The 221,215-nt window shown below is 36.4% G+C and overlaps 3 protein-coding genes across 3 annotated transcripts; 2 read left to right on the top strand and 1 right to left on the bottom strand.

Moving 5' to 3' along the window:
* The first annotated feature begins 30,223 nt into the window (after window positions 1-30,223).
* On the top strand, window positions 30,224-93,302 carry nr3c1 (nuclear receptor subfamily 3 group C member 1). Its single transcript, XM_023341786.1, has 9 exons — window positions 30,224-30,723; window positions 32,964-34,096; window positions 69,924-70,093; window positions 78,650-78,766; window positions 82,460-82,732; window positions 84,167-84,311; window positions 84,994-85,124; window positions 88,054-88,211; window positions 89,034-93,302. The coding sequence occupies exons 2-9, from the start codon at window positions 32,973-32,975 to the stop codon at window positions 89,184-89,186; spliced, it is 2,271 nt and encodes a 756-aa protein (XP_023197554.1). The 5' UTR covers window positions 30,224-30,723; window positions 32,964-32,972; the 3' UTR covers window positions 89,187-93,302.
* Window positions 93,303-94,413: 1,111 nt separating this feature from the next.
* Window positions 94,414-167,327, bottom strand: arhgap26 (Rho GTPase activating protein 26). Its single transcript, XM_023341970.1, has 24 exons — window positions 167,174-167,327; window positions 131,546-131,641; window positions 129,391-129,452; window positions 128,866-128,937; window positions 124,607-124,708; window positions 124,406-124,516; window positions 124,050-124,154; window positions 122,929-123,058; window positions 122,574-122,674; window positions 122,160-122,254; window positions 120,237-120,315; window positions 118,756-118,792; window positions 117,797-117,862; window positions 116,533-116,607; window positions 116,372-116,456; window positions 116,167-116,225; window positions 111,306-111,411; window positions 107,228-107,387; window positions 105,154-105,298; window positions 104,715-104,901; window positions 100,522-100,557; window positions 100,347-100,457; window positions 98,381-98,472; window positions 94,414-96,156 (listed from the first exon to the last, which is right to left on the bottom strand). Exons 1-24 carry the CDS (start codon window positions 167,325-167,327, stop codon window positions 96,068-96,070), a joined length of 2,355 nt encoding a protein of 784 aa, XP_023197738.1. The 3' UTR covers window positions 94,414-96,067.
* A 9,376-nt stretch (window positions 167,328-176,703) lies between these two features.
* fgf1 (fibroblast growth factor 1) lies at window positions 176,704-180,919 on the top strand. The gene is made up of 3 exons (XM_005805444.2): window positions 176,704-177,224; window positions 180,387-180,490; window positions 180,714-180,919. Exons 1-3 carry the CDS (start codon window positions 177,002-177,004, stop codon window positions 180,888-180,890), a joined length of 504 nt encoding a protein of 167 aa, XP_005805501.1. The 5' UTR covers window positions 176,704-177,001; the 3' UTR covers window positions 180,891-180,919.
* The last annotated feature ends 40,296 nt before the right edge of the window (window positions 180,920-221,215 follow it).

Genomic DNA, 221,215 nt, shown 5'->3' on the forward strand with positions numbered 1-221,215 from the left:
TGATCTGTTTTGCAATCAAAAATAGGGAAATATTTGTGTCCAGGGCCACACAGGTGGTAAAGACATATGAGTTACTTACAACTGTAACTTGAATGTACGGTGGTTACATCAATACTACAAACTATTTTTGTTAGAGGGGGTGAATACTTTTTTTTTTTTATTGTGGCCACACTATACTGTAGAGATAAAAGAAGTCACATTTGCAGTTAGTATGCTGTTTGAAGTGTGATGCTGCTCGTACTCTTGAACACACAAATACTGCAGGCTCTGTTTACCGAGAGTCATTCTTGTATAGAGGTAACAGGATGTTGGCAGCGATGCCACCATGTTTGCACATTGTTTGGTCTCAGCAAATTTGCATCATGTTTCAGTTGCAGAATCATACATGTAGATTCACTCAGGGGATTGAGTGTGTTTTTGGGGATTTTTCTACTTGCATTTTATTTCTGACTTTAGTAAGGTCTTATTACTTACATCTGATTTCACTAACACTGACGTTCCCATTCTGTTTATGTATTAAATGTCCAACCCAACAGTTAAGGCTTATTTACTTTGTGGATCTGGTTGCCACACATTTTGTGGGGCGTTTACACAGTCTGGAAAAGTTTGGTATGCCTTTTTACTATTAAGGGAAACGTGGAAAAACTGAGAGTTTTGATTCTTTCTAGTGTCTTTTTCCAAAAGAAAAAAGATTGTATTTTTGACATTTATTTATATTTTAATGAATGTTATCACAATCGCCAAACCATAACTTTCATCCAAATGCTTCTGGGTTTTAATTACTGATTGATGCTAATTTAATTAGGTGACATTGTTTAAACCTTAGAGAAGTGGTAAGCACTTTAGAGGTCAGCTGAAGCCACACGTTTTAAACAATGCAAAGTTAACGTTTCACAATCACTTTAGGTATTAAGCGGAACTGTAGAATAGATTAGAAGAGTTTTCATCGGAAATTTCATTTACACAAATCTGCCACTGGGTGTCAGTGTTTGGTTGCCTCTTAGAAAATTGCTTTGTATTCTGCTATATCTACCGACTTCAGACTGATATTTTCCCCAGTGCAATGACTAAATCTTGACTTATTTTTACATTAAGTCACCAGAAGAAATTTACAACCCACTGCAGACCAGTTCAGCATGCATGAGAAAGTGGGTGGGTTGAGGATCAAACCCACCCACTTTGGTACTCAAACCACACTGAGTTGTTTCTCGTATTTATTGGGTTTTTTGTGTGTCTTACTGTTTTCAGTTTTTTAAAGTGATTATGAAAAACCTTGTATTTATGAACAAAGAACCACATTAGAAACTTTATTTAAATGAGACAATAAGGACAAAGTGCATTAGAGACAATTTGTTGTAGAAATAATGCTTTTGAGACAAGCAACAGAACCTGACTGTAATAATAATGTTTTTGGCTTAAAAGCATAATATTGATAGGCATGTTGCTACTGTTTCTTTCTTTTTATTACATTTCATCTGCAGGACCTGCATCCTGATTTAGAACCAACAGGCCGTTTTGTTTGGGTCTGGGAAAAGAAGACCACCATAGCATTATGTCATCTAATGGAGGATAATCTGACTTCCATCTGGCCGGTGTGACTCACAGTCTGTCCCGCCCTCAGCCTGGCTGACCAGTGGCCAGCAGCTCAGGATAGACGAGGAACGATTCTAAAACTGTTAGATAAAATACTGAAAAGGAAGGAAACACTTCATTAGAACAGATTATCTGCATTTGCATTATAATTTGTGGACAATAATGTAGGAATTATGAAAATGACCTGCAGATGGAAAAGCTTAAATCCAGATTAATTACAATATTGCATGGGCAACAGTTCATGTAGTATTTATCTACTCTAACAGACAGCTCTATTAAAGGGACAGATAAACGTATCCTTTTTCGCACAAAGAAAAAAAAGAATTTAAAGGGTATTTGGGACTGAATGATATTTTCTTTAGAGACTTACAAACCCCTTTGGTCCAATTTTTATTCTGGACTTTACAAATTATGTGACTTCTGAAGGCAGTCAGTTTGTTCTTGAATCCACATAGAAAGAATAATTCTCCATAAAGGGATAATAGACAGCGTGATTAATGTTTGAATTATTCAAAGAGAAAACTCTTTGAAATTACTTTGGAGAATTGTACACAACATTTCTTCTGAGCATCCAAATCTGTCATCTGTTAAAAATTACAGAATAAAGTTTGAACCCCTTTACAATAAATAACTTTATAAACCATTCACAGAAAGTCATAGTGCATTGTTCAAAGGGTGAGGTAAAACTTGCCAAATAGTGCATAAAAACCCTGCTGCCTATGTTTTTTAAAATAAGATAAGATAAATCTTTATTGTCATTGTCACAAGGACAACGAAATTCAAAGGGTGCCATGAGTCGGTGCACATGCCCAAAAACAAAAAATAACTGTCTCACAATTCACACACAACGCAAAAATCAACAAACAACTGGCAAAAAAAAAAAAAGTAAGAACAGCCATTAAATTAACAGCTTAGGCAATAGCTTTTTAAATTATGAATAAGCCTTTTATAGTTGTAGTTTTCTTGTTAAGGGGTACTGTTTGAGACAATTTTATTTATAAAAATGTTTCACTTCAGAAAAACATCATTAATCTTCCATCATTACCAGAAGCTTGAAGAAAATTCTAAGAAAAAATGATAAACATGTCTCTGTTCTCGAAATATTATCTGATATAAAAACAATTTATACTGCATTTGCTCAAAACATCCTGCACCAGACACTTTCAACTGTGTTCTGGATACACCCCAAAAAAATAAATCCTCCCAGCAGTGAGGCCGATCAGGATGTTACCTTTGCTGAGACAAGCGACCGGCTGAAATATAATGATTGATATTCAGCAACGCTGCGCCGCCTTTTAGTACATCTGCAAAACCGACAACGCATGAATATTCACTGAGCAACTGCTAACACAGCACTGAGTGTGATTTTCTTCTGCACTTCATTAGACTAATTGTCAGCCCTCATTGCACTGTGAACTCATCTAACAGTGGATTCAGAACTCAATGAACTAATGCAAACATTGCAGAATCTGGCAGAGGGAAGATGAGTGATATGTTCATGAGCGTGTGCATCAGTGAATTTGCATTCATGGATGATGCGAAGGTAATGTGTGCTTCAAGGACTTCTGAGTACATACTTGCTTGTTTTAGGGATTTAATCACAGAAAGCCATCTCCAAAAATAAAAGATAAGAAATTTTATTTTTAAAAACTAACTTAAGTTTTAGGTTGAATAAAGCAGAAAGAAAACACACACCAACATGTGAAAGCAAAATGGCTAAGTTTTTCAGTACGATTTTAATGGTATTTTATAGACATACACAAATTAGCACATAGATTTTAAAAAAAGGGAAATATAAGGATAATTTGTAGGTGTGAATGTGTAGTTCCACCACACAAATCATTTTGCATCCAGGCCAAAAACATATTTTTTTCTACTTCCGAGCGCTTTTATTCTACATTTACTGTGTAACCCATGACAAACTACAAGCAGGATCTCTAATGTCTTCATAATAGCAGATTTGTGTTGTGCATCTCTAATAGCTATCCTGTCAGCCTCCTGGCAGGATAACAGTCAGGACGTTTTAAGGTCTAAAAAGTTTACTTTTTTAATTTGATCAAGCACATTTGCTCAAAACATTCAAACCTGGTTAGACATTGCGAAGATTTTACCTTGGCAGATCACAAGACACTTCATCATTGTTTAGTGAGAAGTAAGCTACAGTTGGTGAGAAAACATACTTAATCATTTCTTTGTTTTCTTGATTTAAGAGTCTGTTATTTCACAGTCCTACAAAATGAAACCGAAAGTGAATGAAGTATGAAGGTTTTGTTTGTACTGTTGCAAAGGTTGCTTCACGCGGATTCAGCTTTGGCATGGAGCATCTGGACAGGACTGGGATCCATCTGGTCCTGCTGGGGCAATTCTCCTTCAGAATGTATAACATAAGTGTGATAATTCAAAACAGGAGCATTCAGTTACAGCTCAGACACAAGCTTCAATGTTGCTGACATCACTGGGGCTTTTGTTAGCAGAGCTGTGACTCATCGCTTGGATTTGTCTTTTCCTTAAACTTTTTATCTCAGATGTTTATTTGCAATAGTTCTGATAGCGCCATGCAGAAATGTGCTACAGGTGGGATAAAATGGAATCACTGACTGCACAGGACATATGGTTAAAATCATACTGTCAATATTGTAAATCAACATTTTTAAAATGAGATTTTGACCACTTTTTGTTGTAAATTTGGATTTACTTTGTGTTCAGTGGAAGTCACCCAGAGACATCATGAAGGATGTTAGTTTACAAAATGGAAAAGTACTAAGCAGCTAATACTAAAGGACAACTACAGTATTTGGAGAGAACCTCACTGTGCTACATGCACAAAAGCTTCAAACCCAAAAACCTTGTTACTCAAAGTTTACAGTTCCAACACCTGTGTGCCTTTTGGTGAAAATAATCTCATATTTTTTTTGTTTTGCTAATCTTTTATAGTAGGACTACAGTAAAAAAGAAATGCCCTGGCTTTATGTTCCAATATAAAAATCCTCCCTGTAAACAAGCCTGGGTTTGTTCAATTTAAACCACCAAACTGCAGGTGTTCAGAAGCCTGTTTCTTTTTCTTGCAGTATCTACTCTAATAAAATATAGATTTGCCATATTACTCTACCTTTTTATTTATTAATGATAGCTCCCTTCTCCATTTGTAAACATAATTTCTTTTGGTCTTATCGTTATACAATCCCTCCATACAGTTACACTAATCAAAGCTTTTGACATATCTTTAATGAAAACACTGAGCAAATGCATTTACTGATCACCGGTCCCACAGCTCTGAAGTTACTAAAGTGTGTCTTCCAGCATGGATCACAAAAATATGATACATAATACTCATTCAACAATTGGCTTATTAGGACCCTGTTCTCAACAACTTCCATAATAAAGATTCAGAGCATGTAAACTAACAATTGCCACACATGCAATAGATTATAGACATACTGTAAGCTTAATGTGAAATTCATTCTTCTCTGCTTTAGAACAGCATAAATAAAATAGCTTGGGTGGGGAGGGACATCATTGTTATGACGGATATCTTTGTAGGATTCATCAGCCCTGCTGCTGAGACAGGTCATGAAATGAACAGGGCAGCAATTAAGTGAGATGCAAAGATATGTCTTCTATGTATAACTCAAACAGAAGAGCTCAAGCAGAAGAAAACGGTCTTGCTAGAACCTTGCATAACCTCAAAGCTTAAATTATTCATTAAATGGCCCAGCAGTCAGGGTTTGGAGTTTGATATTCTGGACCGAAACACAGACAGAATATGGACATCTGAGAGGGAAACAACACTGAAAGACTTAGGATGACAGATGGTAATTCAACCATATAAACAATCATGAGGAATCAAGTAACCAGCAGTTAGGTAAACTACCATAGCTCTAATGCCTGACACCAACTCTTGCAAACATTTCCTGTCTGTCACTTACTCACATCCGATAGTTATTTTAGACAAACAGGAAGAAGATAGAGAAAAAAACATGAAGTAATCAGCAATCAAATGTTATCTCAAAGCTTTCATGTTCACTTTTTCAGGAGCTGCTGTTTGTACATGGAACAACAAGCAACATGGCATTAAGCAGGTGTCATATCTCACAGACGTTATCTACTGTTACAGCTGGCGGCAAATGTCCATGTCAAACGCAGTTTGGTTGCAAGACAGATAAATATTTGTCAATTCACATCTCAATACAGCACAGTCACAATTGTTGTCTAAATCTTTACTGACATGTTATTCATGCCTTGTTTAAGTTTAATGTCTCTATCCTTAACCAAAGAAAATAATCAAAAGGGGTGTAACCCTAGCAAATCCAGGGTATGGCAAATATGTTTGCGTTATCGGGCATCTCACTATTCTCTATGTAGATCAAAAGAGTGCATATTGAACAGATTAATGGTGGCTATGCAAATGTGCCTTACCTGTATGATCCAGGTTCATTGGGGAGCTTAAAATGTAGACTTTCCACAGAAAGACCTGGGTAAGATTTAAATCAGTACCTTATTTCCTGCTTATTGGCAAGGATTAAGCTGAAGTGCTTCAGGTTTCTAACCTGGGAAAACCTTATGATCTAGTGTGGATAGGGACTAAATTGTACAATAGTCTCTCTCAGATTGGTCACCTCTGTGGTCTGTATTAGATAAGCAGAAAACCATTTGTAATATGGTAAAAAAATTGCAAAATACGAAGAAGGATACCAATATATGGAGAATCAATTCAGGTATATAAAATGAGTACAAGATAATTAGAATAGTCTTTGGGGTGTTATATGCACCATTGCTGCCTCACTTCTTACTTTCTTCTGTATTGTACAACGAGGGCCCTCCTATGTTCATCCATGCATGACACACAGCTTGACAGCAAATTAGATCATTGTGCTCTGATTGTTGGACCACTAATGAGCCTTAGTTGCCACACGAGGCTATAACACATGTCAGGACACCAGTGACTGGACAGTTGGCTGAATGGACCACTGTCAGTGTGTCGCCAAATTTAGATGCATGATACACACAACTCAGCAGAAAAACTCCTGCTCTACACGTGATGAATTCATTGTTTAAGACTGGCTTTAACATAATGCTCGTCATAGTGTATAAAAATATTTTCCTTTGTAGTATCGTATGAAAGTTCTGTTTCTACTCAAACTCCGTATAATGCAATGAAGGGTTTTGCAATCTCTTCTTTATTTTTCACAAGGTTCCCTGTTTTTTTCTCCATCTAAATTTTGCTCATAAATGTAATCTGTACAAATTGAACAAGCTGTTTATCTTATCTATTTTCTGTAGAAACCCCTCAAGCTTTTGTTGCCACTTTGTAAAGATTTGACCTTCAGATGACACTTTTGTCTGGTGCCATTTTTTTTCAAGAGGTATAATAATAGAAGGCAAGAACAACATTTAATATATTTTTACTAGCCTTTCTTCAGAGAGATCCAATTTCATTATCTCTCAGACAATGTAGATTCTTACTTTAAACTCTGGGATTTCCAAAAGGCGGTGACACTTCCAAATCTCAATTTATGCTCAATTCAGACATATTGGACAAATAATATGTTCTTTATTATTAATATGTACCATTTTTATAGCTTGACATCTTTTAATTGTGTATTTAAATACTTTCTTGCAGCTTTTGTGATTCTTCTGTCCTTATGTTTATGCACCTCACTGATTTTGGAAATATCTAAGACTTTGAGTCTTCTTCATATAATCACAATTTTTACATGGACCTTTACATGGAAAAGAGCTGTTTTCTGCGCAACTTGGTTTTGTTTACATGTGGTGCATTGACTGGTCAAGAAACAATCTGAATTTTGAGTTTCAAACAGGACCCTTCAAAATATATTGGCCTATTTCTAGTTTATTTTGTTTGTAAAAACTACCCAGTAGAGATTCTGTGGACGATGACAATGTATATGGCTATTATTCTCTATCACAGTCTTAGGAATACCAATGTATATTACCTCTCCTCTTATCCTTAAGAATAGAAGCACTCATCAGTCTATCCTTCTTGGGGAAATTGTGTAATAAGTCCTTCATAATCGATGTGTCCAAGCTGGAGTAGGCATGGGAACATTATCTCTGTCTGCATCCTAATGTCACATTAAACACCATGGGCCTAATTGATGCTACATGACACATCTAATTACTCCTGCTAGATAAACAAGCCTCTTATTAGTGCAACAATTAGCAAGTTAATGAAACCTCTGGTTTGGGATGACTTTTCAGATACATAAACGACCAAATAGAAAGGACAGATAAAGATAAAATATTTAGAAAAGAAAGACATATAAGCAAATAAAAATAATTTATGTTTTCAAGAGGTGTTGTGTGTGCATGTGAAGATCTTTGTAAACAAGATTTTATAAACCTCCAAACCCTGACTGGCCACTATAATCAGAAAATTTGCACTTTAATAATGTGTTAATTGGATGCTATTGAAGGTGAATATTTAACTAAGTTTCAATATTATCATGCTGATACATTCCAGAAATAAATTTTTTAATAGACCTAAATGTAAAATTCCGAATTTAGTTTTTCTTTTTTTTGGAATCCCAGCCTGGGGTCTTTCGTCGTGGAGTTTGCATGTTCTCCTTGTGCATCCATGGGTTCTCTCCAGCTTCCTTCCACAGTCCAAAAACACTGTTAGGTTTAGACAATAGTAGACAATGGATGGATGGAATCCTTGAGAACTCTTTTTCTTCTTTCTTTCTTTCTTTTTTTTAGGAGTCATTTTTGACCTTTAAATTACATTGCCACCTGCCACCTGTAATTAGATCTTCCATCAGAGTCAATGCTTTACTGCAGTTGCATAATCCCAAATAAATTTGCTGCACATCTCTAACAGTGAGGTTTGGATATATGTTTTTAAAATGCTTACCAGTGTTCTCTGCTTTCATGGTGGCAAAATAACTAAAAGTCCTGGTCTAGCCATGTTTGTAGCAGATTGAGTTGTCATTATTGCCCTGACTGTACATATGAGTGTGAATAAGTGAGCAGCTATTTTTCATCTGCTTTATTTTAAGAAAATGTTCTCCCATTTTTCCCATTTCAAAAGGTTAAAAATGGACCTGTGTCGCACTATATTCCTGATCTAGTGTCCTTAAACATTGTGATCAAGTCTAAAAAGTAAAGTAAAGTTAGCTCAAAAATGTCACATTTATTTAAAAGGTATTGTTAGGGGCAGCACTATTTTAGCCAATAGGAATCTTTACATGCACTTTTCCCCTCTAAAATGAGGCATTGAAATTATATGTTGGATTTTGCAACATTTATTAGTGAGAGATTGAGGTATTGCCATAGAAAGACTATGGTTTTGCAATAGCTTCTCAATTCATTTGAAAGCTTTTTATGCATATTAGAGAGCTGTGTTGCATGCAGAATGCTGTATCTGCTTTATGTGCTGCTTTAGATTTATATGTAGTTGTTCCAGCTAAGACAGCCCTCAAAGTTCCTCTTTTACTTTCAGGCATTTCTTCGAATTGAATTACCAATGTCCTGAGTGCTTAATTTATCTGTACACCCAGATTGTTTCTGTACTTATTACTAATTATTGATCAGTAATTAGGAAACCATTCCTCACTGTGTAACAGATATTTGTTCATGATGCATTTGTGCACTGGTTTTTTAAAAACTAGACTGGAAAGAAATGAAATAATGAAAATATTACTATAAATAGAGTGTATTTAAAATAAATGGATTGGAAGGGGTTAAGCTGTCTATAATGTGACTGTATGGGAAAGCAGTAAAACCTTTATGTCCCTGCAGATAAAAATGTAAACTCTGGGAATTTCCTCATCAGGATTGCATCAAGAAAAATATCAGCACACAAAAAACGCCATAATCTTTAGGCTGGTTGTGCTTACAGGTCTTACTTCGAAAAATCATTTTCACAGAAAGCATTTTGTCACTATAAATAAAGCAGTTTCTGATTTGTAATGACAAAAACACAGATAGAATACATTACTTCTGGCTCCAGGTTTATTTGGAATGGACTGCGCTGAACTAGAACGCTATGTGATGGTCTGAAAATATAATTTAAATGGTTACTGGTAACATATGAACATTGTGTCCTCTTAGTTAAACCAGAAAAATAGCTTCCAACATGTTTCCAGCACAAAGCTTAAACGTCAGCAGCAGTGATAGTGTCAGGGTGCACATATCATGGGTGACCTTTACATCTAAAAAGTCATTATAGTAATTATAGTCACACAGAGAGTGAAAGGGGAAATCTTAGCATTTAACTCTGATCAAAGAAAAATAAATGAGGAAAATGTGATTTTATATTGTAAGCCAAAATGTTTTCTATTTACTCAAGTTCAAGAACTGCATATAAAGCCACACAGCAATTCTCTGTTTCAGTTTCATATTAAATTAGACTAAACTTTTCATATTTGAGGATATTTGGAATTATCAAAATTATTTTATTTATCAAATATCATATTATTGAGAAGGATTGTTAAAATTACTATGCCTCTAAAAAGGTGGTAATATAATGTCTTTGTAGGCTTATGTTATTACTTCACAACACTTTAATTAAATGAAGTCATACATGCGGATGTATCTCAAGGCAACCACTGCTTACTTGTGTGACATCACAGAAAAATCTAAATAAATCAAGAAAGATTTTAGGAAGAGACTTGTTGACCTCCACAATTCTGATTTCCAGATGCCTGAAGGTGCAAAAGGCATCTGTTTAAATACTAACATGGAAATATAAAAAATAATTGAATCTCCAGCCATCATGCATCATTTACGGGCTGAAGTTGACAGGTTAGTGTTTTTCTCCACAGTGAAATATATTTTTGCACTACCATGGAGCTGAAAGGACACACAAAGATGAAACAGTTGTTTCTAAAAAAGCAATATAAAAAAGTGTTATATTTAGAGGGAAAAGGATACAGTTTGCAAGACTTGGAACGCCACTATAAAGTAAAGATCAACCAATATGATGTCAATGATTGTAAAATGAAGTGAATTTTATAAATAGTAGGACTGGTGCATTTTAAAATTAGAAAATATCATGAAGAAAGAACATTATGTGGAACTACTGAAGCAGCATCTCAAGACACCAGTCAGGAAATCAAAGATTGATCACAACTTGTGATAAATGTTTTTGAGTGGCCCTCACACAGCTCTGCTCCCAGTACCATAGAAAATTTGTAGGTAAAGCTGAAAATGTGTCCAGACAATGTGGTCTTGAAACCTAACAAAGTTGCTCCACTTCTGTCAGGAAGAATGGATCAAAGTTCCAACCAGTTAAGATAAACAGAGTGATTAACCAGAGAATAAGAGGCATTTCTAACAGATACTAAGAAAAAGTATGGATGTAAATTTCTGAATTTGAAGAATGGAATAAAATATTCTACAACATTTTCAAGTTATTTAAGAAATAAAAAAAGTTTGTTAATCCATACTCACCTTTTGAGAAATATTTGTTGAATTTTAATGTCAGTAATAAAAAAGGGGTAATTGCCCTCTTATGCCTTCATGTAAAACTTGTTTTCAACTGTACTGTAAAGTGTATGTGAACTCTCCATCTATATTTATCTGAGTGCAGTCATTCGTTTCACATTCACTTCAGAATGTCTATTATAGAATCACTGTCGAAGAGCTCCTTGACTTTTAGCCATGATAAGTCATCAACAATAGGCTTCCATACAGACTGTGGTGTATGTATTGAGTATGTGCGAGAAACTAGAGATGTGCATTTCAAGAACAAAATACACAATGAATTATCTCACAGCTATTATACCTGGTGCATACATTTAACATAAAATTACACACACACTCAGAATAATCAACAAACGTGTTTCCACTTGTTTACTAGTTATTTCAACCTTTACAAATACAATGGCAACTATTATAAATGGAAATGCAGCAGTGTAAGAACAAAAACAAAGGGTTTTGTTCTACATTGGAAAGTCATTACGACTCAAGCTCCTGCACTGGATTTATGTACTGTTAATTTCCCAGTGCTATATTGTTTGTCAATGATTTAATTTAATCAGAATTTAAAATTACTATAATTTAACATCAAGTGAAAAACACATTATACCACAAATTCAAACAGGCCATTATTTAGTAGGTAAAGAGGCATCTGAAATTACTGACATTTTAAAATACCCAGAAACTCCCACAAAATGTATTAAATTTGCTAAATTTGACAAAGAAATAGCGCATGAGTGGAGGCTACAAGCTCAACCTAACCTACCCTGTTGGTTTTATACCATGTTATTACTTTGAAATGGTTAAATTATTCATCGATTTGTGCTTTGATAGTGTGCTACTAACTCAAGATTGAGTGAATTAGGTAAGAGGTCTGCAAGGAAAAGATTGGTATTTTCTTTCTCAAGTGACATTCTTCAGCTTGTTCTGTGGGACCCTACTAGTGAGAGGTGGTTGGAAAACCTCCAAAGAAGGTGAACAGGAGGAATCCACAGACTTCAGCCATATTGACAGACTCCTATCGATACACAGGAAGTTCAGCTCTGCTTTAAGCTCCCTCCAAGGATAGACAAAGCCTATAGAGAATACTTATTTCAGTTGCTTGTTTCTGGATGATAATAGCAGCGTATTATTTCGTTCATGATCCATATTTCATGAGCATGGGTTAGAGTTGGAGTTTAGACAATAGGGTAAACGGAGAGCTTTGCTTCTTTTTGCTTAGCTCTTCTTTACCATGACAGATTAGCCTCCAATTCATTTGTCTTTCCCCTAAGCCATCTGACCCTGAGCATAAAGGAGAAACCCAGACTTAGAGGAGCTGGCTGTTATCCAGGCTGCTTCAGACTCAGCTGCAAACTTTGAGGGTTAAGGCTTGAAGATGCCAGTACAACCACATAACTGTCAAAAAGTTAAATTGTGACCTTCAGGCTACCAATCTTCGTGACAGCTGTACTTTGAGATCCTGGCAGTCTGAAAAAACCACAAGCAAGATCATGAACTAGAAGCAGCACTGGCAGAGTCCAACCCACACTGGGGAAAAGACTGGCTTTGTATTGAGAGTGTGGACACAGATCTTGCTTTGAGTATATGACGGCATGAAATCTATTAAAGGAATCTGTGGCACTCCAGACTCCCTGTGTACAGCCTGGAAACTGCTTCAGGGATGTAAGATTCTCCAGATCCACAAAACACATGTGGTCTGAACAACCAGACTCCAACCAATCCCCTTAACATCTCTAGGAGGGTAGACATCTGGCCCACAGTTCCATGGACAAGACAAAACCCACGTAGGTCATCTTGAATCTAAGATTCACCAATTCATCAGGATCTGCTTTCCAACAACATAGAGAAACTGAGTTTTACTGGAAGACTGGGAAGTGTGATTTCCCCCCCTTGCTGGAAAGTATTCTCTTGTCCCCTTCCTTAAAAATGGAAAGAGACTTGACCTTTTGTAAAGAGTCTGACATCAGCTATACTGCCTTCTTAAATTGGACTTAAAATCTAAGAAATCATCTTAGATTAGGGGGTGAAAGAAAGGGCTCTGCAGTCCAGTAAGGTAGCCAGCTCCCTCTGAGAGGTAAAGCAGTGCCCTTTATAAAACATTGTTGTGTGTGCCATCCCTTCTAGGGTTGCCTTGAGCAACTGCCCACGTTGGTAATTTTAAAAAGCAGCCAGCCTCCACCAGTCTGGAGCAGTATTTGATGCACTGCTTTAAAAATGCCCCTGTAATTGCCTTTTCAAAAAGCACAAAGTACTCTGGTCATTATTAAATTAATTAAGCTATTGTTTGTGCCACTTTGAAAGTACATATTGCAAAAATGTTATACAGATGCATATTCCTTTAGTAATGACTGCTTCAGTGGAAATTTGTGTCTGCTGGTCCTTTTCATATGGCACCAAATTGCATTATAAAGAACAAAAAGGCTAGCTTCGTACTCCATCTATGTTTTTTCTCTGCATCAACAGAGCAATTGAGTCAAAACCCCTCCAGGTAAAACTATTGACTTCCGTCTTTTTCTGTCTTTCCAAGCATTGAATCCTTCTTGCATGCAGACACTTTTATTTCCCTCTAACACAGTTTCTGCTTTCTTTCTCTTTTAATTTTTTTTTTACGTTCTTTGCAAATGAAAAGCAGCCCGGAGTCCAATATTCAGAGCATTACAGAAAGCACCCCCAGCAGAATGTGCTTTAGTTAGCTTAAACAATTACAACAAAAACCACATTTTTCATGCCATCTCAACAGCCTCAGATTTCTGTTTTCTAATGCAACACTTTCTTGCCTTTCATCCTTATTTGTTTGTTGCAGATATGACTTAAAGAATTTAAACTTACAGGATGACAGCAACTTGATGAGGTTGAAGTCTGGCCTGTTTTTAAATGCTGGTGTTTTGCATAGACTGTGTGTGAGCAGGCATATATGCTTGTGGATCTGCTCCTTTTGTGCTAGCACAGTCATGCACTAAGCCGTATCCGCAGCGCTCAGTGTACACCGAGCACTTAGCACATCACAGGTTGACCTCGAAAGGTCACAACACAGTATGTAACCATGGTGACAGCTTTACTGGTAGAAAATTGAGCTGGGATGAAAGCTGCAAACTCATCTAAATGAGCACAAAAAACTATGCTTGGGGCTGAATGACCAAATAGAATGAACCAAAGGGAAGGATGTCTCAAGTGAGAGAATGGTTGACATTTAGTGTAAATTAAGAAGCCGTTGATGTCCTCTATCGATTATTTCCCTTTTTCAATCTGCAGAGAGTATAATGACCAACTCAATGTTCTTTTTTATGTCTTCAGTGCTGTGAAAAGTTATTTGACTCAAACTGCCTTCTCATTTTTTGACATACTTAAATGCCTCAGATCATCAAGTAAATTTTAAAATCAGACAAATATAATCTGACAAAATAATTTCAGAAAACAGTCCCTGGCATGGCACTACTATAACATGGCAATAGTAGTGTATAGATCTAGGGCTGCTTAATTGCTTCAAGAACTTATCGTAATTTGTTAATTTTGCTCTCTACCAAAAAACTAAATGAATGATTTTGAGCAGCCAAAGTCTGATTAAAAACCCACTGAATTTGCGCAATTGTTTCTAATTCTGCAAAGAAAAGTTGACAAATAAAAGACTAGATGTCAGTTGTCACAAATGGGATTTTGAGGCAAAAGTGGCACAACCAGAAATTACATTTAAGGGAAACTAGTTCTCACATAGGGCCAAGCTATTATAAATAGCTTTTGTCACTTAATAAATTAATACATTTGTAATAAATTTTATGTTTGTAATTTATACAGAGGAAAAATATTTTTGTCAGATGCTGTGTTTGTAATTTTGATAATTGAAAAGTCAAGTCAGTTTCCACTGTTTAGTTTTGAAAGGATTTCATGTCTGTTTGTTTTTTATGCCAGATTGGTTGCAGCTGAAACACCAGAGATAAATTATTCTCTTATTTCCTTTGCTATGAACAATTATCATGTTATCATGGCTACAACATACTTTTTTAAATTAATTTGAAGACTTTTGAATTCAAAGAGTTTTAAAGCAAGTACAACTGCAGTTGAAGCAAAAATGTCTTTGAAAGGCAACATTCACTTAAAATTATCATTATGCTTTTGATACATTATATGATTTAACTTACTTCACTTTCTTCTAAATAAATGAACTTTCTATTTAGTTCACCTGAACAAAGGCTCTTGTCTTTGGCTCCATAAAACTATGCATTTACTCTTTATATCTACCAAATTAAGAAAAAAAAAACATCTAGAATACTGAAATCCTCCAACTAAGAAAAGTGCTGCAATCCCTGTTTCAGAAAACGTGAAACGCAGAGGTTTCTGGGTTTATTTAAAATAATATTTTGACTAAGTTATTTCAAAATGTTCTTTCCAAAAACTGTACCTTCTGACAAATCTGTCGTTTTTCATGATCTGCCTGTTTTGAGTGATTGCCTTTTTTGGATGCAGTGGCTGTGAAACCTCTATAATCCATTTACATAAATCTGAGGATTTGCTATCCGATCCCCTTTCACTCTTTTTTACTCTTCCATAAAAGAACCAGAGAGCGAGTTCCCCCTCTCTCCTTCTGCCTCCCTTATTGCCATGTTAGTGAGTCAGGCTGTTAAACAGAACATCTGTTTGCCACATATCACCTGTGAAAACAACAGCTGGCTAAACATTGGAAAAACAGAATAGACTAATAGCTACTGAGGGCTGCAGAGGACTATTAAACTGAAAATGAGTGATTTAAAATTACTGAGTTGTTGTATGTGCATGTAACCTTTTCACATTGTTGAGAAATAAGACCAGTTATTCAATACAAAATCATTGACATTTGTTTTATTGAGTCCAAGTCGTCACCCAACCAGGGAAAGTACAGAGTTTTAGATGATATTGCTAATTTAACATTAACAGAACTTGAACCTTCTAAATCTGCTTTGTTTGGACACTTCAAGTAGAAAAAGTTTGTGGTTTGCCACCAACCACAACATAAATGATTTAATATATTTGCTTCATGCTGGTGTATATTTCCAATCATCCATGAGAATGCATAAGTACCTGGATAGAAGGCAATTGGACTTTTTCATTTGTATCTTGAAGATGTATCAATTCATCACCAAACACTTCTTGAATTCTGAACATGGCTGAAAGTAACAGACATTGAGTTTTATTTAGAATCATTGTACTAATAGGGTGACAGATCATTGGTGAGTCAGTGGCACTACACCCAAAATTGGCCTCTGATTTCATCTGTCTAACACATATTCTGTAGCCCCGGTTTGTTTCCCCATGCAGTTTTTCGCCAAATTACACTTTGGGACATGTGACCAAAACAACTCACATGGCACTACAGTATTAGAGACATGGCTGGATCGTATGGCAACAGCAAAGCAAACATTGAGCTGAATAAAAGCTATGGCATCAGTGACTCATCTATCCTAATTTATACCATCAGTGTCTATTAGTGTGATTTTTCTAGTAACTATAAGTCCATTACTTCCTGCCATGTTTGGAATTGAAGAAGCATTTTGGATGAGAGGTGTCAAAGCCATTATCTAAAAGACTTGCCTAGTTTTCTCTCACACAATTTTAAAACTTACTATGTTATGACAAAGTTTACATTCACCTCCGTTACATTTTCTTTCTCTGTACAGAAAGAAAAAGAAAACTTGCATACCCTAAAAGGTAGTAATACAACATGCAACAGAAATAATTGTGCATCCATCACTATGATGTTTGCTGAATGGGTTTTATCTGACTCATCAAAAATTCATTGCATTGACATTATGTTGCAAATAAGGTGATGTGATTCATGTGCAGGAAGAAGCATGAGCACAAGTCTGAGAATGAACAAATGAACAAAATTCTTTGTTCATTTGGACAAAGCAAATTAATATCTTTGCAATTCGCAGAGCAAAAGTTGCTTTCCTCTAGATTTTCCTTTGCAGCAAATGGGTCTTACATAAATTGTTCACAGAAAACAAATATGTATTATTGATTGACTTGTTGAAAAATTGTTGGCATTTTTAAAACAGATATCCACCATTATTATGAAATTGTAATTATGCTCTATGCAAATGTTAATGATCTGATAATGTTACTTAATCTCATGCTACACTATGCAGACACTCTGAACAGTTCAAGACTGAAAATCCTTAAAGGGCAATGGAATTATCTGAATAATTGTATTAATTACCACTAGTTATATAAATGATGTGACCTGTGGGGGGCACTGTTAGATTATGCCTGGATCATACGGCTCCCTGTCAAATTCAAAATAGAATTTAAGAATCTCCTTCTCACTTACAAAAGCCCTTAAAACTTAAGCTCCCTCATACATCAGACATCTAATTGTTTCATAAGTTCAGAGTACTTTGCTCTCAGACTGCAGTTTTACTGCTGGTTCCCAAAATTTCTAAAAGTAGAAGAAAAAGCAGATCTTAATCAGGCTCCACTCCTGTGGAACAATCTCATAGTTTTAGTCCCTGACTAAATGCCTACTGTTGCTACAACAGAAGTGAATGCTAGAAGTCAGTGACTCGATGTAATTTGTTGGGATTCCTCAGATAGAAAACTTTTATTTTAATGATGACTAGGATCAATTGGAATGCATACATAATTGAATTTAAATTACTTTTTTAGTAGTTTATGAATTGTTTCTGTATAAATAAATTGAATTTTTACATTCAACTATTGCCCTTGCATTGTTCAAGATGGTAAGAACTGTCTTGCCTGATGTAGCCGAGTACAGACAAGCCTTTGTTTTATTTTCTTGACACCAAAGCATTGAAGTCAGGACTTGCAGTAAACCTCTCGTGACTGCAGATCTAACACGTGTCAGCTCTTTACAGTGTTACAGAACTGTGGTTCCTTTTTCTTTTTTTACCCTTTGAAAAAACTACCAGCAGGTATCTCTTTTTTTACAGATTTAGTAGTTGTTTTTCTTTAAATGTACTTCATCTTGGGACATAGATCTGATTAAATTAGCAGAGAAGGCTACCCAAAGAGCTGACTTGTTGCATTGACTTTACCACAAGCACATCCTTTGGGGAAACTCCCATAACAGTCCCTGACCTAACTGTCTCAACTGTCTCTGCATTGGAGGCAGCTGTCTGTGGATGTTTATTATGGAACAGTAAATATACAAGACTCAATCATATATCTAACAGTTTTGCATACATACCTAATTGCTTGCATGCACATCCTAATTTCTTCCACCTGTGAGTGAAGTACATAAAGTCTTGTGTCAGATCTTGGAAAAAATGTAATATTCAAAAAGCTGGTTCTTGTCTTCAAAATTTCTGCCAACAGTGATAGATTTATAATTACCACAATAAACTGCTGCTGGTGTCACTCAGCCGTGAGGTGCAGGGCACGCCGAAAGTGAAACCTATTCTTCTTCCTGCCAAAGATACTGCGTCTCTGCTCCTTTGAACTGTCTGCTGCTCTGGCAGTGCAAAGTATCTGATAAAAGGTTACACCACCGGTGAAACTTGTCGCTTGCTGGAAGAGAATGTAAACAGACCCATTCTCAGTTTGCACCGGATGTAACAGAGAAAAGTAGAGGTACAGTTTTAGTTGTTTGTTTACAAAAAGATCTGGTGAACATAGATCTTTTTGTAAACAAACAACTGAAAATGTCATGAGGTTGAATATCATCTCAGAAATGTTTACATGCTAAATGTATTTCACTGTCGCTCCAGGACTGTGCGTTAGCACTCAAATGAATTACATTTTTTCTTTAGGTATTTATCTTCTCTTTTACATTGGATTAGAACATTAGTCTTTCAGAGTGTTTGTGTTATGATTGAAAACAATGCACAAGAAAATTATTTCTATGTACATTGTAATTCCATTTGGATGGAATTTAGGTGAATTGTACTTTCTAAATTACTCTTCGGTGTGACTGCGTGTGGGCATGTGTGTGTGTGGGGGTGGGTGGGTGTTTGTGTGCAGGGGTGCATGCGTGCATGCGTGCATGTGTGCATGTGTGTGTGTATGGTTGGTTTGCCCTGTTTGTCTTCGTGATGAACAAAGACCAGTCCCGGATCTGCATCTTTTCTATTGTCTTTTCAATGTCAGGCCCTGCTTATCTGTCCATCCTTCAACTGCCTGACTTAGTCTGAATACCCCTTAGCCATAGTCATTTGAATTCACTGTGTACTGACTGCATGCTATGTATACATGAAAAGAATTATTTGGAAGATATATTAGTTCTCTTGCATGAAAGAGTCAAAATGAAATAATGTCATAATTTCTTCTCTAAATTTGGAAGAGTAAAAACGAAAACCCCAGGGTAGTAAGCCTGTATGTTATGCAGCTACTTTGTAGTCAGCTAATTGCTTTTTGTGAGGCTGATTTATTCTAAAGCCTTGTCTTGCAGTTAATAGATCATATTGCCTTGTCAGCTGTTCAATCCAAAGGTCAGTCTGTTCAGTTCACTTAACTGCTGGCCTCACTCATTTCTGTATGCAAAACTGATCTAAATTACAGAACAAAATCTTTTTTGCTTAGATTTTTTTAAAATCATTAAGAGAATTTGTGTTCAATGTGGAGATTTGCACTTTGACATTTTTGCTACAAAGGAAATGAGAGTGTATGAAATAAAGAGAGAGCACATAAGACAGAAACATTTGTTACAGTTAAGTTTATTTTGTTACAGTTAAGTAAGATGTCAAAATCTTCTCTATGTGCAACTCATCTTTAAAATCATTTTCATGTGAGGGGGTGGAAGGAGTTAAGATAAATGATTACGCTGTGCTAAACTGAATCTTTTAAGCACTTGAGTATTAAAAGAGTTCAACAAACAAGCATGACTTCAGGTCAGATGAAGTAATTTTGCATATTTGTAAACCCAATTGAAAAAAAACAAAGGATCGACATTGCTGAAAACAAAAAGAAGCAGATTAAAATAGAACTAAACAAACAGTCTTGCACAAGAAGTTGTGGGTAATGATGCAATGTTGCACCATTTCTAATATTTAGTCATGTCCTTCATCAGGAAGCTTGTTTCTCTGTCTTCCCCTTCAGATAATAAACTGAACAGGTTTCGAATGGCAACCATAAATATGTTTACAAGTTAAACTTGTATTCATTTTGGATTATTTTGACAGCACTTTTGCATTCACTCAACCATGTACACAAATTTGGGCACAAATACTTTTCCTCTTTTTAAAGATTCGTTTTGAACTAGTGGATTTAATTGACAATAACCAGACAGAAAAGGGACAGAGAGAAGAGAGAAGTTGTATTTCATTCACAAAGTAGATATGACTGAAATTACCAAACTATTCATACTCTGCATATTGTGGAAAAACAATATGTGGTTTTCAACAATATGTATTTTTGTCTATTTTATATAGACAAAGATAATTATGTCTACGTAAATATTAGAACAACCTTTAATTGCATTAACAGCTGCCAAGTCTTTTGGTGTATGTCCACTACAGTTACACATCCAGATATTTAAATATATGCCCATTTATAATTGAGAAATATCTCAAGATCAGTCAGATTGAGTGTGAAAACAAATTTGTTTTTCTTCAGATTCTTAGTTGAATCTATGTCTGGACTTTGACTTTGGCCATTTTAACACATGTATATTAAGAAATTAAAACCATTCCATTGTAGCTCTGTTTGAATTTTGTCCTTCTCAGAAGTGAAACTTTGTTCCAGTCTTAAGTGAAAAGGAAATTGCTCTGTGATTTTCAATAATTAGGATATTGCTTTGTAACTTAATCCTGCTATAAACTTCTCTATCTCTCTGACCTATCTGCTGTGTTGCTTCACGATTCTGTTTGTTGACTAATGTTCTCTAACAAACCTCTGAGGACTTCACTGAACAGTTTGACTTATAATGGCATTAAACTAAAAACAGGTTAATTCTCCTGACAATATATATATAATCATATATAAGACAAGCAGTCTTATATATGTTATTATATATATTGTGTTTTATTTTGGAATAAAATTGTAACATGAGTTGAATAGATGACACACTTTTTTCTTTTCACCTTACTAAACATTTCGAAACATGCTTATCTCTATCTGACCTCTTTACAGTTATCTGTTATTTTGTGATTGCCAGTAAATGTAATTACGTTTGTGTTTTTTACATTTCAAAATGTAAAAAAGTTCAAGTGAATGAATGCTTTTGCATGGCTCCAGTCAATGGATTTTCCCCACAAATTTCCTCACACTTTCTTACAGTTGCACTGTGTAAAACATAATAATAAAAAAAACCCTACTAAATTTTGCATTTTCAAAGTGAAGCCTTGCTTTGATGTCTCAATAAACCTATTGACACCATTATTGTGATTAATGTTAAGTTAAGCATTACAGCTCATGTAGCAGCGTTAAAAACATTCACTCCTGTGAGATTTGTACCATGTGATTATAATCTCACTGGAGGCTTTTACCATGAACCATCCCTGCTGTTCATGAATAAATCACATGTACACCAAAGCCACACACAGACTCCATAAAATCTGTTCCAGTTAAAGGTTTGTAAAAATTAAACATAAACTGAATATGTTTGCCATCTATCAAATCTCTTGGTAATTCAAATCTTACATTAAAGCTACGGTATGTCTCTTAAAAATATGGTCTTTTTCATATTGTTAAGAAAATCACCATGTCGTGACAGTATAATATGAGATAGATAATCTGTAAAAAGCTCAAGCTCCACCACCACCTCCCTGTGCTGCTATTGGTATCTGAAGAAACACACCTCCACTGGTCAAAAACACCCAGTCAGAACCAGGTGGGGCATCTTAGCGATGGCCTAGAAGCAACTCACTGTTACAAGAAAACCGTTTATCCACCATGATCTACGGCCGTGCTAACTAGCCGTAGTATTCACTACAAACCCGGTTGACTGGGAGAAGAGAGTGAGGGCAGGAGGGGTGAGTGACACACACCTAATTAACAGTGCTAAGACCTGTTTCTAGTTAGTCCTGTAGAACTGGGAGAAGCCAGAGGAGCTCAATTTTTTGTCATATATTATCTGTCTCATACTAAACTGTCATGACATAGTGACAGTTTCAACAAATATGTCAAGAAATATTTTTATAAAAGTTATTTACAGCAGCTTTAAGCTTTGGTGATTATGTCTAGCTAACTAAATATAGTATACATATACACAATGCAACAATTAAGCTTGATTAAAAAAATCCCTAAGACAAAGCACATGTTCCTGACATCAAAACTCAACTCCAGCAGATTTGCTGCACCACTTTCAGTAGCACTACATTGCTGAAAATAGATTTCCTACATTTTAAATAGACTTCCTTCCATTGTTTACATCATCTATATTAAACACTAAAAAAATCAAACATCAAAAAAGTTGCACATTTTTTATCAGATATCCATCCATTCTGTGGATATATGGATATATGTGATTGATTACATATCTTAGAATACAAGTTTAATCTGTTTGTCTTATAAAGTGTTTTAATATGAGTTGTGATGTGAAATTAGTTGCTAAAAGCCCAGACCTAAATGCAAGAGTATGTGAGGTAAGACTGCCATTCACAGACACACTTCACTCCATCTTACTGAGCCTCCTTTTCTAAAATGAAAATGGAAAAACATCTTAGTTTGTAAATGTGCAAAGCTAGTAGAGATGTACCTCAAATGACTTGCAGCTGTAGCTGCAGGTGTTCTACAAAATATTCAATCAGGTTTACTGAACATAAATGCACCCAGCATTTTTTTAGAATTTTATTTGTAAAAACTTTGACAACCAGTAATCATTTCCTTTTACTTCAGTTGGACAATGAAATAAAACTGCATTAAGTATATTAAAGTTTGCAGTTGTAGCATGACAGCATGCTAGCATGCTTAAGACTTTGGATACTTTTGTAATCACTTTACATTACACAATGTTATGTAAAAAAGAAAATGTTTTCAAAAGATTATCTGACTGCTGCTGCCTTTGTGGTTTTTGATGCAAACACAAACCTCACAAAAATAATCACTGGTTTGTGGTCTGTCTGGCAAAAATAAAAGTGTCACAAAAGAAAACACCATTATGGAATAAATCAAAATTAAAATAAATACAAAAACAAAACCTGATAAATAAATACATAAAACTGTGAATGGCAAAATAAGTTCTCCATTAAAAATATTCTTTTAAGTTTTTATTTTGATTTATTTCATGGGCACATTTACTTTTTTAATGGAGTACTCATGAAATACTTAACAATAACGATATTTATTTATTTAATTTTAAAGAAAAAACGTCTCTCCATAGTTTCCAAGCCCATGTTGAGAAGAGTTTCCCCTCTCACAGTCAGGAGAACACTTTAAGTTTGGACTACCTGGTCAGCTTTAAGCACTCATTGTTTCCTTTTGGTTTTTCTGTCTTCAAAGAAATTCTTCCTTCCTCGCTGCCCTTCCTGTCCAACATTACTGTGTTAAATAAGTCCTGAATGAATGTCGGTGAAGGGCTTTTGGGGAAAAGTATGAAGGATTTACTGTTGATATTGTTGATGAAGATCCTTACTAATGTTCTGCTATTCATGTGTAACTTCAGATAGATTTTATCTTGATATTATATCAATGTTTTCAGTGGAACAGTCCTGCTAGCAGAGCTGCAGAGGGCTCTGTAAAAATGACAATAGTTCCAAGAAAACAACACAAATCCTGAGGGTCCCTTTAAAATGCCAGTCTGATTTAGCCTCAAGGTGTCTGGGAAGTAATGTCTATCTTCAGGTTTCCTGCACCAGACAAAATAAATGTGTACCAGGTCCTTGCTTGTTCTTTACTCCATGTCCTGAAAGGAAGCATCCAAACAATATTCACATTTTGTTCTATTCCCATCCTTACCTAGCCTTACATCATTTTACTTAAATCCATTTTAAGACTAAATGGAAACTCCTTTCTTTCTTTTTCCTTGTTTTTGCAATTTTAAGCTAAAGTGTGTTCCTATATTTTTCTATTTTTACTGGGAAATCTTAAAAACCTAGTTGGACAAATCCAACCATGGCTGGCAGAAACACCTGTCATCAAGTGTTTGAGATACCTGATTTACATCATAGTTGAGGAATTTTGGCAGACACTTCTTAGAATTGTTTTATTTGGCCATATCACAGGTTTCCAAGAATGTACAGCTAGTTTAAGATCATACCACGACGTGTTACAACTCTAACACTACCATGTTGCACAGCAAGTGTTCTCATCATGTTTTTCTGTTCTTTCTTCAGGAATGTTTTGTTAGATTTATGTATGTAATGGGCACTCGCTTTCCAATTATGTCCACTTTTTAACCAGTATTTAACAGAATATTTTCTAAAGGTTTTGGGATCATTTGGAAGTTGTCATAATAAATGTGAGACTTCCTATGGCATTCCTTCAAAAGAGCAGTTACTGTCATCTTGGAACTCTTTCATGAATCCTGAACTTGCTCAGTCTCCTGACTGTTGAATCATTGACATTGCTAGAAATAGCTTTGCCCAACATGTGCCAGATCTGGACCAGAAATAGGTTTCTTTACCTCTGCAGAGAACCTTCAACCGAATTCCAGTCTATACCTACATCTTTAGTATATTAACCTTTTTCCACATAACAGTCAACAACTAAACAAACATCCTGACTTCTACATAAACCATATTTTTTTCTAGTTTCATATTAACAGATAATGTTCTTGGCCTAGGACCATAATATTCATCACTCACCTCTAGTGGACCATTACAAACTTGTGTTCTAATTTTTCACCTACAGATAAATGTCCATGTCACTTTGGTCAGGCTAATATCAGCTCTGAAAACAGTTACGTACCCAAACCCAGCTTCTTGGACTCAAAGATTGAGTATGGAAGATTGAGATTCATTTAAGAATGTCTCCAGGTTTTTTTTTTTTCTTTTTTTCCTGTAGTATGAGCCAAATTCTCAAAATTTCTGTAAAAATATTTGGTTACTTCTTTTTTAAAAACATGTTTGTAAGCTGTTTTAAGTATGGAAACAAGCCTATGGGTTATCTTGAGATATCCAGTAGTTTCATTCTTATCTCCAACAGTGTCACCTCTTTGATATAACATTTTGAAACCCAGTCAAAGTTTAACCACAGTTCCTAATCATTCTTTGAATCTCATTCAATAGATACATTCCCACTGTAATAATCTATGCCCGTTCTCTTTTCCACACAAATATGATCTCCTATCTAGCTTTTAGTCCTTTGAGTCAACAGAAAATACATCACAAGCGTCAAGCAGATTCAAAATTTCTATTTCCTACAACCTGATGCTCACTTTCTTGCCTCAGGTGGAACCCATGGTAGATGGGGTAGTGCTGGGAAGGATACTGCTTTGTAGCAAGTCTTGCTTGTTCTTCTCCTTCCTGTTTGTGCCTTATCACAGACAACTGTGTGTCAGGTGAGTGAGGCTCGAGTCACAGCTGCTGCTCCTGTCCACATCCTCCATAAATATCTTTTTTCTGCATTGAAGCATCACCAGATCCTAGTGGCACTTCCATAAACACAACCAGCTGTTCTGGGCACATGCAAGTGGTGTTGTTTTGCCACCTCAGTGGATGTTGTTATATTTACCTACTTAACTTCATGTGGAGACTCTGCCTCATTCACCTGCAATATTCACTAACCTTGGGAAAAATACACACCAGTATCAACAAGGCTCCAAGTCTGCTTTTGTGTTGCAGTTTGGGCTGTTTCAAAGTCTTACACCTTTTTCAACAACTCAGTGCTTCTTTTTTAGAATTCTTTTGTGATTAATATTGTCAAACCTAAGCAAACAATGACCCATAGCCGTAAACCTTGTTATGTGTTGAGACTTTTGTTATGTACTTTTCTTAAAAGAAGAACATTTGAGACCAAATGTTCAAAGTTTCAACATTGATTTGGTGCCAGCACACCCAAGGGTTGTATGTAAATATTCACAACGATCTGTCTTCATAGGAGCCTGTTCAACCTATTGAGTTCTGCTGAGCATTCAGAAGCAAGCTGTGTTATAAAACCAAAGCAGCATAATTTCCCATGAATTTACAGTTGCACACACATGCACATGGAGCACGGCATGTCCAGTGTTTTCATCATTTATTGGTAAATAGGATCGCCCATTGTTACCGGGCATTAAAAACTCACAGTGTTCTCTGTGATGTTTTGAGAACAGCATGGTTTTCTCAAGCCCTTGGGAGCTCCTCTCTCTCTCCAGCTCCATTGGCATTTAATGAGACATCTGCATGCCCAGGACACATTTTGTTCCTTCTAATCAGATGACTTGGATGGAGGACCATACCTGCAGACCCCTGCTACCTCCTCCTCCCGCCTGCTTCTTTACCTTTCTGCTCCTGACTGTTGGTTCCAGTCAACTCATCTGTTTATTTTGGTTGTCTGCACAGACTGGACTATTCGCTTTCCCTCCAATCACTCCTTCAAACTGAGCAGATATAATTTACATATTTCATTTCTTACGTCCATGGATTGGTCTTCGGGAATACAGGACCTTCTACAGAATGGCTAAGAGGAGTGGAATCTTTGTCAGGAATACAGGAAGTTGATTCATTAAAACTTGAAACTTTCATCAAGTTAAAGGTAGATGGTAAAATTATTACATGTTACATGTACAGTCCTTAGCAATAGTATTACATTTTCTCAACTTTTGTCACCGTAAAATCACTATCTCTAATGTATTTTGGTGGAATCACATTTAATAACCCCAACACATAGTAGTGCAAAATTCCAAGTTGAAGAGTAAACAATACCTAGTTTTTTTCATTTTTCTGAAATCTGAAAAGTTTGCATATCCTTTCAGCCCCCAACTGAGTCAATACGTAGAACCACTCTCCACACCAGTCACAACTGCAAGTCAAATCTATCATCTACCAACTTTGCACAATTTTCCTTATTAAAAACACAAGTTCAGTCAGATTGGATGGAAAACAATCAGTGATTATTGACCCTTTCCACAGATTCTTCAATGGATTTAAGTTTGGTTTTTAACTAGCCAATAAAAATGCTTTGATCTAAACCACATGTGTGAAACTCAAGGCCCGACGGCCATGTAACTTTATATATACCTATCTAGACTCTAATGGGACACATAATTAGGACCTTCAATATGCTTAAAGAATATTTTATCAATCAAATCAAAGCGATTTTAATATGAATACTGCCAAGTGACATCAATGTGAAAAGAGCTTCAGTAATAATTAACTTAAACAAGTACTTATCAGTTGCAGAGACGGCTATTTATTCTTATTTTAATGGTGTGTTAATTGGTTTTATCAATACATTTTGTCACAACCGGCCTTTTGAGGACATTCTTAACATTGATATGGCCTAAAATGAAATTGAGTTTGACACCCCTCATATAAACCATTTTATTAGTCTCAACTCTTATCACACTCCAACTTTCAGTCTCTACATGGCGCCATTCAACATCTCAACTTCAACCTGATTCTCAGTTTTTGCTGAAGAAAACAATCCCACAGCATGATTCTGTCACCACCATGTTTCATTGTAACAGTGTGTTCAGGGTGATATGAATGTTAGTTATTTTAACCATACAAGTTTTTCCATATTTGTAGAATGTAATTACTAACTAGGTGACTTCTGAGGGCTTCTGTTTTCTGTTTGTGTTTGTACTGTCTTCCCAGACACTGATCCAGGTTTACTTCTCTCCATTAAAGGGGAAATTTCCTCTCTGCTCTCACTACATGCATCTCAATATGAAGTATTGCAGCAAAATTAATGACTCAAAGACTGCACACTGCCTACATTCACGTTCAGAACTGAGTTTCCTTAGATGGACAGTTTTACCAATTTGAAAAATAAATTGAACTTGACTACATTGTTTAAAAACTACAATCTAAGCATGATGCATGTCATCGACTTTGAATCTGTGTGACTGAATTGAATTGAATATGTGTTTCTGTATACAAATTAGATGTTTTTGTAAAGTACCTTGAGATGACTTTTGTTATGAAATAGCACAATATAACTAAATGAATTAATGGCCAGTTACTGAGGCAATGGATTTTATTTAGAGATATAGGAGCATAAATACACAGGCATGTCACATTTTTCACATTTTTTTCATAAATAATCAAGGAAACCATATATATTTTTCATCCCACTTCACAGTTATGTTTTACTTTGTGTTAAACTATTACAATTTGTGGTTGTAATTTAACAGAATGTCAAAACGTTAAAAGGTATGAATAATTTTGCAAGCCATTGTATATAAGACAAATTGAAACTCACTATTAAAAACTGTTTTCACAACAATGCCAGCAATACAATATATCTGATTGGAAAATAAGCAACTTAATGTGGATTAGTATATATTACCAATATTGTGGAGTGGCTCCCTTACCTGTCTTAGCCAAGTAATTTATGTTTTCAAAGAAGATGCCTTCAGTAAGAAACAATATCTGTCAGCTGATTACCTATGTAGGGAGTTTCCCTGTATAGCTGTAGAGAAAGGGCTTCAGGTTTCCAGAATGGAGCTTGCTGGTATCTTACCCTTTGACCCTGCCCGCTCTACTCCAGCAAAAAAAAAAATTAAGCTGCACTAGTAGGTTACAGGAAATTAAGCATGTAATAACTAATTCACAACTTTAACTGAAAGGTCATCTGGTGCATTAAGAAAGGATTTCAGTCCAGGCAGTTCAAAGTTCTTTACAAACACTGTTTATCAATTAGTTCAATCAGATAGAAATGCAGAAGAGATGATTAAGCTTCGAAAATGTTTGTCAAAAAGTGATAGGTGGATAAGCAGTTGATATCTTACTGTAGTTGATTGCTTTATTGGTATCATAACTTTGCATAAATCCAGATTAGTTATGCCACAAGGCAGGAACTAGTCTGAGACAGGCAAAGACCAAAGTGCACTTATACCATTTTCAAATGCTATCTTAAACAACTCCTCTGTCAGTTATGCAAAAGTGACTTTAAATATCAACATTTGAACCATGGGGTCTCCAACTTCAGTTGCTGAAACCTTTAGATGTGTTTCTGCCTCAACACACCTGAAACAAGTAATTTGGTTATTAGCAGGATTCTGTCGAATTTTGGCTGCATGTTGAGGTCACTCATATGATTCAGGTAAGTTGGGTCTGAAATTCATATAAAGGCTGCAAAGCACTGGCCCTTGAGAAATGAAGTTTGAGACCACAGCATTGTCATGTTTGCATTGTGTAGTTACTTACACAGAAGACAATTGTTGGTTACATGGGAAATGAAGAGTTGATCTTTATATTTGAAACATGTACTGAGAACAGGATATGCATCAGAGTCAGAGTAGCTGCCTAGTGTTCACATCACTTGTATATTTTGTTTTACATCATTTTACTTTTAAATCAGACAATTACTTTGATTGGAAATATCTCACAAGTTCTGGTTTATGCTGCAGTTCCACACAGGAATATAAAGGCTGCCGCACCGCCTGCAGCATTACCTGGGTAAACAATGATCTGTTTCTGTGTAAAAAACCGCCAAGTGCAGACATGGTAACTTTAAATGTACTTAAATAGCATTTTCAGGAACTATTATGTCATATTTGGTTGTTGCTGCAGAAAATCTCCAAAAATCACTGTAATCACAAATGTTAAAAATATTTCACGTCTCGCATCGGAAGCGAAATTACAGACAGTGCGATATTTTAGACTTTCTCCCTGACTTGAGCTTTCCTCATATGCTTGAAAAAAGCAAAACTGAGAAACAGGAAATACAGTATCTGCATGACCTCATCCAAAGGCAACTCAACCCCCCCGTCTCAGTTGATACCCTGACCCTAATTAGACCCCCAGATACGACGCTCGGTTCGACTAGAGGAGCACCGAACATGGGTTCGGCTTCCTAGATGAAATGCTCGCAGGTTAGAGGTGACACTGACAGATTCCGCAGCAGACGGAGTTTCAGTGGGTAAAAGGGGCGTTAACCGCCAAGTGCCAAACTCACAGAGCGGTTAAGTTGTCCCCAACAGGCTTTCCACTGGAGTCAAGGTAGCGCGCTTTTTCTTCAAAGTAAAAGAATCACGATGTGACTGGAGTGAACAAACATAAACACGTGAAGACAGCTGTGATATCTGGTTTAAATGTGTGACAGCTGGGATTAACGATACATTTACAAGTGTGGATAAAGTGCTTAAGAGACAGTCTAAAGCTGACGTTCTTGCTCGCCCTTTATTTTGAAACACCAAAACGGAAACGCAGCTAACGTCTTAGGTGGCTTTGTCGCCGCTTCTCTAACAGATCGCCCTGTCTGAGTTTGCAGCTGAGCGGGCCACAGCACCGCGGCTCTATTATATAACTTTAATGTACTCACAGCTTGTTCACGGCGCATAGGGGTGATCATCGCACTGCAGATGTTGTCGATTCTTTATGGATTAATCCTGAAGATCGGGAGCGACTGACTTTTATTTCTCTTCCTCCCCTCTACGTCCCCCTGCTGCTGACGAGGCGCATTAAAAGTTGCCGACGGATCCAAGAAGCGGCGCACAGCGACGGTGTTGGGTCTTGAGTAAGAAATATCGCGGGGAATGTTTCCCTGTCACACGGACAGAGACGTCGCTACTCGCTCTTCTGCTATTTCAGCACGAAACATCAGCGCGATAAGAAGTGGGGTTTATTCTACAGCGTGATCCGGTGGACGCCGCGTTATTTCTCGTGTGTGTTTATTTTTGAACCAACTTGCTCTGACAGGAGATGACCTAATCGAGGGAGTTTTCTCTCACTTCAGGTAAGGATTACTTTCAGGTGCAACTACTTTTTTTCTTGTTTTTTTTTTTTTTTTGTCTTGCAGCGGTAGTGGGGGTGGGTAAAAACCTTGTGGTTCCCGTCGAGTAGGCCGACGAGGAGCGTCCACGGTGGTGCGTGACAAGCGCGCTGACAGCTGAGCACCGAGTGGCACAGTTAGAAACAGAGAGGCGGGGGTGGAGGGAGCCTCACGCTACCAAAGCGGGCTAAATCTGTCTTATTATGGAGTTCCCAATAAACATGATAACAACAGCTTTGGATGTTTGTTTTGCTCCTTCTTAAGGCGAATGATCGAGTGCAGTTTCCTTCAAAGCCAACAGGTTGCACTAATCATAAAATGCTTGTCCGGCTCGGTGGAAAAGTACAGTATGGGAAGTCAGGAAACCTCGAACTTTTTAAAGCAGAGGTTTTCCGTGAACCATTGCCACACCGTCAAATACTGTTTTTAATTATTATTATTATTATTATTATTATTATTATTATTATTATTATTATATTTTTGATTTAAATAATTTATTAACTTTAAATTGACTAACTTTTATTTTCCAAAAGCGCCATCTCCATGTTTACTTATGTGTATTGCTTTATATAATATATATATATATATATAATTTTTTTATTTTATTCTCCCTATATCCCTTTTTTTGTTAGTTCTTTAAAATCAGTTTTTGGATTTTATGTGCTTATTTGTTAAACCTGATTTTCCTAATGTACTTAAATTTTTTTCGGAAAATGCCATGTTTTTTTTAAATTTATATATTTTTAGCATGTTTTTTTGTGAGCCTTTATTTGCCTCAAATTCCAACTTTTCTATTTTTTCCTTTAAAAAAAATCTATACTGAAGAGCTACTCTCATTGTGTCCCATAGCAATAAAGCAATAATTTCCATATGGAAAAAGTTCTTTTTTTAATTTAGGTTGGGTCACATACAATTTATTCCTGTTTTTAGCTCAGTGGTGGTACAGCTTGGGCTCAGCACAGCTTCATGCTGTGAACTGAACTGTCTGCATTGGGGTAAACAAAACCAATCAGACTCCAATCAATTCAGACATACTGATCTGTTTTAAACTAGTTGGTACTCTAGTTATTAGAACTGCACAATATGTCAATTTGCAAAATTAATGTGTGCAATATAGTAATAGCAAATGTCTATCTGGATGTTCTTTGGGGAAAAAATACTTTACCTGACATGCAAATAATAACATATTTGGCCACTTTGGTGGACTTTCACTCCCGTTAATGCTCCTAAATGCTTAAGTTAACAAAGAGTTGTGAGGATGTCATGATGATGAGGAAAATAAGAAAAGAGTGATAAAATTGTGTCTTAGTTACAATTGATAATGCCATTACAGTATTCAACAAAGGTATTGAAACTGAATGTCTGAGTGTCAGACACTTTGGTAGGCAGTTGTCCTGAATCAGAGAGGTAAGGAGAGAGGGAAAGACATTCAAAATGTGCACAAAATGAAGAAGAAAAAGTGGCATAGGCATTAAACAAGTATAGGTTAACAAGTAAATTTATATGGATGGTCACTACCTTTCCCCCAGTTGGTAGCAAGACTGCTTTTCAGGACATAAAACGTCCAGATAAATTTATTATAATATTGAATGAGAAATGTTTGCCTTTACCTTTGTGCTATTTCTACTTCTTGATTCGCCACCTTAAACAGTTTGTACTCGACTGCCTGTGTTTGCCAACAGAGCTAGACGCTCGCTAAGGCCTTCAGCAAATGCCCAGCGGCCCCTGAGTGGGTTAGTCTCTTCCAACAGATGCATGCTGTTGCACACATGCATTCTGTAAGCGGGACCGTCAGCGGTTTCACTTGAAAAGCAAGTTTGTGCCTGGGCATGTCTTTACTCTTAAGCCAGAGAAGAGGACACCGTTCAAACATATGACATGCACATTTGAGTAATTTCTGCTCCGTAAAAGGTTGTGGATACATTTTCTATACTTAGCTGTCATGTTCTATTGTTGAAGCAGTCACAGTGCTATAGTATTGGTTTGGTTTTCAAAAATAAAATGGATAAAAGAACACCCATACAGTAGAGTAGTTTGCACTATTGAACTGTAATGTGACACTTTTGAACTTTGTTGACACCTATATCTATAAATGATCAATACTCTCGTGAGTTTTTCTTCTGCAGATGTCATTGCATTCATTAATATCACATTTATTTTCATTTCCTTGTGACTCATCTGTTTATTGATAATTTTGTTTGCAGAATGACAAGATGGATCAGGGTGGACCAAAGCACAACGGTAATCGGAACGACAACCTTACATTTGCAGGGATCAGACCTGAAGTAGGCAGAGATTCAGTCAGCACATCTGGTTTACTGCTTCAACCCACAATGCATCTGCCCAGTCCCGGGTCTGTGAACCAGAGCACAGTGGCACCAAATGGACAAGGGGGAACTAAAGACCAGGGGGAACTTGGAGGCCTCTTTGAGTCAGATAAGGAGGGTAAAATGAGCAGAATGCACAAACAAGAACAGGATATATTCAGCTATGGGGACAGTTTGTCTTTGTTGAACCAGAGTACTTCTGATCTCGACCAGACGTCCACCTCTGTCATTAACACATCAGAAACCTCAGTCCTGGGGAACCTCCCTTTGCCTGACCTGTTCCCTCAGCAAATTAAGCAGGAGGGGATTTTCTCTCTGGATAAGGAATTAGGAACTTATGGTGGACAAGCAGGTGTTGGTTCTTGCAGTCTGGATGGGAGCACTTCTCAGCTAATTGATGATGCAGATATCTGGCAAGACCTGGACCTTCCGAACTCTCTGCCAGAAATCAGTGCTTTTGAGTTGGATTCAGAGGTGGCACATTTGGATACCATCCTCCAGGAGAGCAGCAGCGGTGGTGAAAAGTCCCTGTTAGGTAATGGGGCCAACTGTATTGGTTTGAACGGCACAGAGCAGCAGCAGCTGGTACAGCAACATCAGCTTCAACAGCAGCAGCCACCGGGAATGCTTTCCAGTGTTGTCATCAAGGTGGAGAAGGATCCTGACTTCATCCACATCCGTACCCCTGGTGTGGTCAAACAGGAGAAGCAGGACGGTGCTAGTTACTGCCAGTCCCAGTGTCTGCAGAGTGGCATGAACCCTCTGCATGGGGTGGGAACCATACCGTCTGCCATGGGTCTTGCCACGGGAACTGGGTACCACTACAGAGGCAATCCTGAGACAGCGGGCTTGCAAGACCAGAAGCCTTTTGGCACATACTCAAACTTGCCAGGAGTCGGGGAGAGCTGGATAAGCGGGAAGAGGTATGGAGAAGCCTCTGGGATTCAGAGCACCAGTGATGGCCTTCAATCTGCTGCAGCTTTGGGGAATTTTCCTGTCAGCTTTACAAGGTATGAATTGAATTATTGCTCCACCTGACTTCATTTCCCTACCTTTGCTTTATCTGTGTTCCGTCGAGTGGTTTGAATTTGCATTTATGAGCACCAAGAAGTTTTGATTTTTCTAAATGCACTCAGTTTAGTGCGTTTTCCAGCTTTCGCTTCAGTCTGTAACATTCTTTAGCAAGAGAAGTCCTATCACTCCTGGGGTGCAGGGCATCTGGCACTTATCACCTCCCAATGGGCAGACCTAGCTAGACACACATTCTTCTGATTTATCCCCATTGTGTCACATTTTAGGAATGCCAAAGTTGAACTTTAAGACCTTTTTCCTTTAGAGGTCAGACATGGTTGGAAAACTAGTTGAAGTGTTGCCAGATTAGAAGGTGGCTAGAGAAAAAAATGTTGAATGTTCAGTCAAAGAGACATTACTCTTTAAAGAGGCTTTGTTGAGTATTTTTTTATTCTAAAGATTTTATAATTCCGTGAAACTGTCCGAGTGGAAGGGTCTTACTATCAAGGTGTGTTTTCAGCACATTTGTGAACATGCATCATGGTGGAGCTTAAACACAAAGGAAATGAGAAATGTGAGAAAGCTGAGAGCATGCGGCTCAGTGAGAGGTGTCTGTTAGGCACACCTCACTTTCAGCCTTGAAAGTACCATCTGATAACTTGATGAGCTTCGAAGTAGAACATTAAAAAAATAGAGAGATAAATTTTTCAGGCTTCATGAGCCTCTTGTGTGTTCGAGTTGAAAAGTGTAGATAACTAGATGTTGTTTGATTAATGCTGGGTGAATCACTACAGCCTCGTTTGCAAGTAAGTGGTAGATGAACAAAGGACTCAACTTCTGCTGGCGCTTCACTGTCAGACTAATATGGTGTGTCTAACTTCCTGATCACAGGTGTAACAGCATGCTTTGTATATATCATACTGTGTCCCTTTGATGCATGCTTGTCAATGATGTGCAAGGCAGAAGCCTCACAATGCAAAAAAAAATCTTTCATACACGGGATATAAAAAGACACGGTGCTCTAAAAAAGGCTTGTTACTCAGCCAAAAATTAAGTTGGAGATCTGCATTGTTTTTAAATGTGTGGATGGTACAATTTCTAAAAATCTTTGATCTAACTTCACTTTAGGTTTTCAAAAGCAATTTTTATACACTGTAATACATTTCAGTTATGATACCAACTTGAGATGAGATTCTTACTGTTGTGTTGTGTTAATTGTGCATCGAATGCATGTATATGAAGATCAAAAGGAGTTAGTTAAGGTAGTTTTGGCATATGATCAGAATTTTGAGGTTTTCCAAGTACAAGACCTTGGGGAAGATCCAGAACTCGCTGGAGGGAGTATAAATCCTGTTTGGCCTCTAAACCCCTTGAGAATGCCTAGAATTTGCTGGAGGATGTCGATGGGGAAAATATGTCTGGGATTCCCTCCTGGACCTTCTACCCTGTGACACAATTTCAGATAAATGGAAAACAATAGTTAAGGGCCAGCAAACAAGTTTCCAGGTTTATGCTCATAAATTCCTTTAAATTCTTAAATTCCATGGAAAGTTTTCAAGTTAAAAAATCTCTAGAATTTTGTTAATAATCCCCCTTCAACTGAGATACGTTTCCAGACATTCAACATTGCAATGTCTATATAAACATTTACAGTTAGAAAAAATTACTTCCTGACCTGTTTTATTATATTTTTGCGTTTATGATGTCTTCATTGAGAGCAATGTGGAGCTGAAGTCAAAGACCTTGTTTGTATGCACAAACTAGATTCTGATTATTGTATTTCAAGACTATTCAAAACATTCTTGAGACCTGATACACTACCAGCTCCCTAATCATGGGAAAAGGCATATTTATCAAAACTTTACTTAAAGGAAGGTTTCAATATTTAGTTGAAACTTAAACTGACTGTTATATTTTGTTCTCTAATGCTATCATGCTAGTTATATAAAAGTTATGAAAATGATTATTTAACTTGCATAAACCAGATTTAATAAAAAGGGGTGAAAGGCACTAGCCAGGTCATTTATAGACAGAAATATTTTCAGACAAATTAGTTTAGTTCTTGCAAGTGATACAAATGTGTTTAAGCTTTCCTTCTGCCAGCTGACTGGCAGTGTGCCTCCGTTAGTCTGGTAGGTGCAGTGTTCCATTGTTCTAAACACTCCATACAACCTGAGAAAACACCAAACACACCTGCACACTCTGGCCTCTCATTGCAAACACTTATGAAAGTGGTGATACTAATCTTTTAAAACCTTTATATATCTGTATAACTGTAATTTACCAAAACGGCAATTGTTTGAACTAGTGGATTGATGTTAAATGCTGCAATAAATAACATCACATGTCATAAATGTGATAAATGAAAAACACCAGATTCATCTCAAAGTAAGAATAAAAACAGAAGAGTGAGAAATCTTTATGTCTAGAAGACTAGCAACCTGAATTTGAATTTGAAACATTGGACATAAAATTATCTTTAGTTTGTTTTCCAAGTACAGGGTAGGCCATAAGTTTCCATACATAGAAAAAATAAACATTTTATATTGGACAACCGTTTTTATTTTCGTGGGACTCTGTGTAATCGCTGCGCGTTTTGGACCACTTTGTGGTTGATCTGCATAATTTCCAGTTTTCTGAAACTTGCAAATAAGTTTTGCCACAGTGTCGTGTGTAATGCTCCTTCCATATTTTCTGTTAAAGTTTCATGCAACAATGTGACTGCTTCCCAATCCAGCCATCAGTAAAATTTAAATTCTTTGTTCTTTTGTCAAACGCATCTTCTTGGGTGTCTGAAATATAAAAGAACTATACATTTTACATTCTCCTATGTATGGAAACTTGAGGCCCACCCTGTAAAAACAGATTCATTTAACTTAGTTAATTAAAAAACAGCTTTACATATTTTAATATATTATGTCAAATGAAAGTAAACCTTACTGCTTGCTATTATCATTATTATTCCCATGACTTTGGTGTTAAGTGTTTATCCATTACTAATTCAAAAATATTTAGACTAGTGCTTAACTCTTCCCTGTAGCTGTGCTTTTTACATCATTGAGTGCCTTAACAGGACTTTGACTGGTTGGCGTGTGTGTGCGTGTGTGTGTGTGTACTGAAAGGCCACGTGTACAATAGTGCGAGTGTGCCTCTTGGTCTATAAACTGTCAACTATTTTTAATTTTTTTTCTTCGCTATGATGCGAACCCTTCTGAGAACTGTGCTGGCTAGTGCTTTTGTTGCAGATGTTTTTAACATTTTACATAAATTGTTTTCCTCTATTAAATCCATTTGACTTGAATATCAACATGTTATTTTCCAGATGTGACTTTTTTTGGGTTGAGGAAGATGTAAAAATAAAAGTTCAAAATATGTTTGATTTGAGAAGTTATGTAGTAATGTGTGTAGTAGTAAAACCTAAGATACATAAATTACACTTTAAGGAGTAATTATGTTTTTCTTCTTAACATCTTCCAGTCCCTCAAACACTTTTTTTTCCTTTTTTTACTATTTTTGTGCTTGTAAATAGATGTGTGAGATGTATTTATTAGACTTTTCACATTTCTCCTCATCTAGCTGCTCATGCAACTAAAACAATTCCTGATCTGTTCACATTACAAAAACGACACTTAAGTCATATCCACTGGATTGGAAAACAGGGCTATTCCCGTTTCTATTACTTCACAATTTTAATTATGCCGTAATAACATACATTACTGACAATAGAATTAGACCAATCCAAATAGGAACAGCAATATATTAGCCTTATGTTACACAGCGACGTTTGATTCCTAATATCCCCAGACGACCTTTGAGTGACAGTTCATTAAGGATTTAATTCAGTACAGATGAAATATTCTTGCCGTGTTGGTTTAAACTTAGCACTGAAAAAGTTTCTAAACAGGTTCTGCAAATTTGCTCTGCATGTTTTTCTGCTGGTGCCTTGTTGCTCTAAATCTTTATGTAATACTGTTTAGTTTAAATGTGCATGCATATATGGAAATCAAAGTATGATTGCACCAATTGTATCCCTGATAAGCAGTCTTTTATAGGAAATAAAAATGTGCAGTACACACTTATATTGTTTCCATCTAAGCATAAGTAGAAAGCATCTCAGTCTGAGCGATGAAGGGACATGTTCCTCTGATTTTATAATTGTTTTTTGTCTGCATTCAGAGCTTGTTGCTCGCTTTGGTTGTGGGTCTGACTTGAAGCATCTCAGGCTGCATATTTTGACATGTTACTGCTTGTATAGTCTGCAAGCTACTGAGATGTCATCTTGTTACTGGAAGTCATACAACACAGCTCTTGCACCGTGTTGTAAGAGCTCATATATTGTCGTGAGTCCAAATGTAACAATAGTCTTTCGGTTAGGCTGGTATTTATTCACACGTAACTTTTGTTTTTAAAAATCAACAAACCAACCTGATTAGTTGTTAATTATCTTACCATTGTATGATGTTATGATAATATTTGTTTTTGTGTAATTAATTTTTTTTATATCGATATATGGTCATTTTATCTCAGGTACAGCAGATAAAAGGTAGATGAATCCATGCTGACAAAACTAGGTCAGTGTTGTCTCTGTTAACTAATTTTCCTGGATTTGTAATTTGTTAAGATTATGCCAAAGTTAATCCACGTTGTTTGAGTTCCTGTTTACGGATATCCCTTGTTACCCGTTAGGCTACCCCACTTGATATCTTTTCTTTTACTATATCTCACTTTTTAAATTGTTCTTTTGCTTTACATTAAGTCTCCAGTCCTTTTTCAGTCCTTCACATATCCACTTCTGCCTTTTTCGTACGTAATTTCTTTGTTTGGTTTAATTTATGTGAATAATAATGATTGTTCAGAAGGGAAGAATTTCTTTTTTAGAGCTTTCTTAGCTGTGCATTTGATGTTTAAATGGCTTTCTGTGAAGTGAAGTGGAATATTTTATATTGCAGGAAATTATATTTTAACTTCATACTTGAATGGTAGCTTAAATATATTTAATGTAAATTTATTCATAAATATCACAAAATGTGTTGCTTTTTGTTTTTTATACCTTTTTGCATATCTTCTCCCTGTGTATGTCACCCTGCCCTACCTTCCCCTCCCCTGTTTGAGTTGAGTCTTTGAAGCAGGCTTTGGTTGGGGGTCACAGGTCATGGAGCCAAAGGAGGTTGAGGCATCTAAGCAGCCAAGCTGTTGCTTTTTTTAAGGTTGCTGTGGTGCCTGCTGGCTTGTTTACGCCTATGTTGGGTCTTGTGTGCATTTCAAGGTCTGTCTAATAGGCCACATGATGGATTTGACCTCTTTTACAGGACAGAGTGAACCTTTTTTATTATTTCCAGAAATACAAAACCGCAAACATGTTGAATTATTCAGTAAATTTTTGGAACTAAGTGATTTGCACTGTTATTAAGGAGTACAAATTATGGATTCAGCCTCTTTTTGTTTTAAAAAAAGTGTTTTAAATTTACTTATCTGCTTTGAACAACATTCTGATTATGATTCCTGTTTTTTAAACTTTGAAAATTATATATGAACCTTTAGCATTGTTTTCATTGCTGTAAGATGTATTTACTATGGATTTATATCTGCCCTCTTCTATGTCATATAGCAAATCATTATATTAAAGAATTGGATATATGACACAAATGTTCCTGTATTACCTCAATATAATTCGATAATTGAGGCAGGTGTTTGTGACCTCTTCTACCATGGTTAGGTTGATGTGAAAAAATAAAAAATATGCAGCCTGCTAAACTGTGATTGGATATGTCTGGAGTGAGCATAAATATAGCCCCGACCTCACTCCCTCACTGTATTTCATAAACACGATTGAGCTTGTTGTGTTTGGCAACGAGTTAATCAGGAAACAGGAAGTGGGGAGTCTAAAGGCTGTAGTGGTTCGGTCTAATGTCCCCTCGCCCTCCTTACCATGGCAGATTGATAAAAGTAGTAAGAATGCTATGAGGGCACATTCACAGTCAATGGGTTATGCTGGCTTTCATATGCTATAAATATTACTATTTAAAACTGTGCAAGATTGCATCAGATCCCATATTTTCAGGAAATGCAGTGCTTGGTACAGACAAGCTAGTTTTCGAATTGGAAGACTCTTAAATCATGAAAAGAGACACCCCTGCTAATACGTTTTACAAGACAGTCTAAAAAAGTTTTTAGAGGTTTGTACATGTGACTTTCTCAGGGTTTTCCACAGGAAACTGGTTTTGTGGAGGTGTTAGTGGAAGTTGCGTTCCCCACACCACTTCAAATTCTTACACCATAGACTCTGAGCTGAATCCCCCTCTACCAAATAGCATTTTATAGCATTTGGGGCTCAAAAAGAGCAAAGCTTTAGGACATTTGAACCTCAGTGATAGTTATGGAGCATTTTTACATGATCATTAGAGATCAGGGTCTTTAAATCTAAATTTGTTTCACATTTGTCATGGTCCTCTATCCAATTGTTCATCCATTTCCTTTCATCCGTCAGCCTGAACAGGACTGAGTTTCAAATTGTCTTCAGGACTATACGGTGATCTGTTATCTAATATGGTTTAATTTAAAAGACACTAAGACACATTGATTTTTGTATGTTTCTCTGTGCAGTTTCATAACTGAGGTATTCACAGGTTTTTCACCTGCTCATTGAATCCCATGCCATGTCACCTTCTCTGTTCCACACACATGGTCTACCCTTAGTTGTAATATTTTTATATTACTCATAATATATAGAAATATATATTTTTGGGAGGGTTTAAAACTGCAGGTTTGACAGAACTTTCCTTTTGTGGCAGTCTGCTGCTAAATTCTGCTGGTTGTTTTCAATTGAATCCTTGGTGAAGTGATTTTTCCACAAACTGCAACTTTCATCGCCATAATGACTGGATCATTGCCATTCAAAAGTAAAATTAACCTGTTCTCTGACTGGAAGAATGTGAATGGACACTTGTTTATTGGAATAAACAACAAAACACTAGTTTTTTCCACCAACTATTGTACAGCTCATACAGAGGTAAAACCATCTCAACATTTCTCGAGTTGCACTTGGGTTGCAAGGTGATGGTTCAGGATCAGCCAATTATGGCTTATTAATCAAGAGGCTTTTGAAACGGCTCATTTTCCAGATATAAAAAAAACATTAAGTTGTTGCCAAAAACTGTCAGAGTGGAGTGTCTTTAGGCTCTTGAACTGTTTCTAGATGCAGTAAAACCTACAAAAATGTGCGGAGACAGTTTTTTATAGTAGATTCCCTTTAAAAGCTTTCTTATATATTTTCCACCTCAATACTAAAATGCCTCTTATAAAAACCATGCTGAGCAGCAGAGTGCTTACTCTGCAGCAGAAAATTTTTTACTGACAACAGGCTACAATAACAGTTACAGTTGATGTAATTTGGCCAATCAGACAAATTCATTCATTCATTTTCAATATTTGTTTTATTATGCAAGTGTGCAACATTTCTTTTGCTATAAACTGAACCTTGTGCAACAACACAGATCCGTGGCACATGCATTGGAGGCCTAAGACTTGGTGTGTGGTTCAGGAATGAAATCAGTTTCGATCCAATTCTTGGATCATTTGCAGCTCTGGTACTACATCAGAATGAAAATCCTTTTTTTTGTTCTTAGATAATGGAATGGCAACATTGTGAAAAAAATACAAAAATTCTTTATTCCTTAAAGCTATAATTTCCCAGCCTTTTATTTATTGTCCCTACTTACATAAGTAGCTTTTTTTTTGCATTAGCTTCATTCAGATTAGAAACCATCAAGAACGTTGAGGAATTCCATCCCTATAATGATGCTGCCTGAGAGATGTTGTGGCAAGACTAACAGACGTTCATAATAACTGTGCATCATCACAAGTCTAATAAATTCTCCAACGTGATTAAACTTGCTTTGGTGATCATGAGTCAAGTGAGGGAATTTGCTGAAAGCAAAAAGGAAGAAAAGTTTTCCTAGCAATGCTTTCTACTTTCCTTTGAATACAGTTTGGCTCTTAAGGCAAGTTGGCAAACTGTTTTATTTATTTAAAACTGTATGTGTTCTCTGATGTGCTCAGCTTTTTGGGCAGTCAACTTTGAGGCTGTGTGTCCGGCTTGGCGAGAAACCTGTGAGACTAAAGGCGGAAAAAAAATGTTTTCTCTACACACACTGCTTGCTCTCGCAGTGTTTCACGTTGAACTAAAGGAAAACTCATCTGGGTGTGTCTGGGTTTGACAGCCAAAGTTCAGAGTTCAGCTGTTTGTTGTCCAGCAGCAGGAGGAGCAGATTTAAAAAGGGTTTTATTCCCGCTAACTGAGCTTGCACTTTTGATTTTTATTTATTTATTTAGTTTTAAACCCAGTGCATTAAAGTGTGACAATATGATTTTCTGCATAATTAAATCTGACTCATTGTGCCAGAATAGAATTTTGTGGAGATTTCAGCACTTACTAAGAAGTGTATCCCAACAGCATGTGAGAAAGAGTGTGGTCTGGATCAGGATTATGGGCTTTCTTTTCCTGCCCCTGCTGTTCTACAAACAAGAGTTAGGGAGTTTTCTTGACACATGATCGGTGTGAGCAGGATGACAGAGTTACCAAGGAGACTGTCAGCAGGGGGTCACGGGTTCAGGCCCCTTGAACGTCAACCTGCCACCTGTTGAAGTGAGAGCAACTTAACCAGTCCTTTTAGGCACAGAGCCATTGTTCTTTTTATTTATCTTTGTGCAAGCTTGTGAAACCTGGAGACCATTTCCTGCAGGTGTAAATAGCTGGGAGTTGCATTGAAGCTTGAATGTCTGTTTAAATGAGAGATGATTTTGGAGCTAAAATACTGTAGGAACCTTGTTTTTTTGTTTTGATTTTCTGTCTTTCTTCTTTTTTATGGAACAAGTTAAGAGAAACCACTCTCTTTTACTGTCCAAAAGAAGACCTTAGCTTTTTTTTTATTTCAAAGGGAGCTAAATTTATCTTCATTTGTATTGTAATACACAATAATGCCAAAATTGAGTTGTCAAAGGCTGTTGTTTAAAGTCAAATAACAAATTAAAAATGTTTTATAGGAATAAACAGGCTAACAACCTGTTTATTAGTCACTTTATTTGTTTAGCTGCTCATATGTAATTAATGACTTTTTCAGCACTTATGAGCTTTTCATTGAGTGATACATATGTGGCATTTGCTCTTCCAGACAAACTGTGTGATGATGCACAAGTGAAATGTTCGCTTAAAAGTTGGCTGTGTCGACTTTGTGCTATCACATGTAAATGCAATTTGTGCTTCTCTAAATAAAATGCTTATTTTTATTATTTCATGAGAAAAGAATAGATCAGGTGTAATATTGCCTACTACCAGACATTACAGAGGACCTTGTGCCATAAGTGAGTGAATGATTTACCCAAGCAAGGTAACTGTGCATGTGGAGAACAAACATTCAGGCTCTGAAGCTCTCAGCCAGTCTCGCACTTTATGTAATCTTATGATCCATACTGGCTGGTTTTAGAGAAATTGTGTCAGTGGCCTAATTTTGAAGTAATGTATGGCATTTCAGTTCAGATTTGTTCATGACTGTGGTTGACAAAGCGTTTCTTCTTCTCCTGCTGGCTGGTTGTCTCTGCCCACCTCAGCATTGCTTCTGAAACTGAAATGGAAAACCGTTAAAAACTCAAAGCAGAATTTGCTTACAGTTTATAGGATGAGAAAGAAGTCTTTCCTGTAGATATACCTCTTTGTTGTTTGTATAGTCATATGGTGCATGGTTTAGAAAAATCTGTTTAGAAATTACAGCAGCCTACACATTAACTGACCTCCATTGCAACGTTCTCTTATAAAGCAAAAGAAAAATGAAGATTATATTATTCTTTTGGTTTAATTTGGTTCCACGATCTTGTAATGTACTCTATAAAATAAATGGAACTTAATAGAGATGTGTCCATCAGGCTTTTTTAGGGAGATTATTCTGTTTTTTTTTTTGTTAGTTTTTTTTTTCATGTTCAGGACTTTTCAAAGCATAAAAGAGAATAAATGTGCTGCAGGTTCTTTGATAGAGATGGTGGTTCTGAATTTGACTGAAAGTTAATGCATTAGAGCATTATTCCCATTTACTGTATGCATCAAAGCATACATGATTTCTATTAGATACAAAAACATGATTCATTTTCCTGGGTGATGAGCCTTACAGACCAGAAATACTAGTAATCTTTGGTTCTAATGCCTTCATTGAATCAGTATTTGATTCATTAGATACTCTGGTTGTTTGCTGTATCTAACTGATCCATCTTTGTAATTTTATTTACTTGAACTTCCTAAGAAAATAAATTTTTAAAAAGATAATTTGTCTTTTGAGCTGCTGAAAGTGTTGCAGTTTGTAGCACCGTTGTCTTGCAGCAAGATGTTTCTGAATTCAAGTCCTGACATGAGCTCTTTCTCCATGGAGTTTGCATATTCTCCTTATGCATGCAAGGGTTTTCTCTGGGTACTCAGCTTCCTCCCACACTACAGAAACATGACTGTTTGATCGATTTTATAGTCTAAATTGCCCTTCGGTATGAATTTGTATGGTTGTCTGTCCTGTGTGTCTCTTTATGCCCTGCAAGTTGTGCAGCAGGAAACGGCAGACAATTATCAATAATCCTTAACGTTTCCATATCTACAGCTAAAGCAACTGTGACTTTGACTAACAAGGCTGGATGAAAGTTTTTTTTGCTATGTGAAGGAGGGTGGTAAGGTAGGGAGTGGTGACTAAAGATCTCCAATGCTCACTTTTAGAGAACTGCAGCACAGTGGCATTTTATGGGGGACACACAGTCTCCATAAGAATTTATTTTAAAACATTTTCCTCTCCTTGATCAGAGATGCCAATAATTGTAGAGGATGATGTATTTGTTTAAAATAGCCTAAGCAGCTTTTTAGATCTACAGCCATTTTTTTTAAAACCGTGTCTCTCATTTCCTGAGCTCCTGAACCTGTTCGGTTTGGCCAAACAGGTGGAGTTATGCTGGTCCATGTGTTGGTGTCAATACTGGTGGAAGCAAAACAAAAAGGGCGTAAACTTTATCAGGAATCGAAGCCAGCAGCTGCTCAACCCGCCTGGTCACTCACGATTGGCTAGTGTGTGCAAGATAAAGATAGAGTGATAACAATTGCACATGTTGTGAAAGGTTTTCATTCTTTGTAGTGATATTTATATATGTATATATTTCCATTTAGCTTGTTTTAATAGCCTACATTCTTCTGTCCCTTTTTCTACTTCATTTTATTTATTGGTGTGGGAACATGGGCTGACCTCTCAACTGGCACTCTGTCACCCTTTAAAATAGACGCTCCTCTATGTCTGAAGCTTGTCTATTTCTAGCTCTGTTAACGGTAAAGCCAAGGCCAGGCTTCATTTCTTTTAAAGATCTGCTTATGGTGCTTGTGGTAATGATACATATTTTTATGGATTGTAACACAGAAGTTTCATAAATTTATGGCTAAATAAGACCAGCGTCATGTACGTATGCTTGGTTATTGGTGTTCGAATTGTAATTTTCTTCTTTTTCATTCGAATATAAATTATGCTGAAATATTTCTGAAATAGTTATCTGATGTGAAAAATTTCAGATTTTCTATAATCTCGAGTATTAATGCTTGTTTGCAGTATATGCACTTAAGACATAAAATTCACTTAAGGTACAATTTTCATTGTTTTTTTGTTTTTACAATAAAAACAAAGCGATTCTGTTAAAATTCTAGAGATTACTTATTTTATTTCTACCCACGTTTTCTATTGGGCTATCTTTAACTTTCCCACAAACACTACTTTGGTTCTTGTTCATTGAAATAAATTAATTAATGAAATTTGTGGGCTGTCGTTTTGTGAACTTGAGGTTTGATTTAAATAATTTCCGACCTCGATAAAAACCAGATTGTGTGTGTATCTCTACAGACCTGAAGCACTTAAAGAGGGTGTACTTTCTTTTTTATCAGATCCACTAAAACAACATTACATCTCTACTTTAAGTGAACATTTTCAGAGTATGGCTTTGTTCTGTTGAAACAAAGAAAGACTAACAAAGGTTTGGGGCTTTACATCCAACAATCAGTTCTCAGTTCCTCCTTTTCCTCCCTGCTCTCTTTTCTCTCTGCGATTCCTCCACTCTTCCTGTTTGAGGGCTTCCTTTGCTGCTTTAAGCCTACGTCACTGGCTTCATTGTGTTCATTCCCTTCATTCTCTCCATTTGTCTGCCTAAGCCAGATGTCAAACTGCAGTATAGATCTTCTGCTAGTTGTCAACATTTCATTGCCCTTACGTGCCTCTTAATCTGCAGCGAAGCCAAGACTGAAACAGTGGTGTTTATGTCCAAGTAGGTTAAAGCACAGACCTTTCTCAGCAGGAGACACAGTTTCTTTCACTGCTTCTACTTAATTTTAAGCATGCTCGGCAGCTACACTTATTTTCAGCAATAAATCCAAGTCTCAGTGACTTTTATTCCAGCAGTATGGTATGGGTCATTTACACTCACTTCCCTCCTTGTTTTCACATGTTAATTTTATATGATAAGGAGAACACATCTGGTCTGTGTTGAGTTGTACTAAAAGGAACAAAGTATGATAAACTTGTAGTTTTTCATATTTGTGACTGAGCAAAAAAAAAAAAATAGATTTTTGTGTGAACAGTTTGAATAAAAGTGAAACGTATTCTTAGCTCCTTTGAAGTGGTGCTAACCCACTGCAACAGGAAAAGCCATGCATCGCTGTGGTCATCACTCATCTCCTCACATCACTCACTGGCTTTCAATTCAAAGGAGTGGCCTACATTTCTTTAGAACCAGTCTATCACACTATCAGTAACTTTTTCTGGTGAATTGATAGAGCTTGTAGCTGCTTACTTTTCAAACTTCTTTCTCCACACGGTGAAGTTTGCCAAGTAGTGTGTTTCCTACTTCAAGAACTGAAACTATTTAGTTTAGGCCTTGCTGATGCCTCTAACTCTTTATCATAAGAATTTACTATATCTTCGACATCTGTCTTTCCTTTGGGATTAATTGATTTAATAATCACAAAATGACTATTTGGTTAACTACAGCCATTTTCAGAAGTATTGGCAAAGCTGGCAAATATTTGAAATCTATTTAGTTTCATGAAACAAAATCCAACATTTAATTTGACTGCATTTAGAGATTTAAAAAAATTCCACATTAAGAAATTGTTTTTAACAAAACTGTAGTTGCCACAATTGAATGCATGAAAAAAAAATCTAAAGAGAGCGTTTTCCTGACATTTCACTTTTTAAAGATGATTTCAGGTTTCAGGAACTTTTAGTAATACATGGCCTCCTGCTTCCCATCTGTGTAAATATGAGGCGACGTAGGCCTCATCCACATCAAATGACAACCCGTTTCTAAAACAAGTTCTCGGTTTCAAAAACACCTGCATCCACACAGGGCCATTTTCAGAAATGTTATCAGCAAAACACTATTTTTACATGTAGATGGCATTAAACATGGAGTATGGGACACAGCGCAAATCCCCCACATGAAGTTAGCAGTAAACACAAAAGAGAAGAAGAACGCCGCACAACAAAGTGCAAGTTGAGTCTTTGGTGTGGAGTGATGATCAAGCCAAGCTTTCAATACATACTGCATTAGATTATAAAATTAATAAATTACAAGATGAACGTGTCATCCACCATTGTTGTTGTGTATGTCACGTTTGGGGTTATAGATTAGAGTTAGAAGTTGGATTCATATGTCAAATATTTAATAGCTTAAATATTTGTTCTTACCAAATAGAAAAATAGTTTTCGCTGCCCATATGAATATGCAAAAGGAAAATTTTTACTCTGGAACCCGTCTTAAAAAATATTTAAGGTCCTCTAAAATGTCAGATGGACGTGTGACACAGATGGTTAAAAAGTTTCATTTTAGAACAAAATGTTCCCATGTGGTCAGAGCCAAACAGGCTAACTTTTACTCGCTGCTCTTCAAAATGCCAAGACAGGAGAACATGCCTTTAAAAATGGCAGATATTTGTTAAAATGAGTCAGAAAAAAATAACTAAATGTTTTACATATTGAGATTCACAGCTTAGTCCGGGATGGTTTATGAAATTAAGGAGCAGGAGAAAAGCTACACTTTCTTTCCAGAAATTTAATGAAGGCAGTTAAATTATGTTTTATGTTTTTGGAGTAGATTCTGTGAAACATGAGTCTTTTTACTGAAGAATATACTGTAGGAATTCCCCGATGGCATATTCCGAGTCGGCACAATGATTAAAAGGTTGAAAAGATCTTGAGCATTGAAATGAAGCATGGCCTGAAGAATAGTATTAGAGGGAAAAAAATCTACAATGATGAAATTTAAATAGTCTAGGAAGTGGATTCTTGTAGAAAAGCCCACATTAAAAAGGATAGAAGGTATTTTGTTTTATTCAAACTGTTTGCTTTAGTCTATGCTTTCCTCCACCTCTGGCAATAATCTTATTTGTGTTTAGTTCTTTTGAAAGCACCTTTAAGCTCTTCTTTGATGGAACCAGACTGGCAGGTTTAAATGAGTTATTTTAGAGCTTAGTGACATGTCACCAAATCCACCGCAACATTACTCTTGTTATTTGTGTGGTATCACTAACAGAAGCTCTGGAAATGTACACATTTAATTGTTTTATTTTTATGTATGTCCTGCACATACAAACCTCCCCTGATCAGTCTTTGACTGTAAGTGCTGTAGCTGTGCAGAATACAGAGAAAGGGAGAGTAAGGAGGAGCTTTACTGTAAATGGGCCCCATTCCAGCTGGGCCAAAGTCTGTACCCGACTGCAGCTTTCTCAGACTTTTCTAAGTCTTCCCAAAGCTTCTCAGCCAAACTTCATTTCACCCTGTCTTTTTATTTACATCCTTTAAGTTTTAACAAAACTTTACTTTTTATGAGACTTTACTCTGTTTCTTTACAGAGTAAAAGTTTGCGTGCTTTGCTTTCATATCTTTTACCAGCCTGATTTAACGTTGCTATTCTTCTCAAGCTGCTGAACAGGACTGCTTAGCTTTAAATTCCTGACAAGCGTCTTGTTTGTTTCATATGGGTCACCTATTTCCACTCAGAAAATGCAGAGGAAGCCATAATACCTTATAGAAAAAAATGAAGCAAGAAAACAGTAAGTTTTCCACAAATGGAGCAGTTAGCAACTCAGAATGGATGGGGGGAAAAACAAAGATCCAATGACAAGATCTTGTGTAAACCAATACTTTAATTAGCAAATTACAAGCTTTTAAGAACCAGTTACAATGTCTAAATGGTGGAGACCACTTTCCACCTTCAGTTTGTGTTCAGTCAGTGGGTTAACATTCTCCGTGTCTCTTTTGCAGAGTAAGGTAGTTTCAGACAGAGTGGAAAAAACCCAGAGGTATTTTACTGACAGCCTGTGAGAAACTGGTCGAAGTGGTTCGATGCAAAGGAATGGGACTTCCTTTGTAGTATAAATAAATAAATCGTTCTATAAAACTTTATTTTTACAGCACTTTCCTAATAAACTAGTGTAACACAAGGTGCTTTACATAGATTCAAAAAGTAAACAAAAACATATCTAGGTTTTTGAATTTATTAAATTTTTTACGTAGTACCCTACATTATAGATTGAATTTCAGTTACTTCAGTTGATGACTTTGAAACATTTCTGGCAATGTTTCACAAGTGATAAAATTGCGAAGATTTTAGATCTTTTTGTTTTAACTAACCAATAGAAAATTATGTGTTGAATATTCTCTGTAAAACATTAACAATATCCTGTAAATTGTACGGGAGATGCAAAAATATTTGCCCTCTCTGTAGTGGCATGACAGTAGACCCTGCACACACGAGGACAATAGGAAGAAATTCCTGTGCATTCTTTCTGTTTGTAATGTTTTCCTGCAAGGTCAAGACATAATCAGAATTTTCTGTGATGTTAAAATAAGCCAAATCTAACAAAGCAAAGGCATTGTGTAGATTATTTTATTTTAACAGTGACTGTGTCTTTGTTGAAACAGTTGTTACAATAACGCTTGCATTACGGAAATATGAATTTTTCCTTCAGTTGTCAAGGTGCTCACTGTATCGAACAATCTGTGTGCTTCAGTGTCCCGAGTGCCCTCAACTAAATTGGATGTTTGCATGTAGACATTTCACAATCGGTCTGATTAACCCGGTGTGTTATTTGCATGCAAAGGTTAAATGTAGCATACGTGGGAAACTTAATTAGCCTCTGGTTTATGAATGTGTAAACAGACATTTGTGGTACTGACATTGTGCATTGACAGTTTCCTTACATTGTAATGTAACTAATTTTATTCTACCTATGCTAATATTTTATAATATTATATAATGTTTTAATATAAATGTGCACAGTAACAATATCTCAACATTGTTTGCAATGCCATGTTTGTTGAATGTTTTTCCAGGTGTCAGGAATACACACTTTATTTTGCCAATTATACATTCAGCCTATCAGAAGGAGTCGTATTACTGTGGATGCAGCTGACAGATGATGGCTCCCAATACACTAAAAGTCACAGACAAGATGAGAGATTCCAACTTATCGTCGTCAAACGATTAAACAGTGTCACCGCTAACACAGGATTTTTTTCTTTTTAATATTATGCATATTGTTTTTGGGTAAACTATTAAAGCGCTGCTCAGTTATATTTATTCAAGATAAGCAACGAGGAGACTGTATGGAATTTGCTCCATGATTAGCTGCAGGAAGCTGTGAATTTAGCTTTTTTTAAAAGAAATGCTTTGATAAGATGATTGAATTGTCGCTTTGGTAGACGAAGGTCAAACGTTTGTTGGAATTAAGATGATATCTTTATTTCAATAAAAATATTTCCAGAGTTATTACTTTAAAAAATGTAAATAAACCAAATTGCAGAATTCCTTAAATAACACCATTAGCTGCCTGAGCCATTGTTCTATCATTTAACAATAAGTTGTTGTGCTTGTGTCTTTCACCTAGAAAAGCACAAGCTGGCTTTAACTTGCTTTGATTTCATAATGTCTGTTTTTGTTGTATTATGATGAATGTTCTTAATGCAGCTGCATTGAGTTCACTCTACTTTTGCTCTTTAAGTGAGCGAAACTCTGACTGTGATGGCGTGAGGGTTTGCTCTAATGACTGCCGTTCCCTCTCCACCACACTTTGCTCCTCACTACATGGCACATCAGCCTTTCAGCTCTTAATTACAGCCGACACTCTGCCTGTTTTTCTCAATCTGCTCTCTTTCCTTTCTCTTGTATTTAGTGCTATCTCACCACTGATTCATCAGTCTTTCCTGTCTGTCTATCCTCATCTCGCAGCAGCAGAGCTGCAAATGGTGTTTGTCAGAGTACGCCGGCTCGTCTTTTTGTCTATTAGAACACATTTGTGATGAGTAATATGTTAGTTTAGAAATTAAGATGGCTATAAGTTGTTTTTTTACTTCAAATGCTAGGGTTAAGTTGGATTTTTAAAGCAACAAGTATAAATTGTAAGATAAGATTGTGCGGTAACCATCAATCATCAGTGTATATTTACACCACATAATCCTCATAGTCTTAATTCGAGACCTCGTGAATTAAGCTAAAAGCCTGTAGCAACCTGTGTCAAACTTTATTCCCATTGGTAAAATAAAGTTCAAAAGATGCATTTAACTTAGACGACTTGTTTTCTGCTGCTGTGAAGTTTCAGGCGTTTCTTTCCTCTGTGTCTGTGTAAAATCTGGTTGTTCCATTGCTGAAATGCAACATAATGGTGAATTTCATATAACTATTAGAATTGCATGCAGTTTGTGTTCCAAGATGCAGCCTGGCTTATTGACTGCTCATTTATTTTATGGCCCTTAGCAGAAAAACCAAGCAAGGGATCTTAAAAGGCTTCTTTATGTTTTCTCAACAGGGCCTTTTTCTTGCACACTTGGGAAGAGAAATGATGGTGGGAAGAGGCTGTTTATTTGTTCTTGGCTTCTATTTTTAAAATGAAATGGGCTTTATTTGTTTTACCTGATGATTTGTTAAGAATATCTTAAGATATATTTAGCCCTTAGACAGAAAAGAAAGAAAAGTATCTAAACAAACACCCCCACAGTAGATCTGTGGCAGTTTAACGAGTAAAGATTGCCGCTAGTGACTAAACTATGTTTTGATATATTATGCTCATGAATATGTTCAATTTTAGTACCATGCCATTTTCTGATTTAAAAAAATGAAATAAAAAAATATATCAGCATTCTGAATCCAGAAAATAAAGTATGAGATACTTGCATCTTTTTTTGTTGCACAGAATGAATTATGCCATATTTAAATTCAGTAAGACTGAATTGCTTTCTATTGTTTATATGATGATGATTTTATTTCTAATTATTTCTATGTGTTGTTGAAAATTAGTTGAAAAAACAGCGACTGTCAACTTCGGTTGTTTTAGTGACACTGGTCAATAAGAAGGAGGTGATCAAGGTTGAAGGAGTGTGGAGTAGACCTGGCTGACACTAACAATTATTTTTGCATTTTCAATTAAACTGATGAATTTTGAATATTTGGGAAAACATAATTTTTTGCAAAAATGTTGATGTATTTCAAACATTTTGCATACCACAAAATGAAACACAAAATTTGTTTAGGATGAGTTATGAATTATATCCAGTGCTTTCCTCCAGCTTAGTAAAAAAAGAAGCTCACACAATAAATGGAATTTTCTATTAATATAATTTTAATCACCTTTTAGATAGTGTAATAAAAGAGCCTGTCACTTTAAATGATTGGTCCTAATTAACGGCATGTTTTATTAAAGAACTTTTCTACTCAAACTTACATTTGTAGAAGTTGAGATTCTCCAAAAATAAGTAAATTTATTAATTACAATTAATTTAGAATAGTACAATGTCTGGAAATGAACACAAGTAGGCACGCCATCAAGCAGTCCAGTGCAGGAAAAACAGCAGAAAGAAAACTTGGCCTCTCAGTGCATTCACAGTTCAAAGTTCTGTTTATTGGCACCTTGAAGTACTTCTCTACTTTAAACCATCTTTAAAAATCATTCATAATGGGGCTCATTGGAGAGTAGTCAGATGCTTTTCACCATGTTTGTTTTGAAAGATTAGCACAGAGAGAGCTAGTCGACCACTGTGGCTGAAATTAAAGGCACAGACACACAAATACCACTGCAGCCTGCTGGGGCCGGACTCTGCACACACAGCAGTTTTGATTAAAATGCTTTAAGTTTGGTAAGGACAAGAAAGAAAATGACCAACACAAAATCCGTAAACTTGTGTCAACAATTTATTGTGACAATAATAAATGAAAATTCTTATGATAAATTTATCACAATAAATGATGCACAACCCTTTGTAGGTATAGTGACACTATAGGTGAAGATGTTTTAAAGAGCAATGTGATCTTTTTTCCAGTGACTCATTTTGTGAGGTAGTGAAATGAAAATATCACTGTGAGAAATGATTGTTTTCCTCAAAATCATCAGTATTGCTATTAGTGGCAAACCTGACACTTATGCTCTTGAGAAACATTTTTGTAATCATGGTTTCCTCTTTTCTTGGAAAATTTAGACATCCTAACTCATTTAGCCATTCTTCAATGAAGGAAAAATGAGAGAACATGGTATTCAAGTCAGTTAAATTTGTGTGGAAATTACTTGAGAAAAGAAAAAAGAAATCTTATCATGACTTGCTCATATCTGCAGTGTGAGCAATATTTAAGGTGTTTATGACAGCTTAAACTGTGACATTTAAGGCTGGAGGAGGACGCTTATCACAACACACAGTGAGCAAGATGATTCTCCAAACTGCACGGCTAGAGAACTACAGCAATTATTTTAACATCAGATTATGATACTGCAACTCAACATGAATTAAGTTCAAGACTTTTGCACACCCTTGTCACTCATCTAATAATTGTAGAGGACAATGGAGCTCTGTCCTTTCTTTCCTTTTTTTGGCTGACGATTAGACAAGATATACAAGTATAATTGATTAGACGTTGTGGAAGGCACATTAAGGTATATTTAATAAGATTTAGCACTGAAGCACAGATGTAGTTTTAATGTCATTCTTTTTAAAATAAGGTAAATCATTTCAACTAATGATTCTGTCAGATTACTTTTTTTTGGATGTTTGGGAAGAGGTAGGCTGCTGCATTCTGGAAAAATGTGAATACCAGCTGAAATAACAGAGTAGTAATCTTGCACATAAACCTCTGGGTGTTGTGGTTTAACAGAACTATAGTCGTAAAGTAGAAGTTTTAAGAAAATAGTTTCCATTTTGCAAACAGTTTTTGTATACATCAGCTTTTTGCTTCTGTAAATCCTGGAGGAGTTGTCAAGAATGCAGCACCACACACACTGTCATTGGCTAGGAGGCAAACTGGGTGTAGTTTGAAGAGATTTACGGAAAGAATGTAATGATTATTCTGAATTCTCTGGTATAAATGCATTTCTTGTTTATGCTAAAGAAAAAACAGATTTTATGTAGCATAAAAGTAGTGCTGCCACTCCCCAACCTCTTGCTGTGCAGTCAGTGTGTGCTGAAGAAAAATAATTCTCCTAGAAATTACCCTCTGTTGAAAAAGGATTAGGCTGGCTGTTTGAAAATATTTGCATTTGCCTTAAAATCAAAACCAAACAACTCTTAGAGGCCTGACCTGGATACTACTTCCCTCCAGTCAGGTAACACCGTTTTTATTGCACGTTTGCAACAATCCAAGAAAGTTACTGTGTGGAGGAGTAAAATAAATGGCATACAGCAGGTTATGTATGAGGGCAGAATATCATTTAATTTCTTAAATAATTAATTAATCATCAGTTTCTTATTTACCCAATGTTACATTACAAAATCCTATGAATGTATGGTTTTCTGTGTAATATACTATATGCAATTTACTACTTACCAACTCTAACTAAAGTAAAAAAAAATTCTGGTTTTTCATCAAGTCTTACACCACCATGTAGAACTGTTAAAAAGGGAATATTTCTAAATCTTTTATGAAAAAAATATTACTAGTTAACTTTGAATTTGAATAAAATTAAATTTTTCTAAAAATATATCCATAATTAGCCAACCACACACCACGCTTTACTCAAGGCATTCTATGTCAGAAAATAAGACTGAGAAGAAAATCTAATTCCCATGTAAATATGAAAGTGAGGAAAAACAAATGTCCTAGATGTCCAGATGCTTCCCAATTAGAATGAAGCCCCAGAACAGGAAGCCTGTCTCTCCTTAGCAACACATGTTGACCCAAAATGAGAAGGCCTCAGGAGCGGTGAGCTCTGATGAGCTGCAAATTCTGCAGACTGGAGCTCCTGTGGAGATTAAGGAGAAGTAAATGTTCGCGCTCGTGTGTTTGTGTCACGGGCGAGTTAATACATGCATCCTCTCTGGAGCCCACCACTGATGCATTTGTTTGAAGAGATGCTGCTTTATTGTGGTTGATCCATTAATGTTGACCTGTGGTGAAAAGTGCTGGTTTCACCACTAATGGTTTTGTTTACCTCCATTAACTCAGTCCAGCAGATGCTGGGTTTTTTATTTCTTTTTTTTTTTGCCACACAGTTCCTGAGATGAAACAAAAACAGTGTGGTGATGCATTGCCTATATGCTCATTTAGATTTTTCATTTCTAAACTGCATATGTTACAGTTCCAATTAAGCCTTTTGTCTCTAAACATACAAACTAATTTATTAATTTTTTGCAAACATCAATCTTTGGTGTTCTAATGTTACATTCATGTTTTATTCTATGCCTCCAAGCATTTTCAGCTCTAAACTCTGTTGACCAAAACAGGCATAATTTCCCTTCAGCTTGTGGCTCAACACCATGTGTGTGGATATCTAGATCACAATAACGGGAGCAAAACGTCAGTTCACCTAAGTGAAACTCTTCCCCTCCCCAACCAGAGCCGAAGCTCACCACTGCGTGGATAATATTCCAGCGGGGTTCCCATAGGAAGCAGTCATGTTAGGAGAGGAGGCGTTTTGGCCTGCACTGCTCCATTCTGTTGTCAGAACCGACCAAACTTGGCTCGTTTTTTCTCTTTTTGTTGCGCCTGCCTCTGCTGGATCAGCTTTTATTGCTTCATCCTGTTCTTCTGTTATTTTTATCTTAACTCACTCCTCTATCTTCAAAGTCTTCTAAGAAAACGTCCCAACTGTGAGCACGGTTTATGAAATGTTATGATTTGTGAAGTCATGGGAAAATATTTTTACAATCTCATATTTATCTTATATAGTCACATATTGCTTTTGTGATGTATATATTTCTTTAGTCTCATTTGGTTTTCACCTGAGGCAGGAATGGGTAAAAAATTACATGAGTGGAATTTTATTATATTTCACCTTGTTAATGATTGCCTTCTTTCATCATATGTGCTGCTTTACGGGCAGAGCGTGTGGTTGAAAGTGAAGTGATAGACTCAGACTTTAATATCTGCCAAAGAAATCTAGCAAGAGAAAAAATAACACTTATAGGTTGCTAAGATCAACACAGAAAGCAACAAAAGAGTCACTCCTTTTAGTTCCTCTGTATAGTTTTCTAACCGGTTTACTTCAGGCTAAGAAAAGGCAGTGGTCATCAGAGGCCGCTGTGACAGTCGAACAAACATTGCATCAGGCTTCTAATTATTGAACAATATTTAACTATGTGTGGCAGCAATGCCTGAGACATAACACACAGTTTTGTGTGTTATGTATTGGACCTGAGTGGAATCAAATGGAATACAGGACTAATAATTTGCATCGTGAGAAATGGGCCTACTTAGATCTTAACAGTATGAGTAAGAATTTACAATAAGATGACATGTTATTGGGTTAAAACATAGCAGACATTATTCTGTAGACACAAGAAATAGCCTTTAATTTAAATGAGACTTCCAGTTTTCCACTGCATAGTATAATGTCTAAGGTGTATTCAGTTGAAATAGAAAATTACTGCAAAAATATTAAAAATCACAGCTGATATTAAAGTGCATACTATATGTTTTATTGTTATTTTGATCTGGTTGTATTAACTAAAGCAAAAACAAGTTATATACATATATATGTTGAATAATTTTTTTTACATGCTTGCAACACAGAATATGATCAGTTATTGTCTAACCTTTATAGGCTAACAAATGTAACAAGCTGATTAGAGATGTTTAATTAGTTGAAATGTTTACTTGGTCAACTGCTTAGTAGTTTGTCAGTGGAAACAATCTTATGTTAGTTAATTTCCATGCATTGAATGTCCCTGCATTTCATAATGGAGCTTTGTTGATATTTCCTAACAGCCAAATTTGACTAGCTACTAAATTTTTCCAATGCCGAATGTTCACCCGCTGAAGCACAGCAACAAGTGGGGGAGGATCAGCACTGTGGTAATTCCTGCTCTTCCTCTGGTGTGTTTTGCTTGACGGCAAACTCTGCAGGATTCAGTGGATTAATATACCAAAATATGAAATATATTTGGTGTTCCAAGCTGAACCACTTTTTTGATGCCTGATGAGGACTGCATAGAAGCATTTTATTGAAATCCCTTGCATCAAAAATCCTTTATTTTCTTTAACTATGACTACATTTTGTTTGTCCTCTTCTTAGCTGTGCCACTGAATCTAATGTCAACCTTGGAGTGCTCTGTCAATTACTATTACTGCATGAAGTTGAACCAACTTTTCAACATTTAATCGCTTAAAAGCTCAGATAATATGTTTTATTAAAACTCACAGAAATCCCAGGTTTGTGTAAATCTGAACTGCTTCTTCATTCTCGCTCTCATTCAGCAGCCTTTGCACCCACACAATTGGCCTCTTGCCCTTGCATGATTTTCTCTTTGTATGTCAGCAGAATTCAGTTTGCATCTTCAACACTATTAATCTTTTTGCAGACAGACATGGTGGGCGTATGTAAATGTAACCCTCCATTAGTGAGCCAAAGCTTTCACTGCTGCTGCTGTTCTAGACGTTCCTCTGAACTCTTGCCCACTTGCTCCAACAGCTTGCCCTGCATCGTCTACTTTGCAGCAGCCACAAAGGGCCGTACAGGTGTTGTTTGTTTTTGTTTTTTTATGAAGATGATTGTAAAGTCCATCAAAAAAAAAGTCTGCATGCTGTCCACACACTGAACTCAGTGACAACGTAACAGCACAGATGAAATGGGGAGATGCTAACTGGCTGTAATGTAATCGTCTGCTGAACAACAGGAGTCACTGTCATCTGTTCAGCTGATGCCAATGGTAATTTTATTGTGGTTGCTTTCTTCACTCAGAGGCTAAAGCGTGAGCTGCCACTCGGATGCATATCAGATTACCGGAGTTTATGGTCTTTAGCAACAGTGTGCTGACATTTAAGATTTGATCAGGTGCTTCGATTCTGTTTCAAGCCTTTATTCTGTCTCAAAACTAGAAAGAAGTGGAAGTCAAGTGAAACAAATCTCACACTCTCTTCCCTTTTCATTTTGTTTATTTTATTAATCCCAGATGGCAGACATCCAGGTTATTATTTGGTTGAAATATGTCTTGTCATGTGAGTATTTGTGGTATCTGTAGGTTGTTTAAAATTATATCAGTGTTTAGAAACACATCAGTTTTACAATTGGCCTTGACTTTGCATCGAGCAGTCTTTATCTTTATCAAAAAATCATGCATTTTATTTCTCAGAATAATTTATTTAGGATCAATCAAGGATAGTTGCACTTAAATTAACATGGATAGACTCTAAGGTGTCTATGGAAAGTAGTTATAGAACCAATAATTAATTTTATTAATGAAACTAAAGTTTGAGAATTTATATAAACATAACACAAAATAAAGCAAAGCTAATAAGCCAATAAAGTTAAGTAATAAATATGCTCTGCTGTTTCTGTCCTACAGCTACTCTTAGATGCTGAAAGGAAAAGTTTCATAAGCAGGAAATTGAAAGTTCCGAATTTTGTCAAAGCTAATAAGAAATCTACCGTTTATCATGGATTTGTTTATTTTTCAAATATTCCTGAGTTGAAATATGAAATACCTGCATTCATCAGACTGGAAAAAGGAAAAAAAATGAAAGGAGAATCTTAAGTCCTAGAACCACGTTCCATCTGTTACGTTTCAACTGCAGAACCACCAGGAACGCAATTAGAAAATTATTTTGCTTTTCTGCTAGCTTTACATCTCTCTCAGTTGGATCCTCAGTTACAAACATCTTGAGAGCTCTTAGGTTTTCATGACTCCTTGGTAATAAGGTTCCTCTTTGTGGGTCATCAGTTAGGACTGAACCATCTTGCACCGAGTCTATAAATTGCTTTCTAATTACTGATAGAGTTTAGCTGGTGCCATGATCTCCCGTGCTTTTTTGGCAACTCAATTTCTTTATATGCTCAATGCCTTTTTTATGGTGTCATTCTGATTTTACTCATTGGTTAATTTACAACTTTGCATGCATGGACTAGATGGATTCTTATCTGGTCAGAATGTCAAAGTTGAAGTAACCGACTGTGAAAATGTTACACATGAACACATCACTTTTGACTTTTTTTGTTTTTCTTTTCCTGCTACTCAAGCTACATTATTTTTGGCACAGTTTTCATTTAATCGTGATTATTTCACACCTTTAAATTGTAAAAATGTTGAAGCTGCAAGGGTCATCACTTTAACGGTTAAATTCTAACAATTTAAGTTTCTATGAGAATGATAAATGTTTATGCAGTTGCGGTAAAGCACAACCACATGCTGTGTATTTCCTGTAGATGACCACTGTAATTCAGCAACAGAGAATCGGCCATACAAACCTCCATTGTTTTATGAACACTGTAATTATTACTGCCCTGTAATGATGCTAACACAATTATGAAAATACTAGTGGAAATAGTGCAGTTTAATTAATCAGGAATTGGGTGAGAATTAAATGGTTTTCTTTTTAAAATGAAAGTGGGAAAGAAAAAGTGGGTGAAAAACGAAGAAAGGATGTTTCTTCTGCGTAATTTGTGGGGGCTAAAGCATTTAAAGTCCTAAATGAAAGCTAATTACATAAGAGGAGAAGGGGAAATGGGAGCTCTGCACCCTCAGGGCGCTGGCCATCTATCTGATTTAAGACACACAATGTGCCAGCACCAAATCGAATCTGCTGGGAGCAATTGAAGGTTCCCTGCACCACACACACAAGCACACGCATGCATTTCCTTGCGTCAAGATAAGGTGAGTAATACAGACTTTACTGCAGCATGTTCTCATTTCTGAGCAGACTTTAAAATAAAATTAAACAAGTAATCAATGTTCTTAGACTAAGTTTTTGTTCATTTATTTCAGGTAAAAATTTCATCTAAAATTGTTTGAAATCAACCTTTTTAGGGATAAAATACTGTTTAATCACTGCAACACTGTGGTGTCTTTGGTATATTTCCATTTAAAAAAAAAATTCCACACAGCAAATGTCCATTCCCATAAACCTTGAATTTGGGCAGAAAGTTTTTGAAAATGCAGCCAAAGGCCAACAAAAAAAAAACGTAAAAGAATTCCCTGGGAACTGCTGATGAACTACACAAGTTTGCAAAAACATCCGTCTTCCTGGAAGCAACTGTAAAGAAATGAGGGATGACACCCGTCTTCTGCCCCAGATTTTGTGTTTTTTTTATTAGACACCATTTAAATAACCGGAAGACCAATGTTTTGTAATCAGTGTAGGAGTGAATTCTCTGAACCACAACTCCAAAATAGTTAACAGTGTTTTTGCAAATCTCCAGTCCAAGAGAGTCTGCCAACGAGTTGGGGGAAGGGAGTGAAGCTGAAATACTCTCTACATGCCTGCAACTTCAACTTCTTGTATTACTAAAACAATGATGATGTTGGACAAAATAAGTTAAGCTTAATAGTTTTTTGTTTTTTTTAAATGTGTCTTTAATTGATGGAGAAAAAAAAACCCAGATCTGATTTAAGAAAAAAAAAAAAAACTTTTAGGTCTATACTGTGTAAACTAAAGGAGCCATAAAATGTTCCCTAACTAAAATCAGCGTGGCAGAACTGATCATTTATATTTTCCAGTGTACATATTTAGTTAAAGAGATATAAACTCGATTCGCTCCCTCTGGTCTAAAGCATGTGGCCCAGTTTCCTGTATTGCTCCACATTCCAGTTGAGCAGAACTTCGCTCCAGGGATCTAACATGTGACCCCAGCTAGCCTAAACACAACCATTCTCAGGGTCGATCAGTAGATGTTTTGTGGAGCTGCTTCTGACTGTTAACCTTTGTTCTTAGTGCTATTTTCTACATTGGAGTTGTAGGAGAAAAGAAGACTACGTACTTTTTGCACACTTTGCAATTGATCTGTTTCCTTGTTTCCTGTTTCCATTTCTGCTAATGTCTTTTGGTTGAGCTTTGTGCAGAAATGATCTGAAAAATGTTCCATGTCATAAATTGCACCGCTTCTTTACTCATAGATACTGAATTTAATAAATGTGTGGGAAAAAGTGACTGTTTTGTAAGGTGTATAAAAGTCATAAACTGTCTTCTTCTAGGCCTTGAAAGGTCTTAAGTCTTCCATCATTTTTTTATGAATCTGCTTGCAAGCTGAGGAATTCAGGTGTTTCCCTTTCTTCCCTTTTGATTGCATTGGCCATAATATTGCCATAAGGTAATATTGCTATATTAAAATCTTATGTTTTTCTTCTTTGCAATGTTCTAATTGTCATATAAACATAATTTTGGGTCTTCGTTAACTTTAAGCCAGAATTGTAAACTTTTACCAAAGTCAGTGTTTGAAATATGATTTAAATTTAACTTACTGAATTTCAGCAGATCGCCTGAACAGTTACAGTTGAAAAACGGTTTTCTATTATCTTTCTTTATGGGATTCAACATTAATTGTAGCAACGTATGCATTTTATTGTTGGACAAACTATATTAGTGAACTTTAGTGAACTGCTGCGTTCCTGTCTGCCACAACATTCTGCAGCTAGTATGTCTCTGACTTTTTCTTCTTCTGTTTCCCATAAGAGCTAATTTAAAATCGCCCTTCTTAGCCCGCCGAATGATTGTAATGTGTAATATGTTGCCCCATATTTGTTACATGTTTGCACCATATCGTGTTGCCATGGTGTATTTTTAGTCCTTTTGCTGTGTTGTTGTAGCAGAGAGGAACGCGATGCTAAAAAGAAAGCGACAGAGTGATAGCTTGCCCCCAGTTCATCGACGAGCCTTAGTGGAAATTTGCCCTAATGAGTTATCATTGTTGCCGCTCGGTTAATGATTCTTCATTGGCTTGCGCCTGTTACTGGTGTGTATTTTTGAGCACAAGAAGATGAGGACAAGTAGTGGGATGGCACAACTGTCACTTGATGAGGTAGAGGAAGTCAACGCGCTTCTTTGAAGTACTAGTTTTTCCTTTTTGAGGGTGACTCACTCATGTTGACCTTCATGAGCTCACAATGAGGCTGTGGACAGTTTGCTGCATATGTCAGAGCAGTTTGAATGAATAATTCCTTCAGTATTATTCAGTTTTTTTGCAAGATAAAAACATAATTTTCTGTAGTCCTTGTAAATTGTCTTTTTTGATTTGATTTATGGATTTTCCTGCCAATTATGATCTATTTTAAGTCCATTCATCCACCCAGGCTTTCTCCCAGAAAAAATAGGTTTTGCACTGACAGCAGGGTGTAGGAGCTGTAGACACGCTGATATTTCCGACGGGTGGGCGTTTGAGTGTCGTGCTTAGGAATAAAAAAAGAGGAAAAGACCAAGCTGTTATGCAATTGCAAATGATTTGCAATGTCAGTTTTTATATCTGCACTAAGAAAAACCCAAATCAACAAACAAACTTGAATGCATGTGCATGCAAGACTCCCCATTAGTGTCAAATACACTCTTATCTCCCGGTAGGTGAGTTGGATAATCTCATGACTCGCCTGACCTCTTCCAAACTCCCTGCTGGCACTGACAGTGGATTGGCCAAGAGGCCTGGGTGGGGGTGGGGATGGGAGGCGTCTGCTCCAGCAGCAGTAATGCCGTGTTATATAATCGTAGCAGATGAGGCGGGATACGAGGGGGAAGAGGAAGGAAAGGGGGGAGGACATTTAAACAGAAGAGGAATGAGGAGATTTGTCGTGAAATGGATCTGGTTCAGATAGAGAAAGTGAGGAATATAAAAGACAGGAAGGAGATTCTACAATAGAAACTAAAACTTCCACCATATTTAAACTAATTGCATAGCAAATCAAACTTTTGTCGAGGGTGTCTTTCAAAAGAGTTGTATATAAATGAAGCTTTACAAAGTTTTAAAAACAAGGAAGCATTTGAACAACACAGAAAATGCTAACCTGGTCTGTTGCTTTGTTTTAAACTGCATGCTACTTTAGTTTGCACTAAATTATGTTTTTATAAAGGAATTCAATACAAAATATGTTCAGTTTAGAGATAGTTTGGGACATAATCTTTTAAACAAGTTTCTTACCACCTTTAGCCCCGATCTAATAGAAGCAAATTAAAGTTATTTAGACTAAAATTTTTACAATAAAACTTGACACAAAATGGATGTCACAATAGTTTCCATTTAATGATTGGGACCAATAATTAATTCTGGACTATGTGTACACCATAAGTGGTCAACATGCAGCTTCTGTAAATTGGAATGTGGGGCACAACCATATGCTTTCATTCAGTTAAATAAAAACGCTGTCTTGATCTAAAACATGATCATAACAGAATGAACTAATCTGAGTGACTAAAGTTTTTTTTAAACCATTGTGGCATCAAAGTGTGGATCCCACTAAACAAGTTCTGGACTAAAATAGAGTTGATGCTTTCATGCCGTTGTTTGTATTTTTAGTTCTGATAGCTTCAGCATTAGAATGATATGACTGGAGCTGCTCTGTCACCAGACGACATCCATCTACAGATATAACATGAGTAGTACTACAGTTAAACTGCAGATCTGCATGTAAATCATCGAGAAAATTTAGAATGCAACAGAGGGAGGAAACGTTTACTGGCAGAGGCATTTTGGGTATCAAAATGACGTGTCAAAGATCTGTCTCTCTGGGTGTGGGAAAATAAATGTGTGTGTTTGTATATGTGTATCTTAAACAAGTTACCAGCCCTAGTTTAGTACCAGAGGCACCACTTGGAAAACCCCCACTATACACGAATAACAAGAACCATGTTTTGCAAAGATGTGCAGATGTGAGCAAACAAGAGAACACTTTTAATAAACACCAAATAATTTCAGCAAACAATATCATTTGCATAAAATCAATTAATGCATCTTTGCATCTTATGAGCAATTGAGATGGAAATATTGGTTCTAAATACATAAAACAAAGATTTTGATTTTATCTGTTTATTCAAATTATTTTTGGCTGTAAACATGAGCAGATATTCAAAACAGAATATATTCTGATGTAAAAATATACACAAATACTGAGATAAGTGACTTTTATCATTTTATCTGTCATATTATTTATTTGAGGCCTTTTCTTTTTTACTTTATATTATTCACGCATTTATTACACATACTTAAAACAGTATGTAAAGAACAGTTGTTGAAAATAAGACAAAAAAGCAATAGATAAACTTTTTTGCTATTGTCAGTCTTCAAAGCTGTAAAGGTTTTGTTTGAACCAATGCATTTCGCCTGCAGAATAGCTGTTATTTTTCTGCTGTGATGACTCCATGCTTTTTGTTTGAAGCAAAAATCTGAAGCTTTGATCTTGTTGTAAGGGAAAAAAAACTTGGCTTGCATTGGTTCCCACTGTAATAACTGCTATAGTAAATGATTCTCCAGTGACATAACAGGTCAGCCCAGTTCAGTGTCTTTCAATAGTTTCTACAGAAACTCCGTTTGTCACGGAGTGCCATTGAGTTCAGTCTGACTTTTCAAACATATAATTATATAATTATCTAATCATATACATTCTCTTTTGGAACATCTTTTTTTTATTCACATTGAATTTTAACAGTGTTTTGAATTGGAGTTATTAACTAATAAATGACACTCTTAAGGCATTGTTTGACTTAAAAGGAGTCACAGCTGCAACATTTGTGGACACCATGCTCTCTATTTTAGTCTGATTGGAATGGCTTTGGGGCCAACAAAAGTAGAGTATAGTTATAACCAAGGGTGATGTGATATACTTGCATTCAAATAGCATTTCATTTCACTGGCATTTTTGGCTCACAAGTAAATGAGGTATTTCTGTCAGAGGGTTAGATTCTCAAAACTGCCGTTGTTTGTGACTCGCAATTTGGGTGAAATGTTTGCTGCCCCTTTAAATGATGTAAGAGCCGATTTGTAGGAATAAATGGTCTTTTAGTGATTTTCAGTGACAGTGGTTTGTTAAGATAAAAAGATCGTCAAAGCTTACACAGACAATATTTAATTGTTATGGTAACAATTAAGTTTTTCAGCACACATAGTGAGCCCGTGTTCACACTGACAGAACAGTCAGTGTGAAAGAAATAAATGGTAACACAGTGTTGAGTCAGATGTTTGAGTTTTCAGGTCTCAAAGGAAGAAAAGGTAATTGCGCTGGAAAAACAATAAAACACAGCTGTCCTCTTTTGTTCCTGCAAAAAATCTATCACTGTGTGAGTGAGTGCACTTACTAGATTTTTCCATATGTTTTTTTTTTTTTATTAGAAAATCACTTTGCAATTTTCCTGTTTATAAGTAAACATTGGCTAGGTGTCTGTGTATCACAGTTCGGGTTTGTGCAGCAGTTTTGCTGAGCTTTGGTGCACTACGGTTCCATTTCTAATGAGGTTTGAATCGGCTTTAAATAGTTCAGAGCCACAGTTGATGCCTCAGTGGTGAATGGAGTGTATGAACAAGACCTTTTATAAATGTTTCATTCAACATCACCCTGTGGTTATTTTATGACCAGGTTTTTAGTCACTAGACTGAAGCAAATAGAATTATGTAACTTCTCTATTTAGTCATCAAATGCATTTTAAAATTATAAAGCCAAAACTGGGGCATCATATTGAAACCAAACATAGCAAATTCAAAGTAATTTCCGCCACTTATTATGCTTGAATGGTTGGTGGTTTTATTTGATCTATTTAATTCATTCTAATGTTTGGCAGTTTCTCAGTGAGGAAGCCCTCACGGGTCAACAGTCACTCAATAATTAGGCTTCATAGCATCTTCAGTTTAATCCGACCAAAGTTGTCAATAATGAAACATGAGTACATCACAGTGTACTGTTACTGCCCCTCATAACAGAGGTTAAGAGGATGTTTTTTCCTATAAACATGATGATCCATTGTTACAACCAGCATGTTTCAGAAGGCAGCAGCTAAGATTCATGGTTTCTAAGCATTTACTGTGTACCTTTAAAATGATTTAATTGAATGAGGCCACGCCGTACTGCAGAGGATAGTTGCATGAATAAAAACATTTGTCATTCGCATCAGATGCACTGATTAACTAAAGCAAGTAAACTTCAATAAAATCAAAAGACTAAAATCAGTTATCTTGTTGCAATGCTGCATCTGGGGAACATTACACACATGGAGCATGTTTGCAGACCAAATTTTCCATCTCCTCAGATTCCAATTTAATGAAGCATCCATTAAGCCAGTCCAGTCCATGAAGGTCCACAGATCCAAAGACTCAGCAGAACTTCGGTGTCAAAAATATCTGCCTTCCTTGTTTCAGAATTTTTTTATTTTATGCTATAGACATACATAAAGTAGTGCAATATTTTCTGAAACCTCTTTGGGTTTTTTTCCTTCTAGCTCTAGGTATGTAGAGATTGGCATGTTTTGCCTCATTTTCTTTACAGAACAGCTCTAGCTCACTGAGGTCAGATGAATAGCATCACCGAACAGCAAATTTCAGGTTTTGTACAAGATTAACCTGTACTAAAGCTGAATTGATCTCTTACTGGGTTTCACATTTCTTTGAATCTTTGAATTATTAATTAACTTCCCAATATTTTTTCTTCTATTGTAAATGTGCCCTTACTGTACAGTCTCATTTATGTCTGTGTGAGTCTGTGTGTTTCCATGTTTCTGTCACTTTGCTGCTCAACCTAAAATCATCTATTCAGTGACGTTCTCTGACAAACCTCCTAGACCATCACAGAGCCACTGCATTTAATACTGGGATTAGATTACACACAGGTGGACTGTGTTTACTTCTGAAGCCAATTAGTTACTCTAGCTCACAGAGGGATCTGAGTAAAGGAAGCAAAGCAAAACACCACGTGCAAAAGCATACCCGACTTTTTTAGGGATTAGCAGCAATTTCTTGGTCCCATAAATAAAACTGGGCCGATGTTTAACAAAAAACTGATATTTCTTTCCATCTTGTTGCCTTTTGTGTATTTTTTCTGGAGGGGAGAGGTTGGCTGTGTGTTTTTTGGTTTGGGTATGTGACACTGTGGTGTGTTTACTTTAAACAGAGAAGCAGTGTCATAATGTAATAATGATATTAGATATGGGTCCAAATCTTTAGATCGGTGCATCCCTTGTAAAACTATGTAAAAAAAAACATCTATCATTTTTCTTCCATTTACACTCTATTTTAATATGGTCTGTCACACAACATCTCAGTAATGTGTAAAGACGTTTGTGGTGAAACACTGTGAAGGGGTATGAAAACATAATTTTTTTAAATTAAATAGGCATAAATTTGATTCATATCAATATTGGACAAGTTGTGATGTTGTGGCAGATTGTAGTTAGCGAAAATACGTGTTAAATTTGACCCAGATTCTTAATGAGACTGTTGGATACACTCCAGACAGAACCAGCAGTTACAGGTTGTGGTTTTAAAAGTTTCAATATAGGCCACATTTAGTCATTTATGTTCCTGTTCATACAGCTGTTTACGTGTGAGGGTGAGATTAAACCTAAACGCTATGTTCTGGGTTATTATGAACGTGAACCATTTCCTCTGCAGACCACTAAAATAAACAAACAACTCATCTATATTCCATATTTTTCTGGTTAAGGTACTGCTATCTTTCTGATGTTAGATCATGTCATCTATAAACTAGAATTGTTTACTCCTGATGTTATTAGTGAGATGGTTCCACTTCCTCTTAGAGACTCTGTCAACAAGCTCCCTGCTCTCCCTTCCCCACTTTGTTTGTGCCATTTGTAAAACAGTGTGTTTGACTGTCTTACTGGAGATTGACAAAATCTTAGCATTTGCATTTCTATTGCTTTGGAAGTTTGTGTCCTTACATCTGGTCTTCATGTGCCAGGAGAAATCTTTCCCACTGATACAACATGGACAAACATTTTTAACTGGATGCCTTCCAAGATCCACCATTTCTACTCTGTTTTGTTACAATCTAGTTTGCACAAGCAAATATCATCTTTCCAAAGGTTGTAAAATACATTGTGGTGGTTTGGAAAAGGATCAGAGTTCAATGTTTGAAAAAAGTATTCCTTGAACTGTTTGTCAAGTTCAACCAAAAGCTTAAACGTATTTTATTCAGACTTTATGTAAAAACAGAAATTAGTTTATTATTGAGTAGTTAAGAAGAAAAAAATAGACATGTTTTTCAGAAACTTTTTTTTTACAATTAAAATCTGGTAGCACCTGCCAATCTGCTTCACTATGGGGCTGGTTTGTCATTATATTCTTTCCATTTTCTGATGGAGGATTAAACTGGGCTCCATAAGATGTCCGAAGCTGGAACTGACCTGACCTGACCTTTAACTTAACTCTGCTTAAACTTATCCACATCTTCATCCTTGCATCCCTGATGTGTTCCTTAGTCTTATTTTTTTCTGATGTTCTCTGTAAATAAATTTATTTCACACTAAAGCTGTGATTATATTGCAATGAAATTACATACAGGTGAAATCTGTTTGCAGCACATTTAGGGGTATCAGAGTAGAAGGGACTGAATACAAACTGCATGCCACTCTTTTCAGATTTTTTTTTAAACATTTTGAACGCCATGGCATTGTTTTCTACTTCACATCACTAGTGAAGTAGAAACTACTTTGCATCGGTACTCTGTCATAGGATCCTAGTGAAAAACACTGAAGAATTTGCTTACAGTGTGACGAAACGCTCAAAAGTTCAACTTGTATCAATCCCTTCACTTGTTCCTATATTTGTACATATAGACCTACTTTCTTTTCGGAAACAAGCTTAGCAAAATGGTTGCTTCATAATTTTAATGCGCATTCTCTCCTGTGTGCTACAACACAATAGAGGAGAGTTTGTTTAATTCGGTCAAATTCTTGTCGTAATCCTGCTGCTACAGTAGCTAAAATTCACTGTTTGTGGTGACTTAGGTTTTATGATGTGTGGTAGAAGTTATGGTGACCTCAATTATTAACAAAGATTATTACCAAAGAAATGATGACCACAAGTGTGTACACAGCGAGATTTAACAAGGGTTTAATAGGCCTTATAATAAAATTGCAGGCATGACCTGAGATTTGGAGCTTAGCTTGTGAACAAAAACACTGTTGCTGGAGATAAGCTGCAGACTGTTTAGCTTATTTGCTTTCATATTAATGAAAACAGAAGCAGCAAGCTCATCAAAATAAGAACTCTATTAATTGTCACATAATGAGTAATTTCTTTCTCCCCACCAAATAAAAAGGAAATAAAAAACATAATTGTGCTTCTAATTTTTTTTCATTTACTGCACACTTTGTGACCAATATATGCTTTTGTTCCTAACATAATTTTTTTTATCTTTGTCTTTTGAGAAAATAATTAAAATGATGCCTTTCTTTCTGTTTTTTCTTTGTAAGCCAGACCTATCAGAAGGACTTTCACGTCTCCTAGCAACAATACAACATGCCACTTTTTATGCCTGTAAATCAGGCTTCTGCAGGCTATAATCTTTCCTGAAAACTAGCATATTTTTATGCATAGCACACATTCTGAGCGTGTTTTTTTTAACCCCACCCTCTTCTCTGCTTTTCTTCCAGCTCATCAGCCAGAACAGGAGAGAACAGCAGCACTGCCGTGACAGGCCAGTCCAAGCCCGGTGGGCAAGCCCATAAGATCTGTCTGGTGTGCTCGGACGAGGCATCAGGATGCCATTACGGGGTGGTGACCTGTGGCAGCTGCAAAGTGTTCTTCAAAAGGGCCGTTGAAGGTTAGTCCTAGATACCTACCACACACTGATCACACTTCACTGATTTCTCTCAGACATGACTCACTTTTTGGAAACGGTTACGATTTTCCTCCGTAAAAGCACAAGTTGTCTTTTTCTGAAAATATGAGACTTTAGCACCAAGCTATAGTAATTTATTATTTTGCATGTCCATTTGTTAAACATACAGCACATATTTGAAGGATTCGACTGTTAATAGTTTTATTACATCTACACTTTTTTTGTTTCTGCAAATGTCGTGTTAACTTGGGTAAACTGGCAGGTAGATTGTTTTACTCCTGTTTATGGAATTTTGTTATTTAAAATTCTGGCCTCCTTTTTCTTTCCTGTTGTCGTTGCAGAGATACACAAGTCATTTTAAAAAAATCATCAGAAATCTACTAATTAAAAGACAATTAAATAATCTAACCTATATTATCAAGTTTGACTAATGGGATTGTCTTGGGGTGGAACGGTTCACACAATCTATATTCGGTTAATATCACTATGATCATGACTTCAATTCACCTTTTTGTATTTTGTTAATTCTACATGATTGTCAAACATCCCAGATTGCTGATCTATGTAGATTAAAAAAAAAATCTCATGTCCTGTACTTTTGATTTTAAGGCTGGCTGTGATTTTTGAACACTAAATAATGAGATATCATTAATTACAGAATGTTTTCTGATTTGGTAAAAGATTTAAAGAATGTTAAATTCATGCTATGTTGCCCATTTTTAACACCAGTTGAGGATGTTCATCACAAAGATTCAACCCACTTCCTGTTATAGGCTCCACGTGGCGTAATTAACAACTTATCGACTATTCCTCATTAGGTTTTATTTTTTTAATAAAATTTGGACACTTAAATTGTGCCAAAGCAGAATATGTCACAGCAAATTTAGTACAAGCTAGATAAACGCCATAGGAATTTGCGAACACGAGCATCATATCCTGGTATGAGCAAACTGTGCTACTATAATAGCTAAATATATATCTAAGCTTTGGCGCAAGGTTGCAGTTTTACTCCACTTTAAGTGTTTGACAATGTGAAGGTTTATTAAATAGTTCAATTCACAAAGACAGAGAAGTTGAAGATAATTTTTTATTGCTATGATGCAGCAACAATAGGACAACTCCTAGGAGGCAGGGCAGCATGATGATTAGATGAGCAGATACTGTAGCACAAATGGGACACCAGAGATGGATTATCATTTAGTCTGACGGTGTAGATCCACTTCATTCTATTTGAAATAGAGTTGCTGCTATTGTTTCCACTCAACGTGAGCCTGCAAACACATGTTGTTTTTTTATTTTTAGTTAATACGCTGACCTGTTTGGTACAGATTGAAAATGAAGCGTTCCATCCCCCGTATTATCCTACAGTAGACTAAATGGATTCTTATTCTGCTTGTCACAAGAACCTCTAATATCATCTTGTCGAGTTTTTATTTTTCTAGATGATCTTTGTTTTGCAGTCATGAAAATATATTGAGAACAAAAGGAATGCAGCTGACAGCCGATAAACATCTATGGGGTCTATTGCTTTTTTCTGGATTACTCTGTGTTCTTTCCTGTGCTTTTACTGTTTCTGTCTTTTTACAAGCTGTCCCTGTAGATGTGGTGTTACTTTCTGGATGTTTTGTTCCTCACAATTGATCATTGCTTGCACTCATCAACAATTGGCTTGCAAAGCCTTGGTGAATAATAAATAAGCTAGTCCCTTAATTCTTATTGATCCAATGCTGACGCAGTGCCCACTGCAAAGAGATGACCCTCACTAATCCTTTTCTCCCTGGTTAAGAGACCAGTCGCCTTGTCCTGCTTTCACTCTGTTTCAGTTGCTTCCTCTGTCTGCTTCCACTGTAACCGCAAACACCATTGCTGGTGAACAAACTTGCTTTCACAAATCATTGCTCCTTATTTTACATGTTTGTCTGGCTTCTGCAGGATCCAAATATACATGTTGTTAATGCAAAAGATACTGAAAACTGGCACATGGGACATTGCTGTCACAAAACTGCTAAATTTGGTTCGTTTCAGATTTGTGGTTTAGATTTTTTTGTCATTAATAGTACTCAAGAACTCGAAGAGTAAAATATGTTTTCATGATGCTTAAAAAGTAATAATAAATGCTGACACATTATTTCAAGTCATGTTTAAAAACACAAAGCAAAAACTGCCTGAGTCTCAAGGAAGTCAGAGACTCGGTCTGCCAGAGTACAACCCTTTCTTTGAATGAGTGTAAACTCAGAAGAGAATGTGCAATGTCTGAAAGTGTACCTATTTAGATCAGCCCTTATTATAAAATAAAATATAGTATAAAGTAGCTACAGGAACAGCTGAGTGAAAATGCATTTAAAGTAAACTGGTTCTTAAAATGGCAACTCCCTATTCATCCAGTAATTCTTCCAGAAGAATGAAGTAAAACGACTGCTACTTAATTACTGCAAAATTCCTCAGATGATTGCAAAACATGCCTCACAAAACACTCAGTCTGAATACCTAAAAAGCAATGGAAGGGTGGATCTGAAACCATACAGTCACTGAAAACTCTTAGTTTAGTTTTATCTGTCAGAATGAAGCATCATGTCAAATCAATAGGGCACCTGACAAAATGTGTTGGTAAAATAAGATAAACTCATGTAGGCTTTTAACAGTTTACACCATAGCAAGAGTAAACAATAATAAGAAAATGCAGAAAGATTAATTTAGCATTTTCCATATTGTCACTAATTATGAAAAGTATAGCTGTTTCTGTGGAATTATTTTCCTAAATCCATACAGCTGTCCCTATATTTTTTTTCAATATACGGAAAATAAATAAATAAGTTCTTAAGTTTTCTTAAATAAGTTTTATCATTCTGGTATAAACTATCTTCTCCCAAATGTGTAGCAAACAGCAAACAGAAATGGAGAAATAATAATTATTTTTCATTTCAAGATTTAAAGGTTCCAATTATTTGTGATTTAGAAAGTCTATAACAGTTTGATCATTAAATTACAACATTTTGCACTTTAACAGGATTTGATATTTGAATATTTTTCTTTGTGTCTTCAAACATGAGCATTGAATAAGAGCCTATTTTACAGTATTAGAACTTGCATGATTGTTTGTTCTTTTGCTTTGCCTGCTTTTATGATGTGCTGGTGTAACCACCGATGGGACAGAACTGAACTGTCGCTTTATTTTGAAAATAACTGCCAATAGTAGCACTGAGAAAGTTATGTGTGTCATTTTTGTTTTTCTCCCCCTTGTCTGTTCTCTGCTCATCATCTCTATGGTGAAGGATGGAGAGCACGGCAAAACACAGATGGTAAATAAATGCACTTTTAAACTGCATTAATAATAGTAATCATTGTAATTGTGATTATGATTATGATGAAAACTGTGTCACTTCTGATTCGCTCATGTCCCTGCATTTCTTCAGCACTAAATGTTAGCAGTCTGCCTACACATCCACACAAGCCTCTGCTGCCCACTGTCTCTGAATGCATGCAGATTTCTGACTTGATGATTCAAATGAGCGTTGGTTCCTTTTGAATGATTATTGTGCTTTTCGGTTTCATCTTGCCCTACTTCACCTCTTCTTCTTGATTAGCCTATGATCTCAGAGTTGATGTTAGAACCACCCTCCATTTCTCTTAAACCTCTTCTGTTGACCCACTTCATCTCCGGAGTTCTGTCTCTGTGCTGCTCAGGTATTTAAAAAGGCTCATGTTACAGAATGTAATGGTAGGACTTTTGAGATATTGCTCAAAAGGTTTCTGGGTCATTTTATTCCTATTTGGATTTATTTTTTTTAATTTAGTTTTTTGTTATTTAATTGCTTATTCTTACTCAAGAATCAAAAATATGATGTTCTTGCAGTTACACAAACCTGAGTTCTATTTCCCTAATTTAAAAAAAAACAAATAAATTGTGGATTATATTTCATATTATTGTACCCATTCATATTTTCAAATTTGGTATCTCTGGATAATGAGGGCATTTCTGGAATCTGGTCAGCAGATCGGAGTCGGATAAAACACTCAGCTGGCACATTTGACACCCCAGATGGTTGTTTACGTTGGTGACTGAGATGGCGCTCTGTCACGTCAGTGAAATCTGCAGATGACGGTCTCGGTATCGTCATTTTGTGCTCACAACACCGGCCCTTAACACTGATGACCAGTCTGAATTATTTTCAGAATTTCTCAGGTTGCAATTTGTTACAGTATAACTTGTTTTACGTGGTTACTATTATTTTTCCCTTGAAGTATCCCCCTGCAACTAATGGCAACCTTGTTAAAGATGTTTTAATTCACATAAATTCTTCCTTTGTTACAGTAGCATAATCACTCTACTACAGTTCTTTCCAAGAGAGCTTTGGAATTTGTTGGAAAGTGTTCGCAATGTAAGACAAACTTGGGTCCTTGTCCAACCTTGTTTTGGTTTTTGGTCAGAACATGTTAGTCTGTTAATAAAATTGGTTTCTTAACGCTTCCAAGTATTGCCAGCATTATCAGATCTTTGTCTCTGTCCGTGCACCTCGGAAGTAGGTGAAGCTGTGATAGAAATCATTTAACAGTAGTTCTTATGATTTTGGAAAATGGGATTTGGCTGCTATGATATTTGCATCTTAAGTAAAAAAGAAAAATCACAGCATTACTGTTATCACAGCAATGTAAAACTAATTTTACGTATCACAAACAAAAGGTTTTTTTTATATAACAGAAAAGCTACAATTATTTACTTACTGTTGCAAAAATAAACTTTTTATTATTACATTTAAAATAAAGTTATATACATGAAGAGTATGTGTGGAAAGTTTGGAGGTTTTGAAATCATGATTTTCTTTGGTATTTCTTAAAACCAGAAACCAACTCATGACTTCTGTGGGTATGAACAACTCAAGACTAGATTAGATTACTAGACAAAAGTTATCAACAAAGTAAAAAATCTGCATTGCTATATACAAATGTATAAAGTTTTGTTCTATCTGGTGTCCAGACTGCACTTCATATCAGCCGCCATCACTGCAGGTGGAAGCATCATTAAGCTGAGCTAATCATTGGCTTGCTGTCCCAGATTCAGTGTTTACTGATGATCAGGAGATCCAGGCTGCAGCGCTACTAGAGTTGGTATTCAGACAGAATGTCTTAACACGTCATTTAAAGGAAATTACTCTAGCTGTGACTCATCTTGGTAAAGCCAAGTACTGTTGAGCTTTATTTGCACGTTGTGTGCACAACCTATCATAAATGATCAGTGATTGCAAATGTAGATGCATAAAGGGTTTGCATGTCCTGGATTCCTTCCAAATAGTGTGAATCGATGATGCCCATAGCCATTAAACACAAATAGTAATGGGATTGGTCCTACAATGAGTAACAGTTTGACTTTGACTCCGCCTGGATTGCGGCTGTCCAGGTATCACAGAGTTAAGCAATCGTGGAGTTCCTTAAAGAAATTTCTTTTAAAGAAAAAATGAAAATATAATCTAAAAACAAGGAGCTAACACCTAAAATATAACATTTAAACTCAATGATTCCCCTTGTTTTCCTCCACTTTTTCATATCGCAAACATTTTAACTCTCTGTATGGCCACAACTGTCTTACAGATTAAGCTCCAGTTTTTAGAGACTCAAAACTTGCTACATTAGGTATTTAAAAGGAAAATAACCTTAAGGTGTTGTGTGGTTAACCCAGTTTAAACCTGTGCTCACCAGTTCATTAACCATGTTGTGGCCAGATGTCGTTGCATCCTGTTTTTGTGTTTTCTGTGCTGGCAGGTGAAGAAAATGCATTTCCTTCATGGTAAGCACTTTCTCATGTTTCACAAATAAATTACACATGTTCACTTACTATAAAATCTAATTGTCAAACTACAAATGTTGTTAAAAGGTTTAACATCGATATGCTGTGAAGGCTGAAAACCAAAGTCAAATTAATTCTTTATGCAGAGAGACTTGGCCAGTAAAGTTGATTCTGGTTAAGTTTTACCAGCAACACCTTAGTCTTATCTTTCCAGCTCTAGATTACAACTACGCAGAAAGTATTCACATCCTCTTATAAACCACCATGAACATTAAAGAATGCAATTTGGTTCAAGACATTGCATCTAGCCCTGAATATTTCAAAGATCTGCAGTGAGACTGTTATTAATAGACCAGTCATTGTGGTCCCAAAGGGCTTTTTGTTCAGGCAATGCATGACTTTGAATGCAGCCTTGTTTCTGTGCAGATGACGTCTCCTGCAGTCATGCTCAAACTTCTCAGTATGAAGCAACACTACTCCTGCACTAGCTATATTATCCTTAATGGTAACTTTGAATTTATGAGGAGGGGGTATTCAGTTGCTTCACGTTACATTGCAGAAGCTTTTCATATCTACCCTACACTGAAAAAGGATAACTGCATAAGCCTCTTTATTGCTGTTTGGAATGAGCCAGTAAGATTTCATTTACACATTTAGTTGTAGCACTGACCCGTTAGCATAAATTCTTATTAAAAACATCAAAGTAATATTTTCTAGCCACAGAATCAACACGACTTCCACACTGGCCTTGGAGTTGAACAAAAAGACATATTCCAAATAAGACTGTACATAGATTTATTTTGTTACGTCTCCATCAGACATTTTTTCTTTTATTCTTGATAATGTAAAAACAAAGTCTTATAAAAGAACAAAGTTTAATTCGGACACCCCAAACTTAAGACTTGAGTCAACAAGACTAAATAAATGATGTACTGCAGTGCAATCTCACCATGAAAAACTTATGAAAAGGGAAATGCTTTGAGTGCATTTATTCTGTGAACCACAAAACAATCCACATCATGAAATAATTGTCTTAATAAATAAGATGATCTATGCAGGACTTATGGGACCTTATAGAGTAAATGTAGCTTAAAACTTAAAGCAATCACAGCGTGTAGGAACTTTTAATGAGTAAGTAATGATTTTTTGTTTCTGCCGGTATAGCATCCAACATAATGCAGAAGTCAAATGCTCTTATCCACTTTTCAAAGACATTGGCATTAAGGCAGATGTGTGTTGAAGCAACTTGTCGAAAGTTGCCCCGAGCAACTGTTAGAGCAGTTATTAAACGTTTGAAATCAACTGACAAACAAGGTTACATGAGGACCAAAGTTTATGACTACACTAAAGCAGAAAAAGAAAGAAATCTCCACATTTCATTTTTGTAATCGGTACAAATAATTGCAAGGGATTTTAACTGGAACAGGTGAGTCTAAGATTGTAAGATTAGCATTTAAAAAATGAGGAATATGAGGAACGAACCTGATGCCCTCTGCTAAGTACGATAGAGGATCAGTGATGATGTGGCCCTGATTCTCTTCGAAAGCGAAGATGCATAACATCATGATACGTTTTTAAATACAAGAGATTTTAAATATGATCATTGCTGTGAACTTTTGTTTTTGTCCTGAGGTTTATTTCTTTATATATTTCATAATGTCACACAAGTAAATAAAATGCATCCATGTGTGTGGTTCCATTTAACTCAAAAGGTTTGAGTTAATCAGTCCCAGGTTTACAAACAATGACATTGTTATCTCAGCGTTCTCAAATTGGATTAAGGGATTATAGTGTTGTTTTTCAACTGAAAGATTTGAAAAAACTAAACAGTTCTCTTCATTCTTCCAATATTACAAATATATAATTGTGATAATCCTAACTGACCTGAAAGTGAGTGAAAAGGTTGTTATTTTTATATAATGTATGTATATGTGGATTCAACTTTATGCGCTGCATTGTCTCAGCAGCTTGCCTGCAGCTCATTGTTGGTTTGGTGACTCATAAAGTCCAGCAATTATATTTTTTTTGGGTGAATGTGGCAGTTGGAATGCCGTTGGACGAGTCTCATAACGAAACTTTAACAGATGAGCGCAGCATGGCTCTGTGGTGCTGGACGTCCTTATTTTTGATCCTGGTAGAGAGGAGATTTCAGTTACTTCATGAAACATACCTCAACGTTCGCCCCAGGAAATATACAGCAAAGGTTTTATGAGCTGGCTGTGTTTGCAAAGCATCAAATCAAAAAGGATATTAAGCGGTGATAATAATGTGGTGTAGAAATATTCCCCAGATGGGCTTTACTTTATTGCACAAGCAAAAAGGAAATCTACTGAATTTCTTCCCTCTGGTCACACATCTATCACTGCCTCCCTTTTCTTATTAACTTACTTCTAATCAAAGACTCTGTTATGTTTTCTTTTTTCTCCCACGTCTGTAGTGGTTATGGCACAATGCTTGTGTAGAATAAACAGTTGTTAAGAGGTAAATCATCCATGATCTGCCAAATCAAACAGATCAAAATGTGTTTTTATTCTTGAACACAACCATTGTGCCTGGTGGTAGAAACACAGACTTGAGAGGGTGACGCTGTCAACACTACTGGGATGCCACAAGTTTGTGAGGGTTTGCTGTAAAATCAACAGGTGGCGAATGTGGTTCTGCAGGCTGCTCAGGCTAATCCTCCTCAAACCGTCTTAGCCGGCTAATTTGTCTCTCCCTTATCCCCTCTCCTCTTCCTCCTCCGTTTGTCTGTACAGGTCAGCACAACTATCTGTGCGCGGGAAGAAATGACTGCATCATTGATAAGATCCGCAGGAAGAACTGTCCAGCATGCCGCTTCAGGAAATGTCTCCAGGCCGGAATGAACCTGGAAGGTAAATACTGTGACAAGTGAATGAATAAGGTCTGCTCTGGTGTTACACTGTAACTCAGCTTTTTCAGGGAGAGGAATTCCTGGGTAAAAAAGGAAGCAAATAAGCTTGTTAGGACTGAATGCATTGGCTCACTTAAATGTTGGCATGGCCATGCAAATCCTGAGTAAAATGGAAAGCCAAGGGATTAGAGGAAGAACGGTCTCCCTCCACCTACACCTTCCACACCCACTTTGTTACGCCAGAGGGGTTATATTCCAGGAAGAGATGATTAATTTGCACACTAAAGACCTCAAGGGAAAAAGGAAACTCAATATAAAGTAGCTTGCAAACATATCCATAAACCTTCTTAGATTAAAAGTGTTGTAAGCCCAAGTACAGTATACACTCCCTTGTGATACTTTGCATAACTGCCTTTCACTGCAGTTAAAAAAAAAAAAAAGATCAGTTGAAAAAATAGATTTGTTGAAAACTTTGCACCCAACATCTTCTACTTTGGAAGAAGTGTGAATTGATTTTGTAAAACATTCTGTGGTTTTTGGGTTGCTGAAAAACAGACTTTAGAGCATATTCAGAAATTACTAACTCTTTCTAAAAGCCAAGAAACGTCCCAAAGCACGTCAGGAAAAGTTTTTATATGTTGGTTTGCAATAATTGACCAAAGATATTTCAGTTACGAACTTTCCCAGAATATCTCTTACGTCATTGTCAATATTGATTTAAAAACAAGCCTTGGAAGCAAAAGAAAATAACAGTGTAGCACTTCTTCAGAATAAGTCTATTTGCTATTTTGTTCAGAATCCAACCTTAATATAACTTTATATTGAGTCAGTTTTTGCTCAAAGTCTGTAACAAAATATTGAATTTTCTCTTAAGGTTTGTCAAAGTTTGAATAGGTGCAGAAAATAAAAAGTTTTTTTCTTAAAAGATAAAAATCTATATTTCTGTCATTAAATTGCTGAAACAGCCGGTCTTTGTTTTCATATTGCATGTATATAAAAATGATAAAAACAGTGGAGCTTGTGATCATTTGGCAGCAGCTCTTTTTGTTTTGACTGCCAAAGAATCGGCGCTGAACCTGAAAAACTGGTGTTACCAATGCGACATGCTCATTCATGGCCACAATAATGAGCCCCTTCTCTCAGGAACAGCTTTTAGAAATGCAGCGATCACACCACAATGAGATCAGATTTTACCTTGAGTGGCTCTGTTCCACGTCAAATTGTAAAACAAATCTGTTTCTTTTTCATTTAAATCCAACACAACTGAGAACTCCCAGAATTTTTGGTTGTACATCTCCTACTGCTCATGCATATTTTAAGTTTAAATAAAATCAGATACAGGCTTCGTGGCGTATCTCTGTGCTTTAATGCCTTATTTTTGTAGCTGTCAGGTCTCATGTCAGATCTTGACATGGGATTTTATGTCTTATAGTCTACAGGGACAACAACAACAAAAAAGAACTATAAAATGGAAAGTTTAGATTTGATCAATTTATATTAAGACTAAAACAATAAAAATATTGAGCTTTACCACTTGTTGTAAATCAATTTTACAGACTGAAAATTAGAAAGCTAAACTCTGTGACTTTTTATAGGACCAAAGCACTTTAAAGGAAAATACATCTTTTAAAGAAATGTTAAGTATTGTTGTTGCTTTGGGTCATTTTTATTGTGTTTTGACCGTTAGAGCTGTTTCCAGTGAAACAACTCGATCACTGTGAAAATATCTACTTTTAGTTCTAAGGAGTCTTAATGCAAACGTTAATAAGAAAAAAAAATCAGGAAAATATTGAATTTGATAGCAATATTTGTAGGAACTCTATGGTTACCATGAACTTAGGCATTAAAAAAAAACATTGGATCTGGGAGTCATCAGGTTTAACACAGCAGCTGCTTTAATTGCATTGAAGTTGGATGTTATTTAAACATATGCTTCGTTTCTTTTAGCGTATTAAATTGCTGTTGGTATACTTTGTACAAGCTGGTGCTCAGCAAGACAGACAGGAAGACAGAAAGTGGGATTTGATGGACGTCAGTGCATCAACAGACAGGCTTTGTGTTGAAAGGCTTACTGTTGCCATAGAAACGCCAGGGGAGGAAATTTAAAAAGGTACAGTGTAGGAAAAGCTTGCTATTTCTTTTTTCCGGTGTTAACCTCTCCACATCTGATATGTTTGTCACATTTAGTCACCGAAAATGGCGCCCAAATAATGTACAGAGCGTGGGCAAAACTAGTGCAGTAATGGAGAGGAAGTCAAAAATGGCAAAACCAGGATCTTAGAGTTTTGTTAATGTTTTCAACAGTGCATAGCTTAAGGGTTAGAAAGTAGCTGTAGTGCCTTTCCTGACCCGATATGCTCTTCCTTCTTATTTTTAAATAAATAAATCTGCATTAATCTGAAGCCAGAGGCTGAAAAAGGGCTAAGTCAGTGTTTAATCAATTAGCTCAGGTCAAGCAGAGATTTAAATATAGGATTTATTCAAGATTTTATCCCATTTTATAATATAATGATTTATTTGTGGATTACTTACAAGATGTCCACTGAATTTTCTCCTACATTAATCACTCTGAAGAATAAGCAGTAACTCATTTGATTGTAATATTAGCATGGCCATGCTCAAAATATTCATTGCCATGCTAAAACTGCAGCAGCACCCAAGTATTAGCAATAAATTATTCATTTATTAACAGGTCTTTAAAGCACTTGGCTACTGAGGATTTGACTCGGGGCACTAAAACTTAAAGTACGTCCTTCAAGGACTGCAGTTGCTTCTGTGCAGCTCATAGAGGCTCATAGGCCAGAAGGGATAAATAGTCCTGACAGTTAGTTGTGAGAAGCTGATTTTAACCGTTTATATTCAGGATCTTGTTCTTTCGGTCATAATCCATATCATATGACCATAGGGGAATGTTAAATGTAGACTGAGTGGTAAATCAGTTAATCTCTGGGCCAGAGCAGCATCAGCAGTTTAGTTCTTCACCTGGTTGCTGTGGAAATAAATAGAAAAGAAATATTTATTTTTCTCTTTATTGACAACTTTCTTGTTTTCATTCTGCATTATGTTTTCATTAGTTTCTCTGGTAATTTATGCTTAACATTCTCCATTTTGCTGTATATTCCCCAACAGAGCAGAACAACATATTTATCAAGTTAAATTCTTGTCTAATGGAAAAGTGGAATTAGTTTTGAGGTTTAAACAGACAAAATGCTCAATGGTACAGTAAAAGTTTTAAATGGAACGTAAACCTTAGCTAGACTCAGCTGTGAGAACCTCTGTATTTCTCTAAAACGAGATGATGTTGAGCAGTGTGATGCAGGTAAGACACTAATTGCTGATGATGAATCCACAGAACCCCATTCATATTTACATTTATATTATTTTCAAAAGTAAACCATTGGTTGAAACAATTTTAAGCTAATCATGCATTCTGAAACAATTTTGACATTTGTCATGATTAATTTATCAATAGAAACAAATCAAGAAATGTAAATTCACCATTTTGATGTAAAATATAAAAAGTTATTACATGTTTTTATTGGAATTTGCTCTGTTTATTTTTTGGCATTTCTCTGTTTTTCACATAAAATTCATACTTCTAACAATAATAATTTTGTAGTAGATACAAAAGCATAATATGTTAGTGAAATGAATTCAATTTAAAAAAAAAATGTTCACAACTTTGTCCCCTCAGCAAGGAAAAACAAGAAGCTTAACAAGATTAAAGTGCAAACGCCGACCAGGCCCTCCGAACCTGCCAGCAGCCTGCCCATGCCCATCATACCCAGAAGCATGCCGCAGCTCGTGCCCACCATGCTGTCCGTCCTGAAGGCCATCGAGCCTGAGATCATCTACTCGGGCTACGACAGCACGCTGCCGGACACCTCATCTCGTCTCATGAGCACCCTCAACAGACTGGGAGGCCAGCAGGTCATCTCTGCTGTCAAATGGGCCAAGTCGCTGCCAGGTAGCGAAATCTTCCTCGTCCCTTACGTTTGGTTTTGATGTGTACTTGTGTCAGTAGTTGGTTAACCTTTTAAAGGACTCTCCAAATGTCCAGGTTGCTTGTATCTGATTAAATACAGAAGGCATGTTGTGGTTGAGCTACTTTAATTGGTTAAATTGTAAGTAGAGGAATGGTTTTTATGCCTCTACCCTGCAGTAGAGACAGATGCTCAGCTACCATGTGATAAAATGTGTGGTCTCCAGCAGCTGAATGGAAGCATAGAGTAATTGTGGCTCATAAAAGAACAATTATTGTCAGAACTCAGCTAACTCAGAGTACTTTGATAATGAAAGGTTTTTGCCCAGGTTAATTCCTCTTTAAATTAACATAAATGGGATGTTTTAAAGCTTTGTTTTTGGTGTTGGAGACCACAATGAGGACTTCATGAATTCATGAAGACCTCTGGTTTAATGTATGTCACATAAAACCAGAAAAAAATACATTCTACTAGAAAAATTCAACAATGAATATTACTTTCAATATGAAGTATTTATTACAGCTTGATAAATGAGAATTTTCCAAATATAGCACCATCAAAATGCAACAGTCTACCTTTACAAAGCCAACAATCTTATAATGTATGCAGGAATATTTATTTCTTAGTATATACAAAAGAATATACCAGGAACAGCTTGAAAAACATACATATAAACTCATAAAAATTCTAAATTTTCTAGCATTTTGAGATTTCTTTGAAATGTAAGGTGTGTTACAAATAAAATGTATTAAATTTTACACAAGTGTTTAACTGCGTAAACTGCAGACAACGTCCTGAAACGGCTCCAAACCACATTACCCACAATACCACCATCCTAAAGGGGAAGACTGGTTTGTTGGGGTTGACAAGCCAGTTGCTATGTGGGGTTGCTGTAACTGCATTTGAGGAAATGCAGTTATTGCAGTTCACTCCACAAATGTATGCAATTTAGTTTCAGTTTATTCTGTTGACTGCTAATTTTCTAAAATATTAAATATTGTTTATTAAGGCCATGATTGGTACTTTTTTGTTTTATTAGTTTCAAAATAATTTTCACCATCACTGTATACTTACTTGTAAGTGACTGACTAAAAATGATATAAAAATGTTACAAAGTCTTTTGGTCTTGAACAAGGTGTCCGTTTTCCATAGTTACCTACTGCATGTCAAGCTGGTGTGTAGTGCCTTTAACATACAGGATGCCATTATTCTAACATAATCTTAACCTGTATTTATTTTAAAGAGAACAATAATTATTTCAACAAAACCTTATGGAAAAGTTGCAATCTAAACCCTCCAAAAATACAGGCAGATATTCTAAAAGAAAATTAAAATGTTTTATTTTATTTTAGGATCCACTTTATCTGCCTGTCATTTTCGTGCCTTTATATTTGACAGAGTTTATGTGTCCCTCTCAGGCTTCCGTAACCTGCACCTTGATGATCAGATGACGTTGCTGCAGTGCTCCTGGCTTTTCCTCATGTCCTTCAGCCTCGGCTGGAGGTCCTATGAGCAGTGTAACGGCAGAATGCTCTGTTTTGCTCCAGATCTCGTCATAAATGAGTGCGTACCAGATATCTGAATACTTTTAAGTCTTTTATCAGAAACACATCATCAGATAGATTTATTAATCTGATTATCTGTTGCAGGTTTGAAAAATCTGATGTTCAGACACTCAGACAAGAAAATTGATTAATGTCTCATCATCTAGTTGTGTAAAGCTGGTAGAGACATTTCTCATAATCACTGCAGCTGTTATTGCAGCAAAAGGTGGTTAAATACATGCCCCCATGTAATTTTATAAAAAATCGTTAATTTTATAAAAAGATTCAAAATCCATGTGTCATTTTCATTCTCCTGAACAACGATGTTTTGAAATGTTTTGTAAGGGATTGTACTTGATGAGCATCTGAACACTCATAGCTGCTTTTCTTTTGCTCAAAAAGAAAATCACTTTCTATTAAGATTTAAAATGTACTGAGCAGTAAAATAACAAGCTTTAGTTGAATGAGTCATAGCCAGTGCCATTTCAATTGTTGAAGATAAATTATTGTGTTGTATTTAAGACTGAAAGTATAATTTAAAAATTCATATTTTCTTCTTTGTTTTTTTTTTTTTATAAAATTTTTTTGCAGTATTGTAGCACGTTTCATTATAAGAAAAATAATTACAGAATCAAAAAATGGATGTTGAGTCAAACTAAAACTTCTTCCATCTGTTTGTTCTGCACCCTGTCCTGCTCCAGAGAGCGCATGAAGCTGCCTTTAATGGGTGACCAGTGTGAGCAGATGCTGAAGATTTGCAATGAGTTTGTCCGACTGCAGGTGTCTTATGATGAGTATCTCTGCATGAAGGTCCTGCTACTGCTGAGTACAGGTAATAAAACACCTCTATTAGCACGCTATAAAAAATTTCAACAGAATGTTTTTTGATTTGACTGCTTAATAATGTTCTGTTGTGAAAAATTCTAATTAAATATAAAAATTAAGGGAAAGATTATATGAATAAAGATTCCTTATTTTTTAACACTCAAACTAATTATAGTAATGTGTTAAAACTCATTATCTATAAGGGTTTTACAGAGTGTTTTCCAGCAAATTTGATTACCAAATGAGACCAATAAAGAAAATATAGATATGGGAAGCTGAGTCTTTACAGATTGCTTTGCCTAAGCTTATTACTGGAAAGTTTAGTAGAAGGAAAAAGTGCAGAAGCAACAGGGAATAACCTTGAGAATATTAGGATGAATCCCATCGGTGGGGAAGGGTCATGCAATATTCTCAATTGTTTTCTTGTGTATTTCTGAGAAACTAAATTTTGATATTCTGGCAATAATCTGACAAAAAAAAAGTCAATTTGTTATAATTGCTGTCAGTAAATCTTAAATCTGGACAGCTTTCTTATTTTCAGAAATCGGTGATTGCTTAGTTTAATCATGATTTTTTTATCTCCTTGTTGAAAGTACTGAAGGGAGTTTGACAGATTCTTGTACTTTTTTCCCTTTGGCTGTTCAATTCAAGGTTTCTTGTATTTTTATTTTTTCAAAATAAGCAGAAAATGCAGCTTTGCTTTTATTTTATGCATCAAGGTCATAAAATTATTTCATAAGAATCTTTATAATAATATTTAATTTTTTCTTACATGATCTTTGACTATGCTAAATGTTGAAATCAGCCTTTTTTGGGGGGCAACATTTTGTCATTAGTTTTTCAAAAGCAATTTCCTGAAAGAAACCTGATTTCCTTGTTTTGACTTGAAGAATACAGGTGGTCAAGATGGAGGTAATTTTGTTTCTTTCCTGAGGAGTTGATTTACATGCTGCTTTCTGACTTATGTAATTGTCAGAAATTGCCAAAATAATGAGAGGAAACTCATTACAAGAAAATCTCATTTCCCAGATTTGAATGTTTCATTTTTGGTGGCTGACCAGTGATTTATTCATGTAGTCTTAATCATGTCTGAATGGATTTGAGTTGTTTTTTAAACTGTTATAAATTAGAAGAGTGGCCTTAATTACACTAGAGGAAATGTAAATGCTTTTCAGCCTTTTTATTGTACAGAAAATGTTAAAAGAATTGGACACACAGTCTCTTCTGGTTATTCTTACACTATTAAACATCAAGACAGTTCTCTTTCCCTTTCCTTTGCAAACTGTGAATTGCAGAGGAATAGACTGTTCTTTCTAGCTGTTCCTTTGACATTCAGGGAAAAGTGTGCTCTTCAGAGAGATTACATTTCCATAGTGAGCACAGGTTGCATTTTTGTACCTAAGAGCTATTTCCATCTGTTCCCCACAGTGAAGGAGAAACTATCAGGTCAGGACAGCTTTGGTAAGAGCTGATTAAATAACTCGAGAGGACATTTATCAAAACTGAAGCAACCCATGAAGCAGTTTTTGTTTTATCAGCTCCAGTCAGAGAAGCATTTTAGCCCTACAAAACTATTGAACTCTTACACTTTCTGTAATATTACAAGTGCAGTTTTGAATATATTAGAATTTGATGTTGTAGACCAAAGTAATCCATATTCATAAAGTGGAAGGCAAATGGTAAATATGTTTTCTGAGATATACATTTCTAAAAAGTGTGGTGTGCCTTTGTATTCAGCCTTCCTGAGTCATGCAGAGGTGCTCACTTTACTAATCTTCCATGGACAGATTTGAGGAGTTTGTGCCTAATAGCTGCCGTAGCAACAGATTCTCCTACCTGAGTTGTGGATCTCTGTAGCTCCTCCAGAGCTACAATGGGCCTCTGGCTGCTTTTTGTATTTATATTCTCCATGCCCTGCCGGTTGTGAATGGCTATATAATGTGTTTGTGTTTTGCAAAGTTGCTTTATAACCTAATCCTCACATCGCCACCTTTCTGATCTGTTTCTTGGTCTTCATGCTGCTGATTAATCACAAATAATTAGATATATTCTATTCACCAGATACCGGATGTTTGAAGGCTTTTACTCGATACTTTATCTAAGAGAACTGAGTATAAATGCATGCCACACCTTTAAGATTTTTTTTAGGGGAAAATACTTTTCTTTCCACTTCATAATTCTGAACTTTTTTGGGGTCTATTATATGAAATCCCAATAAAGTGCACTAAAGTTTGTGCTTTTAATATGTCAAAATATAAAAAGTTGCAGATATGGCACAAGATGCCAATATATCAAGATGATTCTGCAAAAGGGCATTGTAGCCTTTTCCAACTCCACATGAAGTTCTGTAAAATATTATAAATGAACAAATTTTGTTGAAAGATACAAAATGATTTGAAGTACAGGCAGAAAAAAATGCCTCCCTGTGTCAGAGATAAAAGTCCTGATAGCGTCTGCTAATATGTGATTATGTAAATCATCCTGCATTTCACTCTGTCCATAATCTCTGTAGGTGACTGTGGCTTTTTTGGACTCTTTGCAGACTGACAGGGACTTCGTTGATTTATTTGTTATATTAAACAGTTTGCCTTCGCTAGGAAACAAAACAGGGTGTTGGAGTAAATTTTAAAGGGCAATCTTTATATACTGTTCCCTTTTCCCTTTGCAGTTTAAAGTCGACAAAGTTGGTTGGTTGTCAAGATGTCGACATAATTGCACTTTTAATAAAAGGTGTGACAAAATACTCTGCATTTTATTCCAGCTCCTCACAAGCTCAGGTTTATCTGAATGGGAGCAAAAAAACAAACAAAAAAAAACTAAAAAAATATTGTCCCCATTCTTGGCTTTATTTGAAGATTTATTTGAAGGTTATATTTATTTCCATCTAAGCTACGCCCACAGTCATCTCTGTGTGCCTCTGTTTTCCATGTGTGCAGTTCCAAAAGAAGGCCTGAAGAGCCAGGCGGTTTTTGATGAGATCAGGATGACTTACATCAAGGAGCTGGGAAAAGCCATTGTGAAGAGAGAGGAGAACACGAGTCAGAACTGGCAGCGGTTCTACCAGCTAACTAAGCTACTGGACTCCATGCAGGAGGTTTGTTAACAAAAACTCACATCTGCTCAGCTAGACGGGACTTTTTCTTCTTCTCTCGTAGCTGTTCATTATTCAGGCCAACTGCTCTAACAGAAATCAATGTGGCACCATGTTAATTCTTCACACAAATCTGACTGAATTTTGCTTCTACTCACTTTATCTGATATTAAAATTTGTTTTAAGTCCTAAAACATGAGTGTCTGAAAAATTCAAACATTTGGGGAAAATTACTTTAAGCTGAGTTTTGATTCATATTATTCACAGATTTGCTGCTTCCTTTCATAAATGAGTGGTTTCACTACAAAAACACAAAATTGTATCAATTAATTTTGGTTTAGTTTTTTTTTTTTCAAATATCTCAGTATACTTGAAATAAGACAAAACTAACTTACAAATAAACTTTCAGCAAGACATAGGAATTTTTGTCTTATAACAAATTTTTTTCAATTTCTTGAAATTATTAAATTCTGGAATTTTTTTTGTTAAAAGTAAAAAAATAAAATCTGCCAGTGGAACTAGTTCTTTTCATCAATCTCCTAGTACACAAAGATATTTGCACTTGAAACTAGAAACAATACTTAGTAAGATTGTGTTTTTGCAGAGTTCACATCTCCCTTCAAATCTCTTCCATCTCTTTGTAGCTCCTCTGACATCATGTTCATTACAGCACACTTTCTTTGAAAAACATCTAGCTAACTGAAAACAACTTCACAGAACGATTCTCATTAAAGACTGGGTGTGTGTGTGGGTGCGTGTGCGTGTGTGGGTGTGTGTGTGTGTGTGTGTGTGTGTGTGTGTGTGTGTGTGTGTCCCCCGTTCCAGATGGTGGAGGGTCTCCTGCAGATCTGTTTCTACACCTTTGTGAATAAGACCCTCAGCGTGGAATTCCCAGAGATGCTGACGGAGATCATCACCAACCAGATACCAAAATTCAAAGACGGGAGCGTCAAACCTCTGCTGTTTCATCAGAAGTGACGGCCTTAAACTGTGAATCGATGCCTTAACTGCCACACTGCTTCAGGCTCTCTTGCACCAGTTCTGCTTTCCCCTATAAGTCTGGTTCAGATTTTTGTTTTGGTTTTGCCAGCCTGGTCTGTTCAGTCTGAACTCAGAAATTACCTATAGCCTCAAACCTGCTACCACTGACTGTAGCTCAGTCTCTTGGCACACCAAGAACAATATGAATGTTTCCTTTGAACGTCTTGTGTTTTTTCTCAGTCCTCACCTCCAGACCTCAGACATTTAATGTTTCTAAAGATTTAATATGGCCTCTTACTCTCTCCTGCCTGCATTACTAAAACCGTTTCCTCACACCGATGCTCGCCAGCCCGATCTGCTCCTGCCTGGTGTCAGTCCGCTCGCCTGCTGTGCTTCTCTGCGCTGAGTGTTGGTCACGGTCTGGAGACGAAGGGGACACATTGCGAAAGAATCTAACTTTTCTTCTGGACTCGAGGACAAAAAAACGGATATGACCAATGGAAGAATAGAAAAACAAAGCAGCTTGTGGATTCTTCTTCATGTGTTTTTATGCAGACGCACATCGCTGATCACGCATTGAGAGCTCACACCAGGCGTCACGGTCAGTTCAACCTGACATGTTTACACAGGATGTATCTGAGGGAAAACTAGTGCCTTTTAGTTTTTATGCTCATTATAGCCATCGCTTACAGACACATCGTTTTTCTTTTTTTACCTTCATGTTTTGCCTGGCTTTAGTTTGCTCAACCTGTCTCCTTCTGATTCCTCTTTGAATTGGACATTTCTGGTATTTTGAAAGTGGGACGTCCTCTCTGTCTCTGTTCTGTGCAGGAAACAAAGTCAGCCCAGCAACTTGAAATATTATTATTCTCATATCCAGGTCTTAAAAGGTTTAAAGAACTTCTATATTATGGTTAAATATACAATTTGTTTTGTATTTGAGTTGGAAGATTAGGTATTGTCTCAACCCTACTTCTCTTTACATGTATTGTAAGCAGCCACTATCTTACAATTTATATCTGAGTTGATAGAGAATGCAAATTCCTATCAAATGATGAATGTTTGCAACCAGTTGCAATTTGTATTTTTTGGGTACATTTTAAAAATATGTATCAAATCGAGTGAGTGAATCCATGAAAATGCCCACTGTGTGTGTGTGCTCGATATTATCCATGATACTTCAAGTCAACCTCGCTCAAAATGTCAGTCCTGTCCTTTTCACTGCCAGCTGCTCTCAAACTGAGCTTGCTGCTTTTCAAATAGTTCCACATTTGTTATATGTAATTTAAAGGTAGTGATAGCATCTTGAATTCACCAATCAAGCTTTTTTCCAGGCTGTAGCAGCTTCCAGTTTTCTTTGAGGTCTTGCGCGCTCATTCCATTTTAGAGTACTTAATATTTGGGTGCTAAGGACAATAACACATCAGGTGTTGTGCTGCAGGTTCTTTGATACAGCAGATAGACTTGAATCCTATAAAACCTGTAAGGATCTATAACATTAACCCCTTTTTGCATCAAAGTATAATGGAACAATTATCTGATTTTTATTAAGCACAAGTAAATGCATGAAGTACATGCAGTTTTAATGTAGTAATACAATCTGAACTGTTTATTTTTTCCATAAATCTTTGATTGGTGGATCTCTGATAGAAGTGCAACAGAAAATGTATTTGGACTACTTTTCCCATCAAGCTCTGATTTTATAAAATGTTCTTGAAAATAGGTGAAAAACAGTAAAACAGTGAATAGTGCGTTTAAATACACACTTTATACATAAAACCTGCCTTTTAATTCATTGTAGAATTCATCCATTTGAAACGTAAGAAGCTGCAGTCGAGTCCACATAATTAGTTTATTCTTGCTCAGGCGATGTCTCATTACATCAGATATTTTTGTCCTATTAGTGCCAAATATCATGAAAGGTTTTTATCACTTTTCTTTTAATATCCTGCAGATGTGAAGGGTAACGTGTACAGTGGTGGTTTGTAACTTTGCTTCAGGGTGCTCAATCTACAGTGTCACAGATAACACCAGCTAACTAGAATCAATTGTTTAAAAGATGATTATTTTTTTTCAGATTCAGATGTTGCTACAGTTGTTTATGTGTATAAAGCATTCGTACCAGCTTAGTGGCCAAATCTAATGTTCAGGTTTGCAGCGGCTTCTGCTGAGTCTAAACACAACACTGTTCACCTTCCTGCGCCACTGTCCTTGGTTTTTCTAACTAAGATGTTGGCTTTCAGGGTTCCTACAGAGTTTTGACAAGCATGAAAGAAGTATGCATAGAGAAATGTTTTCCGTTTTATCTCTGTCCTGCTCCTTAATGTTGCTGTTCCTTCTGTTCTTTTTCCTTGTGTTCCTCCTCCTGTTGTTGGTTTTTGTATAGTTGAAATATCAGTCCTAAATTCATACATTAATTCTTAATAATTTAAAGTGAAAGAACTGGGAATGCTGCAAAACTGAGTCTGGAAAAGTGGAGTTTATACATGAACCTGTGTAGGAACATCATATGGATTTTCTGCTCTTTACTTAAATGCACAAAAGACTAGCAGTACTCTTCTATTAAGAGCCATATGTTTTGTTCTTTTCTTTGAAGCCAATCCTACTGGGTGACTGTTTAGTTCACAGGCTTTTCGGCTGTAGCTCACCCAGAGTCTGCTTTTATCCCAGCGTGTTGATCAATCTGAGGATTTTAACTGAATCCTCTTGTTTCAGGTGGCTTTACAGTTATTACGAATGTACAGTATTACATTCGTGTTCAGGTGGCGGCGAGTCTGGAGGCCAGCTTTAACGTAACGCTCCCCTGCCCCTTGCCCCCATGGCCTGCTTTTAGGGTTAGATGTACATAAATAAAGGTGACATATCCAGTGCAATGCAAACAAGTGTCTGTTATTACAGAAAACATATTTTTACATGTCTGTCAGCACTCACGACTTTCTTATACATTTCAGTTTGACTAAAAGCCTTGCGAAAGGGAGACAGAGAGCCATAGAAATACGATTTCAAATCAGGAAATAGACAAATATCAGTGCTTTTGGAGATTGATCTATTGTAAAAAAAAAGAAATATTTTGTGATTTTTAAATACATTATCCTGATCCTCTTTGATATGACTAATTTTAATTAATCATTTTTGTACATTAAATAAGTCAAAAACGTAATTTTTTCCCCGTTTGTCGGTTTTTGTTTGATAAAGGTAGATGTGATGAATACATTAGGAAGTGTTTGTCTTGTGAAGTAAATGTCAATTCTACAAGTGTGTGCACAAGTCGACAAGAATGCTCACTGTGTTTTTTTGTTTTGGTTTGGTTTTTTAAAAAAATAAAACTAAATGAGGAAGAGGAGAGCTAGAAGGCTGTTTGGGGCAACCGACTAGAGGACGTTTATTTTTGAATTTTTGTTTTGCGCTAAACAACAGTGACCAAAGCAGAGGAGTAACTGAAAACAAACTGAAGTAATCGAGCAGTTACAATTTGTGTAGCACCTATGAGCTTACTTCTTAGCACTTCGGGTTTTATTTCAAATGTGTCTTTTTTTTTGTAAAAGGTCTTGGCTTTGGATCTCCTGTATATTGCTGTAAAGATCTACTGGTCACTTAAAAGATGAAAAGGAAAAAAAAACAAACAAAAAAAAAATACAAGGAAAAACAATATCTCCACGTGAAAATAAGTTTTCCAGAGCCTGACAAAATTGCACTACCCTCATATGGGTTGTCACAGCCTACTTTGTATAAAATACATGCAATTATCTTTAAACATTAAGGGCAGATCATGTTTCACTGGTATACAGAGCTATGGCTTTCACTGAAGTCTGTTTTCGTTCATATGTCAGTTATGTAGATGTAATGTAATGTAAAGACAAATATAGATATAAAAAAAGTTTAAAAATGGTTTATATTTACACTTCTGTATTCAGTGTCAATATTTTCCCCTATTTGATTACATGTTGAATTAGGTTTTTGTGTTTTTTTTTTTCTTTTTTGTTTAGTTTTTCCAACATTGGATTTGGCATTGTGTCAGATGATGTCTGTCATCTCTGGTTCAAGGCGGAAATGTGGAAGAACTGATTTTTCTCTAGTTCAAGCATCTTACACAATAAAGTTCCTGTTTTGCAATGCTGTTCCCTAAAACTTCATTTCAGTCAGGTATCTCTTCTGGGTTGATGGAAATGGCCATATTTACTCAAGTGTAATTTTATTATTTTCAATATGAGACAAAAATATGAAGTGATGAGGTTAACATCACGAGGTTGAGTTTAAAAAATGAGGTTAGAACATTTTGTTGTTGGAAAAGCCTAACATTTTGTGACCAATAAAAACTAGTTTTTAAATTAGACTTTATTTACATAGTTCACTCTAATTCAGTTCTGAATAGAATCCAATATGGTCAGGTTAAGATTATTTTTCCAGATAATAAAACATGTATATCTAATGAAGCAAAGTTGCATGGAATTAATTTTGGATCAATTCCTTTAATTTTTTTCACAAACAGGAAGGTGAAACATAGAGGAAAGAAAGCTAGGCTATTGCTTTGATCAAAGGTAACAGTTTTAACATTGATTTGTCTATAAACAACTTTAAAAAAAGCTTAACAGGCTTTATCAAATACAAAACTGCCTAAAGTCTGTCTAATCTAATTTGATTTGATTTTATTCCATTGAAAGACAACTGAATTAAGTGATGAAATCAGAGCTACACCCAATCAGACGATCTGCACTAAGATGAATGTGTCTTCACTGATAGACTGAGAAGTCAGCGATATCTCCCAACCAATCACAGAGCAGAATTTGAGCTAAATTTGAACAAGTAAATGCTCAATGCCATTTCTGTTGAAACCATCTTTGTTTCTTAAAGTAAAACCCAATAATCTGTGGAGAAGTAACTCTGGTCTGTCAGACACTTCCTACCTTCTCTGGCTGAGAAAACAGCCAGTAATGGCAGGGAGGAGTCTCCAGCAAGCATCATATCTAGTTGCTATGGTTACACATCAACAAAAGTGACGATACAGAGAACTATTTTTTTGTTGTTGTTTATACTCAGTGGCAGCACAACAGAGAGGGACTGAGAAATTGCAAAAAGTTTTAAGTCATTAAGGGAGTAAAATAAATCACTTGGGATTTAATAATCATGCAGCAAGCAATTGGTCAAAATTAAAAGATATATTTTTTGTCTCACTCCAGAAATGCATCAAAAACTCCAGCCGTAAAACATAAAACTCAAAGCAGAAGTTGTTCAAGATGTATCTTTAATTCTTCACAATCCTTCACCAAAATCTGTAGGAATATTTAAGGCTGTGAACAAACATAAATGATAGAAAATTCTGGCAACAAATAATGCAATAATGGAATTAAGTTAGTAAGCTAGAAATACAAAATATAAAATTTCATACTTGTGAAAAAATTATACCCCATCAAAATGCTGTTTTTATTTACAGGATCATTAAAAACACCTCAAAAGGATGAAGTTTGGAATTTTACGTTCAAGAAAATCTTATAAATAAGTTTATATAATTATGAACAAAGTAGTCTTATTTCACATTAGCTTGCTTTTTTTATTCTCCCATTAGTTTTTTCTCCTTTTAAAATTCTCTTTAAAAAGAATCTTGTTGATAAAAGATAGAATGGGGGGAAAAAAACTCATTATTACCAAAACATTCACCTCAGGAAACAAGAGCAGTCGCTGCAGCCCAGAAAATGATCTACATTTCATTAACTATAAAATCAAAATGTCAATCTGTCCTCACATCATTATGCTTAATATTGTCTTTATAATTCCTCATAATGTGATCAAAGCTGGGGAATGACATTATGTCTTCTCTCTCTGTGCTGCTAATATTAAAGCTTCAGATTCTGTGTTATGGAAAAAAATAAGAGGGGAAAAAACATGCAGGTGCTTTGTAATGTTAAAAAAGGAGAGAGAAAAAGTTTCCTGGTTGATTGGAATTCCAAGAATGGACCAACATAGTGCAAACATGACTCATCATTTCTCCACTTGCGGCAAGGCCTTGCAGCTGGGCTTGTTATAACCAGCAGCAATCAGTTGCTCCTCCTACGCCTCACTGTAAACTGCTGAGCTGCCTGTGGATCCTGTGTGAGATTTTTCACATTTCTACTTTCCAAGTGATGGCTCTGCAAAGGTTTTCCTTACAAATGAGCGTGGCGCCAACGCTGACCCGAACCGTTTGAAGCGTACTCATCAGTCTTGCGGATCTGCCCTGGGGCTCATGGCGTTTTACTCCTAAACATCAGTGAAGCGGACTGTCTTCCCCTGGAATTACCCAACGAGCGATAGAGAACACGTTTACAGCCGAGCCCAATCATCGCCGTCCAGAGCTCAAATTTCCCAAGGGGATTAGCGACCAAACAATGGAGAGATGAACAAGCAGTTTAAAGCTGAAGGCCACTTACCATTTATCTTGTTCCCTGTCAATAATGCTGTGTATACCTAATGACAACGGGGAATGATGAGGAAGGGGCAGTCCAGATCAGAGTAGTAAAACAGACGTTTAAAAAATTAATTGCAACTCTCACCTCAAATATATCAGCTCACTTAGAAGAGTAATTTCACCAAACCCTCGGGTTATCTACACCCCTGACACACAAACACTTACAACTTCTTCACTGTGAACTCAGGTCCACACAATCCCATAACAGTTTCAGTTTTTCCCTCTTTCTCTTCCCAGTGCAATTCAGACAAAGTCCACAATGCTTCAGTCCTGTGCCAAATCCCTTTGATATGGTTCTGCTTGGTCCAGTTTCTATTCTCCAATCTAGTCAACACAAAGTCAATAAAATCTGCTCCAGTTGATCATACGATAACAGAGGAGTTTTGTGCAGTCAAGTCCAGCTTGGTCTACGTTAAGTTTCTTGGTCCAGCTGTGGCTATAGCAGCTCCACATAGTTTTCTGGAATCAGTCCAGTTCGACCATCCAGAGTCCCCTCCAGCCAGCCGGGCTCCCTGGAAGCATGAACTGTAAAGAAGCAACAGAAAGATGTAAAATATGACGGCATAAATTAAGTACTATACAGTTGAAATGAGATATTTACACACAATAACATTAATTAGACTTTAAGCAATTTTGGAAAGTGCCAATGATGTCATGGCTTTGTAAGCTGGTTAATTCACAACATTTGAGTTCAATGGAGGCACACCTAGGAATGTATGTTAAAGCAACACCTCAAACACACTGCTTCCTGTGACATCATGGGAAGAAATAGTCAACCAAGAAATCAGCAACACAATTTGAAACCTCCACACGTTGCAACATTCGTCTGTTTAAACAAATGTGTTCTCATGTCTCACACATGAACTTGTTTTGGTTTAAATTTGCAGGCCAGTATCAAAATCAAAAAGACGTTTTTGAAGATGCTGGCTACAGTAAAAGTCCTGTAACAATGTGGGCTGAAAGGCCACATAAAAAAACTGATCAGAACTGAAAGACCTTCATTTTGGAAGTAATTTTAATTTTGCATTAAGTAAATCGAAGTTATATTATTGTGCAAATATCTGGTCTCAGCTATATAATTTGAGTTGCGTTAATAAGTCATATCAAAATAGACGCTAACAAAGCAAACATTAACCAAATATGTGAGCTTAACGACACGCGTAGCTTTATGTGTCAAGTCTGATATGTTTAGAAATAACAGGCTGTTGTGCAGAAACTAATCTGGGATACAATGTTTGTCAGTCAAGAAATAAATATACAAAAGTGACATGAAATGTGGATATTGGTGAATAAGGTAATCAATAAATCGCAAAAGAAATACAGACAACATATATAATGTTATTTCAGGGTACTTTTTGGCTGCAGACTTTTCCAGCCTATAACTGGCACTGAGTTTAATAAAACATCAGGTTGAGACTTGCCAATTGGCTGTTCTTAAATTAGCCGGATTGCATCAGAGTCAGAAATTTCTGATCCCAATCAGGCTTATTTTTGACAACATGCAACAGGCATCTGGTTTCATGAAAGTAAATATAATGTATCATTTTATCCATCCATTTCCTTAACCTCAGTCAGTGTTCAGAGGATTCAGCCAGTTTGTTTTGGGTCACTATCATGCTAAAGGCTGCAGTTCTGTTTCAAGTTTACTTTACAGACTTTCTTACATTTTACTCAGGCAGGCTCTGAGGTGAGCTAAAATGCTGACCTGGTCAGGTCCTGCAGCAGCAAAAGGATGGCACTTCCACTTCCATGCTTCACAGATGACATGAGTTTCTTTTCCTGGAGTGCTGTAATTATTATTATTTTTTGCCAAATATGTACTCTGGACTTATCTTTGGACTTATCTGTCCAAAGAACATCATTCCAAGAGTCCTAGTTTTTGTTTGTGTTTTCTCAGTTTGGTCTTCATGTTTTTCTGAGCGTTCAAATCGCTGAATGAATCTGTGCTAGTCAGGAAGCAATCATATGTTGTAATGCAGCGTTATTATTACAACTGTTTTTTAAAAAATCATGTCGGTTGTAGTCTGAGCTTCTTGTGGACAGATTAAATGCTTTGTCCTTGGCTGCTGGTGAAAAGCCTGCAGTGTTCAGATACCACATTGAGGATTACATGTCCCCACGGACAAAGTTTGACCCATGAGGGCTCACATGACACTGCTCTGCATTACATAACTATCAATAGTCTTTAAGATGCCAACATTATTTAGATTTTAAAGGTCAGCTTGTAAGAACAAGAAAACCGAATCCCTCCCATGAGCACTATGTGTGTTTGTCATTTCAAAATTTCTTCCAACACTTATACACAAATACAGATAAACGGGTGACGCGCTGGGGGGAGTGTTAATGAGTGAGTCGGTGTATGGACAGTTTTAATAGCTTTTCACCCTTGAATCTGTGCAAATATGGCCTTCATTTAAAGGAAGCTATTGTGGGAGTTTTGAAAAAAGCTGACATGTTAAATTCTTCCAGTCATGTAGGAGAAAAGATAAATAAGCTAATGAAAAATCCTTCTTTGTCTGCACGGGTTGTTTTCACCGCTTAATAAAAACTAAGCAAACAGCTCCTTTACTCAGATATTAAGAAAGTGTTTTGTAGGGTGAACACAATCTTTCAAATCGTAACAAGGAAGTCTGAGGAAATGCAAATCCCTACGGCTTACTGTGTGTTTTCACAACAAATTAACTTCTATAACGCCAACACACATCCTGTCTTTCTCCTTCACTGCTGCCAGCTCCGGCGTCTGACTCACCATTCTCAAAGATGGTCCCGGCGATGAAGGACAGCTCTGAGTCGTGCTCTGCCTTGCACGCATACAGCGCTCGAGCCTTCCTGCCTGTGATACTACAAGCACACAGAAAGTTGGAACAAAACATCAAGATTTAGCATAATTCTTTTTAAGACAGGTAATTAGTTTATATATATATGTTTTAATGAATTAAACCGTTTTTGTTTAGAATTTGATCATTGGAACTCCTGGTAAAGATGGAAAAATATTTAAAATAAACTGATCTTACTGCATTAGCAGCAAGTTACAGGGAGAAATTCAAAAAGGCTATTATCTACATTTTACTTATCTGTTCAGCTTGGTATTAAACTCAAAGAAATAAAAGCTGTCTACAAATGTAACGGTGCCACTTGTTTTGCTATTTCTATCAATTAAAACTTTCTGAAGATTTGTTCTATCTACTTAGCTTCATTTTATTTTTTAACTTTTTTAAAATAATTTCTTGAAATTTCTGATTAATAATTTATAACTTTTCCTTGTCCTGGGGAATAAATACAACAGGACACAGAGGCCTTTAGTTTTTGCTGCTCTTCTACATGGGAGGGGCAGGAAACTCTGATGTGTCTTGAAACAATCATATGTTACAAAATAGAAATAAAAAAAAAAAAAGATATTTGCCTAAATTTGGCCGTTGAAGTAGATAAAAAAAATTGCCAGGAAAAAGGCCTTTCTCTCCTACCATCACAATTGTAAATCTATGGAGTCAAATGACATTGGTATTGAGCTTTCCAGAAAAAAACTATTCAGGAGTTACTGGTTTGAACCAAAGGATGAATGTAGGAAAACCACTTCAATATGGATGGTCAGGGTGAAGACCCTGAAAAAAACCTGCTGATTTTTTAAGAAATTGATGATTCATAAACCCAAATCAACACAGAAAATCTTCACTAGGCATAAATGAAAAAGAGAAATCTATTTTTAAGGGGTTTATACATCTTTACCAGGTACTCCTCTAGACAGCGTTCTGAGTGAAAGGCTACTTTGGGTTTTAAGCAGTCACAGAGAGAACCAGGTATTAGCAGCTAAGTCTTTAAATGTGGAGTGTTCAAATGCTGTACATCTGCCAAGGTTTAGGTGAATGACTGCAACCAATCGGTGTTGCTGTTTTCTATTCCAATTTAAATAGAGGGCCTTATATAAGAAAGGTTGCAGTCTGGCCCATATATAAATAGTTCAGAGCACTTTCTTGATCCAGGATGTAACCCCTGATCTTCTGATTTAGCTTTTGAATGATCTCCTTTCATAGGGAAGATCAGCGGTCGCATCATGCTAAAGGGCACAGAACAATGTTCCCAATAAACATTTAAGACATTTACTTTAACAGGACTCGGATGAACTTTGCTCAACAGCTGGAGAAATGAGGCTTATTCTAAAGACCCAAATTCCTATATTCTCACTGCATACTTAGAGCTTATAAAACTGTCATATTTACCAGCTGTTAGCTTTACCTACATTTTTATAACATCCCATTAATCTGAGCATAAAACATTTGCTTAGTTGGGTTTTATTTTTTATGTCCCACAAATCATTAAACTCTTCTAGTTTTTATGTTATAGTGAAGGGTTATATCAGCATTTTTTGGGATGGGGCCTATAATAAATCAATAGTATCTTAACACCTAGTTAAATCTGGACTAGATTTTATGCACTAATACAAGAATCAGTTGATGTTTGTATTTGATTTATAAAAATGTGAAAGCAAAAATGCTCAAGTAAGTGATTGGCATTTTACCAGATTCAGTTTAATGCAGTAACTGTGAAATAATCATTTGTTGCCATTTATATTACTGCTGAATTCTGATTGTTTTTTCTTTTGAATTATGACCTAAGCCAAAAAAACATCTGCAGGCAAACTTTTACTCGTATTTCTCTGGGATCAGCAACCTTGTAAGCTTTAAATAAAACAAAACAAAGAACCAACATGGACCAACCTGACTGGGGAAGAGTCACTGGAAGCGGATGAGATCGGCTGTGGACTTGAAGGTGCTGAGAACATCGGCCAGGAGGGAGAACGGGGTGAGGTGGGGCTCGGAGATATTGCACTGAAAAGCAAAATTTACACATTCAACTACATGTGATGGAGGACATGTGGAAGACTTTTCCTACCTTGTGGGTATACTGCCTCGACTCTTTGGGTTCAGTCTGAAGACAGAAAATAAAAAAGACATTTAACTACACCAGTTGAAAGTGTTAGCAAACTAAATCGCAATTCCCTATTTATCTCAAAGCTTTAATAGAACACGAACGTTTCTCAATATTTGGTGCAAAAGTTAGCATGTACTGTGCATTATCCTAAGTACACAATGGATCATCATGACAGACAGACAGACAGACAGACAGACAGACAGACAACCCACAATCACAAGGAAAAAAATGAAGAGAGCCAAGACAAATAAATGTGAGTAGTCCTCTGAGATATGAGTAGCTTTTCTGACCACAGAGGCGTTTGTGCAGCTCATTCAACTTTTAAATGAACCAAAGGTTTTGCTGGCCCGGTTAATAATGAGGGATAGTTTTGCTTTGTGTTTCATTGTATATACAATACAAATTTTACCAGAAGACGTATTAAAAATAAGGATCTATTATAAGTGACAAAATTACCTATTCAGTGTTCAAGAGTTTCAGGAACTTCTGATCATTCATGTAACTTCTTTGAAAAAAAAGAAATGTGGACTGTGGGTGCTGACATTAGCGTTGGGGATATCTGGGCCTGTTGCAACATGTTTTGCTTTGAGATGGTATTGAGATGGAATAGCTTCGGCAATCGACCAACTCCTTTTTGAAAAACTTGCACACAAAAGTAGTCTTTATCAGCATCCCATCAGTCTGTTTTTTCAAAACAAAAACTAATCTTTAGTGGGCCAAAAAAAGCCGCTGTGTTGTTTATCGTTATTTGTTGCGAATGTTGCTTGTGTGTCAGATTTAAACTAGAAACGAGCAAATCTTTGAATTTATATATATACAGTACAGACCAAAAGTTTGGACACACCTTTTAATTCAATGAGTTTCCTTTATTTTCATGACTATTGACATTGTAGATTCACACTGAAGGCATCAAAACTATGAATAACACATGTGGAAATATGCACTAAACAAAAAAGTGTAAAACAACTGAAAATACCCCTTATATTCTAGTTTCTTCAAAGTAGCAACCTTTTGCTGTGATTACTGCTTTGCACACACACTGCATTTTCTTGATGAGCTTCAAGAGGTCGTCACCTGAAATGGTTTTCACTTCATAGGTCAACCTGCCCTGTCAGGTTAATAAGTGGGATTTCTTGCCTTATAAATAGTTATGAAAATAAAGAAAACCCATTGAATTAGAAAGGTGTGTCCAAACTTTTGGTCTGTACTGTGTATATATATATATATATATATATATATATATGTGTGTGTGTGTGTGTGTGTGTGTGGGTGTGTGTGTATATATATATAGAAACGAGCAAACGCAAACAACATTCGCAACCAATACATTTACCATGCTGTCTCTAGTGTCGCATGTTGTTGATGAACTCACACTGCTGAAAGGCTTGAATGTTGAGTGAAAAGCAAGACCAGATTATGCATCATGCGTCGAGACTGTTACTGTGGTTACCTTTTACGTTTACTGTTAAAACAGCCATCAGTGAAAATTTGGAGAGTCAAGAGGAAACAATTTTCAAATGCAACACTGACAACTGCAGGCAGCCTTTTGTGCATTATTCTTTACATGACAGAAATTTTTCTAACGCCTTTTCATCTTTGTGATTTCATTGTTTGTAGAAAATGCTTCAAGACGCATGTCATGAATGCACAAGGGAGGTGTAACTTATTGTTTCTTAGTCAGAACTAGGGGAAATGGCTATTATTACCCATGTGCAAAAAACACAATGCTTTTACCACAACTGAATGAAGACTGATTCAGTAATACAGAAAAAAGGAAACACACAAGAGGTGTTTTTAGTTTAAAATCTCAAAACCATTAATCATAAAAGAACAGCAGATGATAAAAGATTATGTGAAGCAATCACCTGTGTAACTTTCAGAGGAAGGCCCCACACAGAGGCAAATAAAAAAGATGGTTAGATTACAAACCAGAGGCAGCTGCAGCAAGGACATTATGAGAGCTATGGCAGACCAAGCTCCTCTTACATCAGCCCTAAAAGTCTAAAGTAACACATGAGCCAACTACCAGCTAGTGCCAATAAATCCATCTGTAAACACTCGTTCTCTTCTTAATGTCTCATTAGCGGAGTCAGTCAAATGTGCCCAGGCAGCCACCCGTACACAGACACAAAGCATGACAAAGTGACAACAAATAAACTACAACAACAAAGTATGAGTCTTGTGCAAAGCTAATGGTAGGAAAGAGAATTATTACTGAATTCAAAAAGTTTAACATTTTCTTCACTTTTTTTAATTCTTATTTTTCTTTCATTTTTATTCGTCAGCTACAAAAAAGTAAGTTCCTCTTCCTGGGATGCTTTAGAGGCCTACGAGCCTTTAAAAAGCCTTATTAAAACCTATTAATATTTGTAGGAAGTTTTTAAATTGTACGTTTCCAGTTTTTTTCTCGATTGCTTTTATGCAATCGAGAAACTCAGACTCCTGTTTTCAAAACAGTAAACACACAAGCCAAAACTCATAGTCCAAGTTTTGTTTGCCAAAGGTCCTAAGTTGGCCAACACATTTAAAATATGAAACAAGTGCAGATATTGCCTTGAAACAGCACAACCTGCCAGCAAGTGCATTGTGGGAGAGCAAATAGACATTTTTTTCCTCCATATTAATGCTATTTTCTGTAAACTTTTTGCTGTTGCTATCCATTCATATTTGTTCCCCTGTAGCTATGTGTAGGATGTGATGCTTGGTAGCCTGATCCTTTAGTTTGAACTACTTTCTGCTGTGACCACAGTTCATTTATCTTCCTGTAAAAAACCTGCTGGGACTTTTCAGACAACGCTGTGGTAGTGGAGCATCTTCAGATGCTGGTGTAGCCCATTACATCACTTGCATGCAAATCCCATTTGTTGTCTTTTTACATACGCTGTGTGAAATTCCTCTTCTTGAAAACAATTGGACCCAGAATTAGAAATGCTCAGATTGCTTAGATTGAGGCAGACTGAGCAGACAGAGATTTCCAGGACTCTGGCAGTTTTCCAGCCAGCTGCTCTCAGCACCAGTTGCTGCTTTTGGGGCAGCTTCATTGAGCAACAAGGAATTTCCACAAGTCAGCAGTTTGTTTGGTTGTTCACAGAGTCTCAGCCACTCAGCTGAATATTGCAGAAAAGCTAATATGGCTGTTCGTGTTTCTTCTTCAATTATTTTTATTTAGTAAAATGTAATCAGTGCTCAGATTATGAGGAAACAGTTATATCATGCATGATGCCAATAGATTTTCTGAAAGTAATTCGTCTGAAATAACTCTTCCCTTTGTAAAATAGATATTGTGCAACAAAGCAAAGTGAATCTCTCAGCAACTGAAGGGAAAAACTAAAGATCTTCTGAGTTACTGGTTCCAGGATATCAAGGAATCCAAAGCTAAATGACCATTTAATATTTCTTTTTAAAGAACAAATTGAATTTGTAAGTTAGCTCAGACACCAAATCTCTCCTGTGTGGAGCTGATTCTACAAAAGGAAACCCTGCCAAGAGCACAATCATTTTATCAGCTCTATCTTTGCTTTGGCAGCTTTTTTAACATTCACACTTCACTAAAGAGACGAACAGCTTTAGAAAGACACAGTTTCTGTCCACAAAGGATAGGGTGGACATTGTGGTTGATAGCGGAGAAGCTGAAAATAACTCAGCATCTATGCTTAGCTCCAACATAAAACCCTCTGCTGTTTGCTCACACAGACTTGGAGAATTTTGACCACATGCTGCTTTTATGGGGGAGGAGGGAAAAGTGGGGTGAGGGTAGTGTGAAATAAAATTAAGCTAAAATTTAAAAAAAAAATTACATGGAACATGAAGCAGAATGCACTATTTTTCTTCTACAGACGAAAAACAGACTAAATATTAGGGCCACAGTAGATAAGAGAAAAATATATAGGCATGGGGGAGTAAATTTCTGCCAAAAAAATGTGAAATTTTAGGATTAACGTCACATTTATGAGAAAAAACTTGGATGAATTACAAGTTTCCATAATTAAAGGCATAAATTTGCCATATTAAAACTAGAATATTGTGCACCCAACATGACAAAATGTAAAAAAAAAAAAAGTTTAGGTGTGTAAATACTTTTATAAGGCACTGTTTAATTAAACAGTGTAAGGAGCTGCATAGTGAAACTGTATATACGAGACGTTCTGACTCACAGTGAGCTGGGTCGGATTTGTCGGCCGTCCTGCTCTCCGTCGTTGCTGGTCAGGCTGTGTCTGGGGGTTTTATTGTGGCTGCCGGTGCTGCTACTGCTGCTGCTGCTGCTGTTACAGTTTGTAGAGGAAGACACCGGGTGTTGCATGTCAGCAGCTGGGGTGTTGCCAACACTGTTCCTCTTTTCACCTACAAAAATAAAGCTTGATTTACATACGTTTTGCTGCTATAATTGTAAAAATCCTGACTGAACAGTGTGAATTCTAGTTTTACATAGAACAACTAAATCTTTGTCTTGTGTGTTTCTTAACATTGTCACATAATTCAAATACCATTGCAAGCTGACACTTTTATGCAATAAGAGTACTTAAGGAGACAATATATAAAGTATGTAAAAGGTGAACAGTATAAAAATGTGTTATTTGTGGGCATGGGGGTCACCTGTCTGAGAATGTGTCGGTGTGTGGAATAGCGTGAGAGGCCTTTCACTGCAGGACGGTGCTTTGCTCTCAGTGCTTCTCCTCCTCGACTGGTCAAGCTGCATGTTTGTTGAATTGCCTGTCGAATTGGGCACGTCCCTGAATATCTGTGTAAACAAACAAAAACAACAAAAAAAACAGCTCTAAGGAAATTGGAAGGAACTGTTTAACCTTACAGTCTTATAAAACCTTCCTGTGAGGAGCATTATGCTGTTGTTGAAATGTCTGTTGACATAATTAGTTCGCAGATTAAAAAGCAATGTTTATCATGCAATTGTCTGCTTGAAAACCAAAAGTTATGTAAAAAAAAAAAAGCAATGTGAACAAACTGGTTGGGTTTGAGAAAACTAGAAGTTATATAAGTCATCAACATGTCAGCTGAAAAAAACTGCAAAATATTATTGTGTGAGATTTTTGCACATTACAACTGCTAAGTTCAATGTATTTTACTTGAATGTTTTTGTAATAGATCAATACAGAGCAGTGCATAAAGTGGAAGGAAAAGTGTACAGATTTCAAAATCTTTTACAAATACATATCTGAAAGACGTGGCATGTGTGTAAGCAGCTCTAATACCTCTAAATGAAAACCAGGGCAACCAACTGGTTAGCCAAACTTGTTACTCCTTTTGAAATAGGATACCCAGAACTGTTCAATATGCTATTAAAACAAGAAAAAGACTTTTTATATTTTTTATGAACTTCAACCTTACAAAATAATTTGCTCTTCACACTCAACTTTAAAATTATGCATTACTTTGTGTGTTATTAAATGTGAATAAAATACACTGAAGTATGGTAAAGACATACAGGTACCTATAACTAAATCTGTCTTAGACAAGATGACCTGCATCTTTTAAACTAAGAAAAAACAAACACAAATAAAATATCAAATAGAGATGCACCTGAAACACTAAAACTCCCAAATGTCAATGTTTGAAAAAACAAAAAGAGCAACTATAAATTGATAAATACAGAATAGCGGTTGTAGTTTAATTCAGGTTAATTTCATTAAATATATTTTTTTAATTTCCTTTTGTTATTTGCAAGAAATAAAGAAAGAACAAGTGTTGAGCATAAACATAAGCAGGACACTATAACCTTTAAAGCCTCAGTTAATTTGCAATGCACATCCCCAGATGGGCTTTTAGCTATATAAATCAATTTAAAAGACAATAAATCAACATAGCATAGCAAAAATGTCATAAAATAAATCCTAACATTAAGTTGAAACAGATAATATAATAAACATTAAAGAAACATCATAGGCTGGCTGTTAAACATGACTGGTCTTTAAGAAACTCCTTCAGCCTTAATCGAAAAATGTGCCAGACTGGGATGAGTTTCACATTCCCACATTCTAATGTCTCACACAGAAAGAGACTGCTTTGATCAAAAGAGGTTTTGCAAAAATGTTGTTGCTGGGTCCACCATGAGTTACTAAATCTCCAGATCTAAGAGGAATTACTAGGTCACTGAACACCTAAAGAGCCTGACCTTTCAAATCTTTGAAAAATAATGACATATTCCATTACTTAAGAAAGTTCATCATATTTAGTTTTTTAAGATGTGGCAATGATGAAATCTAAGAAGTTTTTTGTTGGAAATTTTAATTGCTCAGTTATATATCATCATTTTACTGTTACATCTACACAAATTACACCTGTTGACTCTCAAAAAGATGAAGTAAATAAAAATAAATATTATATTTATGTGTGAGGCATTTATTTACCACACATTCTCTTACTCATGTCAACATGTATGCATGTGGTGGAAAAACCTTTTACTAGCGTCTTGTTTGCTCCATTCATTGACTGAACATTGTGTCCAATGGCAGGCTCTCATGCAGACATACTGTTGCCATGGTGAATTGCGTAAGCAGCTTGAGGCATGTGACTTTAAAGTGCACTTACAATTACCGTGGGCATGTTTAGATCTAATAGGTGCAATAAATAATGATGAATGAGGAAAAATAAAAGTTAAATCTTCACTGTACAATTTTTTTGACCATGCCTGGACTCACAGCCCTCCTCTTACCCTCTCATGGTGCTCTATGAGGATTTCCACTACAATGTTTTGAAACTTGATGTCCATGATGGCTGCAACCGTCTCCTCCTGCGGGCGAAGCAGAGTGGGCCCAAAGACCACGCCCAGATTGGCGACAGTCATCAGGTTCTGCTGGTGGTGACTGGCCACGCTGTGAAGGAAGAACAAAGAAAAAGGAGAACCACATTTAAATAAATGCAAAAATATTACACAAAGACTGAATTATCTTAGTGCTGTGCTAATGCCTAGTCATTGTTTATTGAACTGAAATTTGCTGCTTCTTGTGATTTTTTGAATCCCCCCCAAGAAATTTTGATAAATAAAAATAGAAAAAGATAAACAACATGACATTGTTGTCATGTTGTTTAAGCAGAAAGAAAAAGTGAAAGGATAAAAACATTATGCTATAAAAACACCTACTATGATGGGGATTTTCTATACCTTTGCTTAGGTCAAATTTGGACTGGATTTATTAGCTAAAAATGCATTTTTTTAGAACTAGAAACAAGAATTTGCCAATCGTAGGGAGAAAATATTCTATTTCAGAGCCATTAAACCTGAAAAATGATAATGATAAATTATTATCACCTCTTGTATTGTTTTTAGAGGGCAGTCAAGTAATTTTAAAGAACATTTTGACTACAAAAAAATTGTGGCTATTTGGAAAAGGCCATATCACCAATTTGGAAGTGTTTCAGATATTTAAAACAGAAGACAAATCAATAATTATCAATATTGATAATTATTAATATTGACTGATATGAAAAGCAAATATATCGAGATGTTTTTCAGCCATATCGTCTATCCTTACTGTCTGTTCAAAAGAGCTTTTGCCTCAGTAAGTGAAAGAGTAAGGTATTAAATTACTTACCAGAAAATACAGAATTTCCCTTTATTTTTACAAATATTGGATGAAAACACTGTCATCCTTCTTTTCTTAGAGCAACACTTTGAGGCTCACAAGATGATATTAGCTGCACTAGTTGGGCTGCCTACTTGGCTATCCAGCTTAGTAGCAAACCTGCCACTCTAAGTTTATCAATCTAAAAAAGATAAAGGCATCATTATGACAACATTCTTTTCAGCAGAGGAATCTACGGTGAGGCCTTCCTGAGATCTGTGACCCACAGGTAGAGTTTCCAGGTCAGATAATAGCAGAAAATCTCTGAGGTTCTCTGTTTATACTTTGATTATGTTATTTGTGCAACCCACACAGTTCTGTATTTGCTAGTATTTGATTTATAATGTAGCTAATTGGCATATATGTAAATATTTTACACTGGTATTTTAGGAATGCATATTTACTTAAGCTCCAAACTGCCATTACATAATGCTCGAACTGAAATCTGCTGATGTGATTTCGAATATAAAACATAAAAGTTTCATTTTGTTTATTTTGCCAGGAACATATTTTGCAAGGTCACAATGCATTTTAATCTCCTTTGTAGACGCTTGGTCATAATTCAAAGTAATTTCCTGCTAAAACTTAAGAGATGGTGCATTCAGGAAAAAGAAGCAGACAGATGGGCTGATGCAATGAAAGGATAATGCCCCCGGCTGCAGCTGTCGCCGTGCACAAAGTCATAAAAATCCACTGTAAATCAACAGCCTGACAAGGACCTTTGCAGAAAAGCTGAAAGAGCACAGAGAACAGGAGGGCATCGCCTGTCTGCAAGCAGCAGGTCAGAAAAGGACAAAACATAGAGGAAGACTGGGGAAGTCAAAGCAGTTTTCTGTCTAAGGCATGTTTTTGCTTCTGCAATATACAGTATTTCACAATTAAAACAATCTGAAGTTAGTTAAAGCAAGTGAATCTACCAATAAAAATAGGTTAAAAAAAATAAGACAATAATGGTGAAAATACTAAAATGACCTTGACTGTTCTGTGTTTCTTTTTCATTGATTGAACTGAATTCTGTCAATGATTTACAAATGGTTGGACTCATTTATGCATTTGACCTTTTACATATATAAACACTATCTCATCTTTAGCAATGATGAAAACAATCTGCAGGTTGATAGGAACAGAAAACTGCAAAGATCAAAGGTGTGCTCTGATACAGTCACCATATCTATAAAGCGGTTATGATGATGGCCATCGACAGCTATAATCCAACAAAGCTTGTGGAAATATGCTCGCTACCAAAAGGCCTGCATGCGCTCACCCACAGGTAGTATAAACATGGATGATGGCCCATTTATCACAGATTGCATCATGCTACAGCTCCAGAAGGAAAGCCTGATAAATCCACTGGGCTTAGATGCAGGTTTAGACTGAATACACAATGTCAGCGGAATACTTTAGCAGAATAATCACACATAAGCCACTATTGTCATGCCATGAGTTGTTTTTTAGGCTGGGGCTCATTTTGATTATACAGCAATCAATAAATGCATGCCTTTATAATTCAATAGATTTCTCCAGAGTATTAAAGTGTATTAATTTAATATGTTGCATATGTGATGAGGGAGAAAAGCATTTATAAGGAATGGTCAGAGGCCAAAGACTAGATTTTGATAATGGTTTGTATCCAGAAGTCAGATTTTTTCACTTCCAAGTTAGAAAATTTTAAGTAAAACCACCTAAACATCATCATGCAATATGTCTACTGTGCATGCAAAATTTAATTAAAGCTAAATTTCTAATTTTTTGTATCGTGATAAACCAAAATCTGCATTTGTGATATTCTTTTAATTTTTCAATGTGAGACTAAAAATTCCTGGCAGAAACAGCTTACCACATGTGTGGATGTGCCAAAACTTTCTCCAGTTGAACAGAAACAAAACTGAAGTTATTATTTTTGGACCTAAAGAGGAACGATCTAGAGTCAACGCACAGCTTCAGTTATTACAACTGAAAACCAGCGATCAGGCCCGAAACCTGGGAGTAGTGATGGACTCTGACCTGAACTTCCAGAGCCACATAAAGACAGTTACAAAGTCGGCCTTCTATCACCTGAAGAACATTTCCAGGATTAAAGGACTAATGTCTCAGCCAGATCTAGAGAAACTCATCCATGCGTTCATCTTCAGTCGTATTGATTATTGCAACAGCGTCTTCACAGGTCTGTCCAACAAATCAATCAAACAGCTGCAGCTGATCCAGAACGCTGCTGCTCGCGTTCTCACTAAAACCAGGAAGGTAGAGCACATAACACCAGTTTTAAAGTCCCTCCACTGGCTCCCTGTAGCTCAAAGAATAGACTTTAAAATACTGTTGCTAGTTTATAAATCACTGAACGGCTTAGCACCACAATACATTAAAGATCTGCTGTTGTTGTATGAACCTTCCAGAACCTCTCAGGTCTTCCGGTTCTGGCCTGCTCTGCATCCCCAGAACCAGAACCAAACGAGGAGAAGCAGCTTTTAGCATCTATGCACCACAAATTTGGAACAAACTTCCAGAAAACTGTAAAACAGCTGAAATACTGACTTCTTTTAAATCTCAACTAAAAACCCACCTGTTTAGAATTGTATTTGAAATGTAATCAATTACAAATTTATGGATGGAACTTGACTTAATGCTTTGTTTTGATTATTGATTCTATATTGCATTGTGTTTCTGTGTTTGTAATGATGTAAAGCACTTTGAAATGTCTTGCTGCTGAAATGTGCTATACAAATAAAATTTGATTGATTGATTGATTGATCTCTGCTAGCCCTCCTCAGGTGACTGCAAATACATTTTTGGTCAAATTTGGTTCCGGACTCTAACTAGCAGATCCAATATCTTTAATTTTCTTCTGGTATAGTCTTTTTTTCTGATTTGATTACTTCTGCTGATTACTTCCAATCCCTCCCTGGAACAGAAAACCTGAGAAAAGAGATTCTCCTGTTGGCTCCAGGGTTTCTATTATAAACCCACAATGCATCAAACTACATAGAAATTATACTGAGTCTAAGTTGTTGTTTTTTTCCCCAAGATTGATGGCAGAACCAATCAAGAGATACTGGACTCCACCAAACAGATTACAGGACACAAGTTCACTATCACTGGTATCATTACAGGTCCAGAATTTAAATGTAACAGAGTGCAGCTCATCTCCGCCTGTGTGTTATCTCCACCTACTTGGACAGGTGTTTCATCAGCAGCTCCAACATCTGTCTGTTCTTCTCAGGTAATCGGTGAACAAGAGCATGGATCTCTGTCACTCTGGCCTCTGGGTTGTCCATCTCTGAACAAAGACGCATATGACAGCAATGGGTTATATGCAGGAATCAGGACTTTATAAAATATATAAAGGAATGAATCAATTATGTAGCAGCTGACCAGGAACCAGGAATATTACAATATGATGATCTCATTCAGTGCTTCAGCCAATATTGTTGTACATAGGTGCATTTATTTATTAAGATCATTTACCAATAAACTAATCCACTGACTGACAATGCAAATATATTAACAACATTGTTACTGTCATATGTTGCACTTTTATGTTTTATGGTGTCCACAAAAGGAAATAAAATCACATAGCTATTATAGCTTAAAAAGTGGATATGTTGTCATTCTTTCTTAGTTTTAAGTGAATTGTTATGTAACTCTGCACTGTTGATAAAAAGATATTATTTGTTAGTCAGAAGTGACAAATACTCAAAAAAAAAGTTTTAGTAACGAGTTGTATGAAAAAAAAGTAAAGCTCATTTACAGGCAACATTTTTTATTGAACCAGAAATTAGAATCAGCATTTGTAGATACGCATAGATGTAAAGTTAAATCCAGAATTATCCATACCATTGCCCGATTTATGTTTATATTAATTAGGGATGCAACAATATGACAACCTGAGCCGATGTTGATATGTGGTATAAATATATTAGTGGCTAAAAAAGTGAAGGTGTTTTAGCATTAAAGAGTGTTTATTAATGCAAATAAAGTCTGGAAGTCTGGTTTGCATTTATTAAACTGGCATAATGGCATAAATATTCAAGTCACATATCAAAACTATCCATACAAATTTTGACATTAACACTGTAAACCTTACATTAACACTGACCCCTATTAATTTGCTGGAGCTCACTCATCTCTTTGGTCAGAGCTGCTGGAGAATGGTTGTTAATGGTTAAGGCCAACAGACCTGCTATTAAAGCATCACAGCTGTAAGTCAATAGAAAGGCGACAGTAGATCAGCCCTCAGGATCTGGCTGTCAGCAGGAAGTAATGCAACACCGACTCGACTGCAGGGCTGGAAACCTTTTTCACACACTCTACTACTAAAAGTATCTCCCTATCAAGTCAATTGCTGCAAAGGCCAAAGACTAAAATATAAACCAAAACTATTATTGAGAGTATAAGAAGAGTAGTGCAAGACATTTTAAACATGTCCTAATAAACATCCAATGTCAACACAGTCATCTGATCAGAAATATGACACCTACTTATCATTTCCTAACATGAACACTACAAGCTGCAGTAGGGAATGTTTATAAAAATAATTTTTTTCACTTATTTGTCAAAACTGTTAGTAGATCCTGATAGTAGAATATGAAACAGATATTCAATCTGTGAAAAAAAATCAAGTTTCCCTGTATCCTCCCAGTGGTCCTACTGCCGTTTGCAGAAATACATCGCTCCCAGAAACAACCAATCAGAGTCAGGAGGAATGTCTTAACAGTGTCAATCATGCTTTTGTACATGGTGCTCACATCCTTCCCACATTTAGTGCATGCTGTCATTCAAGCTCATGATTGCTGGTGTGCTGTGGCTGTGCTCATGTCGGAGAAACATCCTAAACTACCAGTGAAAACCAACCTGGTTATTTTTTCTTAAAAGCAATTAAATCCTTTCTCCACAGAGATAAAGAAAATTTGATCAGCCATCAACACATGAACATTGTTTAATGAAGAAATACGAATTTTGTGGGTATGTCATTATTTTTTTCACATGGTTTTAACTGTGAACAGACCAAAGAATATATATTTTTTAATAAATCAACAAATTATGTTTACATTTGTTGTCATAACATGACAAATTTTTAAAATGTTCAAAGGATAAGAATATTTTTGTGAGGCCTTGTCTGCAAAAAGAAGGAATGTATTTGTGTGGAAAAAAAACAGAAAGTGTTTGAGAAATAATTTCAAGCTGTTCATAGTTTTTCAGTTATGCAAATCTTTCCCATCAGGGCATGAAGACATTTGCTTTACAAATTAGTGGATACAGAGAGTTCAGCTCTGAACTGACATGAGGGAAGAGAATAAAGGGCAACGCACCTCAATGGTGTCAAACAAGTGAAGAAGAACGTCCCCATCGTTTTCTATTTAACAACTTACACAGATGGCATCTGATGCCACCAGCACCATCAAGCTGATTTTAAAAACTACTCCATTTAGAGGAGTTATTCCTCTGCCAAAACATTCTCCAGATAAAGTCCCCTGACCTCTCTGTCAAGAACAACATTCAATTTGAGTTAAAGGCACCAATTGCATATTAAATATGTTTTAAAGGCACCAGTCAACAGTTTTAGAGATATCGCTTGATCAAGCATTGACTGTGTCTCACCCATTCTCTATAACCAAGAGCAAAATAAAAATCCTTTCACCTATCAGGTGAAACCAAGCAATGATTTAAAAGATAAATATCAGTTAATATTTGTCTAATAGGAAAATTCAAACTGATTGCCAAGAGGTTCTCTACTGCCACTGTATTGCTTCTCATTTCTTCACTCAATTTAATATAAAACACTAGCATAAATTTATTGGATATTTGCTTAGGTTTTAGAGGGTTTAAAAGTGTAGCCTCACAGAAAAGTATTAGGAAAGAATCATATTCGTTAAACTGTACAGAGGAAGTTAATAGATTCATGGAAAAAACATGTTACAAGCAGATGTAAGCACCCAGTAAAGTTAATAAACTGATATTCTCCTGTGAGTGGGCACAAAAGACAGGTATTAGAAGTCAGATTCCATCCTACCACACCTTCTACTCCTCATTTTTCCTTCCTTCTACACCAAACCAGTTCCCACAATATCTCTTTCTTTTACTTCAACCCCTGTCTCTTATTTTTTTTGTCTAAATCTGATATTTGACACTGGATGAGAGTAAACAAAGAGGAAACTTGAGGAGGAGCAAAATGAGCGATGGTGGTGGGAGGAACGGGTTGGGATGTGAAAGAGAGAAGGAGTGAGGGAGGAGTCTGTAGCGGGAGTTCAAACCAGGACAGCGTCCTCATAGCACTCTGGGATGAGCCAGGAGACGAAAAAAACGACGAGAACTCAGCTGCATTCTTCCATGTACCGATTCATGCCGTGCGAATTCTAACATAACCAGAGACTTTCCAAAAATAGTGCAAAATTTCAATATAGGTAAATTAAACAACAATTCCAAGTGTTACATGGAGGAATGTTCCACATTTAAATATCACTAAAACTCCACAAGCCTAACACAGGCAAGCATATAGAAACAGCCCTTTTATTCTCTCTCGGTTGGCTTGGCTATGTATGGAGCTGCTTCCTGGCAGTGTTGCCAGGGACAGAGTTATTTCCTGGAGTTCATTCCCATTGCAGCTGAGCTTTCCAAAGGATTAACAGTCAAACATAGAAGACCTGTCTGCCCATCCTTTTAGGCTAAACTCAATTAAGATAAAATACACTTGATCTTTCTTTTTTTTAATAAAGTTAAAAAAAAAGAAAAATGAGAAAGAAGAGCATATAAACATGCACTGATTTGAAAAATATTCATGTCCACTGTAACATTTTTACATACTGTCGACTTCCCACCACAGACTTTAGTCTTAGAATAAATTATTTTACATTTTTTTTCATAAATAAAGATCTGAAAAGTGTGGCATGCATTTGTAGTCAACCACCCCACAGAGTCACTACTTTGCATAATTGCCTTTCACAGCCACAACAGCGATAAGTATTTTAGGGAATGTCTCTACAACCGAAGTACAAATCTAGAGAGGATATTTTTGCTTGTACTGAAACTCAGTCATATTGGATGAGTTGCAGCAGTAAATGGTATTTTTTAACATTTGACATAAAATGTTAGGTGGATGTGGACTTTGATTGTGCCATACTAACACAGAAATAGGTTTTTATCTGAGGCGTCTCATTGTAGCTGCAGCTCCTCCAGAGCTACCACAGACCTTTATGCTGCTTCACTGATTGATGCTCTCCTTTCTTCATCTTCATCAGGTGGATGACCATACTGTTTTTTTATAACAAATTAAACTTATAAATCTTGACTGAATACTTCAAATTTCTATAAAAATAATTAAAAACTCCAAGCGGATCTGATGGTTCTGATGACTTGTGGAAGGAAATGTGGACCAGCCTCTGCTTGTAAGAGTTTATTTTGTATCCCAGCAGCAGCAGGCGAGGAATGCACTGGACCGAGACGATTGCTTTGGCTGTTGGACACTGGAGACAATCAATCTTTTAAAAAGCAGAATAAGCCAAGTGGGTTTTTTTTTCCTTCAATAGGCGCTCTACATATGAAACGCAGATTTTTTTAAAGTTGGGCTTTTGCAATAAATAACCCCAAAAAATAGACTTCTGCTAGTTTGCACCATTAAGTTCAGTAACTTGTAGCTTTCGTCCTTCATGTTAAATTCTGTATACTTCTCATCCGCACCAGCACACACACGCAAGCTGGAGGCAATCTCTGTCACAGACATCACAAAAAAAGAAGCAAAAGGCTAAAATAATCCCCATTTATCTCATTCATATGCTGGTTCAGATGATGTTGTGTTTTTAAACTCATCACGAAAACTCACATACTACAATGAAAATATCAAAATCCATGCTTAATCCGTACCAAAACTGTCTGGGACGATTCAAGAGGATTTCATCTGAAATCAGCAACAAACCAAAAAGTCAGCCACTGGATTGCTCTTTGTAAGACTTTGTGTGTCCTTTTTTTGAATAGCTGTCTGTCCTGTTTTCATGAGCATTTGGGAGGCAAATTAGGTGCACAATAAGAAGAGACTTACTGGCGGCTTTGATGAAACTCCTCTGGTACTGGTACGTCATGAGAGGCGCAGGCAGCATCCTGGAAAACAGATGTCACGTAAACCAATATCTACTCAGGTAATAAAGCAATTAAAATAGCCTGTCTCCTGAAGAGATGAATCAAGCAAAGAGTGTCCAGTTATTAAAGAGATATAAATGAAATGAGCCCATTTTTGCCACACACACCTCAGATAATGCTTGATGGCACTTGTTATTGTTTTAATCTCCCACTCTGGGTTGTCCAGCTCCACGTCAGCACACGTCTTAGGATCTGAAATACAAAGATATGACTCAGTTTCCCCTAAATGGATTTGTACATGCTTTAATGTGTGTGTTCCAGTGTTTACCCATAGTCAGGCTCAGTAGTTTTTGTACTTTGGAGCTTACGCCAACGATTCTGTACAAACCCTGCTCATCAATACCTGAAGATGCAGAGATGAAATAAGGAAGTTATACTGCACACATTTTAGGTAATTATTAAATAAGGAATATAGAAGCTTGATCGTTCTTGAGTAGATCTGTTGTATTGAACTGAAACCCAAAAAACAGTATTTTTTTCTATTTTATAATTAAATTTGCCTTTTAGAGGTACAGTATCCTTCACAAATAGTTGGACCCATAATGTTGTACAAGCACAAAATAAATATATAATTTATTGGAGTAACAATGTCAAGAGCTGAGAATGCCATTCACTCAAACAAGGTCCCTAGAGCCTAGGGAACGGAAACAGGCCCACAGTATGACTTACTCTACACCGTGCCTAACAGTGAGCATGAGGGGCTTCTCCATATATATCCAGATATTCATACTTTGATTCCCAAACTAATTTGGAGAGGTTGTTGTTGAACAGCTCAATATTTTAATAATGAGGTCAAAGTACACAATTTCAGCTGAATCTCAGTAGCATTTAGCAAACACACCCCATTTACAGCTTTGATCTTCACCATTGGATGAAATAAGGTGGTGTTTTTCTTTCTTTCTTTTTTTTTAACATGCAGACCTTTACTGTGACATTTTAGGGGAACATCTGAAGGCCAGGAGTGTCCAGAAACATCAAAGAGATGCGTACTCATAAGGTTTCAGCTTCAATTTCATTCGTGCCAGACTTAAACTTTTTCAACATGGCTTGCAATGTCAAGGAAGCCACATTAAGTACATAAAAGTGTTATTCCAACAATCGAAACACCAATATTTACATATATAGTGTCATTCTGTTAGTATACCTGGATGAAATCCACAGTATTAATTCCCTCAGTGTGTACCGGTTCATGGACATTTGTTTTTTCATTGTTTGGTTTTGTTTGACAGTTACGTCTGTTTTGGTACAGCTTGATGAAAGGCTCAGTAAATAGATCATGTGCACCAAATATAATGGAGTAATGATTTACAAAGTTGTATCCCTTTTCTAAGACTTCTCAGAGCTACCTTAGGAGCTCAACAAAATTTTATAAATGGATTTTTACATAAAGCACTTCCCTTAAATAAACATAAAATAAAAGAATTCCATGCCAACTGGGGCAAGCAGATGTCAGCTAAATATATGCAAAAGTAAAATAAACCACATGAATGAAGCAGGAGATCAACCAAACAGATATACTGTTAACATTATACCTCGAGTTTCCAAAGCGTAGATGAATTTTTTCATGACGTTGAACCCAGTAACATCCAGCTGGGCCACTGTTGATGAGAGACAAACAAGGATCATGAGGCGATTAGTAGCTTATAAAAAATACATGATGACAGGCTCTTCCTACTTTAGATTTTTATAGTTTGAAAACATTTCTTCTCTTTTCAAGCTTTTCTTTTGGGCTAAGAGCTTGATTTGAAACTTTTGGATAGTTGGACAGCTGCAAAAAGTTAATTACATTTCTAAATATTTTTAGGAAAATCAAAAATTTGTTCAATTGTAGTATTCCGGCAGGCCATTCATCTCAGTTTTTATTCATCCGGGAACCTAAATCTGACCAGATTAAACAACCCCACATGAGAAAGGTATCAATGGTCGCCTATTTTCTTTTACTCTTAAGCCCTCAACTGTCATCACATCATATGTTTTTGTTTTACTTTACTCAAAAACTTTGCTCTCCCTAAATTAATAGCATTTTTTTCAGTTTTCCTCATTTATATATGGTGATCTCAAAGCTATAAGAATGTTTAGTATATAGGGAGTTTTTTTGTGTATGTAAAAAAAACATTACTGTAATAACATTACCTTTGCTTATCGGGTCCATTTTCTCTGTCATACATTTAAGAAATATATATATATCTTATAGACAGATTTTATGCACACCAACTCCACTTTTAGGGTTCACAACTGAGCAAAGTCCAGATGTGATCTGACAAATGGACAAAGCTGCCATTGAGTTAAGAAGAACATGTCTAAATCCCACCCTGAGGTCAGCTGAAAGGGTCTGATGATTTTTTTTCTCACAACTGAACTGTGCTTTTCTACACGTTTGTTTAGACATGAGAAGCAACTCAATGCATCATGGTTAAAAATGTGTTTCCAGTTCAAATATATTAGTCTCCAAACCCTTTACATAAATAAATGTTTAAATTGATCTACTCACTGCCTTCAGTTTGGTTGTCTTTGTTGAGATTGTACACCTGAAAACAAAGGAGAACAATAGAGAAAAAGTTATTCTTTCTCATGAATAAAACTTTCATTAGCAAACCTTCCCTCTTGGCACAAATGCAAAATCTTTAACAGGTTATTAATATGTATATGCTATTGGGAAAATGCATCCAGACATCACATTTAATTTTGGTTTTGGAACACTCTGTAAATCCAATTAGCCATATCTGCAAAGAAAAATAGAAAATGATTGCTTTTGTGTGTTATCTATAGCAAAATTAAATTACTTTTATTCATAAAACTTTTTTTTTATTTGATAAAGTAATTAACGCTCAAGGATGAGTATTTACGCACTTAAATGTTTTTGGTTTTTACAAAGTCAAAGGTAAAAGTTTGACAGTTTCTGGTTTTATCTCAAAATAGAAGTTGAGATAGTAATGTGACTCATGAAAACAACTTTGTAAATAATCAGTGTTTTATCAGCAGTAATGAGGTAAGGTCACATCCATGCGAATAAATGTTCTGCTCAGTCCAAAAAGGGTTTAAGTCAGCAATTTCAAACTTTCAAGTTTCAAAGGGTGTTGAAAACATTTTCACACCCCTTTAACATTTTCCGCAAACATCCCTGTACTTAAGAGGGATTTACTATCACAAACTAACACAAAGCAGTGGATAATTGCGAGGTGAGGCATAAATGATGTGTGGTTTTCAACACTTCTATAAATACACATAAAAAGAAGTGTGACATACGTTTATATTTAGGTTTGCCTCGAGTCAATACATAACATAATCTGCTGCAATTGCAGCTGCACATCCTTTGCGGTATGTCTACAAGTTTTGCCCATCTACAGATTGAAATTTTTGACTGTAACATACAAAGCTGAATAGACACAAATAAGCACTAAACTAAACTAAACTAAATTATTAAAGCCTTTTTAAAATAAAGTGAACATTCCTAAGCTTTTCACATGAAAAAAAACAACAAAGTGGATAAAAATTTGAAAATAAAGCTCATGTTAAGAACTTCTTTTTCAAGTGTGGCTGTATCCTGCTGTAATGCTCAATCAGATTGAACTGATTAAACTTTAACAGTTACAAAACAAACATGTCTGAACATCAAAGGCGGCTTTACAGATGAGGTAGAAAACACAAGCATTTTATTTTACGACGGGTCGCCCAAGTTCTGCAGCTGCACGTTCCAGCTTGCGTGGTGTCAATTACCTTTGCCCGTTTGCATGCGGACATGAGGGAGGTGTCGAGACATGAACGGTTCTGAATGTGGGCGCAGAGAGCATCACTAAAACAGTTAAACGTAGCAAAACGTAAAGTTTGTAAGCCTAAACTAAACCATTTGTTGTACATGTGAAAAAGTTGCACAAAAGCTCAGAGGACATGATGTCCCCTTCTCTCCTCCTTTGTCTCCATCACTGTTTGTCTTCGTCATATAAGCACAAACTAGTAACCATGGCAACCTACCGGTTCTCTACCGTCCATAGCCTCCATCCACAACCTGCGATCCTCCTCTGACAGAGCCTGCATGGTGATTATGCCTTGTCTGCACACGCGCACACACACACACACACACGCACACACGCACACACGCACACACACACAAAAGGGACATTAGCGTTTTAAATTTTATGGTAAGTGGCAAACATTTTCAGTTAGAGGCTGTTAGATCAACAAATTTCCCAGTACTGGCCAAATGCACATGAAGAAGCACATCATAATACCACATTTTGCACAGGAGCAAAATGCCTTATAAGTAAAGAATACCTGTAATCATGACATTTTATTTGCAAAACACTGTAGAAGAAAAAAAAAAACACCTTTAAAAAAAACTTTCAGACTGATTTGAATATGAAAATTAGATATCCCCCCACCCCAAGTGCGAAACGTGTTCTGTTGCACGTGCCAGAGATCTGATTCTAATCTGCTGAAATCTGATGATCAGATGCTCAGATCAGATTTTTCACCATAAAAGGATCGTAGGCAGATGATGTACGTTCCCTGAAAAATTCATCAGCTAGCAAGAATTCATTAATCCACGAAGAAAAGACGAGTCATTGTGAGAGGAGCGGCGTTCACTGTGGGTTCTCACATCTCAGTCACCAAAACAGTCTTATTAGCTAAATCTGTCTCTGCCTTCCTACAAGTTCACAATCGATCCTAGTCACTCTGTCAGCACGAGAACATTCATCTTCTTCCTGCTCCCACGCTCTGCGCCAATCATGACCCACTGCCCCGATACAGGACATCACTCATCCAGACGCACTCTGACCAGAAAGCACAGACACATCCTGCAGCCTCTGCTGCTAAGTAAGTAAAACTTCTCAGCCTGTTATAATAGTGGTGGAGATTTAAGGTGAAAAACTTGAAAAATATATTATCAGTATAGGGTTAGGGTTAGTCCAAAGCTTTTTTAAAAAGTTGTTAAGTCACAAGAGACAGAATGCTCTTCTTTTAGAAGCATTTATGCTTTGTAAAATGTAAAAACAGTATGAAAACACCAATCAAAAAGACTTGAAGGGCAAGAAATGCAAAAAGAGGATTAGGAGGTAATGTAGAGGAAAATGTGGAAGAGCTAGAGAAAGGACAGCGCAGACAGAGAGCCAACAGGTTTCTTCTTGATTAAGCCAATGGCACCCTCATGTGTCTGGGGGGCAAATTACAACTCTGCAAAACCTAACATGTTGGGAATCCGCTTTGTTAAATTGTGTTGATCTAATATACAGTTTCAGCTCAGTAAGTAAGAACATCAATAGGTTAATTATGCAAATCAATAAAAAATGTAAAACAATCTATACTTTTCAGTGTTTACTTTTGTTCAATTACATTGGCTTAGGTCATAATGAATCCCAATATTCTGTCTCTTAGAAAATGTGAATGATTTTTGTGATTTCAGGTGAAAAACTATGTTTGGAAAGTCACAAACGGTCACTGCTACTGAAGCAGGTTGTTCACAGAGTGCTGCATTCAAGGATATTAATGGAGAGTTTAGTGGAAGGCAAAAGTGTTGTAGAAAAAGATACACAGCCAACAGGTACTACTGCAGGTTTAACACAATTATGGAGCTAATGTCATTCAAGAATTTGGAAAAAATTATAAAATATTCCTTTTTTTATTTGTTTAATCCTGAGTTTTACAGCTATGAGTAAAACCATTAAACCTAGCAGAAATAAACCCCAGTTATTTCAGTTTGTTTACATAATAATTTTATCTTTTGAACTAAATTGTTAAAATAAATAAATATTTTGATGATATTTCAAGTTGTTTTAGATCCACTTGTCAGTATAAATAATGTAAAATGATAATAGATGAGTAGGAGAAAGGAAAATGGTTTCAGTATCCTTTCATTTAAAAAAATGAAGCAGGTGATCAAACAACAAACTCTCTAACCTGTCGATGGCCTCGACATCAAAACAGAACCTCTTTTCTATGGACTCTGTTTTCCTCCTGGTGCACGACTTCAGGATGAAACTCTCCTCCTCACCCTGATCAATAAGAAAAGAGAGGTAAAGCACAGCACTGTAGTACAATAATAACATTCACACAAACAGGTATTTCAACTAAACAAGCATTTCACACGGTGATGGAGGTTAGCTTGATGAAGTAAAGCAAAGCAAAGATGAATCACTTTGCTCTTTCTGAAGCTGCAGATTAATTGACTCTATATTTCTGACTGAAAATTTCTTGCTAAAGTTTTTATGCTTCAAAGTGAAGTGCTACTTTGTGTTGATTTATCACATAACAAATTATAGCCTGTGGTTTAAAATGAGGACAAGAACCCAGATTGGTGAGTGACACACTCACCATTTTGCCCCCTGATTTGGGGTCAAAAACAACCATGGCGAACTTCTTGGGGTCACGGTGGTAAGTGCAGTAGTACTTCACCCACGTAGAAACAAAGGGACCTGAGAAATAAAGAGCAAGAGCTGAGATGATGAATGATTGCACCAGACAGGACAAGAGGATAGAGGAATAAAGAGAAAAGGTCAAAGAGATAGAGATGGACAGAAGTAAAACAATAGCAGCAATAAAAGCTGAGTAGGCCCAGGTTCAGGGATAAAATGTGCTACCATGGAAACCACATGAAGCCTTGGCTGCTGTCAGGTCACAGATACAAGGTGGTTTCTGTAAGCAGAAACCGAGGTGGGCTTTCACTCACGCTTCTCCAGCACGAACAGGTAGCCCTCCATGGTGTGCTGGCTGACACTCTTGTGCTCATGAGGGTTCTCCTTCATCTTCCTCATCAGACTCTCAACCTCAGACCTTGTGCTCTCAAAACGGTTCCTTGTCTGTACGCACAAGTACAAGAAGCAAAATTCGAACTGATTACACGTTACCTGATATGTTTTCTATCAAATTATGCCAACAGGAACCTTCACAAAGGCAGAATCACATTCAAAAGCATTTATAGACAGAAAATTTGCTCCTGTCAGCAGAGTCTAACTAATATTTGCTAACTGAGAATCTTTGTAGAATTGTCAAGTCTTGAATTTGCAGAATGTCTTAAGAAATAGAAATAACCTCCATAGGATTAGGGCTCTTTAACTAGGAATAGTTACATTTATGCCTTTTATTAAATTTGACACTTTTGTCTTTCATACCTACTTAATAATGTCTGTCTCACTTACCATATTTTTGGGCCAATTTACATTGCTCAGTTAGTGTTTCTAGCTGTTAGATCCCCAAAGTGAACGCTTGTGTCGACATGTAGTAACACCTTGTGTTTTGTTCCAGGCTCCTGCTCCTCTGAGACCAATTAGTAGAATCCTATTTAAGAAGCTGCATATTGTAGGACATTCAAACAGATCTTTGTCCAGTTGAATGTCATATATCCTCATTGATTGTGAAGATTTAAACTCCTTTTTTGTTCTCTTGAGATAATGTAAACTTTTGTCTTTGTAGGAGAGAGTTACATTTTATTTAATCCTAGTTTTCTCCTGTTAATGTTAGGTTAGGCAGGTTTGTATCTATTTGATCTTGAAAGTGGAGTGTTTATTACTCAAAAGCTTAATCTTAGTCTCATCCAACCAAAGCATTTAGTTCCTGGTAATATAATGTAGGCAAATTCTACACATTTACAGTCATGACTCCAGAACAAATATAGCTTTGTTATGGCACAACTTCCAAAGTTATGGCATAACAATTAATAACAGCTTACAGGACACCAAACAGCTGGAAACACTGACATCAATCAATACAAATAGGATTTCAATTGATCTGTAGTCCCAACTACATATAAACAGAAATCTAATACATGTTTGTTTGTTTATGGGCTCTTACATTCTGTATGCTGATAGTGAGATCAGTTTTGAAGTGGTTGAAGTCCTTTGCCAGCTCATAGCCATGATGATAGTAGGTGAACAGGCCTTGAAGAAATGCCAACAGCTGAAACAAAGCCCAACAACAACAAAGAGGGAATAATATGACCAGGCAAATTAAAAAAAACAAAAAAACTTTTTCTTAGCAATGTGGTCAACAACTTTCTTTTATATCCTCAAAAACCACAGTTGAGATGCCCTCAACTAAAACTCAATCATTGTTTGATACCAAAAGAAGACACATCAAGGTGTAATGCAAATCATTCAGCAGATGAGTTAAAGGAACACGTATAATAACAAAATGCGGTGTTGTCTTACAGGCTCCACAAAGTCAAACATCTTCCTCTCTTGGACCTCTTGCACCTTAAAGACGTACTCCAGAGAAACTTCGTAGAAATGCTGCCTCACGTGATCCACCTGGTTGTCCGCCTAAAACAGAAAATAAAATGCGTACAAGTGGTAAATCACAGGAACAGAAGGAGAAACTCAAGAGATGTAGACGCAGACAAATGTCCTTACTTCATGTAGATGGGACTCTTTTTTCTTTGCTGAAAGGCTCAAATGCTTCTCCATCACTGCACAATATTTCTCTGTCTCTTTGTCATATTTCTTCTTGGCTTCCTGCCACACAGAATACAACACAATATAGTTTTTCAATCAATTTATCAACTAATATATCTTTATTGATGATCCCCTTTTCCAATAGAGGAAAAGTCTAAAGAAGCATCACACAAACAATGTGTAATAACAACAAAAGAAGTTCCCTGCACTATATTGGAAATCTTGTATATTTCCCCTTAAATGGTACCATGTATGTAAGAAAAATGCTTTTGTGGGTTGAGCCACAGATTTGTGATGCTGTACCCATTAAAAACCATCTGAGTCTTCCCTCAATATAAGATTCTGCAACCAGCGAAACTTTAATAATCTCAATAGATGGAACTTGCTCCTCCAATATGTCAATTTTCTACTCAAAAGAAGTAGATCAGCTAGTGTTGGATCAGTTGTGTTGGTGTTGGAGTGTTGTGTTTCCTCAAACTTTAATCACCCAACTGAATAAACACCAGCAACCAAGAGTCAAAAACAGAATAAGCTTCCTGGTATTTGCAAAGAGGATTAGACTAATCTTTCATTGGCACAGTCGACATATATACAACCCTCAATAATATTAATAATAAAAATAGGAAGAAGAAGCAGCAGCTGTTCAGCTGTTTTATGAGCAAAGAGCCTAAACATTTCTGAAGGTTTTTTCCTCAACATAGAATATATCCTTTTTTTTTTTACAGGACTCAGAGTCAGGCTGTCCTCTGTGGGAGCCCAGCTGTTTATCAAACAATAGAGTATTTCAGCACAAGGACAAAGGCACATGGTCAGATGATAAGCTGGGTGTAGGCACAGAGTTTAAATATACTGGGGGAAAGTGTTCAAACTAAGCAACAAACAGCTGGGTCTTTCCACTGGTCCAGATGGGAATTAGAAAACAGCTGCAGAGCACATCAGGAAGGATGAGTCCGACTCTAAATATCAAGGCCTCTGTTCAACGTCTGCCTCCTTGATTCCCTGTAGAGACTCAGTCTGAAATTACTATCTCTGCAACCAACTTCTGTAAAGGTTTTATTGTAGACTTCACATGCTTTATGTAAAAGATAAAGAAGCATCTGCAAATCAATAAAACCAGCTAAAGGCCAGATTGCTGTTCTTTTACAATACTTAAAAAATAATTTTGATGAAAAGTATTAATTTTTCCCCACCAGCAGGTGGCAGTGTGGTTCAGTAGATGAGGATGTTGACCTTTCCCAAGAGGGCGCAAGAAATATTTCTTTACAGAATCCAACATCAGCACTAAGTTGACTCATCACATTTACAATGACGGCATAAACCGCTGATTCAATATGCCAAGTAAATAATCACAGAAATCCCACAAGGCTTAACAATCATTACACTTGGTATGTTCAGACAAGCATTCACCTCATTTGGTTATTTATCTTGCAGCATTAAAATATAGTATCTAATTTTACTGAGCAGGTATTTTGTTGGGGAGGTTTTAAAGACAGTTTATGGGATATCTGGGTTCCTAATTTTCAAATCCAAACGAACTGTTGCAATAATTCCACTAAAATATTTTTGTGTAAACATGCAGTTGAAATTTCAAAACAATTGAGGGCAATTGGGACAAAGAGGCTGCCAAGAGGCCGACAGCAACACCGCAGGAGCTGCAGCCATTTCCCACTAGGTTGTGGTATTTATGTGACAACAATCTGATGCATTTCCCATGTGTTCTGACAAAGAAGCAGGACAGATGCTTTTGTTTCCAGAAAAAAAAACACTCAAGCTTGGTTAAAATCTCCCAAATTGTGTTATGGTTTGATGAAAACCAACAAGAACTTTTGTGCCACAGTGCCAAACGCTGTATTTGGCACAAAAACAACATTGTGCTTTACCATAAAACACCAAATCCAGTATAAAGCACAGTGGAGAAAGCATCATGCTCTGGGATAAGAGCTGCCATCATGATCTCAGAGATTTGGAGAAATTAGTTGAGATAGATAAACATTACCATTACAAACTGAAACATTCAGACGAAACTCCTACACAAACAGACTGAAAGCTGAAAAAAGAAAAATAACTGAAAAGGTGTACAATTGTAACATACTAATTAAAACACTTCGAAATAATCATGGTTGAAACAAAGAGCTGCATATAGATACATGTTATTTATAAACACACATTAAAAGCAGGAAAGGAAGAAGATTGTCTAATGTGCAGGGATAGGTTATCCTCAGATGTTAGTAATTTACACCCAACATATTTGTTTGTGCTCATTGTTGATTCTCAATGTATTTGCTTAAATAATTCAAGCATTGTTAAAAGAGAACAGAGTGGCATCATATTACCAGCAGCACATCCTGCACAAACGCCTGTTTGAGAGCAGTTTTCAGTAATATTGTCATGACCCTCAAATTCATCTGGGAATAATGTTAGGATGTACAACTAGAACTATGTCTTCAGCTTACATTTGTTTCTTCAGAGGTAGGTGAAACTGTGTCAAACAAAGACTTTACCAGTTTGCTTAGTGCTTAACTAGGATTATCGTTGTGACCTAGAGACTGCACATTCAATCACTGTGCCACGATCAGACAATGACTGAAAACAAAGGGAATGGTGAACTGTGGACTACGAACAATGTTTTATGGAAATCTGTGCCGCTGCTTATTTAGGTCCTTCAGCTACTAACTGCATGGATCAAGCTTAGCATGACCTAATAAAGGAAGATTATAACCTGTCATATTTACTACACAGGGAAGGGGTAATACTAAAAATGTGTTGAACCTGAAAAAAGCTCCTGTTTTGGGGATTGTTAGGATTGTTTTTACAACCCTGATCTATTTTTGGGTCTGGAGCTGCCAGCACAGTATTTTGGTTCATACTCATCATATTGTAAATCAAATTTGAGATGCCTGCTTGCAATATAAGATTGTTTTTCCCCTTTAAAATGGGATTAATGGTGAGGCAGAGGCAGCAGTGGATCCATGTCTGTCTATTCTCAGATATTGACCAAGTTCTACCAAAAGTAGTATATCTATGAGGAGTGCAGCTTTAATGCTTGTATTACAATTTTCCAACAATCAAAATAAAGTGCTAAGTTTCTGAAGCCATTTTTTTTCCTGTGAGTTCAGTTACAATTAAATGCTGCATTAATTTAATGCAGCATTTAATTTACCCCGTGCGGCTGCATTACAATTAAATGATGCATGTTGTAGTTGACACGCTCAGTAGAGTAGTAAAGTAACTTTTGTAACTAGGGAAACCTTGTGTGGAGTTAAATAGTTAGGCTGCACTGCAAAAACTACAGTACTGACAAAATATCTATCTTACAATTAAAAGAAAGGATGACAAAAAAAAGAGATTTCAACATTCATAATAATACTAGTGAATAAATTAAGTTTAACTATGATGAAATGTGGGGCGTGCTGTGGTGGCGCAGGGGGTTAGCACGCCCCACGTTTGGAGGCCTTAGTCCTCGACGTGGACGTCGCGGGTTCGACTCCCGGTCCCGACGACCTTTGCCGCATGTCTTCCTCACCCTCCCTACTGTCTAAAAAATACGAGCCACTAGCGCTGCAAAAACTCTTTGGAGAAAAAAAAAAAAAATGGAACTATGATGAAATGTAGTATGCTGAAAAGTGTAAGAGTGAAAAGAGTTTCTTCTCACCAGAAAAGAGTTTTTAGGTGCAACACAAAAGTGGAATGTTTGTATTAGTAGAACACTTGTCAAATGAAATTCATTTATATAGTTTACACATTTTGAAAAGTGTTTTTTTTCTTCTTCTTTATCTACTAGGTAGAATCCAGGCATGCATACACCTTAATAGTGTAGCAAAATAAGCGGAATTTCTTTTTTTTTACCTTGTTTTTTTACTCAAAATAATTTGATTGTACCCTGCAGTCTGAGAACTATGTTAGACCTACGTATGTCAATTCTTATTGTAGTTTTTTATAAGCAAGTTTTATTCCTATCTTCCTTTACCTTTTCAAGCACAAACATGAAACATTTTAAATATTTTTCTGTAAATATGAGCGCTATGTGAGATTTATTTTAAAAAGCGTACAACCTCTATCAAGGTTTTGTGTGTTGTCCAACCGCTACAAGAGCAACAAAAAAAAGGTTTATTGATCAATGTTTCACTGGCAGTGTGAACACATCAATACTCATTCACAGCTCATGTATGTCCATTTCTGGGATTGGTCCTGTGATAGTACAGAGTTGCTCCTCTTACCTTGGCTGCACTGATCTGCTCTTTCCTAAACCTCTCCAGTGGAATAATCAACACATCGTTGGCGTTTTCGATCTACAGAAGGGAGTACACACACAGACATGTTTTCTCATTCAACAGCAGGATATCTTATGGCATGTGTGATATGAACTTAATTAATAATTATCAAACTAGAGCTGTTCAACTTCAGAGAACATTAACAAAATCTATCAGAGACAAATTATTTAATGCAAAATACCACGAGATACTATCGATAGGTTTCTTAAAGATTTTATATAATCAAATCCTTATTTCAATATGAAAATAAATTCCAGAATTGTTCTTACTTTTCCAGACTATGCAAACATTTTATGTAGTAAAGATCAGAGAGGCCAAAGCTTACTTGTAAATTTGAATATGGTATGACATAAGGAACAACGATTTTCATGTTTTGACCAAACATTTTCTTATGTCAAATAAAGGAAAAAACAAAACAAAACAGAAATAAACTAATATGTATCAAAAGTAATCAATGCTTTAGTCACTCACCATCCTTGTCCTTTCATCCTCCAGGTTTTGTAGAACAGCTGCAAACTCCTGAAGTGACTTGGCTGAAGAAAGTCAAGTTGGTAAAAGCAACAAATGAGACAGATGAAAATAATAAATAAAACGAGAAGAGGTCTTATTTTGAAACAAAACTTTAATTCAATCCAGTTGAGATTACTTTTAGTATAAGTACAGGTAAAAGCCAAAAGGTGAGTTTGAATGGAATTTGTTCTTGTTCATGGGTCCTTCAGAAAACTCTGTAAACTCATTTTGATGCAGCCGAGAAATTAACTGGGAATGAAATCCCTCTTTAGAAAGTTTGTGTCTGATGTTTTCACAGTGAACACAGTTTCCCGGATCACTGACAAGCGAGACACTCCTACATTGTTTGGGTCAGAGTTTCCACTTGAGTTGCCTCTGCCTGTCTAACACTTCAGGCTCATATACAAACACAGACACACTTCATCTCATACTGAGCACGTGCAGAAAGGGGGAGTACTTGTGAAAATAACAGCTTCCACAGGAATCACAATCACGACTGCTTTACAGTCAGATTTTACAAATATTTTATCCAGTCATATAGAATTATATCTTAATTTCACCTGTTTCATAATATGCATCTCCTTGCAGCAGCAGACTCTGTAGCAGGGAGAATATCAGTTCTGAAATGTCTATGAATACTCCACACAAACAACAGTTCAGCCCAGTTGAGTGTCAAGCTGTTCAGGAAAGATAGCTGGGGATAGTTATACAGTAGTGGGTGGGTCCGAGCGAAGCTCGGAGCCATGGCCTGCACAGACAGAGCCGGGCAGTCATGAGAGGGGTGTGGCGCCGGCACTCCTACTGCAGGATGTTTGAACAGAAATTGTCCCGATGAGTACTGGGAATTAATAGTTTTATTCTACAGCACAACATTGATATTAGGCTGACCCTGTTCGCTTTAGGTCTGCAACTCTTAAAAAGTGACTTATTTCTTTGTTTTTCCATTGCATACATTTGTGTCTGAAGCTCTAGCAATTAAAAAAAAATAGTTAGATCAACATTTGATTTTCACTTTCTTGGGTTAAAATATATAACTTTTGAAATCTTTTAAGTCTGCAGAGGAAATGTCAATTTGAAAGGCATTAAGTGATGCTGCACTTGCAATGCCTCTGAAATGGTAAGGAAGAACAAATGTTGTGCATCTCACTTGACTTCAGGTAGACAGTAAGTATATCATAATAAACCGCACCACTACTTTGTTTTGTGAGTCATACACTTTTAGTTTCTTGGTAATCCCCTTGTCAGTAAATGTAGCTTTGGAATAACTTATTATGACACAATAAAAACAAACTGCTACCAGATAACTGTTACAAAGCGTAACTAAAAATTCAAAACTGAAATAAAAGTCAGGAATGGAGCAAAGATATGAGTTTATGAAACAAATATGTGAAAAGTAGAATCTGACATGAGAGCCTGTGTGCGTTCAGTAGCCATCAGTCGGACCGTAAAAGCAAAAATGCAAAAGGATGAGGTATTTTTGTGTGCTTTTTGAGAATTTGCTCTGTGTTGTATTTTTCAATTAAAAACTAAAATGGAAGGTACAGTGGTATGAAAACGTATTTGACCCTCAAAGACGTATTTACTTCTTGCAGATTGCTGCTAGGAGTAAGGGGCAGTTCATTTATTCTGATCCAAACTTGTTTGGTTTGGATCAGGTTTTACTCTTAATGGGTGAAATCTGAAAGAGTTAAATGAGTGAAGAACTCAAAAACTTAATAAATCTATAATATTTGCATCTATTTTAAAAGATGAATTCCTAAGATAAACAAGGAGACTTAAAGTGACTTCCTACACCCCTCAATACCAATTGCAAAGACATGAGCTTTAGAAGACATATTTGGTGCTGAAATCCTTCTGAGCAGGAAGGAATGTACCACAAAATGTACCACAGATTCTCACATCCTGAAAACTTTTGTTTTGTTTAGATATTTACTATAGACAAAGTTTAATCCCAAAAGGGATTCTGAAAACATCTTTGCAGATGAAAAATACAAAATAGATGAGGAGACTTTTAAAAATGATCTGAAATGCCTGTTCTCAGCATTGTCATGAGTCCATTCACAGGCATTCTTTTTCTGACACACCGGTGTCTAGGGAAACATTTCAACACACTCACCAATGCATATCTCGTCATCTGTTTCAGCATCACCAATACACTGGAATTTGAAGTCGTTGAGAGAGTCTGCAAACTTCCTCTTTGCTGTTGACAAACCTGACAGAACAGAAAAATAAGGAAAGAGTCATGTTAACTGAGGCACATTATAAATAATATGCATTTCTAAATGATATTTACCTTAAACTGTGAATGTAATCGGTTGCATAGACTCATAAAAGGCATTGCATGTTTGTGTAACTTTGCCTTAAAATATGTTAGATACCTGCCTTCTATTGCGGTTTCTTAAAATAAGCAACCTCTCTTACGTTATGACATTTCTTGGTTAGAACTTTTTTGTGCTGCAAAAGTTCAAAAAGTTATATTAACCTTAAGTTATGTTAGCCACATAAGGCAGTAAAAGTCCTTGAACAGTTGCATGTGAATCCAAATAAAACATAAGGCACTAAAAGCGCCAAGGAGAAAGACACTCGCAGCAAGCTTGGCTTCTCTTGCATTATAACTCACGGGCAGATTTGGCTTCACTACAGCATTTCCTGTTGCTGGGCTGGCTGAGGTCAGCCGCACACACAGGCTCAGAGTGAAATAGGGGCAGGATAATGAGGAAGGCACAAATGGAGACACGTTATTCATACGTTTCTTAGAAACCACACGTTGTGGGGGAGGTCTTGCATGTAATCCTGACTCAAGGAATCAAGGCCCTCAAGTAGACTTAAAATAATGATCATTTTATATGGTTGGTTTGGGGATAATATCTGGTCTTGTGTTTTGGTGGTCAAACAAGAAAGAGAAAGACTTAAAGGGGTAACATTATGATGTGGTAAAACTCAGCAGGGAAGTCCTACTTTTTAAGAAGGAGCAGGACATATTCAGAACGAACGTACCGTTTGAAATCCAATGATAGTTTAGAAAACAAAGATAGGATTTGACAAAAATGACAGAAATGGACAAATCATGTCTTTTACAGAAACATGGGGGAGTCATGGGAAGGACAGTGAGTGTAAGAAGACCGGCAGTAGTTGGCTTTGCTCGTGTACATGCTGCAGTATCGGTGCAGTTTGCCAGTCAGAAATGAATCCCAGGCCTCTCGAGTCCTGACGGAACTGCCAGAGAATTAGACATGCTGCTGGCACACAGACATACATCATTTTCTCTCTTAAGACTGACACAATGAATTACTGCAGGATGTCACCAAGTAATGAGTCAGAGTGGCTTTACCTCATTAAAATTATCCAAAGAATGATGAAACTGAAGCCAAAGTCTGAATTTGAAAGATAAGAACTTTAAATACCAAAAATCTGCTAATACTAACAGAATAGTAGTCTCAGATTGGAACCAAACACTGCAAACAGTAGAGGTGTGTAGCATCTAATACACATTTAATGAATTGAATTACCTAAACATGTTTAATTGATTATTGTTTCTGATGGCCACCAGAGGGCATTTATTGTATTCAAATAAAAAAGGCTGTGTTCCCCATAACCTATTACCTCTGTGAATAGTTTTCTAAAAATGTGCGTTGCAAATGGCTCACTTTTAGTTACCTTCAGTTCAGCATCATGTTCAGTTAAATCTCAGTGGAAAAAGCCAAAAAACGAGTATATTCTTAAGACTAGGGTTATTGTGATCTCTTAACTTATATATTTGCATTTTTTAAACATGAATCTTTCTGGGCAATAGGGCACTTGCCTCTGACCATTATTTACCCTCCTTTATCCCCACTCCATCTACCAGAATAAAAAAAAATTACTCAGACAGAAGTTAACCTCATAAATGACCCTGGCAGGGCAGAGGTACTTTCATATCAACCTCCACCTTGATGGGTGGAGCTTATTATCTAAATTAGCTCTTAGTGGCAGTATTTTATTTCACAGCCTTACTTTAATCCTATTGTAAGGACCTTTGTAATATATTTTTCTATTTGCAGACAAGTCCACAACTTTAACACTACATTCACACAGGAGATCTTGATGCTAAACTCTGTTTTGTTTTTCTTTTTTTTTGTTGAAATTAATTTTTTTTTTTTGTAGCCGTTAAGCTGACATGATCACAATCAAACTTCTGTGTGAATGTCGACCCTCATGCTCAGATGAAGTACATGCACATACCATATTGCTTTTGATAAAACTTCAATGGCAGTAGTAATTACAACACAGTTATAATTTAAAGGGCAAATCTTTTACTCAGACAGTCTTTTCATCTGTATCAAGTTCTTTCAGAACCATTAAACATTGGAAAACATGGCTGCAATGTGAACTTCCGTTATATAACCGCATATGATGTAAACAAAGTTTTCTATCACACATTTTTCACTAATCTTTTATTTGCTCTGTTTAAACAATGCATGAGGGCAATGTTTGCAGCATGGGTGGCCTGTGAGAAAATGAAAACCGGCTCTGCCAGCAATGACGTCTCGTATTTTTGTGCATTACAAGAACGCCATCACTCATTTAACACATACCCTTACTTCATTCTGTTCTTTCTCATTTTTCCTTCCTACCACTGACAGTTCCCCTCTGCACCTTGCAAGAACAGCGAATTTCATTACTTTTTTCTTTTGTGACTCTAGCCTTTGCTTCTGTAAGTGGTCCCTCTCATAAACTAACCACAAACCAATGATTAAGACAGCAGAAGCTTTCAGAAGAGTAAACTCTCATCCCAGAATTCACTTTGCGGTAAGGGCCAGCACATTCTATGCTCAAAGCAAAGTCAAAAATAATTTCTTAACTTTGAGGTGATTGTCCAACATGCATAAAGTACAACAGACCAATTAGTCTGACAATGGCTTGAAAATGTGCAACCATACAAGTACTAAATAGTGTCATGTTATCAAGCCAGTAAATGTTCACACCTCAGCAAATACTGAAGGTACTTCAGTATTTATATATCTACTGTTTACACAAAACGATTGACTAATGAGTAATGGACAAATACTTATAGGAACTCTGAATGAGAGGTAAAATAAATCACCCAACCATTGGAGAGCTGTACCAAAGAGAGTTGATTTAGGGTCTGTACGTCTCCAAAACAACCATTAGACTCATTCTATGCACCAACCGGTTGTTTGACTAGCATCACAAACATAAACATAGAGTTTGCTAAACATGGCAAGGACTGTTTTTAGTCAAATAAGACTAAGACTGAGGTCTCCTACTACAAACATTCTGGGTGGGTTTGGCATGAAACAAAGGATAATTATTTAGAAATGCAGCTCATTCCAGTGCTGAACCGTGAATAGGCGGAGGTTCAATGTACAGGCAGTGCTGACAAATTTGAACCCACATGTCCAGGAGTGTTCTATCAGTATTGACACACCCACACAGAAACCAAATCACAGCTCTGAGGTCATTCAAACTAAACTTGCAAATGAAAACCATATTGTTGGCCAACACATTTCTCTAAAATGCTTCCAACATAAATGGATTCCAATAAAATAAGGCAATGTAGCAACAAGTACATTGTCCAGAGAGGCTATTGTGTAGGAGAAGGTCAATAACAAAACAGTAATGCCTTCACATTTATGAAATCTATTCTAAAGTGGTGATTTATTTACATGTTCATGTTTAGCAGATAGTTAAACAATGGCAACAATAAGCAGATAGAACACCAAGACGTACAGTACAAATGACTTACAGGTTTGTCAGTGTTTAATGAGAAATCAGCTTTTTTCTGTGACTCCAAGTAAAGCAATTTTAGTTTGCATTTGGTCATGATTATACAAAACCATTTTCACATATTTGTTTTGAACAGAAGCTTTTCTTTAATAAATGAAATCCACATTTGGAAGTTACCTTTTTGGATTTATTTAGGTTATCTTTGGCCAATATTAAATGATGATCCATTTCTCAGTAATGATTATGGTCAAGTTTACACGGGACTGCTGCGTATAAACTGCCAGTATTTTCGGGCGTTGATTGGGAAAAGCTTCACGTTTAGACAGCATCATCAAGATGCCTTGAGTCAGCTGTAGTTATCATGCCAGGCCCTAGATGGCACTATGATTTTAGCATGTCATCAAATGCACATGTGCTTTACACCCTTAGCTCCCACCTCAATACCTTCCACCTCATTGTAAACGGCACCCTATCTCTGTCTCCCATGAACAAGGTTTTCGTGTAACACATACATATTCCTTATCAACAACACAGCACATGTTTTTGTTGTCATCTGCTTGTGCAAGAGTAGACTAAACCCTCTAGCAGTGTGTTCTGTGCATGTGCGCTTTCACACCTGTGGAGTATTTCACACCTCTGACGGAGAAGTTTCACTCAGACCTGGTTTCAAAAGGTACCAATGGGAGAGACTGAGGTCCTTGGTGTCATAAAGACGAGCAGCTGGACTGCAACAAAAATCTTAGTTTAGCTGAAGAGTGGCTCTGTGTAAATGGGCCTAAATAATGATTAAGTGATGATCCAAAGTGTGATGAAAAGAAAGACAGAAGCAAACAAAATAAATCTGTTATAATGTCAAAAACAAATACTTTCTCCTCAAAAAGCAAAAACAGAAGAAATGTAAAGATACTTTTTCACACTACTTATCTCATAGAAGAAAGAATGTCAAACAGAGTTAAATTAAATATTTATTTTTCATCTGCAGCATTCCATCATTGGTACAGCTGATTTATTACTAGACCTATTGTTAATGTGACAAAAAATTAACCAGGGTAGGGAAATATGTGAAATATTTATAGTATGCTATTTCAGATTTCAAGTTTAAAAAAACAACACATTGTTGATTGTAGATTATGCATAAGCAATGTTCTCTTGTTGCGGTTTAGTTCACGTGTGCGTGTGTGTGCAAGTCTATTAGCCAGTCCAGCCAAGAAGGACAGCAGAGGATGGTGAAATCTAAAAATAGGTGACCCTGTTGACACTGGCCTTGTCCTTTTCCTCTCTTCTATCACACTTATAAGAAAGGATTCCTGCCATGCCTCTGTCCTTGATCCCCTATTAAACACACAATGCTGGGAAATGAAGGAAATTTTTAGTTAAAAAAAAAAACGCTTTTTAGCATTACAAATAAAAATTGTTTGTTGCTTGTGCTTAAAATTCAAAATAGATCCCCAAACATTTTTCACTGCTCAGGTAATATTGCAGTTATAAGATTTATTATTTAAATTCAAGGTTTTATTATAGCTGTAATTTTTAGAGTTTATCAATTTTATGAAATCAATCTTAACTTGCAAATTTCAAAGACAGAACAGACTGAATATTATATAACACTACCAGCAAATGCCCAGCCAATTGCCTTTCTACACAATTCCACTCGATGCTAATCTCGCTTCAGTGATCCATCTGGGATTCCTCCCATTAAAGTGGATTTCTACAGTAGAACGTCTACCAGGCCAATCAGCAAACAGCAGGAGAAGATGTGAACGATGATGTTGATTTTCTACGCTGCTTTAGAATAGTCATCTGCCTGTAGCTTTAGCAATGGCAGCAGAGAAAGTGAACAAAGTCATTCAGCACTTCTTTCTTCGCAGTGAAGGATGATTGTTTAAAGCACAGGCAATTTCCAGTTAGCTTTATAGCGTTGAACTGGCGCATTACATACATTATGGGCAAACATTAGTGATTGTGTAAAATGTAAAACTTCAACAGAGTCCACCCCTTCAGCAATTATTTCTCAATAGCCGAGAGTCCAAACCCCTCTGTATGAAGCTAAGGGTAGAACAGGGGACTGGTTTTCACCAGGCTAGTGGGAGGCTGCTAACGTACCCAGAGAAAACTGGTGAGAAGAACATGAAAAGGTGGAGAAAGAGCCCCACAAGGACTCCAATCCTGGACTTGATGCAAAGCAAAATAGCTACTCTTCATACTAAAATATTTATCGCAAATGTGTTATCATCACCATATCACTATTTGTTGGACTTAATTTTCCAAAAGTCATGAATTCATCTTTTGCATGCCAATTCTATAAACCATCTGTTGGGTTTTCACTGTAAATGCTCGCCCCGATGTATAACAATCCCAAAATTACTGAAGGTCACAGGGTTTGCAGAAAGATTTACAATGACAGATATGAAAGAGATAAGTGAGGTAAATGTGGATATATCTCAACAGATAAAGAAATTTCAAACATTTTAATCAATATCAGTACTGTAATTACTTTGCCTTCATTTAAATGAAATAATATGTACCATAAATCCTTAATCCTTTCTTCTCTTCCACTGAATCTGCTACCAATATGAACAATAAATGAGGATCTGTTTAATCACAATTCAAGGGCCAGTTATTTCAGGATATAAAAATCAGAGATTGGAATTGGCAGAGAATTTTGAAATAGGTGCATTTTCAAATTTTGCTTTGACAAATCAACTTTTTACGGAGATTTGTCACTTTCAAACCAAAAGTGTTTTTGTCAAGCGAGAAATTGGGTGAGAATAATTCTTTGAACCGTAACATTTGACTCATGCTTAGTTCGTAGTTTAACAATGACATCTGCATACCAGGGACCACTGCTGGAATGTGACATCTTGCACAGCAAAACACACACATAACACTGTCAGCTACACAAAAGGCATGTACAATTAACCACAACCATGCAGCGGCACAACGGGCCGTTGTGTGTGTGTGTGTTGTCCGCTCAAACCCACAAATACACAATCAAAAGAATGGGCTAGTGTGATATCAACAGGATATCCAGTGGTAGCCTGAACTCTTTGTTCCACACAGATGCGAATAAAAACCTCATTCATCAACTGGTACAAGCTCACACAATATTCATCAGCAGAGACAAAAGAAAGATTTTAGTCCCTTCATTTTATTCTTTGCATGACCTAGCAACCAAGCAAAGACTAGAATTTACTGACTTAATTAAAGGGCGAAACATTGCAAGTCACACTGCAGCCTACAACAAGTAGCATTTGTCTTGATAAACACTGAAACGTAGGAGAGATTATATAAAGAAATGTAAATATTACTTAGTGGCTGTTCTTGTTTCTAAAAGCGTAACAACATTATTTTAATAGTGTTTACCCCATGTGGCTTCAAAGAAAAGTGTAGCTCCACTATCTGTGACTCTTGCTGCAGCATGTTTCAGTTAGACTTGGGAGCATTATAATTTAGAAAACAATATTTTATGCTGAAGACAGCTCACAAATTTGACAGAATTCTGACAGATTAAACCAATTTTCTAAGATGTTATAAAAAAAAAACCCAATGTAGTTCAAACTGTTTCTCAAATCATTCAAAGATTTGAGAAACAAAGATCATTTATTACAGCAATTTTTGCATAAAGACAAAAATAGACAAGTTTTATTTGGCATGGAATTTGAATAACCTCCAGATTGAGGTTCAAAAACATGAGTTGGGTTAACTGGTGGTCTCTCTTAATTGCCCTTTGATTTAAGTGTGTGTGTGAGGGGGTGTGTGGGGGCGTGTGTATGCGTGCATGGTCATGTATCTTGCATGTCTCTGTGTTGCCCTGTGATGGACTGACAGAGTGTACCCTGCCTCTTGCTCTTGATGAATTAATGTGTTCCACAATTATTGGCATTCATGCAGTTAATAAATGTTTTCTAATTGGACTGTCCTTTGTCTTTTCATTCACAAGGTGAAGGAAAAGATTCATTTTGGGGGCCAGTTGGCCATTTCCAGTCAGTTTTACAGCAAGTAAGAAATGAAACATTTCCGCTTTATCTGAAAGGTATGCTGTATTATCTTTCCCATCTTGAAGAGTGATAAAAGGAAGAGGTTATGTCACGTCATATTTATACCCCAGGAACATGGTAATTCTTAGGCTATTAATTAAATTAATGTTATAGTTAAGTAACTGTAAAAATGCCTATATTGTCTAGGAATGCAATAAAAGATTAATTCGTTCTAAAGCTTTTTCTACATCTTCACCATATGTGTCATTGCTTGTAGACTGCACTTAAGGGAACAGAAGAGCTTTTGCTAGTATTAGGAAAATGTTAAAAAACTGAGCAAGTGTTTGAAAATGTTGTTTCACATCCCTGCCCAGGTAGTATTAAAAGTCAAAAGAAAAAATAAAACTCAATGTTCAATGACAAAATCTTAACCTGATCTGATGAACACTAACAACCTAATTTTATAACCTTCTTTGTTTTACATTGATCCAATCAAAGAAGCATAATTTTTACCACTAATTCCAGGATGGAAACTAAACAGTGTTGAAATGTTAATTTATTTAAACTCCTGCCAAATCCCAGTTCATCTGACAGCAACTAAATCTTTCTGGGCCCACTCTGCTTGCTTTATTGTAATACATGCGTTAACGGTTTGGATTACATGCATTACTCATGTTGTGGGGACATAAATCTGTTAACACTGTAACATTACTGGGCTTTGTGGCCTTGTCCCTTCTTGGGACCAAATCACGGCTTGAACAAACATAAATGATTAAGTTTTTGTTATGAAAGCTTGAAAAATGATTAATATGAGGGTAAACGTACAGTTAGAAATTACTGTTGGGGTTAAATCCAAGAAATAAGATATCTGTATGAAGTGTGAAAACAGAATGTCACTCATACCACAATGGTTGATATTGGCTGTGGCAACACATCTGACCGGTGTTGTTCCTGTTTCCTTTGAAAAAGATGTCGTATGTATATGCAGGTCACTGCATGTTTAATATAAATCTTGGCATGAGCAGTCTGTCCTGTAACACAGCTTACAAGGTCAGTTTGAAACTTAGAAAAAAATTAAACATTTCCGTCATGGCAGCTATTAGTCATAATGGAAGGGAACATGTATAAAAAAAACCTAGGAAGTGGACTTAGCTGCTTTTCAATGTTACCAAGGTGACTGAAGGGTTAAGGGAAGGTGGAGGCCAAAGGGTGTCTTTCGTCTGTCCGTTCTGCTGTGTCAGCTTTAAGGAAACCTAGCTGCATGGGTGAACACTGACGAGCAACATATTGTTCCTGATCTCCCACATTAATGATTTATGTAGCCATGAAAGAAGAGCCTTGTGTTCAGCAAAGTCTCAGATTTGTCATTTTTGCCCTGTAACACCATCCGGAAATACAGCTCATAGATGTACAATATTATCAAATGTACATCACCCGAAAGCTTGTAATAAAGTGATATATAGTATGTATAAAGCAGCTTGTTGCTCAGATGCAAAAATAAAAAAGATAATTACTGTTAAATGACTTCAGTTTACACAAGGACAGTAATAATGAAAGGGTAGTAATTGAAAAAATTACAAGAGTCTTAATTTTAACAAGATAAGAATAAAGAACAGTTATTATCACAGTTTATGTTTAGGTTATAAATGACAACCTAACAGGAAAGTGAAGACATGGAGGGGAAATGGTGATGGAAAGTCAAAACGGCATTGGTTTTCCCAGAGTGTTAGTGTACTGAACATGCTTTCAATAAATGTTGGTGGAAATCTCCTAAAAACAACATTCAGGTTTTCAACACAAACATTTCTACTCAGATGCATTGAACACAAACAAGGTCAACTCGCAATCACAATCAACAGTTAACAATCCAGCTAGCTAACCGACAAAGAAAGTAATTAAGCAAATAACCAATTCATCACCCAGCCATACTCCTTATTTCACCAAATAGTCAACCACCCAGAATACAATTCAACAAAACAACCAATTACTTAACTATGATTCAACAATTCAATCACTTAAGCAATCAAAAAAATCAATAAAACAACAAAAGATTAAATCAATGAATTCATTAACTAACCAATCATTTTAACAAACATTCAACCATTTACTCAAATATCACATAATTCAACCACTCAACCAACCTCTCAATCAACCTTCCATCCAATCAACAAAGCAATCAATAAATTATGTAACCAACCAATCAATCTACCATTCAACCAGTAAAATCAGTCAAAGAAAGAACTTAATCAATCAACTGAGAATCCTTTGAATAAATCTAATAATCAATAAACAGCAGTATATCAATCATTTAACAAAGTAATCAATTGACCAACCTATCAATCACTATATTAACAGGTTATTAGGTGAACAATAAAGTTATCCACCTAAAGTTTAGCTTAACAGTGACTGAAATTAAAATGAAAATACAACTAAGAAAGAGTGAATATGAAAAACATTTCATATGGAGATACGCAAGACAACCTTTAACTAGTCAATCAAAACACATAAATGCAGATGCTCGGTGCAGTGCAGAGTAGTACGGCTATGTGTGATCAGAAACATTTCAAAACTCTGAAACCTACAGTTAGAAAAAAGTCATTCGATACACGCAATACAAACACACACACACTCATGAAAAACCTCCTGTATACTTTGAAATCACACTTCCTGGGGCCACTTGTATAAATACTTGCGCTGGTGTCTAAAGTACAGCCTGAACCCAGCCTTACCAGTCTACTCACCAGTCTTACCCTCCAACACCAGCCAATGTCTCAGTTTTATTTTTAACAAGCATTTCACCATGAAGAGAGTGAAGAAAATGAGACACCCTTTATTCTAAATTTAAACAATTAAATTAGACTCTGAGTGAGACGGGTTTTTCAAAATTTAAGTACATGGTAATTGCAACTTTATAGTTATGAATGGCTGTAAAGAATAATCACTAAGAAGAAGCTGATCTTTCTCTTCAGGGCAGGGATAAGAGAACTCTTTGTTTGCATTTACAACAATATAATGCTCTTAAAACTTTTGTGTGCTACCAGCATCTCTATAAACACAGACAGGAGAAGAAGGAGGCTTGAGCTGCGCTGAAAGTGGGAGTCATGATAGTAAAACATAAAAACCTACCGGTGCATTCAGAGCCCCACATTTGGAACCACTTAGAAAAAGCAAACATGGGCCAACACATGACACAGCACCAATGGCTGACAAAGCACACCCGGCGTATGCACATGCACACTGGAAACATTCCTTTTGTCTATCCCAGGAGATGGCTTCCAGCACATCTTAATGCAGAGTCTAACGGGACAAGTGTGAATGTGCTAAGGATGTTTTTTCTTCTTCAATTTACCTGACAAAGCCTGTTTGGATCAAATGTCAAATATTTCAAAAGGAGAGCAAGTCCAGTTGCATTTTAATCAAGCACTACACACAATTCATCTTTAACGCCAGCCAAACTGCCGATGCGTAAGAGGAATCACATGGATGGAATTTGAAAAAGCAAAAACATGAAATGATCTTAAAGCAATCTTAAATTTCTAATGGCAAGTGCATAATGTGTGGAGTGTTGTTCTCGTCACTGCTTGTTCAGAGTTCTTTGCCCTGTAATAGTACCATGCTCATCAGAATCTGACTGAATGGCACTCAGAGGCCAACAAAGCAATGAACAATGGCTATATAAAGCAAGGGAACAAAACGACGCTAACAATGACAAACAAAAGCCCAAACTAGAGAGAACTGAAAGTTAGACGGTGAAGTGGGGGCAGGAAGGGCTTTGGAAAACCGAGAGAAGCAAGACGGGAGAAAATCCTAAAGCTGCAGAGAGGAAAAGGGGGAACTGAGCTGAGAAACAGCTGCAGGAGATAAAAATGTGATCTGTTACTGCCTGAATTAAGTAGTCAGTGAAATTACAGGTTTGACAACATCACAAGAGAAAAACTACTATTAATACCATTAATTTCCTTTATTTCAAGTAATCACATATACATTGTGTGCTTAGCAGGCACTGTTAATGAAGAGTCCAAGATGTTTACGATTAGCAAAGCAGAATAAATACCTCAGACAATAAAACTAAATTGCATGTTCAACCTGTAAGATTAGCTGTTCCACTTCTGGGTCAAAATGGGTCGTACAGTTTCTCCTGTTTTAGCTTAATTTCACACAGCATGCCATGCATCTGCTGCTGTATTTCTTGCTCAGTCATCCACTCTTGTTTCTATTTATCTGGAATCCATATTGAAGGCATCCAAATTCCATCTTTTGCATTACTCAGAATTAGTTTGGGAATCAACTTTAAGATACTTTTGCATGTTAGCATGTCGATGCATTGAAACAGATTTTATCCCCCAAGTATCATGCACTAGATCTCTCCGTCTTTACCTATGAAATTAGCCATGATGGATTATATCAAACTCTGTTTTTAAGGTATCAATGGTCAGAAAGACAATGCAGACACTGGTTGTACAGACAACAGCTGTGATAGTGCTGCCAAACCACAAATGTGCACAAGAGACCATCTTGCAAAAAACGAGTATGCTATTTAATGGCATATAAACCACATCCTTTAGAAAAGCTGAAAATAGATGTACATCACTGAACAAAATCTTTCACATTAGCAGGTGGAAGGAAACGAAGTTAAAGCTAGATTGGGGAAATTATTGTCAGAGATGACTGCTCTTCTTTCAAAAATTGTGAATTACTTTATAATTTTTAGTGGCCACAATTAGTCGATTCTGCCACTGCATAAGTGGTGAGGAAAAGAGTTTTTTTCACATAATGCACAGAGTGAATTTTATGAAGTGGTTTTGAAATGTAAATCTTTCATTCATAGTGATTAGTAGAAAAAATTACAATGTTTATGAAGCAGCTTAGCCTCTTTTTCTTTTGTTAGTTCAGCATCAGTAAAATATTTCAAATAAGATACTAATATTTTCCAAAAACGGTAAACTCAAACCTATTTTATATTACACTGTACACTTTTAAAACTGGTATATTTCCCTCCATCTAAACTGTTTTTAAGGATTAAACTCAAAGTTAAATAATAATTACAGCTGCATATTCTAAAGAAAAAGCATCACTACTGCAACATCAGCATGTGTAACATCAATATCTTAAAATGCCTTTTAATTGTAAATGACTCTGATTGGTATTTGGGACAAAAGTGCCTGATAGGGACAATAAGCCAATAGGTCCAAAAGTTGAATTATGTGATGGAGTCTAATATTTATAGGTTCTCCGTCTTGCTGTGGGAAGAAAAAGGGACCACTGTACATCACTGAGGCTTTCACAATGTGCCGCCTCTTGTGCCAGGTCACATAGTTGTCGTATCCTGGCAACATGGACAAAGACCACAACAAAGTGTAGAAAGTTTAGCTTGTCTGTGGCTGTGTTTTAGAATTACATATGTATTTTTTTCCTTCCTCTGTCATTTATATTTATCACCCTTCATCTCTTTCTCATGTTTCCTGTCAGTCTCCTTCAGTTGTTATGCTCTGTCACTCTCTTTCCTCTGAAGCTTTCTCTAACCGCCAGTCAACCTCTTTCTCCCGCTCTCATTTTGGCACTGCCACGCCTGTTGCTGACACAGCGAACAGAGACAACCAGGGAGGCTTTCCTCTCTGTGTTTAAAAAAAGAGAGCACTTGCGGAGTGAAATCATCCTGCAGACCGCCTGCTGCCACTGGAAAAATCCACACCAGGAATTTGGGACAATCTGACTTGGAATCCATGCGGGGAGCCAGAAAATGCCCTGCTTTGGGTAAAACTGACCCCAAAAATTAAAGGAAAACACCAAGTGTACTGCCAATTTTAAAACGTTCTTGTAAAACGAGGAAAACACAGACTCCACAAGTATACGAGTGTCACCAGTTCTTGCCCGGAAGTTTTTTTCTGCTGGAAAACTTAGGAAAACAGCAAAGATAGGTTATGCTGCATGCAGGTATCAAAATAAAGATTTTATTTATTATGGATTTTTAACAAAATATGAAAATGTTTACAGTTAAGTGAACTACTACCCTAGTTTTATACCATTTCTTAGCTGACAAACAAATAAACAGTTTAAGTTTTTCTCACTGTCAACTAGGGCAGGACAATAAATCAAAAACAGCATACATATTGTGACAGACACACAATTAATATCAAAAGATAATACATCTGATAGAATATAAATATTAAATATATAAATAATATTCGCTGAACTCCAATCCAGAATCACACTGCATTCTGGGAGATGTAGGCTAGGGACTTTTGTTTACCTAGCAACAATATGTTGCTAGGTGACCAATTTCGCCAATGTAGCTTACCAGCATCAATGTGAAGAAAATATGTGGGAATTTTGTGTTTATAAAAGGGTAAATGACTGACTGTTATGTAAACCTTGGATGGCTCAAACTTATACTAAAATACAGGTAATTTACTACACTAGTTAACCCGTTAATTAGGTAAATGGTTACTTGCAGAAACCATTAAGTTTAACCACATTTTTATTTGTTTGTTTCTATTTCTGCTACATTTTAACATTGCTCAGCAGAGAACCTTAAAAATAAATCACCTGGTGATCCCAGTTTAATGATTTTGAGTTAAGTTGTTAGACATGCTAACTGTTTTCATGAGATGTAAAAGAAATGTCCAGTTTGTTTCAGAAGGAGAAACTTTTGGTAAAAAAAAAAACCGAGTGAAATAACGGGTCCAAAAGGATCCAAATATTAAGAATATCCTCAAATTAGTACTGGTAAATGTAAGCCTAAGGAAAAGTGATTGGAAACATGCTAAACAAAATCTGATCAGTTCAATGTTACCCTGAAATTCCTTCTGGTTTGCTATAGAAGCCAAACAATCTGAAGACACATTTTTAGAAAAACGATTCAGTCCTCCAACATCTCATCTAATGGCCTAACCTGATGTGACATCCATGACCTATTAGCAGCACAGGCATCCTCTTCAAAACAGGAAATGAACCATAATATACAACCTTCCTCTAACAGGGATCTCACAGTGATAAAAGGAGCTGAAAGTAACATTTCATTTAAAAAGGTAAGTAAATGAGTTGCATGATAAAAGATTAGTTTTCCTTCTGGATACCAGACTTTGCGTTTCCAGTTGAGACCATTATTGGTGTGTGAATCAAACCGCCATCCCAAAACAAACAGAGGTTTTAAATAAATCAGACTGTAACAGTAAAGCAACAGAAATGTTTAATCCATTTCCTTAACCAGGCACCAATAACACAAACTGAACTACAGCAGGTTAACCTTTTAATCATTTATGCTGCTTTGAAAACAAATTTGGCACAGGACAGAAAAATGCTGCCATATCCTTACACATAAAGCCTGTAGGTCACTGAACAGATCAGGTCGGAGTGGCAGCAGTGGTGACAGGCAAAAAGAGATAGAAGAAGATGGAAACTACAGTAACCAGATTAGTACCAGTCTCTAAATAGTCTCTGTCCACTTCCTCCACTGATGAGGACACAAACCTGCCTCTGGTCCGTAGACTAACACAAACAAACTACCTACAATTCTCTGTGACAGTCTTGTGGCCTTTCTAACTCCCTTAAAGTGAAGGTATTTATTTATTACTGGTTACTTGCTTTTCTACACTTACATTTAGCATATTGACCCTGAGGATGGTTTATCCATCTTTATGGCAGCAACACTTTAGCAGCTATTATTCCCATTTAACAACCAGTAACTAAAATGGATCAGACATGAAGGAAGTTTCAAAATGTTTGGTTTTACTATATCAACCATGAAAACTGAGCTGTTAGTTAATACCTGGTAAACACAATCGTTGCCTTCAGAAGCTCTAGCCCAGCCCAAACAGCTCAGAGCCGTGACTGATCTCCCTTCACAGATTCAGTTGCAGTAAATGTTTTTTGTTGCATCATATGCTACACTATGTTTGTCTAATTTTGCGTGAAGTGAAAGATTACATCATTTACAAGTTTTCTCCACACTTTGGACCTGTGCTGAACGTCACTTTCTTAGACTCTTGCCTTAAACTCTTAGGCATTGCTAAACTTTGCAAAAAGTCATATTTTTCAAAAGTTTACAGAACATTTTAAATGTCCAGTCCCCCTCCCCATTTAACCTGTAATATTAGTTGTAGCTGTACTAGTGTAGAATTAGCATTTCTTTTTTCATTATACTTATTTAGGTTTCTTTTTACATAATAAAATCATTAACAAATAGTACTGGGAGCTAATTCTCAATTACACTGATTACACAGTATTAACCCCTCAAGAGACATTGTTTTCAGGACTGACAAGCTGTAAATTTCTAATTAAATCACTTTAACGTGCTACATTTCCTACACTACTCAGACACCTCCCTGAGTAATTGGAGGTTGTAGTTTGGGTTGTTCAGCTGCTAAATTTGCAATTAAACAGTTCTACAAATCTGCTAATTAATAAATTCTACCCAAGTGGTGGTACTGATTCTACTGACCAGGCAAAAGCTGTACTGAGGTTGTACTAAAGTAAAAAGCCCAGATCTTTTGTTGAAGACAACAAGGTTGAGCGGTTCAAAGCAAAGACATAAACCAGGAAATAAATCAGCAGTCTCTTACAGGCTTGACTGAAAATTTTCCTGACCTCATTCCATCAAGATGAGATAAATGGAGGGGAGGATAAAGAAAGGCAATGACACAAAAGCTATTTAAAACCCAAAAAGGAAGAAAAGTATCCTGATTTATTTTGTCCTAAATAAGTACTGGTTCCATTTGCTGCTTTCACAGTTTGTTGAAAACAGTACATCACTGCAGTTTTTATGGCTATTTTGGTTTAACTGATTGATTACTTCAAAAGATTAAATCTACAAAGAATATGAACATCAATTCTTTACACATTCTGCCATATTGTTTACATTTTGCTTTATTCCCACCCTATATGTAATATATAGAATTCTAACAAAAGTTTACAGTGGCCACCCTTCCTACTTTTTGTGTTGCTGCTCTGGGAAGCTTGAAACAAGAACTCCCAAACAAGAACAGGAAGAGGAAGTAAGTTTTCCATCCAGACTGTTTCCATTCAGAAAAACTGCAATAGGTTTATTATAAGAAAACATTGGGCTACAGCACACTACAAGAACTCTCAGCTTCTGTGATTGAAATTGTTCTTAAAATAGTTATATCACTAACTTGCCATACACTAAGAGTAACTTATATTCAGACATTTTACGGTAAAAAATTATGACGGTACAGTCAGCGCCACTTGATAGTCTTTAACTTGGTCAAGTTAATCCCTGAGCATTTGCAAATAGACTTACCATTATCAACAGGGATGCTTGATACTTACCAGCCAAGCTGATAGTCATCCAGATTCAATTTTGTACCATATACAATATTCCTATATACTGTAGAAATGTATCAAATAACTCAAAATATAAGCAAACAGAATCTGGATAAATAAAAGTAATTTTCACTTTAATGTGCACCAAAATGTGAAACCTGATTTACTAAAACACACCAGATCTTGTCTTTCTAAACCTCTCTTGCTGACCTGATTTCCTTTTCTCTTCCTAACCTCTTTGCCTCAGGAGGCAAAGAAATATGCATTTAAATAAATATGCTCTTGTTCCTGATGAATGGGCCTCCGTGTCTTCCAGATTAATGCCCAACCCCCCAAATCAACCCCCACCATTATCAAGGCTGAAATCTCAACCTTCAGCGAGCCAAACACCATGCGAACCATCCACCTCCAATCTGTAATCTCCCTGCCTTTAATCCTTTATTTTCCGGTTTGCTTCATTCTTGTCAAGACATTACTAGGTTATCAGGCCAATCCTATTATTTCACCACTATGTGTAATGCTTAGTTAAAGTCAGTGCCTCAGTGAGGAATCACTCTAAGCAGCAAATTTGTACATGTGTTGAATTTTGATGACCATAGCAGTATGGCAAATTTGCACTGCTGAAGATGTATGTCTCAGCATGCTGCTGTGAGCATGCAAGCGCGCATGTGTGAGCAAGCTGTCTCCGACACCTGCTGCAGCCCCGAGCAAGCTGCTGCGAGGTTAAGACAGTTCGAGAGACAAGTCCTGATGGAACATAACCTGCTGCTCTTATTCCTAGACAGGTTAAATAATGGGAATGTTCTTCTGAAAGCAAACAGAAAAAATATGTCTACTCTTTCCTATCATCTCACTTCCAGTAAGAGACAATAAGCAGCCCTACAGGCACAATCATTTCTTATTATCACATTACACACATGCAGCTACAATGTCCATATTGTCTGGCTAAGGGCAAAGAACAAGTTTAGTCTGGTCTTCTAAGACGATTCACATCTTTTATTAGCCATTACTTGGTAGCTATCACTCTCTTCAGCCACTCTCAGGTTGGATCGAAGCCATCCGGATGTACAGCTGAGTGGCTTTTAGTTTGACAGCTTCCTCTGTGGCCAACATGAGAAACCGAGACTAGACACAAGATAAATGAGTTGGGGTTTGAGAATAAATGTAACAAAGAATACAGAGACAGCCCTGCATTGAAAAGGTTCAAAGTTCTATAATTAATAATTATAAATGCTTGGAGAAACTGGCACTTAAAGCTGAAATATTTTAGATTTATTTTTTTTTTTTTTTAAAGTAGGTGTTTTATAGACAGCATGGTATGAGACAGGTAAAAATCGAGCTCCCCTGCCTTCCCAGTGCTCCCAGTGCTGACTAGAATTGATCAATCAGAGCCAGGAGGCAGGTCTCAGGGCTGGCAATCGTCCTCATGTACATGCTGCTCACCCTACTGCTTTTATAGTTTTGAAGAAAAAACGGTCATAAGGTCAAATCTTACAAAAACTGGTGATTGAAAATCGGAAACTAATTTCTGATCAGTACATTGCTACTATTAATAGTAGCACATGTAATTAACAGAACAAAATGAAGTTTTTCAACCTATGTGCTTGAAAGTACACTTAAACCAATCTATCTTTTTACAGTGGAATATGAATCCTACATGTACCTTATTATATACCATAGTGTTAGGAAATAGTTTTGTCAAAACCACAAAGATTTAACCAAGAATTAACCGAGGAGAGAAAGAAGTGTTTTTAATTGAGGTTTAAATCTCTATTTAGTTATTCAGTTCATAAACATAAAATGATATTTGACAATTAACAAATAGCAGAGCTCCTTGAGAGCTGAGAGGCCTAATCAATAGCTCCTTAGACAAGCATAGAGTAGATACAGACTGCAATATGTGATGGTCTATTGAAATTGAATGGAAGACTGACTTTACAGGATCCCCTATGTTCAATATGTCAACACTGCGATGCAAGATTAACTGTAGTGTAAAATGTAAAAATATTGTAAAATGAGTCTTTTTGACATTTGCTTCAATTTTTTTCTTCAGAAAGTAAGTCTTTTGGGGAAAAATGTTATATAAGAGTTTAAGTTTAGAGAGAGAGGAATTCTGTGAAAACTCCCTGTATAAACTTAAGAATGAGAAAGTCGACACAATTCCTAATATAGTAACAAAAGATGGTGACATACCAACACTGCGTCAGACCAAAACAGAATCTGCAAGAAATATTTATGTCATGTAACAAGAGATAATATTTTATGTTAACTTTTCTTACATAAAAAACACCAAATATATGATCACTTGTGCTAAAAGAAACAGAAATGCACATTAATTTTGACAAAAATATATTGAATAACTCAATGATCAGTTTTGATCATTGATCTGAGAGCAGTATGTCCACACACAACAGACTTGATTCAGTTATGACGAGAATAGCGTCTGTTCCAAACTCTAAGAATACATTAAGAAAAATAAACTGGGGAACTACAACAATTTAGAAAAGCCAAAGACTAAAGTCTCAGTGAGATAGAAGCCAAATAATAAGTAGAGCTGCAAGATATATGAATAAAGTGCAATGTTTATAATATTAGTAAATATCGTGATGGTGATGTCAGTTGCTGTCTGCCAAAACTGTGACCTTTAGCATTTAGAGCAATGTTATTTTTATGCTTGGTATATGTAGAGTCTACTTTGAGACTCTAGATAAATATTAAATTAGCATGAAAAAATTCATAAAAGTTAATAAAACCTGAAATATACTAGCCAACAGGTATTGCACTCCAAACAGTCTTTTGCGACATGAATATAGCGCCCAGCCTAAGCGCAAATATATCTTTCAGACGGACCAAATCCCCAAACCTTAAACTTTATAACCTTACTAAAGACAAAAAATCAGTTTTGGAGAAACTGTCACAAAGTCCTAATCTTTGTGATCTAGACATTTCTTTTATGAAATGTAGGCAGAACTGAAAATGTGTGCGCTAGTAGGCAGTCAACAAATCTGACTCAGTTGCACCAGTTCGGGAATGGACCAAAATCCCAGAAAACTATTCTGAGAAGCTTAGAACAACAAACCCAAATTGTTTGATATTAGTTTTATGTATTAGAAGCAAAATAACCAAACACCAATGAAATGTATGTAAGCTTTGGTTTTGATTTAAATATATATATATATATATATATATATATATATATATATATATATATATATATATATATATATATATATATATATATATATATATATATATATTTATCTATTGTTTAGATAAATATCACCTTCAAATCCCATTAACTAACTTGCAATTAGAGAGCAAAATAAATAAAATATGTAATTACACATGTTCAAAATTTGCACAAAAAAGGCATGCTCTTCCTAACAATGTCTTAGCTATTATTTTCTATTAATATGAAAATAACTGTAGCTTTAAATGTAGGTATACTTTAATCCTGTAATTGAATAGCTCTTTAAAAAGGATAACACCATAATAAAATGTTTTTAAAGGTTGAAATAATTTGTACTAAATTATCTGAATAGTATGTCAAAAAACAAATCCACAATCTTAGAGCCCCTTCCATCTGCCACTTATAGAAAACCAAAAAAACATCCTCAAACCTGTAGAGATGCACCCAAATCCCCGCCTTAAATCTCAATCCTCTTCCAGCTACACCATCATAAAACCTTGAGTGAGTGTTAATCCTGACCTCCTGACCTGAAGTACTATCACAGTCTGACCAGATACACTGTGTTCACGACCAAATCAGACAGCATAATAATCATAAGTACGCATTTCTAATGAGATAGCATGGCTCAAAATGGAATCTGTGGGGCGTGTCGTGGTGGCGTAGGGGTTGGTGCAACCCATATTGGGAGGCCTTCAGTCCTCGACGCGGCCGTCGCGGGTTCGACTCCCGGACCCGACGATATTTGCTGCATGTCTTCCCCCCTCTCCTTCCTCGTTTCCTCTCAGCCTACTGTCGTATAAGGGACACTAGAGCCCACAAAAGACCCCCTGGAGGGGTAAAAAAAAAAAAGAAATGGAATCTGTAACCCGTGACAATAAAAATAGCAGACAGTGTAAAGTGGTAACCCTCTGCTGTCCACATGTGTGTGTCTGAGTGAGACTGGGTGTCAGAGAGATGGGGGTGAGACAGAGAGCAAGCCTTAAAGAGGAAGGAGCGTTATAACCTGCGGATTAAATATTCTTAGCAGGGGGTTATTCTTGGCACAAGCGGGACAAAAACAGCCAGCAGCCACGCAGACACACGCACTGTTAAATACACAAACATGTACTTCATTGCTCACCACGCCAGTCAAATGTGGTTTGTTTGGGTTGGCTCTGGGCAGCAGGGTGACGAATGTCCCCCTCGCAGCCCACCCCTGCCTGCCTGCATCATTATCCTTCTTCTTATGATGAAGTAAATTGGGTCAAAGTTAAATAAAATTGTTATTTATAGTGAAACGTTTTGTTGCAAAAACCCTCAACAACCTTAATGACAAAACTGAATAGTTGTGCATCTCTTTTGCTTAACAAACTCTCTACCAAGGAGAACACATAATATATAGCAAAGATTATCACGAGAAACTGAGGTTTACTATGTGTCACAATGCAGCCACAAACTTTATGTGATAGAATAATACGAAAGATGCTCATGGTTGCAAAGTGGAAGGAAAATGAGTCATTTCTCAACATCTTTACAAGAAAAATCTGTGGTAAAAGCGTGGGATGCATTTGTACTCTGCTACTATTGGTCGATCATTTAGAGAACCATCATTTCCCATCTTACGGCTTCAGGCTGTCATGTACAGTTACTGTAACTCCAATAAGTTAAGACTAATTGTTTAGTTTTACCAAGAATGTTTCTTCTGAATTAAACACATTTTAGAATTTCGAAATGACGCAACCCACTGTTCAGAAACTGTAAGAAGTGTTTGATTACTATAATACAAATAAAGGTATGGGGGATTTTTGTGTTTTTTGTTTGTTTTGTTTACAGAGGAACTGTACATCCACACAAATATTATAACAGAGCTTGGCCGCTGCAATAAGTTCAATAATTTGAAGCATGTGCTTAATGTTGGCACTTTTTGGTTGAGTTTGATGCTCAGAAGGCTTCGAGGGTAATCCACTAATCACAGGGTTTGGGGTTCAAGCGCCAAGTTCTCCACATGTCAAAGTCTAAAAGACCTCCACCTGGTGGCTCAGCTTTCTGAAAAAATCCATCTGTGTGTGTGTGTGTGTGTTAGTGTGTAGTTTTGTTAGCAAAAGTGTTACTTTTAAATAATAAGCTAGCTTTCTGCTTCAGAGCACAACTGTGGGCCTGCTCTGCTTGGTTCAAGCTGATGCCCAGTGTTATTACTTCACCACAGCAGGGGTTCACTCATGTCCCGCTCTTATAAAAATAACACAACCTCTGGCAAAGTGCACTATAGGGTTTGCCCAAGCGGTTGTGTCTGCTTGTGGTAGAAAATTAAACAATAAAAATGCTGGCAGGGGTTAAAGATTTCTGCACTTTATGTAACATGCACTCCTTTCCGTATTCAGTAAACTATTTGGAATGGCGATCAGCTCAGTTTTTCTACATGCACTTTTGTATTCCAATGAGTCTACAGAAAGGAAAAGAGAGAGGGACAGCAAACATGAAACCAAAAAGGAAAACATGGAAAAGAAGGAGGCTGATATAGAGGGGAATTCCTTTTGAAACTTAAAGTCTGACAATGTGGATCACTGATTCCAACTATTTATATTCCTTGTCTTTCTCTTTTGTTCTCTTTGTCCACTTCCCTGTCAAGAAACCACTCCCACATTCTGATCTAAACACAAAGTGCATAGAAATGATAGCATTCATGACTTTGTCGAGATAAATACAAAAATATTTTAAAAATCAAAGATTGTGACAGCAGCACATCTAAATGCAACCAAACAACTTTGAGAGGTTACATTTTATGTATATATGTATTCAATGATATTTTTTATGATTTTGTAATGTCAAAAAGTAACTTTGCTCTAGAGGTGAAGTTCTACTGAATTGGCTATTTGCAGCAGGTCTTCAGAATGTGTCCTACAAGCTGTTGATGTGCCATGGGTCTTGTACTACAAAATTTCAACAAAGTTTCTTTTAACAGATCAGGATGAACAAACCCAAAGCTGGTTTTCTAATTGGCAAGTCATGTCCAGTTTGCTAATTATGAAAACATAGCTTAGCAAATATCCTCTAAATTAGGAATTTAGAGGATGATTCACAATGAAAAAGCAGGAAGCTAGCTTGTAAAAACAAATAAGGTAACAAATGAGCCAGGGGCTTAAGCTTATGTAAAAATGTACAAATAATATTCTACTAGCAACAGTGGCTGGTTAAAGCTGCAAAAGGTAACTCAGTGTTGTAGAGCAATTATTTCAACATCAGCACTAACCTGCACAACGTGCTTTTGTAACGTGCAAAAACTTGTCCTCTGTGGTGTTTCAAGAATGGCAATGATACCAATCAAGACATTACAACAATAACACAGAATATGAAGGAAGGAATGAAAACTGACGGCAGGGCATCATTTTTCTATTATGGCCCTCACCTGAGAAACAGTCTTCTGTTTCGGCTGATGATTTTTTTTAAAAACTTATGTTTTTGATTAGGCTTTTAGTTGACTTTTTTAATTTGAAATTATTCATTTCCAATTAAACCTCATTCACATCTGCAGCTTCACAGATTTAATTCAAAGGTTGTTGAGATGCCTGACAGATTTAAATGGACCCAAGAACTATGTTTTGTTAGCAAATGAGAAGATAACTCTCAAATGATTATACAACAATGTGGAAGAGTATTTACTTTGAAAATATATGATTCTTGTTTACATTTTAATAGAAAGAAGGTACATCCAATACAATTTATACAATTTTCAGTGGGAACATATTTATTGGGAGTGCAGTAATCAAAACTTTCTTATTTTGGCTGAAAAGCTTTTTTTCATGTTTCCATTGGTATGTTGCTGATTTATCTTGGTGATGAGCTCTATGTCATCAAGTATCAGGCTGGAAATGTTCTCATTGTTTATTTGCCATTGCCTCTTGTTTTCATTATTTTGTAAAGCATTCTTTTGAAAAATTCTGTATGAACAGAATTTGTTTGATTGACTAATAGAATATGTTCAATATTTTTATTTTGAATATTTTTAAAACGAATTAAGCTGAATTGTAAAAAAAAAAATGCCTATAATGTTTAATCCTAAACTTTAGCTGACAATGTTATTTAATCATAAATTACAATTCAATATTCCTGTAACCATACTTAATTTCTATCAGCACACTAATGCAAATCTGATACAAATCAATCTGAGTGTTTTTTAAAGTAGAGTCCATGCTTCTGCTTTTTAAAAAAGGAGGGGGTGTTCCCTCCTTTACCAAGGAAAGCGCTGTAGTTTCTGGGTACAATAACAGCCTGCTTTCACCTTACAACCTGCAGACGTGGTTTCCTGAAACACGGTGCCAGGCCGTGATTCGCCTGCTAGCTGCTGCCTCCTTTTCTTTTGTTCTGTCTCATTTAAGAGCTTTGATGTGAAGGGAAAACAGCTATATTATCTACAGCATGTGTAAACGTGCTGTAGGAATTATGTGCTCTGGTGGACTCCTTTTGCTGGGCTTAAGCCACACCTGTTGTCTTACCTTTGAGAGCTTCACTGTTGTAAAGCTAAGGAGACAGGAAGGTGTGGTTTGTTCAGACTGCAGGGCTTTCAGGTAAAGTGCGACGACTCATTAGAGAGAAAGTTTTTTTTTGCTGATAAGAATAAAATTGCAAGTCTGGACAGTCGAACCTGCAGAGGCCTGAAGTTTCTTATTAAAGGACAGAAGCTGTAAGACACACCTTTGCTGCTCTGCAGGCTGTGGGTTTGTAGCTCATTATCAAAGGGGTTGAATTTCAATGTGACTGCCCTGCAGGCAAAAAATAAATAAATCTGAGGGTCCACCAGGAAAACTTTTAAAAATTTAATTTTACACAAAATAATCAGTCAACAACAACAAAACAATATGAAGGGAATAAACATGGCTGCTGTGTAACATGAACATTGCACTACTCACATGGAGATAGACTAAATTATTTATTTGTAGACTCTATTGCTGGCAATCTATTACTTTACATAAACCTCATTGCATTGAAATAAGTATTATGTTACAGAGGATGATCATTTGGAAGAGAAAAGTTAAAAGTATTGTCATGGTTCTCTGGATGCTGGCTTGTTTATTTTTGAAATTGTTTCATGAAAAATTACTAAATAGAAATCAAGGCTCAACTTGAATATTGTTAATTTAACTGTCAGTTTATTTCCATCTAGTCAGTAACACTTTGAAGAGATAAAGAGGATTATACCCAGTAACACATTCATGTCAGGGAACATAGACTTTGAACCTCTAACCCAAGATGGTCATGTCTAAAAACCTGGACACCAAAGTTTGCATCATGGTGGATATCACCTGAAACTAAATTTGAGGCTTTGTGTGGCAGATGCCACTAGTAATAAAACTAATTACTACTAACTAACTACTAACTAATAAACCTTACAAAATATATATATATATATTTTCCCCTCCAGGGGGTCTTTTGTGGGCTCTAGTGTCCCTTATGTGACAGTAGACTGACAGGAAACGGGGAAGGAGAGGGGGGAAGACATGCGGCAAATGTCGTCGGGGAGTCGAACCGGCCGCGTCGAGGACTCAAGGCCTCCAAATACGGGTCGCGCTAACCGCTATGCCACCACGGCATGCCCCTTACAAAATATTTTACCAATGGAATGATGTGCTGCTTTAATATTGTTACCTCTTTTAAGCAGCACCTTGGAAATTTTGAGTGAACTGAAACTAAGTTTCTAAAGTTGCAGTTGTTACACTTTATAGACAACAATCGTTTGCTTTAAAAAATTTTGTTACACTACCTCCCTGAAATTATCAAAGGAGAGAGACACAAATATACTCAATTGTATTTACCTAAGAGCATTTTGATGCTAGCTATGCTGATCTCCAAAATATTATAACACCTGAGTAATTATACATAGTAGATTTTCCAAAAGCAATGCCTTTTGCAGATTTTTGGTTAAAAGCACACACATTAATAACCAGAGGGCATGTGACTGTAATTTTTTTATTAGTTTACTTTTAAATTTGTAATCTGTTGCATTAAGCTGAAACAGACCTTAAAATCCAACTGGTGCATTTACTGTAAATGTTCCAAGTTAAAGTAAAGAATCTCACACTGAATAAAGAGAGGAGGTGGTAAAGTAAGCTAAAGTAGTTTACCACTCTCCTCCTGCTGTTACAGCACTACCATTAAACAATTTGCTTCCATAACCACCTGTGTTATATGGTCTCTGTGCTGCTGTGTTTTTTATAGCCAAACCACAGAGATCAGGTAGCCGTGTGCAGAAAGTAAAACAGCATTCCTCAGAGTTTAATTTCTCACTTCACTTCCTGCTTGATTTCACGTCTTGTTCAAGCTTTATGATGCAGTAATGTGATCGGATTAATGTGTAGCCAGCAGAATTGCTTTCATTCCTAAATGTCCCACTTTAACTCTTTTGCCTTACAGCAGTCACCCTCTGCCAGGTGTGTTTCTTTTATTTGTACAAGAGGAACCATGGAACAAGCTGGTGCTCAGTGAAGTTGGTTTAATTACTTTACAAGTATCTGAAAGTACTAAGTTTATTTAAAGATAAAGACCTGTTAGAACATTATTATTTTCATGAACAGGGTTGTCACTTTTTAAATGAGAATATGTTCATGTAGACAGACTGGTAACTTTATTTGTGTATTTGAATGGTTGGTAATAGCATGTTGCATTTACACTATGCAAGTACTGCTCTTAAGTACTGCTTTTATTTTTTTCTCTTGATGAAAATGTCTAAAATAAATTCATCAATTCAAATACTACATATTTGTAGTATTTGTTTATTAAAAGTTGTTGAAAAAAAACATGCACATATTTGTCCCATAAAGTTTATCTATTTATTCTGAATGTCTGTATGCTCTGAGCGCCTGTAAGCAAAAGTTAAACTTGTTGTTTGTGCTCAGTCTTTGCCAGTAAATCTGATTTTGATTCTCATTATCTATTGGAAAATACCTTCTTGGTAAAATGAACATACATTTAATTATTAACCTTCCAGGGTTCTGAATAATTGTGAGCCTATGAGTTGTATTCCAGTTCCCATATCCATATTAAACAGGGTGACATTAAAGTTTAAGAGCCTTAATGACTCCACCTTGACAAATTAAGTTTTATTTCAGCTAGGTTAATTCAAACTAACTTCGACAGGAAATTCCAGCTTTATTGGTTTATAATCATTAGGAGAGTCATTACTATGTATATCAGAAGTACCCCACGAAAATGTTACTTTAGCCAAGCAGATGCACTGCTGCACTGAAAGTGTGCATGTGAAACTCCTGCTCACAGTTCTGCAATCAGCTTACTATAAGTTCCAGGCAAGATTCAAGTTTAGAGATTATGTCAGAATCTCACTTCCTGATTTAAGTTTGCATGATGTTAGCAATTCTAATAACAGCTTGTTTAATACCAGAGCCATGAAAATACTAACCCTGCTTCTTTTGCACTTCTCTTTTCAGTTCCACTAATCATCACCATGTTTGTCTTAACTGCTACCTTAGAAAAGAAATATGCATATATATTATTTTGTACACTGAACTACCAAGCTTCTGTCATAAACAGAACAGGGTATACCAGAGATTATACATTAGTGAAATAAACTGTTCTCATGGAAGAAAACAAATATAAAGCCACAAAGAACTGAAGGCTGAAGTTGCTGTGTGATTGCTGGGCAGCGCAACTAATATGTCTCACCGCTAAAATATTTATCAGGCCTAGTCCAGCTGGAGTCAGATAGTCGATATCAAAGTGTCAGTATTGACGTTGGCTAGAGTTCTTTGGTGATGAGCTTCATCAGTTTTTAATCTTTGTTTCCATTATCACATATCACCACATACTTTATCAGCACAAAGTAAGTTAGCTTGGGCAGTTTGGTGCATTTAATGACTTAAGCATCTCCAATGGGGGAATTTGATAAAGTACTTTCTAGCATGAATTAGATTTTGATGTAGTACGTTTGTTTCCAATCAAATTATTTTTATTTCTAAACTTAAAGGGAGTAATGGGCAGCAATGTGGCAATGTTTGAGAAAGCTAAACTGTGCCTGAAATGGCAACTTGATAGGTAATATTTCAGCTTTATGATCAGTCAGACTGACTTCAGTAAATATTGAAAGGCTTGATTGAATACTAATGCACAGGACATTTTTTTAGATTTAGATTTTCAATAATATATTGAGAAACATGCATTTTTCAGTCAATTTCACAAATATAGGCTGCTTTGTTTAGCTGTCAAAACCTGTTGCCATGCGGGTAAAATTGTCAAGCTGAAAGTGTTTGAGGGCCACGAATGTTCACTTTTTTAGATTTAAATGTAAAGTGTATTGTTTTTTTTCACTGCCTCAAAAATTAACTAAACATGCAGAATTTTAGTCACGCGAACCAAGCAGGCAGATTTTTGTCACAGTAAATCTAAAACATTAAAGTTTTTTTTTGCAAATCTGCCTTATTAAAAGAAAGACATACAACTTTGATTCATTTTCATTTTCTTTGTCTAGTGAAATGTTTTATTCTGTTTTTAATGAGAAGAATGTGATATGGGTTCCTCTCTCTTTGAAAATGGTTGCTGTGTTAGACCCAGCATTAGCCATCCAAATAAAAGTGTTAATATGACTGAGAATCCTGCATTAAGAGGACTGAATGAAAAAATGCAGGGCGTGTCGCTGCACGTGTTTCATACCATGACTGAGAATCTACTGAAACAAAAAGCGAGACAACAAAAGCAAAAGAGCTGAGGCAAGTCATGCCCTAATTTCCCTCTCTTATATTCTATCTAACAACCACAACAAGACCCCCAACCCCCACTGTGATGCAATTTATACATCTCTGAAAAGAACAAAAAAATGAATATAAACATTCTCTTCATCAAGATCTGGGCACATCTGGAGCAAAACTGCAGACAAAATGATGAATATGTACAAAAAGCCAAAAGATGGACACTGTTCTCCAGTGTGACACGTTCAGTTTTCAGATTTAGGGACACCACAGCTCAATTTTCTGCCCTCATTCTTTTCATTGCTTCACTCAGATCCACAACCTAGAAAGCTCCGCTCGGATCTCCTCCATAAGCAGCATGAATGACAACAACACGCTCTCTTCTTCTTTTCTTTCCCAGAGACACTTTTTCTTCCTTTAGCCCAGCGGCACATACTCCGGCTTTGCTCCGAACATTTTAAAAGGAGGTTCACTCAAGCTCTGCTAGAGAATTAGTTATGGTGTTTTGTGTTTGTGTGTCTGTGACCCTCATCTATCAGTCTTGTTGACAGCTGAGCCACTGAATGACTGCCATTGCCTTTCCTACAACCCACCAACAGCGTGGGTGGCTACAGATATGTAAAGACAGAGTTACAGAAAAAAAGCAAAGAATCAGAGAAACTTGCAGCACAGCGGTGTGTTTCAGGGAATTTCCACCTCTTCTTCTCTAGGACCTTTACATGCAAGCCCTCAGTTATCCAGCAGCTTGTTTGTGAGGTTGTCATGAGCACCTTTAGGTCTTATTTGATGTTAAAGTAATTGCTTCAAGGCACTACCACTATCAAGATAATGATAATGGGTGGGAAGATGTTCTTAAACCAGTGCCAAAGCACACAACACATGCCTGGGCAATGCATGGGCTTTAGAGGATCAAGACCCATGTCAGGTCAGTCTTCCTGTGGAACCATAGGCTGAGGGAGCTGTTGTCTCAAAATGTTCAGCCTGTACAAGCTCTTTTCCCCGTGGGTAAATGTAATCCAAAACGTGATTTTTTTATTAGATGTGTTGTTCCAAATAAACAGCAGAAAGGCAATGACTTCAAGCTTTTGGCATCTATGCATCTTGACCACTTCAAGCAATACTTGTTGGACCAACAAACTTCTGCCAAATATATGTTAGCATGGAGGAACACTGCTGTTTTTCTTTGCACTTATCCTCATGACTAAACACATTAAAAACTGCATTCCTAGAAACACATTTCTGCCATCATTTGACATAAAAATTTTGATTTATATATAAAATAAATGCTTACAAATCCACAATTCAGTCAGAATAGGTTATTTTGCAAGATAAGAAGTCAATTTCAAGAATGTTAATATCAATATACGTATCTTCTTGAAAGAAAAGTAGTCTGAGAGATGCTTTCTGACAGACTGAAAACATGCCAACCTTATGAGTCTGTGTCACATAAGTCATGTAAACTCAGTATCTTGTTTCTAGCAAGGCACCAGAATGTCAGGCTGGTATTTAGGGTTTATTTGGCCGATTAAGTCGTGTCATGTTAGAGGTGGAGTAGTGAACTACACATTTGCAGCCTCCATAATGACAAGCTGTGTCTACCTTAAAATGACAATCTGTCAACACACAGACATGCAAGTACATGTTAATACAAAATAATACATGTAGAAATTTCTTTTATTTACATTTTTGCATGTTTAAAGATGATTTAATCAAGAGAAGCCTTGTAGCTTGAGTTTGTGTGCTGACAACTCCTGACATGCTACCCTCTGTAGCTGCAACAGTAAAGAAACCAGTTCAACCCACAGAAACAGGATGGAGCTGCTATAAACTTTGCTATGCAGTGGATGAATGTGTGAAATTGGGCTGCATTCAAAAAGTCACACTTATGAATAATGACTTGTCAAAACTGCTTTTTAAAGACGTTTCATATGTTTCTCACCATACTTGACACTTTTCTGCAATCATCTTTGGTAATAAAACCCAAAGAGGCAGCACCATCACTATAAAAGCTTAGCTTTTACAGACCTTTTAACTGCATTATTTTTCTCTCTTCTAGAAAAAAAGTTTACTTTGTAATTTCCTATAGAGGTTCAAGTTTATAAAAAAATTAAATAATATACTTCTATGGTTTCTGCTCAATTCAAAATATCCACAACAGCAGTTTGTCCTTACAAAATGTTTTGTGTCCTTAGCAAAAATCAAGCTACAGGCAAAAATAATTGAATATAAAGCAGAAGTACTATGCTTCGTGGCACATGGTAGCAGCCAGTTTCACTTTTTCAATTTTTAATTCAGAATAAAAACACAAGTGAAAGCCTTCATAGACACAAGAAATTGTCCTTCACCGTTTAAACTTTAAGGACTTTCCATATATCTGCTCAGTGGCAGAGGAGGTGGTGGTGTAAGAAATCAAAGACTGGCTGCAACATCTTGAAGAAGGCACAAAGACCTCAAGAAATCAGATCATCCTTTGTGAGGTCCAGCCGTTTGGCACAAAACAAGTATGGTTTTTAATAACTGCAAACTAAACTGAGCAGATTGGTAGTGACAGAGCATTCATGCTACTTTAACAAAGCATGGTACAGCTGTTGTTGATATAACTGGGTTAAAAGTTCAAGTTGCACATAAAGAAAGAAAAAGAAAGAAAGAAAGAAAGAAAGAAAGAAAGAAAGAAAGAAAGAAAGAAAGAAAGAAAGAAAGAAAGAAAGAAAGAAAGAAAGAAAGAAAGAAAGAAAGAAAGAAAGAAAGAAAGAAAGAAAGAAAGAAAGAAAGAAAGAAAGAAAGAAAGAAAGAAAGAAAGAAAGAAAGAAAGAAAGAAAGAAAGAAAGAAAGAAAGAAAGAAAGAAAGAAAGAAAGAAAGAAAGAAAAAAAGAAAGAAAGAAAGAAAGAAAGATGGAGGCAAGATTTCCATTTACTGGATCTCAACTATAACATTGTTTACAAGTCTTACAAGTCCAAGAATCTAATCACTGAAAAAGGCCTTCTGTAGTCTGATGCACACCTCATTGCTGAGCTACAGTTGGTTCATGAGACTCAAGTCCCAAATTTTGAGTTTAAGTCAAGAACTGAGTCTTGGAACATAAGCTGAATATGAAGTTGCTTGGAACTTTTGCAATTTAAAAATTACTAGAGTCTGAGAATTTTTATGTTACTTTATTTAACAAGGAAGTAACTACTGAGATCTAAAATCTCTGTTTTAAAAGTGATCTGGACAAAAAAATATATGGTTATGTTGGCAGTGCAGTGTATGGTGTTGAGCTAGTCCCTTCTGAGTCTAAGTCGCTAGACTTAGATTTTTCTGGTGCAAAGCGACCTACCATTACTCCAGGTGTTTCTTTTATTAAATTAACAGGAGAAAAGTAATGTAAATTTGAAGCTATATCATGAACCACTTACAAGGTCAAAATGTCATCTGTGTGTCAAATTATTTTTGCTGTGCAAGCAGGAATTGTGTAAACTTCATTTCCACCCCAGGACTTTCCCTAATGAACTTTATGAGTTTTACCAACAGTTCTTTGGCAACATATTGCATGAGAAAACAGTCCCTGGTTCCAGTCTCTCATTATTCTCACAGTCCCTGAAAAAAAAAATCCACTTTACAAACTGTAAAGTAAATCCAGCTGACTTAAAGCAAGTAGATGAGTAACATTAATTGGCATAAAACAGAGAACATAACATTTTTAATGTGATTATAAATGTGATTTCCTAACACTAGAGACGGGGTACACCCTGGACAGGTCGCCAGTTGTAGTGGAATTAGTTAAACTGAAAGTAGATCCTGTAAACTGTGTCTCTGAAAAAGGCACAGTAAAGGGCATTAAAAGCAAAACACAGAAAACACTAAATGATCAATATAATGAATTAATGGCAGTAGTGCATAGTAAAGAAAGCATTCATATTAATAGAGATAATGGTTTTACAAAGTAATTAATGTAAAGTATTAGCCCTGGTTCACATTGTGTTATGTAAAAATAAAAGCCATGACTGAGTTTCAGGCTCACAATCCAAGTATGGGATATTTGTATTTATTCAAATGCACTTTTTCCCAGCGTGAAAGCACCGTTTTCTCTTCAGTTCTTCCTCACCAGTCACTGTATTATCAACTTATAAACAAACATCAAAACAAGCGCAGCAGAAATGTAAAAATCATGCTGCGATTTTCCTGAAAATTAAAACATGTGAAGTTCTTGTAAATGATATTCAACTGTGTTTCAGCAATTGGCTTTTATCAGCATAAAGCGGACAGCACAGCCGTCAGCATACCAACATAAATGCCAGCACTCATCAGTTCGGATGAAAGCAAACACTCTCCCTGAATGCCCCGCAATAATTCAAGCCGATAGGGACAAACGAGCTGACAGCTTGAGAGCACACTATGCACTGCACAGTCAAATCAGCCTGATCTCAACTGTTCCTGTTATGTCCTTCATCAGTAACACATACAGGAACAAACTCATTGGCACAATTGATGTGTTGATGTGTAAAACACACATAGTGCTAAAAATCAGCTTTACAGCTTAAGTAGCATAATATAACTTTGAAAAGATATATACTGTTAATGTAAGTATGTTCATAGTCAATTGGGAGAAAAAAAATTCAAAGCTTATAGTAAGAGAATTGAACAAAAACTGACATAGTGGCATCACTAAGTTTTATATCAGCCAGGAAATGTAATCAAAGTGGTAAATGGTTACTTGGATCTGATGCAAGGACAAATCCATTTCTATATTAGCATCAGAAATTTTAACATGAAAAGCTTGTCAAAAACAGTTATGAAGTTAGATGTTGCACATGGAGAGTCATGGTGTCCATCACTTTTATTAAGCTAACACTGTTTTAAAACGATTAATAAGATACAAGCAGGATACATGTTAAGCAGCAGACTGCAGGCTAGCTATGTGAGCAGATAGCCTGGCTAATTAACCTACTAATACCAGTTTGTTTTACTTGTGTTACTCTAAAAGCATAATGGCAAAAGGCTATAATATTCAAGTAGGTATCTAAATCAAATGAAATCAGACTTGTATAGCGCTTTCAGTAGGACACTCAAAGAAGCTTTGCATGAAATCAGTCATTTCCATTTGCACATACATTCACACACTGATGATTGTAGCCATAGCTACAATCTAAGCTACAATCTAAGCTACAATCAATAGATGTGGCTACCAGATTGTAGCCATAGCTGCCCTGGGGCAGTCAAGGTGGGTGAAGTATCTTAACCAAGGACACAACAACAGAGGTGGCTGGACAACAATCAAACCAACGATCCACTGATTGCAGGGTGAACTCCTACCACCTTCACCCACTAAAATAATACTAAATTAAGCAGGTACTAAAAATGGTTGCTTAGGCCTGCCATAAAACTTAAGCTAGCAGTAATATAAGTATCAAACAATACCTAAAAGAAATTTGATTGTGTAATTTAATGCCATGAAACTGGGCCTGTGCCTCTTTAAAAATTCTGCTCTTGCTTAGGCCTGTCATGATAACAAATGTTGCTGAGCGATTAATTATCTCAAAAATTATTGCAAAAAACGATAATATTGGTTGAAGATCTTTTTACACTGGTTTAATGGAAATGACATAATAATGCATGCGATTTCCTGCCAAAGATAGATACACTTTATTTTCAAAAGAACACTAAACACTGGAACTGATAAACAAAATAAACAAACCAACCAAAAACAAAAATAAAATGGATTCTCAGTTTCCATTAACAAAAAATGTACTTGAATAAAAACTAAATACATAAAGCCAAAGTGGAAATAAATACTGCATTCAACCAAAAGACTGCAGATTATGAAGTCTGTATATTATGTTGCCCTTCAGTAATCATTAGATTTAAATAGAGAAGATGGGCACATCGACTACCTGATGCAATAGTTCACACTATACGATTTTTTGCCCCAATTTTTCCATTATGACAATCTTAGAACGTTGGGCGTTCTAAGATTGTCGCTTTCAATTTTGTAACCGATCATCCTGCAGTGTGTGGTAGATCGTCGCATCACACTAAGGAAATGAGGACGGAAGAGGTCAGTGGAGAGCACCGGAGTTGAGCCTTTTTTCATTTAGTGTCATCAACAGAAAGAGAAAAAGGTCCAAAGAAACGATAAAGCCAATAATTAAAATGAGGTCGTGCGATTAATTGATTTATTGTTTATCGCAACAGGCCTACTCTTGCTAAGCAATGTTGTTAAATGAATCATTTAACAACATTTTAGCAGCATTTCACTGAGAAGTAGCTTGTGTAATGAGCTCAGCTGACCTGCAGTTCCACCGGGCGTTAGCCAATTGTTGCTGGCTAGTCTTGAGAAGTGAGTTGGGGTGGACCTAGCTCAAAGGTGGAAGGCGGAGCTAGGTCCACCCAGACGTTTTGTACAACTTAATGGTTGCCATGTGAGATTAAAGGATTTCTCAAATATTCATGAAAGAATCAAGGAGTTTTTGATGAGGGAATAACATTACAACATGATGTAAAGCTCAAAAAAGTGAATTTTACATAATATTGCCCCTTTAACTAAAAGCAAGTACACCATATTACCCATTGTTTTATATTTCAGCATACATTACAAAAAATGCCATGGAAATCTCATACTAACCTGTACCTAGCTCTAACTTTGTCCTATGTTATATGAGCAGATAAATTGCTGGGAATAAATATTAAATATCGATGTTCTCCTATTAAAGACTGGATTAATATGCTGCATAATAAATAAATATTTCAAGAATCTTTACCAAGGTTACAAGAGACTCAAGCATGTTTGTTTATAAATCACATGCACGCTGTCAGGCACCTTATGGAGATGTGTTTTTGTTTGTTTCTTTGTTTTAAATCAGCTGTTTCCATCAGTCCCGTTCAAGTTGCACACATACACCTGTCCAGCTTTACTTACATTTCAGAGCCTGGATCAGCGCTTTGCCGTCTTTAATCAGCTCCTTGATGAACTTGTTGGTTTTGTCCAGCTCCAGTTCGTGGGACTTGAGCCTGTCCCTGAACTGCGGACTGTCCAGGTAGCAGTCACTAAACTCAAGAGCGGGTAGTCCCATCTTCTACTAATCCACGAACACCAAAGAAACAAAACACAACTAGGAACCAGCGGAGAAAAGAGGAAAAAGATGTGAAGCTCCGACGGTATTAGTAGGAGCTAATACTACTTCTTCTACTGCCTCCGCAATGATGGAAAATGCAATTGCAACATGTAAAACAGCAGCTCCAGGAAGCTGTCCCTACATAACCCTATTTGTTTTTAATTGTAGGCACCAGCAGGAGTTCTCTTATTTCTCCGGCAAAATAAAATAAAATAAGATTTAAAAAAACGTCCCAGATAAAGGAGCTTGGTGCGCTACAACGCAAAGGTATCCACAGTCTCAGGTAAAACTGGTGCTACATTCCTCTCGACCAGGACGTTTTGGATTTAAAAAAGCTTCCCGGGAGGGATGGAGGGAGAGAGAAGAAACAAAGCTCAGCTCCCAGCAGCTCCTACCGTGGAGCTATACGTTATCTGCTGGGCGGCTTTAAAACAAGCCCGTTCAGAATCAGCACATCCCCGCAGACGACCAGAAACCTACTCCAACACGGATAATCCGGACTGACGTCCATTCTGACCAATGGGACGCATGAAATGGAGAGCGTCACCAATGGGGCGGGCGCACGTGGGATACTCCAGAGCTCAGATAAAAAAATTACAAAGAGCACTCACTCTGATCATGTTTTTGGATACGGTTTAATGAGCGATTTTGCTGTACACCATTCTTTTGATTAAAAAGACTACGTTTCAGACTTTTCCACTAAGGCAGTTCATTGTTTAACTTACTATAAATGTTGTGTTACGCCTAAAGTGAAATCATGGGTGGTTGGTTTAATTATTTAGCTATTGTAAACTATAGTTTAATAAAGTTATTTAACAATAACAATATTCTGTGTGCACATGCCACTGGTGACGTCACATAAGATATAAAACAACTGATCATGGTTGTTTTGAGTAATTTGTTTTTGTTTTATTTTTCACTTGTTTACTCCAATGCTAAGAAAAAAAAATATCAAAGAGGACTCAGTCAAGTAATGTTTCTAGATACGATTTTATAGGACAGATATTTTATTGCATATAACTCACATACTCACTTTAGACCTCCAGATCAACATGTCATGGTTTCTCCATTGTTCAGCTTTTTTATTTAGCTAAAATAATAGAAAAACAAGTTTATATCTACATATGCCTCTGATCACATCACATATTACATAAAGCAACAAATCAAAGTGCTTTATACAGGTGCATTTTTGATTTGTTTTTTCCTCTTTGCTTGTTGGCACAGACCATCATGGATTCGGTGTCAAATTCTGGCTTAAACACCAGAACTCCGGGTTCAAACGTAAATACATTTGAACCCGTTCAAATACAACTTGAGCAATGTATTTGTCAAAATTTAGTTGTCCACTACAACATTTACAAAAGGGGCTTTAGTAAAGCCAACTGTTCAGCTTAATATTCTTGCACAAATCTATTCACTCTTGACCCAGTGTATTGCTCTTTTAGTGCCACTGTATATTTATTCACAGAATAGTTATTTTAATAATGTGGACTATTTTAGTTTCAACTGCTCCAATGAGCTGAACATGAACCCAAAACAGTTCAAATATTTACCCCCCAAAAAACAAAAAAAATGCATTGTCAAAGACATATAAAGGAAAGATGTTTTCATAAATATATCCACATATACTTGAGCTGGTTTGTTTCAATTTACATATGATGATTAAAAACTGTGAAGAGATTCCCAACACACTTAGATCAGAAGGATTTTGGTTGTGAAAGGGCAGGTGTTAGCTAATTTAATCTGATAGAACATCCTCTTACGTATAGACGATCTTTGCTTTTAGCGGGACCGAAGCTAACTGGAGCTTTTAGCAAAATACTCCAATGACTTGCCATAGCGGAGTAGACGCTGATGTCATTTCAAAGGAAACAGGGAATTTCTCTGCCTGATGGTTCTAAATGCATCACTTCTAACGTCCTCTGTTGGTAGAATGTAGCACTACAATTGATATCTAAGGGGTGATCTAAAACAGTTTATAGTGTTTTTAATCATTATTATGGTGATAAAATAAAACTAATTATATATTTTTTTTGTTAAAAGTGCTAATTAGAGGACAGTTCTTTTTTAAAATCATTGTGAAATATCCATGACAGACTCTTTGCAGCAGATGGTTTCAAGCTTCCAAAAGCAACAAAACCCCTTTACAAAAACAAAAATATGACACTGAAAACAAACAAAACAGTTGGGTATTTTAAGTGTTAATTTACAGTTCAAAGCCACCTGGTCTAAATATGTGTTGTTTGAACTAAGAATATATCGTTGCTGATATTATTTCTAAAATTAAACCCACACTTTAACCCAATAAGAAAAAAACTCCTTCTGGCAACAGTTCAGAGACGCCCTCAGGACAAAAAACCTTCTATAAACACACCCAAGTCTAACAAGAGTTTAGACATCATAATTAACCTATCATGCATATTTTTGGACTTCGGGAGGAAGCCAGTACCTGGCGAAAATGCACACTTGAACGTGGACAACATGCCAATTTAAACCCAGGATCTTCTTGTTCCAAAGCAACACATTATACACCAAAATAAACAAATTCAAAAATAGAAGTGAACAACATGTTCCTACAAACTGAGAAAACATAGACTATTGGTCAACCTTCCCAGTGTTGCTGCCTACCAAAATTACTTTGAGAGAGCATAAGCAACTCATATGAGAAGTTACAAAAGAATCAAGAACAGCATCTAAAGCACTGCAGGTTTCACTTTCCTCAGATAAAGTCAGCAAAGGAGAGTGCGCCAAAATTTCTCCATTTATTGCCAGGTTTTGTAAGGTAAAATACATAAATATTCATATTTGCTTCAGTAAACAAGAATCGAGGAGATCTTTTGTACACCCAACCAGAAAATCACTTAAGTTAAAAAAATGTGTGACTATTTAGTTGCCTAAAAATAGTTGAAAAGAAGGTTTTGCAGAATGTTAAGACATATCTATATTGCTATCAAAAAACCGACAGCACTATATTGATCATTCATTTCTTGCTTGTCTCACTTACATGTTTCAGATGGTCAAACCATTTTTATAATCAAACAAAGATAACCAGAGAGTATATATAAAAATCTCATTGTCTCTAACCTAGGTGCTGGGTGTGCTTACCAGAGGTGGCAACAACTGCAATATAATTACATAGGGATCCAACTGTAGCAAGTGTTTTTAACAAGATGACTATATACGGCCAACTGTCTTGCACTTGAAGAGATGAACTGACTTAATAAAGTTCGTCAAACTTCTCTAAAGCTTCACAAGTTTGAATTCCCTTTTTTAGAGTGTTGCACATATGTTGTTGACACATGCAGCTTGTTTATGCTTCATGTGTTAAAACATTTCAGATTTAGAAGCACGGCTTCCTTCCCCAAAATCTGAGAGCATTGGCGTCTGGTTGCTCACTCATTTCTCCATCTGCCTCAGTCTGCTAGCCTGTTCACCCACACTCAGGAAGTGGTCTGTTATTTGTGTATGTTCTAAAATGTAGTAGGCAGGTTCAAAAACCGGATTTACCCGGTTTGCAATCAGGTACAATACATGCAAACTATATTTAGATTTGGCAGCTGCTGGTCTAAGTCTCTGATAACACACAAGAAAAATTAACTTTAAGTCTGAAGTTTTATTACCCAACACAGGTTTGGTCTTTGTTGGACCAACCCTGCAAGAACTGAAACTTTTTTTTGTCTTTCCTTCTAGCTGTCGAGTTCTAAAATAAAATTCTATGCACAAACAGGGTTCACAATGCTTAGATGTGCAACATAATTAATATGTGGATGATATCAGGTCCTTCATTTGATTCATCTCCAAATATGTTCCAGACACAATGAGGTCAGGGACATTAATATATATTCACAGCATAAATTAAACTCCTAATCAGCATAATTGCAAATGTAACCCTCTCCTTATGTTTTATGGCCATCAAAATGAAGCTAATTAAATATTCAAGGCCTCTTGTATTTTTTTCTGTCAGTAGCTGCAGTAAATTTTTATCTCGACTAATAAAACAAACTGAAACAACTGCTAAGCAATTGACTCATGCTCTATTTCTTATTTTTATTTTGCAAGTGAGGTTCATCTTTGAACATACTAAACATGTCTTAAAATTAAGTTTTTAATCCACATATCAAAATTATATTCCAAGTATATTGAATATATGTATCCTGTAGAGAATTTTTTTTCTCTCTTTCTTTTTTTGAAAACGCAAAAACTTCAGATTCTGGATTTGAAAGCTTTAAGTCATCTCAATTTCTCTTCCTTCTTCATTAAAAGCACCTCACAAAACATCCTTGACATTTAGTCACCTTGTAGCCACAGACATAATGTTGGGATTTCACATAAACTATCACATGGTCAGGTGGAAGGAAGATAAATCATGTCTTTGATTTTTATTTTTTTCCCCCGTCTCTTCTTGCAAATAAAAACTGAAGTGGGTTAAATGCATTTGCATTTCTCAGACCTTCTTACTCTGATTACTTTTATTTACAGTTTGCCACAAACCATGTAGGAAACAACACAAACATGTGGAAGAAGACTCAGTTCAGAATTTGTTTGGCCAACCTGAAAAACACTATTTTCCCCTTCTGACATACAAGATTACTGGTGAGGCTGTGTCATCATTTAATTCTTAACTTGCTAAACTTTACAACCTTTCTTCTATTAAACTTTATACTCTAGGAGAGGAAAAGGCCGCTTTCTAAGTTAGGTTTCACTTTCACCTGTGCTATGATTTGCCTTCAGCTGTTTAGCGTTTGTCTCTTTAAATAAATCCAAAAAAAATTGCTGCATAAAATTTTGTTTTGATGGTACTTGTTTCTCTGATAATTTTATGCAGCTCCTTACAGAAAAATGCAATATTAGAAGAGACAGTTTCATACGGTGTATCTAGTGCTGAATTATTGTAATTAATGATAAAAGTTTATTGATGTATTGTCTCAAATAAATGTTGGAGGTTTATACATTTATATTGATTTACTACATACAATCCTTGACTGATTTTGTGAATATACCTGTTTGGGAAATACTTTAAAGTGTCAAATAATTCTGCAGTTGCCTTAATGTTTATGTCAAAATCTCTAAATATGTGAGAATTACAAAAAAAAAAAAACATGATAAAACTATTTAGTAGCTGAAGTTTGTTTTTTAAATTTTACATTTTTAAACAACATATCAACAATACTGAATTGTCTAATTCGGGTTTTTGAAGACTTTCATTTGTAATAAAGTTAACCTGTTCTGCCACCTGCTGGTTCTAAAACGTAACATGTGCGCAAACACACAGGAAGTAATGCGATAACTAGTATTACCTCTTTTGAATGAAGCAACTTGTAAAACTGAGTCCGTTCAATCTAGCAGTTTCTGACATTGGTTATAGGAAAGTCTGCACCAGTCCTTACTTTAAATATGAATAGTTTTATTATTATTATTATTATTATTGAAGCACTCTCAAAGTTTGCAGTCATATCCTTACTATCACAACTTTTTTTTTCTTATTTACTGAAACTGTTGATCACAAAAATCCACCCAGCTGACAAAGAGCAGAACTGGAAGTGGGCCCCAAAGTCAAATTCTGCAAAAGGCCCTGAACAAAACTGGGTCGAATCTGCAAAAGATATTTTCCTGGTATGACACAAGATTATCATCAATGCTGTTTCTTTTTTTAATCCCCTCTTATTTAAAACATAATTTATAATGCATAAATTTGAGAGGCAAAGTGCCAAAGTGATTTAATGCATAATGCCTGCAGGCATGGGAAATAGATTATTACCTTGTAATCTGACCTAAGGGCCCAATCCTATAGGAGAGAGTCCATGAAGGATTCTAGAAGGGAACTGCAGTCATCTCTTTTATTAAATGTTTATAGTTGCATTAGTCTCAGGCTTTAGTGCTCACATAGTTAGAAAGCTCTGTTGTTTTCCAGACTTTGGCTCAGTGCTGTGTCCTGGATGCCTGTATCACTCTTTCTCAGCCCCTCTCTGTAGTCTGAAAAGATCATTTTAGTCCTGACTCTGGCTTGTTAAAATGAGTCCTCTGACGCTGTTGGAGGGGTGGCGATATTAGTGAGAAGAGGACTGAGAATAAATACAAACTTTTATATAAAAAGCAGACACTTCTCAAGTGCAAGGAAGGATGACAAACTTGTTTCAACCAAACTACAAGAAAAAGAAAGGAGGACATGTTGGCACTCACATGACTTTCCCACAGGTAGGTGACAGATGATTGTTACAGAGTGAGATTGTGATTAGAAATAGAGCTTTGGATTACCAAACTTTTTATCTGCTGATGTCGGTGTGGACTCTGTCACCCAGGCCAAAATAAAGCTGGATGTCTAAGCAAAAGGTAACTTAGTGTTTCTAGTTCATGAAGGCATTTCACCTCGTATTCTTCAGGTCCAGCAGGCTGATGTGGAGATAAGGCACTGACACTTCTGAAACAACTAAACCCATATGAAGTTTCCTCTTCTTTTAGTTTTTGGGATTTGGTCAACCATTTTAACAAATTAGCAATAAAGAGATTAATTCTTTACCACCTACAGGATAAAAGAAAAATATTAAGTACTTTACACTACATTTGAACACAGAAACAAGATATTTCTGAGCATAGATGCACAAATTAATATTTACAGAATTTCTTTAGTCTGAGAAAAATGTTTTTGTAATACTTTGTAATTTCTCTTCAAATTCTGGCTTTATGTAAAGGATGCAAGTGTCAGGAAAAATGTAACTAGAAGAGCTTAGCTATATTTTAGGTTAGCAAAATTCACTACAACTGATAAATATCACAGTATATGAGGAACAGCTCATATACTGTGATTTACTAAAATTATTTATCGAGTTCTGATTTTTACATCAAGAGAACCTGGTACTTTAACAGTACTTTTGAGAGCCACTGTAGAAGTTTAAAACCTGCTTCTTCGGATGATTAAAGGCTGAAAAAGACACATCTGTTTCCATAAACAGCTTTTTGAACTTTCCTCCACTTTAAGCCAAACATCTTTACACCACTTGAAGCCAAAACCCCCCTGACCTCATCAACATACACGCAGGTTGAAGCTCTCCTCCCACACGTCGGCATCCTGACTGGGTCGTCGGTTGGACTTTTGACGTCATCTCCAGCTGCTACTCTGTCCAAAAGTCCTGGTCTGGCAGCACTTATGTTAAATACCCCGTGTTAAAGCGCCTCAGGTCTTGTTCCTGGGAAAACCTCCTTGGTTTTTTGTGGCTCTGGCCTTTCATTCTTTCCCCGCTCCCCTGCTTCCCTTTCTTCCAAGACATTCTTCTAAATGCAGAATGTCTTGGCTCTGACGAAGCAATACCTCTGCTTACAAATTATAAGAAAGAACCAGAGTTGTTAGAGTAACACCGCCAGACTGGATCCACAACCATGTTTTTTGTTCTTACGGGACAAAGTTCTTGTTAGTTGCTGCTCTGGGATCTTTGAGGATAAATAAAAAGAAATGAGCCTCAACTATTTGTATTTGGCATATGCATTTGCACTGGATAAACTCTTGAGGAAAAGATATGGTAAGACAAGAAACCGTGGTCTTTAAACAGGATAAAGAATGTAGGGTGTTCTAGCAACATCCATGCAAAACTCTGGATTTATAAGCCATCTGGTCTGTTGAGCTATTTATTCTTTATTACTTTGAATTTTGTTAAAATGTATTCTTAGTTTACTTTATATTTTTTGGATTATTTAGTTTATTTTTACATTGTTTGTTTTGTTTCTTTATTTTTTGTTATTTACTTTTTAAGTTAGTCAGGAAGAACTGTGGGTCCAATTCTAGAAGCATATGTACTGGTATAGGACCAGCATGCACTGGGTTGGGGCCTATTGTGTTTTACTAGAGCAGGAGAGGCAGCAGGAAACAATGAAAAGTTTGGTCTTTATTATTTGCTTGCCAAACGGAAAAATAAACCCTAAAATGCAACCTACAAGTTTTGGACATTGGACTTTCTTTGCCTGCATACAAAACATCACCTCAGTGCAGTAGTGGCTTATGCATTGAACTTTTATAGAATATTTGGTTTGACAAACAATCACCACTACATGGTCCGTTATTTATTACTAGTGCAATTTGTAACATTTCCTGCGAGGAATAAAGTTTTTTAATGTCATACCATTTCACAATTGCTTGCTTTGGTACAAAATTCTGATTCAAATCCCAGATCAAGAAGCCTAATAAATAAATAATAAATTAATTAAAAATAACATTTAATTTATATATTTAAAAGTATTTATTTATACACACACATACATATATGGACCAGAACTGCTCCTCCAAAGTACAGGGGATGAAGAGGATCCTTGTCCATCCCATTGGTCTTCTTCAAGTTAATGCAGAGGTTATGTCTCTGCATCACTGTACCAGATGTACCACCTCCTCTCTGTATTTAGACTCATTGTTAGTGATGTGTCCCAGTACTGCTGTGTCATCTGCAGACTTCACTATATGACAGCTGGGGTGTCTTGCCAAGCAGTCATATGTCAGCAGATTGAAAAGAAGGGGGCTCAGGATGCAGCCCTGTGGCGAGCTGGTGCTGAGAGTGATAGGGAAGGAGATGGTGCTGTGGTCAGCAGACAGTCTGAGGTCTGTTGGTCATGGAAGTTCAGTATCCTGTTCCCCAGTGTGGGACTCAGTCCAAGAGAGGAGAGCTGCTGCACCAGGGTCTGTGGGATGAAGGTGTTGAAAGCTGAGGAGAAATCCAGAAAGACCAGACGAATGGCAGAATTTCTGCTCTCCAGGTGGGTGAAGGCTGTGTGGACCACTGATGAGATGGCGTCAGCAGTGTAGCAGTTCTTCCTGTAGGTGTACTGATGAGGGTCCAAAGTGACATCGACTAGCCTCTCGAAGCACTTCATGACTACAGACGTTTGGGCTATAGTTTGGCAGTCATTCAGGCCTGTGAGGGTTGAGATGTGGTCGGAGAGGCCAAGATGGGGGGCGAGGAAGAGCTCTGTACTCACCGTTAATGTTAGTACAGTCCAGAGTCTTGTCTCCCGGCGTGGGAAAGGTGGCATGCTGGTAGAAACTGGGCAGAGTTTCACGTGATTAAAGTTCCCCGTAGCCACGTCAAACGCCTCCGTTTGTCGATGCTTCATTAGAATTAGCACCCGGCGGGATGTAAACAATGATGACGAACACCGCAGTAAACTCCCGTGGCAGATAGTATGGCCGACATTTCACTGTCATAAGTTGTATCGCCTCAGAGCTGTAGCTATTTATCAGTCCGTAGTTCGTACAACTTTCATTCACGTACAGAGACCTCCTCCCCTCGTTTTTCCCGACCGCTCGGACTAACTGAAGACCGTTGGAGGGGTGATGATGCTTTGCATTATTTATTAGTTTGTTGACATTCAGATCCTCCGGTTGTGGGGGAGTCAGGGGGTGTCTACGTCGCCCATATCAGAAACCGCCACTCTTCGCCATAGCAACAAGTGTTTATTCTTGTTTGGTTTTGTTTGGCATTTGGAAATTATTCTCAAACTGATGTTTGGTCTGAGAACCTGCTTAGCCTCGCCCGAATCTAGTTTGGATCCTTATACTTACCACAACAAAAGTAGGGGAGAAAAAGAGAAGAGGAGGTTCTGATTTTCGGCAGGAGAGAAAGGAGAGCATTTCCAGCACTCACACAGCAGACATGGGGGGCCTCTCTTCTTGTTTCCGGAGCGCTCCTCCACGTCCCGAGCAGAGTGGTGGGGAGCATATTGCTCAACCTCCGTCTTTACAACAGAGCCAGGATCTTAGCTTCCTTCCGGAGAGACGCTCGAGAGTCAAGCTCTACTGTCAGACTGGAGGATATCACCTGAAGATTGCAGAAGATGGAACAGTGTCTGGTGTGAGGGAAGAAGATGACCCCTATGGTGAGGAAAATGCATTTATCAACTTATTCTTTGTTATTAAAACTGCGTTTCAGAGTTAGTTATCATTTATGTTCAGAACGTTAAACACGACAAACATTTATGGCCTTGTTTTAAATCTTTATATTTTCTGAATGATACTGTTTGTAAAGTGGAAGCGTTGGTGGACAAATCAAAAGTAAGTAAGCTTGAAGAAAGAAAGAACACTTTAATTGAAGGGGTGTGCATAAGACTGACATGGCACTGTAATGAACATGACATAACAGGATCAATTGGATGAAGAAAGTTAAGAAGAAAGTTAAGACTAACAAGTGACGATCAAGTAATTTAATATTAACACAGAGCTACATATTTTTCTTAAAGTTTGATCATTTGCATTTTTATGATAGATTATGATTTACTGGATAATGTCAAGTTGTCATAACAAAAACGTTTTTTTTTTCTTAATTAACGTCAAGTTGTCATAATAGCGACATTTTTTGTCTTGATTAATGTTGTCACGACAAAACCGTTTTTGTCTTGGTTAATGTCAAGTTGTCATAACAAAGACATTTTAAACAATGTCAAGTAAGAGCAGGGTTTGTAGGCCGATTACGTCATTACGTTACTCTGCCTGTCCGAATTCCTTCACGTGCGGCCTCACATTGAAGGACGGGTCCGGTGTATCCTTCACGGCCCACCATATCCCATAATTCATTGCGGGTCCCGGCAAATAATTTTTTGTTATATTACACTTTAAGTGACAACGTGATTTTGTACAACGTTTTTAGGCGAGAATGTAAGTGTGTAAGTCTCAAACATCTGCTCGGTTCACCAAAACATAACCTGCTCTGACATTTTCGGACATGTCTGCGTTAACCTCCGGCGCCCTGGCCGGCCAGGTTCGGTATACCGGAGGAGAACGCCTGACTCCCATTGTTATAAATACTCCCACTAGCTTTCCCTAATGAGTGGAAGTTAAACACCGATATTATTCAGACAGGTAATATCTAGTTGTAAAATGTTTGGTTTACTAAAGTGTATTTAATTTATTCTTGAGCAAATCGGTTTGATTGATTAAAGCTAAGCCTTCAAGCATACTAGTTTTATTTAACTGTAATGACTTATCCGAGATTTGGAAAGTATTATATTTGAAAATGAATAATTTGCTTATATTTATTCATGGTAGAAATGTGCACTACATGTTTGAACATTTTAGAATCAAACTAACAGATTTTTTTTTTTTTACTATGGAACAGCATTTACTATAAAAGGTGAAGAATAATACAGAAATCAAGAGTAATACATGACTAAAAAACAAACTTCAGCTCCGTTGTTTTTTTGTCTTCGCCCTTCTCTGCTTCATCCTGTCACGGTTGCTAGGCAACATAAGTTACGCTGAGGTGCGGTGGGGTGTTGGGTGGGGGACAGTTGGTGAAGGCTAGTCCTGCCCAAATTCACAGCTTTTCTCTTCCGGTGTTCGTATACCCCAACGAGTCTTTGTATACTGTTTGTTTAATAAAAATAAATAAATAAATAAATTAAAAAAAAGCTTTTCTCTTCCGGTCTTCGTTTATTCACGGCCTTGGAAGGACGTGGAAGGATGCATCCTTCCATCCTTGGAAGGATGCAGACCTCGAATTCGGACACAGCTTATGTCTCTGAAAGATTTGGCTAGCCGCCTGCAAGTTCCTGAAAGTAGCCTTAATATTCTTAGAAAATAAATTCTAAATTCAAATAAAATTACCCGGAAATTTATTAAAAGAATTCTGAAAATCTCATTAAGTAATCCATCTGTTCAGAAAAGTTGCCTCTAAGTCTTGTAAAAGAAGCCAACAAGTTTTGTGAAAGTTATCTGTATCAGGAAAGTTGCCAATGGAAGTAGTGTGTATGTTCAAGAAAATAGACTGCATATTTTCTAATAGTAACCCAGTAAGGTCCAGAAAGTAACTTGAGGGTAGACTGTAGGTTTGTGACAGAAGCTTGGAAGGCTTTTGCAGTAATATGTAAACTTGAGGCGAGTAACCTGTAACTTCTAGAAGGATAAATCATTACTCCATCATTACACTTTGCTGTAACTTGAAGGCTCCAGCAAAGTGCATCATTTTATGCACTTTGTATAACTTTGTAAGCTGTAGCTACTTTGCTGTAGCAAGTTTGGTGAAAGTAATGTTAAAGTTATCTGAAAGATGTGAAAAGCAACCTGTAACTTATGACAAACATTCAGCCCATTTTGGGAAAGTAACCTATCAATTACACTAAAATAATTTACAAATTCAGCTACCAATAGGTTTTAAAAAGCAACCTGTAAGTTCCAGAGAACAGCCTGTAAGTTTTATAAAGTAAAATCGCTTCTTAAAACTCATTTTTATTCCTTGGCATTAAATTGAACTAGTGCTTTGATACTCTGTTTTTATTTATTTGTGTTATTGTCATTCTTGTACAGCACTTTGGTGCAGTTTTATGCCTGTTTTTAAAGTGCTATATAAATAAATTTGACATTGACATTTAAATAAAATAGCCTTTAAGTGTTGTGATGGTAATCTAATCTTAAGAAATTGTAAATTATGACAAAGTAACATTTCACTATCAGAAAGACTCTACAAGTAAATTATACTTTTCAGAGAAGTAGTGTATTCCCTAAAAGTATTATATAAGTACCATGAATGTTTCAGTAAAGTAGCGTTAATGTTCAATAAAATCCACCTGTAACTTCCAAGAAAGGAACCTGTAAAACTAACCTTTAAGTTTGAGGAACATAACTTGGAAACTATATAAAAGCATGTCGAATGTTTTGTGAAACTAGCATGTAAGCTCCAAGGAAGTAACACGTTTTCCATGACAGTAACTGTTTCAAGTTCTATTAAAGTTGTGAAAAATGACTTATAAACTATGGAACATAACATTTATATTCCAGGGAAGTAATCTGTAGTATGTGTGGCCATTGGGGAACTTAATCTCTTGTGCAAGATTTTTAGAATACATTTCTGTTAAAAGCTGCTTAGTAATTTGGGATTTTTATCCCAACTCCTTACCCTTGAACACATTTGTATGGGGGAACATTCTACCAGGGCAAAAGCAGCGTTTTTGGAAGACATTTGTTACATTATGTAGGTATGTTCTCAAATTTAGCCTTGGAAAGGAAACAAAAAGTCACACAGAAATGTGATGTTGATTGTGTTACAGTAATCATGAAGCTGAAGTCGGTGGGTGTAGGACTTATTGTCATCCAGGGGGTGCAGTCATTGAAGTACCTGGCTATGAACCAGAAAGGAGACCTCTTCGGAAAAGTGAGTTTTGGATTTTCTAGTGTATACTTGTCAGAATCCGTTTAAACTAAGTAATTGTCTACACGTTTTTAAAACTGTATTTAAAATGTAAATGATTTTTATCTAATATACATTAGAAAATAAATTGAATTATTTTATTAATCCGTACAATCATTGAGATGAATTTACTTAGAACCCTTGAATCAAATAGTCTGCTGCTATTTGCACATTCTTTTTTTCTCAGGATAGCCCGACTGATGACTGTAACTTCTTGGAACATATTGAACCAAACGGCTACACCACACTTCGCCACGAGGAATACTCCTGGTATGTTGGTATGAAGGCGAATGGCACACCTATGAAGGGAACAGAAACCCACCAGGGCATGAAGAACATTTTATTCCTGCCGAGACCAGCCTAAGCTTAAATGAATAAAAACCCTGGAAAACCGCAGAAAGGATTTTAGCTCAAGTAATTTTCATGAATGTTACGCTGGACAAAGCACTGTAAAGGTGACTTTGAAAGAGTTCATGAGGTAATAACCTTAAAGTTTTTTTGCCCACTACAGCTGATTGAAAATATATTTATTAGACTTGGACTTATTTTATTGTCGTTGCACAAAAACACAACAGTGTTGGCAACAAAATGTCATTGCTTGGCCACTGGAGCACACAGAAAAGAATTAGCTTACATGCATACTTATAAGCTAACAAAAAGAATACTCTCTAGTACAAAGCCTCCTTTCTCACTAATAGGCTCCAGTGCATGTCGCTGCTGCAAAATGAGCATTCACTGTGAGCCATAGTTTGGTGCTAAGAGAAAGAAATGTACAGCTTGTTCACAAAATATCTTTAAAGTTGATCGTGTCTGAAACAAACAGTATAAACTCAACACTGAGCAACATGGTTTTAAGACCTGCAGTTCAGGGGATGATTGTTTTGTAGTTAGTCTAAATTGGGATGAAGTTGGGGTTCTCATTTTTTAATGAATTATCTCTATTCCTGGAACCACTTTTTGCTACAGAGCCACACGTGGCAACAACAAACCATATATGTCGCTGTACTGAATGTAAGCTATTTGAATCTGGTCAGAAGACGTTTCTCTGAAAACCTGTTTGCATTTCACAATATGTTGTAACTTTGTGCTGGCTTGATGATTAGTGCATTTATATGTGGTTTTACCAGTAATCAAATGTTGTTTTACTCAACATTGTAACAAATATTTTCAATATATAATGTGATGGGAAAGTAAATTTGATTTTTTTTTTTAATTGTAAAAGTATGATCTGGATGAAATGGCTTGTAATTCCAGTCAAGTTACCTCTCAGGCAGAACTGTGAACATGAATAACACCTGGGTTGTTTTGATGATTCTTTTGAAAGGTGATTATAGCTCTTTAAAACTGTTTCTCACTCTGGCAGCAAAATATCTGCTGCACTTCTTGAAGTTTTGTTGTTCAACATTAAACACAGTTAAAAAGAAAAATGAATCAACTATCTTGTGTCATGTGGTTCTTAGCTAAAAACATGTTTTTCCTAACCATCTTGTGTTATGTAGTGTTTAAAGGGCATAGATCATCATTTTTGCACCTTTTCTTTTTTCTTTTTGCTGGTTTCAGGTTTGTAGCATACTGCAGTCATATTCATTTCCAGGGACTGAAATTAAGAACTATATTCAAAAATAAAATATGAAAAAAACGTGAGTACAAGGCAGCCAAAAGTGATGTTATGCTTTGAACACCAAACTTAGTGTATAACACGATGCCTATCACATATATGTGATAATTTATCCATGAAGGAGGAAAAGTCACAAGGCAAGCCAAAATCGGAAGCACTAAAATTCTGACAGAATTCTAATCAATTATTATGATCAAGTTCAGACCAGTGATAATCTGATCTTCCCAGGTATGCATCAGGATGCTACTTCCAGTAACTGTCATCATAATAGCCTGTAGATAGGGAACTCTGTGGTTGTTAGTCTCACTTTTTTTTCCATATAACTGTACTATAAGAACAAAACATAAATCCGAAGACACAGTTCGTTAAACAATTCAAACTCTATAAGTCAACAATAAGTAGCTGTTGTAGTACTTAACAAGCAACTTCGAACTAATTTTAATCCTGTGGTGGATGGAAGGGTAGCTGCTGTTGTCAACACTCTCCTTAATTGGATGCAGATAAAAAGTTAGCGTTATCTGTTTACTGTCTTTAAACATGGAGGAGAGTAGATGTTGTATTACAACCTGACTGGATTAGTAGATGGTTATACACATATAAAAAGAAGAAACTGCTGGAAAAAGAAAGCATTTTTAACATGAGAAAATGTATGCTCACAAGCAAAATCAGGGTTGTCTTAGTGTTTGACTTCCCTCAGCTTTAAATTTTTCCTTCCCTTAAATCTAAATGTCAACTTGTGTCATAATCTTGGGGCAAAAGTGTTTCCACCAGAATGTTTTCAGTGGGTGAGGAATTTGACTTCCTCATGTGTTCATTTCAATAGGGTTCACCCAATATTCTCGCATAGAAGATCTTTGCAACCAAAGCAGTCACTCTGTTCTATTCTGTGTTTCTGTGATATGCTTAATAAGATTGTTTTTAATCAAGAAAACACTCCATGTTCAATGTACAACCGTGGTACTACAGACAAAACAGATTCAAATGTTTGCTAGGGACTTGGTTGCTGTTTTTAGGAGGTTTGGCTATAATCCAATAAGGTTTTACTCTTTCAATATCTATATATATTTGTTTTTGGCTAAATATAATTTTATATCCAGTTTGGCACAACATTTTTATGTCCTTAAATTATGTATTTTTTTCAACCTTTATCTTTGCAAGCTTTTTTTTAAATCTCATCTCGCAAAGTAATATAATTTTTTAGCAACTTATTAAAGAAAACTATTCCTGTGTTGGTAGTAATTGAACAAAGATTTGTTTGGCCACAAGATGGCAGAATTGATATTGTTTCTAAAGACGTTAGTTCCGGATGAAGGGAGTTATAAGTTACTGTACTGAATTTAGAAATGATTGTTTATACATATGAATTTGATGGAAAATAACAAACAAAAAATATAACAAATGAATAATACTTGTAAAAATTAGCTGCTGTCAAGTTTTTTTTTATGCTAGCTGTAAATTTAATGGCAACAAAAAACAGTCCAATTTCTACATGCTCTGATTTGAGTTCACTCCCACTGCGTGCCTGCTGAAATGTTCAGCATGAAACCATGACAGCAAAGTGAACAAAACGACCTCCATTCACCCCGATCAAATGTTTTCACCACAACTTTTTTGGAAGCGGAGGCATTCTTCATCTAATCCATTCTTAATGTGTAACGACTGAAACAGAACATGGCCTGAAGAGACTGCTTTAGAGGCCACCCTGCCAGGAAAAATTTCCGGGAGGAAACGTTCTCTGGAACATGGTTTAAAATGTTTGGGATGGCTGCAGCTGATCTTCCGACAAGTTTCAAATTATTGTGGGAATCAAACTGAGATCTCAGACACATACCAGTAGGATTACCTATCCAAATACAACAGTTTGACATTGTAGTTTTACATTTAGTCCTTAAATTTATTCTGAGCACAACACTTGGTCAAAATTATAAAATCCCTCTGTTTTTATTAGTTCAATAAGGCATAAAAATTCTGACAATACGAAAGCTTCTAAACTTCAATTTAAGAGTAATAACTGACTTCAAAACAAGCTGGTAATTTCATTGTGCCAATTGAGAAAAGGGTTTGTTTGACAGCGCTCATTGGGCTTACAAATACAAAGCACAACAGGAAAGCTCAAGGAGCTTAGTCAAGAACTAACAAAGGGGCGATTTAGTAAAGTCATATGGTTTCCTCTGGGAGCTATTTTTAAACCGGAAGGAAGTATTATAGTCAGATGACACAAAGACTAAGCAGTCTGAACACAATGACTGATGTGTTCAGATGAGTAAAGTTAAGTAAAGTCAACACTGAGCATGCTGTACCAACTGCTGAGTTTGTTTATGGTCAGTACTGAGTAGAGGGAATCAGGACTACTGATGGGATATTTAGGATTTCCTTCATATTACAACCTTTATTTCCTTTATTTGTGTAGCGTTGCTCTCGATTAATATTAACTGAAACATCATTAATTTTAGACTGCATCCCAGAGGTTCTTTACTTTATTAAGTTTCTGCTATGTAATGTTCTATGCATTTTTTTTAAATATGTTTTCATCATGTAAACTACCGTACTTTGAATTCCCTTGTTGCTATTAGTATACAAATAAACTTGCTTCACCTGGGCTACTATCAGCCAGAAAATTAAATGAAACATATAGCTGAGTGATGAAGCAGAACAAGGACACCAAATCCATATCTGCTCCTGGTTATAATAGCTGATCTAAAAGGTAATACTAGAAACAGTACAGTATTTTATTCTTAGTTCTGTTTTTAGATTTTTACTTATGTATAAATCTAAATGCTTTGACTTGCTTGTCACTTTGTTGCTGGAACTGTTGAATCTTCCCACTGAGGAAATCACAATAAAGATGATTTCTCTTCTATTTTAACAACCAGCCCAATAATCTAACAGCTACTCCTGAGAGCAAAAATATTGTACATAAAACTACTGGATAACATTGGAAGAGCTAGGTTCAAAGTGGACTTTTGCTGCCTTAAAATACTTCAACCGCTAAAGTTTTATGGCGATTCAGGCTGCCGTTATTTTATGTATAATGGTGGGTTACTTACAGATTATTTATACAACTGTTTCCATGGGAAAAAGATACAGTGCATCACAAATTATTTTCCTGTGAGTAACGTCATGAGAATGGAACATATAAAGGTTTTCCAAGCAGAGTAAGTTTGCATAAAAAGTAAAAAAAAACAAAAAAAACCATCATGGTAATTCTATATTACAGCGATACTCTGACAAAGGTACTCCTACATTTTCCATTTCCAGCATTTGTTTCACACAGGAATATCATAGAGGTGGATCACATCCCATCTCATAATCTTCTGTAAATCACTGGCCTAAATAATAAAATAGATCACACTGACTTAATTTTTTACATTTCATTTTTGATTTTGATCAATCATAATTACTTTATTTGTATGTTTATATTTAAAATCCCAGTACGGTAAAAACGTAAAATTGAGAATTCTTGAGATCACAGGCAAATGTAAAATGATAAATTATTGTTATATGATCATTTCAGAAAAATTTCTAAGATAAAATATTCAGTTTAGCATTAAATCTCCATATCTTGCTACCCCCACTCCTGCATTTTCAAACAGAAGTGTTACATAGATGTTTAGGAGGCTAAAACAAGAAAGCGACCTGTCTGAACTCTAATTTACAGGACCCCACCCGCTTTCCAGCTGGCCACACAAACCCAGACAAATACAGACACATACACACACACACCCCTACACACACACACAATCTGGCTGGCCATTGGCCTGTTGGGCTGTGCAGGGCAGGAAGGGAATCATTCACTGTAAACTGAACAAGGACTGGCTTCCTCTGGGAGTCCCCAAGCCTGACAGCGGCCAAGATCTCTGCAACACAAACCCTTCCAGCACACACACACAGACGCACGCACCCCTATGGGTGCACACACATAGTATGTGTCTTTCTATCTTCAGAAGGACTTTGCATTGACTCCCTTTCAGTCATTTCTATATCCTAAACCTAAATCGTGGAGCCATAAGGTCCATCGGTCTTCAGAAGGTCAGTAAAAATGCCAGAAATGGTCCCAAGAAGACCAGTTAAACAAGTACACACCCACACACACACATCCCAACACAGTATGCCTTTCTGTCTTTACAGGGACTTTGCATTGACTTCCATTCATTTTTCATTAATTTCCAGAGCCTAACCTGGACACTTAACCGAAACCTAATGATTACCAGTGCATATATAACCCTGAACTCAAATTGTGCCTTGGTCCTAAAACTAACCATAATCCCAAACAATAGGCCTATAAAGCCCATTGGTCTTCAAAATGTGAGTAAATATGCCAGAAATGGTCCTAAGAAGAATAGCTAAACAAGTACACACACACACACACACATACAGGAACTGAGACATCTTCTCTCATCTGTTACTCGTCTCTTTGTCCTCAGTTTCATCTTGATTCTCTCCCTTCCTGTCTGTCTTCCACTTTCCAGTTTAGCCTCAAGCTTTACTTTCACTATATTTGCTTTAATATGTATTTTTGTTATGTTTCTATTTTCAACTTTAAAAATGACCTGCATAAGAAGTTGTGATTGCCTTTTTTTCAGTTCATTTTGGAGAAACACTCCGTTCTACTGTCTCACCTTCATCCTGCTTTCTTGAACTGATAATGAAAACAGATATGCTTTGTCAGTGTCGCTGTGTGCATGCTATTCCCGTCACCTTTCTCCTCCACACAAGCTCTGCCCCGCTCACACACGAACACACAGGAACAGAAATAGGAGATGCATATCCGTCAGCTGATCCAACTGGAAATGCTGACAATGGTATCCCCATCTGCCGTCGTTATCTGAGACGGCAAGAGAGTAAAGAGAAGCAGGGAGAAACATAAAAACAAGTGTGAAAAGGACATGAGGAGAGATAAAGAAAGCAGTTTAAAAGCCAAGAGAATCACACAGATGTTTGTGGTTTTCCCTACAACAACTGAATAGATAATTTATGCGTGATGGATAGATTTAGGGAATTACCAATGATGTAGAAATCTCGTATAAGTCAGAGCAAATGCTATTTGATAACTATTTGAATCTTCAGAATATACACTAGAGAACTGGCAGTATGACCAAAGCAGGCTTGCTGGGCTTCAGCAAAAATAAAAGTAAGATGTTCTTGAAGATCAACAGTAGGAGGCAGATTTACTGTTTTGTCAGGCTTAAAGTTGTACATGTTAAACTTCAATGCTTCTTTTGACTTATAGGCATTGTATTGATGCTGACCTGGAAAAAAATCTTTAGGTTTAAATCTGGTATACTGAATACTAAAGTTTTGTACCAATCATTGGAAATCAGCAGTTTATATACATAAACTTATACACATAAACTACATAGAAGATATTTTTTGTTCTAATTCAAATAGTATATTTTATATACTTGAAAAACAAATGTTTTTTCATTGTGGTAGAGTATATTTGTAATTAGTAATGGAAATATCTTCTATTATCTCATAATATTTCTAATATTAAGAATAATCAGTGGCATGGCTTACTGTAGTTAAACACACTGACATTAGAACCAGAAACGTCAATCTATTTCAGTTCGATTTTATGTTACAGCATCACAAATTGATGAAGATGAAAAATGTGTTAAATCTTTTTTTAAATGTGATTATTCTATGTATTCAGCACACGTGAGTCAATCACTTTTCACTGAAATTACAGCTTAAAATATTGTCTTGAAATAACTTCTGTTGTAAAGTGCGTTGAGATTGGTTTTATACTAAGTGAATAAACTGAACTGAAGTCTTTTAGGGTCTGTGTTTACCAGCCATGCACATAGACTAACATGTGTGTCCAATCATAAAATAGCTTGAGTTTAGATTTGATGAAGCTTGTTAGAACAGTAGTTTTCCACTCTAAAAAATTCCCCAACTAATTTAGATCTGAGCTTTGACTGGGTCATTCTAACATGAAAATAGCTTGATCTAGCGCTTACTACATGATGCGGCTCATTTGTCTTCTGGAAGGTGAACCTCCATTGGGACTGAAGACTTTTGCAGCCTCCAACAGGTTTTCTTCAGGACCTTCCTGTGTCTAGTTCCACTCATGTTTATATAATTTCTGATCAATTTGACTATATTTGTTGAAGAAAGACATCCCCTCAGCATGACACTATCACCTCCATGTTTAATCATGGAGATTCACTGATTGACTTTATTTACAATTCAGCTGACTTCTGAAGGCATTTAGTTACACTGGATTTTATTAACAGGTAGCAGAGTACAGGAGGTTGAATATGTAGGACTAACTTTTTATAGAATTTTCTCTTTCAAGGACAGAAACAATGTCAGATCTGGGCCAGTAGGTTTTGAGCTGCTCACAGATAAAGGAAAGGAAGGAAGTTGTGGTTGTGACACCTGTAACTAAGGAACTGTCATGACTCAAAAATGGAGAAAAAAAGTAAGAAGCTTGACATAAAAAATAAGGCATTGCGTATTTGCCTTGGGTTAATAATACATTCAAATTTCCATCATTTTTCTTGTCTTGTAAAGCTTGGCGGATGCAAACTAAAGTTGAGGTGACCTTTTGAACTCTTGTGTATTTTTGTGAGCTACATAAAGAGAGCAGTTCCACACAGCAACAACTGTATGTGAAACTTTCTCAGATATACTCAGAATTCTTGTATAAAATGGAATGGGGTAAATTTATTGTTTTTACTGCAAAGTCTGCAAGTCTGCCCCATTTCTTGAGTCCTTTACAAATCTCAAGGCAACTTGGGGTCCATTGTTTTCGCAAAGAAGCTTGGGCATTTGGTGTGAAAGGAATTTGGAATTAAACTCTCCAAACCGAACATTTCTTCAATGTTTCCATATGTGTTTATTGTTGTAGCTAAGTCTTTTTTCTCTCTGCTCTTTATGCTCTCAACTGAATACACTGTCTTGCTAAAGCAAGAGAAAGTCATCACCAGGACTAAATGTAGGTGTGAACTGTGCTACCGGCCTTGAGTCACAATCACACAAATGTCTTTTGATTATAAATAGAGTAATTGTTCCTTAACATCTGCAATCAGCAGAACTTATTAATGACACAGTCACAGGTTCTCAGTGTGACTCAAAATCACTGCCTGTATTTCCAAACACAGGGGAGAACTGTCAGCTATTGTTCTAGACAAGAACACACACACACATGCCCCCCCCCCACACACACAGCCCCTCATGTACTGTAGACCGGATGCTGGCCTGTCTACTCAGCTGCGATGTCTCACTTACACAAATACACTCTCACACACAAGACCAACTGCAGCGATGACGCTTGTAGTAGTCAAGAAATATCCTGAATGGAAAAGTTGGCTTTAAGAGTCAGATGACATTCTGTTTTCTTGGATTTATTTTCAACATCTTGCAATTTATACAACTCGTACTTGCACTGCTGTCTGACACCATGTTTGACTTTAACCACAGTCATTCACTCTGATATAGCAGAAATGGCTGAGAAAACCAAAGTCTTGTTTATCGCAGGGTTTACTCAGTCTCTATTCCTTCCGCTTTGAACACAGTTTCTCAGTAAGTCTGATGCCGGACGTTTTGGACTTCCTGATGACGTTCAGAACATTTGAAAAAGCCTGCTGGGAATTTTTTGGCATGATACTTCTGTCCAATTTTAATACCAAAACAGAAACTAAAAGTGCCTGTGAAACATATAATGAGGTTCACTGGAAAAACATCATACACTGGAAATGTTGCCTTCCTCTTATTGTAAGGTCCTGATATTTCCTCAGTTTAAAAAAAACCTCCATACTCTCTCTGGGATTCCAATCAAAAACTTTGACAGTCAAGATGGTGTACAGTACATATGCCACTAATGCTAGTGCTCATATAGGAGGCATTTTCTATAATCTGGGGCTCAGAGTTATTCAAAATGATGTCTAATTTCACAAATATCAGTATATCAATATACAATATATATCAATTTTGCTTCTTTTCTTTTCTTAAATAATTTTACTGAAGTCATAAAATCACATCTTTACGAGAGATTGTGAGTTGAGTATAGAAATGAATTGCTCAGAGAGCTCAAAAACAAATTGTTCCCTAGTTGGTATGAAATATTGAGTGGCGAATGGCATAGTCTGCACTTTAAAAAAAGTGTTATGAAAATATCAAAACAACAAAAGTACAAAATGACAAAGAGGCATGATTGCAAACATTGCCACTTTTAGGACAGAACACGATAGTGGGTGTGTGAAAAGCGAAACTCTGTCACTGTTTTTGACCAAAAATTCTGTTTGCAGAAATGGCTGAGAAACGATAAGTACAAATACAAATGAGGCTGTATGTAATTTGCAAAAAAATCTGTTTACTTGGAGGGTAAAAAGGCTCCACAACATTGATATAGAGGTATTAAATCAAAATCAAACCAAGGAATATTAATTTCCCTCAAATCTAGTTGTAAGAGATAACACTTTAGACTTTTGGTTAAGAAACCCATTGGTCTTCAATACACATACAGTGTGTAGTTCTCTTTTGTCTTTGTTCAATTATGGTACATTTCATATTTATGTTTATGTATAGATAGTAAGGCTACTGAGTTCTATAGTAGACAGATCATTCTTGGCAGAAATGATCATTTTAATTCACTCTTATTTTTATGGGCCAAAAGAGGAGGAAATCCCACTTTAAAAAGAAGCAAAAGCAAACTTCACAAGTGTCATGATCCTAATGAATAAAACCTTCATGAAGCCTTTTTTTCCCCTGGAAGTCGTCATGGAATCATTCTTATTCTGGCTGTACATGCGTAAGCAAAGCCATTACTCCCACTCCTTTTTGCGTCGTTGCCCAGTCTCCTTTCTGGGAAAGAATTGTCCAAGTTAAAGCTCTTATCGCTTCCCTTTCCCTTTCCCTTTCCGGTCATTCAGAACATGAAAATAAATGGGAAAAATATCTAGAGAAAAGCAGAGCTCAGAACAACCAGCTGAAGGCTATTTATGGCAAATATCTTACATTCCACACATCCCTGATATGTCACAGTGTTTGATTGTGGCTGTGACCGTGTCATTGCAGGATGCTGTGGCTTCCTCGCTCTTTTTTCAGCCTTACTCACTCCCTGTTTTATTCTGTTCCCACTTCCTTTCCTTTCCATTTTTAGGCAACATCCTTTCTGTGTGTTCCTAAGACCAGAGGAGTTGCTATAATTGTTCGCTCGTTGTCCAAAAGGAATGTCCAAAGCAAACCAGCCTTTTGAAGCGGTTCATTGTCTCCTGACCTCAGTAGGTAAAGGAGAAGATGAAAGCTATACAGATGGGGAAGAAATGCAGTGGAAAACATAGGGCACAAGACCAATTTATTATTCAGCAAAAAATACTTCAATGTTTTAAGTATTTTTCCAAAACCATTACTTGTGGCTACTCTTTTCCTTCAACAGATGAATGGCAAATCATAAAATTTTCAAGAGGTTAAATGAAACTTTTTTCTTTGATGTCAACATCAAAATTCAAGAAGTTATATGAAGTTGATATATTTTCCATTATCCTCCTCTATGCTCAATAACACCAATATCCTGTTTTGTCCTGATTTGGTTGCGAAAATTTTTATTTCCTACACTTTCATCTTGATATAGGGATAGACTAATGGAGAAGTTTTCTGCTACTTTGAAAAATTACTTCAAATCATACTTCAAGAGCAGGACTATTTAGTTTGATTTAGTCATAATGAATCTAAGAGAACTCAAATCACATATTCTGTCCTCAAGGCAGCAACATTTCACCATTTTTTTTACATATGGCTTCTTAGTCAGAATATAATGCCCAAATAATTTAACAATTTGACATCCTCAAAGAGGATTATTCTTTAGGAAGCCTTTGGGGAAAAAAGGGGAAAATAACTAAAAGTGAAGACTTTTGTAAAACCTTTGAAATGCATCACCAGGCACCTGTAATCCGCCATTGTTCTTCGTACGTAAAACGTGTCTTGGATTATAGGTCATGTTAGGATGGTTACCGTTTTCACAAGGGATGCATTCTTGATGTCCACATGAATATCTGAGGGAAATATTTTCACTCTGGAATCAATAAAAAATGTTTTGGGTGCCCAAAAATTCAATTTCAATGTGCAGGGCAAAAGTTGTTAAAAAATGTCCTGTTTCAGAGAAAAATAAAATAAAATTCCCATGTAGATTTACGGGGTTTAAATCCCGTGTAGATTTAAATCCTGTGTAGATGGGGACTTAATGATGTAAAAATCATGTTAGGCACAACCTCAGACTCAATGTGAAATGTTTTTGAGAAATGTTTGTCTTTCCCACTCCGAATTTAAACATTTTAAATTAATTTAATTTTCTTCTTTAAATTTGGAGAGAAAAAAAGTTAGCATAAATAATTTAACAAAATTATTTAATAATAATTAGTTAAATTACTAAATAATTACTAAATTATTAAATAAACAAAAAAAATTTCTTTATTATTATTTTATGATACAATACAACATACTGAAGTCATCACAGTACTGTTTAGAAATGATTTAATTTGAATTATTTTGTAGAACTTAGTAATGTTATTTATTACCACAGCATTTGTTTTAAGCTGTTGTAGAATAACTTGCTTGCACAATTTCCTAATTTCAAATGAGTTAATTTCAGAAAGTTGATTTCTACCTGACAACTTTTACCTGACTTCTTTCTGAAATAATTTATCTTAAACCCAAAGATTTTAATTTCAGGCTGATGTAAAAGTAAAAAAATAAAAATAAAAAATAGACAGAAATGAAGAAGCAAAAACAATACATAGATGTTAGTTTTTTACAGACACAATAACTGATCTGAATATAAAAATGACTACTGGGGCTAAATTTAACTTCCAGGAAACAGCCAGAGGATAAAAATATCTTTATTTAACGTCAGGTGGGTGGGAAGAGAACAAGCGACAAAAACTTGATGGAAAATTTATCACCTGCCCACTTGTATGTGTGAGTGAGTGACTGGATTTGAAATCAACACAATGAGAGGAAATAACAGTTTGGAGACTGAGTCAGCACAGATTCACCATTCTAGGTGAGCAGGAGCTGAAGAGTTCAGCATGTACACGTTATCAGTGAGGTTAGAAAAGACATAACACCTCTGCCTGTCTAATGTACAGACATGTTATTTAAATGTGTTTTACTAATAACTGGATGTGGGTGTATCAAGACTGATGTAGAAATGAAGCTATTCAGATCACAATCTCTTGTATAACCTATGATGTGTGGGTTTCTAGCTCTGATGTTTCCATTCATTTAAATATTGTGCAGCTAAATCACATGGGTAGAACTGAATTTATGTGTTAGCGCCACTATTCTACTGATGATCAAATATGGGACATAATAAATGATCATTTTAAGATGTCATCATGGCGATCAGAGTTAACTGATCAAAGTTAACTGAATAACTCAGGGTTAGTTTGATAAAATGTGTGACTACTGTTTCTTGATGAAGAAATTTTATTTATCATTCAATTTAATGGCATGTTATTTTCTCAATATCTTATCTTCCACCCAATTTCCATAAATTGTGAATCTGGTTCACTTTTGAATAAGTCAACTCTACTAAAATAATATAAGAATATTGCCCCTGTTCACTCCATATTAACTGAAAAATGAGTAGGATACAGAAATTTTTCTTTACTGTAGTTAAAGCGAACCAAAAATATTCCCAATGTGTATAGGAAATGAGAAATTGTCAGCTAGCCAAACATCATTTCATATCTGAAACCACTGAAACTGCCAAAGTCCAAAACGGTAAAGCAGGAGACCAGTTTTCTGAAATCATTGCCAGTACCCACTGGCAATGATTAATAAATAACATTGACAAAATTATCATGACATCAAATATAAATGACAGATTTGAATTCCTCACTTGAGGGGGGAAAGTTAAAGGAAAAAGAGCATAGTTGACAAGCGTTGCCATTGGTCTCTAAATGACTTTAGGTCTATTTATAGCGTGATATATATGTGTCCCCTCAATGTCAGTGAAGCAAACGTAACAGGAACAAATGTGTCACTCTCATTGTGTAATGTTCAAAGACAAGGAGCCTTTTTAAAATTTCACAATGAAAAACAGTCTAATACAGGGGACATAATATTAAATATTTTCATATATTATGACAGGATATTCTGGGTTTTAAATCTGGAAACACAAAACAACTCATCAACTGATCCTAGTTTTTCTTGGCTCCTCATCCAGCCAAATGATCAACTGCTACTAGACTTACAACATTTTGGGTTAATTACCTTCATATAGGACAGTGATATTATATTCTTAATCCATAATATGTGATATATTATAATCCCTACTCTATGCAGTTACAATATCGTAAATTGTTCTAGAAATGCTTTTCATAAGATTTGAGGTTTTTTTTATTGGAATATTTGTAAGGTCAGGCACTGATGTTGGATGAGAAGGTCTGATTCACCCTCTCCACTCTTAATCTACCAAAGTGTGATTTACTGGGTTGTGTTCTCACACACTGAACTCACTCATGTTGGAACAGGATGGGCCCATTCCAAAACTCTTCTCACAAAGTTGGGGCATGAAAATGTCCAAAAGATCATCTTACAGTGGAAGTAAGGATCTGACCTCACAAGCAGTCCCAAACCTTAATTCTCTCTACACTTGACATGCTGCAGTCAGGAAGGTTCTGTTCCTGACTGAACAGGAACAGAACCTGTTCTGCATGTGCAGATTCACTTATTCTCTGATTTTTGTGAAACCTAACTCTAAATTAGTCTCCAAAAATGTGCCTAATCACATTTACAGCATATTTAAAATATTCAAGTTTATCTCAAGGTCATTTAGACTCTGCAGTAAGTTGGTGACCTCAACAGAATACGTCCTTCAGCATTTGCTGACCCTGCTCTGGGTTTTTATATGTACTGCTGCTTTGTGACTGAGTTACTGCTATTCCCAATTGCTTCTACTTTTGGTATTACTTACAGCTGACTGCAATATTTTGAAGAGAGAGAATTTCCTACTAGACGTTTTGTGTTGGTTTTGAGGACCTCAGGGTGAAAACATTCTTTCACAAATGTTTGTAGAAGCAGTGTCCATGCAAAGGTAGGGGATTGCAAAAGCTTGTGCATGTGCTGGAACACATAAATTCAAGTATTTGGAGGGTTTGGAGAATTTGGCAAAGTAATGTAATTTAATGCTTTTGTCAATTTGTCAAATCTCTACAAAGTTTGGCTTAAAGTCATGGTTACATTTACCTTTTCTTATCTCTGACAAACCTTCCAGAAAACAAACTTGTTGTCTGTCAAATGTTGTTAAAAGTCAACCTGAATCAAACTATTTGTGAAATATTTTCACCCATATTTCTTTATGATTGTGTCAATATTGTTATGGCCTTTATTCAATCACATTGTGAAGATGTGAATGAAATCAGTTTGACTGAAGCAAACTGAGCACCCTGGGGATTTTATGTTTGTGTGGGAGTTTGAATCTACAATTGTGCATGTGTATGTGGGTCTGTGCGTTCTGCCAATTATAGCTTTCCTGTAACATCTGCAGATCATACTAATGCTGTTAGCACATTAACCTCCAGGAACATTTTGATCAGTTTAAATTTTAAAAGTTTAGCGTCCTTTCATAAAATACTTTTCTGTATTTTGCTAATGCTTTTAGAAATAAACACGTTGTTAAAATGGGATCCTTTTTTTTCCTTTTCCAAATGTAAACTGTAAACACATCTACACATGTCTGCAAACACCCGCTTTTCTTCACCTCCCACCATGCATCTGTGGTCACACAAAGTCTGATACAGTCCAACAGGGTGTGTGGAGGATAGATTCATTATTTTAGCTTCTGCCTGCTGCTTTTGTTTGCAGCTCAGCAGCTAAAAGGGAGCGATCAGCCAACCATGACAATTCATAATGGCTTTTCTGCCTCATCCACAAGTCTAGAAGCGTGCCTCCGGTGGGGCTATCCCTATGTGCTCCTCCCTCCAGGCCCCGCCCTCCCCACCTATAGCCTCTACTGCCCTGGATAACTCTGAGTGTGTGTGCAAGTGGGTGGATATGAGCAGGATGTTGTTTGTGGGTGCGGAAATTCAGCCCCGTGTCGGTGACTTTAACAGCGGAAGATGACCCCGTTGAAAAGAAGTGAAGTCAGCCAGAGCAGCCGGCGCCCCTGAGCCTGACTGATCATGCAACAGAGAGACACCAGGATTGCTATGATACAGAGTTGCCTCAAAATAAAGTTTCCTGGATAAAGAATACAAAATGCAACCCAGTAACATGTTTTCTGATCCTATCAGATAAATTATTCTTTTTCAAAATGACATGGCTTGTCATTGCTGAGCAGGTTTTTCATGTTTCCATTGGTATTTGAAGATTTATGTCTGGTAATGATCTCCAAGTCTTTGAGCTTAGAAGGTCTCCTTGCCATCACTCTAATCTTTGACTCCCTCCAATTGAAGTTGAGACTCTAGCTGGATTACCTAAACAAGTATAGACTACTTCCAGTCAGAAGAAATATTTTAGTAAAATAAAAATATTACTTTAAGGCTAAATCTGCAGGGGTATAATAATTTTTACCTTGAATGAATGTTCAATGTTCTTATTATGGAAAGATGTGCCTTTGTTCATTTGCTATCTTGACTGTATTACATGTGATTGACAGCACTAAGACCCTCATCCTGGCTCTGATTGGTTGTTTCTGACTGAGTCGTACTTCTGCAGATTGCAGTAGGAGTACAGGCAGAAGGCAGAGCTGGATTTTTTCACAGATTATCGGTCTCATCTTTTAATGTCATGATATGGTGACAGTTTCAGCAAATACGTAAAAAAAACAAAAACATAGCTCATCAAAGTTATCTACTGCAGCTTTACACACAAACTACTCCATCCTGAAGAAACATCCAGTTGAAATGTAGCTGAAGACCCATCCCACTACAGGCACCTTCTCCAGGAATCAAGTACAACAATATAATTCAGTTATGATTTTAATTATTCCACATTTGGGAACTCTTCACTGCCACAAATGGGAAAACAGGGAGTAAGTCCTAAATCTTTTAAAGTATTGTTGTAGAGTTTGATTATCTGAGGCACAAATAAAAACCATAAAGCAGTGGATGTTTAATCTTTTAACCAATTTTTAATTGTTCTGTTGTTGCTGCTTGGTGTGTGAGCAAAGTTTATCACCTACGGGACAAATCGATCAGACATTAAACACTGTATCTGTGATGGTAAAAACTTCTTTTCATTTTGAAGGGATTTTAATATAGTTTCGCAGAGTAAGTGCAGTGAAATGATCCTCAGTTTATGACTAAGTCACCAAGTGTTAATCCCAGCTCGAGTTGTGTCGTCTTTAACAGTTCCACATCTCCAAACACGTTTTAGTGACTCTACTTAAAGTAGAAAGAGCATTTGATATAACACAATCATTGGTTATGGTTTTATTTCTGAAAAAAATCATTGTTTTTAGTTTTGGAACAGGAACCCTTGAGCGAGACCTCAGTGGACACTGCTGCAAAGGGAGAAGCTGATGAATGCTTTTTCTGTGTGTTGTGAAGATGAAGATATCTTCATAAAGCCTTCAACATACAGTTATAAAGTCCAGAAAACAATTATATTTAACACTTATTGCCTTTTGACAGTTATAATATTCACTCTTTACTTTTATTGCCTCGCTCTATCTGTATCTGAAACGCTGTTTAAGCCACAGTAAAAAAAGAAGAAAAGGCTAAACACCATTTATGTTTAAAATAACTAAACTAAAAGCAGTTTTACTGTACAATAATTCAATATGCAGATTAAATGTTACTATGGTAGTCGTTCCACTGTTGCTGAGGGCAAAGAGGACACAAAAACTGATACTGCAGAGGAAAAGCATAGAACATCAGTGCATAGGATGTGCCCTACTGACAATATCTCTGCTTTTGCAGACCATTCAACACATTTATAATCCAATCATAAATCACTTTCCTCCTCATTTTGAAATGGACATCAAATAAAAAGCAAAAACATTAAAAATCGTAGAAGAAATTAACAATAACATGATACAAAGTATTTAATAAATCTCATTTCATTCAGGACCAAAAATTATTTCAGAGTGATGAAACCATCTGCCTTATCATCCTTAAGCAACAGTCGTTGCTGCTTTGAATTTACAGCATTGATTTTGGGAGCATCAGTGTTTGACTGACCGGCTGACCGGTCTCCTGGGAAACAACATCCATTTAAAAAAGTTCAACAGAAGAAAGACAAAATGATGGATGAGGAGAGACGGAGAGGAAGTTTCATAAGGGGTGATTGTGAGCTGCAGAAGAGCAGGGAAAGTGAAAATAGGAGGAGAACTGATGAAAGTTGAAGGCAGTGAAAAAGCGAGGGAAATCAAGAAGCCATCCGGTGATCATTTTACAGGCTGAGGGGAAGTGTTCCTGGGGAGGGGAAGGAGCCAGACAAATGACTGAATTAGACCTAAGTGGGTGGCAGCACTCATCGTTTAACAGAACATCAGTCTGAAGGTAAAACAACAGGCACCACAAAGAGAAACAACACTTTTTATGAAAGATTTATAAATAAAAAACAGTATTACAAAGTTTGTCATGGTTTAATCCACCTTTTAATCAAAAAAGAAAACTTATTTGCAAGGAGAGGGCAATAGAAGAAAAACAAAAACTTCTGTAAAAAAAAGTTAAGAATTGCTTTTTAAAAATACTGAAATTATACTAGAAAGAACAAACCAAGTTTATTCTATGTAGGAGAATCTTCACAGGTCTTCATAGCAAACTGTAATTTTCTTTTTACAAGTAGTAGTTTATAAATGTGATAAAATAAAAGTAAAAGAAGTTCAAGGCAACAGGTTCAACACCAAACGGTCTGGTTTAACAACTTTGGCTTCACCTCTCAGTAATGTTGTAAAAATCAAAGGCCTTTTTCCTTTCATTCCTCCCAAACAGCCAGTTGGCAAGCAGATGCTCGGTGTAGAGTTGGTGACTGAAAGATGCCAACTCTTCAGACACCAGTTTTCAAATAGTGTACTTTAAAAATTTACAGTCATACTGAATAAATTCAAATGTGTTAGGCTTGTTTGCTAGATAAAAATGACCTTTTGAAAATACTCTTAGCTGAGATATGCGAGGTAAGGTGTTTCTTATACATTAAAAGACTACATTAATACTGTTTCGTTCAATCTTTTTAAATCTTCTATTTGTTTCTTTACTGTCTTTATTTTCTTAACTTTTAATTTTTACTAGTTTGTAATGTTGAAAATTCACCTGTGGGAATTTCAGAAAAATCAGAAAGTGTTTCTGATTTCTGAAAAGCATGTCAGAAAGTTGTCACCATGGTTTCACAATATTACCTTTAAAAGTTGCTCACTCTCCCTTGTAAATATTAAGACATCCCTGCATTGCATTTTATTATTGGATGAGACATAAAACACAGAGCATGGTGTACTTTCAGCACATCAGAAAACTCGGTTTGCAGTCATCCATGCAGACGTTGTTACTGGCAAAAGACAGATGGAGTCAAAGGAGGTGAGTTTAGACTGTATCTGCAGAGAAGAGGAATATGAAACAGATGGTCATTTCTTGAACAACTAAGCACTTTTTACACATTCTTACTGGAACTGGAGTCAGGCAATTATTTTGGTTTTTTTGCATGTATATTTTGAATTCCAGTGAACATAAACAGTACTTGGTTCTCTCATTGAAGGATTTAATTCCCATAAACGTGTTACAATAATAAATGTCAGATTTCTCACCTTTCGCTCTCGCCCCACCTGATCTACTGCACTGTTATTGTCCTGGCAGCTGAATGAAAGATGCTTGGGCACATTTGGTTCAGTGCAAACAAATAGTATTAAATGCTCTCCTTCGGTTCTGAGAAGCAAATTCTGCATGAGTGAGAAACGTCCTGGTTGCAGAAACCTTCAGGGTCAGTCGAGTTGTTGGTGATGCAATGAAAATTAGCATCTTTCGAATGTAAGAAACATGATTATACTTTTGAATATGACAATTGCCTGCACAAATTTGCTTTTTGCATGCATATGTATTCCTGTGTGCATGTGTTTGCACCACTGTGTGTGAGTGCATGTGTTCTGGAGACCTGTAAGGCCCCTGGTATCCAGCAGAGGAATGCAGCAGTCTCTTGAAAAGTAGTTATCAGCTAATGAGAATTCCACTCGGAGCAGGAAGGAAGGGCTTAGAATGCGTGTCCCCCAGCGAATTGGGGCGAATGTTAATCACGATGCCTCTGAGCACAAGCACACACACACGCACACACACCCCGGCATGCCTGCATGCATGCACAAGAGTCTAGACCCAGCAGAGCGCTGCAGAGCTTGACACATGAACAGAAAAGAAAGGGGGTCGGGGGAGATGAGGAAAGAGAGGATGTTTTTTAAAACTCGGCTTGGTGTTGTCTTCGTGGTTTGGAACTAATTGGTTTCAGATGAAAATCAGCGAGCACAAACTTGAGAAGGCCCTAATGTTGCCTTGCACTCAGTCTCCCCTTGCGAAAAATACCCATCTCTTTCCCGTCCTTCTCTGTTTTCGTGGCTTTCGGTCTTCCTGCCGCACTGATTGGTTAATTATTCAAACTTCATCTCGATTTAATGCAACAATCCATTGCCTAAGAGGGTTGGCATGAAAGTGAAAACCTCTTAAAAGATCAAACCTTGTTTTATCACAATAAATATATAGACAACTCAAACAATCTTATGCAAAAGTTTGCATTTCCCTCTTTTCTGCCCATCATTCCTATCCTTCGTTTGTGTCGCTGTTTTCCATGAAGGACACCCGGGCCTCAAGAGATCCTGTCCCTCAGGAAGAAGCAAGCGTCCCCCTCCCTCCTGTTTTTTCATAACCTATTATTTATGTCTGACAGACCTCCTCCAGACAAATGACTGCCATATGGAGAGAGACAGAAAGGCAGAAAAGGAAGGAGTGAAAAAAAAATTTCTCTGCATCTTCTTTCTCTCTCTTGCCTTGCAAAGTTTTTTTTTTTTTTTTTTCCTGGAATACCAAATTGAATTATAAAAAAAATGTTCCTTTGGCTTTTGTAAATGTTTCTTCGCTTTTTTTTTTACACCAAAACTATACCAAGATTGTTAGAAATGTTTCAAGTACTTACGGTAATGTGTCTCTAACCCAATGGCAAGATCAGTAATGATCATTTCTAATAGTGACAAATATGTAAAAGCAACTGCTTGAAAATGTTAGTTTATTTAAGAATAACTCTATAAAGCAGGTGAATACAAATATTTGCCACACTTAAGATTTTTGTTTGTCAAAAATTTGGAAACCTCTTTGAATTTCTCTTCCAATTTACACATATCCATAAACTTAGTGTCAGTCAATCATATTGAATCCTAATATAATATAATAGAAGACAATGGAGGAAATGTTAGAAATTGTGAAGTTTTAGAGGTATGACTATTGGCTACAAAGAAAAACCATCATATGAAGTAATTAGTGCACTCATTTGACATCTGTTTAAATTAATGCATAACAAAGAAGCATGCATTTTCTTCAAATAAGAAAACGTTTAAAGTATAACAAAGTGCAGATATTTTTCCAAATTACTGTAATTGTGATGAGTTCATATACTTAGCTACTATACACAGAGAATTTTTCAAATTAATTTTGGAAATTGTTAAATTATCCCGTTAGCTGTTCTTAACAGTTACAGAGCTCTTGATTTATTTTTAAATTTAAATACACCTTTTAAAAAATAAGTAAGGTTAACATTTTTAGGTTGAATAACTCGTTCCCTGCACTCCCAAGGGAAGATTTATAATATTAGTTATTTCCTGTATGACTCTTATTCTATCTGAAGAGCTGAATTTTTGAAGCAGTTGGTTTGGAGTCCAGCTGTATTTCTTTTATCTTTGTTTGTATTCCATACATGGACATGACAGAACATACATACTAGTCCCTCTGCGTGTGTCTGGACTTTTACTGACCAATGCAGGACAAAATGTTGGCTTCAGAAAAGGATTTGCAGCACTGCTGTGAACAGATCGGGTATGGCTTCAGACATAACATAGTTCAGAAATATTTCATGCATGGTATTCCAGTTTGCATATACTTGGTGTGTTTATAACACTTTCCAGTTTTCTATATTTGTGTGTAGTTTAATTAATTTTTTACACTTAACTTCTTAACGATCCCAGAGAAATTCTCTCTCATTTTGTTGCTTGTATTAACTATGAAAAGGCAAAAAATTATTTGGTTCTAATTAATACAAAGAAATGACTTGTTTTAATCAAAAGCAGCTACAATCTGAGAGCAGTGTGAAATAATTGCACATGATCAGTAGATGAACAAAGTGGAAGAACAGGCATCATAGATTGAGGTCAGTTTTGTAAGTACAACAAAACTTGACATGCTTAAATAATTTTGCAGTTTGTCTCATTTCAGTCAATGAAAAGAAAAAAATCTTGTTCTACCAAACATCTGGTGAAACATCTGGAATTTGATCTGAAATATTTTCCAATAAGAAAAAATGAAAATATGTGAAATTTCATCTTGCGTCAAGATTTCAGGAATTTTCCTGCATTTCCAGGAAGGAGGGAGGAGTTTGATCCATGGCAGTTTGTGACTGTGTGAGATGGATGGTGTGTGACCTGTTCTTTCCCCTAACACAGGTAGGTAGGAGAGCGGGGAGGCTAAAGATGGCGGCAGAGCAGTGAAGAACAAATGAGAAGCTCAAAGAAAACAGAGGAGAGCCTGAAGAAGGAGTGGAGGGCTGGTACCAGTTTGGAGGACTGGAACCAGTGTGGTGTGAAAGCCACTGTGAAGTCAACCTGAGAGGCACAAGGCGTAGAGGTAAGCAGAGGAATGAAGAAACGTAAAATCAAACTTTTCAAGTGTGAGAGCCAAGGAGCTGGGCTTGACTCTACTGTTGCGGCATCAAAGTGTCGCCTGGCAGCTCCTTTAACGCCACAGTCAGAAATCAGCTGATAGCCATCAGGTGTGCAACAGAAGCAGGTGAAATGCTCACACAAACAAACATCATTTAAAAAAACATTGTGTCTCTGGTCATGTCTTCCTGTTACTGTTCATTCTCTTTTTGGACTTTTGCAACATTTTGTTTTTTCTTATGTCATTCCTGTGTTTTTTGTTGTTTTTCTTGCCTCTTTTTGCTTAATTTTTCTTTTCTTTCTGGACCACCTCTAGTCAGAATTAAAGTGTAGCTTGTTTCTGATCCCCTAGGGAGTTGCTGCTCTGCTAATCCCTTATGGGGCCTTCTCCTCCTCTTCCTCCCTGTCTGGTTCTTTCTTCCTTCCTTCCTTCCTTCCTTTCTGTATCCCTGGGTGTAAAGCTGCCTTGTTCCCACTGGACAAAACGGCACCTTTGTGTCCTCCTTGACTCTCTCCTTCCCTCCGTTGCTGCAGGCCTCCCCTCTTCCTGACACACCATCACCACGCCTTTCGTCCTCTCCACAAGTGAAGCAACATTTCAACCAGGGGAAGTAGGGAAATTGTAAACAGCAGGTTTGTAGGCTGGAGGCTGAGTCCTGCAGGGCTCAGAATCCAGCAGAGCAAAGAAACAGGCCTTTGTTAAAGAGGGATTAGCTTGGAAGCTGAGATGAGGGTTGCCACCTCCACCAAAACTCTTCACACCTCCGTTTCTAATCAGAAGCACTTAAACAGCACACCCAGTTTGACACATGACCCACAGACCGAAAAAGTTATCCACTACCTGCACAAACTTGTGCTGCACATTTTAATGTTTGAGAAATTTCCTCACATGGAAGAAAAAGCACCAACACCTACTGATATTTGGTGTTTGCCTGCATCTGGCAACAAATGATTTAGCTAATTCTTTCAGCTACAAACAGTTTTTAGAATTAGACACTCCAGTGGAAACATTAGTAATCAAAACGTGCTGCTGTTTGGGCCGCCAGACTGAGTACAGCACTTTTTCAGTTGGTAACCTTCTTTCTTACAGAAAGACTTTTTTTTTCCAAACTTGTGCTGTAACATCTTAACATGGCCATAACAAATATTTTTAACGTGTTCCGTATGAAGTTTCAGCAAAATCCATTACAAAATTTACAAAATATTCTAGAACAAACATCTTCCATTGGATAATCGCAGTCTGATACACCAGTGTTCCCACATGTTACCATTTCTTACATCTGCTGCAGACGGCTGTTAACAGAAGCATTTGGCAATCATCTTATTTGTTCTCCACATACCAGTGTCACCATTACTGCAGCTGGGCTCATAAGTTCACACATAAGTTTTGTCTTATCAGCAAAAGGAAAGAAAAAATGTGTTAATGTGAGGCCAGTTCTGTGTCTCTTTAATAAATCACACATGCTAAAACCACTGATGAGTGTGTGTTTACACATAAATTGGTATTTGGAGGCAACAGAGTGACAGAGGTGTAACTGCTGAAGAAAGTGCACTTGGACACATCACAATACATATATTTAGGTCTGTGGCTACCTCAGACTCATTAACTTCAACAGCTTTTTCTAATCTACTGTGACATAACATGTTAGAGAGGAGCAATAACAGCAACTCAGACAGCTTGAAATGTGTGAGAAATGGACTACAAGCTGAAGTCAATTTACCTTAGAAGAACTAACTTGTATCTCAGAATGACGTTGCATCCAGTTCACTGTTTTTCTTGAAAATCAAAATAACGCATACATTTGATGCATTCAAACTGCAATAAATAGACTCTGCCAAGGGACAAGTTCACAAACAGATGTGCAATTTGAATGAATTGGAAAATTTATATTTTTCATTGAATGTAACTTATTAACATACAGGGTTTAGCAAAAGTATTCACACCCCTTTTCTAATATCAAAAAACAAACTTCAAAGCATTTTATTAAAATATCAAGCGGAAGGAAAGTTATACACGACTTTCATTTTTATTTTATTTGACAAAAAAAGATCTGAAAGTGTGACTTGCATTTCAGCCGAGTCAAAACTTTGTAGCTTAAACTTTCTGCTATAATTACAACAGCAGGTTTTTTGAGGTACGGTTTAACCAGTTATGCACAAAGAACGACCTATTTGTGCTTTCAAATTAGGTCAAAGTCAGTCAGTCTGGACGGAAAGTCTCCATGAACTGCCATGCTGAAACATTATCTGCTTATATCTTCTACTGAAGTTCTGGTGATATATTTGTGTTCATTGTTTTGCAGGAACATTTACCCCAGTCTCAAGTCTTTTCCAGCCTCTGATAGGTTTTTGATTTTTTGATTAATGCTTTGCAAGTCCAACATGTTAGGAATCATCATGCCTTTGTAGATATTGCAGTTGTTCTACGCTTTTTCCATTTTATCTAGGACCTAATGGCTTTTATTGAACAATAAATAGACAGTAAAATAGGAAGGAGAGAAAAGGGGAAGACATGTGAGGACAAATGACCCAAAACCGGGAATCAAACCCAAGACAGCTGCATTGAGGGCTAAAGAAGCTTGAGGTTTTAAGATGAATTTCAAGGGCTATGAAACATTTTGCAATGCACTTTTTACACTGGGAAGATTTATGCATACACACAATAAAAAGAGGTAACTGCTGATAGAATGAAAACAACACGTCAATGGCCTGGTTTATTTCCTGCACACTCTAAAAAACTGACATTCTTAAGTGAGGACTATATTAGGTAGTAAAAAGCACTTTGAAAAGAACATCCAGTTTGACAACTGTGATTTGCAGCCATGACCTAAAAACACATTAAGTGTCTGCTTGAGACTGCCTTTGACCAGATGATTCAGCCGAGGCTTTAAATCTTTAACAGATAGGTGTACAAAAGGGCAGTCCATCAGCCCAGACTGTAGGACCTATTTTAACCAAACATCAATACCGCCTCGTAAATCACAAAATGGCGTTTTGGATCTTCTGAAGAAATCCTGTGCATATGGGTGGAAGGTGTGTGCCCTTAAAACACACATGCAAGCCAACAACAACGATCAAACAGCACAGCTGGACTTGATGTGCCGCAGACAGAATGACAACCTAATGTTGGAGATTTAGCATCTAGCTGGAAATGCAAAGCAAGGCAGGTTAGAATCTTGAACTCTTTGATGGCAGATATCAAATGGCTTTTGTAGGTTTCCATAGTTCCTTTTTATGTTTTTTACTCACTTTCACTTCCTCCCATCCTTTCGCCATCTCTCTGCTGAAGTTTCAATTCGACAGCTTGACTTTCCCTCTCCGAGTGTGCTTTGAACTCCTCAAACTGTTCTTTTGAAGGCCTCAGTCATAAAATGTCCTTTTATGCTGCAGAGTCTTTTTGATGGGCTTGTCACTTTGTACAATTCTTTGCTCAGAAACTCCAGACAGGCATGACCACACCCACACAGACGGACAGACAGGCAGGTAGGCCTCATGAATGAAGTCTGTCTAATTTGGAGATTTAACAATCCCTTAACATTTTTTCTGAATTGAACATTTAAAGAGAAGTGATTTAGATCTGTGTTACTAGAGAGTAAGAACTAGATAGTTATTGATCTGAAGGAATAGCAAGTTTTAAAAAGCAATGATTTAAATAAGTGCTTGTATGATTTAATTTACTTTTAATGATTAAGTTCCAGACTGAGAGCAGTCAACTTCTTTTTACCTTCTTTGATTTCTAGGGCTGCCAGCATTATCAGCACTACATAGCAAAACTCAGTCATATTCAGAATGAGATCCTTCAGCAAAAATATATTCAATTTAAATTTAAAAAATACAACTGCTTATAGTATCTTCCTTTTTGTTGCTCCTGAAACCACACCAGTCTGGACTCCAACTTGTCTATAACCTCATGTCAAAACGACTTCTATTAATATTTCTACTGATTCTAAATTAAATGAATTGCATGAACCCACTGTTAGTGAGTTAACTAATACCTCCCAAACTTTTGACATATTCATACAAAACTGTGATGACATCGATAAATTAGCTCAATTAGCTCACAATAACTATGATGCTAAATTTTCATATCATTACATTCCTAATTGAATCTTTTCACTAATCCTAGAAATAATTAATCAAGAGACAAGAAAGTAAACAAACCAAAAAATTAATACTTAAGCAGAAATTTCCATTTGTATTTCATCTTCTGTAACTTTAAGGAAAGTTAGGAAAGGAAGGGGTGAAGCCTTTGTGTTCTGATGTCAGACGATAATTTCTCCTCTCTGGGAACCGAATTTTGACCAGCAGTTCCCACATTCATGTCTCCAACAATACAAACTGGAAATTCATATCAACCTGGAAATTAATTCTCAGGCTGATCTTGGTATCTATCATCACTCTGGAATATAAATAGATTCAAACCAAGTTAACTTATTGTTAACAATTATTCTTGCTGTCCAGCCACTGTCCACCCTTATATCAGATTCACACATTTGATGATCCAGATGTTCACTGTGCAGAGACAGAAGGGTTTTTTATTATATTTATAAAGTTTGTATTTTGTAAAATCCAGCATTATTGTTTCTAATCCTGCTGTTGTTTGGTAATAACTGTACAGTCTGTGAAAAAGAAATGCATCTTTGCCATTTACTTTAAAACTTCAGATTGAACACAATTAAATTGTAGTTGGAATCAAAAATATATTATTTTATGATTTATGTCATAGAAGAGATAAATCCTCCGTGAATGTACTACCACCAAAGTTTTTGAATCTTTATTCTAATGTTTATTCACCAAAGCATGCATTCCCCTGGCCACCAACTGTGGCCATTACTGTTTGGATTGGGTTTCCGCTAAGCATCTCAACACTGAGACAATCTTTGTACAATTGTAAAATGTGAGCACCGAGAGGCTTTTAGGAACCTGGAACCCGGCTTTTCCCAGGATCTCTTTCACCTGAGCTTGAGAACAGTGGTGGGAGGAAAGAGCAACACAAAGAGAAGAGGTTGGGCTTCAGGAATACATCTGCAAACTTTAGTCTAGTTTACAGCAGCAGCTTGAAAAGCATCAAGTCATTAGGAAAAGTGCTTGAGAAATGTTGCAGTAAGTGTTTCACATTCTGAGTGAAAATCGCGTCTGTTCTTCAGTGTTCAGCTACATGAAATAAAGTAGGATGAAAGATGAATATCATACCAAACTGTCTCCAAATATATTCTGGATGAGAGATAAAGACTGTGGTTAAACGTTAATATTCATTTTCATATGAGATTCAAAAAATAGATATTTTTTGCATTTTTGACTTTTTCTCACATTAAAGGTCTAACATTTCTGAAATGTTTTGTGACCTCTGTTGATTTTTATATTTGTTATGTGACATCTTGTGTGAAATTCTGCCCTATGGACCAAATATAAATACTGTTCAACCATCGATGTTGAGGTAACCGTCCATCCAAAGGAAAATTCATGACTGCTTCAAGAGATTTCCAACAATATTTCTTATTTCAACAGACAGCTACAGACACACAAAAACAGGCTTTATAAGAATGATCTGGGTGAACAATAATTTTATCCTTTAGCCCACAGTAACACACACAATTGTGTGTAACACACACACATTTCATATTGGCAAATGAAATGCCCAAAACTTTTGTATTTCTTACAGGCAAAAGAAACATGCTGATATTGTTTTAATCCTAAATGTGTATGAATACTTTGGCTTTATTGGAAATCTATTGGAAAAAACTGCCCAGGTTTGACTGATTCAAAAGAAAAGTCCCTGTGGGCACAACTAACACCTTTTTTTTTAGTGCCACCCCTGATGGAGTAGCACCCTTGGTGACAGGCCATATCACCCTCAACAAATTCCAACTGTGATTATTATAAAGCCAGAAACACACACTGTTTACCATCTGCATAAATTATGTCTGTTTGTTTCTTCTGAGTTGTCATGCAAAGATTGCATTTTACTTAATTCATGGGGTTTACTCTTTACAGTGTAGAACTTTTAGTTGCAATTGTCACGTTTTCCTCCAGGGAAATAGGAGCAGCATGTAGTTTATTGCTTATCATTTGTCAAGGTGTGAGTTCAAAATGCATGGCACAGGATTTAAAGTAAAAAAAAAATGTTTCAGGGCCAAAAAATCATTCTTGTATGAAACAGGTCTCCGCCAGCTTCTGAAATATCAATCACCCACGTTCAGAGGCGAGCGGAAGAGCTGTCAGCTCAGAATATGTGAAACAGATTTCTAGGACAAGATCTTTGTACAAACATTATAAGACCTCTGCTAAAGCAGTTTGATCAACCTGTTTTCTTTCTTAACTCTTCTTCCGCTCTTTGGTCTGTGTGGCGTGGCTTCTGTGACTGTGTGTGCGTGCATTTGTTTGTCTCTACAGTAAGAAGGTAAAAAGAATGTAAATCACTCTGTCAAAGGTCTGCACTGTGAAAACATCCTGAGTTCTTGCTGAGATACCCATACACACACACACACACACACACACACACACCCACACACACACACACACACAGTAACACAGAAATCAGGACTGTGACCATTAGTAAAAATTCAGCTGATGAAAGAGTCTATACAATAGAAAGCAAAATGAAAAATTTAAGTGTTTTTTTAGGAATACAGTATCAAAATATTCAACATTACATCTTGGTGCACATGTGATCTAAATATGTGAGTTTCATTCCAGCTTGAATTGACATACCTTGAGGGGCAAATATATTTTAGAGTCATAAAATCTATAACTGATGAAAGTATGACCCAAAATTTGTCTTCATAATGTTTTCTTTCAAAATAAATAAGTCATTTAAAACACTTTAAGGGTTCTGGAGTATGTCTTTTATAAAAACAAAGGTTAAGTTTTATACATGGAGGATAATTTGAACTGTTTTTACTGAGATAACAACCAAGTGACTATTTGTATAACGACGATCTATGAATTAATGGTCAGACCAATAAGGAAGCTTTGACTTTTGTTTTTGTAGTCTTTTAGTGTGAGGTCAGCATATCATGTTAAATCAATACCTACCTATGAATGATCCTAATGCATATTTAACCATAAAAATTAGCTTCAGCTGACGCTGAGTTTTCCCAGTTACTGGATCAAATAAAGGAAAATATTTGACTGCAGCTACAGTCTGAAACAAGACAAAAAATAATAATTTATTATTTTAAACCCCTGATTTCACTTTCTCTTCCATTCACCACATGTGTAGCATTAGCTTGAAGTGACAATGTGTTGATGTGGGGAAACAGTAGCAGCAGTTTCTGATGTAAGCTCTTTAGAAGTTAGCAAAGGAACTAAAATAATAATTTACAAAAAGTAATTACTTTTCTGTTGCTTATTGGCATGTCTAGTCAGTGAAAAGGAGAAAAATTCTCCTAACTTTTCTGTTCTGAAACTGAAATTTGAGCTCTAGACTTTTCTCTCAATGCAACTCTTGGGTGGACATTATGTTCTGCTTTGATTCCTAAGTTCAGTGGATAAAATCATCGCTGTTCGGCAACTTTCCTCTGCCTTCTTGGGTTGTTTTTCCTTCACCGGGTACTAAATATTTCTCAATTTCAGTCACAGAATGTAAGTATAATGAGCTACAAGTCTGACAATAATTAAAAACAAAAAGTTATAAAACTGATAAGTGTGACTCACAAAATCTTTTTTAGACATGCATTTCTCAGTATGATGACTGCATTTGTCCTGACACCATATATTATCAGCAAATCTGACCACTGAACTAGAATATCTATGTTTTGTTTCCATTTGCCTCACATCGGAAACTTTTTTTCTTGATGGTTTCCTGTGTCAGACAGATGAAAGTGCTGCTGCCCCACAAAGCTAAATATAGCACAGAGGCATCTGTGGTAAGAAGGTTTTGAAATTATGCCGATAAGCACTTTGCAGAGACGTGGGCTGTGAAAATGTGAACGTCGCAGTTAGTGTAAGATGACTCCCAGGGCAGATGGTGTGTAAGGTGAGGTAAAGAGCATGTGATTTAGTGGACTAACGTCTCAGACGGTTTGAAGCTTAATTTTATTTTTTATTTTTTCTAATAACTACAGATTGGTAATTAAGGTTCTTATAGCTTCAGAAAGTTAATTGACCATATCAGAAAAAAAGACAGGATAAAGAACATAACTGAAGCGCAAGAAGAACAATTCAATCTATGTTTTTAAAAATGTAAAGTTGTTTTTACATCCAAAAACTGTTTCATTAATACTTTGAACATACAAAAATATTCATGTAGTTTTTTAGCCATTGCTGTGTAAGTAATAAAGTCCCTTTACTGTCCATCAAGTCATGGTTCAAAAGGTCACAGAGCAGCATGCTGCAAAGGTCGCAAAAAAGAGGATGAAAGAGGTGAAAAAACAAATGCTTGTGGTCAGAGCAGCGCCATCTCTGACTGTCACCACCCTGAGTGACACACATCAGAGTTGAAGGGTCAGCAGGGGTGAAGAGGTGTAAGTGTGTGTTAAACAAGCAATAAAAGCAGTGATTGTATGACAGGTTGTTAACCTTTTGGAAAAGGTAAGATGCATTTCTGTGTTCGGGCAAGCTTAAAAAAAAAGAAGAGGAAGAAGAAGAAGAAGTGATTTCCTAGGAGAACCAGACGCATTTACACAGCTCTTTACATTACATCTACAAATTTCAATACATTTAGTGGAACTATGTGTGATAAACAAACATAAACTGTTTATAATTGTGCATAATTGTGAAGAGGCAGGAAAATGATGCATGTTTTATAAATAAAAACCTAAAAAGGGTGCTGTTCATTTATGTTCAGTCAGCTATACTGGCCAGAATCACTTGTTACAACTAAGAGTCTATTGGAGTTTATCTCTATGAGACAACCAGCTATTAGGCTCACTTTGGGAGAGAAAAATGAGGAAGTTGTATTATTTTATTGCTTAATATTGAGATTAAAGACAGAATGATTAGAAAAAGGGTGAAAAGAATATCAACAAAAATGTCAAAGTGACAGCCAGCCAATGGCTTATGCAAATTAGAAGATTAACTTTATACCTTAGAATAAGATTTCATAAAGAAACTTTTCTTTCTTGTGTGATAAGAACACCTTTTATATGAATTTTTCTGTGTTCCCTGCATAGCTTATTCAAAACAGGACATTTTTCAATGAAGGCCAGACCTTAGAAGTACACAACTGAAAGATGTACAACCAACAGATTCATCCACCTGAGCTGTGAATTCCTGCAGCTCCTCCAGTATTACACCCTTTTAAAAGAGTTTGCCATTGTAATTACACAACATACCAACAGTGCAACATAGTATAACATAAGCTTTACAGTAGAAAGTACAGAAAATGGATGCATTGTTAATATTTACTTCCCAAATACTGTAACAAAGGGCAAGACATCGCAGCAATCCAACTTCCAAAATAACTCTGTGAGCTGGAGGTGGCTGTCAGTTTGTTAATGTAAAGAAATTGCAGAAAGGGTCAAGCAAAGCTCTTTTTAATCCAGTGTGAACAAGGTGTGTGCACAAGTGTCTGTTCATAGAGAGTCTGTGTGTGGGGGGTGAAGGATGAGATGATGGCGGGGGGTGTTGGAGGATGGTGACTGGATGTGACATAACAGAGGATAGGTAGGGGGCAAGACAGCGGGTGGTTGGTGTGACCAGTGTGAAAGGTTAGGCTACTGTTAGCTGGGTGGAAGCTGTGGAGGAGGCTAGAGCTGAAGTGAGGGTGTGACTGACACATGGACAGAGACGGCTAGCAGGGGGCTTTGGGAGGTGACATGAGGGAATAATGGGGACAGGATGCGGGTGTGTTCCTTTGACAAGTGTGTGTATGCAACTAGGGGCAATGTGTGTTGTTTCAGGTGTCCGTACACCCCCAAGCCAATCACCAGGCACAGGAGAGGAAGGCCTGGCAGCTCATTAGCCTGATCAAAGACCTCACTTCTCCCTCAGATTTAACACACACACACCCCACGCACACACCCCACACACTCACACAACAGAGAGAGAAAGAGAGTCAGAGACTCACAAAATGTGTTTACCTGGCTAATCCAGGTCTAATCTGTCTGATATGCAGGATGTGAAGATCAATTAAGGAAATGAAGGTGTGGTGATGAAAGGAGGGGTGGAGAAGCAAGAAAAAGGAAGGAGTTACTTAAATCTGTCTAACAAGTTTATCAGGTTAATTGGTTCACTGGGCAGGAGGTGTGCAGCTCTCACAAAAACACTGTATTGTGAACAATACTGCAATGTTGGCATTATATAACACCAAGGGTGAGTTCCATGTTTTTGAATATAAATGTTGCTAAAAAATGACAAAATTACAAAATGTTCCTGTGCAGCAATAATTTGTCTAGTTTGCCCCATGAATAATTACCAATAATTGATTTGAACTGTTATTAATTTAGATCAAAATTGCTGGGTGTATGGTGTCCACTGAGTGTCCACGTTTGAACTTCCTGGCTGATGTCAGCAGATGTTGCTTCAATATTCCTAAATAATGTTCTTTCCTCATGATACCATCTATTTTATAAAGCACCAGCTCCTGCAGCCCATGTTTTAAGAGACTGTAATCAAGCTGTATGTAAACTTCTGAATGAATTCAAAGAAAGTTAAAAAATATTTTTAAGCGAATATAAATAATTTAGATAATTCCAATTAACTTAAAAGAAAAACAGTTTGGCCTGATTTACCTGAAAAATATATGAATGTATCAGTGTATATATATAGTTTCAACTTTATTATCGCAGTGTTTTCTAGTTTTCAATACGAGTCACCACATGTTGCTCCTGCGGCTGCAGTCAGTAACCAGCTTCATCTACATCGATTTATCAGGTGACTCAGTTTTTGGATAAATTGATATCATTACCACTGACTAACTTTCCAAAGCTCAAATGACTCAGTTTTAATCATGTCATGTAAAATTGGACTTACGGGGATGACCTGTTCATATTTTCATTTCACATTGAATCAGATCCTGTTGCTGTGTTTGGAAACAGACCCCCAATCATCCATCTCAAGAAAAGAGACAGCGAGTCGAAGCTTCACGTCTCAAGCACCTCTTCTCTGCTCAGGATATTTCAATACATTTACTAATATTGCCACACTGAATCAGTGGATAAAGTTTTGGTAGCATATCTTCTGTCTCATTTTTTCTTGTTTCCTCCTCTTTATGTCACTTTCTCTTCATCTTGCTTCCTCCCCAGTGATCATTTCATTCTCCTCTAAGCACTTTACTCTCACCTCTTTTCTAATTTCTGTTTATCTTTACCCCCTTCTTATCTTTCTGATCAACCGTTTGTTCATCAAGTGCTCTCATCTTTCTTCTTTTCCTGCCCTATTTTCTTGCTTCAACTTGTTTTCCTATCAGTTCTTCAACTGCTTATTTAAGCTTGACATCAGACTAATGGTGAGCTGAAGTTGCTGCTGAAGCTACAGCTAACATGACTTTCAAGATGTAAATACTGAGCTGGAAGATAATTGTGTTTGGAAAAGAGTCAGCACTGGGAGGAATTTCCTTTTCCCCACATCAGTTTCAAAATACTTGAAAATACTGTTTTGTATCTATGTTGCTTTTTTCTATTTGTCAATAACCAGGGAATATTTCTAGTTGAGAAACCAAGTACAAAGTTTGATAGGTTCTGGGGAAAGGACTTGATTTCATAAAATAAATGGCACATGTCCCGATTCTTCATAATGATTTAGAAATGTTTTCTTGCTAAACCTTTTCCAAATCTAAAAAATTCTATCAACAAAAATGTTGTAGGATTGGTCTATCTGGTTAGTTTTACTGGTAAACATGGTTAATTCTTCTTATTAGTAGTTGTAGTAGTGTTAATATAATTTGGTATATTATGATTGAATCATAATTAAGGTTTGGGAAATCAGTCAGTCTGAGTAACAGATCTCACATCTCAAAGCAGGACGGAAGGGTTTACTGGGAAAGATCAGCAGACCTTCATGAACCGAGAAAGCTGAAGATCGCTCACATCTTCGGTGATTTTGCCCTAAAACATTGTAAGTAAACTCAAAAGGCTTGAGAAAAAAATATTGTATTGATTAGAAAAATGTAGAAGACAGAAGATCCTACAGACAACATGCTGAGTTTTTTTTTCAGAAGTGGGATCTAGAAATAATCTCACTACTAGCAAATTATCATAGTTTCATATCTGTGTGGCCTTTAGCAATGTAAGCTAACAACGTATTTCTCTCCATTCCATGCATTTAACGTATAAAATAACATGATCAAAAATTGGGAATGTTCTGCAGTATCTATGTTACTAGTTAACTGTAAGTGAAGAAGGAACGTTTTCCAGGAACCAGTTTTGTTTTCAGAACATATTTTTTTCTTCCATTTCCACTTCATTTACCAGAGTGAAAAAGGGCAGCAGCCATCTTGAATCTGGGCTTGGATTTGAGCATTTGACTCTCAGTTTTAGACAGTTCTAAGGTGGTTTAAAAATAAAATAGAATAAAAAAACAAAAACTATTTCTTTTTAAAACTGTTTCAGCCAGTCAGGAAATGAGTTAGTTGTTAAATGTGGATTCAGACAAACTGATGCAGTAATTGTCTTACGATCACAGAAATCACATGTACATTAGTAGCTAAATGTACAGATTAATCTGAATGATTCTGGTTGGTCAAAAGCCACATGGAATGAATTTAACAATATTATCTTAGTTGTGTAAAAGTTATTTTGTAAGTGACTCCACATTTAGACACATCACAGCAGAAAGAATAATTTGATGACTTCTGAATTTACAAATCTCTCTGATTTATAAAAAATAATGTTCTACTTATTTTTATGTTACTGTATACATGAGATGAACAATTGCAAAACAAAAGCAAAAGTTTAGTTTTCATCAAGTTCTTCTAAAGTGGAAGAATCCCACTGGGAGAGAGGAGGAAAGAGGAGCTCCGGTGGAAGTTAACCTTTGGCCTCTCTTCAGAGGAGCGACAGGACCCCGACTGCACTTTGACCTCCAGGGACTAACCAGTCGCTGAAGCATGACCTGCCTGTTTAGGCGGGGCCAAATTTCTCCAAGCCATTTCTCACATTCTGGACATTCCAGGAATCACTGCAGACGTATCTCCCACAGGAAAATCAATATACACGCAGAGATTAAAATGAAACAGCTAGCTATGTGACCTCAAAGTGCAAATGAGGACTTTATTCTCTACTTCATTACATTTATGAGGAAAGTGAAAGTGCACCTTCTTTCGATTCTACTTTTAAATATCTGAATATTACCAATTTCTGAATTTGTTTAAACCTAAACTCAAATATGCAAAAGCAAACTGCTTGTTTATTAAACTCAGTGGAAGAGAAAATGTTTAACAGTTCTCTGTAGATCCCACCACAGGATTTCAAGAGCGAGACTTTGACTAGACCTTTACAACAGCTTGATGTTTTGACGTCTTTATGGCGGCGTGAGCATGACATCACCACTGATGTTTGGATTTAGGTAATAATAAAAGATGTAAACCAATGCCCATTCAAGAACATTATTTCAAGGAAAATGCTTGTCACCCCAAAGTAATGCATAGTTTCAGTGTTTAAAAACTAACTGACAGAAATGCAAAGGGTCTGCTAATGGAGAGGCAGCTGTGCAGAAATGAATTCTTGCCAATTTTAATTAACCAAATCAAAGTTGGATTGAACAATGAAGCTAAATTCTTCAACAGTGATGAAGTTCAACAGAAAATGCCTACTTCAGGTCGGTGCTATGCCTCATTTTTCTTATACAGTCATAGAAATGTTCACTGTTTTGCCATGACTTTATGTAGAATTGAAGTGAGACTGACACTTTGTTAATGTACAGGTGAAGGCATAAGGCATTATTTACATTTATCATATATTTTTGGTTCTTTTAGCCGGGAACATTGGAACATCTTTTTCCTTCTGTTAATGGAAAAGATTATTTTAGACTTTGAAGACAGATCTATTTATTCTAGGCTATATTTTCCCTGTGATACATTTGATACCAACTGTTACAGAAATCCCTAACATTTTGACTAAATTTGAAAGGCAAAACTGACCATGTCTGTGAGTTTGCTTATTTTGGCACATTCTTGTCTTTAAATATGAGTGGTGTGTGTCTTGTGGGATGTCTGGTAAGAGCAGAACCCCATTTTGGTTGTTCTTTGCTATTTTTAAACTTTTCCACGTGACTTCTTGTGTATGTTTTCCAATAAGGAGACCAAGAATAGATCCAGATCCTCTGTGTGTGTGTTTATTAGCACACTGCCTTTTAATTGCACTCCTGGTTCTGCTTTGTGTGATCCAGTTCCATTCTGTGGTACTGGATAAGTTTAGATCCAACACCCACACCTATACATGCACACAGTCTGAACACCGACCCAGACAGAACCAAACCAAGCTGCACACTAATTACATGCCTGAAATTAGACATAATATTGGCCAATGGTTGACTGTGGAAACAATAATGGAGTGCCAACTTAGGGTTATGTGTTTTCATATGTGCAATTTCTGATTTTATTATATATGTTATTAGTGTTTTTGAATAACCTAATCATCTGTTTTATGCATTATTGTGCATAACTAGTCAAATAGCTAAACAACAAAGTCATGGAGAGGAATTAAAAATTGGAAAAAATAATATTGCACTCAGGACCAGAGAAACAATTTAGCCTCTGGTTAGTGCTGCAAAAAAGTCCCCAGAATATATTATCTGCTGTATATTTAATATGACCAAAAGAAAGGCCTTTCCAGCATTATGTTTAAAATTGTCATGGTTCAGAATTGGCTTCTTCAGGACTGAAAATCCATAAAAATAGGAGTGGAAGTCTGACGCAGTCTGTTGTGGCAAGAAGATGTGGAAAGTTTTTTTTTTATTTTAGCCCACAATGAAAGGACGCTAACTGTTGAAATACATACAGACATGTGGTTTAAGTAAAAGTGTTTACATTGAGAAACTGCATTTGAGGGCAGATGTTGACATCAAAAGATGTTTCAATAGAATTATGAAAAGTTTAAGGTTCAATTATATTATACCTCTTCAACAGTAAGAAAAATCCCCAAACAGGTTGAATATTTGATGATTTTTCCCCTCATATTTAGTTTATTTATTAACAACTGCTTTTAACTGTGTAGTGTATAGCTTAGTAGCAATTATATTCACATGACAATGCGAGTGAATGTGTGAAAAAGTCAGAATATGAATCTAACCACAAGTGAATAAAAACACAAACTTGCTGTGTGTAGACAATATATGATTTGTAAATTTTACTTTAACTTGCTAACAGCTGGATATAAGCAATTTACTGTAAAATTACTGTATTCTCACTTACAGTATTAAATTAGCTTAATTTACAAAAGAAAAATCCTTACTGTAAGTCACTTACTGTATAATTACTGGATTTCGACTATATTTATATAGCTTAAGCTCATTTAACTTAAAATATGTGAATACAATTTGAACTTAAAACCTTGTAATCTTTAGGAACACAGCAAAAGACAAAGGCAGTTACTTTGTCTCTGCTGGGTCACTGAGTTGTTTGATGGAAATGATCTTAAACACAAGGATCATGGAGGGTTGAATTTGGTTTAAAAGACTGATTTAAATTTTATTGGGTTTATTATTACAAGAAATTTTCTTTGAGGTCCATCGTCTTTTCCCCTCATTTCCCTTCTTACTTTTGCAAATGTGTTCACTTCCATTGAACTTCTTCACATTTAGTTTTTTTTTTTTTACACTTACTAATTTTAATGCATTTTTTTGCAATAGAACACACATTAGTGATTTTTCCAAGGAAAAGTTAGATAATTGTTTTCTTTTACAGATGAAAATATGTAAAGTGCTCTGTGTGCCATTCTGACTGAATCCACATCTTTGGAAAAGTCGATCTGAGCACCTCATGTAGTTTATACCGTTTTAATTTCACAAACTATCTCTGTAAGGCTCAACATGACGGTGTGTGTGTGCGTGTGTGTGGGTGCGTGTGTGTGTGTGGACCACAGAAATGTCTTCATTACATCCTAAAATTTAAGACTGGGCCAACTGTCTTCCCAGCATATGTGCACATAAAGAAAACTGGACTCTAGTGGCAAATGAATGTCATGATGATTTTAGCCTTCTGTATTCAAGATCCTCTGAACTCTATACTTAAGGAGTAGCTAACAGTGTTGTCCTTGTCTGACAATCCTTGTTTAAATGATGCTGCAACTTTTACTAAACCTTTAACTACACTATTGGCAGTCCTATTATTAATATGAAACCCAAAATTAAATCCAAATCCTTATTTTTGGACAATGACTTTAAAAAGTTTTTTGGACAAGATTTTCAAGCTGAGTGACACAAACTAAGTTTTTGATCTGGATCTTTGAGCCCCATGCAGCTGCTATGCTGCTGGTTTGTCTCTTCACAAGAGCACATTATTTTTGTTGTAATTTTTCTTCACAATTCAGTGTTTTATAATACATGGTGATAATGTGCAGCCTTATAAATACTGAATAAGTCCATGCATTCCTGTTGGACAGTGCATGCATGCATAATGAGTGCTGGTGTTTTAATGACATGGTTTTATTGATCACTGCTGGGAAGTCAAACCTTTTTTTCATTGACTTCAGGAAGTTCACGGGTCAGGGTCAGCAACAGATCAGCACTTTTTCAGCTGACATGATTTAGAGTGTCAATCAACCAGGAAATGTTTGTCAGTATAAACACCAAGTATCACCTTTCTGTTTTTAAAATCTCTAAGCAGAATTATAAATATCAAAATCTGGAATCCTTATTGTTTCATGGGAGTCAAAAGAAAAGTAAAGATGATGTAGATTGCAAGGAATTTTTTTTTCAACCATTCATGTTTTATATGATTAAAACTAGAATAAATTCAAGGCTCATGGAAAAATTGCTCATGTTAGTTAAAATGTGATTTAAAGAGCTAAAAATTTATTTCATTAAATGATAACTATAATATCAAAATCTCATTAAGTAAACAGATTGAGATATACAGCTAAAATCAAACATTTACACTCCTGTTCCTTTACTGAGGTTAAAGTCAGACCAAACTTGTCTTGTTCTCGATCAGCTAAATTAACAAAAAATATATTTCTGTTTGTTAAATGACACAACAATGAGAAAGAGAGATTGTATGTAAGAGATTTATTTATGGATGTCTTCAAAATCTGAAATTTACATACATTTCCATAGCTAGCATTGCCTTTGACCTGTCAAATCTTTTGGGTTTCTTTCAATTAGCTTCTCAAAATGGTTTGCTGGAGTTCTGGCTCATTCCTCCTGACAGAACTGGCATAAGTGTATCACGTTTGTAGGCCTTCTCGCTTACACACAGCTTTTTGGATTTGCCTACAAATTCTCTACAGGATTTAGATCAGGACTTTGTGATGACACTATATAAGAAAAAGTGAAGAAAATGTGGGTTAATCGCAACTGATATCATCATGACATTATGTAACAATAACATTCCACAGCTGTATTTGTTTTAACAGCTGAAATGAACAGACCGCTCAGCTTATTACTGCAGAATCAGAGCTATGAAAACCCATTTCCTTTTACTTTCCTTTGACATAGAAAATAATGGTTATGCAAAGCTACTAAACCCACCCAATCAGATCTAAGGGTCTAATTAAAAATACTTCTAAAACCAGATTTATTCATTTTTTACTTAAACTGCCTCTGAAGAAACTAGAAACTCTATTATAACAGCTGTTGGAGAGGTTAAATCTTTTCCTTTTGAAATTACTGACTTTTCCAAAATGTTCTGCCAAAAATATGTGGCTCTCACTAATATATAATCACATATGTGGTGTATTTTTTTTTAATCTAAATGGATTAGGAGGTAAACTGGACTGAAAAAATAACTTGGTCTGGTGCTAACACTAACTTCACAAGAAAGAAAGGAAAGTAAGAGTTCAGAAAAAGGAGATTACAGGAATCCTTTAAAACTCTGAATGTCCATAAGGCTTTTTTTTTGTTTGTTTTAGGAGTGAAAATAATAAAATGTGAGACGCTGTAAACAACCAACTTGTTGCCCTAAAACTTCTCTGGGAAGTTTCATTTTATCTTTATCTTTTTTTTCACAGGATTCTTTTTCACTAAGTCAATTAGATCTAATGTATCCTATTATGGTGCAATAAGGGCAGGCCAAAGCCATCAAAACTCTTTATTTTGATGGATGTGGACACACAGACTCACACAGTCACACAGACGCCCCCCTTCCTCCTCCTCTCACAACACATTTCTTCTGGCTCCAGAGCACAAACACACGGCCTGGTCAGGCAGGCAGCGAGGAAGGAAGTCTGTATTTGAA

The sequence above is a fragment of the Xiphophorus maculatus genome, chromosome 11 (genome assembly GCF_002775205.1).
Source record: "Xiphophorus maculatus strain JP 163 A chromosome 11, X_maculatus-5.0-male, whole genome shotgun sequence".
Taxonomy (NCBI): domain Eukaryota; kingdom Metazoa; phylum Chordata; class Actinopteri; order Cyprinodontiformes; family Poeciliidae; genus Xiphophorus; species Xiphophorus maculatus.

Coding starts and splice junctions, on each gene's coding strand:
- nr3c1 (XM_023341786.1), top strand. CDS start 32,973: ATGGATCAGGGTGGACCAAAGCACAACGGTAATCGGAACGACAACCTT. Junction 70,094..78,649: donor CTTCAAAAGGGCCGTTGAAG/GTTAGTCCTAGA, acceptor TTGTCTGTACAG/GTCAGCACAACTATCTGTGC. Junction 82,733..84,166: donor ATGGGCCAAGTCGCTGCCAG/GTAGCGAAATCT, acceptor TGTCCCTCTCAG/GCTTCCGTAACCTGCACCTT.
- fgf1 (XM_005805444.2), top strand. CDS start 177,002: ATGGGGGGCCTCTCTTCTTGTTTCCGGAGCGCTCCTCCACGTCCCGAG. Junction 177,225..180,386: donor GGAAGAAGATGACCCCTATG/GTGAGGAAAATG, acceptor ATTGTGTTACAG/TAATCATGAAGCTGAAGTCG. Junction 180,491..180,713: donor AAGGAGACCTCTTCGGAAAA/GTGAGTTTTGGA, acceptor TTTTTTTCTCAG/GATAGCCCGACTGATGACTG.
- arhgap26 (XM_023341970.1), bottom strand. CDS start 167,327: ATGGGACTACCCGCTCTTGAGTTTAGTGACTGCTACCTGGACAGTCCG. Junction 124,517..124,606: donor AAGAGTCCCATCTACATGAA/GTAAGGACATTT, acceptor TTTCTGTTTTAG/GCGGACAACCAGGTGGATCA. Junction 124,155..124,405: donor TGTTTGACTTTGTGGAGCCT/GTAAGACAACAC, acceptor GCTTTGTTTCAG/CTGTTGGCATTTCTTCAAGG.